The sequence below is a fragment of the Stegodyphus dumicola genome, chromosome X2 (assembly GCF_044657685.1).
Source record: "Stegodyphus dumicola isolate Sdum_Otavi_A_Nest chromosome X2, ASM4465768v1".
NCBI classification, from domain to species: domain Eukaryota; kingdom Metazoa; phylum Arthropoda; class Arachnida; order Araneae; family Eresidae; genus Stegodyphus; species Stegodyphus dumicola.
Genome location: NC_140781.1, coordinates 36477279 through 36700492, shown reverse-complemented (window position 1 = coordinate 36700492; position 223214 = coordinate 36477279). Strand labels below are relative to the sequence as shown.

General features: G+C 33.6%; 1 protein-coding gene across 1 annotated transcript; it reads right to left on the bottom strand.

The window, feature by feature from the left end:
• Positions 1 to 80605: 80605 nt before the first annotated feature.
• LOC118182210 (guanine nucleotide-binding protein G(o) subunit alpha-like) lies at positions 80606 to 219836 on the bottom strand. Its single transcript, XM_085809114.1, has 8 exons — positions 219638 to 219836; positions 189805 to 189847; positions 130354 to 130495; positions 129110 to 129270; positions 127836 to 127964; positions 123077 to 123206; positions 99692 to 99845; positions 80606 to 81679 (listed from the first exon to the last, which is right to left on the bottom strand). The coding sequence occupies exons 1-8, from the start codon at positions 219753 to 219755 to the stop codon at positions 81492 to 81494; spliced, it is 1065 nt and encodes a 354-aa protein (XP_085665240.1). The 5' UTR covers positions 219756 to 219836; the 3' UTR covers positions 80606 to 81491.
• Positions 219837 to 223214: the final 3378 nt, after the last annotated feature.

Below are 223214 nucleotides of genomic sequence, written 5' to 3'. Positions count from 1 at the left end.
CTTACAACAAAAATACAACTATAGCTTAACTAACTTATTTTAAACTTCTGGTGATTTAAAATTTCATTGACAACTTAAAAACAAAATCTGTGATTGCTTAGAACAAAATCTATTGCTTAGAACAAAGTCCTCTTTGCGCATTTTCGTAGAAAAAGTAATGTTTTTGTTGCCAATTAATATTTTTATATTTAATACTCGGCAAAACTGCTAACACAGTATCAATACTACTTTATAAAATAATAAGAAAATCACATTTGTACGCATTTTATAGATTTTATAGAGTATTTATTTACCAGCATAGTAGTTATTTAATATGCTGGCAAATAATTTCTATGGTATTTATTTACCAGAATAAATGCATGAACAGCGGAAAAACGTTCTTAGAAGTAACTTTTATGTTATATAATGTAAGCATTTCATATTAGCTTTTTGAATACCCGCAGTCGGTAAGTTTATAGTGATTTCTATGTATAAATTAAGATATCATAATTAAATCACACAAGCATTTCCTATATAATCGCCTTTAAAATTTTCATAACTTAATTTTCCCATTTCTAAACGGATGGATGTAGAAAAGAGATAAAGTCCTTTACCAGTTTACGGTATAATGTTACTTTCTTGTATCATTATTTTTTAAAAAATTTAGACAAACAGGAGCACAGAAAAAGATATAACTTAAATTTAATTTAGTGGAGGATTTACACTTAAGTACAAACTTGAATTCACTTCTTCCCTTTCAATTTCTTTTTCTGGGCGGAAATATAAATAATGGAATGGTCAAAGTGCGTTCGGAATCTGCGAGTTGAGGTAGCAGACAACGCTTTTGATATCGGCAGGTAAAAGCGGTCAGCTGGAGTAAATCGTCATTCTCAGTGCAGATTTCGAGCAGCATGCATCGCTAGATGAAAGTGGATAATCACTTAATCTACAGGATTGCCGACGGAAACAGAGCAGCTGCCCAAAGGATGCACAGAAAACGATTTCCGAATAGACAGCTACCAAATCGTCAAGCGTTCGAGTACTAATGAAGTTGCGCCAGAAGTTACCAGAAACACTTTCGAGCAGCTGTTGTTAAAAGCTGAATGGTTGTTTCTTTTGACTTTATCTGCATTCTTAACTTCTATTCATACTTTCATCTGTCCAGACGCTATAATACTTATTGACTAACCCGCTGAGTTGGCTTTCGACCCTAGGTCAGGGCTGACGCTAGACATTTTGGCGCCCGATGCAAACGCCGCGAATCCAAAATTCTGCCGCCTGATTCTTTCTTGAATTCTAACAGTTTTGCCTCACCGATTGCACATGCTCTGGCGTCGACTCTGCCCCAGGTATATTTCCTATACCGGTGTGGAATTAGTTACTAACTCAGTAGATGTTAACTTTTCTCTGCCATACCACAGCCCCGAGACCAAGCCGACAGATCAGGCGGCATTTATTAAAACACAGATTAACCCATATATTCAGTAACCATTTACGCAAGTAAATACAGATTAAATATATATACACAGATTACATACGCGCAGATTAAAACCTGAATAAAACGTAAATGACACCAAGAAATATACTAGTACTAAATATAACTGCAAAAGGATGTACATATTATGCAGAATATGCACAGGTTACCATCAAATGCAAATTCTAACTAGGCATATAAAATATTTAAGACACGTAAACACTCTTGCTACTAATTACGGATACAAACACTAAATACAAATGAGTTCAAGCTTCTCTAAAATGTCAATATACAATGAAGTAGCAATGAACAATACAGTATGCAAAAATTTACTAATATCCAGTGGTTATTGACGATGACTGCCGTACCGAAGGGCCCAGGTTCGAATCTCGGAGACTGCATGGATTCTTGTAAGCGTATAGGGGCTGCGAGGCATGGGGGCACTAAAAATACACGGTGAACCGAAATCTTTTCGAGGAGCTTGGGGTAAGGTAGACTCTCGGAATTTCATCCGAGGAGAAAGCTGAGCAATTAGCAAGGCCCTTAATATGCTTAGATGGATGCACAGGTGCCGACCTTGCTTCAATCTTTAATTGTTCATGCCTTCCTTACGTTTCCAATGATTACATGCGCCATATTGTCAGTAGATGATCAACGTTTAAAAAAAGAGAATAGAATATGTACTAAATGAATAAATTAAGTATGTTCTTGACACTAACTTTGTATTTCCTATTTTTCGTTCTCCTAATTTGCGCGCATGTATATCTGTTGATATTATACTTTTCTTTCGAAGAGGTCCCATTTCTGGTTGAAAATATTCATAATTCATCATCAATACTTGGTCATGTTAGTATCTTTTAAGTCTATTTTCATTAAAAACTCCGAATCATTCCTTAATAATTTATTTATAATGATAATAATAATTAATTTGTTTAAGATAGCATTATAAGGTATTTCTCTGTAACTTCTGTAAATTTTATTATAAATACCCTACCATTATCTACAAAATGAGTTTCCTATCATGTGAGGTAATATATCATGTGAGGCACTTCAATTTAGTTGAAAGCAACCAAGAGTTTAAAACAAATATTGTCTTAGAAGATAATGGCACATACTTTTATTTGAAAACTCTCTGAATCAGAGAACAAAAGTGCGCAGGAAATACAAAGCTAATGTTTTGAAAAGTCTTTTTTTTAATCCCTCTTCCAATATTTTATCAGTCTAAAGTCCAATTACTCTCGGGTTTAGTTGATAAAATTAAAAGAACTGCGTATTTCTCAGCTCCATCAAATGTGCAGCGTCATTTCCCTCTCCAAAAGTTTCATTTATCACAAACATAGCGTTGTAAAGGGATTAGGAGGCACATATTTTAGATAACTTGTCGTCCGATAAATGTCTTAACACATGAATGTGCAACGTCATAAAAATATCAAAAAAGTGTTGGGGGTAAAAAACACATATTTTCAACAACTCAAGGGATTTATAATGTACAAGGCGTTCTAATAAAGTTCATATGCATTTATTATGATACACTTATAAACAAAATGATTTAACAAATAAGGTTAAACAGATGTAAAATAATACCTCATCTAGTTAAAATATTCAGAAATGTTCGTCATCAGCACCAGGGTATTATTGAGTATCATAGCGACTGTCTTTTATATTTTTTCAAAGAAGAGGAGAGCACAAAGTTGTAAACTTGATTAACATGCGTATTTGTATTTTTCACGCGTCACTAAAATTGTCAGTGTAGGGTCTACTGTCGATTAACTTGGACAATCCTGAGGTCCACGTCCTCACTTAAAAATCATGATTTAATCTACGGTAGTTAGAAGAAACATTGAAAAGAGGAACAACTCATAATAACCAAAAAAATACTGCTAACAATTCCTTTTTATTTCATAGCAGTTTAATCTAGAGAATAATTTCTTTGGTTAAGAAATTTAAACCTTTCTGTTTTTCTTCCTTACTTAGCGATACACATGCTGTAGGGGAGGAGTCAATGTGAAATAGAAATTATTTTTACAACACTATATGTTTGATTTATTTTTAATATTCAGCAATTTCTTTTGATGTATGATTTAAGAACGTTTATCTATTTCATATTTCGTACAATTAGATTATGTACTGTCGAGCATAAAAAAAATCCCCAAGTTCTATTTTGACATCATCCTTTTTACCATTACTGTTTGCTCACGCAATTTTATGTTCCTTTTGGTATTTCCCATAGAAAGTTTTGTACTACGTTGATGGTTTGGGATAACAGTTTTTCCGCCGTTGCGCACTAAATAATTTTTTTTAATCGACTAGTCGCTTAAAATAGTTTTAATAAAAAAAGACCGATTTTAAAGAATCTAGCTAGCTATTCAATTAGATATATCATGAATTAAATCCATTTTAATTGAAATCAATTAGATTTTAAATAATGTTATTAAGAACTGCGTTTATTGTTTTCAAACCGCTCAGTTTGCTAATCACCAGTAGGTAGATTAAATTTGAAAGTTAAATATCATGCGGTCAGACTGTTTGCCGAATGGCAGCACAATGGACGTAGAAGATAAAAGTATTTTATTTCGGGTACTGGAAACTTGTTGCTTTTAAACAGCTGAGTTTGTTGAGGAAATTTCAAAGATAAATATGTAACACTTTGCCGAATGGAAACATGCTGGCCAAAGGAAGATAAAAATATTTCGTTTCGAGCAGTGGCGATAGACTGCTTCTAAATCGATCAGTTCGTTACTCAAAAATTTATTAAATTCTCACAAAATATGAAATTAATAAACAAATTCGAAATTCAAATTTCGAGCTTTGAGGTGCTCATATTCGGGTGGAGGATCATGAGTGATCAAAATCTGGTGGCTCTAGATGTCGCTGTTTTTCTACAATGCGAGGACGTACGTACAGATTCTTAACGTTAGATTAACGTCGTACGTTAGATTGCTTAATAGTGGTGACAGACTCGTTTAACCCGCTCCTTGGGTAATGCCCGAGAGTTGACTGCACACTATTAAATATTTAAGAAAAGATTTCTTATTTTTAATAATCGAGCATTATTGTGTTAAAAGTTCAGGTAATTGATATTCAATCATTGTGTTGCTTTTTAAAGGAATATTAATCATTCCTCTCCAACTATTTATTTTTTATTATAAAATGTATTTGATAATGTAACCTGAAGTGCACGAAACAAGAATACCTAAGAACTTTATAGAATACTTGGCATTTTTAGGCAAAGTATGAAGTATGAGAATTATTATACACTTTTCCTAGGCACTGAATATAATACCTAGGCATTCTATAGAATGACAAATTCCATTTAGGCAAAGTATGAAAAAAAAGATCATGATACGACTATTACTTAAAAGACCAGTATTCCTCAAAAATATAAATGTTGTTCTGAAAAAGAATAATGAAAGCGCACCACTAAAAAAACTATCATTCAAAATAAATAAAGAAAAATGAAAGTTCAACAAAACAAAATTTATGCCTTTGTTATCAAAGAAAACAATCTATGAAAATGTATGAAATGTATGGAATTATGGAATAAGTGTATTAAATGCATGGATTGTGTATGAGTGTATTTAAACGTATGGATATTCGAAACGAATCGGAAATGTATTTCATACTTTGCCGGTTTTTCATTTAGCATTTCCTAGGCATTCTATAGAATGCCTAGAAAAGCCTAGGAAATGCTAAATGAGAAAATTTGCTAGATAGAGTGCATTCTATAGAATGCCTAGGAAATGTTTGCCTAGAAAATGCTAAATTTAAATGCTAGGAAATGTTTGGCGTGTCTATCGTTTCATACACTGCCGGCCAGTTTTCGGCATTCTATAAAATGCCTAGATATTCTATAGAATACTGGCTTTTGTTATATTGCCGGTAACATTATTATACTGATTGTTAACATGAAACACCAACAAAATGCTGTGACTTAAAATAATCCTGTGAATTGTTTTATTGGAATACAGCCATTTCCATCTTTCTCTCTGTCACAGGCCTTCATTTTTCCCCAAAATTAAGTTTTTGAATAAAATAATATTGTTACAAAAGTAGCAAATATGATGAAAGATACTCCAAAAAATAATATGAGTGAAAGTGAAAAATAAGAGCTATCATGCACGTCACTCGGTGACTCGTGTCCTGTGATATCATATGATGTTACTGAACAATCGTGTTGTATACTTAAAAAAAAAAAAAAAAAAAAAAAAAAAAAAAAAAAACTTTATTTCGATCTTATTATGGTACCAAAGAACTTGTTAAGGTTTTTTGTGCTCTTCTTGAGTATCGTAGTTTACCAATTTACCCTTGGACTCACTCCTGCTAACACAATTATTTGTCTTTTTAGTTTATTATTAAGCGTGGCTTTCTTCACACGTACGCCACATAAAATTCAAGAACAAAATCACAAAATGTTTAAAAATGTCATATGTTTAGAATTCCAGATAGAGTGTTAGGAGTAGCCATACATATTCTTTGGAATCTAGTCGTTTGAGAGGCCAGTCGTTTAAAAGAGCTGTCATGAATAAGAAAAAAAGCCCAGTTAGTGTTATTTCTTAAAAATATCTAATATTTCTAAGTAGACTTATGATGACTTAAAGACATTTTTATTTGAATCGAACTGATTAAGAAGTTGAAAAATTGAAAAAATATTTTTAAGAACTGCCTTTATTGCTTTTCAGTTACTTGCTACTTAGTAAAAGAAAGATCAAGTCTGAAAATTAAACATTCTACGCTTTATTGAATGGCAACATGTTGGTACGTGGAGATAAAAAGTGTTCTGTTTGAGGCAGTGGCAACACACTTTACGGACTTACTTTCCGACTTTACGGATTAAAATTGAAAGATAAATATTTCACATTTTGCCGAATGGCCGCAGCGCAGGAGGTAAAAATATAGTAAATACTTATTATTTTTAACAGTGTTGCTACTTCTCCCTTTCAAATACCCGAGTTTGGTAAGCAAAAATTTGTACAAAATATGAAATAAATCAAAAACGAATTCGAAATTCAAAATTCAGATTTCAGGATGTCTATGCTCGGGGAGGAGGAAGGGCAACGTGCGTTAAAAATTCAATGGCTGTAAGTTTTTCCACAATGCAAAGGGCATACAAACAAATTCTTCATTATTTATGTTTTTTAAATAACACATTGCGATAACATTTGCTAGCAACAGCATGAAAAATGATTCGGACACAAAAGTGATAAGGTAAAAAATTGCGTTTCAAGAGTTACAGCAGCTGTGGTACTAAAAACGGGAAGAATAAAGATCTTGAAATTTTACTGTAGTAACTTCTTAACCGAATTATTATTATCTTCTTTCTGATCTATCTTTCATGAGCAACATGAAGTGCATCGAAAAATTTACCTCGATTTTTTTTTTTTTTTTTTTTTCAGTTTTTTTCCCCCTTCTTCTCTTTTTGACGTCGCTTAAATTTCCTTGTCGTATTTTACAGATGTTTCATGTCACTCCACTGGTCCGTTGCCCATTGTTCCCGTAATCGCTGCATCAGAGTACCTATGACGCTGACGTGTCTCAGGTTTTAACTAACTTTTCGTCTACGTTACAAGCAACTCCAATCTAGTGTTGCCAGATCACGCGATTTTTGTCAAATTTGCTAATTTTGCCAAACTTGTGCTTCTATGCGATTTTGCGAATTTCTCCTACTTCACATTTCGTTTTGCTACTTTTTGTTTCTTTAATATATTGTAATATATGTTTATAACAAAAACGTAACAATTTATTTAGGCTTAAGGGGACTCATACACCTTAAAACCCTTAAGATCTTCGAATATGTGACTGTTGCAATTTTGTTGTTGCAATTTTTTTGACTGTTGCAATTTTTTTAAAATTTATTTTAAAAGTTATTACTTCCAACTTTTTACAGCTGACTACACAATACAGCTGCTTTGGTAACTAGTAACCAGAAAGTTGGTGTTGCCGCAAATATTTTTATAATTTAATCTGCTTTGTGACAAAATTTTTTATGCGTTCACGTCATGTTTCCATCTTCCGCGCATGATACTTTAAAAATAGCTAATGGTGCAGACTTGAAATTTGATGGAATTCTTTATATGGGCATTATCTTCTAACAGAATCAAAAATCTGATGAATATTTTAATATTAAAAAAATTATGCACGAAAACATTCCTTTTTTAAATAAAATACATTTTATAAACTCAATTCCAAATAAAATAAAAATTTAACACGAAATTCTAAGGATTATTAGTTCACAGTAGTTTCCAAATATTATAAAAGATATATATTAAATATGGAATTAAATTATGCAACAGAATGCTTTGACATGACGTGAACGCATACAAAATTTGTCACAAAGAAGATTAAATTATAAAAATGTTTGTGGCAACGCAAACTTTCTGGTTACTAGTTCAGAAAGTAGCTATAATTTGCAATTAGCTATAAAAAGTTAGAAGTAATTGCTTTTAAAATAAATAAGTTATCTCAATTCTTGCAACAGTCACATATTCGAAGATCTTAAGCATTTTAAGCTGTATGAGTCCCTTAAATAGAAGTTGGCAATGGGCCCATGAGCGTAGTAGCCCATGAGCGCATGTGAACTCACATTTTCAACACTAATCGCTGGTATTTTTAAAAATCAAAGCAACATGAGATTTCTAAACGAAAAGGTAAATAAATTTAACTATAAAAGTTTATTGATAATAGGAGTCTGATGAAGTGAAATACGTTGAACAATCAGAACTAAATATTAGGTAAAAAGCGTTAAGAATTAAAGCAAAGAACTATGGATTAAAATAAAAATTAAATCACTAACTCAAAAGAAATAGTGCAAATAACTCAAAAGAAATAGTGCAACAATCAAATTAATTGAAAAATAATAATCTAAATTATCTCGTTAAAGTACCAAAGCCAGAATGTTATTAAAGATATAACTACAAAAGAGGCAAAGTTCCCCCCCCCCACAATGGTTGGCGCTTGCCTATAACGGCATTAACCACTCCTTAGGCCAGAAGTGGTGGCTATTTCTTTGTGGAGGGATTTAATGGGCGGCCACCGTTACCTTCTATGAAGGAACAGATAATTTTATATCCATGCCTTCTCCGGGACTTTTGGTATAGCAGTTAGGTTTCCCTAACCACTATACCGTCTGGGCGGCCAATCCAAGAAATGATGTGAGTAAAAGTGAAAAGTAAGAGCTATCATAAGACAAACTTAAAAATGCGAAAGAAAGAAATTTCGATGCTTGCACGCAGTTCATAACTAACGTTCAAGTCGAACTGAATATGAAATCCAAATCAACCTGCCCTAATAAACCACGGCTCGGCTTTAAGTATTAATAACTTTTAGGTTCTATTGAAATTTTTGATAAGTCGGGATTACAGTTAGTGGAAAAAAATAGTAGTTGCAGAACTGAATATTTTGTCAGAAATTTAGGAAAATTCTAAGCTTCTTCAATGCTAACTGCATATATAACAAAAGGAGTGCAGGAATTAAATGAATTTAAATTCGTGTGAATCCTATGTCCTATGCTCACTGCACATTTTTAGTTAGAAGTAATAATATATAACTGAATATAGTATTTTTACTTGTGGTGTATTTTTGTCTGAATTATTTTTTCTATTTATTTTTGTTTTAATTATTTATTATTTGTTTTTCATTAGATTTATTTATAGCTTATGATTTATCTTCTATTTTATTTATTTAATTTGCCACATATTTTTTCCAGTATTATAATTTGTTTCTTTGTATTTTTGTCTCATTTACTTTTTTATTTATTTTTAATTATTTATATTTTGTTAATGAATGTGACATTCTTCCTCCATTCCTTCCCGAACCGACAGTAATATGAAATATTCCGAAAAATATATTACCAGCTCTAATGTTAGAAAACGTTTAAACGTTTTTAAATACGCTCTAGAAATAGCGTACTGAGGTATTAAGACATTAAATGCCCGTTAAAGGAAATGCGTACGACCTTAACTGACACTGATATATAAATAAATTTTAAAGCAGCGAGGCATTTAAAGAAGAGCTGAAGCTCTTTTACTAATTAAACATATTTAAAATTATAAGTTTCTTTGCGCTTAATTATTTGGTATGCTAGATTATGTATCACCAATCTCGTAAATAAATAAATGCAATAAATAAATGCTGATTAGCTTGTAGAGACAGTGTTAAAAATATTGCAATAAAAAACTTAAGGCTACAGAATTAATGGTTTAGACAGTAGAAAATAAAAACCTAACGAAAAGAGATCTTAAATATTTTTACATTATAGCAATCGAAAGAAAAAAGTTCATTTTCTGTGTAACAGTTATAACGTTAAGAAAAATTTAAATACATTTTGAAGTAGAATTTCATATTTTAGTAGATATACCTTTAACAGATTTGATGTACATAAGTATATTTACAAAATTAAAAACACAAGATGACAGTTTTAACTCTGTATACGATTCTAGTTTATTAAAAGATTTACCTCCACACATAGATATAAATAAATTATTGTACAGTCAAAAGTCGTTAATCCGGACTCGTTGGGACTTCGATTCCGGATTATCGATTTTTCCGGATTATAGATCATCAGTTTAAATCTCGTAAGATGTCATCAGAAATTCTAAAATTAAAAATATGAAACTAAAATCTAAAGGGTATCAAAATTTCCAAAAAAAAAAAAAAAAAAAAAAAAAAAAAAGAAAAGAAAAGCTTAATATTTATTTGTTTACTTCATTAAACATTTCTTTCAATGTAAATTGTTTTAAGTTGCTTCGTTTTATGTGATAATACTTTCTCTTTAATTCTATAAACAGACACAATTTCTTGTTCAGTTACAAAGTTCCGTTCAAGTCCCGTTAATTGTTGTGCCGAGAATACCGACTAACTTGTCAATCGAAATTTTTTCGTTTTCACTAACCTCTCTGTCACATTCTTCATGTCTTTATCCATTTTTTGCAGCAATTCCACTTTTTGTTTGATGGACATCGAAACATACTTTCGTTTTGTACGATCCTTTGGGAGCTCCAGAATCGGAAATTCTATTTGATATAATCGAAAGTTCAAGTTTACTTTTATAAAATTGCTCTTACAGTCTGCAAAAAATAATAAGCCGGATCCAATTCGAAGATTAAGGAACAACGCAATCATCAACATTAACTGAAATAGATAATTACATAATTTTAGCTTATACCGTCCGTTATACATAAAACGCTCACGCGAAAACGTATTCTGCGCTTGCGCATATGCGCAGTGGTAAAAGGTCTTACGCGCACGCGTAAACGCCTATGCACATGTGTCAACGCGGCGCATGCGCAGAAAGTTTTTAGCTTTGAGGTCCGGATTATAGATCATTCCGGATTATGGGTGTCCGAATTAACGACTTTTGACTGTATTTAGAAGCAAGGCTGTCGCATATTAGTAAATCTGATACTGATATCAACTGAATAACGGACGGAGTTCTAAGTTAAAGAGAATGCTTCGAAACTAAGTTTAATTAAAAATTAGTTAACAACGAAAATGAACCACATGACTTATTTATTAGCAATATTTTTGATTAAAAATTATATTTGCAAGAGTTTTTCTGCGAATCTGCTCGAAAAAGGTGAATTAGAATTAATGAGTAATGTTAGCATTACGTTCACATGTTTTGTTTTTTCCTGTGTGTATATTTATGTATACATAAACATAAATGAAAAAAAAAAAAAAAAGTAATATTAGACTTTCAAAACAGCATCCAGCGCAGAAGGAGCTGGAATTTTATTTTAAGATGTAGAGACATTAGGTATATTTTTGGAAGCAGGAGAATTGAAAAAATTAGCTACGCCTTCGCCGGGAATCGAACCGCGGAGTTCTGGAATACGCGCTCAACGTGCATGCCACCACCACACCATGAAGGCATGCCAAAAAGACGGGAGAAATACCTTATATACTTCCCTTTTAAAGGTCATAAGGGTTGAAGGGTTGATTAATAGTTTTTATGCGTTTTCCCTACTTACATTTTTACAAACATTAATATTTAATTTAATAATTTTGCATTTCACTACCAATTAACTAAGGCGATACGCCGCCCAGACTGTATAGTGGTTAGGGGAGACTGACTACGATACCGAAGGCCGGGTTCGAATCCCGGAGAAGGCGGGGATGTAAAAATTGTTTGTCCCTTCATAGGAGGCAAAGGTGGTCCACCTATACAACTCCATAATAAAGAGACCACCACTTCTGGCGTTGGGAGTGGCCAATGAGGCATAGGCAAGTGCCCGCCATTGGAAAAAAAAAAAGAAGACTAAGGCGATTTGAAAACCCTATACACTTTTAAATATAATAGGATGATCTTCTTAATTAAAAATTTAAAAAAATTGTATAAAAATTTCTTCTACGTATAATAATAATATATTACTGTGTAATTATGAATCAATTTTATTAGTTGTTCCGAAACGTAATGGGACAACTTACCATTTACAGGCAGTAAACAAACAGAAACATTATTAAATCATCAAATTTTATTATTTATGGAACCAATGTAAATGAAAATGAGAATACTAAACGACAAGTTTAGACGCATGTAGCAAAATATGTTTAGAATGTATGGATTATGAAATTTTTGCATCAAAAAGGCTTAGAAGATTGTTTTTGGTGGAGATATGATGCTAAAAAAGATTGTTAATTTTGGTGAAACAGCCAAAATTTGATTTCTTTGGTAAGTAACCAGAAATCTGTTATTTTATAGAATATAACAAACAATAATCAGGACTTGGAGAACTGCTCATTATGTATGCAACGTAACATATTGAAGCCGGATTTTACATAGAATTTAACATAAAAATTTCACAACAGAGGTGAAATACAGAATTTCAAAATATGTAGTTTTGCTTCAGTTTTCCCATTTCCTTACGCTACGACGGCAAAATAACGGTAACTACAATGTTGAAACGTTGCATAATTCACTTTCCTTTTGCTTTTGATGTTTCTAAATTCTTTTTCAAAATTTTAATATGATAAAACTGACGCTGAGAATGGGAAGAAAATCCGTATAAGGTAAGGAAGGAAATATAAGTATGTCGACATATACCATTAGTTATTGCACTTATGCCTGGAAATCTAGATGAGAACATAATTGCTTAGAAATAAACACTAATGAGCTGCAGCTAGCATCTTCAAAGTTAGTACAAAAAGAAAATTATTTTTCATCGATAATTTTCCTATCAGATTCTTTTCATTAACATTATATATTATATTATTTTAGTAACTTTATTTTTCTATGTTCTACTTAGAAAAACTGCTGCCAAGCAAATAAATCTACTTATTTCCAAACCAAAGTACTAAACAAAACTTCTTCAAACACATTTCCTTGAACATGTTTCCTCCTGTAGTGAAATTATAGATCATGTAATGCAATAAAGTAAAAGGTTTTCTAATTGACAGATCCCATTATGCAATATAGAAAACTTTACAATCTTTCTTACGATTGACTAGCCGTTTTCAACAATATAACATTCTATAAATTCAACGATACATGAGCTAGTTTAACTCCTTAATGTATTTTGGGTTTACAACTATAAAGTTGGGGAATTTTTAAAATTTACATGTAAATAGAAGTTTACATGTAAGTTTACATTACATATTTTTAATGTATAAAAAATTATTATCTGAATCATCATTGTAAGAGATATAAACGCTGGAGAACGCAAAGAACAGCCATAAATTATGTAAGGAATTTTAATTGTATAACAATGATGTTATCAAATCAGTCCAGAACAGGATTTCTCGAAATTAGGAAGATAAGAGATGTAAATGCTTTAAAATCAAAACCCAATTTTCAAATGTAATATACACATACATTCAATTAATAATTTCCCATAAAATGCATTGTGGATTTAATAGGAAATCAATAAGTTTCGGGTCTTATTCTACGTCTTTTATCAAAACTTTTAAGCTTAAAATGCAATGAAAATTTATTTCGTTTTAAATCTTCACAATTATGCGAAAAATAGAAGAAAATGTCTCATTTCAGTGAGTGAAAGTGAGGGAGAAAATAATTTATTGCACTTTAATGACAAAACTGCTTCACTATCTTGAAGAGGCTTATTAACAGCATTAAAATATTTTCTAGTATATTTAGAAATTTGACAACGTCGCGATATGAGAAAGTGCAACCAAAGGAAGTTCACTTACCGGAATTTTTCAATGGAACCTGTTGAGGAAGGAAGGAAAGGAAGCGATTCTTTCCTTCCTCATTCGTTGGTCCTTCAGCCTCGAGTTTATCTTCTCGTATGATCCTTCAGTAGTATTAGCATGAGTTACTAACATAATGTTGAATTAATCAGACCAACCCAGATGAAAGGGAAAAAAATGCCCACTTTTAAAAATGAACTTTAATTTATAGCAACATAGCACAGAGATACTTTTTCATCTACATCTGCACAGAGAAAAAAATATATTTTCCATATAGGATTCTCTAAAACAATCAGGTTCAAATTGCTGGAAAAAAAAAAAAATACCTTCTCACTTCATCAACTTAAACATTGGAAATGAGCTAAAACAATATTCAATAATATTCTTGCTTGTGCCATTTAGACCTAAGACAAGGAAGGAGATTTTGTTATTATGCAAACTAAGATTTTTTAGTACTAATTTAAATTAATTTATTGTTCTTTGGGAAAAAAGAACCCATAATTGAATTTTTTGCTTTACAACAAGGCTATACAAGCATAATAAAGTTTGATATGAGTATAAAAATATGCTCTTGAGATGTTTGCGTTACTTTTAACTGGATACTGCGCTAATCCCTTTACGAACTAGTCTTGCTCAAGTATTTATAAAATAACGCCGCAAGTAGGACTTATTATTGTAGGAGAGAAAATTGACAATTTTATTTTTGGAAGTTATTTTTATCATTAGAAAAATTCTCAGTTCAAATTTTTGATTGCTCTAATATCTTATGCAAATTGTAAGTTATTGGTTAGGTACTTGAGCCATCGTTAGGTCACATATTCTACGAGTAGAACTCGTTTTATTTGGTTCATTTATGAAAGCCCTCACGAGAAATCTCTCTGCCTACGAGAAACTTCATTTATTACTTTCTAAGGTAAACTGGCTTACATTCACATTACACAGAGGATAAACTATGCAGAAGAATTGAAACATATGAAAGGTTTGTTTGAAACTATAAGAAATAACGTAGGCACTTCAAGCAAGAAATATCCCACGAGTCTGTGAAAGCAAGAGAATTAAAAACAAATGATCCTTTCTTTTTCAGTTATTGAGTATAAGAAGATCGATAAAAAGCTAAAAAACGTGATACAAATATATTTTTTCTTTGGCGAGTGACTATATTAATATTTTCAAATGCATCAACTGGTTTCAAGGATCGCATATTTTATGTTCGGTTTGTTTCTAAAAAATGGAAAATTCAAAAATTTAAAACTGAATGTTTATTGAGAATGAAATGGATGAATACTGATAAATTTTTTTTAATAAAAAAATTGCAACACACAAATCAAGAGGAAATGAAACTTATGTCCCAGAAATATGTGCGATTTTTTTACTTCCTTCACCTATAACGGAACTGCATTTTCAATGAGCATTACACATTACAAATTTGAAAGCATTGTGAAATTACATGATCATTTTTGTCTTGAATTTTATTATAGTGTCTAGTTCAATTTGAAGATAAGTATTTAATATCATTATGAACTCGCAAAATTCAGTCTCAAGATAAAAATTTCGTTTAAAAAGAAACAATTTTTTAGGATTTAATTTCTTGGTTCTGTAAGTTTTAATAATTCTTATTTATTTATAAGAGTATTCTAGCAAAAATAATGCCAGCGGTCGTAACAGTTTATTTAGAGAGCTCGTGATACTTCGTATATCATACCAAGCAAAAAATACAACAAACAAAGATACCGATATCTAATCTGTTTTATTGTTTCAAAACGCTTTCCCAACGTCTACTTGAAAAGCTTTTAAATGTTATATTTGTCAAAGATTTTATCAAAATATTTCATTAATTTATTGACCCGGGACTGAGTTGTAGCATTTGTCACACTAAAGAATGAGTCTGATTCTAGCTGCATTATTTACATCTAAATTCAAAGACGGGATTTAGGATTGATTATAATCTCAGCATTATCTAAGTCTCAACTTCGTATGCAGCACAGTTTGAAACTTATCTCAATATACAGTATTATATTCTAAGCAAAATCCGATTCATCTTTAAAATTTATGCCAAAGTGATTTGTGGTTCATCGTATATCACTGCAAAAATTATAAAGGAAAATCAGGAAATTAATTTATGTTTATTCTTAGAGACTACCATGAGGTGTATTTTCCAGTATAAATTGTTTCCTTCTTTGTTAATTAAATCCTTTTGAATTCGTGATCTAAGGCAGTGAGCTCGTTTTTAGTTTGGATTATTTTTGATTTATTTAAATAATTAAATTATCAAGGAAACTAAACAATTAATTATTTTTAAAAAGATTCCATATCTTTTATTCATGTAGGTTTGATGATATACCTCTGAAAGCCTCATAATTACTCGAAATTACACAAAAGAAAAAATTAGAAAAAAATACATTTTTACTTTTATGAACTGTTTGATAATAATGACGTTGCTATGAAATTGATGTTAATATCAAAATTAGACTGACAATAAATATAGTATATTATTTAATTTGCGATTTTTGCTTTCATTTGTACATGGCTCCTGTATTAACGGCGCCCTCGAGTATTGCCGTTAATAGAAACAGTGTACAAAATTTAATTTATGCTTCAAAGGAAACTATACATTGCTTAACAAGCTGTGCGATTTAAAACACATGGACATAGTTCTTAATAAGTTATTAAATTAATTAAATACGTTCCTATCTTCACTTAATGCGTACTTCGGTATTTAGTATTGGCTTATTACAACTAGTAGTTTTCTCCTCTATATTAGTCAGACCATTTACACATGAATGACTGGAATGATTGAAGTAAATTTATTTACAAATTGTTATTGGCCAACACTTAAACCTATTTTAAAATATTTATTAAAGCAAACTAAAACAGAAATTTTTACTAAATCGAAGTAACTGAAGTAATTTGGTAAAAACAAGACTTAAGGTAATCCTGGGCAAATACTTAAATTATTTTTCTACGTATAGCTATGAAAATCACATGATTTTCTGTCTATACTATTAAAATAAGCTTTTCAGTGGAACAACTACAAGTTTGATTATTTTATCAGCGGAAGAACTGGAATTCTATTCGAACAGTACCACGGTATATATTATGTTTCACCTTAACGGAGTAGATCCTGAAGCAAGAATTATATTCTTTCAAAGACATATTTTTTGACTGATTTGAAAAATATACGTGTTGCATTTTTTGAATTTCTTTGCCTTATTGATAGATCTTATTTGTACTATCACACACCGTAAAATTCTTTAAGATAGTGCCTATTCTGATAAATTTAGTATTAAATACCAATTTAGGAGATTTTAAGCTAGTCTTTTCTTGTTTAAACTACGACTACCCATCGATATTCACAAATTTCACAATGAAAAACAGGAAATTTTGTTTTGAATTTTTATCGGGAAGTTCTTTTTTTTTTAGAGTCCTGAGTTTCTTTTGAATAGATAATGCAGTTTCAGTGGTAATTATCACAGGATTTGTGAAACAGCTAATAAAATCTGAGGTATTCTGATATTAGGAACCAATATTTAGGTAATTTTAAATCAATTTTGATAATTTAAAGTACTATCAGTTGAAGTTAGTTTCTATCCTCACCTCTAGATGGCAGCATGTGCAACAATATTCTCAAAATGGAATTGGCAGCAAGTGGTAAACATGTTGATAACCTAGAATTTATTCACTGTTTGCCGGCTATGTTCTGTCAGCAAAAAATTAAACTTGCTTACTTCTGAATCCATGTTTTATCAGCAAAAATGACGCCTACAGAACTTCTGTTTAGAAGTGTAGGAGCCTTATGGAAGACCGTCAGCAAAGAGGAACAAGAGTAAATAAATAAATAAAATGACTATTAAACTCATTAATAATTTTAAAATTAAATAGTTAATTACTATCAAATTACTTAATAGCTATTTAAATAATGTTTATAAATTGTTATTTAATAAATAATTATTATATAATTAATTATAATTTAATTGATAGTTATTAGATAATTAATTATTATTTATTGAAATAATTAAAGATTAAAGTAATTAAATAATTAAAATTAAATAAAATGTAAAGAGATAAATTGAAATTTAATAAGCGATTTTTAATATAATTTTATTGCTAAAATAAAATTTTCGAGACAAAATTTGTACTGAAATTGTTATTCAATTACATAAAAGAAGTGCCGCAAGCCTTCTTATCCAGGGCTCCGGTGCGTTAAATTGTGGTTCATTTTATAAAAAAGAAGTACCGGAGCTCATCTTATATAGGGCTCCGGTGGGCTCCGGCGCAATTTAAGCACTGAGCTTGAAGCACTGGCGTAGCTAGAATTCCAGCGCCCGGGGACAACTGAAGAATTTGCCCCTTTTTTGTGGGCCAAGAATGGAAAACATTTCATTAAAAAATTTCGTAGCATCAATTTGGCGCCGCCTGGATGCTGCGCCCGGGGACAGATGTCCCCCTTTGCCCCACCCTAGCTACCCCACTGGCCTGAAGTGATAGAAATGTTGATTAATTCTTAAAAAATTTTAATTGCATTGACGTTTTTCATTTCAAATTTGATTTTTTAAATTCTGAACATTTAGAGCAATCGGATTACATTGCTTTGATTAAAATTACCATTTCTAATCACTATTTCATTTGACACTGCACATCGTAAATTTCATTCTCGTAGGTACTCAGGCCTTTTTTTGCAAGAATAAATAGAAACTTTTGCACAATTTAACAATAAAATAGAATGTGAACTCGCATGGATTGAAAATGAACACCATGTTATTAAAATACGTAAATATTTTTGAGATTTACCAAACAGTAAGATAAGACTTTTTTTAATTGAATTGTAAATGCAATAATCGAAACAGAAGTATGTGATTAAGATACTTACGTATTATCGCAACCACTTTAGTAGAAGTCACCAAATTTTCAGAATGTGCCAAACTCTGGCAACCATGCGCATGACCATTCTTCAAGCAGTCATGCTCGTAAGAATTCTCCAGTGAAGCAAGACTGCCATTTTTTATGCGTTTACGTAATCCTTATTTAATAATTCAAATTTGTATATTAAATTGCTAAAGTGCACACGAAATTTTGAGGCTGTGCTCCGCCTGTTTCTTTTGGCAGTAACTTCCAAATACCGGTCCTCATTCGGCGTTGTAACTCTAAGGCGACCTGTGCTGTAACGTCTAGTCACATTACCATCATCTTGGAATCGTTGCCAAAGCCTGGAGATGACACTCTAGGCAATTCCAAGTTCGTCTGATACTTCCAGTTGGGTACGCCCACATTCCAGACGGCCGATAATTCTACCACGTAAAAAATCATCCAAACGCGTCCTTTGTGTCACAACTATTCGGTTATTGCACTGAAATGCTTATAAAGCGCCTGTCATCTGGTAACTTCCTGAAATTTGCATATGATTCTTGAAGATGTGTGTAGTGATTTTACAGGTGACATATTTATTTTAGAGTTCGATTTCCGCGCGTCTCCGAATTATCCTTAATTTATGGACATGAGTGTAATTTGATTTGTTTCTGTATTTTTAAGGTATAGTAACTTCAAGTTAGTAGTCGAAATAATATAGGGATAATCATAATGCAATGAAATAATATTAAACCATTCGTACCAAATAACCGACTCAATGTATATGAAAGTATATTATACTAGATTAGGGTAGAACTCTCCGAGTTTTGTGTCTTTGTTTACATATTTGGCAAATGTTTATTTGTGTCCACTTTTGCTGATACTGCAAATGTTTATTGATTGTCTCCTAGGACTACAAGTTTCGAGCCTCAAGTTTTAGGATGCTCGGAAATCACTCTGTATCTAAAATTTATATATTTCGTATTTAAGATTTCTACATTCACATAAATATTTGATTTGATTTTGGAACTGGAAATGGTAATTTACATGAATCCCAATAATCTGTAATGAAACTCGGAATTGTATTTTACTTGAAGCCAATAACAGTTTGTAATGAAAAACTACAATAAAATACAATCCAAAACTTTCATTTTTGGTATTAAGACTTTTATATCAATGGAAACAACATACTGAATTTTGATTAAAATTGATAAAATGGAAGTGATGTTTCACTTGAAGCTCTGAACAGACGTTCATAAGGAATATATATTATGAGATAATCCAAAACTTCCACAATCTGGTATTTAAAACAGGCATGTAATTGAGAAAACCTATTACATTTATGAACATTAAACGTATTCTTTGAATTATGATAAATGCAACCATAATAAACTCATTATGAAGAAGATCTCTAGTTAGGGAGCAATTAAATGTATTAGCTTCAATCTTCAATTTGTGTTCGTTTCGCTTTGTATCGAATCGCTTTTCAAATAAATGTTTCCCACCTCCAAGATGTATTATTCTTAAAGAAATAATATAGAGAATAAAAAAACAATTAACACTCTATCGAGACAACAGCTCAGCTAACACTCTATTGGGAATTCTAAACATATGTTGATTTTAAAAGATTTTGTTGTAGAGTTTTATGTGGCGTAAATGCAAAGAAAGTGATGTATAATGAATAAAGCTAAAATGACAAATAAAAAGAAACTGGTCATCTTATTAAGAAAACTGAATATTGATATCATAAAACTGAGAAAAGGCAGAAAAAGAAATGCATGGCAATACTTTATCGAGATTTCTAAAGATATGCCTCTTTTAAAAATTTGTGATTGTTCAATCATGCTGTTGTGATTTATCTAATTTGCCTGACAGAAACATCAGAATAAGCCCACAAAATATTTTGTGGCAAGGAGTGGAAGACTGCGCCTGTCTTTGGGAAGAACTTTGAGCATCATACAGGTGGCAGTATGGCTTTCCTCAGTTCCGCCCCAGTTTTGATGGAGAGTGTGCTGAGGGGAAGGGTCCAAGGATTTCCCTTTCCTCTTTCCTACCAGCAACCTCTCTAGAGGCCATATTTAGAGTGCTCCTATGGCGCACAGACACTATACATTTACAAGCATCCATGCCTTCTCCAGGACTCAGACCCCGGCCTTTTTGGTACGGGAGTCAGCGTCGCTAGCCACTATACCGGTTGGGCAGCGTTTCTTAAATCATTGATTTGTAAATCTGTAGTATTATACGACCAGAGGAAATACTACGATGATGCGATATTTTCGGATCAAAGAATGAGAACGGGTGTGTACATGAACAGGTATAGTTATAGCCCATCGTATGGCATCGTATGGCAGTATAGCCCATTGTATGGCAGAAGAAAATGATAAAAAAAGAGTAGTATTTATAATTAACACTGAGCCATAAAGTTTATAAACAAATTAGGTTTTATTTACAAAGGATTAAATGGAAGTGATAGTTTACTTAAATCTCGTTGCTATTCATTGTTTCAATATCATCTTCATTTCAAAAAATATTTAGATTAAAATATAGGCTTAGAAACCATTTGGCTATATATAGAAAGGCTCTCTCTCTCTCTATAGTCTATATATTGAAAAAATTAAAAGCATTAATTCAAGAAATAAAATTTTATTATTAACAGCGTAAATTATGTCTTTTAACTGTTTTTATGATTTAAACTGATTTTACGTTTCACAAGATTTAATTTTTGTATTATCTATAAGGTTATTTCTCCCACCTCCTTGGAATACCTTCCTGGTGTGGTGGTCTGCACGCTCAATGCGTAATTGAGAGGTGCGTGGTTCGATTCCCGGCGAAGGCGTTGCTAATTTTTTATCTTGCCTGCTTTCAAAAATACCTAATGTCTCTACATGTTTAAGCAGGGCTGTACAAAAAAATTATGCAAATTTTACATAAATTCAGAAGCTAAAACTCGTTCAGCTAGACAAAAGGTGTAAAATTCCATTAAAAAATTATTAAACTCTTATGAATACAAAATGTTTATTTTTACTTTTATATATCCCATATAGTACATCAGAAGCTAAAAATTTGCTTTGATTAAGGTTTGAAAATTGGCTCTGGTGTAGAATTGAATGCCCCTTCGATTAGCAATAAAATTTGTTCAGTTTTGGCGATGACACCCCGTTGCTGGTTACCATGATAGTTTTAACTTTGTTTTAGCTCTCTGAATTTTTAAGCGAAAATAAATTGATATGTACATGGACAAAGTTAAGGCAGTGAGCAATGCCTAGTTTGTGCAATTCTCTGATGTTTTTCTAAGTGAAAATAGATCGATGTGTACATGGAGACCGAGTTTGTGCAATTCTTCGACTTTTTATTTGGTTTTATCCAGTGACCATCTTTAAATTGTGCCTTCCTGGAGCCGATCTCGGTGTAAAAAAAAAAAAAAAAAAAAAAAAAAAAAAAAAAAAAAATCTGAAATGTTTCAGATTTTAAATTACGTCCAAAGGGGCGTTTTTTTAACGTTTTGAGTGTTACCTTTATTTATTAAATATCATGTTCTTTGCACTTAAACCATAAAATTCAGTTCAAGAGCAATATCGCAAAATAATGTTAAATTAAGCATATCTTTAGAATTTCCGATATACACAGTCTCGCGAGCTGGAGATAAAAGTATTTTTTTTCTATATAACGTTGCCATTTCTCGCTTTTAAAGCATTGACTTTTACCTGAAAATTTTGCAGATTTATATAGAATACCATTCTCTAAAGACTTTCAAAATCTTCTACATGATTTTGCAAAGCAACATTTCAATGGACTTTTGTTCTATAAAAGCTTGATAAACTTCTGCAGAATTTTATATAGAAGTTTTTATGTAGAGGATTACCTATGAAGGTATGGAGAGCTCTGTTAGTTTCTTTAGAGCTCTTTCAGCCTCTATAAATATTTTTCATAAGAGAAATAACTTTCGTATAATTTTTAATTTCTAGGTTGTGCATGCATATGATACGTATATAATTTGCAAAAAGGCGTTCATTCTATAGAATGAATATCATCTTATATCCGAGTCAATACGATATTTGTAACAAAATATTCACCTCAGAAATGTTACTTTGTTTCTTCAAAAATCTGATTATATGAGCTAGTCTTTCCTTTCCCCATGAGATTAGAAGTTAGAACATCAATCTACGTCTGCTTCTGGTAGTTAACGCAATTTTTGATTTGACCAATTGTTTTTCATGTTGCCTTAGGGCCTTCCACATAGTACGAGAGATGCAAGATACACTTTTGCGTCTGTTTAAATGCTGGATTTCCTTGTCATCCGCAGACGAAGATAAACGTCATCCGGAAAAAACTTCTGAATCGAAGAATCAACGCTCATTATAAAAATTAACAAATATCAAAGGGGAACACGAACCACCCTCCCAGGTAGTGATAATGAATTACGCTTGACTCCTGGTTCCACTTTGGATTCCAGCGTGTTCCCTTTTCTGTCACCGAGTTCTTGTTAATAAGGTACAATAGGTAAAATAAATGCACAAGTGATACATGCAGCTTACTTTAAATAATAGTTAATGTAACAAGGAATTAAAGTATGTACACATGATTCAAGTTAATATGTATACAAGATCTTGTCAGAAAATGTTTACAGAGTGCATACGATTTTAAAAATTACAACGCGAAGTGAGAAAAGCTAAAATTAAATAAGTAGGCACATGCGATTCTAACATCAAATGGACTCTCTTGAAAAAAAAAAAAAAAAAGAAGCACCAGGAAGGAAGTGCTTGTTTTTGATGAAATTGAATATGTGTATAGCTCATACACAGATAATAAAATGATTAAAAAATCGAGGTCATAGTACCTGTTCACGGCTCACAATCAGCCATTGAATGTTCAAATTAGTAGTTGGTTGAACCACCCCTGGCGGCAATGCATGCTTAAATTCGTGGAGGCAAGGAGTGGTAGAGGTTCCTAATGTCATCCTGCGACACATTCTGCCAGGCATTCGTCAGTTGTCGCTCCAGATCTGCGATATTTTGTGGTGCCCGAATTTGGCGGCCTACCATGTCCCAGACATGCTCGATTGGTGAAAGGTCTTGTGATCTTGCTGGCCAAGAAAGAGTATCAACCGCATGGAGACAGTCTAGAGATATGCGAGCGGTATGTGGCCTGGCATTATGTTGTTGGAAAATGGCCCCAGGATGACGTGCCATGAAGTGTAATGCAACCAGCCGCAGGATAGTATCAAGCATATCGTTGAGCTGTTAAAGATATACGGAGGACTAAAGATGACCTGTTGTTATAAGAAATAGCGCTCCACACCATCGCACCAGGGGTTATGGCTGTATGCCTTTGTAAAACAAAGGCTGATTGGGACCGCTGACCCCGTCCTCTCCAGACACAAATACGGTGGTCATCTGCTTCAAGAGTGAAGCGGAATCCATTGCTGAAGACTATAGGATTGCCAGTCTGATGGCAGCCATGATGATCGGCTGCGACACCACTCCAGACGACTCCGCCGATGTTGGATGTTGTGGGGTCAAAGGCAAACGTCTTAAAGGCCTCTGTGAGGGTAACACCGCCTCAGACAAGCGCCGTTAGATGGTGGACGGTACCACGGGAGGTATAGGTTCGGGCCTGGCGAACAATCATCCTATCTTGCCCCGCATTTGTGCTCCTTGGCCTTCCAGAGCCTTCATTTCGTAAGCAATTTCATTGTAGCAACCATCCATTGCTTCCAACATCTTTGCACAGCAGTGTCTGTACGTTGCAAATGGCAGCCTATTGCTCGGTATGACCACTTAGCTTCACGCGACCCTACAATGCGATCACGTTCGAAGTCGTTTACTTGTCTGTAAGGTCTTCGATATCGTCGTAATGGCATCTTTAGTTGCTTCTTTACGGAATTACAATGGCAACAACAAAAAACGATAAATTTTACGCCTCTGTTACTCGTTTTACGCTATGATCGCAATTCCTGTTCATTGGCCTTGAAACTTTGAACGTTTGCATGTTCGATCAAGACGTTTTTGCATACGGAATTTCGTCACGATTCCAAAAGTCCTTCTTGGTGCCTCGATTTTTTTGCAAAAGAGTGTACTTTGCAAATATAGATTGATTAAATATGAATTCAAATTAGAGAAGCAGACATGTAGCACTGTAATATTTAAGGCGCAGATAAAAATATTTCGGAAAAGAAATAATAGCACTAGAAACGTTCATGAAATTCTAACTGGTGCCCTTGTTATAAGAGGTTTTAGTAGCCACTATTGTTAGCCCTTTTGCGAACTCTAAACTGTAAATTGTGCTGGATACGCGAGAACAGTTATTATTTTTTGTGTTGGTGTTTTTACTTGGCTAAGGTGTGATATGTTTCATGAAGTATGTAGAATTTTCTCCCATCATATTGTGCTAGTGAATTAAAGAAGCTAAAGAGTAAAAGGAAAAAGAAAAAAAAAAAATTCTAAGTTCCTTGATTAAAAGTAGGAACAAAATAAGTGGTTCATTACAGAAGGACACTATTGATGATGACGATTTGAAAGATTTAGAAAATCAGTTAGAAGTGTCAGTTAATTAGATCTTTCAGCTAGATTCTTAAATAGAATGCATTATACATAATTTAGATTTGTTTGAAACTGATGTTCTGAGAAACCAGGAATGCCACAAAAAGACGATGAGTTCGAAACAAAAGGTAGACAAGTACTCAAAACGGAAACATCAAAATGAAAATAAAAATTATGCCTCTAGTGAATTTTTAGAATTCCTTAAGAAGAGGTAAATGCTAATTAACCTAATGTCAAACTGCCGGAATTAAAAATAAAATCTTTCCACGGCACATATGAAAGGTGGCAGGAATTTGACGGGGACAGTTTGAAGGTGCAGTTCATGAAAATTAACAACTATCTAAAGCTTACAAATTTAACTATTTAAAAAGTATGCAGCATTAAACTGTGTTTATGGATTTATTATGATTTAGTTACTGAACTATTAAAATAACGTTTTGGTAAGAACACAATTATTGTACATGCTCATACAAGCAAACTTGTTAGGCTTAACTCCTACGAAACCATGTTCAAATTTGAAAGAACCGAGACAGTTTTTTTTTAATTACTAAAGAAACAACATTGTATTTGGCGTAGATTTAGACAAGAAAACTTAATCGATTTCGAGGGAAAACAGGTCCTTCTTCATCAGGAGCAAAGAAATTTGCAAGACTGGAAAGCAGCCGGCAAAACGGTCCTATTTATACCCTACTGCAGGAGTCAGTTACATGACACAATTACCATTCAGATTCGAAGCCTGGAAACAACTAGAGTAGAACTAAAAAATTATAGTGGAATTCCTTCTATGATTTTAGTAAAATTAATTACTGAAGATATCGTATTGGAGTATAATCGTTTTGCTGAAACAATGAACCGTGGAAATGCACAGATTTGCTATAGTTTCTTAAAACTGAAATTGAAACATGGAAAAAAAAAATACGTTTGTTTCTCAGAGTAGACGAAGTCGATAAAATGAAACTACGCAGTACAGGACATATAAGTATTCTAAATGTCTTCTGAAAGCAGCTGCAATAAATAATAAAATAAAAATTCGAGCATATTTTGATCGAGAGACGAACATCACATCTATAAATATCTTTATCTGGACGTGAATGGGAAACTAGTTTACTACGCCTGTAGTGCTGCTTATCTGCTTGAAAAAATCGTATGTTTCCAGAGTTTTCCTCGATTGCGTACGGTGTACGAAATGTAGACGAAAACGGAGCCATCAAATTTTGCAAATAAGGGGTAGTGAAAAAAACGTTTATAGGGAATTAAATAAACAAATGAAGACAGATGACATAAGTGGTGTAAATCATTCATCAAATTATTATGTTTCCAGTCGACAGGATTGCAACATATATATACAAGTAGCTATTGCTTTTCTGACTCAGCGAGAACAGGAATAAAAATTAAATGCTTATTTGACGCTGGTAGTGATAGAACGCTTATTGATAAACAGCTACCTCGCAAATGAAAGTTGGATGTGAAAGGTCAGGAACGCTTAATTATGTTGTTTTTTGGTTCAAGGCCACAGAAAAACGGTAATGAGTAATCGAGTAGGAATGAAACTGAGAAGCATTTATAATTCCATTTAAATAATAATTTTAGAAGCCATCGAAACGGCATACTTTTCCGAAAGGCTAATTAAAAGCCCTGTTAAAGAAATTAGCAATTATTGTAAACAGATGAAAATTCAAATGGCTGATGATTCAGATTCTAAAAATTCAAGAGTATCATTGCTTATGGATTCAGGTAATTTCTGGACTATCGTTATCGAGAAAATAACACGAATGTCAGAATTTTTGTCGAAAACGCAAACAAAACAAGAATTTGTATTCAACGGATCTGACGTCTCAGTAAGATCGAACTCGGTGAAGTTAAAGTAACAGTGCGAAAGGCTACAGTGCGAAACGAAAATTCAGAAGAAACTGAGACTTTGAAAAGAAATATTTCACTTAGAAGGTTTTTTAATAACGTGTAGTGATAACTTAGAACGAGATGAGGTTTTAAAGGAATTTGAAAATAATATAAAATGATTCATAGTCACTATCAGGTCAATCTCTCGTGGAATGAACATGTTGAATCTTTATCCGATAATTTTGCTACTGCTGGAGGATGTTTTTAAAAACTAGGTTAAAAAAAATAAGAGCAATCCTTCTTTTCTGAGTCAGTATGAGGAAACTGTTTCAAAGCATGTTGCAGAAGGAATAGTGGAGAAAGCTTATCTGAATGTGAATAAAAATAAAGTTTATTAATGTACTTCATCAAGCAGTAATTCGTGAAGGCAAATTAACTATTAAAATGAAGATTCTTTTTGATGCCTCATCTAATGCGGTGGATTCTGTTTCCCTTGAATCCAGGTGCGAAACTAACACTAGATCTGCTACTGTTACTTTTGCGATTTAGATTGAACAGAGTCGCTGGACAGCTGATCTTGAAGATGCATTCCTGCAGATAACATTAGCTTTGGAGGGCAGAATAGCTGTTTGATTACTCTGGATTAAAGGTGATATGAATATGGAACCAGAAATTCTTCGATTGACTCGGGTCAGTTTTGAGCTAAGGTCGAGTTTACTCTTAATAAAGGCAACCCTGAAACAGCATATCAAAAAGTGCGAAGAAGACTACGTATCTTTAATAATAAGGTTACATGTTGATGATCTTATCCCTAATTCCCAAAATGAAGACTCTATCTCAGAAGTGAATTAACAGGTGAAGTTTATTTTAGGAGAAACAGAACTTAACATGAGGAAGTGGCAAACAATTATACAGCTAATTCAAGATAGATTCAATGAAAAAACTGCTTTTGAAGTATCGTCCTGTAAGATTCTTGTATACTGCTGGAATTCGAAAGAAGGCTGTATAAGTATTGATAACAAAAACCTGATGAATATGAAGAATGCATATGATTTAAAATCTTCGAAGAGGTTGCCTTTCGGTGTACTTTCAATCAAACATAGAATGGCTCTATACATATTTCCTTCATATGATTTGCCTTAATGAAACTGTAGGAGTCTCCACTGTGTAATTCTAAGTAGCTGTTGGAAGTGAAGAATCTTAAGAACTAGTAAGCGAATAATCGCTTGAGTTCGTGTACAGGAAATAACACGTAAGAAGGGTAAAATAACCCTTTATTATTCCAATTAAAGTTTAACAAAATTCCGTCTTGGAGTTGTACAATAAAGCCGACACTTGAGCTTGAACTTAAGAAACTAAGAATTAAACTAAACTAATCTTAACTAAAGAGATATAGCCGAAACTATCAAAATTCTATGAAGCTATCAAGGGCCTAAAGTACGGCCGAGCGTATTAGTAGCTTACGAGAGAGTAGCCTAAAAAGCGGAAGCGTGCAGCCTGAATATCTGGTATATCTCTCAAAACTCTGGTATATCTCTCACTAAGACTCTGGTATATCTCTCACCAGTCTGGTATATCTCTCACTAAGACTGTAGAACTTCGCGGTTATATACCGATCTTCTTCATTAGCATTCAGACGTGCTTCTAAAACTGCGTTCTGGCCGGAAGTGGTAAGTTGAAGTAAAAATCGATAGAAAAGGAAGTTTAACTCAAAATTTAACTGTTAATAAAAGTAACATAATCCTTACAAAATAAATGTACGGGAATGTTTTCATACTTCAGAGCACTGTATTTCTTTCATACTCATACTTAAATTTCTTTTCATAAGCATCAAACCATGTCTACCTCTCATTTTCTTTCAAAATTTCTTGACGTCATGTAAGAAGCTTTTTTAAGACGAATTACACATTTTTAATTATTAATACGTACTTATATATATTTCTAATAATGTTTTCGAAGCAGATTTAAAAGGTTTAGTCTCATCTTCCTAATTTTATTCGCAAAAATCCATATTTCAACAAAAGAAAACAAAAAAATATATTTTCTTTCTAGAGCATATGCTTTCCGAATTTTCATCATTTATAGACTTTTAAATAGAAAACTCGTAATGAGAAAACTGAATGTTATAACCTGGACTCTTCAACATAATTTCAATAAAAATTATTAACTCCATTTCTTTCTGCACATTGCATTTCGGTAGATGGATATTTTTTTGCCTTTAGTTTGAGGTTTGTCCAGCCATGCCACACTTTATGCAGATCTATCTTCATGCAGAGATGTAGCATAATGGTAATGTTAAAGTCTTGAATGATGAAGTTTAAGGTAAAAATACGCCGCTTTTATTTGGTACCATTTGGGGGGGGGTGCAGGAGGGCAAATGACTTTTCTGACCAAACTGACCTGAATTAAATTTCGATAACTAAACTGAAGAATCATTACTTAAATGAATGTATGTATTGAAAGAAGCTATAGATTTATCAGAAATCCTTCAAATTTAGAGAATTATGTCTCCATCAGCTCTCAGTTTCTATAACCACAGCTGCATTCAGAATCTGGAAAGTGATATCTATCTCATTCTTCAAGCGTTGACTGTAAGCGCAATTGTTTATTAAAACATAAAAAAAAATTCTAATTGGCAAAAAGGAGACTAAAAGTCCAGACAGATAATTCACTGGGAATTGCCTAATGTGAAGTTGTTTGCCCGGTTTGTTGCTTTTCTTTATTTCTTGATTATATTATTTTGTATTATTCATCGATTAAAAGATATCTTGCCTGAAAATAATGCTTTGAAAAATAGGATAAATGTAGGAATTAGGTAATAGACCTATGAATTTCATAGAATACATAGAAATCATTAAATATGGTACTAACAGACGCGATTTAGTTTTAATTCGAAGCCTGATAAGTTTAGTCTGCAGGCTAGAATCTTGTCAAAGACGGTTGAGTTGGACGTGAAATCCCCAGATAAAAAGGGACAGAAGGCGTAAAATAAAAATATGACAAATTAATACATTAATGTGAGTGATAAAAGTCTAGAGTGCAGAATTCTAAAATTTGGCTAAATATTGTCACGACCGTTATGCTGATGGCTAAAGAAATGCACTAGGTGTGGTGTGGGGGTATTTAATTATGGCAAAGCACACTAGGGCTATCTGCCTAAGAGGAGGGATGCCTTCGTGGAGGACTTTCTAAGGGAAACTGGCTCGTATACACGTTACACATGGGGAAAACCACGAAAACACCCATGCAGCCAGCCCGTTCGCGGGATTCGAACCTCGGACCGAACTACTAGTGTTCAGCGATTTTGCCGCTCGGCCGCTGGTGGGCCCGAAATGCACTAGGAGAAAATTGAAATCATCATGTCACTGGAGGTGAGATGCAGAGATTCTGCAGTTAAGAAATTTGTCTGTTTAAATGCGAACCTTAAGTTATCCTTTTACCCTTTTGTTTTTATGTATACCGGAACATGTTACAATCAGAGCAATGATTGTAATATATTCCGGTATATTTATAAAGTATATTTCTTATATTATTAAATATATTTACTAGAAGCCACAATTGCCGTAATTAAAAATGTTCATCTGATGTTTCCTTCTACTGTGATAAAAGTTTGCAAAATTTGGATTACTTTATTAAAAAAACATTGCAATCTTTGTAATCGAATTTACCATGCTGTTGTTTTACCTTTAGGAAAGTTCGAAAGAAGCATTCCGAAGTATGTCCTTTAGGGTTGTATATTAAATGTAAGAAAAATGCCAAATTGAATGCTACAAACATGCATCACCGCTGGCTGGCTGTTAGTTGTTTAAAATGTTTACCTATTTTTGGGGAAGAAAAATAAGTATAATGATATAACAATCAAAGATAAGGTAACAAAATAAAATAAAAATTTAAATTGAAACAAATAAATAAATAAAGGACTAAAATATGTATGAAATATTCTATTCACTTGCTTAAAATACCTTTAATGATCTATGAAATAATAATATGTATACCATAAGTGAGGCATAACGGCCTGAGAGAACCAAGAGAGATTGGCTTAAGTTTGGTTTAAAAAAAAAAAAAAAAATTAAATATATTTTGAATCGAAGGCTAAATTTATTCCTTCCAACATCGGCTAATTCAACAGTGAAATCAATAGAAAAGTATCTTTCCTACAGTGATAACCGGTAAGGCATAATTTAGCAGCGTTAGCTCTCTTACAGATACTTTGAGGATAATCACGTTTTCAAAGAGAGCATGTGATGTGATCTGTCGGGATTCCTTTTCTTCATCAAACTCTTATTGACAGGGGCTCATGGAAGAATAGCTGACATAAAACGCCTCTGCACTGACGAACTGTGTTCCCAGTCACGTTGTTCAAGGTATTTCCCCGCTCGTCAGTAAGTTTATCCACAAGCAGCTTTTATCCATCAATCAATCTCATTAGGATCCTTTTGCATTAGAGAAACGGAAATGATTGCGAAGAGGTCTCTGTTTACAAATCTTATTCGACATCAGTGATGTAAGAACTAATGACTTAGCCTAAGAAGCAGTATGAGAAAAAATAGTGAGATGTTATAGATAAAGCGATCGGCTTTGCTCTGAATCCGCCCCAACTGGATTGGAGCAAATGAAATGTTAGTGGTATTTTACTCCCGTTCTTTTCACCCCTGCTAATCTATTGCCCCCTTTCCTTACTAAATCATTCGATGTATTAATATTCGAAATTTAAAGCATAGTTTGAAAAACAAAGTGTAGAGACACTAGGTATTTTTTGGAAGCAGGCAAGATGAAAAATATGCAACCTCTTCGCCGGGAATCGAACCACGGACCTATGGAACCAGCGTGCAGATCACCACACCAAGAAGGCGAGAAAAATACCTTATATGCTCCCCCTTTTAAAGGGCGACTAGGATTTTTAGGGAACCCGATTGCCAAATCTTGCGGTGAGGAGAATCATCATCCAACACCCTTTTATTTCGGGTGCCACTATAAAGAAATTAAGTGTTTTTTTGGGAGCAGGCAAGATGAAAAATGAGCAATACATTCGCTGGGTATCGAACCACGGATTTTTGAAATACGCGCCCATCATGCAGACCACCACACCACGAAGGCACGCCAAAAAGGTGGGAGAAATACCTTACAACACATACTTCTTATAACACGTTTGGGAGCATAAAAAATTAATTACTGTTATCTTAGAAGTGAACCCTCAACAAAATTTTATTGTATGTGGTAACGTCCGCATATACTTGGGTAATACGTTTTCAGACCTACAGAAGGTGCGTGGAGCTGAGGATAATAGAGAAAGCTATACGTAACGTGATATTCGCGTAGCATAGATACTTTGGATCTAAAATAAGAATGAAACTAATGGCACACTGTATTGCATATTTATAGTATACTTTCTCTCCTAGACTTACGAATGTAGGGCATTCTAACATTTAACATTTTTGCTTATACCGTAACATACGGCAGAACAATTTAAAATTGTTGAACAATGAAATGTTTTTGTGCAGTTGCTGTTATAACGTGAAGTCCTGCCAACCAGAGCTGGATTAATCATTGAGCAATATACGTGTAGCGGCCCAGCTGTTGCATGAGAAATAATTATTTTTTATTTCATATATTTTATCATGTATTTAATTATTTTATAAAATTAACTTTAATATTTTGTTAATATTCATATTTATATTTCTTTTGTGCTGAATGGCAACAAGTAGTTCATATTTATATTTATATTTCTTTATGCTGAAAGGCAAATAGTTCTGATTCATGATTGCTCGGTTTAGGTTTTCAAAACGTTGCTATTCTAGTAGCGTTGCATTTCGATAGCTGGAAAAAAAAAAAGCAATAAACTTAGCTATGTGTTTATAATTAATGCTGCTCCTAATCATAAATTAGTTTTAAATATTAGTAGCCAAGGCCACATCGTCGTGACCCTGATTTATTTTCGAAATATCAACAAATGACTCTTCTGAAACTGCTACGAAAGATACGATGCAGTCACCGGAGCTTCGTACGGTGAGTTTAAAAATACCTGCTTTTTGGACTGATAAATCGGAAATATGTTTTTTTTTCAAGTTTAAGCTCAGTTCAAAATTAGTAATATCGTTTCAGAAGAGAGGAAATTTAATTATTTAGTTTCACAGCTTGAACCTAAGTTCGTCGAAAATATTTGGGACATTGTAACGAACGATAGTGCCGCAAAATATTCGGATGCTAAAATTAGGTTAGTACATTTATTCAAAGAAAGTGAAAATGTACGGATTAAACGTTTGATTATTGGTATCGAGCTTGGAGACATGAAACCAAGCCAACTTTTGCATTTTGCAGAAATTGAGATCAGTTGCTACTACAGATGTGTCTGAAAAATCTAATCAAAACATTATGGCTGAAGAAGCTACTTGAGTCAATAAAGAATATATTATTAGTTAATAATGAAGATGTAACCAAGTTAGCTTCTATGGCAGATAAAATTAGTGATATGAATCGGAAACTAGAAGTATTTAGTGCTAATGCCACTTCCGTTCCCGTAGATGACTTGTTGCAAAATATTATCTCTCTTGAACAAAAAATTGATCAAATAACCATTTGCTCAAGACGCAGGGATTCGGATTTACGTGATTCACGTTCCCGATCTTGTAAACGATACGACCCTACTTAGCAAAGTTTGTTTGTATCACTTTCGAATTGGAGTAAAATGTATTCCATAGAAATACCGGCTTCCGTGTGCTTGGGTAAACAACAATTCCAAAAGCCAGGAGAACTCGAATCTGCAGTAGGTTCAGCGGCAAACGCTTCTGCAGAAAATATGAAGGATTGTCGCAAATTTCGTTTATACGTTCGTGACCGAAGATCAAATTTGCACTTTCTTATTGATAGCGGAGCTGACGTAAATATAATTCCTGCTACTTCACAGAATAAATATAAAACTGAATACAAACTTTATGCAGCTAATGGCACAAATTTTTCCACTTATGGCATAAAAACGCTAACTCTTGATTTGGGATCACGTCGTGATTTCAGTTTCCACTCATAATTGCTGATGCCACAAAAGGTATTTTAGGAGCTGACTTTCTTCACAAATATAAATTGCTTATCGATATAAATAAGAAAAATTAATTGATGGCGTAACACAGCTTTGTGTCCCGTGTGATGTCGCTGCTATTTCCAGTGATAACTCAGTAATCACATTAAATAAATCCATAAAAATTTTCGATTTACTGTCGAAATATCCCGAAATTTCTAAACCCAACCTTTTCCCTACACAAATTAAACATGGTGTTACACATTTTATTACGACTGATGGTCAACCCGTTTATTCAAAGGCAGGACAGCTCTATCCAAAACGCTTAGCTATAGCTAAGGAGGAATTTAAATTTATGCTTGACAGTGGAGCACCTTGTTTCTAAAAAGGACTGTTCATATTGTCCTTGCGGAGACTACCGACGATACCTGATCAATACCCAATTCCCAGCATTGAAGATTTCATAATATTTTAAGAAGTACAGATATTTTTTCTAAAATTGATTTATTCAAAGCTTATTTTCAAATTCCCATTGCAGAAGAAGACAAATGTAAAACGGCTATCATCACTCTTTTCGGTTTATACGAATTTATTGATGAGTTTCGGTTTAAAAAATGCTCCTGCAACGTTCCAACGATTTATTCACGAGGTCTTTAGAGGATTAGAATTCGTTTTTTCCTATTTAGACGATATACCCAGTACACATCAAGTACACATCAAGAGCACGAAAATTACCCTATATTAGTTTTCCAAAGATTAAATATATTTGGGTTAAGAATTAATATTTCAAAATCTGTATTTGCTGTTTGAGAAATCGAGTTTCTAGGCTACCTTATTACACATAAGGGTTCCCGTCCTTTGCCCGAAAGAGTTCAAGCTATTACTAACTACAAACGACCAGAAACAACTCATGAACTTAGAACTTTTCTTGGAATACTTAACTTTTATCGTCGTTACATAAAATGCGCAGCGAAGAATCAAGCATTGTTACATGCGTATCTTAGAGGAGCTAAAAAGAGTAAAACTAAAAAGAGCTCAAACGTATAATCGAATGGACTGAAGAAGCTGAAAAACAGTTTGAAAAGTGCAAGAATGACCTAGTGAACACGGCACTGTTCTCTTTTCCCAATTCTGAACTACCTCTGGCGTTATTTACAGATGCTTTAGATACGGTGATTGGCTCAGGTATGCAACAATATGAAAACTCCTCGGAAACCAATAGCATTTTTTTCTAAATTAAATGATACTCAGCAAAAATATAGCACCTATGACAAAGAACTATTAAGCGTATATCTTTCAGTTAGACCCTTTAAGCATTATCTAGAAGGAAGCGTATTTACAATTTATACAGATCACAAGACCTTAATATTCGCCTTTCGTCAAAAAGTTGACAAAGCAGCACATAGACAAGCTCGCCAACGTCAATACACCTCCCAGTTTTCGACTGATATCAAATATGTAAAAGGTGGGAATAATATTGTGACCGATACATTATCTAGAGTTAATGAAATTTCGTCGATAGATTATGATAAAATAGCTGATGAACAATGAAGTACTGAAGAGTTTGCAAACCACTACTTCCTTGAATTTAAAGCAATGTTCTCTACCTTCGGGGAAATATTTGTGGTGTGATACACCAACTAAACATATTCGGCCGTATATTCCTCAGGCTTTCAGAAAACACTTCTTTCAGCGAATTCCTGGTTTAGCACATCCAGGAATAAAATCGACTATGAAATTAATGACATCAAAATTCATTTCGCCTAACACAAAAAAAAGATGTACAGTTGTGGACAAGAATCTGCATTCCTTGCCAAAAAGCTAAAACCATTCGGCATACCAAAAGAAAATTAGGTGAGTTTGAAGTACCACCAGGACGATTTTCTGTCATCCATACCGATTTCATAGGACCACTTTCCCCATCTAAAGGGAATATTGTCTTACTTGCGTAGGTAGATTTTCGAATTGGATGGAAGCAATTTCTTTAGAGAATATTTCAGCTGAGAAAGTAGCAAGAGCCTTTTATAGCAACTGGATTGCGCGTTTCAGAATGCCAATTAAACTCATTTGTGATCGTGGATCTCAATTTAAAAGTGATACATTACGAGCTTTGTCCAAAATCTGTGGCATCAATTTACAACACACTACTGCCTACCACCGCACGTGTAATGGCAAAGTTGAGCGCCTTCATAGAACATTAAAAGCCCACAACATCATATCTTGGACGGACACATTACCAATAGTACTTTTGGGTTTCTGTACTGCTTTTCAAGAAGATACAAATAATTCTATTGCGCAAGTAGTTTATGGCCAGAGCCTCAGACTTCCTGGAGAGTTTTCAGCGAACCAAATATCCAGACAACATCGGAGACTTTTGCTAATAACCTCCAGAAACAGATGGAAGTTGTCGGACCCAGACAAGTTCGTAAAAAATTCATCTGAACGGATATTTGTACATAAGGACTTGAAAACTTATTCTCATGTGTTTCAGCGAATAGATCGAGTGAAGAAACCTTTGGAACCTCCTTATGAAGGACCATTTCCTGTTATTGATCGCAAGGACAAATATTTTACTATTAGCATAAAAGGAAAACATGTAAATGTATACCTGGATCGCTTGAAACTAGCGTATATTTTAGCTGAGGAAAATTCCCAGTTAACACAACCTAACAACATTAACTTGATGAGACTTAGATTCAGATCTGAATCAAAAACATTCTCGCACAGGCAGAACTATACGTTTTCCTGTTAGATTAAGGACTGACTCTAAATTATTCTGATAGTGGTTAACACTGCAATGCTAGTTACTACCTATTTCTCCATCTTCGTAACGTAACTTAGTTACTGGTGGGGGAGTAGTGTAGTGGCCCAGTTATTGCATAAGAAATAATTATTTTTTATTTCATATATTTGTTCACGTGTTTAATTATTTTATAAAATTAACTTTAATATTTTGTTAATATTCATATTTATATTTCTTTATGCTGAATGTCAACTAGTTCTGATTCATGATTGCTTGGTTTTAGTTTTCAAAACGCTGCTATTCTAGTAGCGTCGCATTTCGATAGCTGGAAAATAAAAAGCAATAAACTTAGCTATGTGTTATAATTCCTGCTGTTCCTAATCATAAATTTGCGTATACATTAGTTCCTAATCATAAATTAGCGTATACATTAGTTCCTAATCATAAATTAGCGTATACATTAGTTCCTAATCATAAATTAGCGTATACATTAGTTCCTAATCATAAATTAGCGTATACATTAGTTCCTAATCATAAATTAGCGTATACATTAGTTCCTAATCATAAATTAGCGTATACATTAGCAGTTTTGAACATTAGTAGCCAAGGTCACATACGCACGTGGTTATAGAGCATCAAAGATAAAGAGAACCACAAAATTCTCATTGCCGGTTTTACGATGGAATGCATGGTGCAGCTAAATTAAAACCTGAAGAACTGGGACTGATGGAATGAAGAAAAAATTAGCATAAACCTATGCGGGGGGGGGGCACCAAAAGCTTTTGAGTGTGTAGGTCTTCTAAAGGGCTTAATCCGACTCTGCTGCAACACTACTGGACAAACAGCGAGTTATCGCTACATCGTAACTCACAAAATGCAGAAGAAGGTTTAAATAAACTTTTTAGTTTAGTCTCAAACTAAATAAAAGTCGCAACTTCTGTTACAGGCGAAATTTCCACCACCTGTGGGTATTTTAAATTAACAGAACAGACCATTAAATTCAAATTAAACATTGATAACGTCGTAGATCGTAATTTGTCATTCTTCGAGAAGTATGTGGTCTTTGCACGGTCTTGATCCCCATATGATCTTCAAATTCTTTAGGCTACCTGGAGAAAAAGAAAAGTCTGAACAAGCGGCAAAAACCTCAGTGCAACTAATGTCTTAGTTCTTCGATGAGAAATCAACTGACACGCCCAGCTGCCGCCATCTATCGGGAGCAGCAAGTAGAAATCCTTAGTACCTTGTCATGAAAAATCGTGAATCCAGTGTCGTACAGAAGTAAAATCGTACTATCATATAACGTTGTCTAAGACTACACATTAACTGAAATAAGTTAGCATAGATACTTTACCGACGCGTAATTAACACCAGCTAGCAAGAACGCTCAAGATGGAATATCACTTTTAAGCACAGCTGGCGAAAATACTAACAGCAATTTTCAGTAACTGTAATCTAAAGACGCGAATCCCTCAGCTTAATACACACAAAGCCGATTTGCATTCTGGTGAAGAATGCGGAAGGGAAAAGTAATAATAAAGACTTAAATCATAATAATTAGTTAATTAACATAAGATTCTTTATATTTTAATTTGAAATGTAAATTAAAGATCCTACTCTGTGTGGAATGGCAGTATCTCTGAAAAGTCGCAGTTACCAAGTCGTGATAAAGATCTTAAGCTGTATAGAAGGTGAGCATTTTTGTGTACTGGTAATTAGCCAAGACGTGGTAGAGTAACGTAATGTAGTGAGAAGAGAAAAAGGGAAAGAGTAGACGATAGACGTTTTTATTATTAAAACTTCTTTATGTTACGCAAGAACTTCTAAGTATTATCTCGTTACGCTTGGACAGTCGCGTATTCTATCTTTCTTTGTAGCTACTTAGTAATATTTCTCATAACTTTAGGAAATTGTTCATTTAATTTATAACTGTTTTCAGGAGTTAAATTAAAATCTAAATAAGAAGACCAGATTGCAAAGTTTTAATTTTTATGATATTTTTTAACATTTCTGTAAGTCAACTTCGATGTATCCGACTTAGACTAACGTTCCCATAATGTATTTATTTATTTATTATTTACTCATTTATTTAATTTAAAACAAATATTTTCGAATAAAATCCTGAATTACACTTCCCTTTTGCATACACTTTTCAAAACTGTTAACCAAATAATAAGCTTTCAGACATGACATAGAATGCTTTGACTTCACTAAGTGTTGCAGCATTAAAAGGTATCTTGTATTCTCCTGAAGAGTTCTAGGCCTTGCATAATTTTTCCTTTCAAATGTCAATTAAGTCTTACAAGGCAATCGGTATCACTAAAGCAACTTACATTAAGCTATCTTGCAAAGCAAAATGGAAGTCCAGCTTAAGGGATCGAAAACAGCCTTTATCATTATTTTGTCCTTCAGAAAGTAACGTTAGGAAAACAAAACAAAAGTAATGCTACGTTTCTGTTGCCTAGATGACCTTGATAACGTTGGGTGAATCACCGTAAACAGGAAAATACGTTGCATTCTTTCCCAGAGTTTTAGACGGGACGAAAACGAAATGCAATCATGTGGTTACTTTGTGTCGAATTACACTGCGTGAGAGGTTTGGAATTTTAATTTTATTAAAAAAGCTTATTTCATAATATTTTAAAAAATTTTCCTTTTCTATGTGACACGTTATCAATAAAGTTAGTTAATCGATTGAAAAATCGTTTTTCAACAATGAAAAATAACTTTTTTACTGTACTTTATTTATATATATATATATACTATACTACTTTATATATATATATGTATATGTAAAATAAAAAATATGAAAGCAAACTTCTAAATTTAATTCAGTATAACCTCTTTTATGTTCTATTTCATTTGGGAACTTCATCTATCTGTCCTAAAAATAGCGCTTAGGTCTAAACTGCGTCATTCAAATTAATCATGCGATCTTACGTAACCCTTAATGCAGATGCCTCTTGACCAATCACCAAATTGCAAACCAAAACTTTTCTCTTCGCGTGCTTCCATCTTGCATAACTACGCACTTTCAGCTTTGCTCTCTGCTGTGCTAAGATGTAATTTCGCTCTCTTGCTTTCTACCTCAACAATATCAAAAATGTAAATCTTCTGTGAAAAGGCACGACTAGAGTGCCTAGTGATTGTGGCCACAAATAAAAATGGAATTAAAACTGCCAAGTTCTTTAGATATTACCAAGTTAACATTATTAGCATACTATGCAATCAGCATTCTTCTTCAATATGGATCTAAGCAAGCATCGACACTGCTCCGGCTTTTCCTTGTGCTTTTATTATTGCATCTCTCTCTCTCTCTCTATATATATATATATAGTAGTAGGTAGGAACATTGCAGCAACCTTGCTAAAAAGTTACCAGGAGCTGTAGCTCCACGAAATGTTGTAACATAGTACTACATAAATAATAAGAAATTTGTCTGGTAAAACTGGGAAAACTGTATACGCGCGATAAAACTGCCAAATTTTAGTGCTGGAAGACTTGCTAATGCACGAAAAAAATTAATGAATCTGACCGTTGTGAAATGTGAAAAGTTATCTCACATGAAAAATAGATCGACGGAAAATATATATATATATAAGGAAGTTACAAAAAACATGGATTATAAATGTCAATATATAAAATGCCTATACATAAAAAATTAAAATTAAAAATTGCCATTTTTACTTACAATGTTGATTACATTTTTATCTGTTTACAGCACCTTTCTTCTAATAAAAGTTACAAATTCTTTAAGGTTTAAAGGACCAGCCCGTACGTTGATGTGTATTTCGACTAATAGCAGACCGTTATTTATTTTATTTTATTATTTTTCTACTTTGATTTTGATTTTGATTTTACAATGCTCGGAATAATAATAGCTTTTGACACCTTAATGTGTTTTCCAGCGGACGCGTCGGGAAAAAGAAACAGAGCAATGGAGCTACAAAAAAGGATTTATTCCAGAAAAAGTTTTTCGGAAATAATAATATTCTTTTATAAAAAATTTTTTCGCATTAAAATTTGATTACACTGTTATTAGCAAATGTTTAGTAAAGCAATCTTTTTCTTGTTTCCAGATACGAGGAATCATGCCGCTAAAGATTAAAACAGGAAGCAATAAAACAATAAGTTAAAAAAAATAAGAAATGAACTTAAAAGGAAAGAATCACTAATTATTGCAACAGCTTAGAAACGGAAGAGAGGGAAAATACTGAGGAAAATATTGTTTAACCTCAAAATAATGGCTTCTGACATCACAAACATGTTATTAGATAATACTACACAAGGAAGAAATAGATAAAAGCATGGTTCTATGCATTTATACCGTTTTTTTTTTAAAGAAAAATTTTGAGATCACTATTTTTAACTGCTCAAAAAACAAGTGCTGTGGCAGTTTTTTAGGAGATGCATGAAGCACTTCGGCTTTTGTTCGCCTGTAAGACTATCGCCATTATATGCAAGTGAAAACAAAATTATATAGACGACGTTTATTCCTTGAAATTTATTTTCCAATTATTAAACAGCTAAATTTGTGCAATAAATGTATCGTGAAAAACATATCTAATCCCTGTAAGTAAAATAAGAAAAACATTGAAAAATGGAATTGCAAAGTGGTAATGTTTTTCAAATAAATCTAGTACTAAAGAGAAATTTTAATACCATTTTTCAGAGCGTGGATATTTGCTGTTATATGGCAATAGAGGATGAAATGTAAAAGCACTAGGTACTCTGTCTGCATTATAAATGTACCTCTCTAAAATACAGAGAAATTGCATATACAGATGCAAAGATAATTTTTTGTTAATTTTTTGCAAAGATAATTTTTTGTTCTCTGTATTGCTATTTGAGTAGTAAATTCCTATTTCTCCTTCTTTTTCTTTTGGAGAAAAATAATTTTACTTGCTCATAAGCTTTTGAAGAGAGGGTTATATCATGATGCGTGTACGCTGGTACATGTATATTCCTAGTAGGATTAAAAAACAAACAAAAAGGGGCTTGTTGATTTCTAGATCGTAAATTTTAATGCCTAAAAAACTGGGACATAATTAACTTTCCAAAAATACAATAATTCTCCTTCTTCAAGAACACACTTTTCACATTACTTATGGAGCTTTCCGAAGCACCTTTGGAATTCAGGTTTTGACATTTCCTCCGATTCAGTTAGTCTTGTGGGTTTCAGCCATTCTTGCCTGGAAAATGGATAAATCTTTTGTCGACGTATACGCCCAGAAAACAGATTAAGGTCGCATGGTGGGAGATTAGATAAGTGAGGTGGTGTAGAAGAAGAAGAGTTTCAACTTTGAGAAGAAAGTCGGAAATCAGAAGCTATCAGTGAGCAAGAGGATTTTCTTGCTAGGACTCTAATAACTTACAAATCCAAAAGTTGAGATTCGAGATGAACAGCACCTTTGATGTTTTAAACACTTCTAACATTTTATAGCTTTTGTGTGATCTTAAAGAAGTTTCTGCTTCCGGAGCTTTTCGAAAGATAGTCAGTCTGGAGCTTCGGATTTTTTGCATTTACAACTAATGCTTTTAAATTTAAATTTAAGGCAAAATAAAGAAGAAATAACGAAGGAGATTTTGACTATTTATATTTATTTATTTATTAATAAATGGAATTTGCTTCATTTATCTAACCCAAAGCATTTTAAAGCAGCTGCCAAAGACAAAAGTTGACAAATATATAAGCATAAAATGTTTGAAGAAGCCTGGGAAATGTGAAACATTTGAAACGATGTTTAAAACTGAAAATACCGTATACAGTTGTGTAATGCCGTCACCCCAACTTTGCAGATAAAATTTATGTAAAAAAAAAAAAAAAAAAAAAAGTGACCCTCACAATGTCCGCACCCCAAAAACTAAAGAATTTCTGACTTTAATATATAAATTTTTTTAACATCGCCTTTTCCCTTTAGTCAATAAACATCTTTAAAGAAAGAATATGCATTTGTTTTGTCTTTGGTTGGCGCCAGGATGGAAAGCAGAGACTTTTCTTGCATTCTGATGCAGCTGTTATTCAGTCGTAACATCGGAGCCAGCAATCCACTCGGCAGACGCGATATTAAATGAAGGCAGTCCAAACAGGTTTTCACCACACTGGCTTCCAGGAAATACTGTTTTTCAGTGAAATTACTTTCCTCTCCTTCCTCCTTGGATCATTCGCATATTTCAAGCTTTCTCTTTTCATTCATAGTACCATTTGGAATTCGTCGTAGTTAGCAAGTAGTGTACTTGAAATGGGAAGATACAGCAGCTACACAGTGGCTTTTAAATTGAAAATCGTACAATTTTCGCAGGAAAATGGAAAAAGAGCAGCAGCAAGAGTATATAAGGTGGATGAAAAGTGTGTGCGCAATTAGAGCAATCAGCGTGATCAACTGGAGGCAACGAACAAAACGAGACGTGCGTTTCGTGGTTCAAAATGTAAGTTTCCGAACTTCGAAAAAAAAAAGTAGTTGCGTATGTTCGGGATATGCGTACCCAAGTTTCCGCAGTAACACCAGAAATGTGCGAAATTAAAGCGCTTGCTGCGGCACGAGAAGAAGATATTCCTTCATCGCACTTCAAGGCGAGTGAAGGTTGGTTGCGGCGAATGATGAAACGAAATGGATTTTCATACAGTGCGTCAGAACAGACTTTTTTTTAAGAATAATGTGTGCAAGATATAAAAAGAATCAACGTTTATTTAATTTGTGTAAAAGTAAATATTAAAATTGCAAGTGTTGGTTAATTTGTGCCTCTATATTGTGTTCCTATGCAAACTAATACGCGCCGAGTGTTGATAACGTAAACAAGGTAATTTATATTTTATATGTGGATGGAAGAAAGTGAGTTTGTAAATCTTAAGTAGCTACTAGACAACTTTAAATTTGATACTTTTATTATTTATGCCATTTTCTAACTTAACTTGGCTGTTTGAAATGAAATTTATACCCAAAATTACTCACGAGGAAACGCGCGACATTTGAACGACCAATGCTATATCCACACCTGCATTTTAGTGATGTAAGTTTAGTAAAAAAAGTACGGACATTATGTGAGCATATAAGGCAAAACGAAAAGGGGCTAAGAGTGACAGTAGAAGTTAACGCTATGTAAATTAATTTCCATCCGTTAATGAAATATATTCATGTAAAATACGACACAAATAAATCAGTATTTTTTCTTTTTGGCGATTTCCATCTTTTCTTTCGTGCTACTGATTGGGCGCGAAAGAACACCTTCGGCTCCACTTGCGGTAATGCTCAGGTCATCTCTTGCAATTCTGAAACATTTTCTGTCTTTTATATATTTTTTCTAAAACAATTTTGCACGATAAGACCAGTTGATTTTTGAAGTTTTTTTTATCAGTTTCAGGAAATATTATTTTCCGGATTCTCAAGATTTATGGGCGGCAGAGCAGTAAATTCGCTGAACACTGGTAGTTCGACCTGGGTTCGATTCCAGGAGAACGGACTGGCTGGTTCGGGGTTTTCCCCATGTGTAACTTGGATAGGAGCCAGTTTCCCATAGAAAATCCTCCACGAAGATATCCTTCCTCATAGGTAGAGAGCCCTAGCGTGTTTTAGCATAAGCAAATAAACCGAACCAAATTTTTTGGCACCACCTGCGGCCGAGTGGTTAAGAGTGCTGAATACTGCTGTCCTATTCGTTTTCTATCCTAGGAGAACGAGCTGGCTGCAGGGCTGGTTTTCGTGGTTATCTCCATGTATAATAAATATATTAGCTAGCTTTTCTTAGAAAGTGCTCCACAAAGGCATCCCTGCCCTTTGGCGAGATAACCCTCGTGTGCTGTTTTTAACCTCACCATCCAGATTCTAGCACCTGAAACTTTAGTCTCTTAGCCATATATCAGTACTGGCAATGTAACCAACAGTACTTGATTTCCCAGAAGGCTGCAGTTGATATTATTACCAATATCATGAAAAAAAAAAAAAAAAAAATCAGACAGAAAATAATTTGAATTTAGAAAGTTATTACGTAAGAAACGTATGAACTAGATTTTTCCTGTTCAGTATTTAAATAGTATTAAATAGTACCAAACTTTAAAATTGCTTAAGAATGATTATACCTTTTTTGATGTTGCTTAAAATAGTACATATATTTGCTAATATAATTATTATGATCTAAATATCATAATATATAACTAATAAGTGTTATTAAAAATCTCTGATGCAATATATGATAACCTGATTCGTCTTCCAGTTCTAATTTAACTCTGGAATCTGATTATCTTTGCCATCACACGTTAAGAAGAATACAATTTATAGTCCCAAGAAAAAGCAAAGAAATTGATTTTTATTGAAATATCGTAATCATTAAAAGATTATGGTTATCTATAAGTGATAATACACTGGTGGACAATTGCTAAGGAGGGATTACAAACAGCTATATGGCGCGTTAAAAAGTAAGTATGTTTGGATTAGAAGTGAAATAAAATAATACGAAAATTCTAAGGCATAACAATAAAGATAATTTACTGTGCTCTGAATTTTGCAATAGAAGGCTTTGAAAAGTATTCAAGGGACAAAATAGTAAACAATGCCATTACCGTCCTCAGGCATTCAGGCGTAAAATGTCAATTCCGGATATGGTCACCATGGAGGGCGATGTAAGATTTCACATGTCGTGTCATATACTTTGCACAACATTACCCAACAGCTGTTGGGTAATTTATCTCATTCCTCAGTCAGTGCACGGATGAGGGTGTCCTTGTTTATTGGAGGGCATTGTCAACCAGCAAGACTCCTTCCCAAAGTATCGGAAACATTTTCAATGGCATTCAGATCTGGAGAACGTGTTGGCCATACGAGGTGTTGAATATCCTCATTCTGTAGATACTCCTGGACAGCGATTGTTCGATTATGAGTTTAACTATCGTCCATGAAAACAAATTTATCATCCACAACACGCACGGAACAAGCGAACATGAGACAGCAGAATATCATTAACATATCGTTGGTCAGTCATAATCTCAATTGCAACCACATGTAAAGACATGCGGCCAGTGATCATAGTGCCGGCCCATACCATGATACTGTATCTCGGATATCGCTCCTTTCCTGAATATTTTCTGAGCAATAAGCAGTACCACTCTCAGGCTGTAGAAACTGTAATTGCACCAGATGGCGCTGTGTGCGCCTGAATTCTTTTGAGGACTTCAGAGCTTTGATGACTGTGAGTTATGTAACAGAAAATTAATTTAAGTGTGAATTGCGAACCAAGTTTATATGTGCTTCTTTATTGTAAATGTATTTATTGTGTAGTCAATAAAAAATTGGATAAAATGACAAAAGGCGAGAATCCTTGCTGCGTCTGACAGGTAAGCGAAATTTCTTTATTATTTGATTTGAATATTGAGTTTTAGAATATTTTAGCGAACGCGACAAAGAATGCATATGCGTATTTACACAGGCAAGATTAGTTTCACGTTTACAATAGGGTAACAGACTACTCTCATCTATGAATAGTACACAGGGCCAAGTCTCTAGAGTCCAATTACGGTACCATTGCAAACCGGAGGTACGTTGCTGTACATGTACGAACCAATGAATGTATACAACAGGACTGTCGGCGCATAGTCCTCCTTGATGCAGACGCCTGGCTGCAGTTTTTCGGGAGATTCGCTTGCCCAGTAGCAGCAAGTAACTTATTTGCTGCCCCAACAGCTGCACTGCACTCGTTTTTTTTGTCTATAGCATTTATGTTATTAGCTATCTTCTGCGGGATTCGTATTGCGAACGCGACTTCCCCCGTGATGTTTGTTATATATTCAATTTGTTTGAAATGATTTCTTAAGCCTTGAAACAACACTGTGGCTGACGTCGAACTTCCTAACAACATCTGTTATTTTTTGCCTTCTTCAGTCTTGCCAATAATAAGGCTACGTCTAAAATCCTCAGGAAGACGTACCGAAAATTGCAACTTCGTCAATTGATTCTTTTCCGCTACATTTTGCTTTTGAACAGCAAACTCTTTTGAAAGCGCATCACGTGACGAACAACTTCGGCAATCCAAAATTTGCATCCGCCCAACGCGTCTTACAGTATTCCGCACTTACGTTAATTTCCACATTTTTCTGCCACCCATTTTGTCGTTTCTATCTCTGCTACAGTCGTCTGCCCTTAGATATTGTTTCACAAGTGTATCATATCTTATAAGTAATCCGGAAATGTTTCCAAACAAGGTGCCTACTTTTTGACAGTGTGGTGAAGGAAAGATTGTTGTGATAAACTTTATAGTTCCGATGTTTTGGAATTATCAGGTCAGTATACGTTTCAGATGAACACTTAAAATAAATAACTCATTTATACCCGTATTATAGATTAAGCTATTAATGCATTCGTCTTAAATTGCTATAAAATTGAATTGATCAACAAATATGAGATAGAAAAGGAGGACTCGTATAAAATAATTGTGTTACTTTCCAATATATATTAAATATTTCCATTTCTGTCTTACGTTTGGAAGACCTTCGCTTGCTTTACATCTAGAAGTTCAGAATAATTTTTCAAAGATATCAAATTCTTTGGAAGGGAGTAAGTTTGGTTTTTAATTGGAGTTAAAAGCATTTAGACGTGAAATACAGTATAGATTGCATAACATTAGGAATATATGCTACGAAATGAGTCTTAAGAGTGAGGGAACAATGAGTCTTCTTACAAATGAGCAAAGAAATTAATCTTGCAGTATTCCCAGCTTATCATCTTCCTGTACAAAATCTGGAAAAAAAATCTTTACTTGAGAGTAAGAACACCGAAGTTTAGGTTAAGTTTATGTTAGTTTAGGTTAAGTTCCAAAACAATCAGGTTTAGTTTAGATCTCGTGACTTAATTGTAGAAAATTCACTTAGGAGATAATTTTGAAATCTTTTTTTTGCACAATTTTCAATGTTTTGTTCTTTTTTTTTTTTTTTTTTTTTTTTTTTTGACTTCCGTTTTACTGTGTTAAGTCTTTTACAACAATATAATCTTCGAATTTTTTTTTATAAATGCATTAAAAGGAATGCTGCATGCTACAATGCCAAAAAGTAAAAAAAATTATATGGAAGCGTAAAGTTTTGATACCCCAAGAAACAAAAATCTTCAAACTTAATGTTGAGAAGACACTTCCCTCAACAGTGTATACTACGGAGAAAATAAGGTGTGAAATGGGTCTTCGCTTTCTTATCTTTTAGTAAACTTATTACTGATTTACGTGTTTTTAACTTTTCCATTACTTCAAATTACATAAGACGGTAATTTTGTTTTACTATTTTGTATTGATGCACGTTATATACATGCCGACTCACTAAAAAGTAACATCTTTATTTAATGTTAGGTGAAAAGTAATGTTTTTTGCTCTACTATAATGTTTTTTCTTTTTAATTTGCTTCCACAAAGTTAAAAAATTTGTAGAGCTTCTTTTATGTTAATTAACCAGTTGGTTTTGGATTCGGCCCTTTACTGTAACTTCTTCTTTCCGTTTCCAACCAGAATTCAAACTAGTTCGTGTGTATTTAACTTTGGATTTTAAGACAGAGCGTGTTCTGCCTCTCGAGGCCACGTTATTGGGTTTGTTAGCTGAGATTTTTAGTCTTCGGCCTTGCATTATAATCTCCGATATTGAACTTCCACGTCGGTTAAGTTGATCCGACTTTGCGTTAAAATGATTTGTGCAGCCTTCGGCTACTAGCTTACATGAATTAAATTTTATATTTGACTATACGTTATATCACCCAAAGTACTAGCTGAGATTGTAAGTACCAGCAGTGCCTTTTGCCTTTAAATAAAAGGGCCTTTCGCACATTTCTCAAGGCCCAGTTTTTAGTTTAGACTTGGCAATAATTCGCTCAACGTCTACCAAGATTTTGGACACTAATAGATGATTGCAGAACATACCAAACTTTATAGACTTTCTTTTACGGCTTATTAAATTTTACCCATTTTTTATTGAACTTCATTTAAACTTATTCCTCGAATTATTCTAACTTAATTAACCGATTCCTCAAGGCAAGTTAAAAATGACATCAAAATTTGCAAGTTTGAAATTAAATATTCTGGTCAGTTTTATCGTATGTGAGAATCAAACTTCTTGTATATATATATACATATATACTAAATAATGAGTATAAAATTTCCCAAGTATAAGTATAGGAACCGGGAGACGGCATTAAAAGTTATATTTCTCTGTCGAAAATTAATTTTTAAAAAAATGTAACATTAACAAAACGTGAATATTTTCATTATGAAAACAGTTATGTAAATGGAAGTACGACCAACGATTGCGAAAATAAATTTCGGGTAAGGACCTTTAAGCTATAACAAAACAGCTTTAAGCTTTAACATAAACAAAAGGAAAGAAGGACTATTTAAGAACCCTGTACCAAGGCTGCAAAGATAATTAAACATAAGAAAATGAATGAAATGGGAATAATCCTATTAAAAAGGCCAATTAAGTCACAGTTAGGAAACACAGTTTGAAGTTAACATTAATGCCACTCAACTAAGCCATTATAAAAAATAAATAAAGAAAGTAAAAATTAAAAATTAAAAAAAAAAATTGATTGCTAAGAAAAATATTTTCTGTTTATAAAAAAATTTAGTTTATGTATTTTGCTTTAAAAATCCACTGTGCTGCAGGTTAGCTATGTCTGTACTTTTAATGAGGGGATCGAATCACATACATACAGGTTCTTAAATGTCACTACAAACTGACTTACCTGCAAACTTAATGCCATGCCCAGTAATCCTACTGCAACCGTAAAGCTAGATCTAGAAGAACATTTAATTGTATTTATCTAATTACTTGAAATACCTGTAATATTGACCAAAAACAAGCTTAACGTTCGAAATAACAATCATCGTGCACATATTAAAAATTTTTCTACATTAAAAAGTCACTCTCATACCAATAATATAGCAATTGACATTAATAGTGCAGTTGTAGAACAGCATGATTACAATAATATTAACTTAAACATTTTTGGACGTTGTTCCTAATTTAAAAACTAGACTGCTACTGGTGTAGAGACATTAGGTACTTTTTGGAAGCAGGCAAGATGAAAAATTTGCAATGTCTTCGCCGGGAATCGAACCGGTGGACCTCTCAATTACGCTCTGAGCGTGCAGACCACTACACCACGAAGGCTCGCTAAGGAGGCAGGAGAAATACTTTATATACTCCCCCTTTTAAAAGGGCGACTGGGGTTTTTACAAACCCAATCGCCAAATACTGGATGATGAGAATCTTCATCCAACACCCTTTTAGTTCGGGCGCCACTGTAGAGACATCAGGTACTTTTTGGAAGCAAGCAAGATGAAAAATTAACCTTTTGAGACCGAGGCTTTGGTAGCAGTAAAAAGCTACCAAAGGACGGGGAATCTTGAACCGAATGTTTTCCCCTCTTTAAGAAATCACCTCCTATTTGCAACAAAGATTCTTGTGTGTAGTTTAATGGATTCTCAGAGGGGTGCATCTATGTCGCAAAAGGAAAAACCTTTGAAAGAGACAAGTGGTTAAAACCCTAGGGACGTCGAATTTGACATTTCGCGCCACTTTTCAGCCTGGAAAATGGGGGAAAAAGACATAGCCACTAAAGTGGACAACCCCGTCTTTTCAAAGAGAGGATTCTATGGCCAATATAATGGCTATCCCGTCTTCAAAAGGTTAACAACGCCTTCACCGGAAATCGAACCAGGGACCTCTGGAATACGCGCCTAGCATGCAGACCACTACACCACGAAGGCACGTTAAGAAGGCGGTAGAAATACCTTATACTGGAATCAGTTTATATGCTGCAGCTTAGAACACTTTACCCATAGGGACTTAATACGTACAGTAAACAAATTAAAAATGCAGACACTTTTAATTACAGCAATTTTAATCTCTATAGTCCTTTAGATTTTTCAAGATTATTCTCTTTGATAAATAATTTCTTTGCTTCTGCTTATTTTACAAGGAATTTAATCACATGGTTAAATACTTGCACTCACAATTTCTTGCTTAAACTGGAAGCTCATATAAAATTACAATACAATGGATACAATTTTATTAAAGACTTCATTCTAGATTTCTGCAAGTATAAATTATCCAGTAGACTCAAATCCAACGAAATTTACTGTAAAACTAACTTCCTTCGCCTCAAAATTCGACAACCTCAATAACCACAGAATCTTCAGAAACTGTCCTAAACTCTTCCCTGCAAAATAAGTTTTAATTGCCTTTAAATATATATATATATATATATATATATATATATATATAAAACTTTAAACAGTTTAATCATCATGACATCGATTCTGCAGCAACCTCTAATTGCCCAGTCTTTCCAGATTACGTTGTTTTCATTGATCCTGACCATAAACATGTACTCACGGGTGATCTTAATATCATCAAAGACCCTCTGCTGCGAAGTCTTATACAAAAAGTAACCAAATTTAGACCAGTTACGACTATCAGCAAAACTTAATACATTAAATGTATCATGGATAATATTAACGAATTCATTCTTAAGGCTAGCTAATGATTTAATCTACCCAATGCAAAGTTTTTGGTATAGAAGTCAGCAGTTATGGTTAAACTCAAACGACTTAAAATCATTTTTATTGGCAATCTGCAATGGACTCAAATTAAACAACATATTCAGGAATTAAAGCAGCATTTTACTGTCACTAAATGGATAAAGCTAGCAACAACTTTAGCATTATATGTAAAAGCTTTTATACTCAGATATTGGAATCAGAACTAAATAGCATCTTTATCTATAAGCACACCAAGTTTGCAAGAGCCTGCGATTGTTAAGAAGTTTTTAGTCTTTCACAAAAAGCTGAGAAATATACTTCTTCCAAGTTGCAACACATTGACTAGTCTATAGGCACTTCCAAAATTGACTAATCTACATGCACTTCCAAAATTTCATAAAGCTCTAGATAAATTCAGACTTATTGCTAATGGGTACCAACAATTACAAGAAAAATATTGATTACATTTTTACACAAAAGCTTAAAAAGATCTTAACTCTAATTCATAATTTAGTCAACAAAAAGCACAATTATAACTGGATCTGTTGTATCATAAATTATAATACGACGTTTCGCTTAAGAGAGCTTCTCCTGACGCATGCGCCGTTCGCGTTTATCCGCGCGGTGATGAATGATGACGTAACTGTTTATTACGTATGTATGTATATGTATACCATTCTTACTTCTTCGCCCTTTTTCTCTGCTGTATGCAACTATGTTTAAGTTAATCTCTGTCATTAAAAATGTTCATTGATATTACAATCTATTTAGGCTTATTTATTTCTTCAATGGTTATGGGCCCAGGAACGTTTCAACTGTGCTTAATTAACAAAATACCTATTTTAAAATGAACATTTTGAAGTTTTCGAGCATTGAACTCTTAAGCCTAATTCAGTGCAAGAACTGTTACGTCTAATCAACGGTAAGAACTGATCAGCGTTCAGTTAAGCCTATTTTTATAGCGCTCAATCTTGTTTTTTTTTTGGCTGTGAGAGACTGTATTACATTATGTCGCATTTGACTACTATAGATAAGCTCGGAAAAGATAATTTTGACAGTTGGAAATTACAAATAGAAGCAGTATTGATTAAAAACGACCATTGGGATTATGTAACCGGTAAAGTGCTAAAACCTGCTGAAGGAACCGAAGACGAAAAGAAATGGCTCCAAGCTGATCAAAAAGCTCGCGCAGATATAATTCTTGCTATTAATCCTAGTGAACTGTGTCATATAAAGCATTGTGTGACATCAAATGCTGTGTGGAATAAACTCAAAGCCGTATATGAATCGAAAGGACCTACGAAGAAGGCTACATTATTAAAACAGCTTTTATTTAGAAAAATGGCGGAAAGCGAAACGATGTCTGAACATTTGAATAATTTCTTCGAACTAGTTGATAAGCTTAAACAAATGGAAATTGGCATAGCTGATGATTTATTATCGATTCTTCTGCTCTATAGTATTCCAGAAAATTTTGAAAATTTTAGATGCGCCATCGAATCAAGAGATCAGTTACCTAGTCCCGAATCTTTGAAAATCAAAATGTTAGAAGAATGGGAAGCAAGAAAAGGGAAAACGTCTCAAGATTCACAGAATGCATACTATACTGATTATAAAAGAAGAAATCAAGAACAGAAGAAAAATGAAAAATGGAAGGTAAATTCAAACAAAAATTTTCCAGCTGAAAGAAATTTTCGAAACTTGAAGTGTAATTACTGTTCGAAAATTGGGCACAATCAAATAGGGGAAATCAAGGTTCTATGATGGCTTCTAATTATGAAGAGCAGATTAGTTTAGCAGTAAACAATGCTTATCAGAAGACCTCCTCATGGTGCTTAGATAGTGGCTGTACATCTCACATGTGCAATGACAGAAGGTTATTTTCAGAATTTCACCCTCGAACGAATTCAACCATAAAGTTAGCAGTTGACAAAACATCAAAAATTACAGGAATTGGAACTGTCCTTATCACAGTACCTAACGGAAATAAGACAATTAAACTTACGCTCAAAAATGTGTTATGTGTTCCGGAATTAAAATGTAATTTGCTGTCAACATCTAAAGCTACTGCAAATAATCGTTCAGTGATTTTTACAGAACGACATGCTAGAATAATAGAACCAAATGGATCTATACTAGTGCAGGCTATTCGTCATGGTGATCTTTATTATATACATCCAAGCACTGAAACAGCTGCAATAGCACAGGTAAGTGATTTTGTAAAGTGGCATCTTAAATTAGGTCATTTAAATGAGTCTGATTTGAAAAGACTTAAGTCTGATAACATGGTTAGAAATTTAAATTTTAATAACACTGAATCTCTAAAAGACTGCAAAGTCTGTATCCGAGGTAAACAAACTGTGCAACCTTTTCAAAAAGAATCAAAATTTCAAAGTAATGAATTACTGAACTTGATTCACTCAGATTTGTGTGGACCTATGAGAGTCCCATCCCATGCTGGTTCGCGTTATTTTGTTACTTTCATAGACGACAAATCGCGTTATGTCGAAGTCAGTTTCCTTAAAACTAAAGATGAAGTGAAAAAGGCATTCATTAAATACAAAGCTGCGGTCGAAAATCGTCTGGGAAAGAAAATAAAAATCCTTCGGACTGATAACGGTCTCGAATATCGCGGAGAAGAATTTAATAAATATATTCAAGAATGCGGGATTAAACGAGAATTCTCTGCACCAATGACTCCTCAACAGAATTCGAGAGCTGAACGCATGAACCGCACTTTAACTGAAATGGCCAGATGTTTGTTACTACAAAGTAATCTTCCCCAATCCTTTTGGGCTGAAGCCTTGAACTGTGCTGTTTATATTCGTAATCGTTGCCCGAATCGAAACCTGGGAGTAAACAAAACACCTTATGAGTTATTTTTTGGCATCAAGCCAACTGTATCTCACTTCAGAGTATTCGGACAGAAATGTTTTGTACTTAATAAAAGGTCTAAAGGGAAATTCGATCCTCGATCAGAAGAACATATATTTGTAGGATACTCAAATGAATCGAAAGCATACAGACTGTGGAATAAAAATTCCAGAAAAATCGTTATAAGCCGAGATGTTAGATTCATTGATGAATTTGAAAACTGTACTAATTATGATAAAGATTTAGAAGTTTTATTTCTCGAAAATATTCCTGATAAGAAGAAGGAAGAACCTCTGAATGTAAATCAAATATCGGCTGATGAAATAACAGAAGACCCCTCAAATATGGCAGAAGCATCTGCTGAATCATCTGATAATGAAGATTCTGATTCCGAAGCACTACCTGAAATGCAGATTAAAAGGGGGGCAGGTCTTCCAAAGAAAGTCAAGACTGGGAAGCCAGGAAGACCAAAAAAGGAGTACCACAATATAAACATAGAAAAGGAAGAAGCACAAATTGCTGAAGAAGATACAAATCCGACATTAGAAGAAGCATTAAATGGAAGTTATGCTGAAGAATGGCATAAGGCTATGCAAAGTGAGTATGAAGCACTTGTTAAAAATGGTGCATGGGAATTAGTAAAGCGACCACACAACAAAAAGGTAATAGGATGTCGCTGGGTTCTTAGAACGAAATATAATGCAGATGGAACAGTTCAAAAGAGAAAAGCTCGATTGGTTGCTAGAGGATTTGCACAGGAACCTGGAATTGATTTTAATGAAACCTTTGCTCCGGTAGCCAGAGCAAGTTCTATAAGAACTGTGATTGCATACAGTGCTGAACAAGACCTCATGTTATATCAATTAGATTTTGTTATGGCTTATGTTAACGGTGATTTAAAAGAAGAAATTTTCATGGAACAAGCTAAAGGTTTTGAAGACCAAAATAATCCTGATTATGTTTATGCTTTGCAAAAGTCTCTTTATGGTTTGAAACAAAGTGGAAGACAGTGGTATGAAAAATTAGACAAAAAACTCAAAAACTTTGGATTACAACCATTACAATCAGATAAGTGTGTATACAGGATGAAAACATCTCAAGGTGAGTTAATTCTAATTTTATATGTTGATGACTTAATAATAGCAACAAATAGCTGTGATTTATATGCTGAACTTAAAGGTTATCTTTCTAAAGAATTTCATGTTAAAGATTTAGGCAAACTTCATTATTGTCTTGGAATAGAATTTAATCAAGATGTAAATAATAATTCTATTAGTTTATCTCAGCAGAAATATGTTGATAATATTCTACGAAGGTTTAATATGCAAGATGCAAAACCAGTAGCAACTCCTTTAGATCCTAGTGTAAAATTAAGTAAAGAAATGTGTCCTTCTGAAACTGAAAAGGAAGAAATGAACAATGTACCTTATCGCCGTCTAATTGGTCCGCTTATGTATCTTTCTGTGTTTACTAGGCCGGATATTACATATGCCGTCAGTCACCTGAGCCAATTTAATAACAATCCTGGAAAATTACACTGGTTGGCTGCAAAGCGCGTTCTTCGATACTTAAAAGGAACTAAAAATTATTGTTTAAAATTTCGAAAGACTGGAAAAGCACTTATAGGATATACCGATGCCGACTGGGCGTCTGATGTTAATACTAGAAAATCGTATACAGGTTACCTATTCAAGCTAGCTGGAAATCCGATAACATGGGAATCACGAAAGCAACAAAATGTTGCATTATCAAGTACTGAAGCAGAGTACATCAGTCTTTCAGAAAGTGCCAAAGAAGCAGTTTATTTACGTCGTTTCCTTAAAGAATTAAATTTTACTGCTGATTATCCAACCATTATATATTGTGATAATCAAGGTGCACAAAAGCTTATGAAAAATGCTGTTTATCACTCACGCACTAAACACATAGATATTAGACATCATTTCATTCGTGAAATTTATGAAAGAAATGAAATAGACGTTAAATATGTGCCAACAGAGAAAATGCCTACAGATGTACTGACAAAAACATTGACTGCTTCGAAACATTCTAAGTGCTGTAAATTAATTGGAATAACTGTAAATGATTAATGTTTATTTTTTTTTTCAGCCGCCAAACGTCGAAAGGGGGATTGTTGTATCATAAATTATAATACGACGTTTCGCTTAAGAGAGCTTCTCCTGACGCATGCGCCGTTCGCGTTTATCCGCGCGGTGATGAATGATGACGTAACTGTTTATTACGTATGTATGTATATGTATACCATTCTTACTTCTTCGCCCTTTTTCTCTGCTGTATGCAACTATGTTTAAGTTAATCTCTGTCATTAAAAATGTTCATTGATATTACAATCTATTTAGGCTTATTTATTTCTTCAGGATCATTAACAATAGCCTGCCAGTAATAAACACTATTAACAATTTAATGAAATTTAATGAAATTAACTGCTACGATTCTGAAAACCTTTATACTTCTTTCTCTCTTAAAGAAATTTACGACAGTCTAATAGAAATTCTAGAATTATTTCCACAAGTTTACTCAGTAGTTAGTATTGAAAATTAGGAAACTTTCCTTAAATGTACGTTATTCAATAATATTTTTCTACACGTCAGAGGAATTCCCATGGGCTGTAACAGCTCAGCACAGATTTGTAAATTATTTTTATTTACCCAAGAGTATGAATTTCAACTAAGCTTAAAAGAACTAGAATTAAAACTGTTTGCCAACACCAATACATTGATGATTACCTTCAATAACAATTAGGCGACAGAGAGATTTAAAATCTACTCTAGAATTCTCACACTTAATCCTATTAATACCGATCAACATGTTTACAGCTTGTCATGACTTGAAAAGTATTAATCATCACACCATTATGATTTTGACAAAGTAAGAGAATTTAAGTTCACAACTATAAGTTAATTAATTGGGACTCCAGTATTTCTAAAAAAACTAATTATCAATCAAATTAAGAAGATTAGAAATATTTATACAGACATTCAAGATGAAATCACCCTGTTAATTAACACTTTGAAGGATAACCAAGCTCCTTTCAAATTTATTCATTTTTATCTCAAAAAGGCAGGCATTAATTTAATTTTAATCTTTTAGTAAAGAAGATATGAAGGCTTATCCGAAATATTAAGTTGGATGGCTTAGGCTGGAAGATTTGCACAAATGTAAAATAGTAGGATGTAAAAATATAAAATATTCTTTATTTCTGGCTTCTATGCTTTTACTAATTAAGAACCATTTATTTTCATAAGGCGCAGTAACAGCTCGTTATGAGTGAAGATTTTTATCTTTTTTTCTTTATTTTGTTTTCTGTTTCATGACTTTTGATACAAATTTTAGAAATGGACATTCATGCATTTTATTAAAGACTTGCTTTTTGGAATTATTAGCTTATCGTACTATCTAGCCATGCCATAGCTACTACCATTTTTTACTTGCTTCATAATTAATTTTACTGTTACCTTAAATCAACTGCAGACAAACACGCTTGCCCTTGGAATTAAGAAAAAAAAAAAAAAAAAAAAAAAAAAAAAAACCCGTTTGTTGTACACTGTACGTTGACCAGAAGTAAGTTTATCGTAACTTTAAAAAATTTCCTGTCCTATTTATTATTATTTTAGATATGATCATTTCATTTATTTGAAAGTTCTGTAGTTTTTGTGATATGGGTAATATAGTTTTTGTAATATATTCGGGTATACTCCTTTTGTTTACGTTTTCATTTTAATGTTTATTTACACAAGTTTTACATGTTTCGTGCTCATTATTGATTTGATTGCGTATCGTTATAACTTTTTTACATTTTTAATGAAAGTTTTAAATTGATATACATTGATTTACATTGTGTAAAATAATTCTTACCGTGCATATGGATTAGTTAAATTTGGGGCACAGAAAATTTAATCATAAAAATTTCTAAATTATATATGCATGAAAAGGACGAAACATGATGTCTGAGCAGTTGGGAAAAGGGTAAAATATCTAATTCTTCCAGCTAAGTCAGCATTATTTCCGTATCTTTTACAGTTGTTCATTGTTCTTTAAATTTTCATTTAACTGGCATTTCAATTTTTGTATTGAATTTGCTTTTCCACAACTATTGGCTTGTGCTTGAAAAGACAATATTTCTTTAATTCATCTTTCACTTTTCCTTTGTAATTTTTTTAGGCAATATTTAAAAATTCTTTGCAAAAAATTCTTTTGTAATTTTTTACTTTGAAGTTTAATTTTAATTTTTACTTTCTTTTTGGGAATAGGAGCATTCCCATTCCATGCATTTGATTATGTTTTATTAAATCTTTGCAGCCTAGGCTCAGGATTCTTCAACAGTCCTAATTTCCTTTGTTTATATTTATATATACAAATTTGGGATTCAGCCTATTGCAATAAAAAAAGAAGATGCACAGCTAGATGCTATAGCAGTCCCATGTACAAAATTTCAGCGTTCTGTGGCTAATCGTTTTTGAGTTATGCGAGATGCATACATATATACATTTGTACATACTGACGTCACGAAAAATTTCCTTTTGATTCCCTTTTAAATACATTTTATAATCTGTTTTGAAAAGATATTTTTTTATTATTCTGTCAGTGTATACTGATGTCATACAAAAACATCATCCAGATGGATTCGGAAACGGTTGAAATGGATATTTCCGTTGAAATATGACATCCGAATGTTTTTGTGATCACAATACTTCGTTTACTTCGTACATGGAAATAAGAAAAAGGGAAGGAAAAAGGGTATAGGTTTTCAGTTTTGAGTTCTACAGAAGAAAAACTTAACTACGTAGTTACAAATGATTTGGCATGGGTATTATTTACCTTCCGTCATTTAATTTTACGAAAGAAAATGTATTTTGGTTTAATAAAATAAATTTGCATTTCCAACATTTTATTATTATTGAAAACGAAAATGCAAATTGAATTGTAGCTATAAACGAAAATGCAAAATTCCCTCGAGTTGCTTTACAAAATGCAAATGGTGTACGAGAAAAAGACAACATAATTACTCACGTTTTTAGAATATGTCTTCTGGTCTAACTAGGACCGCTTATTCCGGAAATTTTGAGTCCTACTGCAATGAAAATTAAACGAATTTGAAAGGTATGGCAATATATACGCCACTGATTTCAATTTCTTTATCGATATGATTTTCTAAACAAGACTCTGCAAATGAAAACTTTAACATTCCAAACTTTCCTTTAAAAACCAAATGAGATTACTTCAATTAAGAATTTTACATTTTTGTGTAGCGGAAAGGAACACACTTGTTAAAAAATGCGTATTTCTTGCATGCATTTTACAAAGATCTCTGAAATTAAAGCTAACGAGATCAGAGAATTTATTTTAAATTGGAAACAAATCAAATTTAAAAAAATTTAAAAGTACAAAATCCAAATTCTGCAGACAAATGAAGGTATTATTCAACAAGAGGAAACATTCTTGAGTAATTGTGCTTAGCAGCTTTGAAGGAACAGAACTTAATCATATGGAAATTATCTGATGCACATTTTGATTTCAAAATTATTGTTGAGATATTAATACTTTTAATAGAAAGTTTAATTTATTTGTAAAACTGAAATATTATATATCCATTTGCTTTCAGAAAGGCATACTTTTCAGCTGACCTTTAGCCTAATACAAAACATTTCAAGTTACTTGGGACTTTATAAGAATTAAGCTATCGGTAGACGCTTTTGGCAATACTCCAATACGATATACAATTTAAGCATTATATTTATGCTCCGCTTTATGTATAAAAATATGTTTTAATGCTAAAAGAAGAGGAGATTAGAATCTTTCTTAAATTCTCAAAATTATTTCTGAGTTGAGCTAGTACGTTCCTGAGTAATTTTCTTGGTAAGAAAAAGCTACCTTATATTATCCAGAAATATGAAACACAGTGTAGTTTATATCCGCATCTTCAAGAGAAAACTACTTGCTATTCGCCAGAGATATGAGAAGCTATTATCTGCATCGTCTAGCTTCTCTTTTGTATCCTGATTATTTTCTCTCTCATAAATGTGACTTGTTTTAACACAATATATCTCCAATTATCTCTAACTTTCTGGTCTTTACTTACAAACTGTTTTCTCCCGCAGTGAATTATGGAATTTTACACACATGGACTTCTGCTTTACTTTTAAATTTGAGTGTAAGTAAAATACATGCTTCGTGTACACGAAGGCGTATTATGCTTAAAATGTTATGGCAGAGTGAGTGTATGTTAACTTCCTGAAATTAAGAAAGCGTCTAAAAGGCGACGAGATTTGAGATTGTAGATTAAACATCATCTTCATTTTCTTCCATAGAGGTAGTTTAAAAAAATATTTTTGTAGTATAAAAGTACTCCAGTTCTCAGAGATTTGGCGTTTTAAGAAGCTTCCTATCTCTGGTTATTTAATGGCCCAGCAGTTCTACTAAACAAGCTTCCATTTTAGGTTACATTATATTTCCGTGAAACTGCTTCCACAGTTGAGAATCTTATTTTTTTCTTTTTATTTGAAATGAACCTTTATAACGTCGTTCTTGTTATTTATCGAGCTTTTATCAGCCATGCGCAGAAGCTCGATGCAGCATTTTACAAATCGGTCACAGCAGCATTTCAACACACTCATTCATTTTTTTGGTCTAGAGGCATTTTCTAGTTGCTTAGGGTTTAATATTATTAAACGGTAATTTTGATCGCGTTGGATCTCATGTTATTATGGTCGTTCTTGTTATTTATCGAGCTTCTATCAGCCATGCGCAGAAGCTCGATGCAGCATTTTACAAATCGGTCACAGCAGCATTTCAACACACTCATTCATCTTTTCGGTCTAGAGGCATTTTCTAGTTGCTTAGGGTTTAATATTATTAAACGGTAATTTTGATCGCGTTGGATCTCATGTTATTATGGTCGTTCTTGTTATTTATCGAGCTTTTATCAGCCATGCGCAGAAGCTCGATGCAGCATTTTACAAATCGGTCACAGCAGCATTTCAACACACTCATTCATCTTTTCGGTCTAGAGGCATTTTCTAGTTGCTTAGGGTTTAATATTATTAAACGGTAATTTTGATCGCGTTGGATCTCATGTTATTATGGACGTTCTTGTTATTTATCGAGCTTCTATCAGCCATGCGCAGAAGCTCGATGCAGCATTTTACAAATCGGTCACAGCAGCATTTCAACACACTCATTCATCTTTTCGGTCTAGAGGCATTTTCTAGTTGCTTAGAGTTTAATATTATTAAACGGTAATTTTGATCGCGTTGGATCTCATGTTATTATGGTCGTTCTTGTTATTTATCGAGCTTTTATCAGCCATGCGCAGAAGCTCGATGCAGCATTTTACAAATCGGTCACAGCAGCATTTCAACACACTCATTCATCTTTTTGGTCTAGAGGCATTTTCTAGTTGCTTAGGGTTTAATATTATTAAACGGTGATTTTGATCGCGTTGGATCTCATGTTATTATGGTCGTTCTTGTTATTTATCGAGCTTTTATCAGCCATCTCGATGCAGCATTTTACAAATCGGTCACAGCAGCATTTCAACACACTCATTCATCTTTTTGGTCTAGAGGCATTTTCTAGTTGCTTAGGGTTTAATATTATTAAACGGTAATTTTGACCGCGTTGGATCTCATGTTATTATGACTACTGTAAGACAGTACAGTTGTGTTAGTTATAAACTCGTTTACTTAATTTGTAATTACTTTGTGGTATTAGCATTCATTTATGTTTCGTTTCAGGATGGGTTGTATACAAAATCTATTATTTATTGATTTTTAATGAATTAAAGAAAAATTTGAAGGACGTAATCCTCCTTTTAAAACATTTTATTATTTTATTAGATATAATAAAATTATTTCTATTTCTTATCTGTACGCACAGCAGCCTGATTAATTTCTTACTCAGCAAACTGAAACTAGCCTAACTCCCTTTTATAATGTTTTGTCAAAAAAGTGCATTCATTAAAAATGTATTACAAAATAATGAGAAAGCAAAGTATTTTATTGATTTTGTATGTGATAATAGTAACCTTATTGTCTAAGACATACTGAAGAAATGATACCGAAGATCAAGTGTTAATAAAAAAAAAATTGCTTAGTTTTTGCTCTAAGTACATTGATCGAATTCGGAGCAAAGCGTATTAGTAAACACTAAGTTTGAGGCGACTTAGCAAAAGATGTGTTCATAATTTTTCTCTTTGTTTTTTCATTTTAACTTTATTTTCGTAAACAGTGGAGTTACGTCATTGATGCTGTGAAGTCTCCATATGAGTTTATGTTTTTTTTTTTTTTTTTTTTTTTTTTTCCCAGTGTGTGAGAGATTGTTTTCTGTTTTTATCATTTTGGAGGAGCTTCATAATTTCCTTAACTTTGAATAGTTTGGCTGATAATAACTGTTTGTCTAATAACATGCTCAATTTGTCAAAAATTACTCATTAATTTTTCTAAATTTACTTGTAACTGTTTATTTATGTTAAATAATATTTAAGTAGAACTGATATTTATAATACTCCTACGTAATAAGCTAGTACTTATTATTGACTTTAAATTTTGAATGCCTAATTTTCTTTGATGTTTTTTATGCTTAGACAGCCAAAAAGTTCAGATAACTTAAAAAATCAAAGTAGAAGTACTTTATTCTCATTTCGTTGAAATATCAATTCCAATTTTACATTTACATTTAATTTCAGTATTGCTACAATTTAAAAATTTTGGCTATTCTCCTTTTTCAATAGGTATCATAGCTCCCGATTTATGCTGGATCATACTGATAGAGACAATTTTCTTTAAATGATAGTGCGTGTCAAGCGCAAATTTATGTATATTTCCGTTTTTTAATAATTATCACAGATCCCGAGATATTTTTGATCAAATATGTACGAAAAAAGGTTCTTACTCCCGTTAGGTAGAATGATAAATCTTGCTGTAAATGAGAAGGCCTCTCAAGTGCAACATTTCGGTTACCAAAATTTGTTTGTAGCTATAATAGATTCCGAGATATCTTCGATCAAATTTTACATGGGTTTAACATTAGGAACGCTAACTCCTGATTAATTATACGTAAAATAAAAAAAGTATTTTATGTGATAAAGAATATCACACGTAATCTTTTGCCGGTTTTCGTTTTTTAATAAGTATCACAGTTCTCGAAATGTATTCGATCAAATATGTACCAAAGATGATACATCAACTGTACTCCGGTTCTGTTCTACGCAGACTGTTAATTTTTGCTACAAATAAAAGGGTTCCTAAAGTGCAAAATTTCTGTTTCTCACATCTGTTTGTAGCTGTAATAGATCTCGAGATAACTTCGGTCAGCGTTTAACATTAGGAAATTTAACTCCTGTTCAAATAGTATACTTAAAATCAACAATTGTTTTAAATGATAGAGAATTACATTTAATAAATGATAAAAATAATAATATAAGAATAATAAAGAATTTCATTTAATAAAGAATAAAAACTACAGAGGAAACCTTATTTTTCGATTCTTTTACAGCTATCCGTATACGGCCTACGAAAATGACAGATATCACCTGTTGTTTTTAGTGTCCCCTTCCTTTGTATCTATAACAGTTTCTGAGTTCTGTTTCTATTGAAGCTATCCGTAAGCGGGCTACTCGAATGACAGATCTCAGGTACCCTCATTCCTTTCTAACTAAAATTTTTAGTTTCCGATTTCCGTTCCTATTGAAGATAGAACGGCTGTGCTCAGCGACAGCTCTGTTTAAGAACGAGCGTTGACGAGCTGTTCATCACTGTGTTTATTAGGTCGCAAGTTTCAGTTTCTATGTTAGGTACAATGTGAGTGGTGTACCCAACTTTAGTTTGCTTCAATTATAGGTATATTGGGAATTCTATGTGCAAATGTAAGATCTCAGCAAATGCAAAATTATGGCTATTTTAGTTTTTAAATAGGTACCAATAATCCCGATTGATGCTCCATCATTGGTACACCGTAAACCGTACACCCAACGGAGCTTCCGTTATGTTATTGGCAGAGATAAAAAAATTGAATAATAGTGCGGCTTATTCTCAAACCTTTGTACATTTTCGATTTTTAATAAGTATCACAATTTTCGAGATATTTTCGATGAAAAATGTACCAAAAACGGTACGTTAACTATACCCCCGTTCTATTATAGGTAGAATGATAGTTCTCAGTGCAAATGAAAGAGCTCCACAATTGCAAAATGTTGTTACTCGCATTTGTTCGTAGCTGTAATAGATCCCAGAGATATCTTCGATCAAAATTTACATGTGTATAACATTAGAAACGGTAACTTCGGTTCACATTACATGTGGGGTTTTCTTTCGAAGCAGAGCACGAGTGTTGCATTTAAATGCTTTTATTTTACTAATAAGAAATAGATAAAAGTAATAAAATGTAAGTGAAAATTAATGTTGCAGGATTCATGTAATGATGCACAGACACTATTACTTCCTCGGGCGTTGATAGAATACGTTAGTTCACAGCTAACTTGCAATAGTATGTTCAGCTTGGTTAATCCAAAGAGCACTCAATAATCCAGGAAGACCGTCTGTCTTCTTCAACTCTTGAAGGCATGCGAGCCTTCTGCTCACATCACTCTCGGCCACGTCTGGACGCTATCTGACGCTGTCTGGAATGACGTCATTGCTGGTAATTCGCTAAGTCAGCATTGGTCGTTGATTTCCACATACATGTAAAATGAAAAAAAAATGTTTTTTAAACGCGCTAATTTTTGTATATTTTCGTTATTTACAAATATCACAGCCCCCGAGATAATTTCGATCAAAAATGTACCAAAAATTAGTACATGAACTATAATCCCGTTGTGTTATAGGTAGAATGATAATTCTTGCTGCAAGTGAAAGGTTTCCTCATGTGCAAATTAACGGTTGCTCACATTTTTCGTAGATGTAATAGATCTGTAATAGACAACTTCGATCAATGTTTAGATGTATTTAACATTAGGAACTCTAAAGGCTGTTCGTATAAAGGCAAAACCAAATTTTTTTAAATGATAGAGAATTTCACGCGTAATGGTTTACAGGTTCTGGTTTTATAATAAGTATGATAGTTTCCGAGATATCAAAACCACAGAGGAAAACTTATTTTTCGATTCATTTACAAGCTCCCTTTAAGCGGGGGCTACGCAAATGACAGCTCTCATCCGAGATATGTGGCTTGTTTATTCCCGTTCCTTTGTATATCTAAGAGTTCCCGAGTTCCGTTTATATTGAATCTATTTCTAAGCAGGCTACCCAAATGACAAATCTCCCTGAGATCTGTTGATTGGGTATACTCATTCCTTCCCAACTATTTAGTTTCTGATTTCCGTTTATGTGGTAGATGGAATGAAACGGCTGCGGTCAACGACAGCTCTGTTTACGAACGGACGTTGACGAGCAGTTTATTACTCTAGCTTTATTAGATCGCAAGTTTCAGTTTCTGTCGTAGGCAAGTGGTATGTATACCCAACTTTAGTTATTTACTTAAGAGTAAAAATGTATTTGATGTATTGTCTAAATTTAAAGCTAAGTATGAAAATTTAACTGGTAAAAGTATTACACTTTTGAGAACAGACAATGGTTTAAAATTTGTAAACGAACAATTCAACAATTACATTACTAATTCGGTATTTTTCACGAAAACGCAATTCCATATAATAGTGATAGTAATGGGAAAGCTGAACGCGCCATGTTCTTTTGGAAAGGTTAGAACATTACTATATGAGCTTTCGATGAAATTTTGGGCGTAAGCGATACATTTTAGTACTCATGTATCAAATTCAACACCCCGGAAAGGAAAAGAAAAAATTCTTATGGAAATTTGAACTGGTAAAGAATAGAAATTAAATTATCTAAAAAATTTGGATGTGTGGCATATTTCCACTTTAGGAGAGTAATGCGAAGCAAATTTGATGTACTCAGAAAAAGGAGGATAATATTAGGATATGCTACAGAAAGGGAAGGATATCGTATTTATGAGTATATATACATATAAAGGGAAGAGTCTGTTTGTGTGTCTTTCGTTCGTGCTGCGCGTAAGCTAATAGGCTCAGGGCTACGAAATTTGGTACATAAGGGTGAATCTCGACAAGAGCCAGTGCACCTCGAAGAGAGTTTTTCAAAATTCGAATGAGTTTTTTTAAAAATTTTTTTTAATGTTTTTTTGATGAAATCGAATCAAATCGATAATCCTCTTTCATTATATCAGCAATGTTGCCACTCGGAAAAATTAGGGTGATAATTCTGTGCAGTTCTTAAATTATTTATTTCTCTTGGATACTGGACGTTTGTCGAGAGAAGGCAACGGGAAGTTGGTTAATTTATTTATTAAAGTAATTAATTGTATTAAGGGATATTTCTTATTTCATTATAATTTTTTTATACGTAATACATTTTTAATCATTTTTTTTGGTGGTTTTAGCCCAACGGGCGCTCGAACAGAAGGGCTATAAATTTTGTTTTAGCATTTTGCGTCGATTCACTTTCCAAACTGGTGTACCAACTATTGAAGCCCTGTATTATATTTAAAGGCATTAAGGGGACACATACACCTTAAAACCCATAAGATGTGCAAATAGGTGACTGTCCCAAGAATTGGGATAACTTATTTATTTTAAAAGCAATTACTACCAACTTTTTACAGCTGACTACATAATATAGCTGCTTTCTGAAATAGTAATCAGAAAGTTTGTGTTGCCACAAATATTTTTATAATTTAATCCGCTTTGTGACAACATTTTTCGTCATGTTTCCAATTGCGCGCACAGTTTAAAACATTCTGTTTCATAATTTAATTCCATATTTAATATATAGCTTTTATAACATTTGAAAACTACTGTGAACCTAAAATTCTAAAATTTTCATGTTAAATTTTTATTTCATTTGGAGTTGAGTTTATAAAATGTATTTTATTAAAAAATTTGTAATGTTTCCGTCCATAAAATTTTTCAATGCTAAGATATTCATCAGATTGTTGGTTCAGTTAGAAAGTAGTGCCCATATAAAGAATTCCATCAAATGTCAAGTATGTACCATTAGCCATTTTTAAAATATCATGCGCGCAATGTGGAAACATGGCGAAATATTTTGTCACAAAGAGGATTAAATTACAAAAATATTTGTGGCAACACAAACTTTCTGGTTACTAGTTTCCAAAGCAGCTATATTATGTAGTCAGCTGTAAAAAGTTGGAAGTAATTGCTTTTAAAATAAATAAAATATCTCAATTCCTGCAACAGTCACATATTTGAAGATCATGAGGGGGTTTAAGGTGTACGAGTCCCCTTAAATAATGAAGAATCTACATAAATGTATCTGTGTTTCTCGCATTGTGATAAAACAACGGTAGCTAGATACATCAAATTTTGAATAACGTAATCCTCCAGCGAATATGTGCATCTGGAAGCCCTAATTTGGAATCTGTAATTTGTTTTACTATCTGTTTCATATTTTGACAGACATTAAAGAATTTTTGTTTAAGAAACTCAACGATTTCAAAAGCGAGGAATGGCAACACTGTACGAAGAAATATTTTTGTCTCCAGCGCGCGAGTATCGGAAATTCTAAAAATATACTCATTTTAAAATTATTTTGCGATATTGCTGTTTAACTGAATTTTAAGTTCGAAGAACATGATATTTAATAAATAAAGGTAACACACAAAACGTTAAGAAAAGTCCCTTTGGGAGTAATGCAAAATCTGAAAGCTTTCAGATTGAAAAAAAAAAAAAAAAAATGTGATTAAGTTGTTCTGAAGAGTGAATTTTGTGCAGTTTTTAAATTTAATGTCTGGTATTCCCATAGGCATTTTTCCGGTACATTAAAAGCCAGACGGAAGTTGTCCGTGAAGCGGGTAGTAAGTAATAAAGTAGTAGAAGAAACATCGGCTGAACTTAATTATAAATCTTTAAAAGGCACTAATTATTTAGGAAAAATAAAACCACAGAAACTTGGGATATTGAAGAATTAATCAGAATGTCATGTAAGGAAAGCGCAGTAGATTAAAAAAAAAATGATAAACCATATCTCGAATTTGTTGATACGGAAAATACTCAAGCAAGGCGAATATATTCCTGGAATTTCGAAATCGCCAACATAAACCGTTATAACGGTGGGGGTGATGGGGGAAATGAAGTTCAAAGCACCTGCTGGCTGTGAAAAAAGTAATAGAAATGGAAGTGAAATACTATTAAGACGATTCCAAAGGCTCAAATCAAAACATCTATCGTCGAATGCAATCAGTAATGCTCCGAATAAATTTTCAAAAGGATAAACAGTGCTAATTGGTTTGATTGGAAATCGGCGAAGGATAATGAATTAGATTATTTATTACATAAACACGAAGTGTGGGAAATAGAAAAGCCTGAAAAAACAAAATTAGTAAAAAGCAAATGAACGTATGCTTTGAAGGAAGAAGACTCTAGGGAAATAACACATGAAGAGGTAATTAGCAGCGGACGGGTTTAAGACTCTAGGGAAATAAAGTATGAAGCGGCGATTAGTAGCGGATGGGTTTAATCAAATAAAAAAATAAGAATTATACCGAATCATATTCATCAGTTGTTAGCATTGAATGTTTCAGATTACTGCTTACGCTTTCATCTAAATTAAATTTGACTGTTAAATTTTATGTTACTGCATACTTGTATAGTGACTTAGAGGAATATATATGACTTCCTACACTTTGTTATGAAACATTGATAGCAGAGGGAAAAGTATTTATGGGTCACCTCAATCGTGTAGCAATCGGTAATGAAAATAAAAAAAACCGTATTAAGGAAACTTGGACTGGTACAACTAACATCTGATTAATTGTATATTCATTAATAATGATAGTAAAACCTTTTTTATATTATGTTTGTACATTGATGATTTAACTGTGCTTTGTAATAATAAAAAATGCTTGAAAATATTGTTTCTAAAATTAAAAATGTATTTGAGTTACATTTAAATATTAATTCAAAATTTTTGGGGATACAAATATGAAAACTTAAATATGGTGTCTATTTGTCTCAAACAGAATACATTGAATCTTTATTGATTAAACACAATCTAGAAAATTGTAAAGCAGTAAAAGCTCCCGTAGTTAAAAGGGCAGATAAACGTTTACCACGTACGAATGAAAGGAATGACGCAACGTTTTTTTTTCTATCAGGAATTAATTGGGGAACTTTTATATTAAGCGAATAGAACGCGTCCTGATATATCATTCGTAACAACTTAATTTGTCACAGTTTAATCATATCAGAAAAAGGGAACGATTTTTTAGATGAAAGGGTATTAAGGTATTTAAAAGATACAAAAAATAAAAAAAAATTTTCTGTAGCAAATGATTTCGTTTTTTTTAAACCATAAGCATATGCCAGTTGGGGAAATGCCGAGGTGTTGAGGCATTTTCTGGTCGTATTATTTTACTATGTGATTCACTGATTTCTTGGAAATGTTGTAAGCAAAAAAGTGTTAGTTTGTTTCCTTGTGAAGCAGAATTGTTTTTTATTTCTGAAATTTGTGAAGGTATTATTTGAACTGTAAATTTATTATCAGAATTAAAATTTATACAATTTTTGAAAGGTGCAGTGATTTTGAATACAGACATTCAAGTTGCTATCCAGTGGATCGACTGCGTCAGATCTTCTACAAAGCCTAGCCACATGAGTTTACGTTTCCATTTTATGAAAGTCTTATTGATTAGTCAAATTAGAATATTCGTAAACTGATAATATGACTGCACATTTTCTTAGTAGGAGTGTCAATGAAGAAAAATTAATGTATACATTGAAAATCATTTCTTTAATTTCTTAATGTAATGTACTATATATTCTTTGTTCGTCTTTCATATTTGTAATGAAAAATATTGCTCGCAGGTGGGGTGTGTTGGGTGGAGGTGAGCGAATGTTTTCTTATGAGCACACATATTAATTATAGGGGTGCAGCTATTGTTTCTACTGACACATCTGTCATTTGAGCGTACTCAAATACTCTGTGTAATGTACCATGTGATTGCTGTGTGCTCTGTTCATGTGTTCTATGTTTAAATAAAGTGTGTTGTTCTACAATCCATGGATTCTTTACTGCGTATATGGGCCTCTAAGCAACAGTTTAATATTGCAAGCATTAAAGTTTTGTTAATATACCATGTGTTGAAGTAAAGTAAATGCCTGTATAATTTTAAGACTTGAAATATTGAAGTGTGAATGAAATGTTTACATGTAAGCTAGCAAAATAAGATAAAATTAAGTTAAAAGCAAAAGCTGCAGGTATGCATGAAATTAAAAGTTAGACTCTCCAGGCAAAATTTTAATCACTTATTTTGTTAGCATATTAGGTGCAGTTTTGAAAATAAGGTGTTTTTGAGGTCTAGTGTGTCAAAGTTTCTAACGCGTAGGATGTGGGTTAGATGGTAGTGTTGATACACTTATACAAATGATACTTTCTCATACATTTCAGTACACTTTACTGGATAGCAGTGGGGAAGGAAATTAAATCCTAGAAGAAATGAAAATGTGTGAAAGTTTTTGATAAAATTTAAAGAAAAATTCGAACAAAGGATTTGAACAGAAAAGGATGTGAATTTTGTTAAACAGTTCTTCTAAATCCTTTTTCCTTCTAGATGACTGGAAGGTGGTCATCTGCTATTTCGATATGAAGATTTGTGTGTCCGAAGTTCCAGATGTTGCAAAATTTAGAAGTTAGTTGTCAGCTCGATTGCTTGTATGAAGTTGGCTCATGGTTAATTAAAATTTATGACCTTAACAAGGTCATTAAAAACCTTCGTTATTAAAATTCTGGCAAGGAGAACTGTAAGGTTTATTTATGTTAATTAACCAGTTATTTTCTGTTCCGAATATGTACTGTCACTTCTCTCTTTCCGTTTTCCTTCCAGAATGCAAATTAGCTCGCGTGAATTAAAGTGAGCGTTTGAGACCGCTTATGCAGAGCGTGTTCTGCCTACTGTAGGCCATGTTAATAGCTGTTAAAGTTCACATTATAAATGCTGGCTGATTTGTAAGGACTACGTGTGCCTTCTGTTCAACGTACTTAGTTTTAAATAACATGGACTTTTACACCCTTCCTTTTTAAGTTTTGTTTCACACTAGACATAACTATAAGTCACTTACACGTTTGTTAAAGGATTTGCCACAAGTTACAGTTAATTATAGGCAAATTCTCTAGAAATAAGCCATCTTTCACTAATTAAGTTGTTTTAGACTTAAAGATTATACTGGAATCTTTCACAAAGCGGGTTATTGGCCCTCGTTTACTCCAGCATGTTTCATGGGTTAACTGCGGTAGTAAGAGTAGACTAGTCACTATATAAACGAAAGAAAATTTATTATAATGTGGTTGAAATAAGGATATTATTTTTTGTAACAAAATTGTCACTCGACAATCGGCATTTCATTTGTTGAATATTTTCGTATCTGATGTAATTATGAATTTCTTTAATAATTTACTTGTAATAAACTTTAAAGATAATATTAAAGTTACTACTAGCTTTATCAGCAATGAATGCATGAATTTTATTTAGGTAACCTTGATTCGGCTAAGGAATTATTTCAGCTAGAGTTATTATACATATGTACGTATGCAGATAACGGTATAATATGTACCTATGTATGCACACACACACACACAGATTTTATATTTCCTTGAAAAAGAATATTTTCGCTAATGAGTTTTGCAATTTAACTCAGATTGATCTGAGTTATATTTAATTTCGTCTTTATCGTTATCTCAATTAATGCGTATTTTGCATATCTCTCTCTCTTTCTGCATAATATATATACATATAATGCAAAATTGTCTCTTAGAAAACGTGAACTATAATTTAAATAGTAAATGTGTACTGTTTTAGAATCAACACTGATTCTCTTATTTTAATTGTTTAAACTTCCTTTTTTTTTCATTTAGCATTTTAATTGCCAATTCGAATTTAATTAATTACAAATTCCAATTTTTGTTTTCCACTATAGTACACATTTACTGTCTAAATTATGCTTCACATTTCCTAGGAGATATTTTTTCATTTGTATGTCCTCTATTAAATTAAAGTTTTAATCTTTAGTTCAAGATTTTACTTTACAAGTCCTTTTCAAATAAATTTTGGAATTTCTTAATTTAAAACTTTTTCTCCTCGTATTTCTTTACAAATTATATATATATTGCTTTGTGTGTATATTTCTAATACTGTGCATATACCAGTATAATTTCTCAGGTATAATTTACAGTTCCAGTATAATTTCTCAGTGCGTTTCCATATTTGCATTGTGTATATCTTCGCATATTTGTTCGTATTTTTGTTTAATTGTTCATAGGAGTAAATAATGAATTTGATCTTTTACTTCAGGTACACGTAATACACGTATATTATACTATAATATGGAATGATTTAAATGCCCGAATGAGTTGTCAACCCGATCTTTGAAAGTGGCTTCGCAGATTGTACATACCTTTCGCTATCAGTGAACAACTGCTGCACGAAACAGGCCCTTAACAGAGCCGTAGTTAGGAATAGATATTCCCTCCCTAAGCTACGTAGCTGGTCCTCAGTGATGTAAAGTAATTTAAAGCAGCTAGTGTTTATTAATAAAATAAATTATATTATGCTCCTATTCATGGAAAGTTTTGAAAGGATAGCTGTAACTGCTCTCAGCTTATAAAATGTGATGATTAATAACAGCGCATTTCTAAACTTGCAGTTGCTGGTTATATGTATTTCTTCTAAAATGCTGTGTTTTGTGAATCAACACTTTAAAAAAATTGCTATATTATAAAATTATCAAAATTTTCGAAGGATGTTCCCTTATGGCGTAAGGTGTAACAACAGAATGTTTTGATGCGTTGAAAACAGAGTGGCTACTATGTTCTTTTAACAGAAAAAAAGTTTGCAAGAGTTTGAGATTATATTGAGATAATTAAAACTTCACTATAAATATAGTCAGTATAGTAAATACGGAAGTAAAACTTATTTATTCATTTTGGTTTCTTAAGTTGTTTAATTTTTGCGTTCAAAATAATTCTTTCAGTACGCACTGAAATTGCATAAAGAAACAAATGAATGCAGTAACTGAGGTGCTAACATATGCTAATATTTATTAAAATAGCCGCATTAATGTGTATTTAAAACTTCTTACTTTGTTACCTAGCTAACAAAGCATTAATTAATTACGATTACGCGTCACATTACTGTAGCAAGTACACATTTAAAACTATTTTAATATTATCATATACATTAATTTAGAAGTCAAACAACAAAAATCAACGTTATATTTTCAAATTTTCACAGGACTAGTTTCGATAGTTTTTTTTCCGAACCATAATCCTCAGCTGCAAAAACGCAAATGAACAGGTAAGATATAATGATTAGATAAGTTAAGAAAAGCTTATCTTATCTAATCATTATATCTTACCTGTTTACTTGCGCTTTTGTAGCTGAGGATGGTGGTTCAGTAAAACCATCGAAACTAGTCCTGAGAAAATTTAAAAATATAATGCTGATTTATGTTGTTTGACTTCTAAATTAATATTTGTTCGGCGTGTTATTGTATCTTAATCATATACATATTTTTCAGAGAACGTGTTCCTACGATGTCATGTTCATATGATGATTTATTGCTGCCTTGTTTTCTATAATAATGATCTGAAACCGCCGAGTTTTACTGTAGCTTCTGTTACTTACTCGGCCCTTTTTTGTCCAATGCGATGAGGTTGAAGATGATATTTTGTAATTATGTATGATGAAATATTATAAAAATGTGCATTGTGAGTTCTCCATTTGTTTTAGTCGGGATATTTTTGGAGAACCATATTAAATACGATACGGTTAATATAAGAAATATTGTAAAAAGGATAACATTTGATTACTGGATATAAAATTTAGAATCTCTTAAAAATTTTGAAATTTCTTTGTTGACACCTTTTAGGAATTTAAATACAATTCAGAACGTCTCAGTGTTTCATTTTGCTGTATAAATCCTGAAAATTTTCAAACGTTATTTGAATTTTATAATAAAAAAATGACAAGAATTAAGTTTATTGTATTACTTTATTCACACTTACAGCTAGTTTACTAAGAAAGCGCACAAAACCAGTACACAAGCAAGCACTAGTACACAAAACTCATAGCAGCACCTTTTACAAAGCAAAACACCTTTTACAAATTTTAAAACTGTGTTAACAATATCAGTTAAAATTTGCTTAACATTACTGAGCACAAGACAAATGTTTTAAAATTTTTTTTAAAATGGCACATTCACGAATATATTTAATAGTTTCACTACAATGTCAAAATTAATATCTATAGTCCAACGTCTATACAAAGCATCCAATAGTACAAACAGTCATGACAGTCAAGACATTTAAACACTAGATTTATATCTAAATATCAATAAGAAGATAAATCACAAAGCTCACCACAGTAATACTTAAATACTAGGTATGACCGAAAAGAATGAAAAATATTTTCTTAAGCTTTACGATGTGATTTAATTTCGAAACACTGTGCATAAAATAAAAAACATTTAATTTTTAAAGTAACTCTTTTAATTAAATTGCTCTACAGAAAACATACTTCATTTTATGATTCATATATTTATATATTTCTGCATCTACTTTCTTGTTACTTCAATTATTTCTGTAAATTCATTTTAGGCACATTACATGTTTCCTAACGAATCCTTTCTTTTTGCGATGGGCTTTCTCTCACAGAAGGTTCACCGTTGTCACTTATTAGTCCCTTAGCCCGTTTCGACTTCTTGGTAATATTTCAGTTTCTGTTTCACTATCTATTTAAAACTATGTGCCTTGAATTTCTTCACATTCATCATAATTACTCCAATCATTTAGATCTATAACGTCTTTACTGCTCATATCCACTATGGTGTTTATTTCACAACATGCATTTCTTTATGCAAAAATATGTATTGAGCGATGTTCGCTCTCAGTCTGTCAAAAGGTTATTAACTATTAGGTCAGTTTATTTCCAATTGGATATATTTTAGTACAGGTTATGGGTGCAAAGCACAATGGAGTAAAATCGCAACACAGGTTTCTGTTGCTCTGTGTTCCCAGTTGATTTTTCATTTCTCTAAGTTTGGGATTTTTAACAGTTATCTTTGGGTGTATTTATTTCTCTTCGCCAACTTGTTGAACAGTTTCACCTCGTTTCATATTTGTGGATTTTCTGTCCGCCTATTCTTAGGCTTGTGGTGAGATCGTACGTTATAAGTTCGTAGTTTTTTCTAGCGGTTGTTTCACTTTTTCTCAATTTTTATGAATTTTAACCTAGGATTTTACACTCTCAGTCAGTCTTCAATAAGGTTATGCTTTTTTCCTTTAAACTCGTTTTGTACTTTCTTACTTTTTTCTCATACATTTTTGGGTTAGTAATATGTTCTTCATATTATTCACGTACAACTTTTACATTTTTACATCTTCAATTAATTCCGAGTGGTCAAGATTCAGTAAGAGTTTTATATTAAGATACATGTTTTACATATAAATAATTTACAATGTCAGAATTATTTGATCATTCACCAATCTTCCCGGTCATACCTTTCACAATTTTTTAAATTGTGTTAACGACATCATCAAGAAACTTTCTTAACATTAAGAGCACAAAATAAATATTACAACATTTTTCAAAACATGGCACATTAAAGACAACATTTAATAATCGTATTACAATGAAAAATGTCTATCTTAGCCTAATACATTTCCTTTTGCCTCAGAGATTTAATTTTCTAACGTTATAAGACCTCTGTACAAAGGATCCAGTTTTAAAAGTTGATTTATTAACTTTGGAAAATATATTCTTTTATAAATCAAGACCGAAATGCAGTAAAAGAAGAGTGCAATTTTGTCTTTTTTGAAAACGCTACTTCTAAGTATACAGAAGCCAGTTAACAAAAATGTGTTAGTAAGTTCTACCTAATTGCCGAACATAGGCACCACGCATTTGTTTCATTCCACATTTTAAACATTTCTATCTCTTCCGCAGTTTTTGAATAAGACGGTTAAGTATAAGGTTTTTAATAAGGCAGTTTGAATAAAGTGGTGTTTAGTGCCTGCATTCTTCTTTGATAAACCTTCAAGATTTTAAGAAGAGAATGAGATGTTAAATTTAAAAGTAGGACAGAAAGCCATAGAAGAAATCTATTCAAATAAATAAATATTTTTTGGCATATATCAGCATTGTTAAATAGGAATTTTACCAATGAGTCTTAGCGATAATATTTAGCATTGATAAAAGTTTATAAAGTTTATAAATATGATTTTCTGAAATTTGGTTAAGTATCTTAATTTCCTAAGAGTTTATAAAATGTTAAAAATACATGCTTAAAATGAAAAATGGCACCATTTTTTATTTCTTTTCACTTATCCTCAAAAAGTTAATTCAATTATTAAGTACATATTTGAAATATTCTAAAAAAAGATACAGATTTTATTATTAAAAGAGAAGTAACAATAGACTTAGAAGTAACAATCTCTTTCAAAAACCATGATTTATATTGCAAAATTTCTTTATACATACATATATATATATTTATACATTATGTTGGTAAGGAATTCGTAAGGTTCCTGAAAAAAAGAAGGATATTTTTATAATGAAGATACTTAACTATTGCAAAAAGGAAATGTTAGACTGAAATAACAGCCCTATAACAAAATTTAATTTTATGTGATAAGCACTAATGCTTGGAAACAGAATGTATGCTGTTCTAGAAAGTTATCAAACTTTAGATAAGATAAAAATGAATATTATGCAGTGTGGCAAATTCAGATATTCAGATATTCAGGTGAACTCAAATCATAAGAAAATTATCATTTGATTTCGACCATTGAATACACAATTACAGTATATATATATATATATATATGAACTAAAATCAAGAATAATGAAGTCGAAAGAAAATTATGCCTGGAGTCTCATATTCTCATACCCTTTTAATTGGGTCTTCTTTTATTACCATCAAGATTTCTTAAGAAAGGACTTTCTTTTCAAAATAAAAGTTCCCAATGCATGAATACTTCTTATTTTATACTATTTATTTATATATCTATGTATGTATATGTATGTACATATACACTTCATATTTTCATTATTTTTAATCTAGTTTACATATCTTCGTAACAAATTCGCTAATCTAAGCTTATATATCTTAGAAAAACTTGAGCGTTATTCAGCACAGGTGTAACTTGTTAAGTTAATTTATATTGAAAGCGTGGATGGATTAAATTTTGAAAGTCTAAGACGCAGTATTAAATGCAGTTTGTTTAAATTTAAAGAAAAACTTTCTCTTGAAAGTCCGGGCATGGTATATGACCTTAAAAAGAAACAACTTTTGATGCCTTTTAATCTAAGGATGATTTGTACCTAAATGTATTATAAATATACGACAAACTGAGAAGTTCCTTATTTTAAAAGAGAGATGTTACGAAAATATCGCATTAAAGAACTAAGACAGATATAGCATAACTCATAACTTTCAATTTGAAAGAATATAATACTTAAAGAAACTGGAATCAGACACATTTCTCAGTGTCCAGTGTGACAGAATGTAATTAAATCTAATTAAATGCAGTTTAAAAATGCAATAGGGACTGCGAAAAAAATCTGAAAATTCTACAAATTACGAAAATGCAGATTTGTATAAAAAAGCATGATGATAGTCCTGTATTTTATTTTGGTGCGAGATTAGTAAATTCAAGGCATTGTATTCGCACCAATTCTTAATACATATACTATTTGTATAATTGTTTATTTTACAAAAGACTTAAATAATTCAAATAAATACTTCAAAATATATTTTTCAATAAAACTTCCATTTATAAAAACGCTTCTTGTAAGAGCAGTTTCTAATAATGGAAGATGTATAAGTTACTAATTCAGAAGACAAACAACAAAAATCAGCGTTATATTTACAAAATTTCCACAGGACTAGTTTCGATGGTCTTACCGAACCACCATCCTCAGCTGCAAAACCTCAAACGAACAAGATAGAAAAAAATGATTAGATAAGATAAGAAAGCCTGGACAAGAATAAGCAAGTGGCGCCATCTGTTGAGGAAACCAGAACTAAAACATAATTTCTTTAAAGGCCGAAGGCAAATTTGGATTGGAATTAGGATCGTTAACTAGAACAGAAAGATTTTTATGAATGTGAAATGCCTCTAGAAAATCCAGTTCTCCAATGGAAGATGTTTTTTGAATAATTTTGGCAGCAGAAAAACTGAAAGTGTGGTTTTCGGACCAACAATGTTGAGCAACAGAAGACTTCTGTGTTTGCTTTTTTCTAACATATGCCTCATGTTCCTTGACGCGAAATTTTAAGGCTCTCTTAGTTTGGCTAATGTAAATTAAACCACACTGGCAAGGTTTATCTGGAACTCGCTAAATCATATCCAAAATTCACTGCCCTTGAACAAAAGTCTTGGTCTAGAACGGAGAATGCAGTTAACCGTCATAAAAACACCCTTGCAGTTAAATTCGAAAAACTCCTTTTACAGTCTTCCAGTTCAATTAGTTCAAAAAATCTTCCCATTGTAAAAATCAAGCCAATAGTTAATATTTCTAATGTTAGTCTTTCAGAAGAACAAGAGAGAATTCTAAAATATAATTTTAACTTCTCACAAACCTGTAAACCCTCGATTCCAAAGATTTTGGCTCCTATCGAAAAAGCTTTCAAGTTCAGTAAAGTTTCAGATTCACAGAAAGAAATGATTAGGCATCTTATCGCTCATAATGTGAAATTCAATAAGAAACTTTTGCAACCAAATCTAACTGCGAGAGAAAGAGCTACAATGCGCGAAATTCATTCTAACCCGGATATTATCGTTTCAAAGGCTGACAAAGGTGGCCAGATAGTAGTCATGGATAAGAACACTTACATCGATGGTGTCACTAAACTCTTAAACGAAGGACCATATAATCCGATCCCTAAAGATCCTTCACCTTCCGACTTGTCAAAAATAAAAACTGCGATCAAATCTTCGCAAATCATTTCAAGCAACTTAAAACATTTGCTTATCCCATCTGTTGCGAATTGTGCCAGATTATATGCTCTTCCCAAAATCCATAAAAGTGGTATTCCTTTCCGCCCTATTGTATCAAATTTAGGTACTGCCTTGTATCCATTAGCTAAATATTTGGTTTCTAGATTTTCCACTCTCTTAGACAATAACATTTACACCATAAAATATTCAATAGAGTTTGTAAAAAAAGTTAAAACCATTTCTCCTAGTAATTTACTCATGGTTTCTTTTGATGTAAAATCATTATTCACCAATGTGCCGGTGGAGGGTGCATTAAGATGTCTAGAAACCAGACTTCGCGAATTTCATATCTCTTGCATTGAAATTGATGAGCTAATTTCTCTCACTCAACTCTGTTTGAAACAAACACATTTTGTTTTCCAAAATAAATATTACAAGCAAACTGAGGGATTAGCCATGGGAAGCCCCCTCAGTCCCATCCTGGCTGATATCTAGTACATGCATAATTATGAATCAAAATTGTTTGAAATTTTAAACTTCCCGGCATGGTTCCGCTACGTAGACGATACTTTTACCCTGTTTGAAGGTAATAAAGATGATTTAAATAAAGTTCTATCAACAATGAATTCTATTGATCCTGCTATTCAGTTCACTTTTGAACTTGAGACTTGCAATTCTCTTCCGTTTCTCGACATTCTGGTCACGCGTAACACATCCAACTTCAGTACTACAGTTTACCGTAAACCTTCATCGGTTTGCCTTCCACCACACATTAAATCATGTCATCCGACTAAACAAAAGTTAGCTTCATTTTATTCCTATGTTTTCCGTGCTCTTCAAGTTTGCTCCTCCAAACTAGCCCTTGATGAAGAACTAAATTATTTAAAAGCAATAGCTATTGACAGAGGCTTTTCACCCAACATTATTAATCAAGCAGTTAAAAAATTCTCATCTCAACACACTAAAAGGTACACTCTTGTTTTAGGAGATTATAAAAATTCTGTTGTCATTCCCTTCTTTCCATCAATTAGCTATAAATTTGCACATATTTTGCAGACATTTAACTTTCGGGTTGTTTATTCTCCCATCAATAAAATTCCGAGTTCCATACTTAAGGACCCCATTCCGGATATGAATTCCTGGGGTATTTATAAGATTCCTTGCCAGTGTGGTTTAATTTACATTAGCCAAACTAAGAGAGCCTTAAAATTTCGCGTCAAGGAACATGAGGCATATGTTAGAAAAAAGGAAACACAGAAGTCTTCTGTTGCGCAACATTGTTGGTCCGAAAATCACACTTTCAATTTTTCTGCTGCCAAAATTATTCAAAAAACATCTTCCATTGGAGAACTGGATTTTCTAGAGGCATTTCACATTCATAAAAATCTTTCTGTTCTAGTTAACGATCCTAATTCCAATCCAAATTTGCCTTCGGCCTTTAAAGAAATTATGTTTTAGTTCTGGTTTCCCCAACAGATGGCGCCACTTGCTTATTCTTGTCCAGGCTTTCTTATCTTATCTAATCATTTTTTTCTATCTTGTTCATTTGAGGTTTTGCAGCTGAGGATGGTGGTTCGGTAAGACCATCGAAACTAGTCCTGTGGAAATTTTGTAAATATAACGCTGATTTTTGTTGTTTGTCTTCTGAATTAGTATTTATTCGGCGTGTTATTGTGTATTAATGTATAAGTTAATTATAATGCAATACAAAAGTAATGTAGAAAAGAGGGAATTATCTCTGTCACAGGCTTATTAGTACAGAGATTACAATTACTAAATTTCTACCTTTGTCAAAATGATTTCCGAATATCACTTCTGTTCCTCTAGAGACTGACAAAAAATAGACCTTATGAAAACACTGTTTTGAAACTATTATTAGTATACTGACTTATACTCACAGTCTTCTAACATAAATTCAAACAGCCTTACGTTTCCTTACAAATATTCAAACTGCTTGAAGAAAAAAGTCTTGTCTGCGGTGCTTTCCAAACTTTTATCTATGTCAAAAAGAACAACTCTTGAAACTATTATCAGAATACTGGCTTAGACTGACAATCTTCTGACATAAATTCAAACAATCGTAAGTTTCCTTACAAATATTCAAACTTCTTGAAGAAACAATTCTTATTGGATGAACACTGGATCATATTCGCAAGTCCGTAAATATGTACGATTAAGACCTGATCATGTTTTACAATAATTTCTTTTGCAATATAGTCAACATCAATTCTTTTACAATATAACCAACATCAATATTTTTACAATATAACCAACATCGATTCTTTTACAATATAACCAACATCAATTCTTTTACAATATAACCAACATCAATTCTTTTACAATATAACCAACATCAATTTTTTTACAATATAACCAACATCAATTCTTTTACAATATAAATAAACATCAATACTTTTATAATATATCCAAGAAGCAATAATAGTCAATGATAAAACAACCCCTTTTAGTTAACACACAGGTGTTCAACTTGGGACAGCGGAGCATAGTTACACGAATGCTCCAAATTCTAGTTGCATTGTTTAATACAAACCGCAATTTCTAAGATTGTTTGCTATGATAACATCCGTGATAGCATCAAACACGAATTGTATATTACTGGTATCAGTTGCACATGTGAAGTGGCAGTAGATTTCCTTGATGGGAGATTTGTTTTTAGATTCAAACTGTGCCTGGATGTAAGCAGACGATTCTGCGAAGTTTTGAGCCCCTAGAACAAAGAATGAATTATTCACGTTAAATAAAAATGAATGCACAAGGATGAGACAAATATTGGTGAGGCATGAATTACATTAGAAAATGCTTTGTTTTTTTTTTGTGATAACTGTAAAACTATTTTGGGTAAAAAAATGCTTTTTTTTTTTTTTTTTTTTGCTATTGATTAAAACAAGTTTTCTAAAGGAAGATTCTTCTTTATGAGTTTATAACAAAATATTCCTAATTTAATTTAATCACTTATCAGGCTGTTAATGTAAATCAATCATTAATATGACGAGTAATATCGAAAAAAATCTGAAAACCCACTGGGTTGAAATGTCTTAATGACTCTGTGTGCCATTTGTCATGATATGAATTTCACAATGAATTTGTTTTTAGTTACCTTCATGAAACATTTCTGTACGTAACCGACAATCATGAGAAGGAAGAATAAATAGAGGAAATCTTGGTAGTTCCTTTTATAAGATAGGCCCACCAGCGGCCGAGCGGTAAAGACGCTGAACACTGGTAGTTCGGTCTGAGGTTTGAATCCCGCGAACGGGCTGGCTGCATGGGCGTTTTCGTGGTTTTCCCCATGTGTAACGTGTATACGAGCCAGTTTCCCTTAGAAAGTCCTCCACGAAAGGCATCCCTCCCTTTAGGCAGATAGCCCTCATGTGCTTTGCCATAATTAAATACACCACACCACACCACACCTTTTATAAGATAAGTTGATTGGTGTATTGGTGTATTAAGAATACGGCAAAGCACACTAGGGCTATCTGCCTAAGAGGAGGGATGCCTTCGTGGAGGACTTTCTAAGGGAAACTGGCTCGTATACACGTTACACATGGGGAAAACCACGAAAATGCCCATGCAGCCAGCCCGTTCGCGGGACTCGAACCTCGGACCGAACTACCAGTGTTCAGCGATTTTACCGCTCGGCTAAGATAAGTTGAATACGACAGAAAGAGGAAGCGCATCTCTTATCTCACTTTGTAACGAGGAAGCGACGACTGAGCTCCGTTGAAGGTTTACTACATAAAATCTGCCAGGAGAAGTGAGAAAGAATCGATCTTTCAGTTTTGCAGCATAACCTATTTTATGGTAACTGCAATACAGAGCCTAATACGAAAATAGGACTTGCAGACAGAATACATTTGGTGGTGATGCAAAGCCTTCTATTAAGATGCCGAACCTCTTGTGTTTACTGCCATAACCTAGAAGCCACCTTCTGTACGTAAGGTTCAAAGAAAAGTCTTTAATTCTCCTTTATTCCGAAATGAGCAATACCAGATAGGCAACAAATAATAATACAGGTTAACTTATAAGGTATTTTCTCCCTCCTTCTAGCATGTCTTCGTTGTGTAACACTAGCACACTCGGTGCGTATTCGAAAGGTCGAGGTTCGAGTCCCAGCTAGGACACTGCACATTTGTCACATGTCCTGCTTCAAAATAACCTAATGACTCTACAGTGGTGCTCGAGCTAAAATGTGCCGGACAGTAAATTGTCACCACTAGGATTTGACGCCTGGGTCTCCTAATTCCCAGTCGCCGTTTAAAAGAGTATTTTCTCCCTTCTTCCTTGTTATCTCCGTCTTCGTGGTGTAACGGTAGCATACTCGGCGCATAATCGAGAAATCTAGGTTCGAGTCCCGGCGAGGGCATTGCTCATTTTTCATCTTTCCTGCTTCAAAATAACCTAATGACACTACAAGCTAATGAAAGCAATTGTAGCACCTTTTGTGAAAAACTGAGAGAGACACCAAGTTTAAATTTAGCGTGGTGGCACCCTTTGTGAAAAACTAGGGAAGGTAACAATTCTAATATCCGCATACATTTCTTATCGTCTAAGTGGAGGTTGTCTTAAAATGGCAAATGTGAGTTCCAAAATAGACAGTCACCGCAGCCACTAGAACATTGAAATTTCCAGGGCTGATTACTCGAGAAGCAGTTTTACTATTAGTAGAACTAACATGTTAGTCCAATCATGACTTGAAGAAAATATATACATAATCTACTAAATGGAAGGGAAAAATACAAAATTTGAAGCAAGAGGAGAAAAATATATCATTAATTTTTTTAATTAGTAACTGGGAATACTAAAATGGTGGAAAATATGAGTTACCAAGAATATGACAGCTGCAGAAACCAAAGTTACAGGAAAGGTAAGAAATTACCTAAGTTTTCTAATTGAGGAAAGTGAAAGATATTTTTAAATGAAATATAAAAGGCAATTTAAATTTCTAAAAAAAATAAGCTTCAGTTTAAATTGAAGATAGAAAATAGCCAATAAGAAAGTGACAGCAAAAAAGAAACATTGCTGAAAGCTAAAGTAAAATGTGATAGTTAAAATGCAATAAATAAAGTTGAATTTTGAATTACACTGAAAATAGCTAAAATGCTAAAACTGTAATTGTTCTAAAGCGATGGCTTTGTTGTAATACAATGATCCGTAATTTTAGAAACGGGATGATCACGATACAAGTTTCAAAAAGCAGACAAATTAAATGAGGAAATCAAAAACAATTGTTTAAAAATAAATCAGAAAATATTGACATTTTAATGTTGCACCATAGATTTTGCTAAGGTTTTTTTATGCTTTCGCTGAGATTGAAAGGATTTTAAGTTTTACTAACGTTTATTTTATTTTGAAACTTTATTATCCTCTCTTATTTTCCATTTCCTGCCAGAATAAACGTGAACAGATTTAGTTATGCAAATTGAACTTGCAATCTGTTAAGTATTTAAATTGTGGCTTTTAGTTAAGAGTGAGAGAGACTTCTCGCTACCCTACCTCGCGCGTGCTTTTCAGCCAGTTCTTGGCTGTCTTTGAGGCTAGAACTTAGTTCGCTTTGACATTTAAAGAAGTATTGTAGTTCCCGAATTCTGCTCACTACATACGTAACGTTTAAAAGGCCAATCTTCGCGTTACTAGTCTTCGTAAAGTATCTGAGTTTAGTTCTTATTTAATTAAGTAGTTTTAGTGCTTATTTTTTTACGTTCAGTTGATAAGTACTGGTCTTTGTATCCCGAAGTGCGAGAACAGCTGTAAATTATGAGAAATAACGAGTAATTAATCCCTTTCCATTTGTGTCGTATCATCTACACTTGTACGAACATAGTTTAAAGTAAACTAGCTCTTCTTATTCAGGACTCCGGTTATGTTTGCTAAGGCAATTAGAAGAAATAGCAGTTGTTCACTTCCACGCCTATCGAATTAATTTCTACCTTTTCGTTGCCCTGCGTTGGCAACACGCTTTTGAGATTTGTCGGTCGTAGAATTCGGTCGCTAAAAGCGTAGCAGGCCTGTAACGGTTGTAATTCTTATTTTAAAGCTTATCTGTACTCCTGAATTATTACTAAATGTTTACATGTGAATGTTATATTATTAAATGTGTTCAGTTTAATTTAAATAGACTAACGTCGTTGAATTTATTAAGTATATTTAAAGTCGAAACTGCGTCATCCATGTCGGCGCCATTCTAACACAGGAATGTAAACAAATTTCTGGAGGCACCGGCGAGATAGAGAATTCGTCAGCAGTTCAAGTACAGATAAGTGCTTTATATTTCGATTTACATCTGAATTTGATTCTTGAAGTTTTATATCTATTTTGTATTGATTTTCATTTTGAACTTGAATACTTCGATTACTGATTATGGATCAAGCTACTGTCATTAGATTGCGTGGTAGGGCAAAAGCAGCTTTCACAAGGCTTCAGAATACTATTTCTTCCGATTTATCTAAAAATGAAGTAATTTTGTATCTGGAGCGCTTGGAAAGGATTTTTTCAGATTTTGATAAATTTGATGCCCAATTACCAGAAGAACAGTCAGAAATTGAAGATTTTGAATCGAAGTATTTTAGTTTGAAACTTCAGTATCAAAAATTTATTAGATGTATTGAATGTGGCTAATGTGCCAGATGTTTCAGGAAATTCTAATATTAGTAACTTGAATATTCCTAAGTTGAATATTCCTATTTTTTCGGGTAACTTTAATGACTGAATGAATTTTAAAGATTTGTTTGTTGCAACAGTGCATAATACTTCTTTATCGAATATACAGAAATTTCAGTATTTAATCGGATCACTTGCTGATGAACTAGCTTCTATAATTAAACATATTCCGTTATCAAATAATTCTTATGAAGAAGCATGGGCAAAATTGCTCGCTAGGTACGATAAAAAGAAGCAAATAGTACAATCGTTAATTAAAACATTTCTGGATCAAAAATGTATTTCACAGGTTGATAATGTTACTTTACGGCAATTAGCTGATATTTCAGATGAAGTTATCAGAGGTTTAAAAGCTCTTGGTGACAAAGCAACTTCTAGGGATCCATGGTTAATATTTATGTTGCTTCAAAAGGTAGATTCAGAAACTCGCAAGTTATGGGCACAGAAAACAGCGGAAGATGATTTTCCTACATTGGAATCATTTTTTGAATTTTTAAATTTAAGGTGTTCTTCTCTCGAAATTATCATAAATAAAGAAGCAGAAGCTAGTGTCGTTCATAAAAATAGTAATGTTAGTTCTAAAGCGTTACAGAATTCTAAATTTAGTAATACTAAATGTTCGAAATGTAACGGACTTCATGCGTTATATAAATGCGTTAAATTTAAGAATTTGGATGTTACTGCTAGAAAGAACTTTGTACGAAAACGAGAATTGTGTTTTTTATGTTTAAATTCACATCTAATCAAAAACTGTAATTCACAGTTAAACTGTAATTTGTGTAGTTCAAAAACGCATAATAGTTTGTTGCATGAAGATATTAAAGCTAACAACGTACAGCTTTTAAAAGCTCCAAATGAAAACGCAAGCACTCCAGAGAGAATTTCGAATGAATCATGCGAGGGTCAAGGTCAGGTAGTTGTCAGTAATACGATTCAAAATTGCAAATCGGCGATTTTGCCTACAGTTCTCGCACTCGCATTTTCGTCCAGTGGTGAAACTATCGAAATTAAATTATTATTGGATTCCGGAAGTGAAAGTTCGTTTATTTCTGAACGAGCTGTTCGAAGATTGGGATTAAAAAGAACAAATCAAAGGTTACTTTTGCGTGGAATTGGCGGAGTGCCAACTTCCAAAAGTCGTGGTTCTGTTGATTTTAAAATTAAATCAAGCTTAAATAATGGAATAATTGATGTTAACGCATACATTTTGGATAGGTTAACTTTGCCATTGCCGGAACAAGTCATTAATGTAAAGCATATAGAATACATTAAATCTATTCCGTTAGCGGATCCGAATTTCGCTCAACCCAAAGAAATTGATTTGATTTTAGAAGCTGATTATTTTTTCTCCGTTTTAAGATGTGGCCAAATATATGGTTCGAAAAATGAGCCTGTAGCTCAAAATACAATTTTCGGTTGGGTGATTGCTGGGAAGGTCGGAAATAATATGGAAGGGCCAAAAACAGCAAATTCACACTTCATAAAGTTAGAAGATAATATAGATATTGATTACGAACTTAAACGTTTCTGGGAAATGGAGGATATTGTCGATATTGGGAAGAAGGAATTTCTGACACCTGAGGAACAATTTTGTGAATCACATTTTCAAAACACTCATTCTGTTAATTCAGATGAGCTATTTGTGGTAAAACTTCCATTCTATAAATCGCATTTGAAGTTGGGCGATTCAAAACCGGCAGCAATTTCTAGGTTGCGTTCCATGGAACTAAAATTCAAAGATAATCCGGAATTTGAAAAACACTATAAAGATTTCATACATGAATATGAACAGTTAGGACATATGACTGTTATTAATGATGATTTGTCTAATAGATCGGATATAGAAACGTTTTATCTTCCTCATCATGAGGTCATTAAACCTTCTAGCACAACGACAAAATTAAGAGTAGTTTTTGATGTATCCTGTAAATCTGAAAACGGTATATCATTGAATTCTCTTTTAGAGGTAGGTCCGAAATTACAAAGAGATATTTTGAGATTTTGATTAATTTTTCGATTTCCTAAAATTGTTTTCACAGCCGATGTGGAGAAGATGTATCGTCAGGTGATGGTAGCCCCTGAAGATCAGAATTATCAATTGATACTTTGGCGATACAATTCCAGTGATAAAATGCGCACGTACAAGTTGAAAACGGTTACGTATGGTCTTTCCTCTGCTTCATTTTTAGCAACTCGATGTCTGAAGCAGGTAGCTTTAGATTCTAAAGAGGAATCAGATGTATCTCGTATATTGCAAGAGGATATGTATATGGACGACTTATTGTCGGGTGCAAATACAGTTGATGATGTAGTATCTGTCTGCAAGAAAATATCTTCAATATTTCATGCACGTGGTTTTGATTTGAGGAAGTGGAATTCAAATTCTGTAGAATTCTTAACTGAATTTAAGGAACATTGTTCGTTGAATTCTGATTTCGAGATATCTCCTAATTCGAGTTCGAAAGTTTTAGGACTTTTATTCAACTACTGATACCTTTAGTTTTAAAGCTACACTGCACATCAACGCACCTATAACAAAGAGACGTATATTGGCAGAATCTGCTCGCATTTTTGATCCTTTAGGTCTCCTATCTTCTTGTACTATATTGATTAAAATATTCTGTCAAAAGCTATGGTTAGTTAAAGGCGACTGGGATTCAGTTGTTCCCCAGCATATCTCAGATGATTGGTTTAAATTTCAAAAGACATTCAATCAAATCAATAATTGTGAAATTCCGATATGTGTCATACTTACAACCAGGACTTAGAAGAGAAGGGCTAACTCATAGAGCTTTTCCCCCTGAAGCAGAAAGTGAGAAGTGATGACGTAGCCATGATGACACTGAGCGCGCCAATATAATTCACAGCTTGGAAATTAGCGTTTTTGAACCAGCGTTTAAAATGAGCTGTGTGTGAAAGATAGCTACAATTTGGAAGAGGCAATGTTACTGCTTTATGCATTTTAGACTGAACGATTAAAAAATTTAATAATGCTTACTCAATTTTAAAATAATAGATAAAATGTGCTACTCTTTTAACATAAAGTTCCGTGGTTTTTTTAATTTTTATTTGCATGTTTTTTTATTTAATGCACGTTTATTTCTAATCATTTCTTTAATTGCATGCTAACTGAGAGAATTTTTATACTGGTTCTAAGATAACTATAATAGCAGCTATTTAAATTTACTCAAAAAACAACTTTACATTGACATAAGTTTAAACATATATGACATATATGGCAACATTTCTGCTAACCTACGTTTGATTTTTTGCCTAATTGCAAATTTTACATTGTTATAATTCTCTTAATAGATATTTTTTAAATAATTTTGTAATTTATACTTATATCTATATTACAATTAAATAAATGTATATAAGATTGTTACCTTAATTTTGACAAAATAGCTTTATTCAGAGTACCTAAAACAGTTATTTAATTTTTCAAAAGTGTGAGTAAAGAAAGCAGGTGTTTTTATGCCAATTACTTTGATGTTTTATACTATTATATTTTATCTAGAATGCTAATCTAGCACAAAATCTAATCAATAATTAGTTACGAAGGATACAATAAGAATAACTTTAACAAGTACTTAACAAAATTAGTTTGTTAAATACTTGTTATTCTTGTTGGTACTATTTTGGTACTATTCATAATACCGAAGATATTATCGATTAACTCATAGAAGTCAGATGCTTTCTGATTTCCTGTGGGGTAGAGTATACCTTTTGCGGTACTTTTTGAAAATAATGTCTTCTCTGGAGCGACTTTTTTTCTCTCGTTTCCCTTGACCATTAAATAATTTGGTTTTAGTTTGTGACACAATTTGATTTCTTCTCAATCTCTATTTAAAACCTCTTTAATAATACCAAAATTTAAAACAGTTACATCTTTTAAAACAAATCCTCTATCTAAAACGCGGTTTCTCAGTAATTTGAGGCAGAGCGCAAAATGAGACCTCTGATTAAAACAAACTGCACATTTTTTAAAAAGAACCAACTTAGTCCAATTTAGAGTCATAGCAGAGTTTTCAATCTATATGCATTTAGTCGAAACTGAGAACGCTTATTTTTTCTACAGAATACAAATATTCGCCTCTTTCCTTCTTTAGAGTAAGATAATTACTTTGAATTCTTGGACTACACTAAGATTTAGAAAACACTAAAAAATAAAATAAACACCATTTCTTTAATTTCATAATACTAGGTAAAGATATTCCAATTTTTTTCTTAATTTTTTTTCTTTCCAAAATCATAGCTTTAAGATGACAGAGCTCTTATGACAATGCAACGTGAAATATTTTCACTAGTCCACCTGATTTTTTTCTTCTTTTTCAGTAATTCATTAATCTAAGTCTTTATAGTGTGTGTGTGTGTGTGTGTGTGTGAGTATGGCAAAGCCTCGAGGGCTATCTGCCTAAGAGGAGGGATGCCTTCGTGGAGGACGTTCTAAGGGAACTGGCTCGTATACACGTTACACATGGGGAAACCACGAAAACGCCCATGCAGCCAGCCCGTTCGCGGGATTCGAACCTCGGACCGAACTACCAGTGTTCAGCGATTTTACCGCTCGGCCGCTGGTGGGCCCTAAGTCTTTATAAAAATAGGCTTTGGAAATTTTTCCAAATTCTCCAATTTGTGCTCCCCCCCAAATTTCGCTATTTGATATTTTAATTTCTGATACCAATTTTTGTCTAGATGTCGTCCACCTTCTTTGTCGCTGAACAAACATTCTAAAATTTTTCTTTTCTCTATTTTTCAATACTTTAATACAATTTTCTAAGGATATTATTTTGTTCTTCAAATTATCAATGCATTCTTGTTTATCCTTAAACATTTAGGATGATCTACATTTTCATTGTGAGTTTTATTTCAAAATTATTAAAATTTGATTTATTATTGTCATCATCAATTTCGATTTATTATTGTCATCATAATTTACTTTTGACACAGCATTCCATTTCAACAGTTTCTTTTTGTGGCTATCCAAACAAGCGATTTTTCATATCATCTTCATAAACACTGCATAGAAAATGTTCGCTGCAGATTTTTTCCGCTCTTCACATTAATAGAATCTTCTCTTGGACATTTGTGTATCCATTCTTTTGTCAAAAGTAAACTCTCATTTGGATCCTTTGGTCCCATGAAATAAAATATCTCATCCTTTCATACTTCTGTAAGTGCTACGCCACGTTACTGCAGCGTAAAAAGCCATATTACGTAAACGATATTTTACAATATAGAATTTAAAATAAAAACTGACTAAAATTACATATACATAAATTATTTTAAATATATACATTATTAGAAAACAGATATATATATTATTAAAATTAATTTGGGATGTGTAACCTCTAGAAAATCGTCTCGCAGCTCAATGAACCTACTGTTTTAAACGCGGGAAATCAGGACAGGTGGCATCACAGTGACGTCAGATTATTGCCTGTTATGTCCCCCCATTAGGCTCGCGTCGGCGAGGAGTCGAACAAAGAAATGAGCTAGCCCTTCTATTTATCCCTGCTTACAACGGACAGTGTTATCCAACTACATAGATTTTCTGATGCATCTTCGCAGGCCTATGCGGCAGCCATTTACTATCGCCAAAAATGCAATGGTACGGTTAAGGTTAATCTTTTGGTATCAAAGACTAACGTCGCGCCTATAAAGCAAGTATCCATTCCTCGATTAGAACTCTGTGCTGCGTATTTGTTGACCAGATTAATGCGATCTCTTTTGAACATTTTAAAGAAGTTTAATTTTGAAATCTATGAGGGGACGGATTCCAAGGTAGTTCTGTCTTGGCTATCCGCTCATCCACGTAAGTGGAAAACTTTTTTGGCAAACAGAACATCTCAAATCATAGAAGTGATACCTATTAAACATTGGAATCATGTTCCCTCTAAACAGAATCCTGCAGACATTGCTTCTCGTGGTATTGAACCTCAACTCCTAACAAATTATACTTTGTGGTGGAATGGTCCACCATGATTGCGTCAGGAAGAGGAAAAATGGCCTAAATATGAATTAAAATCTGAAGATGATACTGAAGTAAAGGCCGAACAAAGATCTGATCCTATTTTTATTTCTCATATACGTGAGTCGAATGATTTATTAGCTAATTTGTTCGAGCATTATTCTTCGCGTTGTAAAATTGTTCGTATTCTGGCTTACTGCCAAAGATTTATTACTAATTGCAAGAAGCATCTTGTTACTCAGAACATTTCACGTAGTGGTATTAACTCCAGCTGCCTTATGCCGCTAACATTTCTAGAGATTCGAGTAGCAGAAAATTTCATTATTCGTTGGATTCAGGATCATTATTTCGAAGATGATTTGGCATGTATTAAGGAAGATAAACCTTTACCCAAGAAGAGCCAACTACGTTCTCTATATCCATTCGTAGATAAAGATGGTCTCTTACGGGTGGGAGGACGTCTTCGAAATTCATCTTTAGCATTCAACATCAAACATCCTGTCATACTTCCTTCTCGACATAAATTTAGCGAATTACTAGTGAAAGAACTTCATATTTCTTACCTTCATGCTGGTCCTTCTTTATTATCACACCTCATCAGGCAATCTTACTGGATAATTGGAGGGAAGAGACTGATACGCAGTTGTGTCAACCATTGCTTAATATGTCATCGATTTAAAGCTGTTTCAAATCCGCAATTGATGGGTGACTTACCTGAACATCGTGTGACTTTGGAACGACCTTTTTACGCATCTGGTGTGGATTACGCTGGTCCTATTACCATGAAATTTAATAAGGGTCGTGGTTCTAAAACAACGAAAGGCTATATAGCTCTGTTTGTTTGCTTGTCGACTAAAGCTGTGCATATAGAAGCAGTCAGTGACCTGACGGCAGACTCGTTTATCGCGGCACTTAGACGTTTCATTTCACGTCGCGGTGCACCACGGCACATTTACAGTGACAACGGTACGAATTTTGTAGGAGCATGCCGAAAACTACAAGAGCTAAATCAGATTTGGTCTTCCTTGTATGCAACGGAATCGGTTTCCTGAGAACTAACTAAGTCATCTATTGAATGGCATTTTATACCGCCTGCTTCACCCCACTTCGGAGGAATATGGGAAGCCGGCATTCGCTCAGCGAAATTTGATCTGAGAAGAGTATTGAAAGAGACTCTTTTAATTTACGAAGAGTACACTACTTACCCAGATCGAGGCTATTTTGAATTCACGTCATTTTATTACAGGTGATACTTTGACTTCCTTTCCAGAGACACATCAATCTGTTCGCACAAGGAGTTCTAGGTGGGAACATGTACAGAGTCTACGTCTCGGATTTTTGAATCGATGGAAAAGGGAATATTTGACTTATCTTCAGCAGAGATCCAAGTGGCTGCACACCAAACCCAACCTGAAAATCGACACGGTGGTTCTTGTCATCGAAGATGGATCTCCATCTCTAGCTTGGCCTATAGGACGGATCATCGATGTCCATCCGGGCAAGGACGGCTTAGTTCGCGTAGCTACAGTCTAAACTAAAACTGGTATCTTTAAAAGACCAATTAATAAACTTTCATCTTTGCCTGTGTATCAGGACTAAACCTGATAGGGTGGGAGTATGTTCACTTCCACGCCTAATCGAATTAATTTCTACCTTTTCGTTGCCCTGCGTTGGCAACATGCTTTTGAGATTTGTCGTTCGTAGAATTCAGTCGCTAAAAGCGTAGCTGGCCTGTAACGGTTGTAATTCTTATTTTAAAGCTTATCTGTACTCCTGAATTATTACTAAATGTTTACGTGTGAATGTTATATTATTAAATGTGTTCAGTTTGATTTAAATAGACTAAGAGTCATTGAATTTATTAAGTATATTTAAATTCGAAACTGCGTCATCCATGTCGGCGCCATTCTAACACAGGAACGTAAACAGCAGTCCTGATAAGATCTCAGTTTACCAGTCTGGTCTTGAACACAAGTTTCTTTTCTTCTTTCTAACTTTATTATTAACCATACTTTCTTCGCACTTACGCTACACAAAATTCAACAGTAAAATCACAAAAGTTTTAAAAGCAGCATGTGTTCAGAATTACCGATATAGCGTTAAATGTTGCCATTAATGTTTTTAGTCTTTTCTGAGTTCTTCATAACAATGTTCAACTTCTTAGTATGCTGACTTACACAACTTTTTGTCTTTTTATGATTAACTTTTTTATTCATAATTTAATTTATTAAACATCACTTTATTTGCTCTTACTCGCAATAAAATTCAACAGCAGAATCACAAAATATTTAAATACAGTATATCTTTAGAATTCCCGGTAGGGTGTTAAATGTAGCCGTAATTTTTCTTTTTTAAATTCATTATATTATTTTTAAAAAATAATAAATAGCGATAATATTTGGTGGCAACTTCCTTTTACTTGTGTTACCATACCTTTTTTACGTTCGTTGTATTATCGCTTTAAAAATAATACAGGGCAATAAAAACAATAAGATTTGGGTGGGGGATATCTTTTTATTTGAAAAGTGATACGGACAAAAAAGTGTGGATTGAGACTAATAACACCTCTAGTACTAAAAAGAGAAAGTTAGTAAGAAACAGAGAAATGGAAGCACATTTTATAAGCTATTTCTCCCACCTTTTTAGCCTGCCTTCGTGGTGTAGTGGATCTGTACGCTGGGCCGGTATTTCAGAGGTCCGTGGTTCGATTCCGGCGAAGGCGTTGCTAATTTTTCAGCTCGTCTGCTTTCCAATTAACCTAATGTGTCTACAAATTTACCTCTTAAGTTTCCAGATTACACCAAGAACCCACATCCATCATACAGAAGAAGAAAAAAAATTACTAAGCTATAAAATGTAAGTTGAGTGATTTTATAATTGGAAAAACACAAGTTGAGCTTTTGAATTTGCGCCTTCCTGTTGGATAGTTTTTAAACATGGTTGCTATTTATTCTATATATTTTATATATAGAGCATTCATAAAAACTTTCCCAATATATGAAACCCGAGTGGCCTATTCGCTCAGCCAATCAAAATGAAATTTCAAATATTCAATGTATTTGTAGGTATGCGTTCGAGACTTAGATGACTTAAAACAATAGAGCTCCAACATTTTTCCTACTCAAATTGATTAGCGCATTGAAAAAGCATAAATGGCGTTGGAACAATATACGTATGACGAAAATTGTCGGAGTAAATCATTTGCAAAGAAGAGCATTGTAAAGGACAACAAGAATACAGGTGAGGAGAAGGGAGAAATTTCATTAGAATTACAAGTTTTCAGTGGCCCCTGGTGGCGCAGCGGCTAGCACGTGGCGCAGCGGCTAGCACATCGCGTAGCAGCACCACAGGTCCAGGGTTCGATTCCCGGGCTGGGCAAGGTTAACTGATCAAAGTCGTATTGTCACCTGTATGGTGTTAAATGCTCTCGCCAACGAGAGGCGCAATTTAGCACTCCTTGTCACGATGAATTTCGGGTTTGAGCAGATGTTACTGTCAGCAACATTAGGGCTTCCATGCCTCGCGAGACTTAACCGCATTTACAGGTCCACTGTCCCTTCAGGACAAGTCGTAGAGGTTCAACCTCCACTATTGCCCCTCCAGGAGAGCAGTGCACCACCTGACGGGGACGCTATCCCCCCGAGCTACTAGAACCGCGCCGCGCTATGACGTGCCAGACCCCGAGGCCGGCCAATAAGCGACCTTTTCCAGGGCCTCCATAACCACCAAGTTCATAAATTTTACCCCCTCGTGGCCGACACTGCCTAGGTACAGATCCTAGCCAGTAGCTTCGCAGAGTTCTCTACGTCGACCCCTGGGGGGATAGATGTTACTCTCAGAGAAGTGAGATAAGTCAGACAAGACAAACTTATCTTGTTTCGCAGTCGATAACGTACTTCATGCAGGAGATTGCTGGCAAAATGACGAAAATAATTTCATAGGAGGAATCTGTATAACCATATTTTATGACATCTTTCAGATCTGACAAATCTTGCGGATTTGACGTGTGTGCCTTACATTTCAGATAACAGCAGAATCAGAAATCCATCGAATTGAAATCGGGGGGTTGTAACTGCATGGTTAGGAGAGATGACTCTATCTCCAATTATGCAACACTGTTGTATACCGAACAATTGTGTTTTCATACGTGTATAAGTGATCTCTTCAAAGAAGTAGGGACTGAGAATGAAAGTGGTTGCGAAGCCGCACGACACAGTCACTCTAGCTTCGTCGCCACATCGTGAAGATTTTCGTCAGCCTAGTTAATGCAGTTCTTGGAGGTTACGTTACCAGTTAAAGAGAAAAGCACCTCATGCGTCCATAATTCCGCAGTGGCCACCTGCTATCTTCATCATACCTGATAAGGAAAAAATTCACAAAGCTGTTATTCGTGTCCAGGTTGCAGCATCTGGATGCGTTGGGATCGATAAGAAAACATTCTCAGAATATGGAGCAGAAACTTTAGGGCTGTGGTTTTCGGTACATCCAAATTTTCGCAACGACTTCAACAAAAACACAAGATCGTTCGGATTGCAAGAGCGTTCAGTTCCTTCAAATTCTTCTACCAAACCACGTACAGTTTTTGTGGAACATGAGCCTTGTCGCAGCTTATGACTTCTTGGATAATCTTGCACTGCTTCAGCAGCATTTTCGAGTCAGTTAAAATAATTTTATTAATTCACCTCGTTGTTTCCCTGTAAGTACCATATCGTTGGTAATTTCGAACACCTGATTGAAGAAACATTCTTCCCACGCTACTTATTAAACGTTTTCCATAAGCAATGCTTTACACATGATGTTCTGTGATTGGTGCGTCTACTGTCTATCTCTGTGAATATGAAAAAAAAAGTGCGTCAATGTACCTCTTCTCTGTGTTGTCATTGGCCCTTTACAATGCCCTTCTTTGCAAATGTTTTATGCTAGCAATTTTCGTCTGTACTTGTGTAAATTTCGTCCGAATTTTCATCATACGTGCATCGTTCCAACGACATTTATGGTTTTTCAATGCACTGATCAATTTGCGCAAGAAAAATGTGGGTATTTCCATTTCAAAATTTCGAAATAATTTCTCTGTAAACGTAACCGTTTTAATGTGTAATGGTTTAAATGTGTTCTTTGAGTAATTGTTTCAAATCATCACAATCTGGAGCGCATACCGTCAAATCATAATATCTGAAATTTCATTTCGATTGGTTGAACGAATAGGCTGCTAGGTATTCATACATCGGGGAAGTTTATCCGTGGGTTGCAATTTTGAATTTTAGTCATGAGAAGAGTATTCCCTGTATGTATGTTTTTTGACTGTAGGCCAACTATGTGTGCAGCATGTTTGACCGTTTTTGACTAGCTATCTCTACCTATATATATATTTTTTGTATTACTTATATCTGAAGTCAACGTTCTGGCTTTTAAGCTGACTACTTCCTTCTTTTAAAATATTTCCTTTTCTTGATTTTTGACATTAAAAACATGTTTTCCCAAATTTTCGGAGTTGTTATGTTGCACCACATAACACTGTCATGCGTTTATGATCCGTGCAACCTGGCGAGTGTTGGTATTGCAAGAATCCTCATATCTTAAATATATTCTCGAGGTGACCTATCAGTTAGTTTCCAGTAAGTTCCTCCAGACATGACGTAAGATCTTTAATTTATTTTTCAACAGTTACAACAGCAAACTTCTATTAGCATGAAACATTACTAGCTGATAACCAAAACTGAAATTAAGACTAAGTCATTCACTGTCAAAATGCTTGGCAGATGTTAAAGGCTGATAGTTATTTACAAATGTAAAAGTATTTGAAATATAATGAATGCAATATAAACAGAAGTTAACATGCTAATGATTTTAAATGAAAGAAAACTAACCAAAAAGGTAATGGAAACATTTCAGAAGGCAATAGAGAGACATTTTAGCGAAGCTGCTCAGGTCATTAACGAGAAGGAGATTAAAATTTGAGGAAAAAAGGAATAAAATAGCTAATAGGTATATTAAAATTAGCATAATTAATAAAGATGGAATCAAAAATTAAACGAAGATATATTATAAAAAATTAATAAATTAAGAATAAAAAATTGATTGTAATAAAATAAACTGAAAAAAGTTCCATTTATATCGCGTGATATTAATAATAATAATAATAATACACTACTGGCCATTAAAATTGCATAAAGCTAAGCAAATACAAAAAAGATATTTATTGCAAATAAACAGTATGGCATGAAGACAAAATGATTAAATTTATAAACATTTTGGAGGTTTACAGGGGTGCGAAATTAGCAGAAACAGCTGCCAAACTTGGCAGCTAAAACGGCCCTTACCCCGTAAGTCAAACCGGACTTGGATGATAGAAATAAGCAACTCATTCCATGCTGCTTCAAGTCAATGCCATACTTCATCAACTGTATTAGCTGTAACAACAACAATTGTGGCATGCCTTGTTCCGCAATTCGAATAGTCGCACTACAGGTCCCCCCACTGCTTAGAAACAGAGTCGGAGGTTCAACCTCCTTTCTGGCCCCTTAGAGAGGGAGGCGCACCGCCCAGGTAGTCACCCAGAACGGCACTGGTCGTCATTTGCTACCCACCAGTCGCTCGGGCTGCCCGTCGCAGCGGGTCATTACTCAGTGTACCCGGGGGAAATCCCCCGGGCTACTAATTCCACGCCGCGCTAGGACGTGCCAGATCCCGAGGCCGGCCAATAAGTCACCTTTCCCGGAGCCTTCAGAACCACCAAGTTCATAAATTTTATACCCTCGTGGCCGCGACTGCCTAGGTACAGATGCTAGCCAGTAGCTTCGAAGAGTTCTCTACGTCGACCCCCGGGGGGAACCACGTATTAGTTGTAGAGAGGTGGCGGACCATTCTCTCAGCAACCCATGACCAGATGTTTTTAATGGGCGACAGATCTGGAGACAGTGCAGACCAGGGCAGCAATCAAATATTCCGCGTATCGAGGAAGGTCAGAATACCATGTTCAACATATGGTGTTGCATTATCTTGTTGGAACATTACTTTTGGATAGGGCACAACCACTGGACGTAAGATATCAGAAATGCACTCATCTGCGTTCATTATCGTCGATCCGAACTAGATATCAGTGTCTCGTGTACCCAACGGCTGCCGAAACCATCACACCATGTGTAGGGCTCCTGTTCCGATATCGGATACAAGCAGACGACGAGCGGTCTCCTCGGACACTCCAGACCCGTATACGGCCATCAAAATACTGCACGTAGAACCTGGACTCGTTTGAAAAGGCGACATTGTGCCACTCTTGCATCCAGTTTTATCGTTTCGCACACCAGAGTCGCCATCTCTTGCTGCTCTGCATTGTCAAGGGAAGCCGAAGTAATGATCACCCTGCTGATAGTCCACGCTGCTGCAAACGTCGATGAATCTTACGAGCTGATACTAGACGTGCTGCAATATGCCCATTTCTTGACTAATGCGCCGTGATGTGGTTATAGTGTTTTGCAGGGCTGCCCTCACAATATTTCTGTACTCTCTGACGTTAGTCATGGAAGGGCGTTGAGATCCTGCATGCCGTTCAGTATGACCCTCAGCAATCCATTGATTCCATATTCGCATGAAAGTGGTTGGATATCGACCAGTGCGACCGGCGATATTACGGACGACAATCTACACTTTCGATAGGCAACGACCCTTCAACGATCCTCTCGAAACTTGCTGGTAAGCATTTTCTCTTCTTATTTGAGGCATAACACGATATTCTGAGCGAACTCCAACCTTACAAAGCACTTTTCCGAATGAAAAATCCACTACACACCTTTTCTTGTATGCAGTGCTTGAGATGTCGTTTCTTCCTCATGCGTCGTCTAAATGCGCTGAAATACTAATCATTTGCAAAACCAACTTCTTCCTTTCATGTGATTTTGACGTTAGTCAGATCATTCCTTCCTGGTGTTGCAATTTTAATGGCCAGCAGTGTAATAATAATAATAATAATAATAATAATAATAATAATAATAATAATAATAATAATAATAATAATAATAATAATAAAATGCTGATACATTTATTTATATTGCTCATGTCAGCAAGAAATTTTATATCATATCAAACAATTACCTCTATATTCCGGGAAACAGGTGGTAATCGGCGATGTTATGATTTTCATTTCAAACAGGTCTTTCTTGTTCAGGAAGAGTATAATAGCAGTATCTTCAAACCATTTGTTGTTACAGACTGAATCAAAAAGTTTCAGACTCTCATGCATCCGGTTCTGCATAAATAAAATTACATAGAAACAGAGAAGAAAATTAGCCAGTAAAGAGCATTTTAATATACTATAAAATGCATTAGAGAGCAAATATTACAGTATCTTTACACTATTTAAGATCAGTATTTTCAAAATTTATTATATTCTTATTAGATTATTTGAATTAGCTTTACGTTATCAGAAAAGCTATCAATAAATTACCGACAACATAACATCTATATTTTAACAGACGCCTTATATGATTAATAATTAAAAAAGAAATTCAGTTAGAAAATTTCAAAATATAAAAATGGATAAATTATCAACAATTAAAAAAAGGTATAAACGGAGATTATATAACTGGAGATCATATTTCATACGTCTTAAAAATGTAAATCAGTAATGATGTTTTAGTCATATAGAATGTTAGTTATAACACTTATGAAAAGGGAAAGCTGTATGTTTACAGCTCAATACATATTCGGAGTCAGTTCAAATTGGTTATTTCTGAAAAGCTCACATTAATCCCTTTAGAAATGTGCTTTTGTCTCTTAGGTTAAAAAGAAACCTACAAAACCTACCATTTTGTATTAATATTGTATAAGGATGCTAGAGTAAAGTAAATGATTTATTTAAAAATAATTTGCTACCAGGTACTTCAATCAGCATATAAATTCAATGCTATATTTATAGTATATTAACAAATAAAATACTCAAGGAGACCTTAAAATTAATTTTTTGTGCATTTACCATTTTGGGCTTTGAAGGTTAGAGCACATGTAATGAAATTCATCATTTTTAGTACTCAGGAATAAGAAGTTCACGGTGTTGAAATTAAAGTCTTTGTAGATTTCATGCCAAATTTTGATAAATTTGCTATCAGAAAAATATTTTATATACTAAGTATTACTTCGAAATAAAAATCTCAAAACATTCAAAATGGCATTGCATTTCAAAATAAAAAAATCTTCTCGAAAATCCGGAATTCAATCTTTGGATCACATATCGCTCTAAGAGTTAAAAGTAACAATGCTAAATTTTTGGCAAACTTTGGAAAAAAGAAATTCTGAGAGATAGAGACAGATTCGTAGGGCACGCATGTTACAATCGTCAGAGACTCCAATTTATAATTGATCACCAAAGCATAAAGGAATTCAAAAAATAAACTTGCCCTCTGCCATAAGATACGAATTTGAGGCTCGTGAAATTTCAGGTGATATGGGCCTCTCGCTACATAACATCTGATATTGTCTAGTGTTCAGTTTTGTTATCATCAAGAACTTTTCGATTCGAAAGAAATTAGAAAGATTTAATAGCTGAATGACAAAACTATTCCGTAAATCAGGAAGGCCTGAATCTAGATCCTATCCAAGAAATATATTTACAGAGCAACCAAATAAAACTTAAATCTTTGGAATGATAGGCGGTCCTCTAGTTGACAAAGTGCTATTAATTAGAAAGGCATTGCTTAACTGACATTGCTTCCGAGCTGTTCTTTTAAGTCCGAAAAGGGTAATACAAGCGTATAAGGGTAATATAAGTGTATTTGACCACTTAAATAGTAAAGCAAAAGATGAATGATTTCGATAAATGAATCAGCATGATGTGATTCTACAGTTTAAAATATTCTGCCACTGATCTTCCTTCGAAACGACGACCTTTTTTTTAAAGTAAAAAAGAAGCAATTGATTAACTGAGAATTACTCTTAATTACTAGTTCGCAAGTGAAAAGAATTAAACTTTCTTGGGAAAAATTCTGTTTTTAAGTTAAAATTTATGAAAAATTAAATGTTGTTTTTGAAAATTTTTATTTAACATATTTTTGGTATATTTGACTATTTAATTATTATCCTTTATTCAGCGAAGATTTAAAAAATATGCTCTTCATAAATGACTTTTCTTTTAATCTATCTCAAGTGTTTCTATAATAAACAATTGATATTCTGATAGAAATATAACTTTTAATTTTCCCATAAAGCAATAACAGTTATTTTTTAATTTAAACTGCGCATACCTATATTATATGAGTTTAGAAATGTAGAGAAGAACTTCGATAACTTGATATTTTCAATAACACGAACTAATTGTTTTCCCTTAATGAAATGTACTAAAAAGCAAGCTTTTCTTTATAAGCCGCGTTTCTTTTAATTCGATTTGTGGAAACGTTTGGTAATTTGAACTTTTTTAAAAGCAGCAAAGTTCTTTTCATTGAACTTCTTTCTTGATAACAGATGGAACATCAAGCCATGGAAGTGTAAATCAAATATCCTATATAAGCACATTTTAAAGGTGAAATAGTAGTTTGCATTCCCTGGATTTCCTCAGTTTTTTTTGCAATCTTCACTACTACAAGCAGCTGTACACTTACTATTGTGAATATTTAAAAACATGTATATAAGAGTAACACGCAAAATTGAAATGTAAAATTAAGCAAAAATACCTAATGTAGATTTTGAATAAAATTTCAAGAGCGATTGACACAAGTCTGTCTCCTTCAGGAGGAAAAAATCCTTTTTTTTTTCTTGAAGAAGAAGAACCTATATCAGTAGTCCCTAATAATTAAACTGTTAATGATTTTAAATGTATTTAACACAAAATGTGTTTACCCTTTTTTAGAACGATTTCGATAAAGAATTTAAAAAAAAAGCAAATGCTTCTGAATAAAAATCTCTGGCAACAGCTTATTATTTGAAATGAGAAATATCGTCCGCTTCTTTAAAATTTATTCTTTTTCTAAAATGTCGTTTGTAAAAAAGCTGTGAATTGGAGAGTTTTTGCGCTTTCCGACGAGAAATTGTCCCATTTCAAAACTCAAAAACATTGTGAAATGCATGGTATTAAAATTTCTAAGTCCAGAATGAGCTATATTATTAATAAAAAAGGGAAAAATCATCAATCTTTACTATTGCAATGGAAAGAAAACTCCAAATGCCTACCCGAAATAGATGCGTTTATTATTCCTAATGTTTCTAGGTTAACTACCAGTTGGTAACAAGAGAAAATTCGCCGACTCAGAAATCTGTTGCAAATTCTTTAAATACATCTGTTGAAACAGTAAACAAAACCAAAATTGACTACTTAAAAAAGTTAAAAAAACATTATGTTCGCCGACTTTTGCCCAGGCATGTGGATCAACGCAGAACAATTTGTACAACTCCACATGAAAACTATTTAGCAGGAAGTAAATAGAAATACTTTGTGACCTTTGATATAGTATGGCTTTACCTAAATGACTGCAATAAGAAAAGTTTTATTTAGTGCAGAAAACGAAGAGGAAAAAATGTAGAAATCTCTTTCCATCAATGCAAAGAAAGTTTCAATAAGGGATTTGTGATTCTCGCAGGATTCTCTTACAGCGGGAAATTGAAAATAAGAAGAGTTTAAAAAAATGTTAAAATCAACTAAATGTACTATTACGAGAAAGTTTTACGTTCGATATTTACAGAGAAAATGCCCTTTCTTTATCCCTGTGACTTCCAAAGAGTGAAACTTCATCCAGACAAAGACCCCCACCAGCGGCTGAGCGGTAAAGTCGCTGAACCCTGGTAGTTCGGTCCGAGGTTCGAATCCTGCGAACGGGCTGGTTGCATGGGTGTTTTCGTGGTTTTCCCCATGTGTGACATGTATACGAGCCAGTTTCCCTTAGAAAGTCCTCCACGAAGGCATCCCTCCCCTTAGGCAGATAGCCCTCGAGGCTTTGCCGTAATTGAATAACCTAACCTAACCATCCAGACAAAGTCATATTTGGAAACGTATTTCTTCATTCTTTGAAAACGGGAAGACTGATATAGGTATTGCATATATACCTTTTCAACGTATTCCTACAAAGTTTCCTAATGTTTCATATTTTCAATCTATTATACGGGAAAAGGCCCGATAATGAGCTTATCGAAGTAATTCTACCGATTATGAAGTTGGAGACTCTTTTACCGTCAGCGCAAGATTTCCTCGAAGTGCGTAATCCGCAAACATTAGAAGTTCTATTCCAGCTCGCGGTGAAATTGGAAAGCAGAAGGAACTCTGAAAAAGCAAGTCAGTTTGGCCAGTACTCAAGATTTACTCCTCAAAAGAAACCACAAGTTCAGTACAACGGTATCGGCAGACGGGTAAAAGTGAAAAGTTCAATAACAAGAGCGCAGATAAAGCAAAGGGTGGCGGAAAGAAAAATCAGCGTAAAAGAGGCGGCGGGTAACCAGAATTTAAACGCAAACCGGTGATCGAGAAGGGGCAACGGTCACCGAGTGGGAACGAAGACCCATCAGAAATTCGTTTGAATACAGTGGTGTTACAAAATCTAGCTATGCCAGAGATACAGATTCTGATAAATAATGTACCAACCACTGCACTCCTGGACACAGAGGCGCAATGTTCATTCCTCTCAGAAGATTTTTACAGAAAGCATTTTCGTTGTTACAGACTGTTTAAAGCCACGGAACAAAAATAATTGCCACAAAAGGCAAACAGTGCTTATGTTTGGGGAAAACCGCACTGTATGTTCAAATTAAAAACGAGGTGTCAAAAGTTAATTTTCTAGTTGTGAAAAATTTACTCACGTCCGTCATATTGGAGATCGATTTTTACGCGCATCCGGCGCAAATCTTAATTTTCAGAATTCTACGTTTCAAGTGCACATGGACCCTGTAGAAGAAGATGAAGGTTTCATGCCGGAATTGCTCTTAGACCATCTGAAGCTTGAAGAGAAAGAGAAGATTGAAAAACTCGTAAGAAAATTTAATTCTTTGTTTAACGACAAACCTAGTCTGGTTTTGTCAGGTAGTTAACCATTCTATCCATACCCATGTGTAACGTGTATACGAGCCAGTTTCCCTTAGAAAGTCCTCCACGAAGGCATCCCTCCCCTTAGGCAGATCGCCCTCGAGGCTTTGCCGTAATTACATAACCTAACCTAACCTAACCATTCTATCCATACTGGGAATGCCCCTCCAGTCCGCTCAAAACCTTACCGGTATGATAAAGTAAAAGAGCAAATTTTGAAACTCATATAAAAACTATGTTAAAGAATAAAATAATTGTGCCAAGCAGCAGTCCTTACGCAAGTCCGGTGGTCCTTTGTAGAAAAAAGAATGGGCTACCGCCTGAATACCCGGACGCGTATAGGTTTACAGTTGATTATCGCAAGCTGAACAGTATAACAAAATATTCCACGTATCTCCTACCAATAATTGACGAAATAATTAGAAAAATTCGCTCGACTAAGTTTATGACAACCCTAGACTTAACTTCAGGTTACTTCCAAATCGCCGTCAAACCGGAGGATGTCCAAAAGACCGCGTTTATTACAAAATCAGGCGTCTATGCCTTCTTAAGAATGCCCTTTGGTTTAAGCGGAGAGCCAGCTACTTTTCAAAAAGCAATGGACATAGTCTTGAGGCCAGTTTTAGTTAAAAGTACAATTATTTATCTTGACAATATCATAGTTACCAGGAAACATTAGAGGAACATTTGAAACATTTGGAAGAAGTTTCGCCTTACTTAACGAGGCCGGTTTCAAAATAAATGCAAGAAAATGCAAGTTCGCGGCAGAGGAATTGCGATACCTTGGATACAAAATTTCTACTAAGGGCATAGAGACTGATGATTCAAAAATAAAATCAATTAAAAGTTATCCTCCCCCCAAATACGGCTAAAAATTGTCTTCATTTTGGGCTTATGTTCCTATTATAGAATGTTTATAAAGGATTTTGCGAAAATAGTTGAGCCTATTCTAGTGCTAAAAAGAAAGAAAAGTAGATTTTCTTGGATAGCCGAGGCGAACACCGCTTTTGAACAACTAAAGAATGACCTAATTAATGCCCCAGTCCTTAAATTCCTAGAAGGCGAACAAGGTCTAGAGATTTCAGCGGATGCAACCGATTATGAAGTTGGAGCGGTGCTCTCCCAAAATGCGCAGCCTATAGCCTTCTTTTCGAAAACTTTGCATCCTACCCAGAGGAACTATTCCGCCACTGAGCGCGAAACGCTCGCTGTCTTATTAGCGGTTCAGAAGTTTCGTGTCTACTTCGAAAGTTCACCGATAACGATCTACTCAGATCAGGCGGCAGAGAGTCGCTTGTATTCAGGAAACAATTTATCGCCTCCTTTGATACGGTGACTTTAAAACTACAGGAATTCAATTTAATTATAAAACACACACCGTAAAAAGAAAATGTAGTCACTGATGCCCTTTCGCGAATAAAAACTGATGAAGAGGGAAACACAATTAAGTGTGCTATGCTCACCTCAAGAGTTATTGAGTCTCGTGATGCAATAGTTGAGGAATTGAGAAAGGATCCAGAATTTAAAGATATTAACGCATACCTGGAAGACGCTGAAAAGTTTGAGCGTATAGATTTAAAGGCTATTCGCAATAGGGCACAGCATTACGAAATAATCAACAAATTGTTATTTCATACAAAGGTAACAAATGAAAATCAGGAATACCGACTAGTGATCCCAGCGAGTCTATGTTTAAGTATCTTAGAGGAGTTGCATGATCTACCGTCAGCTGGACATTTCGGAATACGAAAAACACTAAAGAGGGCACGCGAAGCGGTTTATTTTCCGCAGTTACAGAGAGTTGTTACAGAGTATGTTAAGTCGTGCCATATGTGGCAGTTAATAAACGATGTTAATTACAGCCCAGCCGGGTATTTAAAAAACATAAAGACCACTTTTCCAAATGAAATAGTTGGCATAGATTTGCTCAGACCCTACCCTAGGACAAAAATAAATAAAAATAGATATTTATTAACAACTGTTGACCATTTTTTCAAAATGGGTAGAAATAGTCCCTCTTAAACGAGCTTCAGCTAAAACAGTCGCAGATTAGTTCTTAAATAAATATATTTTAAAATACGGGGCCCCACTAAAAGTAATATCAGATAACGGAAAACAGTTTGTTAGCAGTATATTTAAAAATTTGAGTACAGGAGTTAGCATACGCTACCTAAAAATGGTACCATATAGACCGCAATCGAATATAGCGGAACGCGTAAATAAGAATATTGTAAAAATTATCAGGGGATATGTGAAAAATTTTCATGACCGCTGGGACAGCTGTGTCAATGAGTTAGATTTTTCCTTGAGAACCGCAAAGCATGGTACTACGCAGAAGACTCCCGCGGAGTTATTTTTAGGAAGAAAAATCATAACGCCTTTGGATAAGCTGTTCTTTGTACAACAGAGACAAGAAGAATTCAAGTTCAAAGACATACAGAGAATTATCGATGAAGCAATTAAAAGCTCTGATATAGCAAGACAAAAGCAAAAGATCTACTATTATGGAAATAGAAGGGAAATGGAATATAAAGTCGGACAGAAAGTCTTAAAACATTCCTTATCATTTGTACCCGAAAACAGAGTTGCGAAGTTTGATCCCAGGTTGAAGGTTGCAAAATATAAACCCAACAACTGGTTGCAAATATTGACCAAATTAAGCCTCACTACAGCCGTAATGATTTTCAAGTTTTACAGGATTTATTACAGGATCCTGGAAGGGAGGAGAGAAGCCCGCCAGCTCAAAAGCACAGCTGGGTCCCCCAACACAAAAAAGAAAGCAGAGCCAGCAATCTTCGACCAGGGTAATCCAATCCGGTAATGCTACAAGCGCACGAAAACGGAGGAAGTTAGCACTGACGGATCAACGAGCCAGAACCGAGGATTCTGCGAAAACACCAGTATTACCTACTAGGAGAGGCAGGCCTGCTGACAAGGTTCCAGTCAAGGAAAGATTCCAACGACGGGTGGAAGCTATGAGACGTAAAACACAGTTTCCAGGGGCAGCAACTACAAGGGAGGCCCAAAGGAGGTCCAGGATGGAGAATGAAAAGCGAGAAAAGAACTGTGGAGACAACCGTGCCTGACCAAGAAGTTAGAAGGTCCAAGAGAAGATTCAAAGACCCAAGGACGGATAGCCCCACCGGAGCTAAAAAGGAAACTGACGTTCCAAAACCCGCAGCCCTCCAGCAAGAGTCCCAAATGCCTAGACAAGGGGCAGAAGTCGGGGCAACAAAGTTCCAGAAGAAGGTTGGAGGTTCTAAAGTACCCTACATTTGAAGAATTCTGCCAGATCAGAATGGAGGAGTACAGAAAAAGATAAGTAAAAATTTCTTTACTTAGTTTACTTTGAAAACAGATTCAAATTATATCATCTTGTTCTAAGTTGCTAAAGATGTTTAGAAAAGTTAAATCGCAGATAGTGAAAACTTCATTGTAATTAATCGTAATCACAGGGCCCACCAGCGGCAGAGCGGTAAAGTTTGCTGAACTCTGGTAGTTCGGTCCGAGGTTCGAATCTCGCGAACGAGCTGGCTGCATGGGCGTTTTCGTGGTTTTCCCCATGTGTAACGTGTATACGAGCCAGTTCCCCTTAGAAAGTCCTCCACGAAGGCATCCCTCCCCTTAGGCAGATAGCACTAGTGTGCTTTGCCATAATTAAATAAACCAAACCAATCGTAATCATAGATTTTTATGTTAGCAATTTGGCGAGAAGCTACTAGCGTTAAATACTTTGTAAGGATCTTAAGTTTTACTAACGTTTATTTTATTTTAAATCTTTACTATCACTTCTTATTTTCTACTTCCGGCCAGAATTATAAGCGTTAAGGATTTTATGCAAAGTTTGTCTGGCGAACGCCAAGTATTTAAGTGTGGCCTTTTTGCCAAGCGAAAGAGAGGAAGCAGTAAGTCAACGCAGGCCGCTTACTTTAGAAGTTACGCAGTTGCTGTTCGCCTTCCAGGCCAGAGGTTTTAATCCTCTTGATAAATTAAACGTATTGTAGTGTTCACAGTCTCTGTGCTACATACGCTTCCTGTTATTATAAGGCCAATCTTCCACGTGTGTTATTCTAAAGTTAAATTAGAGTTTAGTTTTATTTTTATACCTTTTACGTTAGACCCCGAGTGGAGGGTCATTGTATTCCGAAGTACGGAAGTCATTGTATATAAAGAAAAATAAAGGGTTTTGTATACCCTTCGTCTGTATCCTGTCTACTTACTACAATTAGTGAACATAGCTTTAGTAAGCTCTCTGTTCCTAGTCAGGTCATTGTATGTTTCCGAAGAAGGTTAGAAGAAACATTGAACCTGATAGTGGCGCCCAACGTAGAAGAATAACCATGGCCGAGTTTCAAGAAGAACCTGTGCTGCCTGCAGAAACGGCTCAGAATCCAGAAATGCCTGCTGCCGCCCTGGAAGGATTTGGGTACATCGTCCAGACCATGCGCGCTTCGATGAAACCAGAAGCAACGTTTATTGGAAACTCACCGGTAACCAGTTTTTTGAAAAAATTGGATGACCACTTCATGCTCTACCCCGTGCACGAGTTTCAAAAAGTTACCTTAGCTACCAGCGCTTTGAGGGGCCAAGCGCTTAACTGGTTCAAATGTATCGGCAGAAGTCTCTTGGGTCAAGCAGGAAGTCCCACCTATACTTACGAAAATTTCAAGACTGCCCTACTAAAAGCCTTTCCTGTTGTAAGGGATCGTGCGAAATTAGAAACAGAACTTTTCAGTATATATCAACAAAGAATGGAAAACCTCTCGAGCTTTATTTTAAGAAAAATTCACGTTTTCAAGCTCTTGTATGGAAACCGTCCGGATCCTGAAATAATTCAAGTGATTTTGCCGAGGTTACTACCCCAAGTGCAAGACTTTATTGAATTACGAAATCCGACTACACTGGAAAAGTTATTTGAGCTAGCAATGCAGTTTGAAAGTAGAAGAACGGCGGACGTCGAAAGAAGACGCCAATATCAACAGCGAAACCAATTTGGTACGCCAAGACTACAGCAAACTCAAGCACATGGCTACGGAGAAAAAGCGAATCAGTGGGCAAGGAAACCCGAGCATTCAAAAACAGCCGGCGAACGTCGACAGTTCAATAGCAACCCAGGAAAAAAGTCTCAAGGCCAGTGGAGAAAGAAGGAAAGCACCGAAAGGAAAAATAATTTAAACTAAAACGGATTTCTGCTGACGAGAGGGTGCGGAAATCCGAAGGCCACGAAAACCCCTCTTCCTACAAGTTAAATACAGTAATGGTGAAAAATTTAACTCTTCCGAAGATTGAAGTCTTGGTAAATAATATCCCGGCCACCGCACTCCTGGATACCGGCGCGCAGTGTTCCTGTGTGGCAGAAGTCTTTTTTAGAAAGTATTTTTGCAAATACCGCATATATAATGCGGATAATATGACAGTATTAGCGGCGCAAGGAAAAGAATGTAAGTGCGTACGTAAAGTACCTTTATATATCCGTATCAAGGACGAACAAGTAAAGGTGATGTTTTTTATAGTAAAGAATTTGCAAGCACATTTAATCCTAGGAATAGACTTTCTTTCAGACGCACAGGCTACACTGGATTTTAATGAAGCGTCCCTTAGGCTGACAATGAAACCAGTGCGTGTAGAAAAGGTTGAACCGCCAAGGTTAAATCTTGACCACCTGCCTAATGACGAGCAAGATAGAATCCGGCAAGTGGTAAGTGAATTTGCTTCCTTATTTAGTGATATTCCAGGATTTACTCAGGTTACTAACCATAGTATTGACACCGGAGATGCATTGCCGGTTCGTCAAAAACCATACCGGTATGATAAGAATAAGGAAAAAATTATAGAATGGCATATTACCGATATGCTACGTGAAAAGATCATAACGCCCATCTCAAGTAGTTATGCTAGCCCGGTGGTTTTATGTAAGAAAAATAATGATTATCCTTTGGAGCATCCAAAAAGGTGGAGATTCGCTATTGATTACCGTAAATTAAATTCCATAACGAAATATCCGGTATATCCGTTACCGATCGTAGAAGAAATTTTAAGGAACATAAAATCAACCAAATTTATGACGACTTTAGACTTAACGAATGGTTATTTTCAAATAGGGGTCAGGCCTGAAGACGTGCCTAAGACTGCTTTTATAACCAAGTCTGGCTCTTATGCATTTTTGCGTATGCCGTTTGGCCTTTCTGGGGACCCAGCAACATTTCAGCGATGCATGGACATTGTGTTAAGACCTGTTCTTGGAAAGTCCACATTTATCTATTTAGACGATATCATTATTACTAGTGAAATCTCGACCAACATATACAGGATTTAAGACAGGTGTTTTCTTTATTAAATGAGGCCGGTCTAAAAGTTAATGTCGAAAAGTGCAAATTTGCAGCCCCTGAATTAAAATATTTAGGTTACAAAATATCGCAAAAAGGGATCGAGACAGATGAATCAAAAATAATCGCTGTACAAAAGTATCCGACTCCAAACACGGCAAAGAAGCTCTCTTCTTTTCTAGGACTTTGTTCATATTATAGGTCCTTTATAAAAGATTTTGCGGCTATCGCTGAGCCATTGTTAAAATTAAAAAGGAAAAAGGCAAGATTCTCGTGGACGGCCGAAGCCAATAGTGCTTTCGAAAAATTAAAACAGGCATTAACGCAAGCCCCTGTGTTGAAATTTCCTGAAAAGGATGAAAATTTAGAAATTTCAGCGGATGCTTCGGATTATGCGGTAGGAGCGGTACTTTCGCAAAATCAGCAGCCCGTGGCATTTTTTAGCCGAACTTTAAATCAAACACAAAGAAACTATTCCGCGACCGAGAGAGAGGCACTTGCAGTTCTGTTAGCAGTGCAAAACTTCCGAGTCTATTTTGGAAAGGCGCCGAAAACAGTATATTCTGATCATGCGGCGGTAACTAGATTGTACTCAGGGAAAAATTTATCCCCAAGGTTAATAAGATGGGCACTCAAGCTGCAAGAATATAATCTGGTAATCAAGCATACCCCCGGAAAGGAAAATATCGTAGCAGATGCCCTATCACGAATTAAATTAGACGAACAGGGTAATACCGTAAACGTTGCAATGCTTACAGCGTGTACAATAAATTCCCGAGAAACTGTAATAACCGAACTGGGTAAGGATCCTGAGTTTGGAAGTATTTATGAGTATTTGAAGGATCCTGAAAATTTTAGCCACCAAGATATTGTGGCGATAAGAAATAGGGCGGCCCATTACGAACTAATAGATGGTCTATTATTTTATACAAAAACTACGAATTCCAACAACGAATTTCGACCTGTTATCCCAGCTAGTCTTAGATTAAATATCCTGCAAGAGCTCCATGACAGCCCTTTAGCTTCTCATGCTGGTATTCGAAAAACTATCCAACGCGTACGCGAAGCAGTCTACTTTCCTGAACTGCAAAAGTTAACAAGGGCGTATGTCCAGTCCTGCCCAACATGTCAAGCCGTTAATTATATTAATTTCCGCCCGGCCGGGTTTCTAAATAGTATTAAATCCGAATTTCCAAATGAAATAATTGGCATCGATTTATTGGGCCCTTTCCCAAAAAGTCAGTTAAATAAAAGTCGCTATCTCCTTGTTATGGTTGATCATTTTAGTAAATGGACCGAAATTGTTCCCTTAAAACGAGCCTCCGCGAAATTAGTTACTGATTCTATTTTAAATAAATATATTTTAAAATACGGGGCGCCCCTAAAAGTTATATCGGATAATGGTCCTCAATTTGTAAGTAATATATTTGAAGACATGTGCGAAAAACTGGGCATACGTCATTTAAAAATGGTCCCGTATCGGCCGCAATCAAATATAGCGGAACGGGTCAACAGAAATATAGTGAAAATTATCCGTAGTTATGTTAAAAATTTTCATAAAAGCTGGGATAACTATGTCAATGAATTTGCTTTCGCCCTTAGGACCGCAAAACATGATACAACGGGAAAAACTCCTGCTGAGTTATTTCTAGGCAGAAAGATTATAACACCGTTAGATAAACTATTTTATGTGCAACAAAGAGCCCCAGAATTTAAAATGGGTGATATAGAAAAACTAATAAAAGAAGCAAAAAAGAATACGGAAGTAGCACAAAGAAAACAGAAATTATATTATGACTTGAAACGACGGGGAGTAACTTATAAAGTAGGGGATGAAGTTTTAAAAATTAAGCATTCACTTTCTTCAGCACCAGAAGATAAAACTGCCAAATTTTTTCCACGATTTGAAGGACCATATGTTATAGAAAAAATAACTCACGCTGTTGTAGTGTTAAAGGCCAGAAATGGTGAAACCTGTTCCGCAAATATTGATCAAATTAAGCCCTACTTCGATCGTAATAAAATGCAAATCTTTTCAGATCTTTTGCAGGATCCGGCACGGCAGACACCGCAGGTACAAGTTCCAGAGGTGTGAAAACAACAAGTACAAGGGCAAGCCAATGAGAGACAGAAGCAAGTGAAAAGAAAATTGCCCCGCGGAAAAATTGAAGGTAAAAAGAAAAATAAGTCGTTTAACCGTCCAGAAAACAGAGTTCACGAACACCCCCAGAATGAAGAAGGGAGAAGGACGACGTATGTGAAGAGGACCAGGAGAAAGGACGGCAACTATAACCCGGCTTTAAAACGGAAGATCGACTCATCCGACAGAACTCTCCGCAGCAAAAGTCGCCGAACTGCGGAAGGGCCATCAGCGGCGGAGGAAAAAGTACAAGAAAAATTTGAACGGCCAACAACGAGGTCCAAGCAGGATCATGACAGAAGTTTCCCGGTTCCACCAAGACCAGCTGCCCTTAAACGGCCAAGACCACAAGCAGAGGAGAAAAGGAAGGTGTTCAAGGGTGGCCGTACTGGTGAAAAACGGAAGCTTCCAGAGGAAAGCACTGAAGGGTGAGCCCGTACAAGAAGGAGGATAAACCAGGCTAATATCTGCAGTACCTTTAAAGACTGGGCCCAGAAAAGGATGTCCGAATATTACAAAGATAAGTAAAATTTTATGTTACTTTGCAAACTTAAGTTAATCTTTCATTCTTACTGCAAGTGGCAGATTTCAAGAAGTTTTACCTCATGCGAGGTCTACCTTTATCGCCAAAAGGGCGAGAAATGAGTTGTGACCGATTTTCGTATTATGTTTTTAAATTACTCGTGCGTAAAACTAAAGTTTATATATAATAGCGTTGTGTAAAGACTTAAATATTGTAAAAAGTTATTGTATAAATTTTATTTAAAACATTCTAGCAAGAAAGAAGTTTTAGTCTGAAAGACTTTTTGAAATGTAGTATTATTTCAATGTAGAAAGAATTGGCACTTGCTTTGAAAAGAATAGAAGTTAACAATGTACTACTAATGTATGTTTTCAAATGTGTAAAATTAACAACATGTTGATATGTTCTTATATACATGTGAACTGTTATTTTAAATGTTAAGAAATACCGTGATATGGTAAAAGTGAAAGTAATGTTAAAAATTTGTTATTCATGTGTCTGTAAAGATTAAATCATGGCGAATATGTGGTAAAGGTTGAATGATGTAGTTAGGCTCTCTGACGCTACACTTTAGAGTTAGCCACTTTTAGAATAGTACCTCAGGGTTTAGAGTTGAAAGTAGGGTGTGTTAAGAGGTCTCGTTATGTTGAATTTTAACAATTTAGTGTTTTGATTGTAGGAGGAAGTGTGGCACACGTAGACAGAAACACATTCGTGTTTGGTGTTCTTTTACAACACATGTCAGAGAGCACGGAGAGAGATAATTAAAATAGTCATGAATGAAATAAGAAGGTTAAGAGAAGTATATTCTATATGTTATTTGCAATGTCATTCTGTAACATTTCATTAAACTAGTTTTCCTTCCAGATCTCTGGAAGGAACCAGAATTGAATAAAGCTCCTGTTTAGATGCAGTACAGATGAAAAAAAAAGATTGTTGTAGATCCTGGGAGCTGCTATTGTAACAAATTTCTTTCTTTTAAATTTTCTAGTTTCTAACGAAGTTATGATTGTAAAAGGTTGGCCTCGCGTTATATTCTAGAGCTAAAAGTTTTCAACAAGGTCGTTTTAGACCTCAGTTTCAAACTAATTAACTCTGGCGGGAAGTATGTAAGGATCTTAAGTTTTACTAACGTTTATTTTATTTTAAATCTTTACTATCACTTCTTATTTTCTACTTCCGGCCAGAATTATAAGCGTTAAGGATTTTATGCAAAGTTTGTCTGGCGAACGCCAAGTATTTAAGTGTGGCCTTTTTGCCAAGCGAAAGAGAGGAAGCAGTAAGTCAACGCAGGCCGCTTACCTTAGAAGTTACGCAGTTGCTGTTCGCCTTCCAGGCCAGATGTTTTAATCCTCTTGATAAATTAAACGTATTGTAGTGTTCACAGTCTCTGTGCTACATACGCTTCCTGTTATTATAAGGCCAATCTTCCACGTGTGTTATTCTAAAGTTAAATTAGAGTTTAGTTTTATTTTTATACCTTTTACGTTAGACCCCGAGTGGAAGGTCATTGTATTCCGAAGTACGGAAGTCATTGTATATAAAGAAAAATAAAGGGTTTTGTATACCCTTCGTCTGTATCCTGTCTACTTACTACAATTAGTGAACATAGCTTTAGTAAGCTCTCTGTTCCTAGTCAGGTCATTGTATGTTTCCGAAGAAGGTTAGAAGAAACATTGAACCTGATAACTTTTGTTAAGAACTCGCAAGTTGCGAGAAGTAAATTATAATAAGTTTAGTCGGAAGACTCTCAGAATACTCAAATCTGTTAACATAAAGTTAAGATTTCGTGTAAAGATGGTAAATTGTAATTAAGCAACTATGACTGTTGACGTAAAGTGAATTCAAAAGCGATGTGTAAACATTTAAATGTTCATGTTAAAGTAGAAATGTTTAATCTCTGTGTTGAAATATTGTGTGTGTGTGTGTGATTATGGCAAAGCCTCGAGGTATATCTGCCTAAAGGGAGGGATGCCTTCGTGGAGGACTTTCTAAGGGAAACTGGCTCGTATACACGTTAAACATGTGGAAAACCACGAAAACGCCCATGCAGCCAACCCGTTCGTGGGATTCGAACCTCGGACCGAACTACCAGTGTTCGGCTACTTTACCGCTCGGCCGCTGGTGGGCCCGTTGAAATATAATAAAGTTAAAATTGTACAAAAGATAAATTTTGGTCTCTGTGTATTTGAATTGTTAAAGAATTGAATGTTTAGTTTATATGTGTGCTTAATGTTAGGCTCTCCAGTCAACACTTTTAAAAGTAAATATAAGCTTTTGCTTACTACATTAGGAAAGAGCTTTCGTGTGGGAATCTTGTAAGGTCTAGAGTGTCTACTTTAACCAAGGTAGATGTTGTGTAGCGGTAGTTTTGTTCGCGGTAACACAACATAAAAGATCCTAAGTACATTTCAGTACATTTGCTGGAGAGCACGGGGGAAATAAAACTGTAGTATGAATGAAAGTGCATGAGTGCCAAATGAGGAAATAAAAGCGTAATTTTAGGATTTATAGAAAAGCTTTGTAAAATTCCTTACTAATGATTTTTCCTTCCAGATATGGAAGGATCAAGACCTGACTTAATAGTAGCTGAATAAAGTTTCGATTCAAAGAAGATGATGTATGTCCAGAACAGAGGATTTTTTTGTAAAATTTTATAAAATTTTTCCTAGCTTTAGTCTAGCTCTCAGAATTGTTGTAAAGTTGGCCCTAAAAACAGAACTTTAAATAATTAATTAATTCAAAAGTTAATTCGTTTAATTTGTTAATTAATTAAATTAGTTAATTCAAAAGTTGAAGTGTGTAGTTAACGTAAGAAGTTTCTAAGACTTTAAAGTCTTAAACAAGGTCATTTTGAGACCTTATTTTTCGAGTATTTAAAGTCTGGTCGGAAGCTATGTAAGGATTATGTTAATTTTATTAACAGTTAAATTTTAAGTTCTTTTCCTATCAAATTCTTAACTTCAACTTACTACTTCCGGCCGGAACGTAGTCTTGGAATCACTCTGAATACTTAATGAGGAGGAACGGTATTTAAACTGCGAAGCCTACTTGCAGAGTTAGAGAGAATCAGAGTTTCTGATTTGCGCGCGTCTGCCTTTTGGCTACTCTCTCTCTCAAAACTGTTATTACGCTCGGCCGTACACAGGCCCTTGATAAGCTTCATAGTCAAATAGAGTTAAGGGGACAACTCGATTAGAATCTTGATAGCTTCGGCTATATTTCTTTTAGTTAATCTTAGTTTTAGTTTAATTTTTAGTCTCTTAAGCTCAAACCCAAGTGTCGGCTTTTATTGTACACTCTAAGACGAAGTTTTGTTAAATCTGATTGGAATAATGATACGAAATGTACAGGCGCGATGAGATAGCTTCCCCTCAAAGCAAGTTTAGGGTTGCCATAAAATGGCAAGGGAAGGCAGGGTTGCAATATTTGGCGAGAAATCGCCCAGTTGGGGGCAAAAATGGCGATATACCATGGACGGATGCAGAACCTTCTGGAACGAATTCTTACCGGTTTAGCCCAGAATGTTCTCGAACACAAGCCGAAAGCTATATAAACCCTGCTGGTCCGCAGTCAGTAGCAGTTAGTGTGTGTGCCTCGTCTAGCGAGCTGATAGTCAGTCATTGAGCGAGTGTTTCGAAGTCTAGCGCCGAGTTCGTCGTCGAGTGCATCGAGAGAGTCTTTTAGTGTATTGCAAATCAGTACATCGTCGAGTTTCGTCTTAGATTGTGTTGAGTCGAGAGTTATACGCTTGTGCATCGCGAATTGTAGCGTGGAGAGTCTCGAGAGTACGTGGAGTTCCGAGAACGACCAAGCAGCGTCGGAAGCTGTACTCTGGTGCTTTGCAGTGAAGCTGTCTCCACCGTTATTGCTTGATAGTATGAAGACTGTGTCGTTGATTGTTCCAGCGTGTTTATAGTAGATCTTTGCCGACTGTAAAAGTGTTTTGGAGCTGTCCTGATTGATATTGGTAAATAAAGCGTATTTCGATACTTCATCAAGTGTCGTCGTTATTCACTCCAAATCTACGAACCCCGTACGAACGTGAAGGAAGAAAATAACGTAACAACTGTTGTCAGAAAAAGAAAACAACAATAATAAAGCGTTAGTTACCCTTCTTTCTTGTTGTTTCTTGTCACACGAACTTAAGCGATTATTCGCTAATGTTAAATAGCTACTGCACCAATGTTCTGTTTCTATACTTAAAATGTTTCTATACTTAGATCTATACTTATCTTACTATACTTAGATCTATACTTAGATTCTGTTTCTATACTTAAATGCCGTAAAAATCATGGGCACCAATGCAGTGTTACTACTTCCTCTTAGGGAGGAAACTAATGCAGAAACAGACAGGTGAAACCGCAACTAGCTAAATATCAACTGAGAAACTAAACTCTTAAGAGTTTGCTAATTACCAAACTTTTAGTGATCGTATAAGTGAATTTTTAATGCATTGCGTTGTGAAAATGCATCCGGGACCGCGCCGTGAGAGGATCGAATAAACAACATGTAAAATCAATATATATATAAGAAAAACACATAACAGATATAAAGAACACATAAGTAATAGGTTTCCAGATTAAATATCAGTTTATTCAAATTCCTCACAATAAAAATTAAATCTTATCCTCATCAGAGAGTCTAATTTCTTATTTGTGTTACCTTTTAATTTACTTGTTTTAGACACAGGGGAATTCTTCAATTTGTCATTTACTTTTTGTTACATTTAAATTCATGATTTGCAAATCTATTAAATGACTCTTTTAATTTAACGGGTACCCGATCCATAATTTCTAAGAGGTTAAGGAAAACATATTATTTGCAATTCACATCTGTTCTAAGGAAGATTACACATACAACTTAAATTATTACATTCTTATTCATATAAAAACCTTAAGGTTTGACTCGGTAATTTAGAAGGGGAAATAGGAAGCAATTCAGTTTCAGTAGACTGAATTTAAGATTCAATTTTAGGTAAAGTTCCAATTTCCAAAAGTTCTAAGGAAAATTGATAAAGCACTTATCTGTGATTATGACGACTTGAAACGCACCCGGAAAGGTATTGGGCTGGACTTGCATTCTGGGAGAAAATTCAAAGGGTTATAATTCCACCATAATTCCTAAAAAATTCATTCCGTAAGGGGAACACAAGCGTCTAAGGAGTCTCACGCTTTTCGGTGCCACTAGCCGCAATTCCTAATAACCCTGACTCCATTCCTTTTTCGGCAACACAATCCGCTCGCACAGCCTTGCAGAAAAACAAGCCCTCGAACCAGCACCCGAGCAGAATCTTCAAGATCGCAGTCAGGATGTCGAGTATAAAATCTCACGTTGGCCGGGGTGGAACTTGGCCAATAATTTTGGAAATTCGCTGGATCATTTTTTTTTCGACAGCAAAGCGACGGCCGGATAGTGTCCGCCACGATCCGCCTTAATCACCACCTATTCAACCACAGAAGCATAATAAATCCTTCAGCCTTGGAAGTCCGGCAAAAAGTCTTAATACTGAAAGTCTTAAATCCTTCAACAAAACTAGTCCAAAGTCGGGCAAAAAGTAACGTCCAAAAGTAAGTTCAGCAAGTATGTACGTCTCGCCAAGTCTCGCACGAAAAATATCACACGAAAAGGTGATCCAAACTCGAATTTTCTTCCTCTCCTTCACAAACGCGGGCTCCCACTATGGCTTCAATTATCGCCCCCTTAATTTGGGCAAAATTTGCGTTTTCAACCCCTGAATGCGGAAATAAGGGTGATCGCGCATGTGCACCCTTCTTCACTTAGCCAACAACCGGACCCTCAATCGCCAAAAACCTGAATGACTTACATCGAAAGTCAAGTGGCAACCTCTGACCCTTCTGTCACGTACTTCCTGTCTTAAGGTCAACTACACAATGAAATTCCTTCTAGAACATTCTAAAGGACAAAGCGCGCGAAATCATGGCTTAGCAAAATTGCTTCCCTTTCCCTGCTTCTTTTCACAATGAATCAAAGCTTGTACAAAAATTGCAAATAAAAGAAAAAATAAATAATATTCTTTTAAACTAAATAATTTCCCAGAAGCATCTGTTTTCCCCCAAAATTAAAGTATTAAAATAAATAATTCAGAATCAAATAAAATTAAGATTTCCATAAATCAGAAAATCATTCACCTAGTTTTTATAACGCTATCAGACAAATTCTATACACAACACTAACTAGTTCTTAAGATTTTTCACTTTCTACAGTAACTGAGAAATACACTAGTGAGAGTCTTACAATAGTTTGAAAAAATAAATGGATGTAAATTGTCTGTCCCCTCACAGGAGGTAACAATGGCCGCCTTTTAGGTGCCTCCATAATAAAATGGCCATCACTTCTGGCCTTAATAGTGGCGAAAGCCTAAAAATGGCTATTTTCTACCATATAAAAATCACAATTAAAGTTTGAAGATCTACGTTTGATATTTTAATATGATTATTAAGAGTCCTTGTTTTGTTATCATCATTCACTGAACCTGCGACATTATTTATTTTATTAGAAAGCAAATCAGGACATATAATCACAAAATTTCGGTTTTTTACATAGGGGACACCAATGTTTAGACCTACGTTTATTTACTCTATGATTTCTCTTAAGATACACAAAACAAACGCTCTTTTTCTTAATGATGTGTTTCTACATTCTAAACTCATTGAAAATGCATCATTACAAGGTTCAGACATATGCCGTTTTTCAAAAAAATACAAGAATAAAATTTTTATACTTTAAAAATTTTTCATAACGCTTATAAGGTATCTCCTCCCTCCTTCCATCATGCTTTCGTGGTGTATCGGTGGCACACTCGGCGGGTGTTCAAGAGCTCCAGTTTCGACTCCCGGCGAGGGCATTGCATACTTTTCCCATCTCCTGCTTCAAGAAAACCTAATGACTCTGCAATGGCGCACGAACTAAAAGGTGGCAGGCAATAATTCGTCACCACTAGGACTTGACAATTAGGTCTGTCATCCCCAGACGCCCTTTAAAAGCGGAAGTATATAAGCTATTTTCTCCCTCCTTTCAGCATGTTTTCGTGATGTAACGGTACGCGGCGTATTCGAGTCCCGCCAAGGGCATTGTACATATTTCACATCTCCTGATTCAAAATAACCTAATGACTCTACACGCTTACTACTGCTACTGCTTATATTAATTAGCTCACATGCAATTGAAACAACAGATTTTATCTCAAAAAACGTATTTTTTCTTACTATTTACGTTTTCAGAACGTAAAATATCCACGGGTAAACTTAACCCCATACTCATTTTCTACTTCCTTTTATAGAAAATCAGTCAATGAACCTAAATAATTCTTGCCTGTTGTTCCAGGAGACATATCTCGCTGTCTTTTCTACCTTTTTATTAAATCGGTAGGAGGTGTAAAAAGGAAATAAAACACATGCAAATCGGTCCTTAGTTCAACCGAGGGATTCCAGTGTACGTAACTGAGTTTGGAACTTGTCATAAATAATTAATAAGTCTGTTTTCTGTTTGGCATTGATTACCAGTTTTAATAGTTTTTTGATATAAATCTGAAACGTTATCGTTTCTAAATCTTACTTTGAGGTATTCCACAGATTTTGCGTAATTTTCCTCCGTAGCAGGAAAACTCTCTACTATTGTTCTTGGTACTGTCTTAGGTTTTGCTGCTTGGGGAAGATAGTGAAACTTGTATCTCTTGTTGATACGTGTATCTTCATGTGTTTTACCGAATCTCATTCAAGACATCAGCCAGTTTTGCGAGTCCCCATCAAATTTCATCAGCTCGGCAGTCCTAACTGTTACTGATGAAGTACCACTGTAGAGTCAGTAGGTTAATTTGGAGGCAGACGAGATGAAAAATATGAAACCGCCTTCGCCGGGAATCGAACCACGGACCTCTGAAATACCGGCCCAGTGTGCTACCGTTACACCACGAAGGCACGCTAAGGAAATGGGAGAAAAACCGGATGTACTCCCCTTTTTAAAGGGCGCCTAGGGTTTTAGAGGACCTAGTCGCCAAATCCTGGGTGCGGAGAATCATCATCCACAATCCTTTTAGTTCGGGCGCCACTTGTAGAGTCATTAGGTTAATTTGGAGGCAGACGAGATGAAAAATATGCAACCGCCTTCGCCGGGAATCGAACCACGGACCTCTGAAATACCTGCCCAGTGTGCTACCGTTACACCATGAAGGCACGCTAGGGAAGTGGGATAAATACCTGATATACTTCCCTTTTTAAAGGGCGACTAGGGTTTTAGGGGACCTAGTCGCCAAATCCTGGGTGCGGAGAATCATCATCCACAACCCTTTTAGTTCGGGCGCCGCTTGTAGAGTCATTAGGTTTATTTGGAGGCAGATGAGAGGAAAAATATGCAACCGCCTTCGGCGAGAACCGAACCGCGGACCTCTGGAATACCGGCCCAGTGTGCTACCGTTACACCACGAAGGTACTCTAGGGAAGTGGGAGAAATACCTTATACCACTATTTGTTGCACTTGTAGAAAGGTTAAGGACGCTTATACTTTTTTCTCTTGCCTTTTACTTTAAACATAAACAATTCGTCGTAATATTATTGAGCTGCGCTAAATTCTTTTCCGTATTTTTTTTTTTCTGTAGAAGTTACAAAAAAGAGTCATCAGTATTTCATAAAGTTTTATACATTTAAGAAATTTGATCTAAGCAAATGTGGAAATCATCCAAGTCCGGAAAATCTGATCGAATCCAGCTCTCCAACGTATTAGCCGTTTTCGTAAATGCTCTTCTAATGGCTTTCCTTTTTCGCCTTGTGATCTCGAAATCCTCCGTGTTTGCGCGTAGGTATTTTTCATTTATTTTCTTAAATTATTCAAATAATCAAGCGTCGAAATTGATGCCACTATGCGACATATAGATAAGACATCCCGGTACAGGGATGCCAGTTTGTTGCTTAAGGAAAAATTACCAGATTCATAAAATTGAAACGACACTTTTAAAAATTCAACATTTATTTTTCGCACATTTCTTATTCTGCAATTCTCAAAAACAACTATTATTTAAGCAAAAACGAAAACGTTGACGTTATTCATCTGTGCTCGTTCTCTTCGTAAAAGGCCAATGCATTCTGACTGCCGCAGACGCTTTTAGTTTATCTATCAAAATTTCATCTTGCTTCCTAGATGTAGTCAGTAACTATGAAAAAGCAGTTAAATACTTAGAAGTAGTATGGTTATAAAATGTAGTTAACAGCTATATAGAATCGTAAGCGTTTGAAAACGCTCCAGTTACTCGATACTTTTCTGCACCTTTCATTTTCAGCTTATTCGATATTAAATTGTTGTATATTACCTCTATGAAACATGAACTTAAAAGATAATGCATGTAAAGAAAACTGCAGTCAAATACTCAAATTTATATCGGTATCAAAATCAACATCAGTCGTACACCGAATTTTCCTCTAATTTTAAATTTGAATTTTAAAACGTTTAGAGAAATATAAAGAAAACCCCTTACGGTAACTCCATCTTCGTGCAATACTTGGTCGTATTCACTGATCGCTGCTATGAAGATAATGGCTGTCACATCTTCAAAACAATGAATCCACTTTTTTCTTTCAGAGCGCTGACCCCCAACATCAAACAACCTGGAAAGAAAACGGTATTGAATTAAAAGTATGCATTGCACAAGATTAAATTAAAAACATCTCTACCTGAAAGCTGTAGGTACAGAAAATATTCTACTTATAATTTAGTTGCTATTACAATATCAAAGTATTGCTGCTGACAGTTTTTAATTACTTCATTTCATTTCACTAATAGAAAACGTGCTATTTTAGTTTGGAAGTTTAGTTCAAAACTTTTACCCACCATGACTGGTATCAGCACCTTTTGTCCAGACGTGATTTCCCAGTAAAATATAAACAAACTTCCGCACTAGATAAACTAGAATGCGCAAATTAATGAAGAACTAAATACTTTTTTTAAAGCTTCTCATCATTGGTACCAAGGAAAAAAAGCAGATAAATTAGCATTTCTAAAACCGCAATCAAGCCCACCAGCGGCCGAGCGGTAAAGTCGCTGAACACTGGTATTTCGGTCCGAGGTTCGAATCCCGCGAACGAACTGGCTGCATGGGTGTTTTCGTGGTTTTCTCCATGTGTAACGTGTATACGAGCCAGTTTCCCTTAGAAAGTCCTCCACGAAGGCATCCCTCCCCTTAGGCAGATAGCCCTCGAGGCTTTGCCGTAATTAAATAGCCTAACCTAAAATCGCAATCAGATCTACTAGCTAACCTAAACAGCGAGTTGAAAGAAAGATCTCTGGGAATCATGGCTAGCTGATTTACGTTAAAAGCAGTCCTTTGGCGAAGACCATGCACTGCGAAGCATTTTCGTCAAAGTGGTAAAATGTCCTTTGTGTATAACAGGGAAACAACTTCCTGTGGGACTGTTTCGCCTAGGAATCATTCAGTTGAAACCAATGCTGGGGAACAACTCGTTTCTCGGAAACGTTTTTCCTAGCCTCGGCCGTCGCTAGATGTAATAACCTCGTAATTCTCTAATAAGAAAGGCTACTGGCATGTAGAAATACCAAACAGGAAGAGTAATTCGGCAATGTAAAAAAATTTAAAATTAGGTTACGTCTCACCTTTATTTTGGCTCATTTGAGTTTTATTCAAAATCTACCCCAAAATATGGTTCCTGTTTGCTTCATTTTGAAAATATTACTCGTACATTTTTTATCATCTTAGCGTACTCCTGAGCCAAAATCACTTCAGAATTTTATAACAGCAACTGAGCTTTTCATAACTTACTTGAAAATGACTTTCATGACTAACTTTGATGACGTTTCAGACTGTTTAATGAAATTAGAAAAAATACCAATTTTCTTGAAGCATAATCTCATGGTTTTCTCTAACCAACTTTGATCTTCTGTGGAGGTGCTCGCCTTAGACACTGTTATCGCATTTACGTTTAAGCTTACTAACGAAATGTTAATTTAATTTAAAATTCTTCCCATTTTACTTCTTTTTGCCATGAGGTTCACTCATTCCAGAATTGGTGTTGATTTTGAGTGGAATAAGCTTTACTATAAAGGGTAGAATTTCACGAATAGGAAAGTAAGCTTTTGGTCTACTTCTACTACCCTGCATTTCGAAGAATGCTGTCGGCGAAGCTAAAGCTGTTCTTGCTGGAGATTACACTGGTGTGCAAAAATTACGGACGAGACGGTTTTTTCAATACAACTTTTGTACAAAAGCTTTCCAAATCAACACATTTAATACCGTAAGATCCCCAATACGTAAGGACATGAGTAATGTAAGCAACACTTACTAAAAGAGAAATCAGAGGGATAAAAAGAAGCTTTATTGAAAAAGTAGCATGGAGCGCAATACGACTGAAGACCGAAACATCCCTGTGATGGGTGTCCAGCAAGAAACCTCTGGTCTTTAATAGGGGATATGATCTCCCCTGGCTGCTAGGCAGGTTTCACACAGTCTGCCCATGCTGAGAATGAGGGTGTCAATGAGTTGTTGAGGCATTGCTGCCCATTCCGTCTTGCAGCGCCAATCGAAGCTCCGGAATCGTTACTGGTGGTAAGGTACGAGCTGCCAAGCGTCTGCCTAGAAAATCCCATACATGCTCGATGGGATTGAGATCCGGAGATCGTGCCGGCCAATCCATACGTTCAATATCCTCACTCTCTAAGAGCTGTTCGGCAGCTACTGTGCGATGACATGGTGCAATGTCGTCCATGAAAAGGAACTTCGGACCTATAGCGCCTCTAAAAAGACGCACATATGGAAGAAGAATCTCGCTACAATAACGGGTCCCGTTGACTGAACCTGTGTCGAAGATATGAAGGTCTGTACGACTACCAAGCATGATGCCTCTCCAAACGAGAACACCGCCACCTCCATACCTGTCCCTTGCAATGATGTTCGAGGGATGATTGCGGCTTCCCCGCTCTCTCCAGATGAGTATGCGATGAGAATCGCTACTCAGACTGAATCTGCTCTCATCTGTAAAGAGTACTCGTCCCCATTCATTGTCTCTCTAATTCCGGTGTTCCCGGCACCACAGAGAACGCCTTCTCCGATGGGCAGACGTTAGAGGTACACACCGTACAGGGTGTCGTGCAAACAGACCACCACCGTGCAGTCTTCTGGCCACGGTAAAACGCGATATCGGTCGTCCAGTCGCCTGTGTCGTGTGTCTAGCGATTTCTCCCGCTGTCTGCCGCCTGTTTCTTCTGGCCTGTAAGGCAATATACCGATCATCTGCGGGTGTGGTTCCTCGTGGACGACCACTACTAAACCCCCGGATAGCTGTTCCTGTAGTTTGAAATTGTCGCCAAAGTCGTGAAACGATGCTGTGAGCAATTCCGAACTCTGCAGCCACACTTGTCACACTGCGGCCTTCCTCCAACTTCCCAATGATTCGACCTCGGGTAAAAGCATCCAGATGTCGTCTAACAGATTGATTATTCGCCATTTCTCGCTGAGACAGCAAATCGGTGTGATTTTAACTGCTATACGGCGTGCAATCTCTTTGCCAGAAATACTGATCTTACACCGACCACATGCTTTATACTACTCAGACACTCCCCCATTACGTCTACCTGCATATCTGCGCATGTGCTACCGTACATCACCTTACTTAATCTCCTGATTGGTCTTTCTGTCCGCTCTGCCTTTTCGTTCAGCTGATATGCTAATTTTTCGACTTCGTCCTTAATTTTTGCACACCAGTGTATATTAGAAGGATCTTCCTTGGTAGTGTGTGTGTTTGATATTCTGTTGCGAGCTAGAAAATCTTGTAGTTTCTGCATATTTAGATTTAATTTGTTGAATTTTCTTGTTGTGAATGGAATTTTTGGAGATGAAACCAGCTGCAGGTTGTCTGGTAAATTTGTGCTTGCATAATTTGATTTTAGCCCTCACAAGTGGTGAGGTATAATAAACTTAAAGTGTTTTAACTTTGCTGTCTGTTTGCTTGATGATTAGTTATTCTGATGGTGAGAATTCATTGCACAGATCAGACGTACCACCTTACTGAAATTACAATTGTACTAGCAAAGTAGTTCAAACCCCTCATAGGTGTGTTACACTCTGACTACCGGCGATGATCAATGTTATTTATGTTCATTTTTTATTTATGCTCTCCGAAATATTGCCATCCTTTAGTGATGGTAGCGAAGAGAGATTTCACTGAATTTATTATAGAATTATACATTGTGTTGCTGCAAATGCTCTTCATAAGAGGAGTTATGTTATCACTATTACTGATATGAAAAAAAGCACAGTCTTTCGTTAATTAATCTTTCCATTCTGTGTTGCTTTCTACAGTATTTTCAATAGATTGTTGTTTTTGTGTTGTGACTTATCTCATTTGTCTGGTAGTAACATCAGAACAAGCCCATGAAATTTATCGTGAAAAGGTTGCGCCTGTCGTTAGCAAGAGCCTTAGCACCCCGGGGGACGGGTCTGAGGATCTCCCTCCCCTCTTCCCCTATCAAAACTCCCGAGAGGACATATTTAGAGTACCCCCATGCCGCATAGACACTATACATTTACAACTACCCATGCTTTCTGCGGGATTCAAACCTGGGCCCTTCGGTACTGCAGTCAGCGTCGTTACCACTATCCCGGTAATCTATCTGAGGGTCTTACACCCCTCTTTCCCTACCATCAACTTCCGAGAGGACTTTCGCCTAACCGTGTATTTACTGGAATCGGCTTTTGCCTTTCGCTAGCCGTGTTTGCTCCCGTAATTTCAGTCTTAGCCAAAGCCTACAATAGGACTTTGCCTTATTATTTATAAGGCAAAGGATTTTGCCTTATATTAAAACTTTAATACTTTAATTGCTTAAGTTTTACTTTGACATTTTATGTTCTGTTAAATCACTCAGAAGACGGTGATTTAACTATGTTAATTACACAAACCATGTAAGTGTTGAAACTGAAGTTATGATAACATGTTTATTTTCCTAGTTCAGAATTATTTTCACCGGAGAACTAAGATCATCTCGCTGTCCTCACGAAGACAGAATTTAGCTTCAAAATATAAAAAGTCCCTATATTCTAATGAAATTTTCGCATGAATGTCTAATGCTTGATGAATTGCAGTTCTTTAATGAATGCGTAAAATTGGTTTCACTGAAGCAGACTGAATATAAAAAAGTACTCAGTCTCCAAAAATATTAACAAATCAAATTTATTCATACATAATTTAATTTAAATAATTTCATTCAAAATTTCCAGGTAATCTTACTTGAAGTTCAAGTTCTTAAAGGAGAAATGGATCTCGATAATTCCGGTCGTTTTGACACGGGTTCTTAGTACATCTTGCTCATTTGGCAAGTAGTCTATTTGGGCCAGACGATCAAGTTCATCAAGGAAACTGAAAAAAAATTAATTTTTTATTCTCTCAGATATTATGTAAAATTAAATTTATTGATCTATATAAAGTTAAAATATTTAGGATGCAAACCCTAAATTTTTATAATGATGATTGTATGATATCACAAAGCAGAATCTCAGTGAAATGTAGTTTTTGAAATTAAAACTGTGAAGGAAATCAATACTTTGTATATCCTCTTTTTCTAAGTTTAGTACAGTACTTTAATCAGCTTTTAAATTTAGGGTTAAATTAATTACATTTTCTCCAGTTTTAGTCCACGTTATTTTTACTGATTCCCGTATATTTCGATACTGATTAGTATTCTTATTTTAACATTGTACAAGAAACATCACAAATAATGCGGTTTTAGAGTTGTTCTGACAATGCAGAAGATTCGTGTCTTTCAGATTAAAAAAATATTCTATAATCAGTATAAAATATTGAAGAACGATGTGCTTGATAGCTTAAGCTCATCCAATTTTAAAATCGTTTTCCTTTCTAAATAGCAGTTGCAAGTACTTATTCAAGTACATGATTGCAATAGTTTCATTATACTTTCCAGTAAATGGTGTCTAAACGGGATTAATATAGGTCTAAAATTTAAAGTTTAGTAAATCTTTGTTTATGGTGTTATTCAACTTGCTTGTCACTATGGCTGGAATGTCGGTTATGTCATTATAGCGTTGACCCTTCATGTGAAGTTTGATTTCCTGGAGTAAAAAAAAAGTCACTCGGATCCAAATCGGGTGAATATGGAGGATGAGGGATAACTAGCACACGTTTTTCGTTAGAAACTGCACCAGCATTCCAGCCGTGTAAGCGGAGAGCATTGTTGCGCAGCAAGGAGAAAATCACTCCTTTTTCATCATCCCCCCGGACGAACTCGCAGTATTCTTTTACATGATCGATCCATGACACCCAGCTAAAACTGGGAATTTAATCTGCTACTATAATTATAGCACTTGTCGCAGGAAGAAAAACTGGCTCCGATCCTTTCGAACAGACGGTGTATATCTTTGTATTTTAATATTTTTTATGTTTCTTTCTGCTTATAAAATTCCTTGTATTTGTAAGTAAGTTAATATTTAATTTTTTTTATTATGATATAACTTCTCTCAAAACTTTTGAGGAATCGCATCACTTACTATTTAGCACTATCATTCAATTGGTACTCATTGGAACGGCGGTAACAGCGAAGAACACCACGATCAACCCAGAGCCGCTTCATTGCTGTCAGCAATTGGTGAGTAAACAAGTTAGCATCGGGTACACGATGGGCTGCTTCGAACACCACTGTTGCATCCTCCTGAAAACAAAAACAACAACAACAACAACAACAAAAAAAAAAAAAAAAAGAGAGAGAATAATTAGACAGAGACTTAAAAAAAAAAGAGAATAATTAGACAGAGACTTAAAAAAAAAAAAAAAAAAAAAAAAAAAAGAGACTTTTAGTGACAACAAAAACTTTTTAGATTTTTTTGAATATGGCAAAGCACAGAAGGGTTACCCGTCTAAAGGAAGGGATGTCTTCTTGGAGGACTTTCTAATTTTCAAGAGCAACATATTCACATAATTACATATAATATAAACTACATATTCTGAGGAAATATATATAGTATATATATGTATACTCTATATATAGAAATATGTAGAGTATATATATATTTATAACGAATATTCTATCATTCGTATAAAGCTAATTTAAAGCAAATTTAAATTTAAATTTATGATTATGAAAATTTTATTGTATACAAATAAAAGATTAATTATTGCTGCGAACTAATTTGCAATATCATTCAAATTCTGAGAGCATATATAAATTAAGTATCTAAAACATACCATGAAAAAATATTCAATAATCCAAAAAATTTAATCCTAAAAATTTTAAAGAATTTCTAAGACTAAATTAATTTGCATAAAATGAATAATTGTTGAGCAGGCAGGAAACAGATCGTTTCAAGGGAAAGTTGCCTCCAAACCTAACTCTTCAATTACTCAGTTCGTGTTTCGTCATCCATATAGGTATGGCTATAGTAATATTCAAAACCTCCTATTAAAAGGATAGTTAATAGTTTCGTACACTGAAGTGATTAAAAGAATGATTCAATTCTTCATGATGAGCTAGCAGCATAAATAGTATAAACAGCATGCTAATAGCATAAATAACATGCCTTTTATTTTAAAAAATGCTATATTTAAGCTTATTAAAGGCGAATAATATTTAACTTTATTCCCCTAAAACTCTTCAGATCTGCTTATCAAAATGAAGATATACGTATAATCACTAAAAGGTGTGGCAACAAGGTTATTTACAATTGGAAATTGGATATTCAGTTGAAATCTATTTAATGACGAACTTCCAAATGGGGATGGAGAAAATATTACTTACCACTCGAGCTTCACATTCATACTCAATTTCCAATTCTGACATAGCGTTCAGGATGGCAAGCATAGACTGAATGGTATTACTGTATACCATAGATCTATACTGCCTCAGATCTTCCTCGCTGAATCCACTGTTATGGATAATCCTAAAAAGAAAATAGAGAATATAGAATATTTTTACTAACAGTAGGAAATAGTAATAGATTAAAATATAGTGAATAACACCAATAAAGCATAATGATACATTTAAGGTTCATAAAATATACTACTGGTCATCCAAAATGCAACTCTATGAAAGCCAAGAGTTAGCAGCGCCAAATTTATTTGACAAATAATGTAAGGCACAAGGAGAAATTAATTAGCATTACAGCTCTTTTTGATTTGCGAAACACAAAGAAATTAGTATCTTGCGTAGTCGTCATGATTGGCAATAACTGCTAAGACAAGCCTCGGCATAGAAGTTTAGATTATTCGACTGTGGCAAAGCCACAAACGTTACCTACCTAAGAGTAGGGATATTATGGATATTATTATATATAGGGATAGCATGCCTTCGTGGAGGACTTCCCAAGGGAAACTGGCTCGTATTCACATTATACATGGGGAAAAGAATGAAACCCAACCATACAGCCAACCCAGTGTTATTCCAAAAAGGATCCATGTTCCATGTCCAAAACGTTAATTATTATCAAAGTAAAAACTAGTAGCTTCGCGTTCTACATAAATTCAAATACAATTTTTATGCACTTTTTTAATATTTAGTATCAGTTGGCATTCAAATCTTGTATCGTACATTTATAATTATTGGATTTATGACTTACGTTTAGCAAAATAATTTTCAATAGAATCATAGGAACTGAATTATTCGAACAGACTTATTGGATTTCTTCAAGATTACTGTTACATTCCTTCAGAAAACATTCACTGAGGTCTTTGGTTTTGAAAACTTTATAGCAGTAATTACTGAACTAAATGACAACAAAGACATGAAAGACAAAGATGTATCAGTTCAGTAGCTTAATACCCTGAATTCTAGTAACCTGGCTTCAGAAATATCTGGATAAATAAAATATACAGGAACACCTCGAATTAGTGCAAATAACAGAAGAATAAATATCATGAGAAATAAAAGAACCAAATTATGTTACTTATAATGGATCAGTTAAAAATGGTTGTTAAGTAATGTTAGAGCTATAGGATCCTTACTGTGCCATATTATCTACCTTATTTGATTTTCGCTCCGTCTGCACAGGAAAAGTCTTAAAAAGGTTTTAAATAACATTTGCATTACATCTTTAAATGAACAGAAAGCACAATTTTGTGCGTACGAATAAACTCCGCCACTTGCAGATATTTAACAGAAGAAAGTTTAAAAGTTCAAATCTCAAATTAAAAGTACCGTAGTCGGAAACTATCTAAATGGCCCTACTTACATTAACTTAAAACTTTAATGGTGCATATTAATGTCGATTAGCAAATGGCTAAAGCCGGATTATTCAGTGGTAACGTTGGGCAATGGAAAGTAAACGGCCGTTTTAGATATAGAAGCGATAGAGCCTCTATATCTAAAACGTTCTAAACCTTCGATTTAAATATATTTCAATCTAATTTGCTTCCTGGTGATGGCTACGAAAAGGAAAATTTATAGTAAAGGTTTAATTCATAATAATTGGCTAATTAACATAAAATACGAAGACACTATGGTTGATAGCTGTACTCTTGATTTAGTTTTTGCCATTGAGTAGCTTGCTTTTCAAGTATACATGTAATATATCAAAAAGTCATCCTCGAAACCATTCCTCTATTTTGGGAGAAAAACCTCGTGGGCTTTTCCGTATTAAAACAACCTAACCTAATCTTTTAAACTTTGATTTAGCAGTGTTTGTACATTCCTGAGTACCAATTACATTATGTATGGTTGTGGATAGTAACTACTAACAAATACTACGACCTCATCTGCTGTCACTGCTGTTACACATGCATATTACGTTCCTGTTTATAATCTCCACAGACAGTTTTGTTTTAGTCTAATAGTTTGTGACAGAAACTTTTGAATAAGTCCCGGTTAATTCGTAGCCTAAAGATCCATCCCGATAAATCAAAAGATCTCTGTCGAAATGAATTACTCAATTCTCTTTTTTTTCTCCGAGTATATTGTATTGTAAATATCATCCAGTTTTCTGCAGTCAAAAAGTTCCGTATAATTTCCTATGAAATTGTCTTATAGATTTCTCCTAAAATCAAGAAGCTACACTACTTAACAAAACTAAAGAATTCTTTAGAATTATTGTATAATTTTCCATAAACTAGGTCTGAGATTTGCTAGAGAACTTTTAAAATTTTATGTATAGCTTTTGTAGCGTTATGGATAGAGATTCTATAGATATTTGTATAGATATTCTACAGAAATCTATGTATAGATTCTATAAAATTTTAAGATTTTTTTTAAAGGTCACACATTTAGAATCATATGTAACTTTAGTACAATTAACTAATATAATACTATTAAAAATATCAGATTCTATTTATAGAACATTGGGTTGTAATTCTGAAGGATTTTAAGCAAGTCTCTTGGCTTTAAATTTCTATAAAAGATATATAGAAACTTTTGATTATTTAAAAGTCTTGTAAAATCACCAAAATATTCTTTGGAAATTAAAGAGAAAGAAATAAATTTCATTTTTGGGTCAAATGTTTTAACGTAATTCTAAACTGATTAAAGGGGAGATATAAATTTTAATACCATTTTGATTTCAAAATACATTTAAATAAAATAAATATGTCTTAAACAAGAGTTAGGAAATCATTTCACTTATCAGGGAAATTTCACTTATCAGGTACATATATAAAAATTTAAAAGTATCAATTCCAGGAGTTAAAATTCTTTTAATTAACCACATTAATTTAATTTTAATGAACTTTATGATCTGAACTGATTTTACATTTTTACAAGACCTAAATTTTGTATTATTAAGCACTATTGTAGATAAAATTGCACAAAATGTTGCATAAATTTAGAGGCTAAGAAAGCTTTAGTCGATAAAAAATGGAAAAGTGTATATATTTGCTCTTGTATGTCTCGCACAGTAATTAAAAACGGAAAATTTGCTTTGATTAGAATTTGAAAACCTTGCAGATTTCTGGGGAATACCATTCTCTGACGGTTTTGTAAAATTTGTGTACGATTTTGCAAAGCAACATTTCTGTAGAATTGTTCTGTCAAGGCTTTATAAAATTTCTACAGAATTTGAAAGAGGAAAACTTCTGTAGCGATTACCTATAATGTTCTATAGAAATTTCTGCAGAGCTGTATCAGTTTCTACAAAACTTTTCGTGCGTAAGAGTATTCCTTTTTAAGCAGATTAATGATTTGACCTCATCGGAACACGAACAGAAAGACAGTTTTTTAAGAAATTGTTAAGAATGTGACTCTTTCTCTTCTTGGATAACCATAAAGGAAATGATTAAATTCTTGAAGAGCAAACCACTTCCCTCATTAGAGATGGACAGCTTGCCTTGCACGCGCCAGCAGAAGCACGTGTTGGCTTTGAGGGGCGCACAGAAACAACCTTTTAATTTGTCGTCTTTCTTATAATGAAGCAAATCCCAAAGCTGACTTTTAATCTACAAAAACAGAATTATTTTTTTTTGTTACCTTTCACACAGGGCAACGTGACTTGCATGTGCAGTATAAATCACGCGTTAGTTTTTCCATGTGCAATGAAAGGCACTTGATCTTAGTTGCCGATAAACTAACTAATCGGCGTTGCTTGCACCAAAGCAAACGTTGCGTTAATTTTAAACAAAGAAACAAACGAAACAAGACAAAAAAAACCTTGCAAAGGTCACACTCAACGTGGCCTTTGCACGCTCTTCGAAGAGCATGCTCCAATTTTCAGACAGGAACATTTGTATTCAAATTATAACTAGTATATGATTTTATTTGTTTGTTATATTCAAGTTTGTAATATTATAAATAAAGTATATCTATTATTTGACAAATAATAGATGTACTTTCAGACAAGAACCAGTTGAACCCTTTTTATATCTATTTCAATTTTTAAATTCAAACGTTAATTTTCTAGTTAATTCTATGAATTAAGAATAATAAAACAGAAATCTGAGATCTTTTTACTGAAACACGTCATCGGAGATGATCTGCTTCAGAAATGCATTGAAAAACGCACGCCTGTTGCCAAATTGGCAAAGTGTAAGTTCAAATGGGATTGAACTAATGCTTCGATATGCCAATGGATGCGTAGTAAACCCTATATAAAAAAAGTTTATCATATAGTCGTGGCAGCAATAACATAACCTGATGCTATTTACATATTATTCGTTCAATAAACTAATGACTTAGAAGGCTTAATTATTTTTTATCACTCACTCATAATGTAAGTCAGAGCACACATTGTGGGTAGTGTAAATAAAAAAATATTAATATCTTAACTTTATTTTTCGCTTTTTGGAAAATAAATCATTGTGACGTTATATGTTTTAATACATACTTTTAGGTCTAAATGCTCGTTTTTGATTCCTAACTAAAAGGAATTTTCTTCCTAAAAATCAGTATCCTTTTTTACTAAAAAATTTAATTTATCTGTGTAAACAAATGCTTCAAACTACTGAACATATTTTGATATGGAAAATGATTCTCTTAAACATAACAGATTTAAATAATAACTTTAACATAATAATTTTTATACATCGCTTTACTCATTATGAAAAGATAAATTTGAAAATTAAGCTCTTGGAAATCAAATTTAAATAAAGGAAGATAAATTTATGAAAACATGTTAATGACTCCGTTTTGTCCTGAAATAAGGGCAAAATATATGTTCACATCTATAATATTCATAAATAAGAATTATGATAACTTTAATCATTTGTCTCTGAGGACATTATTGAAGTATACGTGAAAATTCACAAATCACAACAAATCATATTTTGAAATACAAACATATGGAGAAAAATTGTTGAGATATTGAATACTGAGGTATAAATAGATACGACAATGTATTTTTCTGATTTATATTTTTCTCTTAGCTTATAAGGCTTTCTTTCAAGTTAACGAATTTAAGTTTAGATATTCACTTTCTTCTTTTTAAATAAAGAATCCTTTCGAAAATATAAAAAATATTATGCAGTGTAAAAGATGACGATGCGCCCGCTAGAATTGCGCTAAATCGTAATTGATCCTTGTTTTCCATTGCTCAGCTACTAAGTCAAAGATTTAGGAGCCTTGTCGAGCCGCTGCTGTCAGAATTAAAATTCCGAATGTAATCAGAACTAGACGAAAACTTGCTGTAGATCAGATGTATATTAACGTTTGACAGAAGAATTTTGAGTTAATGAATTTATCTGTCTAAAGGCAGAAGTTTGCGGAATTGTTAACTTGTAAATATTTAATAGCCGTTATAGAATTTGTAGATAAGTTATTTTGAAATTGTCAACATGCAAAAGCAGAATTTAAATTTGAAATTACTTTCAAGTTTTGTGGGACATATGGTACTCTAGTTTCCAACAAACCAGTTTTAAATTTATGAACCGGACTCTAGTTTTAAATTAATTGTAATTAATTTTATTATTTAAAAGAGATTGGCTTTTATTACTTAATCTAATCTATTTTGAAAGATTGTGTATGGTATTTTAATGTGCGCTTTTATGACTTCATCCTCTGGATTTGATACATTTGTTCACCATTTTTACTAAGAATTTGTTTTTATTTCATCAATTTAGGTCATCCTACCTCATGTTTGGCGCATTATAATCATCTTTGGCTTTGCGCCAAAAATCTCACACTCTCACTTCTCACTATTTTTAAATTAACTAGTTATAAACTAAGAAGTTTTAAATTTATGAACCTTTGTTTTACACAGCTAACCGAAATTGAGGCTTCGATAGCTGTCGAAAAATGCGCTGTTTTACATTTGATACCTTTCTCCTTAAATTGCTGAGTACTAGCGAAAATTAGAAAAACCTGAGTGCTAACGAAAATTAGTAGAATACTATTAGAATACAGATTATAAAAGTGAAAAAAATTAACAGACAAAAAGAAAGAAAACTTAAGTTAAAAGACGTAATTGCCTAAGATGTAAAAAAATGGTTTACATCACATCAATAAACTAATTAGCTCCAAACTGAGAAAGGAAGAACTATTGTGAATCATAATAAATCACTTTTATTTCTTAATGCACAAACTAGTTAGTCTTTTATTTCTTTTTAAATGTATTTTCAAGTAAAAACAAACACTGAATGAGAATGCCTCCTCTCTGAACGAGTTATCTTTATCTAGAGTTAAATTAATTTTGATTGGTTTGGTTTAATTAATTTCGGTATTTGAGAAAGCTGTAATATTGTTTTAAATTTCCAGAAACGCTTTCTTGTTTGTGGCGCAGCACGTCTTAACTTGACGTTAGAAAACATAAATTTATTTTGAAAATTAATGAGCTTGATAATTCAGGGAACTGTAGTTTAAAAAGAGAAGGAAAAGGTTAAATATATTTTTATATTAGAGTGAAAATAATTTAACTATTGAATAAAAGGGAAATAAAACTAATATAAATCATCAAATACCTCCTCTTTATGTTAAAAGCAGCAAAGAAATCCACCACCTCGACTAGAACGTTCTGTTCAACGTCAGAAACAGGGAATATTGGACGAACCATCGTAAACAAGTGATATATATCTCGTTAAGCTGAGAACTCAGGGTTATATTTACTGAAATCACATCTTCGAACCGGATTTATAGCTGAGAGCAAGACCACGTAGAGCAACAAGGCTATTTACCCGTCTTCCAGAATAAATATATAGTTGACGTCTGAGCATTTCCTAGGGTGCTGCCAATCAAAGGTGGGTTAAGATAGGTAAATAAGCCACCCTTCCTTGATTAAAATACCCCAAACCAGCCTAATGTCTCTGGAACAGCGCAAGTTGGAGCAAAGTTACCCTTATACTCTGAACTTTTCAGATGTTGAAAAATGCTTTGGGAGATTGTGACAGTTTAAAAGGTTACATATAAATCTCCTTGCCTAAAAGTGCCGGAAAATTACGAAAATGTTGTGTGAAATAAACGCATAACGTATAAGTAGATACTAATCTATTTCATTATTTAAATGATATATGATGCGTATAAATATATAAAGCTTTTATTTATGATTTCTGTCGTTATTAATATATATATATAATATACAATGTTTTTAACACAGAATTTGTAGATACTGATGGACAATTTCATCTTGCGAAGAGAAAGTAAACTCAGATATTGATAAATATAGTACTGAACTGTAAATATGTTTTCTTTTCAACACCAGAGGGGCTATTAGTCTCGATCTCGCTTTAATGTCCCTCTCACTTTTCAAATAAAAGGATGCTGCCACAATATTATTTCACTATGTATTATTTTTAATAAGCAATATAGGGAATATATAAAAGTATGGAACCACTATATTGAGAACTCTCAAAATATACTGCTTTTAAAAATTTTATGATTTCGCTGATGAGTTTTATGACGCGTAGGAGTGAAGCTTAACAATCAAGTTAAAAACATTAAATTTGTGTAAATCATCTTGTTAAGGAAACTGAACGCTGATATGATGAACCGAGTAAAGACTGAAAAAATTAAACAAGTATATGGTAACAGTTAACACAGTCGGGAATTCTAAAAGTATGCTTTTTTAAAAAAATATTTTAATTTTTCTGTTGAATATTATGTGGCGCAGATGCGAAGAAAATAATGTTTAATAACAAAGTTAAAAAGACAAAAATTTTTGTTAGCAGAAGTGAGTCCAAGAGCAGACTGATAAACTGTAAACTCATAAAGAGCATAAAAAACATTTAAGCAAACTCTCTGCTGAGAGCGTTTTTCCGAAATCTGAACGTTTTCCGATTTTTTTATGATTTCCTTCATAACATTTTCCTTTCCTATTTACTGAATGACAGAGCATATAATATGCATAGCATTCAAAATAAGCGTTACCCGATTGATTAATTGACATGACTTCTAGGTTATACAGGATATAAAATATCTACCCAGGATATAAATAGAATATATTTTAGAGAGTAATCGTCGTACATAGAATTTCAACGATGCATGAGTCACCAGCTCCTGCTTTTCCAAATGTGACTTGTATGTAAACCTATGTGAGTGAATAATTTTCGTTACGTGCCGTGGAAAAATTTTCATTCAACTACTATTAGAGAGAATGTAGGCAGGCTACTGTAAACTAATTAACAAAAAACGGGATAGTGTCGTATCGACTAATTTCGGATTCGATTCTTAATCAAAGAACATTATTTAAAAAATCAGAAATAAGTATTAATTACGTACTGCCACAATAAATAGCAAACAAAATGCTTTTATGTTAATTAATAATGATGATTTAAGTCTTTACTACGACTTCTCTTTTTCCGTATTCTTCACCAGAACGCAAATTAGGTTGTGTATTTTTCACCTAAAGACGGGCTCTAAATGTTTATAGGCGTTGGCTATTACTAATGCCAGAAGCGGTGGTCTTTTTACTATGGAGGCATCTTATGGGTGGGCAACCGTTGCCTCCTATGAATGGACGGACAAATTATATAGCCATGCCTTCTCGGGATTCGAATCCTTCGGTACGACAGTCAGAATCACTAATCACTTCCTCGTCTGGGCTGCTGTTCTAGTGTGTTTAAGGTGAGCTAGCTGTTTAAGCTAGTGTGTTTTGAATCTTCAGAGTTTTGGCCATGGTCCCTTCCCACATTATCTTAAGAGATTCGGCAAACGAGCATCAGAATTGTGTGAATGTGGTGCGGTAGGTGATGCAGATCACTTTCTCTTCAACTGCCCACAAACAGATAAACTGCATTTAAAATGCCAAGCAGTGAATATTGGCCGCAATGGGCGGAGAATACCTGCGGCAACAAGCAGACGAAAACTAAAATAGAGGAGGTAATCAGGCTATGCTCAGCAAGGTACTAAGAAATTCTCCCCCTCCCTTGAGAATTGTATCTTCGCAACATAATTTTAATAGCAATTCAAAATACTACAACAACTGAAAATCAACATTAGAAAAATAGCTCATCCCGTAGAATAGCAACAGGACTGTAAGAGCAAAACTATTGTAATGTAAGCATATTACTATCTAGTTTGTTTGTATTTGGTAAAAATAACATTGTAAAGCATTTTAAATGATATTGAAAATCCAGCCAATCTGTAAATGAATTACAAGTTTACTTTGATTATCTCAGTAAAGTATTGCAAATATGAATTCAGATAATGTTTAAATGTACACATAACTGTCACGATTTTATGTAACAATCACATGTAACTTGTACAAGACAATGTTTGTAATCAACATATCTATGCTTATACACAGGCCTTGTATTCCTATGTAATAGTTATATTTATATTTTTACACGCAGGAAATATTCCCTTCTGCCAGGATGACTATTAACACTGTTGTAGGGCTTTTACAACAAAGTCAGGTCAGTGGTTATCTCAGGCGTCGCTCAGTAATGGCGTCTCGCTCTTAGTGTTTTCGCCACTTTTGCTTAAAAGTTATATTACCGGTTTAGCATTCTCGCTAGGTAATTTTTTTAAATACGCTCAGGTAAATTTTTCAACCAGATTATTCTATTTAATGTGTAATCTTAGACTACCTTATAAACATTTGAATTTAATTGTCTATTATGTTTATTTAAATATCCAAAAGTGATGGAAATTTCGTCCGGAGTACAGGTTTTGCCTGTTCTATTACATTTAGCCTAATTTAAAAAGTTTATTTTAATCTTCTTATGCATTTTGTGAGTTGTTTAAGATGTAGCAATAACTTGCTATTTGTCTAGTAAGATTTGCAGGAGTTCAGTTTCCAGTTATACGGTACAATCTATACTGAGAAATCTTAAATATTGTTTCAAAATTCATGAATACATTTAATACATGCACTTTTTTTAATGATAACAAAATTTTCTCATATACTCAGCTCTGTATCACAACGCAGTTTTAAATTTGAAAAATAATTTTCCAATTAATCTCAAATTTTAATATTATTTATTACTTAATCAAAACTATATTCAAATTAAAAACTTACCTGTATCTATCTCTCTCTCTAAAAGTAAATTTTATAGAGAGGAAATCTATAGCTTAAATAAATAATATCGAATTTGCGTGCTACAGATACTCATTCAGAAATTTTCTTCCCATTTATGAATGGAAATACATTACTAAGCAGTATTCATGAATGGAAGGCTATTACTGCATAGTAAGTGTGCGAAATGTTGCCATTATGTAACTGATAGGCTCAGTCATGCAATATTGATTTATATGATTACACACGTGAAAGGTAGAACAGAGAAAACATCCATTTAAAGAGAAAACGAATTGCTCTCATACTTTATTCGTAATAAAAGCTGTTTGATAGAAAACGTTTCGGAGAGAGAGAGCTTGTTTCGGTAATAAATTACCTACTTTGGTTTCTGCAAAGCTTTTATAATAAATATTCTACAAAAATTTTCTTAATATAAAATTAGTAATTAAAAGCATGTTCATAGTAAATGAGGTGATTTGATATTACGATAAAATTTCAAGACGTGATTTAGTAGTAGACATTTTTTACGCGCTCTGTAAGTACTAGTCGGGTAATCTAAAACAACGCGGAAAATTTTCACTTCATTAATCTCTTCAAAGTTTCATTTTATACTTGCGGAGACATTAGGTACTTCTCGGAGCAGTAAACGTGAAGAATAATTTTTCCTTTCCGGAGCTCCAGATTGGTAGCTGAACATATTTCTAATCACCACACCAGGAAGGCACGCCATAAGGATAGAAAAATTCCTTACATTCTCTCCCCCTTAAAGGGCGACTGGGGAGGAAGGGGCACAGTCGCCAAATTCTGGTAGTGATTAATTATTGTTCACCGCACTTTTGTCCGGGTGCTACTTGTAGAGTAGGGTATTTTGGAGCAGAAAACATGAAAAATCAGCAGTACCGTTTTCGGTATTCGAACTTCGGAACTCCCAGCTGAATGCTGGATGTGCTTCCAATTACAGGACAGGACAGGAAAAAGTGCAGGGGGCACAACGACATCGTCATAGACAAAAATGGTATTGCCCCACTGCACTAACCTTTTCTTCTGTATCCACCCACTGCACTAACCACTGCACCACTGCACTGCACCACTGCACTGCACCACCCACTGCACCACTGCACTAACCTTTTCTTCCAATTACAGCAAAGGCAAACGGTAAGGAAAAAGAAAATTTCTTACAAACTGATTTTATTATTGAAACTAGCGGGCAAGCCCGCCAGCTGAGCGGTCTGAAGCCCGCTGTTATTGGCCTTAAACGAAAGTTGGGAACGAACTACTAGTGAAGCCGGCTTGCGTTCGACGGGATTTGAAATTTGGACCGAACTACCAGTGTTCAGCTATTTTTTTCCGGGCTGCGCCCGCTTTATTGACGTATGCATCCACAATTATTATTGAAATGAATTTAACTGTTCCTGAATTCATTTCAAGTTAGGCACTGATAAGCTTTAAAAAGGTTAACCTAAATTACTTATTACAAGTGCTAATTAAAAATCTTTTGAGATGCCTATAAGCAGTTTACTCTAGAAAAATAACTCAAGGGTCTACTTATCCCAGGTACAGTGCAACTATGCGATGAAGATTTCATAAGAAGTTATTCAAAGTTAACTATTGCAGAGCATAATGACAAAAAGCACATTTCAGTGTTATTACATTAAGTAATTTCCCCACCCCATAAAAATGACAAAAAGAATTCTTTTATAAATAATGACTACAATTACAGCTATCTGTCCGGTAGTATGAGCTGTCTCAGAGGTAGTCATTCAAAGAGACAATCACGTTTAACCTGACACTAAAATGCTCTTTGGGATAAACATTTCCCTGACCGATGGGAAGAAATAATGAGGAGTTAAGAGTGACCGAGTTACTTTCCAGATGCTACTCTCATTCATAAAGTCCATTACGACTATGAAATTTCCTCGTTATTCTTATCATAACTCTACAGGTATTTTTAGTGTAGGGACAATATCTGTGTTTTCTATGTACTACAAACGCCAAATGCTACAAATTTTTTTAAATAATTGCTTAAAATATATCTAGCATACTTTTAAATATAGAAAATTGTATTTAAGATCAACATAGATCTAAGATTAATAAATGTGCAGATTTATTTTAATAATAATTCAATTGCAACATGCTTTCGCTTATTTTGCCTAAAGCAAAAAAGGAATGTATTATTATGTATATTTAAATGTCTTTTAGTCTGGATTTGTTTTATATGTATATGTAACTTAATCCTCAACTTTAGATCTAATTATCTAGATTTTACACGCAGTCATTAGTTAAAAAATTAATAAATTAATGATATTTTACATGTTCTTATTAGAGAGAATTGTTTTATTTATCAGTTAGTTAAAATACAAAATTTTCTAATCACGATGCTAATTATACAAAAAATAAATTTCAGTATTAATTTTTCTCCTAATATATACAAAAAATAAATGCTACTTAAATATTTTTTGGGAAGGCTTCTATTTCTATGCAGTAAAAAGGGATTTTGTAGCTTAGAAACTTTATAATAAAATCTCCTAGGGAGCCACCACCAAGCGAAATTGTGAGAAGTTTAACTTTTGAAAAGAGATATTTTAGTTAAAAGTCGGGAAATATAACGAGCAATGCAGCAAGTAACTGAAAAATTACTATGCTGTAAACGTTGATGAATCTGCTATTACGTAAGTTGATGCTAAGAAAGCTGTTATGGTCTTTGAATAGAAGTTTAAGTATGTAAGGTACTTTTTCCCTCGTTACTGACCTGCCTTCGTGGTGTAATCGGAAGCAAGTCCGGCTAGCAATTGGGAGCTCCGGAATTTGACTCCCACTGCTGATTCTTCATGTTTCCGGCTCTGGATAATCAAAGCCACTGAACAGTGGCGCCCGAACACTGATGGATAATAATTCGACATTTAAGTTTCCGACTTCCCGCTCGCTCTTTAAGTGGGGGAGAATGTCAAGTATTTTATTTATCCTTACCGTGCGCTTCAGAATGTAACTAGAAACACCATCGGCGTGCAGTCGGAAGGTCCAAACATTTCGAGTTTTTCATATTTCCTGCTTCGACAAACCTAATGATTCTACAAATATTTGAGTACAATTAAAAGACTGAATATGTTTGGTATTCCGATCTGCATTATATTAGAAAACTCAAATGCAAGTATTCATTGCGGCAATATGCATCGTACATATGGGAATTTATTATCCAGTGTAATTTATGCCTTCATTACGTTAAAAAAAAAGATAATCTCGTTAAACCGTTAAAGGAGTTAAAATCATAGAATTAAAAATAGCAAATAATGAACAGGTATTTTGAAGAATGGATTATCTTTAGAATTCTGTCGCAATTAAATCTCCATTTCTGATGCCGTAAGTAGGTAGTTTCGGATAATTATATTCTGTCATGAGAATAATTTCATCGGACCGCTATTGTGGTAAGATTTGTTACGCCCAGAACTTTGCTTTATTTTGCTCGTAGGCGTGGAAGTAAAATAATAAGGTAAAAAGTCGCTAACTTGCTTTTAATTAGGTAGATTGATTTCATTATTCGCTTTTGTTTTTGAGCTGTGATTTTCGAGCTTTGTTAAGTAATCCGTTTTACTTAATATAGAATGAAAAGAGAATTAATTCGAGAAAAATAGCGAATGACGTTAAAAATGATAAAAAAAGAATCTTATTTTATGAGAACTGAACTTATATCGTAAGGAATAAATAAATGAGATTTTAAATGAAAAGTAATCCTATTAAAGATCCACATTCCTATTATTGCATTTCTTTACTTTTGACTAATCTTTTTAAATTAGATTATTTTTCCACGTCCTAGCTTTTTGTTTTAATTGAAAAAACTTGCTTTGTTTTTATCCTTAACAACTGCATTGCATTAGTTACTGTGGAGCTGAATTATAATCCTCAGCAGTTATTCTGTGGTTCTTTTCTTGTTCAACTATCAGTCCGAATTTTATTTTGAGTTCAATGATTGATGGAAATTCAATTATTCCTGAAACAAAGTATAATGATGTATATAATAATAAGTAAGTAAAACTCATAACTTTTATGATTATATCCAAACAAAATTAACCCTTTGCAATCGTATGTCTATCCTAAGACATAAAGCTTTTTTATCGTTGCAGTCTCATGTCTGCTCTCAGGCACCACAGCAAAGAACCATACTGATCTTATATTATATTAAGTTGGCAAGCTTCATAATCTTGCACATTATGTATTACTCTTCGTTCAACGAAAATTATGTTAAAAATATATCAACTTAAACGATAGCAAAGGTTGATAGCTAACCATTGGTTTGTGCAAAGTTGAAACAAGTCGTTTTGACGTTCAATCGGCTTGTGTTCGCGGTCGAATTGCTTCTAAAACATAAAGTATTATGGAGAGGTATTCCTTCCACTGGATTCCGCTCGAAGAGACAAGAAAGGGATGCTTGCATGAATACGAAGCAGTTTTAGTTACTGAAGGTGTAGAAGACATGTTTGGATGAACAGTAATGCGAGTTTCGTTTGTATATCGGTTTGGTTTATTTAATTATGGCAAAGCACACTAGGGCTATCTGCCTAAGGGGAGGGATGCCTTCGTGGAGGACGTTCTAAGAAAAACTGGCTCGTATACACGACATGGGGGGGAAATACGAAAACGCCCATGCAGCCAGCCCGTTCGCGGAATTCGAACCTCGGACCGAACTACCAGTGTTCAGCGACTCGGCCGCTGGTGGGCCCCGTTTGTATATCAAAACTTGCATATATATCGTTTTCGGGTGATATTACTTAAACAATTATATTAGCTTTTTTTAACGTAATATTACGTTCAGTATATTTAGAATAATGTGGCTTCTAAAGATTTCACCAGGTGCTGAACGAAAGGTAAAATGTAACTGACAGCTGCGGTCTAATATTATTCTTGTAAACTGAATTATAGATTCTTACACTATATATATTTCTTTTTCTTTTCTTGAAAAGGATTTGTGTTTGAAGCATTGAGAAAGTAAGTATCATAAACTAAATTTAGTAGTTTGAAATAAAGCTTTATAAGTTAAGAGAAAAGTAGAAATTAGAAAACTTGATTTCCGTACATGTTTTCGTTTTCCCAATAAAGAATTTTACTGGCGATAAGCATGCTTTTGTTAGTTACAGGCAAGTAAGTGTTAGCTGCTAAAGAAAACAAAATGGATTCTCTTTCGAATTATGACCATTCAACATTGGTGTGTATGGTGTATTTAATTATGGCAAATCACACTAGGGCTATCTGCCTAAGGGGAGGATGCCTTCGTGGAGGACTTTCTAAGGGAAACTGGCTCGTATACACGTTACACATGGGGAAAACCACGAAAACACCCATGCAGCCAGCCCGTTCGCGGGATTCGAACCTCGGACCGAACTACCAGTGTTCAGCGACTTTACCGCTCGGCCGCTGGTGGGCCCATTCAACATTGTATTAATTTTTGTGAAAATTTAGAATATCTTTGTCTGGATCACAGGGAAAGTTATACAGTGCTTATTGACAGTTTACATCTCAAAATGTTATCACGTCATCAAAACAAGACACAGACTGTAGTTTTCGTTAGCAGTCATATCCAGGTAGAGAATAGTCCTTTAGTATCTAAAAGGTAAACTCGACGTTTAAAGGAGGCGGTCTTGTTTGTCTAATCTTTATTCCAGCTATTTAATCCTATTCAATAAAACATTTTTAGTATGTTTATACATTTAGCAATACGCTTGACGTCTTTATGTAATGCAAATGACTTAAATTTAAATTAGCATTTTTATCAAATTTACTCTTTCTCGCGCTTGAGATGAACTAAAAAGTTCACCTGTTCCAAGGAACGACCAGGAACGTTTCAGATTCGAGTGTTTTTGAAGAGCCATTGTACAGCGTTTAGGTTATACTTGAGTACTCTGTATTATAATTTCAATATTAGCAAAAAACTTGGAATAATTAATTTTAGTATTAGGAAGAATAATCAAGTGATTTGTAGAGTAAAGACGTGCTATTTAGAATAAAGACCACCTTTGTATGTATTGTCTCGAATACAGAGAAATAAAACGCTAAACTTTATTACCCTTCCGAAATTTAAAGTATTATTCAATGAAGCAGGAATATATAAAAGAAAACATTCTTATCACACAACAGAATTTTGCACATAACTTAAAGCCTGAAAATCATGCATAAACTGCAGTTTATTTTTGATACCCGAATTATGATTTATGTCTTCCAGAACTCTGCGATCCATGAAAAGAGAGGAAGAGAAAGCAATCGAATTTGTCGGAAAAGACTATAAATTTATTTTGACTTAAAAAAATTATTTTCCCCGAAAACCTGAAGAACTATTTACCGTAGAACTGAGTCATAAAACAAAAATTTCCATACCATGATTACATTTGGCGGAGAATTTGATACTTATAAGATGCAGATAAACTGCAGTTTATTTCTGATGTGCGAAGGTTCTGTAAACCTTTTCAGAATTCTCCGATCGATAAAGCGGAAGAAAGAAAACTCTATCGACTTTTCCTAAAATGCAGAATAAAAAAATATCATTACAAGCGCTAAAATAAGGACTATTTAGCATTTTCCTTGAAGCACAATCAAAAGCTTCAAGAAAGGAAACGCTGGCAAATTTATCAAATAAAAGCTTCAAAACAGAACAATGTTAACGGAATTTAGGTTGAATAAAACGCTCAAAGCAAGAGTGTTTGGACATGTTTCGGTTTAAGTTTGAGCATATCTGAGGTAAATGCTTAAACCCAGTATTCCCTTTCAGAAATTGCACGTACCTTTCTGCTCAGTCAAATTCATCTTCAGGCATAACATGGAAACACGTTTCTGCTTTAAAACATCTTAATATTTTAACTAATTAATACCCGGTCTTCGAGTACTTATATTACATACTTTCTTCAAAATATTTACATTAGATACTTTCAAGAATATAAACTTCAAAAGCTTTTAAAACTTTAAGTCTTGGAGAAGAGATAAATTACACTTTTATAAAGGTATTAAAAGTAAACAGATTGCTTATAAGAAACAATACGAGAGAGAATAGGAATTTTTTATGAATAGTTTGACGAGCATTAGAACCTAGTATTTTGAATTTTGCTTTTGGAATTTCTACATAATCTAATTAATTCTTTGTTTTGAGAGACTTGTTTCCTATACCTTCTCCATGAAAGTAGTTAAGTTTCTAAATATTATGCAAACATTTCCTTTTTGAGGTTTGTCGCCTGACTTTAGAAATGTTCTATAGTTTGATTTAAAACTCTTTAAATATTTTGTTAACTTGCAGTGTTCTGCTGTATCGAGAAGCGTCTGTGAATGTCCTGCATATCATACTAGACTTGAAGCGAGTTATCACTTCACTCTGTAACAAATTACAATGTCTTAAGAAGGTTAAAATAACCTTTTTATTCAGTTTTTAAATAAACGGAAAGGAACTGCTTGTGTGATAGACGAACATCCGTTACTTGGATTTAAATTAACATATTAAATTATTTATTATCATTATTTATCATAATTTATTAACATTAGTTAAATTAACATAAAATATATTACAATGCAGGTAAGATAGTCTAAGATTACAACACAAATTAGACAACCTAAGATGGCTCAAGATAATTATGGTGTGTATTTTAAACGTGGGCTAGCAAAAGGCTAAACTTAGAATAATTTAAGCAGACATGCCAGTAGTAAGAGCAGACGAGCAGAGTAGTTAACAGCTAGGCGAGGTAGGTAGAAGCTTTAATTTAAACTCTCAAATTCTCTGCTTAAATACGCAAGCAACTAATTTAACAAACATTCTCTATTCGTAAAAAGCAAATTTAAAGTTAATTAAATTTTTAATGAAATTTAAATACAAATGATTAATTATTGCTGCGAACTAATCTACAATATTATTTAAATTCTGACCGCATATGTAAATCAAGTGCAAGTATCAAAATCTATGAATATATAATAAATGTAAAATATATAATTCCAATAAATTTTTTAATCCTAAAAATTTATAAAAATGTATAAATGAATATTTGTTGAGCAGGCAGGAGACAGACTTATAAAGGGGAAGTTGCCTCCAAACCTAACTCTTCAATTATTCAATTCGTGTTTCGTAGGCAAGGATAAAAGGAAAATTCAAAACCAAAGGTAAAACCAAATGTTGTGAATTACTAAAACGAAATTTAAACGAGCGGAATTTAGAGAAATTAGCAAGTAAAAACTAGAATAATTAAAGTAAATTAATAGTAGCAAACCAATTTTTTTAGAAAACCAAAGTAATTTAGAAACTCTTGCCTACAAAAAACTTCTCCGACACGAATTATGCAAATAAATCAAAAAGCAACTAGATACTATTTATGAAAAATACATAAATAATACTAATTTATATTCTGTTGAGGACTATAGAAAGAAGTTATAATAAAGGTTCAAATCGTAATAACTGGTTAGTAAACATAAAAATGTTATAAACTAGAAAGGACATAATATATCTCAAGTACCTAAAATTTTTATTTCTTTCTAGATATTTTATCATATACAAAATTTAATAACTTTTTTTTATTACCGTTAATTTTTACTTTGCGTCTCTGTTCTCAGTTTATCAGATAATGTTTTATTATTCTACCTACCTAAAGAAAATTTGGATAAACCTGTCTGACAATTATATTAGCAATTTTTATAAACATTTTGGTTATTAGATTTACTTTTGATTGGATTATTTCTTTCTTCTGTTCAACACCATATATTTAACAGATGTCAGAGAATCAGAGTGTTTTTAAAATTAGTAAAAATTCAGCCTTAGACTGACATCATATTTAGAGAAAACACATAAAAAGGAAAAGAAAGATTTCGACTTACTTGTTGGGAGCCTCATTCTTGAAAATTAAAATAGTCTTTATGTTAAAAGTTTTAATGTATGATCATAATACTTATCATCTGCATCTAAAACAAACTTTCTCTAAAGCCTACAACAAAATAACTAGACAATCAAGAAAAATATTAAAAATAATGAATGAACGCTTGAAATGGGAAAAAATAGACATAAAAATTAAATAATAAAATTTAAAGGTAAAAAAAAAATCTGTTAAATTTATAAAATTGATATATATTTCAGTTATTTCTTCATCATCAATTGGGCTGAGGTAATAAACAGCCGACTTCAGTCAGTATGAATTACATTTCAAAAATTCAAAGACGAGGGTAAAATAAAATTACACCAGAACTGATGATATTCTATAACAGTTACCTTTAGCAAAGATATGTGATATCTTTCAATTTTACTTATATTTTTAAGACCATCCTTTTTACGTGTAAATACTGTAAAGAAGATATTGTTATTTATGGCATCTTTGAATTTGGTTGCATTTTTTTTTTGTGTTAATGTTTGTTAATGTTTTATTTAAAAACTAATTGCAAAAATTATAATATTCATTTTCAGAAAATCGTCGTAATTCGATTTTTGAAAAGATATTTTCATTACTTTAACGTATCACAACAAAAAAATATGAGGCTAAAATTAATTCCAATCTTGGTTTTAAATCCCTAATGACAAGGATTAAATTTTAATCAGCCTTTAGTTAATGTTTGATGTTTGCGTTTGGATAATATCTCATCAACGAAATGAAATGGCATTTGAAATCGTGAATTAAGATTTATTATAAGAGGATTATAGATAAGAGTATTATAGCAATGCATTTCTTAATCTCATTAGAATAAATGATTTACTATTTTTAAAAAGAAAGGCGATTTTATGGGTAAAGCCAACGTCGTCGGTAGCTCAGGCTTGTAACAGGCGGTGGTAATAAATTGAAGTGTTTGTTTTGATTCCTTGTCGAAGGAACCATTACATACACTTAAAGATTAGACGAGACGCAATAAAAGCATTGAAAATAGGGCCAAAATAGAAATATAATTTGGTGAAAATTAATGAAAATATTGCTGAAAATGTTTAAATAGAGAAGCCGCTATCTGCGTTTCCATTTGAACGTCTGCGTTGAAACTGGTCTAACATTTGTTTCATCAATATAATCATTTGTGACATTTACCACTTTTTAACTCTTAATGTCACAGAAAAGATAAATTAATAATGGGATTTGTATATTTTCCTGATAATTTAAGGCATAGAAAATTGTAAAAGGCTGTTTAATGCGAGACTATAATTATTTGACACATAAATATTTTTGAAAAAAGTAATTATAAATATTTGAGGATTTCATAAAAGTTTATAGAGAATGTAAATGAAAGCAAACTGAATTCAATACATGTTTATATTAATAAGTTTTACATTTATATCTTTTGTCTACATTTATAAATTTTTCTGTTTAATCTACGAAGCTCATTAAATAGCACCCTACAGAACCGTTAAATATAAGCTAAATAAAAGTTTAAAGAAATAAATAAATAAAAGTTAGCTCTCAGGAAAAAAAGCTTTCAGAAAGAAGAATAAATAATAGAAGCTTCAGCAAGAAGTTTTCAAAAATTTGTCTTTTCGTTAAATAAAAATTTTCAGAAAACAATTGAACCTGAAAATTTTAAATACCCAGCAGAGTTTGATTCATGTTCTTTTTAAACTTTTAACCCTTTAAACCCGAATTATGATTTATGTATTTTATATAAAGACAAAAATTCGTTATATAAAGAAAAAATTTGAAAAGTCTGTCAATTTTATATTTATTTTTAAGATCATCCCTTTAATGTGGAAATTATCTAGGGAAAATGTTATGCCCTCTTTGAATTTTTGAATTTTCTCAGAATTTTTGAATTTGCTCAGAATCTTTGAATTTGCTCAGAATTTGCTTCAGACGACGTTTCTGCCCTCTTTTGAATTTGGTTGTACTATTTCTTCCGTTAAAACAAATGAGACACAGAATACAAAACATGATCATGTTTAATTGTGTCCATGTGATGTCTTAAATGACAAACTCATAACCGACTAAGTTTTACGTTCTACATGATTATGAACGCCAGATATGATCACTATAAATCGGTAGACTCATTTTCACTTTTCTTCTTTTATTTAGAGGGTATCATAAACAAGCAAACTTTAAATCATTGCTATTTACAAGGTTTAGAAATTTCCTTTGAACAATAACTATTTAAAATAATGCAAGAATAAACTTTTGATCCTATTTGCATGCTAACTTTATCTATCAAATCTGTCTTTTATTCTATGGGTTTCAATAAATTATAAATATAACAATATTTTTAACTCTCTTTCCTAATTTATTCAGCTTTCCGCACTTCTTTTCCAATTACTGATACATACTCCTACAATTCTTCGTTTGCTTAGAAACTGGAGCCAAAATCTTTAAAAAGCAATGATCATTTTCTAGGGAGAGAGCACGATGCTTGGTAATTGGCTGTATAGAATTTCCTTTGACCAAGTAAATGTAAATGCAGAAAATACGTTTTTACAGAAGCTGGCCTCTGTGAGGTTTTGTTGCTTCTAAATAAATTTTAACTCATCTTCAGATGGAAACAACTGCACAGTTTTTCGCAGAAATTGATGCGGTATATGAATGTTTGATCAAGCAAATCAGCAAATCTGTAGCCCTCATGACAGGCAAGACTAAAGTTTCGTGCTTCGCATTTGAAGCACTGTAACTTTGAGCAGGTCTTTCATCTTGATTATGTGGCGCTTACACTGTCCAAAAAGGAAAGCCTCAAAATCCACTTTGTACAAAATGCTTGTGAAACAATATTTCGTAAATCTATGAGGCAAGCAACAAGATCCGAAGCATGCACAAGCAAAGTTTCAACAAAACTTTCGTTCAATTCAAACGATACTGCGTAAATCGCTATTGCTTGAAATACCTATAATCCATACACGGATATTTTTCTGTTTTCAAACACTATTTATCATTGTTCTGAAATAAATTCCCTGACAGGTCTAGAAGAAAAGGGTAACAGAAGAATTAGGATAGCTCTTGCAAAAATCCACTTCATTCCTGATATTCTATTCCACACCGCAATCCCTAATACCTTTTACAATATTCATAGCTTGATGGGCATGGTCCTTTTTTCTAGTAAATATCCACGTTTCCTCCAAGGATCAGCTCAAAAACTGAAACAGCGCTGTATATATTTAATACCTGTAAAGTTCTATATATCAAAAATCTGACCAAACTTATTTTCGAACTTCCAGCTAATGTAGCCTACACCTGTATCTTTTATATACACGAAACCTTAATTACGTTTTATAAAACGAGATTTATAGCATAGTTCTTATAAATATCTCATTTGCAGTTGTTCGTATAGAAAGTAATTTTAAACAAGATTTTATAAGGGATTTTGTGCCAATACTTCCGCAGGGATATTTGTACGACTATAAATATCTTGAAATTTCTTGTTTACAAGAAATTTTATGACGTGATATATAGTTTTGAAATATGTGAAAGATATCTGACACGGAATCTACTTAAAGAAATATAGAATACCTTTGGAAGTTATGAAATAATACATCTTTTATAGCGCCAAAATATCTTGACAAATAAAGATTATTATTTTATTAGACTTGTTCTATTTCTCATTAAATTTCCAGATATTTTACACTAAAAGTTCTGCAATAATTTAGTTAACATTAAAACAAATTACGCTTGAAGAATCATTCGTATAAATCCGATACTATCATTTAATAAAACCATTTTAAGTAAGTTAGCTAAAGTAAAAGTACTTTGTAATTTCTTAATACATCAGATTCGCTCAACATCAGTATAATCAAAAGTATTAGCAATTTGCTTTTATAGAAAAGGTGACATAAAGCGCTGGTATCAGATTTTTTACAGTTTTCAAAAATATGAACATTATTCAGTTGTGAGGTTCCACCCTTTTATCTAACAGCTAAATGTGTAGGAACCTCGTGAACAGTTAAGCGAATAATCGCTTTAGTTCAGGAATAGAAACGAAATCTCAAGAAGGGTTAATTACCATTTATTGTTCAAAATAAGAATTACACGGACGGCCCCTTTCTCAGGGCGTACAGCAAAGCTTCCATTTGGTCTTGAACTCGAAGTAATAAGAAATAAGACTTAGCTAATGCTTAACTAAAAAGATATAGCCAAAACTATCAAAATTCTAATTAGTTGGCCACTAAATATCAAATAAGCTAGCGAAGCTAAGGGCCTGTAATACGGCCGAGCGTAGTAACAGCTTACAGAGAGACGTTGCCAAAAGGCGAACGAGCGCTGGTCAGAGGATATTTTTCTCTCTCTGAGGCTCTCTCTCAAAGCCAGTGGAACTTCGACTTAAAAACCACTCTTACTCATTTGCGTTAACCGCGATTCTGAAAACACATTCTGGTAGGAAATTGTAAGCTGAAATTAGGAAGGACAGGAAAGTAGCTTTAACTAAAATTAACTGTTAGCTACTTCGAATAAACCTTGCAGTAAAAATCATATACTTTAAAATGAAATGTGTCTTGAAAGATTGAACACAGCAGACACTGCTCAATCTAGCCAAAGCAGAAACAAATCTTCACTAGGCTTTCATTTCAAATGACCAAGGGCTTCGGCCATCTCAGGGTACACATTAAATTGGCAAATACCCGACCACTGGGAGGGGGTCATAACATTCGATGGAAAGAAGATGTTTCATAATTGCTTTATCAATGCTTTTGCGAATTGTTGAAGTTTTTTTTAATAAAGAAGGAAGAACTAATTTCATGTAAGAAAAATAAATTCGCTGCAGAAATCCATTTAGCTTGAAATTTTATTTCATTTAATTGTATGAACAACTTGAGACATCTGTCCATTTGAATCACTTTATCAGTTCTTTTTCGCATATGAAACCTGTGATAAATTTATGCTTTCATTATTATAAAATTTTAGTGACGAGGAGGTATTTCAGGATCTGTAGTAGTACCTTTAAGTTTTGGCAATTGAAAAGAATTTCAGCAGGCATCTTTGTCTGAAATCTAGGCATAAAATTTATCACAAAAGAGTAGCAGGAATAAGTAATGGCAAGGGGGTGATATAATCACCTAATAAGTCCATTTTTAAACTTTGAAAAACTGAGCATTTTTTTTAACAAATATTCATTGTATTTAAAAACAAGAAAACGAAGTTTTCCTTGAAATTATTATTATCACAAGTTTGTTGAAGATTATCATTTAACTATCGTTATTTTAGGCATGATAAAGCTATTAAACATACAGAAATTATTTAGTTATTATAGAAATTATCGTAAACTGGTCATACATATTTTTGGTAAGCAAAACTAACTACATATTTTGTTAATTAAAAACATAAAATGTATGGTATACATGCTATAGAAGAATTCTCCAGATGTCAGCAGACGTGGAAATGTGCAAAATAATTCTATACAGAAAGTCATCTGTGTTCGTATTACGTCCTTAATACAGTGTTTTATAAATAGAGTAAAAGAGATATGCAGCGTAAAATGTTAAAATGATATATATTGAAGGAAACCAAATAAATTAAAGAAAAGTCTTCAAGAAAAAGTACTTGTTATAGAAAACTGAAATCATTTTACTGTAAGATGATATATCCTGATTTTTAATTTTATATAATTGAGTTTTATGTTTTAATTTTTAGAACATTGCATTTTTTTTTACCTTCAAATTCTTAGCAAGATCCGCTCTCATGTGTTATATTTTTAACGCAGATATTTTTAGCACCGAGATTATGATGGTGCCATATCTACCAAATAGGTTTAACGTGCAGACGTTAAAAGAGATAATATTCTCATACTTGCTTTTTTATTATACGAAAATAAGTTTATGAAATAGGTGCCCCACTGTGCGCCATTGTAAGTAAATAACAATGTATAGGTGACGAGGAAAAAAGTGTCATTTATGCTCATCAGGGAAGTTTTATGGCCTGTTTCTTTGAATATTCTCTGTAGATCAGTTTAAATATTTTAATAAATCAGTTAGAATACCATTAATGACGTCCTAAACCTGTAGCATATCTGGAAAAGGAAAGCAATCGAAAATAGGAAGAATGACTTATTGAAAGCTTCTAATATCTCCCATTTTCTTTGAGGCGGAAAAAGAGGAGATGAGTATTGAAGTATATCTTTGATAGGCAATTTCGCTTCTATATTCATTAACATCATCCTTATTCTCTCTCAGAGGGGACGAATACTATCTAAGACAATAAAAGAACGAGAGGAGAGTAGGTATGTGTAATAGTTAAATACCTGAATGTAAGAAATATACTAATTTCCATTAATTAGGTAATACGTTGGACAAAATCAAAACAAAAAGAAAAAAAAAAGAGAAACCTCCTAATAACAAACGTCTTACTAAGTGGGAAAAAATTGGCTAAAAGCCATTATTACATCGTACGTTACGGAGATGCTTAAAAGCATTTTATATCAAATACTTATTTTCTACACAAATTTGGCCTGAACAGAGGAAAAGTATCACTTTTTGAAATATAACAAATGGGTACCGAAGTATGAAGTGTGGTCATCCTTAACAGCTACACAGAAATCCCAGTAACGTTCTTTAACGCAGATAATGATATTTAAAATTTCATTTAGTAACAGAGACCATTATTCATAAGTCTTGTCCAAGCCTACAGAGATAAAATGGCAATTAAACGCCTCCCTTCAACATACTCTCACCAGAGTTAAGTTAAAAAGATTTGGATAGTCAATTTTAACGTACGGCTTATCCTCTCCAAGACACCGTTTCACAAGCTTAATTCTCTGACAGAAAGTATTATATGCTACTGAAGAAAGGAGTTTTCCATTGCAGAAACATAAAAGTTTACAAATTAGTGTAAAATAAATGTAGATTTTAGAGACCATTAGGCATTTTATTTTGGAGCAGGAGACGTTAAAATTGTGCAATGCATCGCTGGGGTTCCAACTCCTGACCTCCCAGTTTCTAGCCGCATACGCTCCCACCACGAAGGCATGCGGTGAGGAGGCATAAAATACTTTACAATATATATGTGTTAACAGTCATCTTTCCTCAAAGAAGTAAAAATAGATCTAAACTTCTAATTTGCGAGTTACTTCCCTAAATATGGACGTCACATCTTCCATATGTGTCTCGTTTACTTACATAGAGGACCGAGGAATGACATATACTTAAGAATTTGACTGGATCACTCTGCTCCAGCCACACTGGAGCGCTTTGCTCTACAACGTAGATTTTATGTGACTAATACAGACTTCCGTTAATATTTATCCAGTTGTCCTGAAACTTTTCTTATTTTAATGCTCATCACGCACACTGATTCAAGCTTGCACAAAGATCTGTTTCTCCAAATCAATTCTGCACAGTTGGCCTTGGTACTCGAAACTGAGATCTTCATATTGATAGAAGGTTTTAACGACGTAAGGTAAGCGAGTGATCCTTTTGTTGATTAGAAATATGTTACTTATATGCATGTTTGAAATGTAATGCTCAGATTATTTAGACCCATTTACGTAATGCAAAGAGTCTCTAAATTTCTGCCAAAATGAAAATTTAGACTTTTGTGGAACGGGTTTCTTTTGGATAACAATTAATATCTCATATTTCTTCCTGAAATCAATTACTCTGATAAAACATAATCTAATCCTAACTGAGTCTAAGATCTCGATATAAATTACCCTCAAATTACATAATGCATTGTAAATTAAAACTAACTTACTAAATACATTTAAACACGTTAGTCAGTTATAAGGTGTTCTCTTTTAATTTTATTAAAGTTAAAATGCAAAACTATTGCCAGGGATTGCTCAGGAAACTGAAGATTTTTATGTAACTTTTCACGTAAATTTCCTCCACGTAAATAATTTAATTTTAAACATTGCATTTAAGTAATCAAAAATAACCTCAAAATTGTATATCGAATAAATAACTGGGCTTCATACTTTACCGTTGCTAAGTAAGATAATTTGAAACCCACAAATCTGTTCTCCAAATTTACTCTCTAACATCACGAATGAATAAATAGCCCTGCGGACTGAGAAAACATTTCCAGCTGGAAGAGAGCACGTTTGATGCAAGGATACACGTCAATGAATCACTTTCCGTCATATAAACACAGTTGTTTAAACGTGCGGTGGCTTTCCGGATTGTTGTTAGTGTTCAATGTTTACGCATTTTAGCACGTCTTCAGACTTACACTTAATTTCGTCAAAGATCCACATTGCAGCATTTCTGTTACCTTTCTTAAGTCAGTGAATCCATATAAATAAATAATTTCAGGCAGATAAGATATCAATGTGTATTACTTTCTCAAGTATATATGTATATAGATATATTATCAGATAAGATAAATTTTCACTAACATTTGAAAATAAATTTTCAACCCTTTCATCACTTTTAATATTTTTATACTTTATCTTAATTACATATTTCGTAAGATTTTGATGATTCGATCAAAATAGTGTCCAAAAATTCATCCTTATAATTTTAGATTTATAAGCCTAAAAAATTATATGCCTTCAGTTTACACTACAATATCCACTGTAATGCTTCATTTATATTTATTATTTTCTTTTCAAAGATTTAACAGAAAAGTTTTAATTATATTCCCTAACGGGAGGATGTAATTATATCCTTTCTAATGTAAATCCCACTTTAGGGATTGTAATTAATGGAATTAATTACAATCCCTAACGGGAGATTTAGATTGCCTGCCGGAGGGTTGCAATCTGCAGGAATCATCCGAAAAGCTTAAATTATACACCCTAAAGCGGCGTAGGGAATGTTAGCTTCATTACCTAAATCAAAAATCAGTGGTGTGGAGTAAAATACTGGTTGTATATTCTAATCATAGGGCATTACATTCTTTACAGGAAACATTTAATAGAGTTATAAGAATCAGTATTTGAAAAACGGTCTAGAGATATTCGTTTATGTTACGATCTCAGTTACGTTTTATATTGGTCTTTTTTCTGCACATTTTAAACCCACTGAGAACAGGTCGCTAGAAAGTTTCTTAATTTTTGATATACTTGCGTTAATAAACTATGACAGTATGAATGATAGTGGTATTACGTGAAATTTCCCTATTCGAGAACGTTATATCTCAGTTAAAGTAAAATATTTGCTCCAACGCATTTTATACTCATAACCTCTTAATATTCATTACGTTAGTTTACATTTCTGAGTGCTAAAACGAAATGATGCTTTTTGCACTTTTTGAGCCTTCATACCATTAGCTAGCATCGAGTGGAGATTATTAATTGAATTCTGAACTTTTGTGAGCGATTTCTCCAGTATTTGAACCGTGCAGTGTTTAATGAAAAATCACAAATAAACTACTAAACTGTCAAATGTATATAAACTCATATGGACGTAATTAAAGAGCAGAATTTGTAGTCAAATCAACAAGGCGCCTGCTTACATGACCAATATTCTCTTGACCTATGAGATAAGCTTTCCAGATACTGTTTCACTAACTTATATATTACTATTGTATTAAAGATTACATACATCATAATTTGAGTAACGTCCCATTTTGTATAAAACTGGAAAACTTTGTCTTGAACTCACCAGTGCTACGGATTAGTGACAAAAGAATGAACTGAGGAAGTTCCAACATGTGACTTTTAAACCTGAATACGTTTTAATAGATTAAATTTACTACTTTTCCTTTTGACATATAAATTAACGTCTGCTTGTGAAAGTGCGCATGATCATATAGATTTAAACGAAACGTTGTGTGCTCATAAAGATGCATATTAAGATCATTACTGAAATTTTTTAATCGCTAATCCATTAACGAATGGGGTTTACATGCAGGTCTCCAATTTGGATCAGAACAGATTGCATATTATCATAAATTGTTTTTATTGTCTTATGTTTCGTTGTTTAGAAGTCGATAGTCTCCTTATTTGCTTAGTTCTGCCCATAAATCACACTGGAACAGCTTGTTTAAAAATATTAAAAGGTTTGCTAGGTCTTATAGACGTTTCGCCATTCTGTTACAAAAGTGTCTATTTTATTGTGTGTATTTGAAAGCGGAATGGGAACTTCTGCCCCCACCAAAGGAAACAAATCTTTTAACTTTTCAGTGGAGTCATTTCTTTACGTCTCGATATTGGGACTTGGCGATAAAAGAAAATTTTCAATCTAGGCAGGCAGAAGACATCAAAGAAAAAAACTTTGGCAAACGTACTTAAACTAGGATCGCAGCTTTCTTTCGACGGCATACTTTTGTAGTTACTGTTTCGATACTGGCCACGACAGTCGCTGTCTTGCCAAATATTTAAACAGCTTCAAATTGTATTTTATGTCAGAGTATCTCTGAAGCATGTTTCGCCCTCAGAAAATGGTCAGATGTTGTCATGAAACATAAATGAGTGGTAGTGGCAGATAAAAAGACAATTCTGAGATTCTCACTCAAATACTGACTGTTTATTATTTGATATTTTATTCTTCCTCAGCTTGTCTGTATGTTTTTTACGGTATGTTTTGTATATTCACTAGTAAATTAAATTACTGTATGAAATAAAAATATATTTTTTGTGTTTATTAATTTTATTGCTCTACTTCTGTTATTTAATATTAAATCATAATGCAGAATTTGAAGGAAATTTTCATAAATACTCTATCAAATCTGTACATAAACTACTGTAAACAACTCGCTTACCTATAACATAGTAATAAAACGATTTCTAACAGTTCTCTAGGTTCGAATTAGCGTCATTTTAATGAGCTTGAACGTATCAATTCCATGTTTTCATTTTGGTGCATAGTAACTAATTGAACGCCTAAAATAATTATTTACAGTTTCGTGCAGAGAATATTGATTGCAGATTTCTTATGACAGGAAAAGAGATTTTAGCTCGAACTTGCCTTTTTTATACCTCACAGATATGATGAAAACCATGTTTCAAAGTATGATCTATTGTACTGATCAACCGGTGGTTGAAGACCGTGGCAAATGTCTTAGATGCCTCATTTGAAAAGTACAGAAAACGATGAACTTGTAAGTAGAATCTTGCTTAATTGAAACGATGGAGAAATGGGACAATGGGTCTTGGAAACCGATCTTCTTCAATATTTATTTATATCATTTGTTTTACAGTTTTATTTTTCAGTTTATCCCCTCCCCCAAAGTCACAAACTATGTATGTTTGCCATTATCACAAACATACATAGTTTGTGATAATGACAAGCGATCTTAGGATATCACATGGAAAAGTAGGCAACTGTGAAATCTCTGTTGGCCTGGAGCTGGCTTTCATGTATACTGCACATCAAATGGTACCATGACGCAGAATAAATGTTCGTAAGAGTTGTGAGGAAGCAACTCAGAAAGTCACTCATTACTTAAGTAATATGGATATATAAAAGCACTGCTACTTTTATTTAACAATGTAAAATAAAACTGAGTTAAAAATTTAACTGTCAAAAATATTTTCAATCGGTTACGTGAAAGGTTACTTCCCATTTCATTCCAGCCCACCAGCGGCCGAGCGGTAAAGACGCTGAACACTGGTAGTTCGGTCTGAGGTTCGAATCCCGCGAACGGGCTGGCTGCATTGGCGTTTTCGTGGTTTTCCCCATGTGTAACGTGTATACGAGCCAGTTTCCCTTAGAAAGTCCTCCACGAAAGACATCCCTCCCTTTAGGCAGATAGCCCTCGTGTGCTTTGCCATAATTAAATACACCATCACCACACCCATTTCATTCCAAAAATTAGGATACTATTATAAATGCATTTTAATAGCAACGTTAAACCGTTTCTGACTTAAATGTATTATTTGCTTTACTAATATCTTATATAAAATATTATATCTCGGGAAAAAGTTCGTTACTAACGTCGTTTCTGTATTTTCTCTAATTAGAAAATGGTAAACTCTAAGTGTTCCATTATTGGCTTCAAGAAAGTTTTCTGATTTTTTTCTACTGAATAACATTTATGAAACAATTACGAGTTAAACAAATGATTACGAGTCTAACAAAAGAAGTCTTTGTTTCACTTACTAGACAGTCGGCGGAGAAAATGCAAATTAACTAATATTTTAAGGATTTGTTTCCTTTTAATTCTAAAACTAACTGCACTGTTTTCGCACCAGGAGAATCATTACTAGCATGTTAAGTGGAATTAGAAACGTGAACATACTTTCTTTTATTACCAACTTCTTTTATTTAACAACGAATTAAGTGGACTAAGTAAACTCTAAGATGTTCCGCCGCAAAATATTTCATTACTTGAGTTAAAACAAAGATTTTAAAACGAAAGAATTTTTCTTCCGCAAAATTATGATTAGACGGCTAAAATTATGGTTTTCTCCTTTTAGTTTTCAGTAACCCAAGCACTGTACATTACATAAAATTGCCTGAAACATCGTTTCCCAAACTCTCTGAATTATTTTTACTGGTATTCAGTCTCGCACGAATGAAAATTAACCTTCCGCCTGAAGAGGAAGCGTGCAGTTTATTTTGATTTCAAACGCCGGCGAATGTTTTTAAAATTGAGAGAACTAGTAAGAGTAGAATACCCTACAGTCATAAAACTTTCAACTAAAGAGTAATAGGTTTCGGAAATTTACCATATGGTGTGTTTTCATAACAACTAAGATTAAAAGTACAAAGGAAGCCACTATTTTGCGTTTTCTCTTCACTAAATAGCAGAAGAATAAATAGGATATCTCGTATAATAATAGTAAGTCTTTTCAATCATCTGAAGCCTTTTTCAATCATCTGAAAGTCAAAGCAAGATATTTAACATTCCGTTACTGTGAGCCAAGTTTTAACCGTTCAGAAAATTTAACATATGTGTATGAAACCTGATAAATTAAAAGCACTCCTATTGATAATAAACAAAGAATTTAAATCTTGCGTTAAAATTTCTATTTATTATTAACTAACAACTGCAGTTGCAAAATTCATTTTGAATAATATTACAGAAGGTAAAATATCGCTCAGCAGTCCAGACAAAGGATATTTTTCAGCTTACCGTTAAAAGAATAGATGTCTAGAAAAAGTTTCAGACAGAAGAACTAGAAGAACTGTGCAATATTTCTATTGTTAGTGAACTAGTAAAATTTAAAGCTTAACTTCTATTTGAAATTGTTTAACCTTTTCTAAGCCCAGTTTCAAATATTATTCAAATATTATATAGGCTGTTAAGAGGTGTTTGATCTGCGACAGAAAACGAATTATAAAGAAAAAATTACACATCGAAAGATTTTTCAAAGGAAAACTAGGTCGGATTTAAGTTTTTCACGAGAAATTTATGAGCACTGGCATTTTGAATGTACGTTCCACCACTTGAAACACCACAATTGGGCTGAAGATGGAATTACCAGTGCTTCGACGCTTTTAGCTATGGTGGTTATCGGTATAAGTGCAGTTTTGTTACATACAGTGGCTCACAAAAATGATCGGACACTTTGGATATTTGTATACTTTAATGAACATGAAAACTAAAACAAATTAAAACAAAAAGAAATGCTTCTATTTTGATTATATATGAATTAATTATATTTTTATAGTAAATACATTTTCTAAAAGATGAAAATTAAATTCAAAAATCAATATCGTCTGTTTAATGAGAAAAAATATTCTCACAGACATAATGGGACACTTTTAGTAACAGCCAAAAATGACAAAAACTTATATTTTTTTGCTTCTTAATATCTTGTGGGATTACCTTTATATTTGATCACATCATTTAACATTTTCGGCGTTGACTCCACAATTGTTTTTTGTTATTTTTGGACTTATTTTATGCCACTTCTCTTGAGTCACTGCATTCAGTTGCTGCCGCGAAGATATGCTCTGTTTTATAATTTCCGATTCTAGTTCCTGCCAAACATGTTCAATAGAATTAAGATCTGGAGATTGGGTTGGTGCTTTCATTACTTCTGGACACTTATGTAACAGCCAAAGTCTAACATTATGCTCATTATTCTTTGGATCATTGTCCTGATAGAATTTAGAACTATTTTGTATATTAAGTTTTTGTGCTAATGATATCAAATTTCTCTTCAGGATGTCAAGGAAATTATACTGATCCATAATACCATCTGAAAACTCTATATTACCAACACCGAAATATGCCACAGATGTGCATAGCATAATGCCTTCTCCACCGTGTTTAGAGCTTGGTACTATGTTTTCCTCCTGAAATTTTCCTTTGGCTTTTCTCCACGCCAGTACATGTCCATCTGAGCCGAAGATGTTAAATTTGCTTTCATCAGCAAACAACACCTTCGTCGCAGGTCGAAGGTTTCGTTTCTTTTACAGTTAAAAAATTATAAAGGAATGTAAAAAGTGCAATATGTAAGCAAATAATGAAATGAAGTAAGACAAACTTATTCTATGATAAGAACGAAAAATAATAATTCATGTTTGTTAACTTTCACGTCTATTATGGATTTGTCCTTTTACGAATTTTACGCTCAGAACTGAAACATATACGCATGAGCTTCAACATGTTTAAAACATTAAAGATAATGGTATTACATGTGTTAAAAGCCTATCACACAAAATAAAGAAATTTAATAAACATTCGTATGTCAGCGAGTAAAATGTTTATTATCCTCACGTATGAAACAGAGATAATGATAATTCTCTGAAATTGCCTTAAAGAACGTTAGTACACACGCTTTCTGTTGCAGTTAAAGACAGTTAAGTATCCAAAAAATGTCATTCTGAAAGCAAAATTGAACACGCAAATAACAAATTACTCGATATTCTTATTTATAACCTCTGTATTACAAGAACTCCTCCTGCTACACCGGCAATCTACTGACCATCAGAGAAGTTAAATTATAGAAAGACATTGTGAGTTACTGAGCGACTCAAGTTTTATTGAATATAATAAGAGTTAATGGACAGTGATAATTTCGACATAAGGCTCGCTAAGTTACGAAAGCACGTTTTTTGATGCAGAAAGGCCGTGGAACATCGGTCCATCAGCCCTGATCTAGCTGCATTTTTCTTCTCTAATATCTAATTCGAAACTTATTCTCCTTTAATTATAATAATTCTCTAGTTTTCATTATGGATTTTTGGCACATTTACACTAGTTTCCAGGTGCAGTATTTGTGTACTTTTGCTTGGATTTTTGCAATAACATTGATACCCTCGCAATGGATTTTCAAGTGCACTTCTTGAAAAGATTTAATTTTGTCATGGCTCTGTGCAAAGAAGAAAAAATTAATTAATACTAAATTTATTAAAAAAAGGAAATATACGCTACCGTGAAACGTTAAGTTACCAGGTAATAATATAAAATTTATTAAATGTTGTAGGGTTTTTCTGTATCTGGTAACAGTGAAATAGTCCTAGAACCCCAGCAGAAATAAAGAGAATTATGGCTAAGTCTGAAGCAACTACAGACACTTGAAAAATCTTAAACAATTATATTTATTTAATAGAACTTAGATTTTAAATGTACTTTCTAGTGATAACAGAATATAAACTAAAGTAATAGTCAAATTCAAATTTAAAACTTAGAGTAACTGTAACTAATAATAGCGTTAACTAATAATAACTAATAATACACAATTTTTAAACTAAGCTGGCTCAGAAAACTTTAACCAGTGTCTCAAATTTAAATGTCGGCAGCAATAATGCAAAGCCGAATAAATACTATTTATAAGAGTTAGCAGGAACTACATAACGTGCCCTAAAGAGACAGAACACGCTCTTTCTTACCATCCCCAAACCTCAGTTTAAATACTATCAAATGGATTTACATTCTGTTGAGGAACGGGAAAGGAGAAGTGATAGGAAGGCTGAAATTATAATAACTGGTTTGTTTCAAATGATTACCTTATAAAGTAAGATATATTTATGGAATGAGTAAACATATTATGAAAATATTTACTATTAAAATACCCGAAATTATTAAAGTTTTTTTTTACGATGGCATAAATGCATTTAAATTAAATAATACTGGAAAAAGTTTTGAATACCGCTCTTAGTGTCACAGTTTTTACAATGTATTTTAAGAAACAGTGCATGATAACTTAAGGCGTCTTTTAACAGCTGTGCTCCGTGTGGAGTATTTAGTACCACTGATAAACAAGAAGAATCTATGCAGATTATATCAATATAAATTACATGAAATATGCCATTGCAGTCAAAGGCTCTCTACCTGAGGAGAAATGGCTAAACGGAAGAGTTTTAATATAAACTCTCCCGCATTATTGCATCTTAAGCATATAAGATAAAACAAAAACTCCACACTCCTTTCTATATAATTATATATGGAATTCCTCGCGTTCCACTGGAGATGAACAGGGGATTGGACTTATTGCATTCAAGATTGACAATCAGCTAACTATAAAATCTGCATGTCAACTATATAATTTTTAGTTACGTTTGTATTCTATAGCACCTTATAAGATTTCTGTCAGTTAACCCGTAATCTTATTATTTTAGCTGTACTTCTACGTTTTCTTAGCTCTCACCAGAATGCAAATTAGATATGCAGATATAAGAACAAAGTTCTTAAATGCTTGAGACGGACCTTTGGCTGGTACACGTTGAAGTAAGACCGGAACCTGAGCATTTCCGTAGGTATATATTAGGCATCGGTGGGTATTACTAACTGTTAAACTTTACTCGAAATTTTGAGGGAGAAACCCCTGCGGGTGGGGGAGGGTCCTAGGGTTTCCAATTTATCTTCCTGCACCATCAACCTATCGAGAAAGCTTTCGGCTAGCCGTGTATTTTGAGTTGCCCTTTGCCGCACAGACAGTTCACGCTTACAAACATCAAGCTTACTCCGGATTCGAACCCAGATGCATCTGTAATGCAGTCAACGTCAATACCCACTATGCCAGCTGAGTTGCATAGAAGCGACGCATAGTAGCTAGGTAGCAGCGCTGGCTGGATTATTATTTCCTCGTCTAACTCTGAAAATTATTTTAGATCGGGTTTAAGCATTTGCTAGCCGAGTTACTCTAGCAATTTGATTAGGTTGAGCCAAAGCTTGATCGGTTTTTGTTTTGTGAATGTCCAGCTTAAAGGACTTGAAATTTTAACCTTTTGAGTGATACGGCCTTTTCGATATGCTCATGAAAACCTGTATTTAATTAGCTTCTATTAGCTAAATTTTTATAATTACTGATATTAGTCTTTGTTTTTTTAATAGAAGTTTATACTTCCATTCATTAAGATGATATTTGTCTTGTGTATCTCTCAGGGGGGTTAATCTACGATTTATGTTATGTGTGAAATCCAGCAATCTGAGAAGATTCTTCTATAAGCACAAGCCATGCACTTGTTATATTTAAAGCTTTGGGAGCTGGAGTAAGTTAGAAAACGGATCTGACAGTCTCACTAAGGATCAAGTTTAGTTAAATAAGTGAGTGGGTTCCCTATAACCTTAGAACGTAATATAATAGATTGTATTTCTGGCACAAGAGAAGTAGTTTAAAAATACTCTGAAATTTTAAATAAAACGAATTCCTTCTTTCCTTCACTGAAAGAACTAAGCAAATGCATTAAAACCTCATTTAAGAGCTAAAGTGGATTAAATATTTAATGCGAACTAAAGGTGCTTTAATTAGGCTTTTAGTTTCTTATTTATTTAGATACGGAAAGACGAGAGCAAATGGAATTCATGTCATTAAACTTACGAGACACGTTGCAACCCGAAAAGCCATATTTGTCTGCAGTGGATGAAACAAAGCATTTTACTAAGTATTTCAGAGGCATTTTCCTTTTATTAGCTTTCTCTTTTGCGCTTCTCTTCTACGCCCCTAACAAGGGGCGTAGAAGAGAAGCGCAATTTATTCAAATGGAAATGGATTGCTTGTGCTAGATTCCACCTCCTTTGCAGTCTGCTTACTAACGGGGATTATTTCTCTGTTCATTCCGAAAATTTTAGATTTCGAGAACTAATAATTAAAACCTTATTAATTCATTAGCAAGGATAGTGGTTAAACACCTTAATATATATGTTACTATATAGGAATGTGTGTGTAAATTATTTGATACGGGGTGCAGTGAATTAGTCTGTAAACTTTTGTTTATAATATCAGGTACATTGGATTAGTGTTATGAGATATGGACATATAAACTGTTGTTTAATATCTTGACCATGGACTTCTATATATTTGTCCCATACTAAGTTTGCACTTTACCCATACTGAAGAAGTGAATGTGTTAATTCACTCATACATATATGCATTAACTGTATATATGTAATGCACTTAACATATTGCGTTCTGTTGGGTGAACTGTATTGTATTTTGTAGCCTATTTCCATTATTTCATCCCGTTGTATGTCACTATATACTCTTGTATATTATAATGTGTATAATCTTAGCACCATTCAATGTAAGCACGTAACACGTTATTATAGCTATTTGCTAGCAGACGAATAATGGAAATAAAATTGCAGGAACACAGTGCCCTTTTCTCGCCTACTATGGACGTTTGCCTCCTTAAAGGGCTTTCTCATTTTATAGGGGCGGAAATGGAAAAAAACCGACTAACCTACGGTAAATAAACTGTAACCTCGTCCTCCGTCAACAGTCAACAGATAGCAATGAAATTTAGTATTCTAACTATTTCTACTATTCGGTGATAAAGGAAGCAATAAAACAATTCAATAATTTACACGACAAACACTTTTTACCAAGTTCATAAAAAGCTGAGAATTTAAGCGAAATGTTTTATTTAGCTTATTTTAAAGCAATTCGTTTATGTCAATTCATGGATTTTCCACAATCGGAACTAAAAAACATAGGAATTACACTTTATGTAACCCCCGAAACCTACTTTATTTATTAAGATCTTTGCCTCAATCAGTGATTCAGAAGATAAAAATTGCTGAAAATCGCTAATTTCATCACTATTACATCGCTCAGTAATTCCTCCATGGAATTATCCTGGAAGCAAATAAGTCTATGAGCTCTCATAAAACTAAGGAAATTATTTAACTGAAAAAAGTCTTTTTTTCTTCTTTTCACACAGAGATTCGGTTAAAAAATAATTAAGTGTCTTCCTTTTCTCTGTACAGAAAAAAAAAAAAAAAAAAAAAAAAAAAGAAAGTTCGATTAAGAACATGCTGTTCTTTATTCATTTCGTTTTAGAAAACGTAGATAGTTATTTTACCACAGCAAAGTTCACGAGAGCTATGTACCTTGAGGGTAATGCAAACTTGGAGGACAATTTAAAAGAAAATAGCTCCCATTTATGTTACATTTGTGGAAAATCAAAAAAAGCCTTTTCGGCCACCAGAAAATGAAGACAACGGCTTTGTTCATTTCATCGTTCTGAATTTTGTTGTTGAAATTAATTAAGCGTGCACGATTTACGTTTTGTACAGACAGTAATTTTTTTTTTTGTGTGTGATTTGATGAAATACTCAATATTCTGCAGGTCAAACCCTATTACAAGTACATCATATTTGGTGCTACAGAATATGAACTCTTTTTATTAGCAGAATTATTTTGAAAATTCTTAGGATATTTGCTTAGCTGAGAGAAGTTATATATTTGCTGGTTAATTTTATAAAAAATAGGAAAGTAATGAAATCAGATTTTCTGTCAGCATGATGAAAATATTTTTTAAGCGATATTTACAAAATCTTTCCTATGTACAGATTCATTTATCACTGTGAATCTTTAGATTTCATGCTCCACCAGTGATCTACTGGTTAGGATCGTGGATAGTGGGAGTTCGACCTGGTTTCGATCCTAGGCAAATGGAATGGCTGCATGGCTGGTTTTAGTAGTTTTTCCCATATTTGACACCAATACGAGCCATTTTCGATTATAAATTCTTCCCCAAAGGAATTTCTTAAGCAGATAGTAAACGTGTGCCTTTCCATATTCAAGTAACCTAAGCTTTAGATTTCTGTGTAACTTTCCGAGATCATTTTGTTATAATACAATTAATTTTTATGTTTTCTAATCTATTATCATATGTTTCAAGAGAAAGTATTATTTGCTTTATGGTTAGAATTTATATGGTATATATATATATATATATATAATATTTATATGGTATATATATAATATTTAATTTGCTTTATGGTTTTACAATTTGTGGTTCTTTGAAAAGATGGGAAAGAATTCCGTTCTGTCGCATACTTTTTTAAATAAGAAACTCATTTGTATTTGTTTGAAATCGCAAGTGAAGTATCTAGCACTCCGCCAAGTAATTAATTTGAATTTTTTACTAGACTATTTTATTTCTGTGGTTTCCATTTAAAGAAACTAAAAAAATAAATCAGAAGAGCCCTAAAAACTCCTATTTAAAATAAATAGTAATACGTTACTTTGGACTAAAACAATTACTTAAAAAATCCATTCCACTCCAAAAATTGAAATAAATGATGTTTTACCTGAAATCTTAAAAAATATAGACTCTAAAGAAGCTTATTTTTTCTTTTCCTTTTTTCCCATTTAAAATGTATCTCCTCGATCGAGAACTTCAGTGAGAAAGAGTTAATGGAAATACATACCACCGCCCTCCCTTCAAATAGAATTGACAAAACAGCAGTTGACTAGAAACTTATTTAGAAGGGAATTAAAAAGCCAAAAAATACGACAGTGGAAAATTGGAATCAGTCGGTGGTTAGCGGCAGTGTCGTTTTTCATGTAATTTCGGCTTCTGTGGCGGGTGACATGCGATGTCGTAAAGAAAGCAGCACAGGGGGAAGGGGACTTATGATTTGTCCAATCATTAGCTCTGATTCACCGCTATTTTCAACTGCTTTCGATGAAAACATTCATCACAATCGTCACTGCAGGGTCCCCTCGCACAGCTCCCCATCACTATGACCTGAACATAGTCCACTCACTTGGCGCATGCGTGAAAGTGGCTTAAAATATCGATTCAGCAAAATCGGAGCTTAAACTTTTACCTTTTGGAGCGTGTGCATTTAAAATGGTCAAAAGAAATATTTGTTTGGTAACTTTTAAAAGTTTATTAAAAGGAGCCATTCTGAGAACAGCGAATTTTTTCTTGTACGGAGAATTATCTCTTCACATTCTGAAATTAAATAAGCGAAAGAAATATTTACATATTGTTAGAGATTTAAAGAGAAGCCGACAAAAGTGTTTTATATTTTAATTATCTTTCTTACTTCAGGGAAATTCAGTTCGTGAGCGATGAATAAAAATAGTCAAGCAACAGTTTGCATTGAACGTTCTTTAGAAGGGTGTGGGAGTTAATTTATAATTGCTGCCACAGGCAAATTTCTTATGAAAAAGCGCTCAAAATCTTAATAAAAACTTCCGCAAAGAATAAAATGCGTGGTTATCTTCGCATACGTTTAGCATATCAAAAATGATAAAGTAAAGAGAAGGCAATTTATTCTTAATAAGAAGAAAATATGAAAAAAAAATTATTTTCTCTCCCCTTTTTTTGAGGAAGCAAAATTGGAAAAAACGAAAATTCAATTTTTCGTTTTACAAAGATCATACTTTTACAAACTTTATCAGATATTTTTCTTCCTCCTTTCCGCATGCCTTTGTGGTGTAATTGGAAGCGTATTCGAGAGCTCCAGGGTTCGAGCCTTGGAGGAGGCTCTGCACATTTTTCAAGTCTCCAGATTTAAAATAATTTAATGACTCTACAATTTCTGAAACTATTTCGCCTTTATCTAGTTTATTACATTACAAGAAACAAGGTACATTTACTCATTTCTCTCGAAATTTCTCAAAAGGATACGTTAGAGTTTTAGGTTTTGAAAATTATGTTTATCTAGTTTGTCTTAAAAGTTAGTGAAAGAAAACAAAATTTTAAAAATTGTAGTTGAATTATAATATTGTTTTAATTCTTTTTTATTCTTTTGATCAAAATTCAATATTTTGACTAGAGCATTATGGTTGAGTAGAATAATGATGACAAAATGTTCGAGGACGACTTATCTCGGGAAGACTGCTGTTCTGGAGATATTCAAGAGAAGAGGCTTAAATTTCAGATAAATTTACGGTAATAACAGGAGTTACATTTAGAATGACTTTTTTTAAATTCTGATGTTGAGATAACTCGCATTTTAGGCAAAAAAGAAGAATGAAAATGTAAATAAGTATCCCTTAAATAGTTCGTGAATTGCATTCAATTAGGTGGCAATTTATAGCGGGAAATTTCCGCCCAGTGTTACAGGATAAAACGCGCAAATCCTGCTTTATGGAAACGGGAAATTCAGAGGATTACGATGGCTTATGTAAGGTATCGTATACAGAGAAGATTACTCAATCTTGTCTTTGAATGGAACTTACGTTATGAAAGGGTGGGCAAGTGATTATTCTCATTTAGATGCAGGATGCAATAAGTGTCTGAGTTGGAAAGCAGTTGAACGTAGAGCTTTATCCCCCAACATGACAGTTAAATGGTAATATTGTTTTGCAACTGAACTGTAGCAGCACTCTGCTTCAAAGTTTAAGAGTTTGTCAACTTACTTGCAAACAAAAGCAAAGAAAAAACTCCTTTTCCTCGGAAAATTTTTAAATCCTCCGAAATTATGTTATTGTATAATAATATTTCTTTTTTCAAGTACAATGGAATTTATGATAATTAAAAGAAAGTGAATGTATCTGCATTGGAAATGTTATCCGACATTTCAAAGGGAACTGAGTTGCAGCGGACTTTTGAATTCAAAACCTGAGCTTTTGTGCCATTGGAGAAAATCGAATTTCAAATTATGAACTGCTGACAAAAGCGCTGGTAGGAAGTACATTACGCTATCAGCTAACGTACTATGTTTTCTCACGAACCTAGGCTGTCGGTGACTATTTTTTTATTATAAAATCAATTCAACGCTCTAATGTCATATTTTAGAATGAATACTTTGTTTTCCTGCGTTTGTATGCTTCTAAAATAAAAGAAAATTAATTATGCAATAGAAATTTTCCTTTTTTCCTAAGCTTTTAATGCAAAAATTATTAATATAATTGAAATAATTTATAATAAAAATATTGAGAAACAGAGAATAGTTTTAAATATTATTGCATCTGGAGTGAGGCGAATAAATTTTGAATAAATTTCCTTAGAGATTAAGGTGGGAATCGAACATTAAGTCATAGATTCGTTTCAGTATGTCCCATTTTTGAGTTCACAATAACAGCGAATTTGAATAAAATTAAAACAAGGAATATTAGACTTAAAACATTATGGAAAATATAAAACAAGTCACCTTTAATATATGATAGTTCTCTCTCATTTAAGCTGACAAATGCACAAGAAATTCATTCGAATATTAACATTTGGCTTTCTTCATATCTTAACTTCCTATTCAACTAAAATTCTTCTTTCTCATTCTAATGCTTAAACATTAGCAGAGATTCTAAATATTTATGAGAATTCAAGAAATTTAATTGTCAGGAGAGCTCATTAATTCTGCCATAGTCTTATGTCTGAAATCAATGGACTTTGCCTTTAGGTCTTCAACTGAATACTGATGTATTTAGCATCGAAAAAGATTTCTAATATTGGAACGTGGGAGTGAAGGAAATTCTGTTCATTGATTTGTTTAAATTTCGAGTTAATCAACAAATTCTCAGTCAAAAGTTCCTTTAGACAACTCGACAGTAAAGAATAGCATTTAATGAAGGCATGAGTAAAATGAAAATATTTCTAGCTTGCTGTACAGGCAATGCAACTGTCCTGGTTCATAAAGCTTTATTTGTTTGCATATTTAACGCTTAAAATCGAAGCGTGAAACCAAAACAAATGCGCTGAGGAGTTTAGTCTTCACCTTATGCTAATGATGGGAAGTAAAGTGTACACAAAAGATTTATAGCTTATTGGGCACGCAGAATAAGTTTCCTTATTTTATAAACAAAACGATTCAAATATTTGGCTAGAGCAGGATGTCTCTTAAATTAAAAATCTGCTTAAAAAAGTCTGAATATGTAATGGGAATATTTAAATCAATTTATAGCTTATGCAAAGAAGTATATCAGCCTGGAAGTATCGATGGAAGTAGAACCTAATATTTAAAGAATAAAATTTAAAAAATATATTTCTTAATCAATACGAATTATGTTTTTAAGTAAGAAAGTTTCCTCATTTTGTTTAATTTCTTATTTATATTTTAAAAAAATAATGTTTAAAGTATAATGGAAATTAATTACCAATTTATTTTGCGTCATTTTTAGGAAACATTAAAAAGTAAATGCTTGGGGCATAACTGTATTGAAAGTTTGGCGCGTGAGAAGTTTGCTTGAGGTCAGAAATAATAAAGGGCCCAAAACTAAACTATAATAATCTAAATATTAATGTGAACACTATAAAAAGTATTTGAAAAGAGCAATTTTAGGATCTGCCTTAGGTGTTAAATTTTTCGGAGCAGCTTTGAATTAAGACAACGCCTACACTATTTATTCTGTTCTATACCTACATTGAAGAACGCTTAATTACGTTTTTAGAACGAAAGCGTAACGCTGGAGGCTCTAACATCAGATCTGATATTTCAAATACAGCAGATTTCCAGAGGGGTTTTAACTTTGAATAGCGGAAATTTGTTTCCTAAAATCTTTATAAAATGCTACGGAGTGTAAAAGGATCTTTATTACTTTATACTTTAATTAAGTATTGACGGTTATTACTTTACTCAACACTTTCCTCTTTTCCCATTAAGTTTCTGACAGAGATGCCTTTGTTATCATTTCTTAAAAAAATATTTTCTCGATAAACAGGAAAGTACTGTTAGTCTTTGGTACATTAGCGTTTTCTCTGCCTACCTTTAGAGTTACAGCATTACGTATTTTACAAGAAAAACAAAGTAAAAATTGAAAAATACAGGGTTTAACTGAAACTTCAAACATTAATAATATTATTCTATTACTATTAATGACAAAAATATGCTGTACATGCTAAATTATAATAGTACGATGACAGATGACATATAAAAATCTTAAAAAGGGAAGATCTGCCTAGTCCTGAAAATCGTAATTAAAAACAGCACCAATTTTTATTGTCATTGTACTCTCTGTTGTCTGTTTCATTGTACACTCTGTTGCAAGTGAATCTCTACTTGCAACAGAGAGTGAACTTCAAGTTTTGCTGCAAGTTAAATTAAAATTTGCGGAAGACATTTAGGATGTTCCAAGAAACAAACGACTCTTAACCAACCGTTCTAAAGGAATTATTAACAATAAATTCTATCTGGAAGTTATTGATTGCTTACTGAAGATAATTAATTGTACAAATCATACCTAGAAGAATGTGGTAGCTGCTTTTCCATGAAGACGATGTACTGGTTTATTTAATACTGACTGTGGTACAGTTCATAGCCACGTACGTGTTGCTCAGGGTCAGCCATAGGCCCACCAGCGGCCGAGCGGTAAAGTCGCTGAACACTGGTAGTTCGGTCCGAGGTTCGAATTCCGCGAACGGGCTGACTGCATGGGTGTTTTAGTGGTTTTTCCCATGTGTAACGTGCATACGAGCCAGTTTCTCTTAGAAAGTCCTCCACGAAGGCATCTTCCCCTTAGGCAGATAGCCCTAGTGTGCTTTGCCATAATTAAATACACCACACACCAGGGTCAGCTATACATCCTATAGCCAGGATTCGTCTCCCACGGGCTTTTTTCTGTTCCCAAAACTTTAATTGGCATTGAAAGATGATGTTTTATTAATACTGAGGATATCAAGAGAAAGATGATCACCAACTTTACAGTATCACAATAATTACCTTAAAACGTTTTTAATATGTAAAGGAGGGATTAGAATTGTGCATCTAGAAGAAGGAGGGATTTTTGGCTAACTGTGACTCAGTTTATTGTTCAGTGGCTTTGACTTTCCTTGGATCTATGACAGTCTTGGAGCTTTATTATCATATCTCGTAAATGTCTATCAAACATATTTTGAGACGCTTTAATGATCTTAAATTTAATGAATATTTATAAAATTAATATAAATAATAAAAAGACTTTTCTGACTTCATAAATTAATACATAATTCCATTATAGAATTTCCTTCAAACTTTCTTTAATTGTGTATCATTAGAAATAAAATTCCATTAATGATGATAACGAAATTATTGCAACTTGAAATCGTTCATGTGTTTTCTTCTCTTTTTTAAGTTTAATTTGCAATGTAAATTTTCAAGACTTTGTTTAGTTAAATGGCAAGAGCGCGTGCCATATTTTTACTTAAAGACAGGAAGGCAGATGTTTGCGTTATTCCTTCGGGTTATTTTTACAACGATATCCGGTTCACAAAATTCGAAATCTTTGGAATTCCTGTTTATCTTACTAATGATATCTTCTTTCTAGTTTTCATAAGTCTGGAAACACCAGTGACTTAAAGTGTTTATTTAAATGATTTCAGTGTTTGGCTGAAAATTTATTATTGCCAATGCTTCGACAGTTTCCTGTACTGAGCTTGTATTTTTATTAGATGCTTGGTAGCAATCGCATATAATTAATTATCAATCGCACGAGAAACATTTATGGTACGCAACGCTCAATAAATAAAAACATTGCGTAGGAGAAATAAAATCTAACAATTTGCGTAAAATTAGACTAATAAAAATATAGTGTTTTCTGACTGTAGTATATATATATACCTTGCTCGACAGAAATCCAGTGATGTTCAGACAAAAGATTACGTATTAAATCCTTGTAAAGAATTTCATTTGAAGCATATAAATCAGCAGGAAATACAGTTTCGCTCTCCTTTGTTTTTTAACTTTTCATTTGAATTTGAAAGTACAGATACATTGAAACACAGAAGCATAGAAATTAAAAGCGCATATAAAAATCTCTTGCCTTCAAGCCTACGTAATCAAAACTTCTGAATTATAAATAGGCGGAACTAATAAGTTTTCATTCAAAGCAGGAAAGAAAAGAAATAAAACTTTCTTTATAAGATTTTTAAAACTAATCATGCACATACTTCTGTTTTCGTAATAAATATTTGACAAACTGCGAGTCATGCACCTGCTTAGTTATGTTGAAATGAATTCATGTTTGCAATCTAGGAAACGTTGAAAAGCTATATTCTGAAGCTTTTCTATCCAATAAAATGGGATGTGTTTTAAAGCGACAGGAAAACCTAGAATAATTTATATTATAGGTTTTTACATTTCTTAACAGTGGATTTAACAAATTGTATTTAACCCTTGTTTTGGCACATTTCATTTTCTTCCATGTTACGATATACGCTGCTTTCTGTAATTCTTTATTGTATACATATTTTCAAATCAATAATCGAAATTTGCTTTTGAAACTGCAACGACAATATTAATAACATAAAGACGACTCTAACGTAGAATATTCTGATATCGGTTAGGTAATTCGAATATGGCAAAGCACACAAAAGCTATCTTCCTAACGGGGTAAGACTTAAAGGAGGATATTTTAAAGGAAACTGACTAGTATTTAAGTTATCATACATGAGAAAAGTATTCTTATATACATGAGTAGTACATACATGAGTATTCAAGTTACATACGCGAGTATTCAAGTTACATACGCGAGTATTCATGTTACATACACGAAAACTAACCATGCAACTACTCCCTTCGCCTGGCTTCAAACACTGATTGAACACTCAGCATACAGTCAGCTGTCTTTAACCTCTCGGCCATTGGTGGGCCCTGTTCTGATATCAGCACATCTCGCTAAATGAAGTTTTTCAATTCTGATTTTACAAGTAAAATTTACTTTCAGAATTACTTTTATTTAAAACTCTCGGAAACGTTTTGTACTCTTCAGAGCAGAGGTAAGGTATTAATCATTTTCAATAGAAACAACAAAATTTATTTCACCAACAAACTGAAAAGTTAGTTACACATGCAAAGAGGAAAGTAACATAATAAAGGTTATACTTACGATACCTTTTGAACGTTCCTGAGATAAAATGCTTACAAAGTTAAAAAATGAAATAAAATAAACAATTAATTACAAAGCTCATACTCACATATGAATGTACCTACGTATGAACCTACTCATATAACCACGTATACTCATACAAACAAGAAAAAAAAACACTAGCTATTGTTTTTGCGAACAGGTAAGCATCTGCTTAAATAAATTGTTAAAGCAGATATATTAAACAAGTATTTTAGATTTGTTTTGTTTGATTTGGTTTATTGGATTTCGGCAGAGCACTCAAGAGCTATGTGCCTAAGGAGAGGGATGCGTTCGTGGAGGATGTTCTAAGGGAAGCTGGATTGTAGACACGTTACAGATGGGAAAAACCACGAAAATGCTCATGCAGACAGCCCATTTACTGGATTCGAACCACAGATTCACTACCAATGTTAAGCGACTTTACCGCTCGGCGGCTGGAGGGCTTATTTTAGATTTAATAGACTTCCACGAGGACTAAAGTCCGTGAGGTTTCAGATGAATGATATACGAAATGAAATCTAGAAATTTTGAAACTGCGAAACAGAATCTGGTGTTGATTATCTTATTCCTAAATCACGTAATTTCAGCTGATATTAGGTATTACATTAATTTCTTATGAATATTTTCAGTGTGATTACTCAGAGATAAGAAATAATTGCATAGGAAAAATTAAAAAAAAACACCTAAATCATTCTTTGTTAAAGGATACTCAATGATGATATTTCTGACAGCAGTCCCGTTTCTTACGCACATCTGCGAAAACTCAAAGCATGCTCCGAAGCGCATGATTCCGTAACATGATTAGTTTGTGCGAAGAATAACCAAATTAAAAAAAAATTCAATGTATTGAATAATACTGTATGTATGACAAACAATGCAAAACTCAGCAAAATCACAGGCAAGGTACGCGGTCGCTTATTTGAGAGAAGGCAAAGGCAATGTATTCGGTAGTGATGCTCTGTAACCGTTAACAATTAATTACAAATGAATCTACCTAGAAATTTAATTCAAAAATAAAGTGTCTCCCAACTCCCAAAGGGATAGCATACCGTGAGAGTTAGAATTAATGGCTCCTGTGGTGGGGTTAATTCTAAAGATTGTTAGTTGTGCAATGGATCTATGCGGTCCATGGTGTAATTTCTTGTGCCCCATTCATTGTGTTCCCATTCACCAGCGTTTTGGAAATCTTCATTTATTATAAAACTAATTTTTCCACTTTTCGTTTTATGTCAGTTTAAGGTAAATTCCTTTTCACATCAGCAAATCCTGCCACATCAATTTATAAGATATATGTGCTGCACTTTCCAACTATCATTTTTCTGACATATTCCTTAGTATTTGACACTTTCAGAACCTTAAATTAATTCATATAAAATTGATATTTTTCTTTTATATCTCTTCAAAAAAATTTAGAGATCGAATGCAGTATCATTTCACCAAGCAGATGATTGGCTTTGAATAAAAATCACCTTCAAACCAAATTTTGAGCACTTAAAAACAAGAGTAGTTGTACATTGCAAATCAGGATGCAAAATAAATTACAAATTAGGTTATTAAAAACATAAATACATGTGCATGAAAACATGTTGCAATTACACTATGCAAACATTAATGGCAAATTATACTGACTAAAATGCAGACTCATATTCTTATATTATGCACTAATAGTAATTACAAATATATTAAATGAAAGCTGAACTCAGAAAATTACATTAACATGGATAATATTATGTTAAGTATAATATGAATTAAATAAACGCAATACATTATGTGGGCAGGAAATTAAATAGTGATAGTTCACACTTTGGCTTTAATTACTGATGGCGGAAATTGTTAACAATGTATTCTTATGGTTTTTCTCCTTTATAATGTAAATATGATACATTTACTATAACACCGCTTTCCGTGAAGGTGTCACTACTAAGGCGAACATGCCTCTCCTCTTTCTTGCTGCAACAAATTGGTTTCTAGTAGTTGGATGTTGCTTCGAGAATTTGTTTCATCGACAACAGATGTACTGTGTTGGAAAATATCTGAGCCGCTGATCAATCCCTCGTAATTTTACTTTTTCCTCTAGTGGACTAGGTTCTCATACATTCTCAGAAAGGAAATTTAATTCGCAGTTAAAATCCAATTTATAACATCAATACTTCCTATATCGGCTCCGGATCTGAAAAAAGTTATCAAAACTCCGCTCAAAATCCATATTTATGTCCAGAATTTCCTTTCAACACAAAACTAACTTCAAAGAAATTCTAACAAATGTTTTCTTCAAGTGTAAGTTTTTGGTCTGCGGTTCTGCTTGGCTTTTACCTTGTGTTAGAAAAGTCTTTTCAATGTGAAATATTTATTTATAACTTTGACTGTTTTATATTGTTTCTTATAAATCTGCTATTTTTTTTATTCGAGACAAAAATTATCAGGGAACAAAAAACCGATTTTTTGGTCTTGTTTGCTTAACAAAATTTCAAAGAGCATTTTTTTAAAATTTGTGTGGTTATTTACTATTAATACGTAAGTCTTCTTTCATATTTAACATCCCCGATAAGCTACACATATTTCCATGATTAGCTTATCAAATAAGGATCTCATTCGTTTACAGATATATGAAGATTTACATGTTTTTTTTTTCATGTGTGGAAGCAAAAAATAAATAATTAAAAAAAGAAAGTCGGGTATCAAACTGGTAACAAATAAAAAGGAAACAATAAGTCATTGTACAGGATAACATCTGGATGCCTTAATTCTGCTTATGGATACTATAATGCAAGAATTAGGTCTGCCTTCGAAGACATTTAGACCATTGAAATCATTACGTCCTTAATTATCTCGGCCAACCATTTCATACAAAAAACCTCCTTTTCCTTATAAGCCTAGAGCGGGTTTAGATAAGCACTTACAGTGAAAGGACGATACATGTCTTTCTTTTCATCAATGTTATTTTTCTTTTGACACCAGCAAGCACATACAGCGAGGATATGAGATCAGGGGGATAAAATCCGCTCACTAAATTAAACCTACATACACGTACACAATTTTCCTTCTATATCCTGGCCAACTCCAAACGAATTTTTCTTCCACCCTGAGCAGACGGAAAGCATATTTGGGCAATTCAACAACCCAACATCGACTGAACTGCTAAGATGTTCAGTGGGTATATAGGGAAGCAAAAGTTGATCCTTGTGAAGTGCTGAGTAAACGGCAGTGGAAAGCAACGTGCCTTCACTTCAGTTCCGAAGATCATTCGTCCTTCCCACTTGAGGTGAAATTTATACTGAATTCTGAACAATACGCAGAATTTACCATTACCTCATAGCTTTGTGTGAGTCAGTATCACTGCATTATCTACTTCATTATGTCACTTTAATCTTTTAGAGGTTTTTATTTCCTAAAATCGCATAAAGCCGTATTAAATTAATCCTATGGAGTGTAAATTGAAGCTCCTCCTGTCGAAAAGAATTATCACTTTTCTTGTCTATTGATTAATATTTAGGTTATTCTAAGTTTCATAGTTCTTAATATGGATAATTTAAATTATATGTAACCTCTTTTCTTATCCATTTATGTTTGTAACTATTTTAGCTTTTTAGCAACAAGACAATACATTAATAAAAATTGTAGAAGCAATTAGTCTTTCCTTCAAGAAATGAAGGGACTTAATTAGTTTCTTTTATTTCTTGTTACATTAAATGGGGAAATTATCCCAGATTTTGGGCAGAAAACGTTCGGAAATGAAAGAGCTTTCAGAAAGCGAAGAAGATTAATAACGTCCATTTAAGTTTTCAAATATTAGAAAATTTTTCAAAATACTAAAATACTAAAAACATCCGTATATTTATTCAAAGCTCCACGAAATAACTCAGACATTCCCGAAGTTTTTTTCCCTTTTGTTTTATTAAAAGGTTACAAAGGAAACAAATTAAGCTTATTTTAATTTTATTTGTGGAAGTAGGCAAGTACTTATATGTTTCTATGTATACAAATATTTTTTTAAACTGAGGTAACAAGAAAATACGAAATTAGAAAATCATTTAAAAGATATAGAGATATTGATTTCCGAAATCGTACAGAGTCTGCTGCATAAGGAAGACAAAGCCAGTTAAAAAGTAAAAATAGGAAAGGGCTAAAGTACCTTATAATTTATATGAAACGATAAAATTATACGAATTTCAAAAGTAGAACTTACCACCAGGGCACGTACTCTGTGCGAAGAACATATATCTGATACTTTATCTAAACCTGAAAGACAGTGTTTTCCTTGTCACGTTTCTCTAGCTTTTAATGATGATGGAATATCAACGCACATTAAATATCATATTCTTTGTGATTTAATACTGGTGCCCGTCCGAAGAGCCAAAATCAAATTCATAACATGTAACCTTTTACATTAATTCGATTCCGTCAAAGCTGGTAAATGCCAAATTAAATTTGTGCAACCAAATGAAAAAGTTGAACTACTTAAAATTTTTGAGGAAGCATGCTGCTGTTTAGATCAGGGTTTCTTTAAGTGAGGTCGAAAAGCTGAATATTGAGATCGCGAAAATTTAATTCAGTTATCTGAATTTAAAGAAATTTCATTAATAAGACTTTTAATGGAATTGCATTAATTGAGATTAATAAGATTGATCACCTACCATTAATTAAAACCCAAAAGAAATTCGCTGAGTTATTGGTGAGCTGACTGAAAAAATTGATTTTCCACAAAAATCCTTGATTGAAATCTGGATCGGAGCTAGAATTGAATTTACCACAATTTCTGAAATGTCATTCAACACCACATAGTCACGTGAAAAGGCATATTCAGCTTTATGTCTTATTAAATACAACTGTTCTTCAACTTTCAAAAATGATGAAGATGCTTTAAGTCTAACAGTATTAAGTATTGCATCAAAGTTTATATTCCAATAACTGGGGTTGCGAAAAAAATTTCGATGAGAAAAGAGGCCACTAATGATAAGCGTTTAAAAAGCGCTGTCTTAGATTAACGTATACCGCTATCAAATAAATTCTGAAGCTTTTCTTTCTAATCTATATATAAAATTAGATGTGATTAACTTTACAATTAAAAAATTATCACTATTTTGCTCAAATTAATACATTTACAATCCATTCTTCAATATTTGTATAACGAATGTTAACTATGGTCTATTATCGTTTCTTAACTGTAAAAGGGAGCATCCATTATTTACAAAAATATTCTCTCGATGGATCTCTGAGAAGAACGATTCAGAGTTTGAAGAAAGCGAAGAATATCTCCTACGCAGAGTTTTGATAGATCCTCTAATAACGAAAATGTATTGTCTCATACTCTTTAACGCTAACTCAATCTATAAGTTATTTTACGTTAATTTGTAGAGAGTTTTATGTTAAACAGTTATTTTTTTGCCTTTACTTTATCTTCTACTTTCCTTATTCCTCACCAGAATGGACCTTTACTTAGACTGCTCTGTTTTGTTTGCATCACCACGAGTTGTGGTTATATTGTAGAAAAAGAGTTTTTTTTTTCTAGATTGCAGCCCCTTTGTGTTCTAGATTCTGTTTAAATAAAAAAAAGGTTATTTTTAACTTAATAAAGTATTTCTCCCGCCTTACTAGCATTCCTTCGTGGTATAGTGGTTCTGCGCGCTGGGCCGATATTCCAGATGTCCGTGGTTCGATTCCCGGCGAAAGAAGTTGCATATTTTTCATCTTTCCTCCTTCTAAAATACCTAAAGCCCACCAGCGGCCGAGCGGTAAAGTCGCTGAACGCTGGTAGTTCGGTCCGAGGTTCGAATCCCGCGAACGGGCTGGCTGCATGGGTGTTTTCGTGGTTTTCCCCATGTGTAACGTGTATACGAGTCAGTTTCCCTTAGAAAGTCCTCCACGAAGGCATCCCTCCCCTTAGGCAGATAGCCCTAGTGTGCTTTGCCATAATTAAATACACCACACCTAAAATACGTAATGTCTCTATAGTGGCGCCCGAACTAAAAAGCTGTTGGATGAAGATTCTCCACACCCAGGATTTGGCGATTGGGTCCCCTAAAAGCTCCAGCCGCCCTTTAAAAGGGGGAGTATATAAGGTATTTTTCCCACCTTCCTAGCGTGCTTTCGTGGTGTAGTGGTTTTGCTCGCTGGGCCGGTATTCCAGTGGTCCGTGGTTTGAATCCCGGCGAAGGCAGTTGCATATTTTTCATCTTTCCTGCTTCCAAAATACCTAATGCCTCTACAACCTTCTACTGCCTTTATCGCTGTTTTAGATGTAGCTATAATTCGCTTCATGTCTGTTAAAATATAGCATTACTGGAATGAGTAATGCTATATTTTAGCATCATTCTAGTAATGCAGTTATAGCATTACTAGAGTGAATGCAGCCTTACAAATTAACTAGGTCTTGTGATTTGGATTCTTTCTTAGACAAACAGCCATAATGTGCTTCGCCATGAAACAATAACCTAATAACGTCGTATTATTCAGGTCTTAGATAGGAATATTTCCCGCCCGTACCGTAATGACAACTAATTGTTCAATGATAATATCATAACGGCTAAGACAGAAGTTTCATAGTTTCAGGTTTCCAACAAAAATAAAGGGAATTTGCTTAACTAATATTGCTACACAATTCTCTTATATGTGCTTTTGTTTTAAACGGGCATTTAACTATTAGGTACTTTTTCCTTTCTTCCAGCATGCCTTCTTGGTGTAATGGTAGCACACTCGAGAGGTCCAGGTTCGAGTCCCGGGGAGGGCATTGCACATTTTTCACGTATCCAGGTTCAGAAAAATGGCTCTACATAACATAAATCATAACCTATTTATTGCTTTTTAAATAAGTGTTAGATAAAGAAACTGAAGGAAAGGTCAGTTGAAAGGTAACGTGAGAAAACTTTGTAATAATTCATTCCTAAACACTAAAGAAAAAGCATCCTGTACTTAAACATGTTACAATAATCTTTTATCTTTTACTAGAGATCAACGAGGTCGACATTCTTGAAAGGAGTGTCACTTTTAATTAAAATAAACACGTAAAAAAGGTAATAATTAATCATCAATTAACGGATAAAGCATAAATGTATCTAATTCATCTATTCGCTTCCTACCCGACTGCATGAAACTTGTCTCTAGAGAATGGCAGCACGAGCTCGAAATTCCCCTTTATCACCATTATGCTACTCAGTATTTAATGAATGATTGATCAGGCAGTCCTGCATGTAATGATCATGAGTTAACACAGCTAACGTGTGGCTTGCAATGGACTGTGATTAATTTCAAAACTTACTTATTACGCTTATTTATTTTTTATCAATGTCATCAATTGTATCCCAGTCAATCAGTCCATTTGAAATCCATTAAAATGAGGGTTTTGGGGAAATTTCGAATATTTTCAGTCAAAGTAGATTTGATGAAAATAACTATATGCATACATTTAGATACTTTCCATAATTTCTATTTTTTACAAATTTACACAAGCCTCCGCATAGTTTGCTGCCTGTTTGTAAAGCAGCTATATTCATTTATAACAATTGCAAGCGAACCAGTTTTTTTTCATTGTAATAATTGCTTGGTATATCTGCGAAAAGCTAAATATTTATGGGAAGATGCTTACTTTAAAATATTTATGGCTTTTGATTTATTATTCGTTGCTTAATTTAAAGTATTTATGGCCTTTTGCTTATTACTTTCATTATCTATGTGTTCGTAATAACCGAATTCGGAGACAAAATAATTCCGTATTTAAATTAAATATTAAGGATTTTAATAATTATTTTTATATCTTCGACTTGAAGAAATACTACTTGAAACAATGGTTTATCACATGCTAATGGTAAACAAACCAATTAGCAATCAAGCTACAAAATAAAATTTAAATATTTATCAAACTGTTTGTAGAGTCATTAAGGTTTTTTCGTTTGAACAGGACACGTGAAATATGTGCAGTGCCCTCGCTAGGACTCGTACCCTGAACATCTTGAATTGGCGTCGAGTATGCTTCCATTTACACCACGAAGGCAAGTTGAAAGTAAATAGAAAATACGTTATATACACCACCTTTTAAAGGACGACTGGAGATTAGAGGACTCCACCTTTTTTTTCGGGCGCCATTTATAGTGTCATTAGGTTTTATTGAATCAGGACACATGAAAAATGAGCAGCGCCTTCTCTGGGACTCGAACCCAGGACCTGTCGAATACGTGTCGAGTATGCTTCCAATTACACCACAAAAGCATGCGGAAAGGTGGGGAATAATACCTCATAAGTTTTATCGTGTAGACTAGAAAAACTATAAATTACATTAACTTATAAACCGCTACTTGCGGGAAATAAGATTAAAATGAAATTGAAACTAAATTACTACCACGCGAAGCTTCTATAGATGGTCAAAAGTCCAAACAGCCCGCTCACTAAAATCTAAAACTAAAAGCCAGCAAGCTGCGACTATCAATTTACCACTAGATGGAGAGAGGATATTTTAAATATAGATTAAACAAACTGTTTGGTCGAAGATGTAATGTAACAGTAATTAGGAATAGACCCTCTCTTTTCCCTAACTGCGAAAGTTAAAATACCTAACTCTGAAACTCGAATTTCATGCAGGAATTGATTTGAAGCAGAAAGAATGACTAGACAGATTAAGTAAAAGTAGTCAGAAATTAAATCATTAAATCTTTACATCATAAGTGCACATTAAGCACCTGACCGGCACTGAGTTTCGCTAAGAAATACCGAATTTCTCCAAACTGCCATGAGAAAGAGGTATTTTCTTGATTTTAATGCCAAAATGCCCCTGGTACTTTATGCCTAAAATTACGCACTTTTCCTCTTAATTTCGTGGACATATGTCAAGTTATTCATATAATTCTTTTTAAAGACGTCACAAAAAATACTCTACAAAAGACGAAGGAAGGTATACATAACTTTTGACCCTCAACATTAATTGCAACCCTGAATGGGTAATACAGCATCAGTAGGAACAGTGATGAGTTTTATAACTGTTTGCTACTATCAACTATTAATTTTTTGAATTTCTTAGCCCAAAAATAAAAACATTTAAGTTACAAAATAATTCTTTTAATCGTGGGGAAAAGAATAATTATGTAAATTAAGTCATAAAAAAGGAAAACTTAAAATCACGTGAAAAATGCACGAAAGACTAACAGGTGGTACAAAAAGCAAAGATGGGAAAACGAAACAACAAGCATGCAAGTGTAAACACATGTGTCAGATTAAATATATTATTATGTATAAATATGCAATGTATAAGCATGTAATTCTGATATTCTGTAATGTTTCGCCAAGCTTAGAATTTTAGCTTTTGTTTAATAAATTTTATCTACTCTTGAGAGAAAAAAAAGAGTGACTTCAGTCACTGCCGATTTTATGTACATATAATATTTCTGCAGCGCACTTTACTTCCTCGAATTTTTTATGTAGAGTTACATTTGAGGTAGATATCGACACAAGAGCTGATAAAATGCGTGAAACCCTTAAGTGACAGCAAATCTACAATGTATGACGTATTACTATCCATCGTAATGGCAACACTCTCTGCACTAATTACTTGATCTTGGCATTTGGTTCACTCGGAACTCTCTGAATATATCAACGCTGGTTATTTCTTTGCTCATGATGACCATATATTCTTAATCTGCTGAAATACTTCCAGTTCCAATGCTTTGTACAATGACAGTGATATATGAGACTCACCTGCATTAGATTTTAACTGTAAAAGAGAATGAGGAATCATTTTCAAAAACATGCCCTCAGTGGGTCTCTGAGAAGGAGATACCAAATCTGAAGACACTCAAAAATATCTTATACGCTGAAGCTTATAAACCCAAATACGAACTCTACAATCTAATGCATCATAGTCTTAAACAATATCTAGTTCTACTTCATCGGTAGTCGCCCAGACGGTATAGTGGTTAGGGGTGCCTACTACGGTACCCAACGGTCCGGGTTCGAATCCAGAAGAAGACATAGATGTTTGTAAATGTATAGTGTCGGTGCGGCATGGTGACACTCTAAATATGCAGCGAGCCGAAAGTCTTCTCGTGTGGATTGGTGGAAGGTGAGAGGTGTGGGAGACCCCTGGATCTCCCATCCGAGCGCTCTTCCTCAAAATTGGGGGTGGAAAATAGAAGTCCAACCTCTCTTCAGATTAGGCTCCGGCAGTCATTGTTCCATGTAATATAGACACGGCAACAACAACTTCATCGGTATCAACTCAGACAGAGCTGTCTTCAACTAAAAACTACAAATCAAATTATAATGATTATTATATTTGTGTTACAGAAAAGCAATCAAAATGCCCTTCAGCACATTTATTTGCAACCACTTCTGCAGCTAAACTAACCCAAAATCAGCTTGCAAAAGCAATCTCAGTACAGGTTGGGAAAAAATTAAGAAGCTTAGTAAAAAGCTGAATAATCTTAAAAGTCAACTTAAAGGTTGATCAGATGCTGTCTGTAACACCTACAGTCTTATATTTCTAGAGACTAAACTTGCAATGAAGCAACGGAAAGGTTTAATGGATAATCTGTAACATTTTCGGTATTTTACAGTTACAATCTGTGACCTATAATCTGTGGATGTTTTCAGGATTTGACAGTTATTGAAGTTCAGAGGATTTGATATTTTGTTTTGTTGGGTGCCTAAACTCATGTGGATGTTTTTGGTAATTCACTGGCAGGCTCTTATTGCAAAAGCGACTTCCATGTCAACAAATATTTCCAAAAGCACGGAAGGTTAAGTCTTCCTTAGTAGAGTTATCTTCGAAGTGGATTTGCCAAGAAAACAGGCTCGAATTAAAGTTACATAGAGAAAAAACCATGAAAACCCTATCTAACCAGCTCATTTGCCAGGAATGAATTTTCAGTACCAGTGGAGTAGGAAGTTTCATTTTCATGTGGCACTCTGCGTGTTAACCCAGAACAACTTAGAAAATTTCCAACTGTTTCAAAAATTAAAAAAAGACTGAACTTACTATTTGAGGAGGAGCGAAATGAGTTGCTGTAAAGAAAGATAAAGTAAGCGAGTCAAGTAGGGAACAGAAAAATTAATGTAAATCAAACTTCCATTAATGTAAATGTGGAACAATGATTTTAAAAATGTCCTTTTCAATTTGCTACATAAGAACTGTTTTGTAATTTAACAGAGTCCTCTTTAGATAGCAGTTCCGTTTGTCTTTTAAATAGCTTCGTTCAGTTTGTTTTATTTTTTATAATCGCACATTTTAAGTAGATGGTAAAAAAATGGTAGAAAGTAATCGAAATTGTGCCATCATTCAGAATATGTTATATATAATATATAATATATATATAATATGTTATATATCATAATATGTTAGGTTATTTGAATATGGAAAAGCATACGAGAACTATCTGCTTAAGGAGAGAGATAGCGTTCTTAAGGAATTTCTAAGGAAAGCTGGATGGCATTGTAAATGCACATTAGGAAAACCACACTATCCAACAATGCAGCCAGCCCTTTTACCTAATCTCGAACCATGGCCGAATTCCCAGTACTCAGTGGTCTTAACCCCTCGATCACTTTTGCGGAGGAGTTTTGAAATGAAAAGTATAATAATAAACTTTCTAAAGAAGCCAAAGCTAAAGAAAGGAGTATAATTTCTTTTCTAATTGAAATTTCAAATGAATTCTAAAAAGGATTTAATAATAAACCATGTGAAATCTCGTTTTTTTAACAGTTATTAATTATATTATGTATTCACTAAGCAACAGTTTATTAAATAAAGCGAGTAAACAGTTATAAAAATAAATTTTTGCAGGCTATTAGTCCGCAGAGAATAATTCCTCGTGTTAAGAAGTAGACTGATTAGAGATAGAGCTTAGATTAGAAATAATAGATAGAGAATAATACTCATGCTGTAGTCGTAATGTTAAGGATTTATATAATGTAAAACAAAAAGCTGTACTATTGAATACTGCAAAAACAATACTGACAGATAAATTTATGATGTTAAACGTTCATAGCTATTGAAGCTAGAATAAAATTTACTTATTCTAACCTTATTGATATAGGATGATACGGACTAAGATAATCCAATTGAATTATTTAAACTTTATATATTCTGAATAAACTGGTAGCAAATGATATTTAAACATAAACGATGTAAAGAGAAACCTAAATTTTAATAAGTAAGACACAAAAAAATTTCGCTGAGCTGACTTCTTAATTGCAACTGTAATTCAAAATCATGACATGTGAAACGATCTAAAATGATTTTTCTAGTTGTGTAAAATAGGTAATTAAAATAGTAAACAAACCTTTAATCTGCATCACTATTTCATTAAGTGACCTTACCTGAACTTACTCCTTTATTATCTGTTAGGAAAATGAAAAAGCACTTTCAAAGGTAAAAGCACATCTTTCATGTAAGCTTTCAAACATCGTGCAAATATTAATGCTAAGGTTTTTTTAATTATTGCGAAGTAAAATGAGAAGAAGAAACAAACAGCTTAAAATAATTTAAAATAAAACTTAAAATTTTCTTAAATCAATTCTGAATTTATAAAACATGCAAAATGCAAGCATTCATTATATCCCAAGTATTAAAAATTCCGTTTTTTCTCTGTAACAAAAACTAACTAATGTGTTACGATTAATATGGAAACTAATATTTTTTGGAACATGCAAATGAACAGAAATAATTTCTCATAGTATACATATAAAAATAATAAGTTAGATATTTATGACACATAATAAAATGTAATAACACTTACCTCATTTGCTTTACGACAGTGCTTTTTCCAGATTCGCCAGCTCCTACAAGAAAGAATCAGGAGTTTACATTAATAATAAAAATAAAATTAAAAAAAATAAAAATTTACATTAATTTCATAAACTAAAAGACAAATATTTAAACACTTATGAAAACAGATGTTATTTTGAAACGAAAGGAAGCATCGTGTCCTCAAAATACTTTAAGGATATTTCTTGTTATAAAAGTAACTCAGGCTACAATGGTTATAAAAGTAACTCAGTAAATTCAGGCTATGTGCCTGAATTTACTGAGTTACATGTGGATATTGAAAAGCTAAGAAAATGAGAAGGATATCTTTTGAATTTTCATTGATTTGAGACACAAGTATTCGTTAGCTTTGAATATTAGTTTAGTAACTACAGAATAATTATACTGGGCCGTAAATAGATTTTTTAAGAAATACGGTATTTATTTTTGAATTTTTTACCCTCACGCATTATCTCCCTTAACCTTTTAGCACAAGGTTCTGCAAATTTGTTTAAGTATTCAGGTAATTTCCGCCTTCTTCAAGGCATTCACAAAGTGAGCTTTCCTAAATTTTAAATTGGATTCGTCTAAGCAGTTATTGTTTTCGTCTATCTAATTGACTTACTTGTGGATTTTGACTGCATGGGCTCTAACTGATAAAACATTGATAACAAAGAACTTCAAGAAAACGGGGATTTTTTTGGAGCTCATTGCTCGCCAGAAAACATATTGAACGGTAATGTAGGTGATGAACTGTAGGCAAATTGCACAGAGAGCAATTCCAACAGCATTAAATGATTTGAGGCCTAAGAAGTAGCCGTCGACAATAACAAGAGTGAGAAGACGCAGAAAGTAGAAATAAAGATATTTTTTAGACATTGTGTTAAGGTTAATATGTATTTTCATTGTAATATATAGGGTTACATTTAAATAAATAATATTGTGATAGTTAACAATAGTTAACCCATTAATAATGTTTAGTTTTGAAATAAATAATATTGTGATAGTTACCAGTAGACTATCCAGGAATAGTTTTCAGTTATTATGTTGTCTACCGTGACTGCGTTCTTAGGAAATTAAATTATTCGTGTAATTTTCTCTTTTCGAATTTCGTACAAAGAAATTAGTGAAAACAAGGGAAGAATGCGCAAATAAATATGGTATATTTTTGTATTCCTTGGAAAAGAAATAACATCACAGCAGAACGTTTAGTTAATGCAGACAACCTGAGAAGCCTACCTTCTCATGAAGAAAGCCTGTAAAATAGAAAACACCTGAACACATTTCAGTTGAGAAAGCACTAATGTTATATAAAAATTTCAAGTAACACATCTTTTAAAATAAATTTCAGGAGATTAATAAAGTAAAGTATTTATTCATCAGAAAAGGAGCTGGGATAGCTCTGAGGTTACCAAGTGGAGTAGAAATATCAGGTTACGAAATTCTTTCTTCCTTCCAACAATTTCCAAGTAAACAAAAAAACTAATTCATGGTACTTTCACGGTACTTTTTTAAACATCCTTATCTATCAACTTAACATAATGCCATAATCGATAATTTCTATTTCTTCTCCAACGGGAATCCTGCTTTCTTTTCTATTTCTTCTCCAACGGGAATCTTTCGTCCAACTTCTTCTCCGTTAGTGTAAATAAGTCTCAACGTGAATCCTGCTTACTTTCGTCCAACTTCTTCTCCGTTAGTGTAAATAAGTCTCAACGTGAATCCTGCTTACTTTCGTCCAACTTCTTCTCCGTTAGTGTAAATAAGTCTCTCTATCTCTAGACTTATATGCGCTTAAACAAAGGCTAAAATGACCGCAGACACGGGAGAAGGAAAAAAATACATATTAAGGATGGGAAAGATCAAATTTACCTAACAGAAGCAACATACCCATGGTTTTCATGATTAGAACCCTGTCTGAGTGACTTACGCAAATCGAAAACTTACTTCCCTAATCGAAGACTTACGCAAACGAACCATTAACAGGATGTTCCCTTATAAGGTATTTCTCCCGCCTTCTTAGCATGCGCTCGTGGTATAGTGGTCAGCACGCTCGACGCGTATTCGAGAAGTCGGAGGTTCGAATCCTGGGGAGGGCATTGCTCATTTTTCATGTCTCCTACTTCCAAATAACATAATGACTCTACAGTGGCACCCGAACCAAAAGGTGGTGAATAATGATTCTTCACCACCAGGATTTGGCGATTGGTTCCCCTAATCCCCAGTCGCCCTTAAAAAAAAAGGGGAAGTATATAAGGTATTTCTTCTGCCTTCTTAACATGCCTTCATGGTGTAGTGGTCAGCACGCTCGACGTGTATTCGAGAGGTCGGTGGTTCGAGTCCTGGCGAGAGCATTGCTAATTTTTCATGTCTCCTGCTTCGATATAACCGAATGACTCTACACCCTCTGTGTGAGTTCAATAATGGCTAATGTTTTGAGATACTAAAAAAAAAAAAAACCTCTTTTTATCCCCCCCATTTTAAATGAAGAATTTAGATGAAGATTTAAAAATGTCTTCCATAATTTTAGTCGCTCTTATTTAATGAAATGTGTTCTGATCAAAATTTTACTTCTCTATTTCAGAAAAACCTGCTTCTATTTAAAGACCTTTTTATATGCAGGGACTTGCCTTCTTTGAAATTAAGCAATTTCGTTCATTATCATGGTAAACCGTATGTAATTAACTATTTATTATTATGAGATTTGAGACATGCATGCTTCAATGACCGCAATCGAAGATTTAACGCGAACGGACCCTAAACAGGATGCCCATTCCGTGCGATTTCAATTAGAGCTCATTTGCTTTAAGATACTAGAGAAGAGAACATTTTTCACTTCCCATTATTTCAAATGCAGAATTTGGATGAAAATTTGGAAATTCCTTTCTTAATCTCATTCGCTCTTAATTCTTGAAATGGATTCCAATCAGAAGCATACTTCTTCATTTGAAAGGAACTTATTCTATTTAAAGGCAACATTACCATACACGGTCTCGTCTTCTTTCAATCCAGGCAAATTAGGTCTATATTGTAGTGAGTTTTATGTAGTTTACCGTTCATTATTATGAGATTTCATTATTACATGCAAGCTTGAGTGGCTGCAATTGAACACTTATGCAAGCGGATCTTAAACAGGACGCAATCTCTTTGAGATTTCATTAAGAGATCTTTTGGCTTGAGGTTACTGCAAAAGTGAAATAATTTTGTCCTCCACTATTTCAAATGCATAATTGATATACAGATTTGAAAACACTCCTCATAACCTTAATCGTTTTTGCTTCTTGAAATAAATATCATCTAAGTTTTACTTCTCAAACTGAAAGGACCTGCTCCTGTTTAAAGACCCTGTTTTTCACGCAGACACGTCTTTTTTCAACACAAACAATTCCGTTCATTACTCTGGGAGATCTTATATGGTGAAGTGTTCATTATTTTTAGGCTTCATCATTAGATGCATGCCTGAGTGGCTTAACTGAAGACCTATGCAAAAGGACCATAAATAGGACCTTCCCTTCTCTGAAATTTCAATAAACGCTAATTGTTTGGAGATGCAGGGAAAAACGAGAACTGCTTTCAACGCAGAAAATTATGTTTATTACAGTAGTGAACCTCATTACGATGCACTGGTTTAGATCTCTGTGCTTAATTATCCTTATTTACCCCAGTTTCCTTTGCTAGAGTTATTCTATACGTATAAATTGAGGAAACTCAATCACTGAAATCTAAGTCGTTTTTGGTCTCAATCGGAATAAAAAATCTTACCTATCAAACTGCTGACACGGAGATTCGGCATTAATTTTATAGACCTGTATAGCTCTAATTTTCTCTGAGGTAACAAAAGAAAATAAAGTTGGATTAAATCAAAATTCTTCTAGACATGGAAAATAAGTGAAGATTTAAACCAATTTCTTGCATAGTTTCTCTCAGCTATGGTCAAATAATATCTCAGCGACGGAATGGATTCCTTTCATATCACTAAATAACTTCTGAAAAATTGCTTTTTTATTCAAAATGTTAATTATAAATAAAGACGATCCTTTGTTTTCTGTAATGACTCTTACCGTACCATTTGTCTAACCGTGTGGTGTACTTCTCATTCAATGCAAGACGTATTCCTCATGGACTGTAATCATTTACCTATTTTACTGCTTCCTTCATCTCTTCACTAGAGACCGGTTTTATTAAGCTTTTCTGTATTCAGTTCACAGAGCAAACGGACGTACGTGTTTCCTTGTTTATTCTTACAAAAGTTGTCGTTTCAAGTTAGTCGAGTATTCTGCACCACCCTTACTTTTTCTCCCCTTTCGTATTTTGTCTGAAAGTAACTTTTGGGGCCTTCCTCGCTTAAGTATATGCTAATTCCATCTACGAAGCACCCTGAATTCTAAAATCCTCAAAGGTCCCCTTTCCCCCCTACGGTTTGCAGTGCGAGCAAAGTTTACTGACCGAATTAAAATGCACACATTACCCACAAGGTGGGCCTTGAATTTTTCAGCACTTCTCAAATATTTTGAATGATGGATTGGGATTGTTCTGAGCTAGAAAATTTTCTAAATTTTGAACTAGTCATGCGCAGATGATTGATGCATAATTTTATTCAGTAACTTGTTCGTGAATATGACGACATACTATGGCTTAGAAAATTTTGTGCATAGTATATCCTGCCTTAATAATGTATGCGATAAAAGTTTAAAGTATATTGTCCATCGATGATGTGCGGCGTATCAAATGCGAAGGCTACCCAGGCAGGAATTTATTTTTGTTAATTCTTTACGAACTATGTATGTTAGGGATGAATAACTTTAGGATCATACTCTGATCATTACTTATTGAAGTTTTTGTCCAGCATACATGCAAACAATTAATCTAAGCATACGAATACAGCCTGCCGCAGGATATTTGCTTCCGTGCGGGATTCTTCAAACAGAGATTGCTACATGTTTATATAACTTATACATAACCATTTTATTCATGATAAATAAGCAAGTCTTTTATTATAGCAAAACACTCATCTTTATCATAAACCTCTAAGAGGCATCACCAGGTTTATCCGGTCATGAGGATTTTGTCACTTGGTATATATTCACTTAGGATATGAACGATTATGAATGACGTTTTAAGAGGATTTAGTTCATATTTATAATAAGAGAAAACACGAGAGAGGGAATACATAGAAATTTCATGCAACCAGCCCATTTAGACTCTCCGATGAAATCCGAGACTAACAATTGTATTGTAGCGACTACTGTGCTAAAAGGTATGAAAGAGGGTATTTTTCCTAAGAAATTGAAATGGGACAAAACAGCTTGACAGTTAGCTAATTGTAGGCAATTTAGCACATCAATCTCTCGCAGACATTCAGTAGCTTCTCATTCAATGCAAGACGTATTCCTCATGGACTGTAATCATTTACCTATTTTACTGCTTCCTTCATCTCTTCACTAGAGACCGGTTTTATTAAGCTTTTCTGTATTCAGTTCACAGAGTTTGTGCATATGTACATAAACATGATTTTGCAGCACAGATTTGGAGAAGTTTAGCTTTAAATTGATATATGATGCAAGGCAATGCATTGTTAGGGTAATATAGCAAAAGCTCAATGTATTACATGTTTACCTACCTTTATTAATTTAGCATTACGTTTCTTCTAAAATCAAATTTATTTACTGAACTAGACGTAATTCAAGTGCAGTTGACTTAAATAGGTATGAAGCCCGAGAACAAAATTTTCCTTAATTTCTGAATATTCCACTAAACTTCATTAGCATATTTACTCTTGCCACTTCTTTAAGATTGAACAGGGAAACGGTCGTAAGTTTTTTTAGTATTTTATTTCACTCTATTAACTTAGACTTTAATGAGAAATTATAGCTATTTTACGCAGTAGTTTAAGGTGCAGAAACGCAATCAATGTTGCTCGAACTCTTAGTTGCCTTTTATTCCCTTGTGTGTGTCAATTAAAAATACTAAATCATGTCTAATATTTTTATGTAATTATTTTCTCCATTAACAGAAACAGCAGAGAATTGTGTTTCTTTCTGGATTTCAATAACAAAAAACAAAGCAATAACAAAAAAGTAAACAAAACAAAGCAATAACAGACATAATGCAAGTAAACAAAGAAATTATACATAACTGAATGAACATAAATTTTAGGTATCAGATGATTCGTTGTTTCTACATAATAAAAAGCTCTTTAGACAATTTTTAATTACTAAAGCGTTTTTGTTCGTTTGCTTAGTAGAGTAAACCAACGCACCTAAGAACTATATCCCTAAAGGAAGCATGCCTGCCTGGAGGATTTTCTATGCCTTCGGGAATAATTTACTGGAAAAAACTGCATCGTATTCACCTGACAAACTGGAAAAGCGATAAAAACACCAATTCAGCCATTCTAATCGATGAACACAGCTAGTATCATTTCTTGCGCTTTCAAGTTAGCTTTGCGCGAATTTTTCACCAAACATTAAAATGTTGCAATCAAAAACACCATTTTTAAAACTAATCTATATTATGTGTGTGATCTTTCCCATATTTACATAATGATTCGCATTTATAATGAGACAAACACGTTTTCAGAAACTTAGGGATCTAAACATGTTAAGAAGTTAACTAAATCAACATGACCCTCCCCTTCCTCTCCAAAAAAATTACTTTCTGGGAAATGTAACTTTAAAACCCTCAATTTCCTCTTGGTTCGTGTTACCTTTTATTTGCTACCGGAAATTAAAATTCACATTGTTCCTTCTACTAAAAGCTAAAAATAAACGGGCTCAGTTTGTTGCCTTGCAGTACGTTTTTGAGTTTTTTTTCCCTCTCTTCTAGAATGTCTCTGTTATCTCCAGATGTCATTAAAGAGAGGAAAAAATATTAAAGAGTTAACTCCCGCTGGAATGCATAATTATCTTTCGAGCTGTACTTACTTTACGTTCGCGTCATTTGAAACCTTCAAGAGAAGGTGCTGCATTCATATTAAATAAGGTCTGAAACATATTTGGTTACACAAGGATAAGTAATATCATGTACTGCCTAAATCTTGAATAAACAAATGTAGCTATTTCCACGCGAGTTTTTAGTGCTACTGCTATTAGCGGTTGCTATTATTTATTTTATTAGTATAAGAAAACCCAAAGAAATTTAGGAACTGAAAATAAGTCTGCGAATATAAAGTTTAAAAAGAGTTTGGTCTTTAAAAACTTAATCTTTTATAATTTATTGCTATTGCAATATTAAAATTTTCTTCCGACGATTGTCACATTCCAGATTTAAAAAGCAGATAAAAAGATTTTAAATAATAAATACCGTTAAGAATTACTGCAGAAAAATTAAGGATAACCATTTTACAAAATGTAGAGACTTTTACATCTCACGTCATTAGAAATACTTCAGGCAAAACTTAAATGCAAAACATGACTTTTTTCCGAACAAATGTGCCTAATATTATGTTTAGAACATTTCTTTTAGTAAACACAAGTATTATTTTTGTATCAGATATAATAAGCATTTTGATAACGGATGGGAACAGATAAGCGTGAAGAATTTACAGATCTTGGGTGTAAAACAGACATTAGCTTCGAGATATTATGTGATTTTGGTATAGGGATCGGCTTATTGAACTATGAACGAAACAATTCAGGGCTATCTAACTTAATAAGTACTTTTGTACTTATATCTTTTCTGCAAACTTTTCATGTGGAATACTCTTCATCACTCTGAAGTGTTTGAGATTCACATAGGTTTTTAAAGTTATACTTACGAAATTTCAGAAGTGTTCAAATTAGTCTCCTCCAACATCAATGTACTTCTGTAGGCGAAGTTTCCAAGGATTAAATACCTCAAGCCTTCAGTTTCTTGGAATTGATGAAAAAAGGCATTTATAGCCTTATCAAGCTCATCTTCGGCATGAAAACTACTTTCACATAAGTTATTTTTTAGATTAAAAAAGAGTCACATATAGGTAAGTGAACAGGGTGGATATTTTATCTCTCTGATGTGTTTTTGTTCTAGAAACTCAACTGTTAATCTTGCTGAATGAGAAGACGCATTATCATGGTGAAGCATGAGTCTTCACTTTCTGAAGAATTTCTGATAATTCTCACTTAGTAGGGTACCATTTAGCTGTGACTATCTTATGTACTTCTATCTTGATGGCTTTGACTATTCCTGTACATCTGAAGAAAATGGCATACATTAAGTTTTTCATGGCGCGTTGTCTTTTCACCATTGTGGGCATAGGTTCATTTTCAAAGATCCATAGTTTACTTTCTTGAGCTGTTGAAACGTCAAACAATGGTATATACATTTCATCATCAGTTACAGTTTTAGAAAAAGTGTTTCTTTACTGATTCTGGCGCGCTCCTCTTTTTGGTGGTCAGTTAAATTATGGGAACTCAACTGCAAACTAATTTTTTCATATGAAATTCTTCATGAATAATTTTATGTATGGCGGCGGATCTAACGTTAAGTTCCTTCTGTATTATTTGGTAGGCGCAGAGAATATTACGGATTAACATTATTCGTATGGGAGACACATTATCGGGAATTATTGCTAACAACGGCCTTCCTATGTGTTCTTAACCTGAAGAGAGTTGACCTCTGTGAAATTCTGTAAAGCATTTAAATACAGTAGCACAAGACGGATCATCATTTCTAAATGCTAATTATAGACATTGAATACATTCTTCTTGATTTAATCCCACTTTAAACGCATAGAAAATCATAGCGCGATAATGTTTTCGCGTCAGCTCCATTTTTCCTTCTGCCTAAAATTTATTCTACACTAAACTACATGCGAATGGCCAATAAAAAATAGTCTGCTAGGGTAAATTATTTCATATTTTCAAATCTAAAGATTAATTTTTTTTCTGTCATTTACTATCTGCATTTACTATGCTGCAAATTTCAAAGTGAAATTGTTTCTTGAAGGAAAACAATGATCTCGTTGTAAGCAATTTAACGCGTATCCTAGCCGTTAATACTACAACTATAAAAGTTATTTCGGATAGAAAAGAAAGACTGATCCCTTAATCCTACTATAAGTGATTTCCAGTTTTACCAAGCAATGAAGTTTCAGAGGTTTCAGTGCTCTTTTCTTTCTGTTTATTCATCTTTGGTATCATTGCCACATAGCTGATGTTTGACAATGGCAGTTTACTTATGATAAGCCTCATCCATTCTGATCTACTAAGGAAAGTTTACATGAGAAACAAAGAACTTACTGAGTAGGAATAATAACTTGCAACCACAAATGTTGGAAGCAATTCTCTAAATGTTCTGCAATACTCGCAAGGAGACCTTAATCCTTATATCAATCCCTCTGCTGCGGGAGTAGGTAAAGATTCATCGGAATGGGATGTTAATGCTTGTTCACACAAAGAAATTGCGGAAGAGCCTATGTTCTTCGTAGTTCTCAAACTCAGAGATACTTGTGAGAGGTTCCAAGAATAACATACGTCAGAATCACACTCTAAATCCTCCAGAATCTCAAGACTAATCCTTATTGCCCACAGAATGTTATCATTCTCCTATTTGTTGGATTACCTACCTTATTGGTGGGATAAATCTAAGATAACTGGGCTGCGTTGGTGTCAGAGTTCTCGGCGCGCTTTTTATTTTATTCAGTTTGGGGATACAAACAGTATGAAAAGCGCTGAAAATAGAAAATATAATTTAGGATTATTGTATCCGATTTGTAACTTTATGGGATCAAGTTACAAATCGCAGCCGATACTTATGGCAAGTAATCTGACGAGGTGTTTTTCTAAATGTTTCCCGTAGCAAAAAATATATAGAAAACCACTCCATTTAATGAACTTTGATTTAAAAGATTTCGAATTTAATGGACTCTGAAAGAACAAAAAGTAAAAATCGAGTCGTAAGTATTGAGCACTAGAGATTTTCTGTCAACGTGCTTTGTTCTATTAGTTTATTTATATTTTTATCATTCGTACACTTAAACACGTAATTCTAACATTTAATTATAAACACGTAGCTTTGTCATTATTATGCCGTTGAGAGATTAATTGTTTTAAAATAAATGTGTTAAGAGTTTAACATGATAAAATATTTCTCCCGCCTTCTTAGCATGCCTTCGTAGTGTAGTGGTCAGCACACTGGGCACGTATTCTAGAGGTCAGTGTTTCGATTCCCGGCGAGGACGTCGCTCATTTTTCATCTTTCCTGCTTCGAAATAACCTAATGTCTCTACAACATAATGATTAACAGAAACCTGATGAATATTTTACGTGCACTGTACCCTTTTACTGCTTTCATCAGTTAGTGAGAAATTTCTTTTTACATGACTCTATTTTTTCTGATTTAATTTTTTTTCATTTAAAGGTAATATCTAATGAAATTAGTATTATAAAACTTTTCTTTCTTTGTTATTTTTGCGTTTCGTTTAGGAACTTGAACGACTCAAAAAAAATTCTAGTTCATTACCATAATATATTTCACTGCATAGTGTAACGCTTCATACATGTTTTTCTAAACGTGTTTAATTTTGTAGACTTTGCAGGGCTGACACCTGGCAACTTTTTACCTTTAAAATAATTCCTTAAACCGGATATCTACTACTCAAAAAATTACGTTTCAATAAATCCATTTCAATTACATTCATTCAATATTCAACGCATAATTTCAATAAAAGTTTCTAAACTTTTAACCCTTATTAAGTCCTGTAAATTAAAATATTCAGTTGTGCAGTTTACAGACGCTGACTTATAATTATCCAGTTGAGTATACTCTCAGTTTACCGATGAGTAATATAGTACAAACACACTTCTTTAAATATAGTCTGTAAATATACACTTCTAAAAGGCTATATATATATTATTTAAATAAATTACGTTTTGATCAGATAGGAAATGACTTGGATTTGGGTTCTACAAGCATGGAATGTAAAATATAAAAGAAAAAAGATACGAACTGTTTTGCAAATGCATAATGGCTGAGCTGTTCAATCTGTGAAGTCCATAATTTGCAGAGGAAAGATCAACTCATTTTACAAGTGGTAAGCCTTTTAAATACTGTTCATTTTTGCTTTTCTGTTTGTGGCTGAAGGTGAAAATATTCTTGGATAAATGTTTCCAAATAATTTCGGAGCTACGCAAATATTTTAGAAAGTCATTTAACTTTTTTATGTTGCAATGTATGTCAAAAAGCTTTTTTTTTTTTTTTTTGAAATTTTTGTCAAACGGTTGGAAAGACCTTCTTAGCTTGACATAGCTAAGAAGCTATGTCAAGCATAGCTATGTCAACCATGTCTTGACTAGTAAATGTCATAACAACGAAGTGCATGATTTTAAATTGAAACTGAAGTTTTTGACATCACCACTACCTAAAAAACAAAAGTTATTTTAATTCATTCCGTTTTCCCTCTACCACCACTATCAATTATTCAAAGACACCGAAGCCGAAACTGACGGCTCTCTGCTGCAATAGTTTTAAACAATCGCAATTTTTTCTTGAAATCTTGAGGCTGTTATTGATGTGGGATTTCCATGAGACGGGCAAACCTCCCATGAGAATACTGATTCTATTAAGATCATGGAGTACAGGACTTTTGAACTGCGAAAAGCTAGAGCTGTCAAGACTTATTTCTTTTCCAATCTTCTGAAAACTGACTGAAACATCTCCATCTTCAAGAAAATACCAAAGCAAAATCACAGTAAAGTTTCGCTCTTTTGAAGACTGTCTGAACGCTCGCTCAACAAAAGATGATCTTTAATATGTAATTCTTACATTTTAAGGGGTAAAAAAGAGGCCTCTTGAAGTTTTCCAAAAATTAGATGATTTGCTACAGATATTACAGCAACAGCAATTATAACAGTAATGCAATTTATCGTTCACTAACATCAACAAAAGTAATTATTATGAGAAAATACAAAGAAATTGTTAAAAATATGTTGAAAAATTGAAAATGCAAATATTTCATATAGTTTTCTTTTCAGAAGAATTTTATCCCAACTCGATTTACTTGCATTTCGTAGAAAGTTTGACTTAAAATATATTTAGGCATAAATATATTTTAAGTCAAACAAATAAATTCAAGCAAGCTTTCATTGGCAGATTTCAAGGAAATACCTGTGACAGAAATTAGCAGCGATTTCTGGTTGATGGTAGCAGAAGAGGGGTAAAGGCCCACTGACTTGAATCCAAGGTTCCTCCTCATCAAAATTAGGATGGATTTTCACTTATCTCACAGTTGTAAAATCTGCCACTTGCTGTAGTGCCCCCTAGGCAGCGTTCTCCATGATAATACGGGTAAATGATCGATAAATTTAGCATTTTCTGAGAAATGTTTTATTATCAAAGCGTCTAGCCATAGGAAAAGAATGATAATAGACATATAATCTGAGAACTATATTTATAACATATATGTGTGCGTGTAAGTGTAAGAACTAAAATATGAAAGAAAACTATTAACTTTAATTTAGCAATATTCCTTCTAATTAGTCATTTCAATTTGGCTACGTCCACTTCCTATGTTAAAAGTAACTACGTTACTTGAAAAACTAATCCGCATGATGTAACCTTTAATCCTGTAATGTGGGCAGCTATTATCCAAATTAACGAAACTTTTATCTACAAATACCATTGCTACTATTGCGTAGTACCCCGTTTATTCCCACTTAGTTTGCTGTTGGCAAAGTTTCAAGATAGATTCAAGATTGTTTTAAGATATGTAAGTTATACGAAACTATCGGATTCATCTCGCACCCAAAATGATGTGTGGTATAGAATGTGTAAAGAACTAACTGTCGAAAAATAAATTGTGTCTTGTTATCGTCAGCCACGCCTGCTAATTTTCTTCTCCGTTATGTCAACATATGCATCTACGAATTAAAGCCTTTCTAAGTAATTATCGATAGACAGCCCATCCTTAACTCCTATCTTCTATTCCTCAAGTCATCTGGTGAATTATTTAAATTAATATACATAAACTTAAAGCATCTGAAGTTAAAAGTAAACTGAAATCAAAGCTAGGCAATTCCTCAACAATATTAATAACTGCATCCTTGTAAAGGGGTTAAACACAAAATCTAAAACATTCAAAATAAAAATAATAGTAGTACAGACTCGAAAACAAAAATGTAAAAAAGGAAAATGTATACAAGATAATAAAAATATAAAAAATAACAAAATAATAAAAATATAAAAAATAATCTCTCTTTATTGAAACTCCAATTCAGAACTCGTCAGGGGAAAAGGAATTAAAGCTTCATAAAAGTTGATTAATATGCTTCCAAAAAGTGTTTCGTTCTCCCGGTAAATTTGAGATCCAAAACCTGGAAAAGAAAGAAATTTAAAAAATGGTTACATAAAAACTCACATATAACCGAAAAACGTGAATCTCAAATGTACCAGGATGTGGAATCATATATATGACAAAAAAAGACATGATTTGTATCTTGCAACTTCATATCTTACTGAGATATTTCTCTGTGTTATTTAAATAAAATGGATAATCTGATTTTTTTTATGAATTTTTATCTGGGAATTGCTGCTCAGAAATGAGTTTTCATTGCGACCGCGCCGAAGAAATACACACACAATAAAAAAAAATCGATTTTGAGATTGTAATAAGCTCCAGCTTAATAAATAGAAATCTTAAAATCCAAATATATACTGTTTACGGGAAAGAGTTTTAAATTGCATTTTCAATGACGTAACAAAAGTCATGAATAAATTATTTGGCAGATAAATATATTTGAGATGTATGTAATATAACTGTGTCATTACAGTAATAAGATGACTTGGTGAAAGAAAGTTGCAGCGGATTGATGATGGTTCTTGGCATTATAACTACGTAATTAGCAAGATGGCATTCGAAGAACACACATAATGATAAATTCCACACATAATTTTATTCCTTGATAATGCACATCATCAATGTGGGTGCGTTATGCGCTCTCCCCCAAGTTTTGTACAGATTACATTTTTTAAACAATTAACAAAATTAGAAAAGTAAACTATGGCTAGCAACAAGGCGACACAAGCGTCTCAAGTAGAAGGAAAGAGAGAAGAAGAGAGGGAGCTGTGACGCAATGAACCTTTGGTACCATTTCAGATCACATGACAGTTTAATGTCCAGGCGCTGGACCCAGACTTCATCGATGAGTGCGTATCAGAACTGCAGGGAATCTAGTTAGAAAAAATTACTGCTCTGTTATTTTTAGAATGAAGATAGGCGTTAAAGGGTTGTTATTAATTTATTATTTGAAAGATTTTGAAAGATAGATATTTTATACTTTACATCTCTCTCTATATATCTGTAGAGAGAGAAATACATTCGGGTATACATGTATAATAATTGGCTGAAATATCATACGAGTTCGCATTCATCATTTGCAGGTTGTGCGATGTAATAAGATAAAACATAGAAAGAAGCTGTTATTACCAATTGGGCTCTAAGAGAAGACGAGCAGTTTTCATCTCGGCTGTTCTATCGTGGTTTTATGTAGTTAGGCAGAAATCCATTCAAGTGGAACGGGAGGTCATTACATTGACAATGCGTTTCGTTTTACTTTCCTATTCTGCTCTTCTTCGTTTTATGGATGCGTTTGTCAGTTTTCAGCTTACGTAAACCTAATGAAGCACCAAATGGCTCTTCTGCGTTTCTTCGGTCTTTAATTTTACGCTAGAATAAAATGAAATGTATTTGCCAGACGTTTATTTCGTGTTTAAGTTGACGTTAGTTTGCGGAGTAGAAGTAATTGTAAAGATAGTTATGTGAAATTAGTATATGAATAATAATGTTATAATTAGTATAATAATTATGGTAATTAGTTATTAATAATAGTTAGTATATTAATAAATTACTATAAAATAATAATTGATATTAGTATATTAATAATTAGTATGAACGAAAACTAAACTCCAAAATACGAATTATCTCCTAAGCATTTAAAATAATTCTAAAATGTTCTGTAAATTTAGCAAAACTGTACTTCATTCAATTCTTGATCGCTGGAATGGTTACTACAAAAGACAGTTATCCTTATATCATTCAATAATTGTTGGGATGATAGACCCTTCTTGGCTAATATTTTAATAAGGGCTAAGATATTAATTTTGGTAATAAAATAAATTGGTGTGTTTATATAACGGGATTATTTTTTAATTACGTTCCTGATTATAAGCACAGCTTAATATTCTTATTTATTCTACTATATTAATTAATGTACTATATTAAAGAAAATTAGAATTTGTTTTATATTGAGTTCGATTCCTGATCGTGTTATATCAAGTATCCTTCTAAACACGAAACGGAAGAGGTATTCCTTATTAAATACAACTATCTTCTCCTGAGCTTTCTTTATTTGAGCGCAACTTAAGTAAAGTCATTTTCTGTTCAATAGAAAAATGTTTAAAAAAATTATTTTTCCGGATTTTTTTCCCTTGAAAATAATTTAAGACTTGTTAAATGTTGAGGATAATAAAACGCAGTGCTAATACTAAATGTTCAATTCCTTAACAGTTTTAATGAAAATCTTCATTTACCGCATTTCATCTTCTTCAATTGATTGGTAAATGAGCATCTCAGATGAAAAAAAGGAAGTACTTTCCGTATTTCGTCAAATACGGATCGTATGGAATCGGAAACAATTTAACTAAAGTCTTTCTTATGCTGAGAAAGTGAGTATTTCATTCATAAAGCGAAAAATATACCGTGAGTGTCAAATAATAATTTTTTCATTTGACTGTTATATGACATCCGCGGTATAATTCTGAAACATTTTATTATGTGAGCATAGCATCTGTAATTATTTAGCTTTTCACAAGCAATCATCAGTCGCATTACTTCTGTTGCTATTGTTGCTGTTGTTATTAATATATCTTTAAGATTTATAGACATTATACTGATAAACTAGGTTACATTTTATAAATATCTAAGTTAAAGAGTTTTTTTAAACTAACCCTGGACTAGCTGCTAATAAATCATTTGCTTGTTTTTGCCTATCATTCCTTTCTCGGCAGATGATGCAGAACAGGATATCTTTTCCAAATGTGTTCTGCCTTTTTATAAGACTAAACAGCTCTGCATAATTTATGCGTTGCGGAGACCTAAGCTTAAATTAAAGTATGATATATTTAACATACTCTTGCTTAGAATGTTGTGCAGATCTGAGCTGACAACGTAGATGTATTAGGCAATATTTTAGAATTAACTTTCGTCACTATATAAATTTAAAAAAGCGAGCGTGACTGTGTGCAGTGAATAATCTTTGAAAAATTTTTTATGACTCCGTCATTGTATTTAACAGAAAAATAACGTTCGCTAAAAGAATAATTTCTTAAAGGATCATTTTAAAGGATTTTCTCATTTTGTCAAAAGGGAAAATTATAATGAAAAGAGATGTTTTTATTTGATGGCTGCAGACACTGAAAAATCTCACTTAATCCAAACTTCTTACCTTCCATAGCTCTTTTGAAAAATTTTAAGAAACCTCATGTCGGCTACCATACATGGACAACTTACAACTTAATATGCATGGACAAACCACAGCGTTAGGTTGCTAGATTAGTTAGCAATTACAGGGCTCATGAAAACTATCTTTTTTAAGAACTGGATAATTTCCTAAACAGCTTTCTTTAACAGAGCCCGCAGTAAATCATACCGATTTACTGCGGGCTATGTTAAGATTGTTACGATTTAAGCGTTTCGATTCTGAGTTTCGTTATATAATGGACGGTGAAACTGTGGTGGAGATTTGTGAAATTAGTTTCTGATATGATGAGTGAATAAGTAGTACACTGAGTGTTTCCAGTCAAAGCAAGCTTCGAATTTTGCGAACTGATCATTGTTGTATTTTTGGGAATAGATTTATAGAACAGATCATTGTTACATTTTTGGGAGGCAATATTATTTTGGGTGCAAGTTGCCCTGTGGATGATATTGCATCAGACAGTTATCGAAAAAATTGTTTATTTCTATTGAAAGGCACTTTTTTGTTAGACATATCCCATGATATAAATTTCGATAATAAATTTTGATGTCATTAAAATGTGAAAAATGTGTTCCGAACGCAACCGTAATTTTTGACAGTTTATCACATGACGCAAAGATAGCGGAATATAATCTCTATCGATTGAGCTGACTATACGTTCAACTTAGAAAGGAAGCAGGTTTCAAGATCTTGACTATAACTTTGCACTTAGTTATGGCATTGAAAGGAGGCAATTTGCTTGAATACCTAATTTTGTAGAATATTTAAACGTTAATTTTTACTTTATGTAATACAGATTACTTAGGTAAAGAAGGAAGTTTTATGAATAAATATTGAAATGAAAAGGATTTTCTACCACTTTGTTAATCCTATCTAGTAACTGATTACTCGTACTGAGCTTATTTGATTTTCAGTTATTATTATTTAAGTATTTTGTGTTTATCATTATTAAAGGATTTATATTTTTCATTATTGATTTTGATTAAAACAGGCACCGTTAGCCATACTATGCGATTTATACTAATCTTTCTTTTAAGTAAATTTTTGAAATGCTAATTCGTCTATTATTTTCTGACGGTTACCCACCAACGGCTGAGCGGTAAAATCGCTACTGGGCTCGATTTCAGGCGAACGGTCTGGCTGCATGAGCGTTTTCGTGGTTTTTCCCATGTGTAATGTGTATAGCAGCTAATTTCTCTTAGAAGGTCCTCCAAAAAAGCATCCCTTCCTTTAGGTAGACAGCTCTAGTGTGCTTCACCATAATCAACTAAATTAAACCAAACCTTTTTGACGGACTATTCCTTGAAGACACACCATTCCATGAAGTTTGATTTTATAGTGGTTTTTCTTTCTTTTGTTTTTTCACCTCTCAATATTAACTTCTTAGTTTCCTATTTTCTTTCCGTTCTCTTGGTTGATTACAAAATACAGAATTAAAAAGGGCTATAAATAGGGTGACTGGTTGAATACTAAGATGTAAGTCAATTAATCTGTATTTTAGTGGATGGATCTTCTCTCATTCCACTACAGACTCCCACATATACTGTTAAACTGTAGTGCCTTTAGTTTAATATGATATACTGAGCCATGAATATCAAATAAAGACTGTAGTCAGATAATGAGATTAATGTTTACCCTAATTATTATCAAAGTGTCTTGATATAAAATTTTGAGTAATGAGTAAAAACCTGTGCCGTAGTGAATTGGGATTTTTTCGAAATGAGGTTATATGAGGGAAGCTTACTGAAAAAAAGATTTTCGTTTTTACTTTTGAAGCCTGTCTACAATTTTCAGCTTTTTATTTAATTTCAATTCTAATTTTAATAATAATATTATTATTTAATTTGATATGATTAATATTTTTAAACTTTTATATAGTACTTGGTTAGGTAGATTAAGCTTTTTGAATATGACAATATAAGGACGGTTACTACCTATAGGGAGAGAGGCAGTGATGCCTTCATGGAGGACTTCCTGAGGGAAGCTGTCTAGTAAGCATGTTATACATGGGAAAACCATGAAACTCAGCTACGCAGCTAATCCGTACACTTGAGTTCGAGCTGGAGGTCGAACTACCAGCGTTCAATAGGAAACAGTGTACAACATTAACCAGCGTACGACATTAGGGTAAACATTAACTCCTCGGCCACTGGTGAAGAAGGTAGTAGCTGGATTTTAATTTATCATATACGACAAAATAATACGGTTGTTCTCTTCTGCTTAGACCCTAACCAGACGCCCTTCTCTTTAATAATTTCAGAGGGAGTGTACATTAAATACATTCTGAATTTGCCGAGACTTAAATTATGTTAAATGCACATCTAGGTTAACTTATACTACACTGGGATAAACATCAAATATTTATCTGTGTTCTAAAAGTATTCCTTGATCAAAGTGTCTTCCTCGAAAACTTTTAGACTGAATTTTTATTTTAATGGATAGAACTAGCAATTAATTTCAAAACCTCCAAAATGAGCCAAACAAGTCACAATCAGAAAATGGTTGAGGTGATAAATACGATCCAAACAATAATTTGACAATATTAATTTACATTAAAAGGAAAAACTGCCTAAATCAATTTTCAAAATCTTTCTCTTTAATGTATATTGCGAGTCGCGAACCTACTTATTACCAAAAAGCAGCAAAGAAAACATCTATTCAAATAAATATTAAGGAAACTTTTCTTCGTAAAATAATTGCTCAAAATTACGCAACATAGCAATCCGAAAAGATTACCCTAATTTACTATATAAATTTAAAAGAAGAAAAAAAAAGAGAGTATAGCTTATTCTTTGTTCATGTGCTGCATTTATCTGATGATTCTAGCACGCTAATAAGTGCCTATATTTTTTATTTTTGTATTTGTGTTTCGTTAATGTACAGTTTCCAGAAAGGAAAACAGCGTTTCGTGATAAAATGTATTCTGTTTAAAAATTGAAACACCAGTCCAAAAGAATAGCCTGTACAAATAATGATAATTATTTTTCCTTATTCCTCCACCGGAAAACAATTATCTTTCTCTACGTAATGAATTCGGCGTCTCTAAATATTAGTACATTTCTTAAATAATTTAATTTATTGATAGTTATGTAGATATTTATTTATTGTTAGCATGATTATAGCAATTTAAAATACGTGTTTTACGTCTTTTCAGCTGTAAGATTCTCACTAGTGTAATTCTCAGTTACTGTAGAAAGTGACGAATCTTAAGAACTAGTTAGCAAATAATCGCTTAAGTTCGTGTAAGAAGAAACAACAAGATGGAAGGGTAACTAACCCTTTATTATTTCAATAAGATATTATAAAACTCCGTCTTGGAGTGTACAATCAAAGCCGAAACTTGGGCTTGAGCTTAAGAGACTAAAAATTAAACTAAAACTAAGATTAACTAAAGAGATATAGCCGAACCTATCAAGATTCTAATCGAGTTGTCCCCTTAACTCTATTTGACTATGAAGTTTATCAAGGGCCTAAGTACGGCGGAAAGTAAGGAGAAAATTCTCGAGAGTAAGTACGGAGAAAATTCTCGAGAGTCTCAATTCTTCTAATGAAGAATGAGCTCAAACATACTGTTTAATTGAATACATAATTTTCTACAATTAAAATTTTGTCAAAAATATGGGTGGATTATTTTTCAGTTTTTCTGTATACGAAACAACTTGAAATTTCTTTGCCCGTAATTAATTAAATGAATGGCACAATTAGTCTTTTGCGGCATTGAATCTATCGATCAATATTTCAGGTGTTCAGGCTATTATATGAAATTTTTCAATAAAGTATCTTTAAGATAACACAGCATCTTTATTATGAGAAAAATATTGCTTGCATTTACAACACTCTCCCATTTTTTTTTCTCTTTGAAAAATGCTGTTGGCGCTTATGCAAGTTACTAAAAAGATAACATTCAGTTTTCTGTTTTCTAATGAAATTGAAAGTAAGGAGAAATTTTTACTCCGATTAGCGTTACCACGATCCTGCACATTAATTAGTTATATCAGATATTGAAGCAAGCCCTTTTTTCTCCTCTTTTTTGATAATAATGTTTGAAGTCGAAAAGATCACTGCCATTATTTCATGGTTTAAAAAATGTGGGTGGTCTTTCATCAAATCAGCGAAGTTTTTGATCCAGCAAATGAAACCAAAAGTATAACATTAAGTACGAAATATTATTGATAAAAACTGTGGGAATCTTCTTAATGGTCTTCCACCGTTTAATAAACTGTAATAATGCTGTTAATAAATTTATCTTGCTAAAATTTTCTCTAGGAAATTACAATACTTAAAACGAAGGTACTTAGATTATTAAGGGGGGTTTGCTAATGTTAATCTATTTAAACAGAAGATTTAAATTAGTTAGAAAATCGTGTTAATGCTCGTAATGAAGTCACGCATTTTTCATCAATGAGCAAAAAAATGCTTGGTGAACTTGATGTTTAATGAAGTAGATGGTATAGACATGATTATCTCCTGAGCTCGTAAGACCCAAACACTGAAGCCCCGGTTTTAAGAGGACCTAAAGTCATCCTATAATACATCTTAATTACGGTTTCCCTTATCAAAACATGTAGGCAGTGAGGATTCCCAATAGATTACTCTTCTTTGGGTATCAGCTTGTCTTAATTGGCTCTGGGGCTTGGAAGCCAGTATTAGAATCTTAATAAACAGTAAGCCATGACTCCCAAGATAATTCGCATTTTTTCATCTTGTGCTTGATTAAATAGTATTCCTGTTTCAAGAAATCAAATTTCAACAAGATGTAAGATATCTGCAATTAATTTATTCCTCTTTAGCCTTTGATAATGATAGAAAAGGATTTACGATGAGTGGAGAATTTAATATGAAAATGTTCATTGAAACTATTTGGAAGCATTATAGATTTAAGTAGAATAAATTTATAAGGTATTTCTATCGCCTTCTTAGCATGCCTTCGTGGTGTAGTGGTCAGCACACTCGGCGCGTATTCTAGAGCTCTGTGGTTCGAGTCCCGGCGAGACCATTGCTCATTTTTCATCACTCCAGCCTTAAAAACTATCCTAACATCTATACAATGGCACCCGAACTAAAATGTGGTGAATGATAATTCTTCACCACCAGGATTTGGCGACTGGGTCCCCTAAAACCACAGTCGCCCTTTAAAAGGAGAAGTATATCAGTTATTTCTTCGGCCTTCTTAGCATGCCTTCGTGGTGTAGTGGTCAGCACGCTCGACGGGAATTCGAAAGGTCCAAGGTTCTAGTCCCGGCGAGGGTATTGCTTATTTTTCATTTCTCCTCTTCAAAAAAATCCTAATGTCTCTACAACTTAATATATAAGATATTTTCATAGATATTCAACATATTTTTGGTTTAAACTTGCGATGCGAGCAGGTATCGAACAGATGGAGAATTTATTGATTATCCATAAAGATTACTAGGATTTTAATCTGTTATCCCATATTTTATTTACATACTTTTCTTAGATTTGCCTTTTACTTTTCTATTAAACTCTTGCAGCGAACTGGTGATAGTTAGTGCACACGGATTACGCTTGAAATAAATCCGTAAAGATGGAACGGATTAAGCCAGATTAAGGGATGAAAATAAAATTTTGAGTTATAAGAAATTTTTAAACCTTTGAACGTTTCATTCCTTGACAAGCTGACTATAGTGATGCCAAATATTTTAGAAAATTTCGTAAAGCCTATCACTACTAGAACCGAATATACTAATGCAGGATTGTCCTAGTACCTTCCTACGTTTAATTGCCCTACTATAATATTTTCTCCAGGTTATCTCATTAAGGTTTTTCTTATTATTAAGACTATACACTTATTCTTGATGGAATTAAAACAGCAAGTAACCTTTTAAGTATGACAATGAAAAACATTTTCCTGAATTCAAAAGTCGGCATAAATACCTTTATATCCTGGTGAACATCATATTTCACTCTGCCAGTAACTTTCGCATATTTTACATAAAAGTATAAAATCGCATATGAGAATAAGAAAATGGAAACCAGTTCTCTATACTATAGCTGTATATTTAACAGACTAAATATAGGAATTTAAAAAAAACCGCCTTTAATGAATTATGCTCGTTAAAAATCTAGAAAAATTTGAAATTGACTGAACATCTTCTTTTATATTTCTGTTTGAGAGTAGAGAACAGCATGCAAATCTATAACACTGCCCTTTTCTACAACACTGCTCTCTACATCTACAACACTACTTTCTTCTACAAAATATATTAAACATTGATTCAAAATTTGTAAATTAAACTAACAAATACTAGAACACAAGCATTAGGTTTAGGAAAGGGAATCACAATCAGTTTCATTTAAATTATTTTATTAATATTTCGAAGGGATGCTATTATTTTTACTTACCGGATAGCATCTTTTTCTTCACAAATAAAGATAAAAAATGTCTTACCTTCCATATTAAAAGTTCATTTCTCATCAGCATAGAAAAAAATGCATTTAAAAACAATCTGTGCTTCTAAATGACAGTTTGCAAAAACTTTTATTTTTACCCCTAGTATAACCATATCTAACACCATATAGTATAGTGATTGCTATATTTCTAAGCGCACCTCACACTGGTCTCTGTGGTCACATTAGTGTCCCACCAGGGACCAAGTAGTTAAGACTCAATAATAATCTTTTGACCTGGATTCGAGCTCAAACGATCAAGCTGATTGCATTATTGGTTTTCCTGGCCAGTTTCACTTAAAAGGTGCTCCACGAAGGCATCTCTCAAATTAGGCAGATAGCCCTCGTGTGCTGTCTTATATTCAAAAGACCTAAACTAATTGCTGGTCTCTGTACCAAAATTAATGATGATATTTTGTAGTAATGTACAGATTATAATCGGCTGTATGTATTCCGTCTTTTAATTTATTCATATGGCAAAGCAAGATTTAATACTTTGAAATTTTCCCATTTATATGCTATCTCGTTAAGAAAATGTGCAGAAACAAACGGAACTTTTGGTTTGTTTAAGACTAAAAATTTATCTCTACCATTAGAAATTATATATATATATATTTTTAAAGAAACAAAAGCAAAATATTGAGCCTTTTTGACACTCTATTAAAAAAAGGATACTAATAGTAAATTTACCTTTGAAGTGTCCGAAATTTGTAAACTGCAAGTTATTTTTCTTTGCTTTCGAGGATCATTATTTTTCTTTGCTTTCGAGGAAGTCTAGCAATAAAACGATTATTTTAAAATATTTGAGATAAGTATTAATTTTTAGATAGCTATATAAATTTTAACTATTAAATCTGAGCATTCATGATATTATTCTTTTGTTTTTCTGTCACTAATGTGTTAAGAGTTTTGTAAGGTTACGCAATCGGATTATTTTGTACTACAAATGCTGTTAGTCATCTCTGCTAATTTCCCGCTTTCTTTGGTTAGCAGACTGCCAGATACTTTTATATGATTTCTGGACTCAACCAGTGGTTTGTAGCCAAAACATTTTCCCTTGATTTGTGCGCTTTAAACATGAAACATGAAAATGATATATACAGTCGTATAGAAGTCTTGTCAGTTTACTAACTCTAGAGAACAGAAGCGTCAAAACAGCCTAGAAAATTTTATTTCTTAGGCTCATAAGCCAGTTTCTCAGGTATCCAAATCCCGTAACGAAGTTAAATAGGCAAATAAAGCCTAACAGAACTACTTGAGGCAAGAAACGCCAAGACATTTGGTTCATGGTCTAAGAAAGCTTCTGGTCTGAGGCTTCCCATAAATAACAAATTCCGAAAATTTCTCCACGAAGGCATTCTAAAGAAGGATGTCCTCGTGGGACAAATAAACTTCGTAGGCCCGTAAATAACTTTCTGATCTGAGATTTTCCCGTAAATAACAAATTCTAAAAATTTCTCCATGAGGGCATTCTGCAGAAGGATGTCTTCGCGGGAAGTTTCTAGGGGAAACTGGCTCATTTACACATGAAGGAATCTATTTAACAGGAAAGCATTTCATCTGGGAATAAGTAGATCATCAGCTGACCATGTATTTTACAAATTATACAGAAACAATATAATATAAAGCAATAAGTGCAGTATATATATATATATATATCATATAGAATACTTACAATTCAATATTATATAAAAAATTTTATAATTGATTAATTGACACCATAGACATCATAGGTATCATCTTTATTCATTTATACATAGTTAGTGTCATCTTTCTTTGTACAGACTATTGCAAGGAATTCCTGGAACTGCCGAGTCTTCTTCAAAGTAGGAATGAGGTTGACACTTTCACTTCTGTAAAAAAATATTCTTTTATGAGCTTAGCCCAGTACACATCTTCTTTGAGACATGCACAAAGAAAAATTAATGGCTTTACTTACCTAAGAAAGTGGTGAAGCAGCCGTGGCCAGTAGACACAGCGTAACTTAGAAAAGCAAACGAAGGCTATCCGTCAAATCTCTAACCCAAATTTTACTGAGCTAGAACTTGGGCAAATAGATCCCTCAACAGCACCACATGCGTCGCCAGGTAGATGCTATCTGAAATTTTAGAATTTAACTTATAATGTTTCTCCGCGGAAGGCACCACTTGCCTTTCAAACTAGCCGAAGGCCAGGGGGGTAGAACAAACAGCATTAATCGCTGTGTTAATATTAGGGTGCATGGCCGCCCAGTCGATGCTGGTCAGGGAAGCTGACTGCGATGCCGAAGGCCCTGGGTTCGAATCCCGGAAAAGGCTTGGTTGTAACTGTCCGTCCCTTCATAGGAAAGGCGATGGTGGCCCACCTATTAGATGCCTCCATGATAAAGAGACCACCACATCCGGCCTTGTATATATTAATGGACTGGGTTACATTTATAATTGTTCAGAATCTGCCATTGGAAAACAAAATATATTAGGGTACAAGGGAGTTCAGACTCGGCACGGGAGATGGTGCAACCGTTTCAGCCCCATCGGGTGACAAAATTTAGGGCTGCAAAATTTTAAAATTTAGAGAAGCACTCAGCAGCAAAATTTAAGCATGACAAAATTTTTACAATTTATAGAAAGCTATGAGCAACAGAAATTATCTGCTTAAAAATTTTTAGAATTTCGGCAGGCACCGGATGGCAAAATCCTAGTGCCGACCTTGGTGAATTCAAGCACCTACATTACATATGACATTAGGTGTGTGTGTGTGTGATTATGGCAAAGCCTCGAGGGCTATCTGCCTAAGGGGAGGGATGCCTTCGTGGAGGACTTTCTAAGGGAAACTGGCTCGTATACACGTTACACATGAGGAAAACCACGAAAACGCCCATGCAGCCAGCCCGTTCGCGGAATTCGAACCTCGGACCGAACTACCAGTGTTCAGCGACTTTACCGCTCGGCCGCTGGTGGGCCATATGACATTAGGAATGAGGCTGGAAGTAGATTGTTATTTTAATAAAATAAACAAGAAAATAAATATAAATAGGTGAATACTTCTTTGATATTGAGATACTTCTTTATGATGATGAGTTTATTTTTATTATAGTAATCTTGAAAACATTTATGCTATCCGCGGATCTTTTATCTCCTCCCTGAGAGGGACTTGTATCACCGACATATATTAAGCATCCCCATTCTTTAAAGACCCTACAGTGAGTGAGTGAATGCACCGGTAAGATGGCTTCTTACCACGGAGGTGAACCAAACCGAATTATAAAGCATCACAGCGGGGAAACCTCTAAAATTACAATGCTGAATATTAAGAAGTAAGAGCAGTTTCTATATTTTACAAAGTCTTTCTTGTCCAAAATTAGTTCATCTTAATAACTGCACAATATATCTGAAATAATCTCTCAGATTTATATTTCTCGCTGAATGTGTGTGTGAACTGCAAAGCCTCAAGGGCTATCTGCCTAAGGGGAGAGATGCCTTCGTGGAGGACTTTCTAAGGGAAACTGGCTCGTATACACGTTACAAATGGGAAAAACGACGAAAGCGCCCATGCAACCAGGCCGTTCGAGGAATTCGACCCTCGAACCGAACTACCAGTGTTCAGTTTACTTTACCGCTGGGCCGCTGGTGGGCCTCTCGCTGAATGAAAACAAGCCTTACTATTCTATGATAAACTTACAAGTAGTTCTGGGATTATTCAGCTTGATAACTGTGACTCCAAGCGTTATTCTGATTATCTGCTTTAAATTTTGATTATTTCAAACGTCATATTACTTACGGTGGTTTCTCCTTATGCAGTGTCTTGATATTACGTTTCAGCAGGGGTTCAAGCTCAAGTGCAATGGTCTAGCTCCCCGCTAGCCTTCGCCGATTACTATATTGCACGTAGGATAATGGGGAATCCTTTTATGTCATCAGTGTATATCTCATATTACATGCAATTGTCTTATATTTTTAATGAATTTTTAACACTGAAAGCATTTTATAAATCTCATTATCTTACAGCGACTTTTCCTTTCGTCTAAAATTTGTCTTTGATGGTTTTGTTCTATTTTACGCTGCGGAAGGCATGAAATGTCTTTTGTATTAGACTTCTAAAGTAACAGAATCAGTGCGCGTATACCGAATAACTTACTGTTGAGGAAAGGATACGGCGTTTTTCTCTTGAGACGCATTCATCACTTTTATTTCAAAAAGAGTTTAGGAGATTATTTCATATGTTAATAGTTAATATAACTTTGAGTACATTTTTAAAATCAAATTCAAAATTAAAATAACTACATTTTTAAAATCAAATTCATGTTATTTAATTTTTTTTAAGGAGATAGTTTTGTTAGCCGCACTGTATGTAGTACCTTTCTCTCGCCCAGCTCTGTTAATTTGTCCGGTTTTAGCCATTTTGCAAGCCGAAGTAAACTGCGCGCTTAATAAATTGAGCCAGCGCTGAGTTAGGCTGATTTTTACTTTAGTCTTCTGTGGCCGGCCAACGTCGGCAGACCGATAAAGTCGCTAAACACTGGTAGTTCGGTTCGGGTTTCGAATACCACTGCCTGCATTCGTATTTGCCTTGTTTTCTACATGTATAAAGTGCATACCAGGCAGGTTTCCCTTAAAATATCCTCCACGAAGGCATGACCTCGAGGGCTTTGCGATAATCAAATCAAATCAAATCATACTGTTAACAGATAGCTCGAAAGCAGTGGAGTTCTATAATTTACATGAACAAGCCGTGCATTTGTTTCATTTAAAATTTTTGATAAAAAGGTTGTTTAAAACCTTTTTAGGTCTTTGTTGTAATTTCACAGACGAAGCGATAACTCGCTTAACAGTTTTAGCAGTTTTAGTAGTAAATTTGCAGACGACAACCCTCTGACATTAATCTTCAAAATAATTTTATCATGCATCAAAATTTAACTTTCATTTTGAACATAAGGAATGAAAATAATTTTATCATGCATCAAAATTTAACTTTCATTTTGAACATAAGAAATGAAAATAATTTTAGAAATGTCTCAAAATTTTTTGATGTTTTATTTCAATTTTATTCTGCGGATGGCATAGCATGTGTTTTGCATTATACTATTAATGTGCTAGAATCAATGCACGTATGCAGAATAAATTATTTCTGAAAAGATAGTATGTTGGTTTCCTCTTGAAATGCTTTCAGAACTTCTATTTGAAAAGAACTCCAGTTTTGCTGGGGCTTTTTTCAAATTGCAAGAATTCGCACATTAATTTAAAAATCAATTTAATCAGAAATTTGAAATAATTTAATCAGAATTTAATTCTAGCACGCACTGAAAGATTTTTCAAACAAAAACCTTATTTTTTAAAAGAATAATGTACTTTGCAAAATTAAACTCACATTTTATAATTCATAAATCTTTCATTATATATAAATATTCTACAATATCTGAAAATCATTTAACAATAGAAACACAGAAGTTAAATAGAAAATTGTTTAAAATTTACTGACTATGAATTTGAGATTTGCTTTGGAATTAAAAAAAATTTTAACTTTTCACATGTATGACCACAGCTATGCTTTTCCAGATAACATTGAATTTCAAATAAATATGAAAAAGAGAATTTTATTCATATCATGCGCGTTATAAGCCAAATGAGAATTTTCAATAAAGGTTATATACTTTAGGTATTTTACTTTTATTCAAATACTTTAAAATTACGATTATGATACTATTACACTAAAAAGCGGAATTATTTTTCAAAGTTCCTTAATCTTTATATTTCAAAAAATAATTAATTAGTTTTTTCAATTTTATCCAAGTACTTTAAAATTTTGATTAATTTTACTATTACACTAAAAAGGTGAAATAATTTTTTAAAGTACATTAATCTTTATATATCATAAAAAATATATTAGCTTTTTTACTTTTATTCTAGTACTTTAAAATTATGATTGAAGATACTATTATACGAAAATCTGGATTTACTTTTTAAAGTGCATTAAGCTTTTATGCTTTATAAAAAAAAGTATTAGGTTTTTTTACTCTTATTCAAGTACCTTAAAATTATGATTAATGATACTATTACACTAAAAACTTTAAATATTTTTAAAGTGCATTATTCTTTATACTTCATAAAAAATATTTTATTTTTTACACTTTTATTCAAGTACGTTAAAATTATGTTTAATGATACAAGTACTTTAAAATTATGATTAATGATAAAAGTGCTTTAAAATTATGATTTATGATACAAGTACTTCAAAAATATGATTAATGATACTATTAACTATGATTAAAAACTGGAATTATTTTTAAAGTACATAAATCTTTATGTTTCCTAAAAAATATATTAGCTTTTTAACTTTTATTCCTGTACTTTAAAATTATGATTAATATATAAAATATCTATTAGCTTTCTACAACGTATGGTGCTATGCTTAAGATTTTATTCTCAGAAGCTGTAGAAGGCACCTAGTATGTAGCATTTAAAATACGTTTAATTCCAGCCACAAAACTAATAGTACATTCTCAATTTCTGATAATTTAAACTTTCCTGTGCTCATTTTGACAGTATTAAATATTACAAACCGTAATACAAAGGTTTTTAAATACTGAGGTATAGAAGCGAAATATTACGAAGATATTCGTAAAATATTATAAATATATTCGTATAAATGCGAATAAATATATTCGCAAAATATTACGAAAAGCAATTTAGAAGCTAAATTTTAAATTTCTTTAAAGTTGCACTATTTCCAAAATCGCATATACTCGACAACAATTTCGTACTTAATCACATACTCGACAACATTTTCGTACTTAAGTAGTTTTTCGTACCACGAAAAACTACTTACGTTTACCGAAGTTTCCTTACACATTCTTTTAAAAATTTGCAGAAAATGACATTTAAAAAACTTCCAGTGTAAGCTGTTTCTTACAGAGATCTTGATAAATTTTTAAGCAACATACGTTTTATAATAAAAGAGTCAGAGCACTGAAATGCTTTGTCCACTTACCAAGTAAAAGTAGTTTGATATCTTTGGCTGCTTGAATGCCATCTTCTCTCAAAATTCGTTCTATCTGCCTGCTGCGGGCCAAGGCGGCGCGCTCTTCTGCGCTCATTGCACACCCCATGGTTTCTATATCAGTATGCAAGTCTCGGAGTCTACTTAACTATCAAAAGCAGCAACTGGCAGCAGGCAGCATTCCTTCCGCGCGGCGTCTTTATATGGGATAGCAAGGGCGCACCCACGCGCATCAGAAATGTACATTGAATTTCTCTCCAGCATTCGCACGCAGCACTATCATCGAATCAATTCATCTGACGTGGGCCGCTTCCTCCGGATTGGACGGCTATCTAATCCCTCGACCATACATATAAATGAAACTAACAAATATTTCGAGGGGGCGGAAACACTTGTTCGAGAAGGGGGGGAAAGAGAGCGCACTTCCAAGGATTCCATTCTAATTGGAGTTTGAATTTCTCCGAAAACTTTTCATGAAGCAGAGTGAAGGTTTCTCTATGTTAATATGAATAGTGGTTTGAAGTCCATGATGAAAACTACACACTTTTATCCAACAGACGTTAATTATTCTGCATTCAAAAGATAAAAAAGAGGGTAAGTAAAAGGCTTCAGTAATTTATCTTTTCAGGGAAATGAGCTGCTTTATTCCATGAAAATTAGCAGCAATCAGTTATGACAAAGGCACGCGAAAACTGTCTTTCTCGTAAACAACCCTACATGATGCTAGATTATTCCTATTAGAAAGTTTAGAACTAAGTTTTCAAATAGAAGAAACTGGAAAATAGGATTTTTTTTAAATCAATAAAATTCTTCTGTTAGAACTTTTTAACAAAAATATTCGTCCTCGAAATCAATAGAAATTTATTCAAAATCTACGCCAAAATATGGTTACTGTTTTTCCCTAATCTTAAGTTATGTGATGCCTAGAATCACACAGTTGTAGAAAACACACCCTCAAATTTAGACTTTTGAGTAATTGTGATGTGTGATATTTAAAGGATGTTGCTTTTAAAAACCTCGATGTAAAACCCTTCGAAATGTTTATTGTTTTCAAATCGCATATTCCGTGCCCTGGTAAAATAGAAAATTTTTGCTACTTGAGGAAAATATCTGTTGCAAGTGTAGTGCGCAGGCGATCCAGAATAGTAAATGCCCAGCTATGGTTTGGAAAGGTAAGCTTTTTTTAAATTTAATAAACCCATTATTTATGCTCTGTATTTTTAATTTTTGGAGGGCTAATTCTTAAACTAATAAGTCTATCTTAATTGTTTATGTTAAAGTCGTTTTAGGTGCTAAACTAAAATTGGCACTGCCAGATCAAACTGCATTTTTCCTTAAATTTATGACTTTTATAATTTTTAATTTATTTTTCAACTTTAATGTTAAAAAGATTTAGACTGTTGTAATCTGAACCTTTCAGCTTGCAAATGAAGTGTACTCTCGATTATCCAGAATAATAAATCCACACTATAAAATTTCATGCATATTGTACGTGTTTTTTCTTTAAAACTTAAGTAATTTTCTTTTGTTTTTGAGGACGTTTACACATTTACTAAATTTCGCGGCGCATTTTTCGAAGTGCTATTTTATCTTTGTATTACACACAGTATTACAGTAAAATACTACTAGTTGTATAGTATTATGCTAAATATCTTCTCCTATTGCAGCACAGAGCAACAAAAGTGCTTCAGCACTACAGCACTCTACCACTGGTACAATACTACATATAAGTAGGGTGATACAGTACTAGAACTAAAATTGTAGCATGCTAATATTGAAGTAATAGGAAAAATAATACAAACAGAATATACATCTGTTACTACGGTACTATTCTAGATTACTAGAATATGAAACTATCACACTATTGTACAGCTACAATACTTAATAAAAAACGCGCAAGTGCAGTGCTACACTAATAATGCACAACTACAATACCTTGTTATTACAGCAGTTTCACACTACTAGAGTAATATACGGTTAGCTGCAGCGGCAGAATTGCACTAAATATAGTACTGTATTAATACTCAAATACTTCGGTACCATTACAATTCCAATCCTATTTCACTACTAAAATCTCAATGCCAAAAACTGCTACAAGTACAGTATTGCACTATTGAAACAGTACTACACTACTTGTATTAATACCACTGTCTACACTAGAATACATTAAGACTGGTAATTATTACACTGCTCACTAAAACCGAGCGGTAAAATCTCAGAATACCGGTAGTTTGATTTAAATTCAAACTCCGGTGAACGGACGTGCTACATGGGAGTTCTCATTATTTTCCGTAAGTGTAACGGCTGTACCAAACAGTTTCCCTTAGAAAATCCATCCATGAAGCCATCGCTCTCGGTAGGCACATAACCCCCAACTGCCTTGCCGTTAATCTAAATAATAAAAAATATTATTACATTACTACTACTGTTAGAGTACTATATTAAAACTGCTTCATAATTAATATTGCAGCAGTATATTACTAATGCCTGCTAATAAAGTATTATATTCATTACTAAATACTGCATTAATATTACTACAGTAGTATGCTGCTAATAAAGTACTATATTCATTAGTAATACGTCGACTATAATGCTACAATACTAGCATTAAAGCTGCTACTAAAGCAGTACTGCAGTGCAACAATATAAATTGAGGGGTATTATACTACTACTAACACCTTAATGTACAATACTAAATTATCACTACTGCTACATTAACTACTACTCTACTGCACAACAAACTGCACTCTACTACAGCATACAGTACTATACAACTAATACTGCTACAATGCTATATTACTAGTACGACCACAGAGCTATACAACTATTATACTACTACGGTATGATTAATAATAGTCCTATACTATTACTACTATAGTACTACATTTTTATTGCTGGGACGGTGCTATACTTCTTCAGTACTACAAAACTGCCGCAACATAGCTGCACCGCTATGCTGTTGCTAAAGGACTGTACTAATATTACTCATAATAATACGGCACGTTTCTACTAGTACAGAACTGCACTAATATCACTCTAATAATACAGTACTATGCTATTGCTGTAGTGCTACTACATTAATCCAATGCTAGTACTCAAGTAACTATTATAGTACATCGGAACTATACTAACAGCAATACACTACTGCAGCATTGCAATTCTATTAAAGCAATACTCTGTTTATTTAAAGCAGATACAGTATTTTATTACTATAACATTATACTGCTCTACTAAAGGAACTACGCAACTAATAAATCATTACGGCACTATATTACTATACTATATGCTTCTAATATCAGAATGCTGTACTATTAGGTTTAGATTAATACACTACTACTACGGTACTAATACTACATGACTATACAATTTCTACAGTACTGCATTATTACAAATACTGCAGTTCTATACCACCTCTACTACTAATAACTGCTCTATGCTACTACTAATAATAATACATTACTACTACCAATAATAATACATTACTACTAACAATAATAATGCTAAAAAATCTAATACAGAACCCACTAGCGGAGAGTGGAGAAAACTGGTATTTCAATATGAGGTGATA

Coding starts and splice junctions, on each gene's coding strand:
- LOC118182210 (XM_085809114.1), bottom strand. CDS start 219,755: ATGGGGTGTGCAATGAGCGCAGAAGAGCGCGCCGCCTTGGCCCGCAGC. Junction 123,207..127,835: donor TTTAAGAACTTGAACTTCAA/GTAAGATTACCT, acceptor TTTTCTTTCCAG/GTTGTTTGATGTTGGGGGTC. Junction 81,680..99,691: donor CTGTTTCCCGGAATATAGAG/GTAATTGTTTGA, acceptor TCTTTGTTCTAG/GGGCTCAAAACTTCGCAGAA.